The sequence below is a fragment of the Pseudopodoces humilis genome, chromosome 9, assembly GCF_049639895.1.
Source record: "Pseudopodoces humilis isolate 2021_Gansu_Grassland_sample_001 chromosome 9, ASM4963989v1, whole genome shotgun sequence".
Classification (NCBI taxonomy): Eukaryota; Metazoa; Chordata; class Aves; order Passeriformes; family Paridae; genus Pseudopodoces; species Pseudopodoces humilis.
In genome coordinates, this window is record NC_142208.1 from 29,336,211 (window position 1) to 29,552,597 (window position 216,387).

At 38.7% G+C, this 216,387-nt stretch overlaps 2 protein-coding genes across 2 annotated transcripts; one reads left to right on the plus strand and one right to left on the minus strand.

Annotated features, from left to right (window-relative positions):
• Positions 1-205: 205 nt before the first annotated feature.
• GFRA1 (GDNF family receptor alpha 1) lies at positions 206-136,436 on the minus strand. The gene is made up of 9 exons (XM_014250501.2): positions 135,775-136,436; positions 134,379-134,663; positions 133,133-133,216; positions 54,638-54,977; positions 38,229-38,338; positions 33,048-33,182; positions 29,814-29,992; positions 8,262-8,318; positions 206-7,552 (listed from the first exon to the last, which is right to left on the minus strand). Exons 1-9 carry the CDS (start codon positions 135,812-135,814, stop codon positions 7,391-7,393), a joined length of 1,392 nt encoding a protein of 463 aa, XP_014105976.1. The 5' UTR covers positions 135,815-136,436; the 3' UTR covers positions 206-7,390.
• A 59,345-nt stretch (positions 136,437-195,781) lies between these two features.
• Positions 195,782-207,661, plus strand: LOC102105611 (pancreatic lipase-related protein 2-like). The gene is made up of 13 exons (XM_088059893.1): positions 195,782-195,793; positions 196,626-196,674; positions 197,781-197,935; positions 198,905-199,030; positions 199,909-200,043; positions 200,553-200,661; positions 201,368-201,487; positions 201,577-201,699; positions 203,923-204,038; positions 204,990-205,119; positions 205,730-205,841; positions 206,841-207,005; positions 207,598-207,661. Exons 1-13 carry the CDS (start codon positions 195,782-195,784, stop codon positions 207,659-207,661), a joined length of 1,416 nt encoding a protein of 471 aa, XP_087916019.1.
• Positions 207,662-216,387: the final 8,726 nt, after the last annotated feature.

Consider the following 216,387-nt stretch of genomic DNA (forward strand, 5'->3'; position numbering starts at 1 on the left):
TAGTTAAAGGGAAAATGCTTTATTTCTTATTTTCTTAGATCATGGTAGACTGCAAAACAACAGGGAAAAATGAGATCAACCTTGTTGTTCTTTTTTTTTTTTTTTAATACTAAATCGGAACGGAAGAAAAACAACCAGGAAATTGTTCTCACAAAAACATGCTTTTTAATAAAAAAAGAGAATAATGTTTATTGAGAGGGATTGTTTTGTGGATATGTACAATACCAATGCAGGAGGATTATGCTAACAGAAAATGCCAAACATCGTGGATTGACTTCCAAAGTGTGGACAGTCCTCAGAGCAATGTCCTCAGAGCAAGTAAGTCAACAGGAACAAGTGAACATTGGTTTTGGGGTTTTTTTTTACAACAAATTACCAGCCATTATGACTGAAGACCTGACATGTAATAACCTGCAGTGAGATGTACAGAAATCCGTGAGACGACACAGAATTCACACAGGAAGGTAACTGTTTGTGTAAGAATTTCCTCCAGAAAATGGAAGTGTGTTCCAGACAGTTTTGGGAAAAGACAAATAGAAAAAAAATAGGTGAAAAAAAGTGCAGGAAAGTACTAACACTGGATATCCTCAGATCACAGTGAATGCCAGTCTTCCTGGGTCTGATTGCTAACTGTTACCTTTATCTTCACCACTTCTGCTTACCCTCAATTAATTGATTTATCATCACGATGTAAGAAAAATTACGTTTACGTGAGCCTTCTCCTGCTATTTCCTTTTTGCTGCAGCTCTTGTCAACTTGTAGTTTACACAAGAAGTGAAAAATTCTACATGCCCTCAGGTGATAGACACATGCACCTTCCCAGCCTGAGCAGTACTCATCACAGCTGATCATTTCAGTACTAGGTAATGCTGCACAAATCACACAAACCATGTCAAAGCAAACACTAATTCTGGAGGAGGGGGAGAATATGGAGATTAATAGCTGACACCAGTTAAGTTTCCCACATGTTGGAGTGCTTTGAAGCAGTTTCTCCCACTGACTGCATTCAGGATTTATTTTTTGCTCTTACCCAGAAACAATGTAGGGTACTGGGAAGAGGTAAGAGGTTGATTTTATGCATCACTTCCCAGAAAAGCAGCAATATAAAAATCAAGACCACATTTTTCTTTCAATTTTTACCTCCACTTAGCTTTCTTTTTAAGCAATGTGTGACTCAGCTCAGTCTGGGCTGTGCACCCCCCGACTGCCAGGTACAATCCCCTGTGAGGCTTTGCTCTAATAACCCTTACAAACATTTCTTCTGTCTCACCTTTCACTTAAAGGTTAAAGCCTTTGTCTCACCCCAAAGCAGGCAGAGGATGTCACTGCTAATAACCTGGTCTGGGGATGTGAGAGGGAGATCCTGTGCTCCCAGCATTCAGGTTAGCATACTCCCAAAAGAACTGCTTCACTTCTCAGAAGGGAGAACAGTTTCCATGGGCTAATCCACAAAGTCAAAGAAAAAAACCCATGATTTCTCCATTTTATCCTCAGTGGGACACACATTTCTCTCTCAGCAGTGTGCTTTCTGCAGTATCTCCTGCTAAAATAAATGGTGGTTCCCTAAACAGTCATTTCTGCATCTTCAGGCTTTCTCCTGTTTCCCTAGCTTCCTTCTGTCACATATATCCTGTTCCATAAACATAACCATGAGAGGACCATATAGTTTTAACCTTATTTTGAAAATTACTCCAGAGTTTCAGCTGATTTGCTGGCTTCTGTGCTTGAAGGAGTTTACATCTCCCTGTGGTTCACTACATCTGTGGGGTTTAGCTTTTGTAGCATTTAAGCTTTGACCTCAGGACAAGTGCAGTGGCCAAAGCCAACTCCATACTCAGCTGAAGAGCTGCAGCTAGCGAGACTGCCACGACTTATTTGTCAGCATGTAGCTCTGACAGCTTTGTTAGTGTGGGATAAGCTTCACCCCAGCTGGACAGGCCCGAGTGATGGAGCAGACACAAAGGCTTCGGAGTACAGAGGTTTGTAAGTTAAATATTTTGGTATTCTGGAAGGAGGAATTTGAAGAAAACTGTCCTTAAATCTACTCCTTTTCTTCTGGATTCTAGGAAGTTGTCCTTTAGACAAATTAAAAACCAGTGGAAAAGAATTATAATGTTGGAATCATTACAAGCAGGTGAAAAGGGGCTAAGATTTGGGTGTTTTAATCCAGGCAACAATTAGCTCTAATTCTATGCATGTCAACTCACTCAGCTACTGGCACCTGAGTAAGATAAAACAACAGAAACCTAATTCTGGTTAAATGTGTTCAGAGAACTCTTGTGAATAGTCTACACAGTAGTAGTTTAGTACCAATTTAGAAAATCACAGTCTGTATTGGTAAGAAATACTACTGAGAAATTTGTTGACTGTGCTCCTTTAAAATTCAGGTAATTTTTAAGCCACATCTTGAATTTTTTGCTCATGCTTTTACGAATTATAAAAACGAGATGGAACATCTTGTAGGAGTTGCAGGAATTGGCTTCTGACTATTGAGGTGCCCACATCTAATATGCATCTATAAACATTGCCTGGAGGGAAATAGAAGAGAACATGAAGCAAGGGTGTATGAAAGTTGAGATACTGAGTTAAAAATGGAAATTCACCATCCTCCCTGATTTTACCTTAAGAACAGAGCCATCAAAATTTCCCAAAGAGAATTCTTACTCTTGTAAGAATTTACTGCTTAGTGAGACTTTATCTATTTGACTGAAATTCCAACTGGAAAATACATTAGAAGTATTTAAATATTTCTAATAGCTTGGAAAGAGTTTGAAAGTTTTCAATCCTATTCAGTACCAAACTAAATTTTAAATTCCATCTGGGGAATAACAACATAATGTTTTAGATTATTCAAATCAAACCAGTGCTAAAGAGATAAAATGGGAACTTTCAATTTCCTCCCTGTTAAAGGTGTTCTTAGTTCACTGGAGACATATTCCTGATCACATCTTTTTTTTTTTCTTCTTCTTCTCAAAAGTGAAGGCTGTAATTAAAAAAGAAAACCAGAAAACCAGCACTGAAGCAAATCTATAAAGCTGAGTACTGTGGAGTCGGACAAAATGACCTTCTGAAGTTAAAGAGAAGCTGAAATAGCCAATAATTGAAATGTCACAAAAGGAACTGGCTGCTGAGAAAAAGCAAATATTTGAAGATGAGAAATATTTAACAAGTCACTGGATTAATTTCTCTGCCAAGTTCATCAGAACCAAATACATTTTTATTTGATGTCAGGGACATCAGGTACAATCTAACCTTATGGGCATAAAACAACCCCAGAGGCAGTTTTAATGCAGAACATGCAGAATGCAGAACAGTTTAAAGCAGAAAGAAAGAATGCCAGTGAACATATATTTTTCAGCGAGGTAGAGCCACCTTGGTATTGAAGACAAAGAATTGCATTTTATGAAAGAAAGTTATAATTGTATGAATAACTGCTTGTGCTTCTGTCTTTTACTGCTTGCTCTGAAGGAGCTGCTGTTGCAGCAGAATCCAGCTCTTTTATTAGAAGCTAAATATGAGATACTCCTGTCACTTGACATACGTAAGATTTATGTCCCTTGAGGGAACTGTTCTGAGTTTTGCTCTTCTACTTCACTGGTTTCTCACCATCTTTACTCCATGGAAATATCACAGTGATTAGCCAACAGTCACAAATTGTAATTAAATTGAGATTTCAAGGTGATTCCTGATTTGTTTTCTTGATCTCCATCCTAGTTGCACAGGCTTAGCAAAAGCAGATACTTTCATGTTTTCAGTCAACTGATTTGACTGCAACAAACTGCATTCAAATTCAAAAGTCTGGGTCTTAGAGGGACGTAATGTCAGTGGGGGGGAAAAAAAAAAAAGAAAAAAATCTTGGGAATAGGTCTCCAGACCAGAGTCTGTCTATGCATGCTTTGAAATGATGAAGAATTCCAGTTCTTCCTGCCGACCCAGTGGGAATGAAGCTGCTTACTGGCAAGTGGCCCGTGTCCTGGTGGGGACAGACAGACAGACGGACAGCTCCTGCTGCCTGGTCAGCAAAGCAAGGGCTGCACCCCTCACCACTGACCAAAGTCCTGCTTGGTCACTCCCTGGGGCTGCTGCCTGCTGGTGGTGTCACCACCCACACTGGGACAGGGGGAACCCTCAGCTGCTGTCATTTCTTGCAAATATCTGCAAGGTTCAGCTTCAGTGCCTCTTTCACTGGAGTAACCTGCGGAATTGAGTTACGCTGGCGACAGCAAAACCTCAGCCATATATTCCAGTTCAGGCTCAATTTTACTTTTGTGTGCACTACTTTTAAAAAGGAGCATAAACAAGCTATTAATAATACTAATGACAGTGTCTGTTCCAGTACAAGATGATTTGGATATGTTTATGGTAGCCCATGATTTAATTCACACACATCTGAGCTGGGGAGATTTACAACAGGAACAGTAGATCATCTCCATGTACATCTTTATTTGGACAGTCCCTATATTATTGTTATATGGATAAAATTAATCTTTTAAAGAGCTATATAAAGCCTGGCCTAAGCTTGTCCCTTAAGCACTCAACACATGATATTTTAATGACTGAAAGTGGGGAAAAAAATAAACAATTTGCGTAATTCAGTACTGTAGCAAATGACTGCACTGACAAGGTCACCACGCTAAACTGACATCATCCACACCACATCCAACTTCAAGAAATCCTCCAATATTTGCATGTAAAGTGTCAGACTCCTAAGGGTATTTTTTTTTTCTTTTCTGCTTGTTTAATAAGAAATTTAATATTTTAAATTAGGACTTTTAATTTGCAGGACAAAACTTCAGTGCTCTGTTGAGCTTTTTTCGGCTATCTGTAAAAAACACCATTTTTTCCTCTACTACATATAAATTTTATTTCCAAAGGTAACTGTCATTGACTCAGATAACCAGCAGTTTCTTTTGTGATTAGAAGCTAATAATGTTGTTATTTACAGTATAAGTGATCAATAGTATTTATTCTGGATCAGTGTCAAAGCTCTAAAATTGATATTAAATATAAGAGAGATGATACTGTAACCAAAGCAAACACTAAAAAGATCTTCAGAAAGTATATACTGTACTGGGAGATTATTAAAATTCCCGATACTGGCTAAAATGTTTAATGTGCTGAATACAAATGGTATTTTAAAGAAAGATCTGTGGATCAAAGATGGATTTAATAATCATAATGTTTAGGAATTTGTTTTGAAAATATTTTTAATTGGATAATGTCAGACTTCTGAATTACAATGCTATTTTCATTAGCATTTCAATAAGTTGTACTATCAACTCCTTTTGACATAAAAGAATTTGATTCATTTTTAAAATCATGAATCTCATAAACTTTTTTTTTTTTGTTGCCACTAGTTTTCAATAATTGTATTATCTTCTACAAGAAGAGCAACAGGAACCACATGGGCTTTGCTGGTAATGATGGTCTATAAATCTCTTCTCTGAAAGCAGCTCTGCTGCCTTTGAAAGTAATTTGCAGTTTCTTATCAACACAGAATTAAAAAGTAATATTGTCTAATTTGTTATGTTCAGTGGCACAGAGTATTGTAGAATTCCATCACATACAAATAGCTTTGAAACCTATATTATGTGACCATAATGAAGAGTACATAACTGAATTTCAAAATTTATGAAAATGTTTATTATTAGCCAAGAAAAATCTCAAAAGCTGAACTTGTCAATAGGTTTAATAGTCTCTTAGCAAGATGTGTATTTTGCACACTCAAACCTCAGTGCAGTTTATAAAACAGTAATTTGTAATTTATAGTTGTATTGCAAATAACCAATCTGGACATTTCAGAGCAGGTCAGGGCATAATTGTGTAAGTCTCAGAGTAAATCCATACATTCAACATGATGAACTCCTTGGTTGCAGAAGTTGTCTTCTACTTCCAATAGGAATAAAAACTGATTACTGTTGATCACTTAGATGTAACTGCTTGTAACAGTCAACAAGCCATCACAGTAAGGTATAAAGACAGCCCTTAGGAGAAATGCTGCCTATCTGATGACATTTAAAGCTTTAAAGAATTCCTTCTAGATACTGCAGGAAATCATCATGAGCCAGCACAGGCTGCCAATGTCACTGAGGGAGAACCAAGCGATTAAATCATGTATACTGGTAACACTGCCATCCAAACCATTAAATTACTTTATGGAGCTGGTCTTGCAGACAGTTCATCCTGTCAGCAATGCCAAGGTCTGTGGTAGAAACTACCAGGGTGAGAAAAGCCTATCACATGGGTACACATGCATGATGCTGCCTTGCAATTGGATCAACCATCCTTTTGTGTTGATTTTAGCAGTTCTAAGAAATAAAACACAGTTTAAATGATATCCTACTACCTCTCGTCCCTCTGCAATGTTCTGATAAGAGAAGTAAGGCATGAAGTTCCTGTAGCTTTTTGATCTGACATTATCAGGTATGTATAAACAGATGATGATGTTTTAGCAGAGCAATTAAACTGTATGTAATTTTTTATTAAACAAAGAGTATAATAACTGACTATATTATCACAACGGAAGCATAGAAGACCATATACTGTACAGCTGAAACCCTGTAGCAAAATTTGTTCCTCATATTTAAAGAAATGTATCTTTATCAAGCTTTCACAATGGCTGCATCTTGCTAATGTAAAGGATCTTCACTCTTGTTAAGGCTAGATGATTATAATTAAATGATAAATGTACTGTTAGAAGGTTCTACGCCACACTCTACTTTGATGAGAATTTAACTGAAAGACATACATTATACCTGTATGTGAATTATAATGGCTTCTCAGCAGGGAACGCAGAATCACTTACAGTACGTAAACATTTAAAGAGGAAAATGCTAACACACTGAAAGAGTTTAACATCAGTAGCGATTTATCAAATGAAGAAGTTTCATAAAGTCCACTCTCTGGGAGAACATTCACCATTAGACAAAAGCCTGGCATCCTTGATAGTCTGAAGTTCAATCAATTTGAAAACCAAAATCATTCAATGAGATAAACAAGATTTTAAGAAAACCATTATCTTCTTTCTCAGGTAAAAGCCAGAATTAAAATAATAATTATTAAAATAATCCAACCAGGTCGCTTTACAGGCAAATTTACACACTGTCTCTTTAAAACACTGCATGCCCAAAAGCCTTTTGGGTTTGGAATGTAGCACTGCACCAAGTATTTCACAAAGCCTCTAAATATCACAAGAAGCTTTTTTTAGAGAAAAAAAACATAAAATAAAATAAAATTCCAGCTGACTGAGACTGTTCTAGCAGGAGTGCCTCATCTTAGCTCCCAGACCTGGAATTCCAGATAAACAACAGAGGACAGCAAACAGATTTTTTTTTTTTTTACTTTTTTTTTTTTTTTTTTTTTTTTCTTTTAACACGTCCTTTTGTAATGCCTATAAGACGACTGATGAGCTTAGGGACAAAGAGAGCGAGAGTGCAAGTGCCATCAGGGTGAGCTGTGTGCTTAGATAGAAGCTGGTAGGAAGAGCCAGGGAATTCTCCGCGGATATGTGACTGGTGGAGACTCCCGCTGTGTTGTCCTTCCCGAGAGCGTTCTGCAAGACACAACACCTTCCTTGGTCACCATCACAACATTTCCTCTGCAGAGCATTTAAGTCTACATCACGAAATTAATCTTTTGTTTGTCCATGTCCCACCCTCCACTGATACCTATACATCAATCTCATAAACTGAATTATGAAAAAGGCATTAAAAAAGATGTCACAATGACAAGATTTTGAAATTAGTTAATACCAGTACTGCACACTTTAAAAAAGAGAAGAGTATTAAATTTTTTTTAGAAATGCTTCCATATGTAAAAGCCTGGCATTGTTTTTATGGCTCTGTGTTTATTGTGCCAGTTTGTTTTGTAACAGCAAAAGCAGGACCCCCAGAGAAACTGCACCTTCTGGACAGTCAACAGAACAAGTTTGTTTGACAAGTTACTTCTGGATAACAATAAATTAGATTTAATCCTTGGGTGCAGATCATTAAATAAGTATCCTTGCTAGGTGCAATGGTGTTTACCATGGGATCTGCCTAAATATGTACCATACAGGTACTGAAGTATAAAATCAGTAGAGGACACTTGGAGCCCAGCTCTGAACTTCTAAGTGAGATCATTCTTTAATGCATTATGATATCCAAACATAACAAAACTGACAAGAAAAGTGTGAGGTAGCCCATGATAATCTTGACAGACTTGAAACGTCATTTCTTATGGGGAGGCACCTGTGCTGTGAAATATCCAAGATCCACACTTACCTCATTAAGACAGAGCTCTGTATCTACAGATTCGTTGGATTTTCGCTTCTTCTGTGCCTATGAACAAATACAAATTTTATTCCCTGTACAATTTACATTTCCAGCAGCACAAAGCACTTAGATAAATTTGCATCGCTTGTCATAATCCTATAATTGTGACAGAGATTTGCACATGATTAACAAATAAACTCCAAATGTAACGCATGTTTTCCAATAACATGCACATTTTCATTTGAATTTACAGCAAAATTTCAAACTGTCAACTAAGGGTACTTAGTAATTACAGTGATGAGTGCCATCAGCTGCAGAGAACATGTTATCTTCCATGGCCCCTTAAAAATGGTGCTGGATGCTCATGAGAAGAAATTAAATATGACAGTTAATAATTACCATAATACCACTGCATATCAATGAATAATCTGTTACATACCTCAGTTTTAGGAAAATATACAACACAGGAGTATTTCATCCTTAATGATTCTTGCAACTTTCTCAACTATTATGATAATAATATAGATATTATTTTAATGTATTTCATGGCTGCCAGAGAATCTCTTCTACAATGCTGCAAAAAAAACACTGACTCAAGCAAGAAGCACTTCAGGTGACATCATCCAAAATGGAAACAGCAGCCTGCACTCTGTCCAGCAGCAAGAGGTGTTTAATATTGCCATTCCTCAAGTGAACTGGGTGTTTTCTGCTTTTCTACAAGAGCAGCACTAACCCCCATGGTGTGGAAGGTGCTCTCAATAAACAATGCTGTGGCTGACTTGAGCACTTCAGTGATTCTCACTATCAGTTCTTTGTTTGCATATTCCAGAAACAAACCAAGAACCCTTTTATAGGAGGTAACTGTGCTAAAGTAAATCATTAAGAGAAGACTTGGGTTTACAAAACTACTGACTGCACTGGGCATGTCTGGCGCTTCCACCTGGAAGTTTTGTTTGACCTGCAACTTATTTCCTGCAAAAAATGAAGATCTGAATCTCACAGTGCTGCATTCATTTTACTGCAGAATCTCACTGGTTTAGGCAGTGATGGACTAAAGCTGATGTGAGAAAGTGCTGAGCAGTCTGATTTTATGCCTTCAAAAATTCAGCTCCACATACAGCTATTTTATTTCATATCTGAGAGCCACTGGTTCTGCCAACGGATACAGAATAGTCTTTGACCTAATTACTGATTTTAGAATTCAAATGAAGGAACTGAACTTCTTATTAGGAAACATATTCTCTGCTTTTAATGATAGAAGAACATATTACAGACAACTGAAAAATGAAACAGCTGGGATTTAAGAGAAAGACAGCTTAGCTATAGTATGAATGCATACTGAATATATGTTGTAGTTTTCATATATATGACAAAATAATAGCTCCATTTATTAATAAACACCCTCCATAAAATCTCCTTCCTACAACCCTTTCTACTAATTATTACCATTGAAGTGGTAAGCACAAATTTAACTGTCTAATTGAAAAAAGAAATGCCTAGAAGTAAATTCAGAACAGAAAGAAGCACCACAGTGCCTTCTGGTTATGTTCATAGTGGATAGGAAACTTCTTTTAAAGGCAGCTGGGTAGCTTTCAACTCCTAAATGGCTTGTTCCAAGGAGACAAATAAAGAAGGAGAAACTAGATTTAAATCCTGATTTTCTTATGTCCACAACATCCATACACTACCTTGAATTGGAATGTGAGGCTTCAGATAAAGCCTGTTGATCAGAGGTTCAGATCCTGGCAGTGTAGGCTGTAAGGATCATACAAGCCTCTTATTTCTTAGTTTGTCACTTATTGCTAACTTTCTTATTCCCACAGGTGTTTATTTGAAACACTGTGCTTTGCTGCTTACACCTGCTGAGGATTGATAGCACTGTGCTAACTACAGGTCTACTGGTAGTTGGTCTCAATACCAAAGTCAGAATTTATATGCCTTTTGTACTATGTTTATCAAATGAGTAAAGAGAAAAACACCATTATTTTGCCTATATGCAATAAATTCTTCCTTTACTTCAGCCTGAAAACAAGAGTGCAGCAGCTAAAACATATTTACCTTTGAGAACACTATTTTAAGGGTAAAATCGACAGCTAGAAAAAAAATTAACATAAAAAACCCCTTTTCAATCATTTTGATAAACATTCTCTGGTTTTCATTTGGAATGTGATACTTCTCTGCATCCATATACTTATTGTAGACATTGTAACATCAACACTTATTCACGTGCATCCTCTGTTATAACGTCCTCCTCTCTCTGAAAAGCAATTTAAATAATCAGGCAGGCTTTTCCCTTATCAAAACAGAAAGGACAGTATCTTCTATTTTAAAATACAACAAAAATGCAACCTTTTATTGGGAGGAAGGCAAAGGGAAAGAAAAAACTGTCATTTTGAGGGTGAGATGAGACATTATATGCCAAGTTTCAAATTGGAAGAGTACATTTTTAGTGTTGAGTTATAAACCTGTGAGAATGGGCTGTAATGAAAATACTGGCATAGGCTGTACTGCTAGAATACAACAGTGCATCACTAAATCACAAATAATGGCATAAAAACCCAAAACCTACAGGTTGAAGAGAGTGTTTTAGTGAATGTTCTTCACTTACAACCAAAGGGGAAAATTCTTCCTGCCCTGTCTTGGGCAGAAACAGCTCTACACCTAGCAGAACTCTTTCTTTGTGCTACAGTGAGTGAACATCTTATCAGAGACTTAAAAAAAAAAAAAAAAAAAAAAAAGTTTGGAGGTTATGCTGATAACTCTGGAAGAACTAGACCCAGCCTGGGAGACATTAATTTGAATTAAAGAGGCTACCCTCTTCTTTCAGATATTTACTTTCTAATATCTTCCATTACCCTAAAAATTTAAACAAGAGAAAGGAGTGTCCATCATGTACAGCTGCAGACAATCCTGGAAAAGCTGCACCACCAGTTAATTTGGGAATTGAGAGTTGTTCATTATGCATGATGCCTAAGATTCACTGCCAATCCCATCTCAGGTATCTGGCTTGCCTACCAAGCAGGCAAGGAAGTGTTTTCAAATGTTCTAGAAATCCCTAACTCCACAGGAGTAAAAGAGCACACACAAATGGCTAAATTGTCTGTATTCTTTTAATATTTTAATATGAAGCTGTTTATCTGGTGACAAAAAGATCTATGGGGATTCCATCATTAATTAAAAAAAAAACCAAGCAGGGCTGAGCTGATAAAAATAATAATTTTAAAAAACAGTGAAGGAAAATCAGCTTAAAGTGTCTAACAAAGACATACGAGTTCTTTTCTGCTGAGGAAAAATAGCATTTTCTAGTGACTTTCTTAATGACACACTAAGCTGTGGCTTATCTCAGTCTGTAAAACAAAGTTACATAAGATGGGCTGACACTTACTCCAGCTTTGCAGGGAACTGCAATTCACTAACATGAGCTGCTCTGACAAAGTTGTGTCCATACAGCCAATAGGCCTGACCTCACTCAAGCTTTTATGTTTCCAAAAAGTGAATACTTCCTTTCCCAGAGAATCTTCTCACTGTAGTAGCACAAGCAGTAGATGATATCTAGAGATAATTGTATTTAAGCACCTCCTGATGAGCTTCAGTATCATGTCTGTTAGTCACATACAAGCCTTGGTTTGGTCTCAAAACCCTTAGCTTTCAATACTATATCCAAAATACTGGACTTGGTCAGGGGCTGGTAGAGCAACCAACAAGCATGTCCAGAAAAAAAAATCTCATTATGAGAAGCAAGATTTTACTTCTTTCTTTCCTAGAAAGAGAGTTCAATCAGCTAATGGTTTTCTGAAAAGAGAAAGGACTATTGCTTATGGAAATGTTTCTCCTTCAGAACACTCTGTGGATCTCCATGTTTCCTTCTGATCCCAATGCATCCTACATGAGTTCAACTCTATGCCCCTACTTAGTCTTCTCTTGCCCTGCACCTGATAATTATCATAAGATTCTCCTAAAATAAATCCCTGCTTTCCATCCCCCAAATCCCTCTGGATCCATCCTCTACAGACACTACAGCCTTGAATTTATGCCCGAAAATGCAATCCTGCAATTATGCATCCAGCTTTTGCAAAAAACAGCATCGCTTGTTTAATAAATGCATTAACCACTGCAGCAGTGTCTCACCAGGGTCAGTACACACACCTAGGGCTTGTCACCAAGCACTGTTTTTATATGTTCACTACAGCATCAGTTTCTGTTATTCAGAGCAAGGAAAAGTTCTGACTGGGGATGTCTCCAAATGGAGGTGAGCTTTAATGTGAGGGAGGGAAGGGAAGGAGAAGGATGTAAAGCGAGCTGAATGCATTGTCTCTGAATGCAAACAGGCACAGAGTGAGCACCCAGCCCCCTTCTTTAGCTACACACTTTGGGCTTTTTGAGCTTTATGGAACATATTGCTTGGACAGAGAGAGGCAACAGAAGCATCATTAGGACGGATATCTGCTAGGTAAGCTGTTTATACAGCTGATTTTAATGAGTGAGCCCTTGTCCTCTCCTGAGATCCTGGTTAGTTATGCCCATATTAACAAGCCTTTCTGAAGAAGACAGACCAATCTCCCAGAATGCATCCTTCAAATGACCACACTTCTAAAGTAGCTATAACAAATGAGGGTGTTTGTTCTTTTTGTTCTTCTCCTGTGTTGATTAGAGAGATTTACTATGCAACTAACCTGCTTTCCCCAACAGCAGGACACAAACAATAAGCACAGAAATATACAGACTGTAAAAATGCAATCAGTTTAACTCTTCTGTGCTCAATAAGTGGGCTTAATCTATCACAACTGACAATAGTATTTTCTTATTAGCACAGGAGTACTGTGCCACACTGGAGTATAATTACTTTCAACAGGGAAGATAGAAAAGTGTGGGTCACAGACACAGGCCACTGAAATAAGGTTCCAGTTCAGCACGGGGTAATTCTGAAACCCACACCATCCAGCCAGAGTGCACAGCTATTTAAGCTATAAAAACAGTCAGCTCTGCACTGTCCTATAACAAAGCAGCCAGATCTTTTTCCTGCTCTGTTTTGGTTTTTTTTTTCCCCCTCTCTGCTGAATCAACCCACAAGATACTAGCTTGGGGCATGAAATGATCAGTCGTCATTCTGCATAAAAGCACTACAGTTCTGTCATGACACTTTGTGGAGAGAAGAAAGTACCTTCTAGAAACAAGCATCATGAAGACATTACTGGCACTATGTTCCAGAGCTACACAGATAACACCCAGCACAGAAAGAAGCAAATCACAAGATTTTCAGCTGAGACATTAAATAAAGTAAACCAAGCATCCCTTTGTGCTCAAATATGTACTGGGAAAACACACACAGGGGTTTTTTTTTGCAGCATTCCCCTTATCCCTCAACATTAATAAATTCTTGCTGGATTTGAGGACTTAAGCATGAGAAACAATAAACACAGAGCAACCTTAAAGCAGGAAAGTTTGTTTTCTGGCCAGGAAAAAGAAGGTCTATAGGAATCCTGTGGAAGAGAGGCTGGAACAAAGGTAGGTCCTTGTACTACAGCTGGCTTTCCAGCTCTGGAGGAGCACCAAGGAGGGAGCACTGCCCATGGATGGGCAGATGGAGCCAGGTGGGCTGGGAACAGCATCTCCTTCCCACACTGCAGAGGAACAATGAATCAAATCAGCTCTGGTCTAACAGACACTGCAGACACTTGGGGCTACTGATGGATGCAGATGGAAACACTCACAGATAGCAGCAAACACCACTTCAGAAAGCTAAGAAATGGGCAGAAGCACTGATAAAGTCTGATATGGATAGAGGGAAAACTCCCTTCAAGTTCTTCGATTTGCAAATTGTTAGAAAATTTGACTGAAGGGGTAAGAACTGAAAGTAATCCTCCCAAAATGAGCTGAAGAGTGTGGAAGGAAGGGAAGATGACCTATATTATATTAATTATTGCTGGACCATTCCCAGATCCTTATGTTAATAAACATGAGACCTCATTAAGCTCCATCTCTCACTGCACTTATATGGCCGGGATAACATGGCACAAAAATTGCCTAACAGCAATCTTAAAGGTTTTATAAAAAACAGATCCTATCAGAAACACCAAACTGATCAAACAGCTTACAAGGACCAGACACAGAGATCTTCAAATATTTATTCCAAGCAATTAGTTTCCCAGTGAGCACAGCACAAAATATGACACCCAGCCAAGACAACTGAGCTGACTTACCTTTCATGGCAGTACAGTAACTTGCTAACGATTTTGTTTTTGTGTTCAGTCATTCATTTAGCTGAGTAAAATGAATTTCTATAGTCCCAGATTCTTCCTTCCTATTTTTAGGGGATATTATGCAATTCTCCTAATATGGTCTTTTTATGGATTTGCCACAAGCAAATATTTTTGCATTAAGAAGGGCAGAGGAGGAAACAGAATACTAAAAAGCAGAGACTGAGTAAGTTTTATTAGGTTAATATCTCAACATCTTGGGCTGCCTAGGTTGTTGGGTTTTTTTCTCTAGTTATAAAACTAAACACCCATGTAATCCAAAATGGAGTTGTTTTGGATTTTATTATTAAAATGCATTTCCCAAGTGATTCACCACAGAGATCAACCCAGAGCCATGGACAGACAGCAGGCACAGGTGGCATCTGGCTGCTGCACACTGAACAGCACCTGAAGAAAAACAGCAGGAACATGAAGCCATTGCAGTCCCAGTTAAAAGACAAACTCAGCTTTTAATTTTGAGGAAAGGTAAGTAATTGAGCCACTAAAGATCCCACAACACTCCTCCAGGCTGGCGTGTGTGGCCTCACGTGTCCGAGCACACGAACGATGCTGTTCATTTTGGCAGCAGGTGACGTTGCTGGCTCCTGGATTGGGCTGTGATGCACTGGAGTGTGGTGGGAACACCCCAGAGCAGCTGTCAGCCACGGTACTGTGGGAACACAGCAGCTCAGCCACAACAGCACGGTGTCCTGTGCTGAGGAGCCTCGAGGAGGGGCACCACACCTACGAGGCTTCTCCAGCACTGCCAGGTGTGCTGGGCAGCAGGTGCTCCAGGGCAGGCAGAATTCCCTGGGCCTGCTCCTGGCTGGAGTCTCCTCACTGCAGCCACACTCCAGGACAGCAGGCAGGACCAGGGAGCCTCCACAGGCAGAAGCAGAGCTGCAGGAGGGCAGGGATGCTCAGCGCATCGCTCGGCCTCGTGAGACTCTCTGTTCGGAGCTCTGGGAGGTGCAGGGGATGGAGCAAACCAGGTCAGGCGCTGCCTCTGTGCTCCAGCAGCAGGACCAGGGGTGCTGCTCTGTGCCTCTGCAGCTGGAAGGGAAGATCAGGCAAGCTTGCTTGAACACCAGTCTGCACAGGGCCCTGAGCGCTGAGCACGACAGGAAGCTTCCCCTGGTGCCAAGCCAACCTTGAGCAACCGGTATTACTGCTGGTTTTCTGAGCACTGCGCTCGCTCATGAATTTTAAAAGGGAAGGCAAAGGAATGACCACGAACATCTGCTTTTTGTTAAGGCCTAAAAATGTTCAGGACTTCCTTTTACCAATACGTGTATGCATTGTGAGTACTGGCATGGTTTCACAGAGGAACAAAACACAGAAAGCCTTAAAAGGGTGAAAACACTTCAGGTAAAAAGTGACTCTTCCTGCAGTTACAGAGAGGCAAAAGCAAAGGCTACAATAAAGAAGCAGTGAAGTTACCTTGCACAGAAAGGCACCCCAGAGTCTTGCTCTCCCTGCCTCTGTTGAGTTTGCAGACTTCAAGCCCAACGTATTAATTTCCACAGTAGTGTGGTGGTGTACCCAAGTCCCACTAAATCATGACATGATTCAGAGGGTAGTTCTTTTCTTTTAAAATAATCCACTTTTTAACAGCTGTGATTTGGATTAATTAGTGAATTTTGCATTTTTGGCACAATCTGCTCTCCAGAAGTGCCACTGAAATAAAAAATTAAAGCATTCACTCCCTGCTCTTATCCTGTAGCTGAATTTTGCAGGTGCACAGATGCATCCTCAGAACTGGCTGGGCTGCAATTGTAGTGAACTTGCTGCAGTACTTGTCTCAGTTCTTTTCTAGCACTGACAATACCATTTAGAATAAAAATACAGAAAACTCTTTCAGACTGTGGAATCAAATCTAGCAAGGTAAGTATCTTAATAAAAAAAACAACCCAGGTTATGGTGTATTGTGGCTTTGATAGGCAGCTATTCCTCAAGAATTCAGCTAGAACCACACACATAACATGAAAATTTTCACCCAAATAATTAATGTTTTGGATCTTTTTTAATATGAAATGTAAGACAACTTCAACTTTAAATACAGCTGCTAGCAATGTCTATGACAAGCTAGTTTTATTTTCATTAGAATAAAAGCATTTAGAAGTCTGTAAAAAGGTGTTCAAATTCACTACTACCCACTTAATAAATTCTGATGGCATTTTAATTTCTAAAAATAAAGTGAATTAGTATCACACAATTTGGATTATTGGCATTTTATTTTCTAAGACAAGCATATTTTTCAACAGATTTAAGTCATGACTGGAAAAAAAAATCCAATTGGTCTCATCCACAGACCTCCATTAGCTAAGCTAGACCTTGGTTTGTCCTGTCAGCTTCCTAAATATTATTAAAAGGCCCCTGCAAAATGGATCTTAAAACTCAATACTTGTGAGAGACTTTGATGTAGCATCCAACATTCATTCTCCCCTTGCTGAAGTGAGTGAAGGAGAGAAAAATCACCCCTTCTCAGAAATGCTATCAGTGAAGCCCTGACAGTAATTCTCTTTAATGGGCTATCCTACAGTGGACCATACTTTAATGGATGGCATTAGAGTGGCCTCCCTCATATCCCTGATTTACACATGAATGATGCTCTCACAAACAGCCACACTGTAATTAATGAAGCTATTCCAAAAAGCCCAGAAACTCTTGTAAGAAATCTCTGCAGAATCATGACATTATTTGAAAGGTGCCTTATTTTTACTGCCCCCATCCCACCACACCAACGGGAATTTTTCCACTTGCCAGGCAGTACCAACTGGAAATCAACAGCAACTTCCTAATATCACCTGCAAATATGGCCTGAAATTTGAGAAGAAGAATGGAGGATTTTTTTCCATGACTGAAACAATTTCTTAGACACAAAAAAGTACTGTGAATGTTAGATGTCTAACAATTATAACCCTACTAAAACAAAACTGTGCCTATAATGACTAGATTATGCAAATAATTACCGTATTATGCAAAACTGTATTCATAGGATATAATCCTTCTTTGTTTCATCCCACAAGTTCTTCACAGAAGGACAGAAGGCTCAAAATTATGTTTACACTTAATAAGCTGGAAAATAAAAACAGATGAATGCTAATAATGTCAGTAATGCAGATCAACATCACTTTGGGTGTATTTTGAAATGTTTCCATACTCAACTGGAAGTAGGTTTAGAAGCTGAGTAGTTTGCCTACTTTTTGAAGCGTCGTATTGTGGCAGACTGGATAGTTCAGGGAATTATTAATGGGACATACAGACTTAAATTCCAATGTAGCTTGTTTAATCTAGCTCAGGTCAATACTGACAACTATTCTGCAGTAGTTTTGAAATGAGGAGGTGGTTCTGAAGCACTTCTTCTCTTCAGAGGACACGTTCAATGCACGAAAGTGGCACTAATTTGTACCTCAGGCAGTGCACTTCATCAGAGACTGAGGAATTAATGGGGTATGGGTTTATAATGTCGCAAAGCACACAGGATGCTTTCCTATGCCCTTCACTTCCCTTTCTGTGAGATGAGCTGCTCTGTTAAAAAGGGACAGTCCTCCAGATTTTTCCAAATCTACTGCAAACCCTACAAGAAAAATCTTGAAGGTGCCTTGGAACTCAAGAGAGAGATTATAAGGTTTTTCCTAGAAAAACATCTTAGGAGCTCTATCTGAAGAGAATCTTGACTGATGATGGTTGGCAGCAAATATTTCCCTGAGTGCATAATGGTTTTATTAATAGTTCTGGACTGAGCTGAAGCAAGTAGAAAACAGACCAAGTGAGGGGTGTTTTTTGTGATCCACCTACTCAGATGCATCTAATCCCTCACTAGCATCAGCTTTGTCTTCCTAGCAAGTTTCATTGTCAAAACATTGCCATTAAGTATCTAGACAGGAAGCATTAAAAAGAAAATACAGCTGTGTGTGTGCCAACCATAGCAGCAATCTGGCTTATTGTGTTAGTCCTGCCTACAGATCAGAGGGTGGGAAGTCACAAGGATGACAGCATGGACAGAAACGAGGGATGGGTGTGATGGAGACGGTACCTACTGTATATTAACTTATGCTATTGTCTATGGACACCAGTGCTGATACTGCACTACTGAGCTGTCCCAGTCAGAAGTGAATTAAATGGGCTTAAGAGATGCCTTGTTCAGTGGCCAACACAGGCTAAGCCTCTCTAGTGTCTGAGAGCAGCATCCTTAGAAGGGATTTGTGATTTCACTGTGCTGCTGCTGTTCAGTGACTGCACGAGACATCCCACTGCTGAGATGCTGTGCACAGATGAATGGAACTGCACTCCAGCAGGCCCTGCACAGAACAAAGGGCAGCAGATGATGAACGAGGACCTGCAGAGCACATATGAGCAGATGTGTCTCGCTGGCATGGGGACTATGTGGAGCTGAAGCTTTGCCAGTTGCTCTCTTCAAACGTCCATGGAACACCAGAGTCCAGTCCCCTGTTACAGGGACATAAGCCAGCACCACTGGCATTTCAGGGCTGTCCCTGGGACATGAACCCAGCTCAGCTCCCAGAGAGCAGAGCTCTCTCTCTCTCTGAGGGCACTTACCAAAGAGCTGCACTGATACTAAATATAACATCAGCCACCAGCCTGAAGGTGAAAAGCCTCTGCCTAATTAATTATTCCTAAGTATTCTCATTAAGCTGCTCTCTGGGTATAGACAGAGCATGTTTTTTATCTAAACCTGTTTAGTTGTGCCTATAACAATCTGAATTTCTTCTCTGCATACACCCATGACTGAGTCCTTAGGAATAATCAGGAAATCTTAATCAAAATTAACAGGGGCTGGGTGAACTCTTGATGAGAGCAGAATTCTGCACACAGTTGCAAGAATTTCTCAAAGTCCAAAACCACTATGAAAAAAAGGGATAATTATTTTCTACTGAATTTCCATTTGGATTCTGAAGCTGTACACAAGCAGCCAGGTCCCTGCAGGAACAGACCCCTGAATTCCCCCTGAGAACCAGACAATTGTAGTGGGTATGTGACTGAGGTGTGCAGAACAGCCCTCCAACACAGAAATCAGTAGAGACCAACCAAGATACATGCAACTGTTAATGCACTACTTTTACTACAGAAGCTAAGCTTTTGTAAAAACCATACTGAACACTGTTCATCAGAACAGCTCTGATCAAACCATTTTTTTTTTTTACATTTGTGCAGGCACAAATTTAGGAATGGGTTTCCACAGATTCTTGCAACTGCTTTGCTTTCATTTGTGCACACCTGATTTATATGCCCATTTATCCAACTCTCTGCAAAAATTAGGTACTTAGGGCTGCAGGTAGCTTTTAGAGCCTGCCTGGTACCTGTCTTACCTACCATGCACATAAAAAATTCAAACGCACACATTTTAAATCTGAGGACGAATTCAGAACATCCAAATGTTTAGGGTCATGTGGTAATGTATAACTTGCCTTGAATCAGAGGTTTCTTGAGGCTTCTGAAAATGTCAGTCTGGAAAACTATAGCACCATGTAATGCAGTATTTACTAAATTACTGCCTGAATACCTAATTCAGTTTTAAGAAAGACATGAGGGAGGATAATCCTATAATTCTTTACAAAACATGCTGAGTGAACCTATGAAAAATATTTTATGTTATGCACGTCAGTCTGTTTACCTGTGACTCATAAAAAGACTTAAACATGCAGGAGGGCTTAACCCAAGGTGGGATTATTAGGGCAAGTTCACTGATTGGGAACAGGATTTGGTGTGAAATAGTCAGGCTCTCCTCCAAAGTACTGACTAAAATAAACATTTTGAACTCCTATTGATTTTGATGGCAAGGAACAGAAATAGGTGACAGTGTCTCATGTTCTGGAACTCAACAGTAAATTGAAAAATACTGTAGGAGTAGATGGTTTGAGGCCACATAAAGATTTATTATTCAGGTAAGACAGCTGATTAGGAGTCATGGGGATAAAAATGTAGGATATAAAAGGTGTGATTTATTCCAAATATTTGATTACTAATGTACAGTGAAGACTGTAAGTAAAATGAGCAGACAGGGTAAAAACAGAGCAAGAATTTTTCTTCAGGTGTTTTGTTAACATTATTATTATTATTATTATTATTATTATTATTATTATTATTAATTTTAGCTCTTCAACATTGTACTATTTGTGCAGCTATGCTGCCTCATCAGCAATGTATGGGTTAGGATGATTACTTATTATTGCATTCTGACTTCCACTGGGCTTCTTTATATTTCATATGGTGGTGGTAACACAGAATAAACTATTCCTAAAATGTCTTCTTTATTCCTGAAATTATTTTGATCATATCTGCCACATGGCAACTGAGAGTCTGGGCAATTTATTTTTTTAGAATGTTAAGTCTCTGGGTTACACACAAATATCAAATAATGGTGTGCATACATGTAAGGGGTAATGGATAATTACAATGTGCACTTAAGGATAATTCCAATATACACAACTGTGGAGTTATTCCCTTTTTACAAGTGTATAAACAAAAGCAGAATTTGATTAGGTCGTGTGATTGCCTCTTTAAAAATCAAATGACTTTATATGCATGAACACACTTCAGGTACTTGGGTTTGCTGTTGGCAGAGGAAGGCAATGTATCCTCCTTAATCAAGGATAGGGAAACATGGTTGTTTCAGACATTTTACCCAAATCAAAATGCAGACTTACTCCACTCTCAGTTGCACCTCAGCATGGCCATAACCCCCCTCTGCCCTTCTCCACTGTGCCTTCTGGGGCAGCCCAGCCAGTGATGGCATGGAGACTACCCCAGGACCATACAGGCTCAACATCCTTCCAGCTCAGTCTGGTGCAGATTTTGGTGGTTTTCCCCTTGAATCTGCATTTAGCCATTAAATCACGAGAAGAAATATAGAAAAATAATATAAGTAAGTTTCATAGCAGATTAAGTCTATGAGGCTGAGTGTCCAAACATTACAGAATGGATGCAAGGAGAAAAGACAAAGCAACCCAAATCAAAAGGAAAGAAAACAAAGAAACACCACACAAAAAGGAAAAACAACAAACCAAACCAACCAAACAAAAACAGACAGGAAAAGGATGGAATGAAGACTAATGGCTAACTGGAGGTGAGGTTTCAGATATTTCAGGTGTAGATATGCCAGTGAGTGTAAGACCATGAACTCTGACACTTTTCTCTAGGATTAGACAAAATAAGATCAACCACTTGTCCCAAAAAAGAACACAGGTTTGCTGTGCTCTAGGAAATAGACAGCTCATCTATGGAAACAACATGCTGTTCATTAAGATAGTGTTCAGTAGTGTCTGCAAGCCTTCAAGAGCCACCAAGGGTGACTATAAAATGAGTAAATGAGAAAGTTATAGCACATGTGAATGCAGTTCCCATCTGTGAGCTCTCCTCTACCCACTCATTTACCCAAGGAGCCAGAAATCTCAGGGAACAACACTTTCCTGAAAAGACTCTGGGGCAGGCAGCCCCACACCCCTATTCCAGGATCCAGGAACATTTCTCCCACCTCTGGGGATTTCAGGGAATATAACCAGAGAAAAGGCAAACCCCTTGATCCTGCACCAGGACTGTGCACAACTCATCAGGGTCCCTCTCTGTTAGTGAGCTCCAGGGAACGAGGAGGAGGTTGCACAACAAATTGCTGCCCTGCTCCCCGAAACTCTCACCCCCTGTGCATCATCCCCCTCCAAGACAGAGAAGGCAGGTAATTCATAAAACTCTATGCATTTGTGACTAAAATGCTCCACTTTCCAGAATTATTCAGCCTCCACACTGTCATTTGTCCTAAGCCATCATACTACAAAACAAAATTGTCAATACCACTTCAATAAAAGTGTTTAAAAGTACATTTCAATTATAGAATCCTTCAGCTCACCTAGGAAAGAACAATTCTTTGCAAAAATGGTGGAACTGATAAAGATTTTATTTGTTAAATTTTGATCTATTCTGGCAACTGCTGAGCTATTTTCATACCTTAGCAAGAAAACATCTCTCTATTGACAACTGTATTCATTATCTGATGTAGCACCAGTCTTTCACTTTGGTTTCCCTCATGGATCTCTGTGGATATATTTTTTTTTGAGGATAACCTAGTGCATTAACACTGTTTATAAAAGTATTTATTGTTTATGAAGCACTCAAATACACTATGTGGTTTTCAGAACAAATAGAGACTATAAGGTGATAGCTGCACTCAAGTTAACAGCAATTAGTTGGGTTTTTAAGGCCAAGAGCACCTTTTCATTATGAGTTTCTGGAATAATTAGTATGATGGTATTTTGGTGTATAATAAGGACTCCTTGAAAGCTATTCCTGGTTAAAAAAAAATAAAAATATTCAAGATTTCAAGGCTTCTGCTTTTGATTTCTGTTCCGTTAGAAACCTGGTGGCACAATCACTTTTGTCTACTTTTGCTTGGTAACAGGGTCAGCCTGCTGGCATAACCAGAGCTTCTTTCACTCCAGCAAGTACAGATGGGAGCAGAGCCATAACTGAAACCTAATATTTGCTAATAGCAAACAATATGTCTTAAACAAAACACTTTGTCAGGTCCCATAAAGGCACAATATATTCTGAACTCTCCTTCCAAAGACAATATGATTAAACATGTACCATCACAATGCAATGACCTAGAATTTTTATTGGTAGTAGTTATGCCTTAAAATTAATTTATAATACTGTACTCCTTTTTATGGCTGTTTTTTGCAGACTATAGTGTGCTATCTGTTTTAAAAGGGAAATACATGATGGACTAGGTATTTGATTGAGAACTAGAGTTGGCTGACATTAGGAGTACCTTCAATATGATGAAGAACCACATAAAGTAATAACAAGGGCTATGAATAGTTTGATTTGGCTTATCTGATGTGATCCAATTTTCCGATTCTGGTTTATCCTAGCACTTTGTATTTTTGTGGTATTCTTATAAGAGGATACTCATGTGAAACATAGAAACAACTGTGGCTTAGGGGAACACTGCAAATGCAAATCTGCTTTTAGTAGCAACAATTTGTAAAATTCTTTCTGAGGATAAAACCTGTAATCTGCCCATAGAAATTTCAATTTTCTGTAAAAGTGTGTAGCACATTTTCATAAAGATGTATTTTCGTAAGTCATTAAATTAGTTTTTAGTAACCTCATACTCATTTTCAATTGAACAATTATTAAACTATAAAACAAAATTGCACAATTCCTAAAACTGTAGTCTGGAATTTTACAGTCTGCTATAAAGTGCTGTATTATTATAATACACTAAAGATGCTCAGACTATTAAATTATTTCTTTTAAATGAACCATAAAATATTTTATCATTGATGAAATAATTCTGAAGTACTATGCTCTTCAGCAGTATACATGCACAATATTTTGGTCTCATGAAAAGCATGCTAATCAAAAAACCACAATTTAAACTATAATATGCAACATAAACTATGTCACTGTCTTTCAGGAACAGGAGTTTATTACACCCAACTTCAAACATTAAAAATCAGAGTACTGATCATTAAATATAAGGTCCAGTCTTACACAGAGATCTCCACACCAAAGAGACTGAGTGTTGAGCACTGGTGATAGCAACAGAGATGTGATGACTTTCCTGTGTTAAAGTGTTAGCCAGTATTTCACTCCACAAATCATGACTGATCTTGTAAGGGGGCCTGATGTTCAACTAAGCCTGGTAAATGAGAACAATTTTTTCCTGACTACTGATGGCTGATGTCTCATAGCAACACTGACAGCGATATGATGCGTCTGAGCTATTGGGCTTGATCCTTGGCTCCATCCTCACACTGCTCCTCTCTGCTCAAAAGGGAGGCAAAGAACTCCCTGTACTTAGAAATTCATCAGCTGTATGAATCACATCTTCAACTTCAGCAGGATTTCACCAAACCTGAAAACAACCTATCTTGTGTGGTCCTGAAATTCTTTGGCGAAGATGGCGAAAAGCTCAGTGTGGCTCCGAGTGGGAGCACCTGTGTGACCACGCACGTGTGTAGGTTCCCTGCAAACCTGCCCACAGCACTGGGATCCACTGTTTGCACAGCAAGCCTTGTCCTGGGGCTGCCTTCCTGCCCAAGAACACCAGGATTTCCACACAGACTGAAAACACCAACATGTCTCCATTACAGTCCCCTCAGCTCCTCTGGATCTTGCAGGAGTCCCGCAATAAATGACTGCAGTCTCAGGGAATTCTACGCCCACACTTTTTGAGGACCCACTCCAGCATGGTGCTGAAGAAAACAAGGATTAACCTCACTGAAACCAGTGTCAATGAAATCAATGGACAAAGCAGTATCTGTTGGGGAAAAACAGAATTTCAGTGCTCCCCAAATTAGAAGTATAAGATTAAAGAGGAAACTTTAAGTTAGCCCTGGCCATCAGATCTTAATCTGTATACACAAAACACTCAAGACTTCTTTAGGTACAAGGGAATTGCCACTGAAGCAAATTAAAGACATTGCTTTTTTAGCAGAAAAGCTGCCAATAGGTGGTCTCTAAATCACTTGTATCAGCAGGCTGACCCCATTATGTCAGCTAATCCTGGAAGTACAGGAGGTAGATTGAAATCTTTTCATAGAAAACACTGTCTTTTTTTTTTTTTTTTTTTTTGAACTCTTTTCTTTTGGTTCTGGTACAACATTGAGAGTCTTATATTGTTGTTCATCTTTTTCCTCAGACTGTATCTTTCTCTGTAGTTGCAATGCCCAGAGGAAGAGCTCCAAGCAGGACTTTTCCAAGGGATGGAGCAGGCAGGACATTTGAAAAATCAGTGCTGTTTATCACAAAAAGAAGAAAGAAGTTCATGGGCCGTGTGAAGGGATGGGGGAAAGAGGGTGCCAGGTGTATGGCTGAGTTAATATTGGTGCTCAGGGCATAAAACAAGCTTTGTCTCTACATCCATCTCAGCAGTTGTGCCATTCCCTCACCTCCACACTGCCTGTGCTTCCTGCTTATGCTCACCCACCACCCAATTACCAGCCCCTGGAGATCCACACCTGCTGTGTCCTGATCCTCAGCATGCTACACTGGAGCTTTCAGCCCTCTCCAAACATCTACATAATGCTTTCCAATAATGATATTTAGCACCTGGGAAGCAACATTAAGCAATTACAGAGGGTACTTAAACCACCAGCTTAGCAGCTCCCTGCACAGGGCTAAAGGTCTGCACAGACAGATCTACGTGGCAAAAGCAGAGTAATTTTCAGTCTGAGTCACATTTAACTCCTGCTCTCCTCAGAGTACTGTGAGCCCTCTCTCCTGTTTTTCTCCTAGGATTCACCAACACTTTTTAAAATCACAAGTATTACGTGAATTTGTGGAAGAGGAGCTTGAATTATGACCCACATCTGCTATAAACACTCACTAATCTTACATGCAAATAGAAATAATTGACATATTTAAGTATCCAGATTTCTCTTCTCCTGTGTTCCCCACAAAATGTTTGGTATTTTCAATTTCTACCTCATAGTTTTTAAATTTTGCTGCTGCAAGCATGACACTTAATACTGGACTTGTCTTCAGTCCCAAGGGCCATGTATCTCAATTATATCTGTCCATTGCTACATTCTTCAAAAGCACAAAATCCTTAATTTCTCTTTGCATCCTGAACATCCAGAGCAAGAGCAAGACATAAGAAATATGGGAAAACAAACTATAGAGCTAGCTAGCAAGACTGATGCATAAATTTGCTTAAATGTCCTTAACCGTCTTGACTTCCACAATTTTTGGTTTTTTTGCAAAACATCCTTTAAGATATCATAGACAATCCAGTGTGAAAGTCAGTTTTTTATTTATCTCTGCGATGACCCAGGAACAACTGGTCTAATCTATCACTCGAGGTTCATTTCATTATCATTTTTCAGGTCTGTCCATCTCTCCTAAATGCAAAGGCAACCTTTTTTTGAAGAATATATGGTGTGAGTACACATCCAAACTCATTCTTTTGTCCCTTTCAAATAATCCAACATGATGGTTCAGGCAGTGGGGGCAGAACATGAGACTGGAAGACCAGAACCATTTTTGACTGGCATATTGAATGCAAGTAATGACTGAAAATGAAGGATTAACATGTATGTCAGTTAAATAGAAAACATTAGAGTTAAGCTACCAAGAAAAAAAAAATAGGGTTGGCAATTACTTAATAAAATCTGCCTTTATAAGGAACATGCCGTTGGGATTAATCTCCCTTTTTGTTCACAATATTTTATGTTATTTTTATGTGGTGCTGAGAATCCTTTGCAAGATGTCAAGCACTTCAAATACACTTAAATTTAGCATTTTGTATAAACCTAACTACTATTAACTGTGTTTAGCAAATTCTGTTAGAAGTCAGGTTGGTAAAAAGAGTTTAGAGGATTCTTGACAAAGTTGAGCATCTTCCTGGCAAAGATAGAATGCTAATTGAGGGACAGAAAAAAAGAGTATCTTACACAATCTGTGCATAAGTAAACATAAAGTAAGCAGATATCAGAAATAAACTTTCTGCTGAATCAATCTGAAATAAGAAAATATCCCATAATAGGATTCTCATAGCAATGAGAAGTTCAAATAAAGAACAACTTCTAAAAAGCATCACTAAAATAAACATTATTTTAAAGTCCAAATCTTCAACACGATTTTGAAATAAATATTGAGTATAGGTAAACAAAGTGTATCACATATTTTCTTTAAGCATTCACCACCTTTCCAATTCCCAGGTTTGCTTGTGCAGGAGAACATGGCACAGAGACAAAACCTGCTCTTCATATGACCATTCTCAACAAGGCAGAAAGAAATGTATCAAAAATTGCTCAGCCAGTGGTGCTCCTGGCAGACTGGGTTGGTGCCCCGTGTTTTACAGCCCTAGGAGATTGGTATTTGCACATTTCTGTGGCTGTATTATACTAATCAATCACTTCCTGCTCTTTCTTCCCTTGCTGTATTTATTTCAATGGCAATTTATACTAATCAATCACTTCCTGCTCCTTCTTCCTTCATAGTATTTTTAAACCCACTAACTAGAATATGCAGCCCTGTTGCATCTCAATGACCACTTCCTTAGCCCCTCTCTGCCATTGTCTTTTTGTGCCGAGACTGATGCTTGTAATTTGACTTTTCACAGCATTCAGGCTATACTGCCTTTTAGAAACCTTTCAGCTCAGCTGTTAAGCATATAAAAAAGCTTTTGGCTGCACTAGTTCATGTTTTGAAAATACTACAAAGGCATATTTTCATGGGAGGAGAGGCTTGGAATGAATACCCTTCTCCAAGTGCAATATGAATACCAGCTCTTTTATAAAATTTGCATTAGGGTTTAAATTTCACTTGCAAAGTGGCACCATACTGTCCAAAAAACATAGGTTTCTTTTTAAAAAACTGTGGGCTTGTTTTGGCTCTGTTGGTAAGTTACTTTTTGAAAAATGCATTAAAATATTAGAGCTTTGTTCTTTGTGCTTCAGTTCTGACAGAAGGAAGTGGTAGGCATAGAATATTGTACTTCACAGGAATAAAACTGCTTGGTTCACATAACTTTGGTGACCTTTTAGTGCAGACTTTATCTACAATAGTTTCTACCAAACAGCAGAAATCATTTATGTAAAGGAACCTATTTTCCCTACAGACCTTTACTTCTTGTGCCAAGTACATCAGGGGGTACACTTGAAGTCACAGCAGAGCTTTAAACCAGAGCTGATAAAACTCATGTGGGATGTGACTTCAAAATGCCAGGGTAACAGAAGGAAGGACGGGGAAGAATTTAAGTCATTTTCAAACCACAGGAACATCTATTCAGGCTTAAGGAACATTTGCAAATTGAAGTGAATCCAATGGGATTTGTGATCATTTGCCATTTCTTCAGTTCTTTATTTATTATGTGTACTTTGGTAGCATCTGGAGGCCTTACTCTACAGGGGGCTGTACAAACACTGAAGGAAAATGTGATCTCTCCCATAACACAACTTTTTAATATAACATGAAGTGACTCAATAACATCCCATCAAGGTCTTGTTCTAAATGCAAGATATTCCAAGTTTCCAAGGTTTAAAAGGCTGTGTTTCTTTCAGCATGTTCTATTTGGCTAAATTACTATTGCAAATAGCAATATAAGCCTCCAACTATCTCTCTTATCAATAACTTACAAAGCTCAAATAATAATGAATGCACAGATGTGAAAAACAGAATTAAAACAGAAGGATCTAAACTCAGCACCATCTATCATTAACCCCCCTATATTTTGTGACTCTGTAATGTCCTTTATGTTGATGCAGATACAATTTTCCAATGCAAAATAAATGCAGGAACTGGAAAAGGATGAAGGAGAGAGAGAGCGGTGCAAGAAAAATCAAGAAGCAAAACATATTTCTCAGAGATAAAATATTTCTGGTTCAGTGCATATGGAACTATTTAATGTTAAGAAAACAAAATGATTTTTTTTACAGGGAACTGAAAAATCAATGCTTTAACAGTGAAATCCTGAAAAGTTTATCTTAATATCAGCTGAGACCTTAAAGCTTGGACACTTACATTTGTGTCACATAGCAATTTTCCTTCTGTAAAGACAAAAATAAACAGGACAAGCTGATCTATCCCTGCCTGACCTAATTTTGCATTTAAACCATCAGAAATTTTTATAGCCTGATTCTAATCTGGCCTAAGAATGTTTTCATTTTACACTTCCTGCTACCTTTTTCCTGCCTTGATTTTACCATTGTCTGCTGCCCAAGTCCTTCAGTCTTTCAAAGAGCTGCAAGAACTGTCTTCATCAAGTGGTGAGCCTTTAAATCCAGAATCAATGATCCACTATCAATAGCCTAATTTAAGTGTCACAGAAAATGACTACAGCCATTGGCCAGAATTACATCATGACCTCAACCTCAGTTCAGGAGAGTGACTGGGTCAAAATAGTTTTATCTGTGTCCAGCTTCCTCAACACGTAGCTCTAATACCCAGACCTACCCAGCCAAAAAACCTTCTTGAGTTTAATGCCAATAATATGAGAAAGAAGGCAGCAGGATATGCTAGCTCACATTAAGGGTTCCCTCTGAATTAGGAGTACTCAAGGGATTAATTTAATCTGACATATCCTGGCAGGATTTGGAGAGTGCCACATTCGCATTCAAACCTGCGATAAGAAATTAAATACCATCCCCTCCTTCTGAGACAGAGAGGCATTAAAGTCCACTTTGAGATATGCAAGTTTCTGATTTAAAGTGAGTGTCTGATAGCTCACAACACACACAGTTTCTAACTCCAGCATGGGAATAAACAGATATTCTAATTTAGGCAGTGGGAGAACACTGGACAGGTATCTGTGAAAAACTTTCATTTATGCACAACAAGAAGTACAAAACTCTCTTACCTGCAGGTTTGCACATGCTGGTGCATCATTGTGGGAGGGTATTTCGTTGTTGGTGGTCTCTGACCCTGTGTTTTTAAGTCTGGAAGCTGTTGTAGTTGTGGCTGTAGTGGTCTGTACTGGTAAAATTGGCTGCCAGACGTTCACATCAGTGCCATTTCCGAAGGCCTGAATTGCATTTTCTGTGAAAATAAATTACAGGCAATTTTCTATTTCTAAAAAAAAAAGGCAAAAAGCAGAACTGAGTTGTTTTTTATTGCCATTATTATTATTATTACATTTCAAATGCGTATTTATAGAAACTCAATTTTATGCTGAAAAATGTGTGTTATTTTTAAAACTATCAGAAAGATGAACCGAAAATCTGGGGTCACACAATCATTTGGTGCAGCCTCTTCTTTGTAATGTTTCCAGTAATTCTTGACAGAAGCTTTAGGACTTACCATAATCATATTTGTTACCATCCAAAAGACTCAAAAAATTTACTTTCAAGATTTAAAATACAGTTTGAATGTCATCTCCTAATTCAGGAAGGTGAAGTTACAGAGCAAACTAAAAACAGAGAACAGGATAAATATTTATTTCTACAGCTTGTTGTAGTAAAACTAATATGCCTATAACTACAAAATAGTTTAACTAAGGCAATCTTTTTCTTACCATTTTCAATCAAAATCTGCATAATTGGGTGAGGGAAACATGGTTAAACCAAAAGTTTGGAATATAAAAGTTAAAAAGCTTATCACAGTTTCACAGGATTAAAGAGTGTGTTTATAGCAAGAGTAAATTGGTTGGAGTTTTTTATAAACAAATAGAAAAACAGTTCTTAATCAGGTCTCTGGGGATTGAACAAGGATTTGGGGATTTCTTATTTCAAATTCTTTGTACAAGAAATCAAACAATTTCACTGGGGACTAATATGTGGAAGTTATTAACACTTCTTCTCAGTGGCATTCCTTGCCTTATAAAATAATTTAAATGTAATTTTCTTCTGAAAAAAGATGTATTTTATTCTGATATTAGTTCTCAGAACTTCAACATGCAAAGAGAACTTGAAAAAGCACCAAAATGAGCTGCATTAATGGAGACAAAGTGGGAAGAGGGAAATGATAAGTTTTCTTGTGTTTCCCTGAATAAGTCAATATAAAAAGCAGTATTTCCTAAAATCACAGTAACTCTTTGTTTCCACTGCTGTTGCAAGAACGGTCACAGAAATACCTGCAGTCCTTCCAGTTTTCAAAGTAACAAGTGGCCTTTACAATTATTCTTCTTCAATTATTTCATACAATACATACTTGATGATCCTTAGGAGCCTCTTCCAACCTGAGATATTTTATGATTCTATGACAGAATCACAGAATTGTTTGGGTTGAAGGAACCTCTCAAGGTCTTCTAGTCCAACCTCCTGCAATAAGCAAGTTCAACTAGATCATTGCTGAAAATGCCCCAAATATCGGGTTTATCTTCAATTTTGAAGGGGAAATATCCTAAAAAACTAGCAAGACTAGCAAGAAATTCCTAGTTTCTAACTACCATAGAAAAAGAGGTTTTTGTATTGTGTAAAAGAAGCAGGAAGTATTTTAATGACATTTTCTCCAGGCAGCGGAAGGCTCACTAATGAAAATAAAAATTCATAAAAATTCCTCTTCTATGTGAGAGACAAAACTTTGTATAAAGTCTCGAAACACCTTTAATTTCTTCCTGAAGAAGACATTATCCTGCAGCTAGGATGACATAATTTGTCTCACAGTAACCTCCAATGTCTTTGATTTGTCTTCATTAATGCTTTTGTACTGATGGCAAAAGAAAGGACAAGGAATCGCTCTGTCTTTATGTTCCAAAAGGAACCTGTAACACTCTAGAAATTAATACATTCACAAATGAATAAAAAATGAGGTATTGCAATGGATATAAATGGCAACAGCCATTAGGCCTGAAGAAGGTCTGATAGCATATTGTTAAATTCTACCCCTCGTAAAGTTTGAACTATTTTCTCTCTTTTTTTTTTTTTTTTTGTTAAATGATCTTGAGTAATTGATTCATTCTTCCAAAGCTTAATAAATAGTGTATCACAGAGCAACTCAGGTTTTTGTGCACAGAACTCCGTGTTTCACTGCAATGCTGCCTCTTGAGAAGCTACCAGTGGGATTTTCAGACCCTGAAAATACTGAACCCTGCACTACCATCAGCTCAAGTCTGTAGGGCTGGATGCGCCACTCTGGATCACTGAGCTCATTTACTGTTTTTGAGAAAAGCAATGATGTCTGCTTCTTGGCATAAACTCATGAACTATGACTTTTAGAACCACCTTTACCCTAAAAACTCCTGCTGGAAGTGCTATTTCTTAACTTTAGTCTGATGGTTAAAAACTTTCCAATTTCAAAGCTATGTATGGCCAATATCTGCCTTTTTGATCTTATGCCAACACTGTCCTGCAGGTGAAGCAATCCCTTCCCCTCGCTGGGCTTGCCCCACTAATGCAATTTCAGAGGACAACCACGTAGCCTTTCAGCTTCTGCTCTGCTAGACTAGGGAAGCCAAGCTCTTTTGGTCTCCTCATTTATCTGAAATTAAAACTCTGATGCACACTCCACATCATCCAATTATGCTGCTCCAGGCAGACAGGAAATTTGAAAAGAGAACCTGCCAAAATTGACTCCACTGAGCCATTCTGAAATTTGTAATAGTCCCTAATTTGGAAGTGAGTCTGACAGAAAAAAAAAATCAATAATTTAACAAAATCTTTACAATAGTTACTATCCAGGCTTGTGTTAAAACTGGGCATCTGAGATCAAATATCCTAAAAAAAAAGAAATTGGCTGTAAATTACAAGCACAATCCAATTTATACTTACAGCAAATCGTTCATATCCTAAACTACATGTCTTTTTTTATATGAAGTTCTTCAATTATACAGAAAACCCTCAGGTGTTGACTCCATGGTAAAGATCCTGCCTGACTGTTAGGCTCCAAATATGACCTGTGATGTAAACATATTTCAATACCATAAAACTTTGGGTTTTGTTTTTTTTTTCTCAAGAGCTTCTCATGTTTGCTACCTTGGTCATAAATCACAGTATCAGGCACATTTGCTCATTCTTTTAATTTTTACACCTACAACAGAACCACGCTCAACGAAGTGCAAAGTGATGGCCTCGATGCGTCACAACACACTTAAGCAGTAAAGGAATTCCAGAAAACACCCTACAATGCATTAAAAGACACCTAATTTTGTACTCACTAAGGCATATGTTGTCCTGGAAGAAATTCAGAAATTTCAGGCATTCATCTATGTCGTTGCCACTGTTGCTGCAGTCGCACCACGGGGCCACGCTGAGGCTGCTGGAGTCGATGTAGTTGGGTGTCATCACGGTGCCTGTCACCAGAGTGAAGCACAGCACTGTGAGCAACCTTTGCTCTCAAACATTCCTTCCACCCTAAGAGGGCAAGCAGCCCTTGGGAAGTCGTGCATTCGGGGCTGGAGTCACAACACAGAGCCACAGCAGGGCTCTGACCCGCAGATTTAACAGTTCCTGGCTCCTCTCAGCCTCTGACACCCAGCTCTGCCTGTATTTCACACCCTCTGTGGTTTGAATGCAATCACTTTAGAGACTGTAACACAACTCACACACTGAAGACACATTTCTTCCCTCCAAAAAGGATTCCCACAGTGAGCTGCATCAGCAGAACTGACAGGTAGAAAACCGTGGCAGAGGGAGGGATGGGTTGGGAGAAAGTGAGCACTTCTTTAAAGGGCTTTGCTGCCAAATCAAACACAAGTGGACTGTGTCCTTAGAGCTGCACTTAAAAATCTGATTTTCCTTTCTCACTTGTGTTTTTTCTCATTTTAATTCTCACTGCAAATAAGTGGCTGAAACCAGACCTGTGCTTCCTCCCCGAGTCTGCAGCCAGACTGAAAAAACATTTCTGAAATGCATGAGGAAGGAGAATGCTGGTCATGCTGAGGGGAGCCCTACTACATCTTGGAGCAGTGCTAACCCCAGGGGGCTCATGAGGGACCTGCCAGCAGAGTGGGTTAGGGTGATGAACAGAGCAAAAACCAGCATGAATGACAAGGTACAGAAGATTCGTTGTAGGTAATAAATTACTATCAATCCTGCTGTCTCATTACTTCTTCAGTACAGTGATTATTTCCTAAACATTGCCAACAACTTTCTACCACAGGGTCATTCTAACTCTGCTACAAACTCTTGGTTAAATATTCTCCCATTTATATTCCAGCTCAAGGCAACCAAGAATGAAACGAAACCTAAGCAGGCATTTTGTGTCCTAGAAGATGCACAGAAGATCCTCATCTGGATCAGGAAACTGCTGTATGATGAGCACTTGCTCAAGCCAGTAGTTTCATTGAATGCATACCCCAGCAGGTCAGATATTCCAAAATTTCCCTAGGACTGAGAAGTTTGAGTCTTTATTTTATTTGTCTGACCAAAAGGGGAAAATTAAATCAAAAGGGGAAGGTATTCCAGACCTGAACAGCTGCCAGCTGCTTCAGGGAACATGTTCCTCACTTGATAATTTGCAATTCTAGGACAGGTCATATATTGTGAGGAAATGTGATCACATCTCCTCAAAACTGACATCAAAGTAGTCATTAAGAAGATAGAATAGATGAAAGACAAATGTTAGAGACCCAAAGTGTACACTAGGAGAGAAAATTTGGTCCATAGGTCCAGGGTCCAACAGCTTGCAACAACAGACGGGAAAGGGCTATCAAACATCAGGCTAAAAAAAAGGAACATTAGAAATAACACAAATCACAGAGTGATGTCTAATAGCTTTTCAGTCACCAGACAGTGCTGGGAAATGAACAAATCAACATGCAAACTGCCTCATATCTGACGTGGGAGACAAAGGACAACAGGCACTAGGGCTGGCCTAAGACAGTAATGAATGAAAATGAATGTGGTCCCATTGTGAAATTCACAAAAAGCATCTTTTCTCTTGTTTTGGGATGTTCTTAACTCTGACTATAATCCCATACCTTTGGTTTCCTGCAGCTTTTAACAGATAGTTGCACTAATAATTGCTCAAATTCTACATGAGATTAGTACATGAGTAAACAGCATGGTTCAAAATTCATTAAATGGAGATAAGAGAATTTAGTAAAATAGGCAAATATAATTTGCATTGTTAATGAAAACTGGACAGTAGATAAATAAGAAGAGGAATGATGTTAAATTAAAAGAAAACACATTAAAATGTCTCCCCCTCATCCATGTGATGGTTCAGAACACTATTTCAGCCTTGCAACACGATCAGAAAAGTGTAAGAAAGTGAAAATCAAGGGGATTTTGCAAATGGAAAGAAAATAATAGGCTGAAAAAAAAGTTCTAATTAGCATATGCTTAGCAAAGGGTTAAAAAACCAGAAAGGTACCAAGGAAATTAAAAAGGTCACTGAGGCAAGACCTTCTTATCACAAATAGGTAATAAGGTAATTAAAATGGGTTAAGACGGGGGTTAAAAGTGTAACAGATACCAAGGTACAATTAAAGCTGATGAATACAGGAAAGACAGGACAAGGAAAGTGTGTACACAGCACACAAACTGCGCATCCAGCAAAAACAGAGTGGCTGCAAGAGCAGCTAGTAGAAAATCAGTCTGTCATTTACACCCGGGGGCAGATGTGAACCCAAGCGGATTATATGCTCGGTTTCCTGGGGTGGATTTTCTTTTTTCCCTGCCACGTGTGTCCCTTTCCCTTCCCCCCTTCTCCACTAGCTGGCATCTTGGAAATTCTGCTGATGGATACTAAAGGATCAGAGAAACCATGGTGGCTGGCAGTAAAATAGGACATGCTTGGTTTTCTGAGCTCTAGGTATCAAACAGCTCTGGATGGTCTCAAAAGCCAGCAGCCAGACTTCCACATTTTAGACAAAAGCAGAGTTGGCCTGAATTCAGCCAAGAGGTTGAGCTCAAATTAGGGTGAATAAATAAGGAGATGGATGCTGAGCCACTGAGAAGGGGCACAGGGCTGAAGTTTCTTTGGTCCAAAGCAACTCCAGCTTATTCACACAAATTCTCATGGGATTCCTGGGAATACCAGGGAACTTGGATGGATTTTGCTCAAAACAAGGGAAATTGTACCAGAAAGGGAATGCTAGAGCAGATATTGAAGTCAGCACTTAGAGCAAATCTTAATTCATGTGGGAGTGCAGAAGGTCCAGATGGCTTAGCCAGGCTGTAACCAAAGCACTGACTTAAACGTGGCTATCCACAGTCTCCTTTTACATTAATTATTTTTTAAATCTTTATGTTAATTAAAAAAAAAAATAGCTTATCCCTATACTACAATAAGGAGCCTAAAGCAATGAATTGAGGTTTTCCAAATTCCTGTAAAGCAGACATATCTTTAAAATTATATACAAAACACTCTGATGCAAACATTAAAGCACTTTTACAGACTGTTCTCCATTTTATTGATAAAGCAACTCATACAAAAACTGTGACTGGCTCTATTTCCATTTAAAGTCATAAATTTTAGGTGGGATTCCACTAATTTCAGTGACATTAGATCCCTGTAGTTCAAGACAGACTGCATCCACTGTATCTTCCATAGAGAAGCCTCACTTTCCTGAACAAACTCTGTGGAGGTATAATTTTTGCTACATTTAATGAAATGGCTAAGCAAAATTATATTTTTTTTTAATGAAAAATATTTTATCTTAATTAAATGGAGATCCTGAAGCTCTGATGAACAAATGGATCTGTAGCAGCTTCTTACCCACAGTCTAACTCTTCTTCCTGTGTTATATATCTGTTAAACAGACATTTGAAAGATTACACTGCTGATTTCTGCCTTACTCCACTTTCATATCACAATCGTATCAGAAGCAGGAATTTACTGCTTCAGCACACAAAATGTTTTGGTAATTTCTTGATTTAAAAGAGTTACTACTAAGAAGCATAAACTAACACCAGTCAGTTCCTCTTTTGCATGTCTCTAGGGTCTAGCATGAAGGAAGAAAAATGCATATTTTTCCCTTTGAAAACTAGATCTCCTTTTGATTTGAACTCCTTAGGCACCCATTCCACATTTCTGATGTGTGACAGCGTTTTGCAGCATGGTCATCCCCAGTAACACAAGAACACCTCACAAGAGGAACTGGGTCATCTTTGGGGTCAAGTTGAAAAATGAAAACCAACAAAACTGCCAGCAGAATTCTCTAGGTCCAGCAAGAACTTGGCAGCTCTTACCCAGAAGTATCTGTTAGTAACAGTTACTCCTTGCCAGCAGCCAGACTTCTTAATCTCATTGACAGGATCAGATTTCAAGGCTATTCAATTCTCTGTTTCAGAGTCAAATGACAGTCTGTCATAACTGTTCAGATGTTATACCCTTTGCATACTGTCTTAATCTCTTCAGTGGTAGAAGAATATCCTTTGAAGCCATCACATCTCATTTTACCCATTGCCACATGGACTTACCTCACTTGTTAGCTGATAGAGTAATAAGAATGGTAACAATAAGCCACTGAGTATAGCTTTCAGTCATTTTTCAGCAAACCAAACCTATTTTAGAAATATTTTCATTTCAATCTTATCTCCAGAGACATTTATTTAACAGCAGGATCAGCTTCAGGCCCTCAGCTGGCACCTTCATGCCCAACAGAAGGGGATATTGCTGCACTGCAGCAGGTGCAGGCTGTAAGCTTAAAATCATCTTATCTGGTGGCCTTTCAAATTTGTTTGTTTCAGAGTTTTGACATTCACTTATTATTTACTGCCCAACTATGATATTTCTACAACATATTCAGCTTCTTGACATGATTTCTCTCTTTCAGGAATCAAATACTGAGTGTGGCATGTGGAATCTGGCTTCCATAAAGGCATCCTTGTGCTGGTTGACACTCAGGAAGGTGACAACAAACAAAAATAACTACACTGGGGAGGGAAGAGGATTTCAGATTCGGTCTCAGCTCATCTCACTGACAGGCATCTCTGAAAACACTTAGAGTGGACAGAAGGATATCATGGAAAGAACAGCAGCTGGAATTGATGAAAGGCTGGATTGATCTATTGTTTCATACCTCAGGTTCAGGTGTTTAGCCAGACTTGTGGCGACAGCTGCAATATCAACAAAGCTGCACTTCCACTTGTTAACTTCCTACTCTTCTGCCCTCTACATTCAACCCTCCTAGTAAGCTTTACCTTTTAAGCTTGCCATGTATTTCAAATTCAAGCACCTTTCTCTCCTTATCTTCCATCCTTAATTTTCTTGCAATATACAAGCTTACCTCAAGAATCTCTGTAAGGCAAAACACGCAGGTGGAGAAACTGGCCTAGCATAATATCATACAGAATTATATTCCAGTTTTTATTTCACACAGGCCTTCCAAAATGCAGTTTGGGGCTTTTTTTTCTCATGAGCAAGCCCCCACCCTTCCCTGCCCTCTTACCAATGAGCCCAGAGTAAGCGAGCAGGCAGTCAGCGTAGTTCTCCTTCAGACAGCTACTAACAGAGCGTGACTCAGGCTGGCAGTTTGTGAAGAAATCTGCAAGGCGAGATCTGAAACAGCAAGAAAAATGCATATCTTTAAAAAATCAAGCCTGAAGGCATTATTACCTTTTACACACTCTGTTTTTGGACATGGCTTAATATTCTTTAACTTAAATGCATATTGGACACATTTCAGACACTGAGAGTCTCTTTCTAAGACGCGTCTCTTTCCAGAATCTGGTTTTGAAGTCGGAACAAGAAAGTGTAAGGAAACAGTAAAAAGGAACAAAACAACAGAGGAATGCCTGCACTTTACTAAAAGAAATGTTCTTCATTTTCATGCCTTAAAAAAAAGACAAAGACTGATTTTATCATATGAGGAGTCATTTTGCCTGGATCTGAACTCTAACTGGAGTCTTTTATTCAGAACACAGTTTCTGCTGTTTTACTGAATACACAAAACCCAATGTTTGTGCTCAGAGAGCAAGCAAGACCCTTATTGCAAGACTTGAAGCAGGAGCTGCTTTGGCGGTGTCCCATGTTCCAGAGAGTGGGCTCACCCCTGCTCCAGCCTGGCTTCCCCACGCCCCAGGGCCATGGCACTGAGAGTCTGTGTGCTCTTGTGAAATACACATTTACCCAAACCCCAGAGCACTGAGTCCAGGGCTGAGATGAAAGGAAAGTGTGCTCTGCATCGAGTTCTGCTGCTGAGTGGCCACACTTCCCTCAGCCAGCCCATGACTGAGGAGGGGAGGCTGATTACATGCAGGAGATGCTTTAAGACCAGGAGTGAAGCTGTATTGTCATCAGCTGATTACCACCGTGCTGGAAATTAAAAGGACTAACAGACAGGATCTCTTCTGGTTATTTGTGATTTAAAGGCCACATAATGCCCCCATTCAGGTCTGTGAAATTTGCCAGGCATTGATGAGGTGGGTCAAGGTCACACATCCTACGGTCACTCCCCTGCTCATCTTAGCCTTACAGTCTTAAAGTAGTGACTTTTGTTTATTTACAAAGTGTTTTTTAGACCTTCATCTATTAAAAAAAAAAAAACCAAACAAAAACCCACCTCCCTACTTCAATTTTCTCTTCTGTGAAATAGTTATAAAAATGTTCTTTTGCATCTGACAACCGACAGTAATGTCTCAGGATCAGATGCTTAATCTTTGCAAAGCCCTCTCAAAATCAGAATCATGTAAGCTATGAATTTTCGTCACTGCTCCAGCATTATGCAGATTTGCAATATAAATGCTCTTTTTCAGTTTTGCAGCAACCCCACAAAAGTTAGCAGAAAGAAGTGATTTGCAAGTGATTTACTTTATTTGTTTACATGCTCCAGAGACTAATTATCTTTGCTTGCTTTATTGTTTTACCTACCCCAGAATGGGACTGGATACACATCATTAATTGGCCTGAAAGTAACGATGGGCAAACATCAAAAGGTTCAGAGGCTTAGTTTGAGAAAGCATCCTATAAATAAACTCTATGCAACCTGTACCTGAATTTATGAGAGCTGTTCTCATGGCCTTATTTCAGTTCCATCTCTAGCTAACTGTACTGACACCAGAAAATCCATGGTTGCCTTCAAGCCACAGTCAACCCTAAGCTTTCCTCTCCCTCTCTTGCCTTATTTAACAACTTAACCTTGAGATGGAAATCTGTACCCAGTTGCCTTTAATAGCTTTAAAAAATCAACCTTTCTAGCAATACTTACACATCCATGCATACATACGTTTTTAAATTTACATAAAATGCCTACTTAGCTAGTGAATATATACAGTACCTACCAGGAGACAGTCTGAGAATAAATAAGTCTCAAGATTTGGAAAGAGATAAATAGCAGTACCATGAAGAAAATCTGGGAAAGGAAACCCTCTGTCACTACAGTGATTCCTCTCCCAGTCAGTAATTAAGACAGTGGCTTGAATCCAGCTTTTGGATCAATTGGGAACAAAGAGAGTTGACAGTTTCCAAGGATTTTTCTAATTCTACTAATACCTGGATGAAGTCAGGTTTAGAACAGAATAGAGCCTATTACATCTATCTAGTATGAAAAACCTCTGCCAGGGTAGAAAGGGCAAGCCTTCTGCACAAATAGTATTCTTGTATTTCTAAAACAAAGTAGCTCCTCGGATCTAAATTTCATTATTTATGTGACCACAAATAAATCTTTTCAGCAATGGATTACACAATCAGCATCTTGATAATCCTGAAAACATTTCTTGCAAACATTTCATCATTCTTAAATGTCCAGTTTTCCCTTAGGTTATTAGGTGCATTGGTCCAGAGATCATTTAATACATTCCTCTTCTCTAAATGTTTTTAAGGACTGATAACTGTGGAATAAAACCAGTCATTTACTACCCAGCCTGCTTGAAGAACTTATTTGTTGTAAATTTTAAAGGAGCCTAAAAATAGCTCTGCTGATCTCTTTTGCATAGACCTTGATTGCCATGTGAATTTCTGAAGAATTTTTGTGGTCATAAAAAGTAATGATGTGACAACATTGCACATTTAAGTTTTCATAAGTCAAATATAGTCCAGCTAGCTCTGGTCTGAGCATTACTGGACATTATCACACAACCCTTCCCTAGCCAGTCATCCAAACTTCACACAATCCAAGCTCTCACTCTCTCCTGAGCTGTTAACCACACCTGATACTTATGTGGATTCATTTGCACTGGACATAAAGTTAAGGCCAGAAAATAAAAACAGAGACCTCCATCTGCCACAAAATACTCCAATACTTTCAGTGAAGATCAACCCCCAAACATTTCCAGTAGACTGGCAGCAAACACCAAAACAGTGGTACTGCTACTTATCTAGAGAGAAAGACAAATTAGCCTAATGAGAACCATTAATCCTAAAGTATTGCACATGAACATTAAGAACTGTTTGGGTAAAAGAGACAATCCTTTTAGGGGTGTGGAATCAGAGCAATCTGATAACAGCAGTTTTACCAAAAAATGTGCACTGTGTTAATTTAGTGCTCCTTCAGCAGGAGGCAACTTGAGGGTTTCTAACCCATGACTGAGCAGTTTTGTTACGCAGAGAACAAACAGAGCTTGCCAGGTGTACCTCCTGTGCAGTGTGCATAGATGTATCTCACTGCTGGAGAGAGACAGACAGGCAGTTTCATATTGTTCCTATCATGTAGCAGGACCACATTTAAAAGGAACTATTAATTTCTTTTTCTGTCACAAAATCCTCATTGTGTGCAGCCACATTTATGATTTGTTCCCTTTTCCCTGCATAAATAACAGGTACTACTCAGAAATCTTCCTTCCAGGAAGAAGAAAAAAGAAAAAAAACCCATCTCTTTGCAGGGCAAAAACCCCACAAATTAAGTTAGTCCTACTCGGCCCTGGAAAACCTGCAGATGTTCTGGAAAGCCTTAAATATTTTGTATACCACTAGCTGGAAAACTAAGAATAATCCCATCAGCAAATTCAAAGAAAATCTGCTCAAACAACAAACAGCCTTTCTGAAAAGAAGAGAAAAAATCCCAAACCTGCTATTCTCTAATGCTTTGTATTAATACCTGTAAAATAATTTGTAACAGTTAAAAATACAAAGGAAGCAAAGTTAATTTGCTTTCCTTATGATAGTGGCTCTTCAAACACACAGTTGGATAATTCAAAACTTTCACATTTTGCTTACAAATAAGCTTTTTTAATAGCAGTATTGTATTGAATCTGAATATAATTTTTGAAGCAATTTAATTTTATATTAGCACAGACCGTGGCATAGACAACATTGATTAGGTTTTCACTACTTTTTGTTCTCAAGGCTCTGTAGAAGTTCTTTGACATCCTGAAGTTATCTTTGATATTAATCAGTTCCCCCTCTTCAAGGCTGGTCAATTCAGCTTTTAGTCATGGGTGCAGTATTTAAAAGTATGATAAAAATTGTGAAGTTGCCGAAAATTTTTACGATTTTTAGTTTGGATCTGGTGCAAATCATGCGGTGCAGATCATGACCTATCATGAAAGCATCACTCCGAAGCAGGTTCCTCCTCAAGAAGTATCCACGTCACTGGGATGGCATGTGCTGTTTTCTCTTCCTTTTTTCCCTGTGACTGTATTGTTGGTACACAAGGGCTGAGCCCTCGAGGACAGAAACCTCTCTCAGCCTTGCCTTGGCACTGGTGATGTTCACAGCACGCAGGACAGTGAACTCAGGTCTCCTGCTCTCCTGCTGCTGCCCACACGTGGGTTGTGATGTCCAAGTGAGTGGTTACAACCACTTGGCCTGACAGGGAGTGACAGTGCTCCTGTGCCACACCTCAGGGATGTCAGGTGAGGTCTGGACACGCTCACTGCCACCTCTCCTTGTGCTGCTGCTTGTGTTTAGGCACCTATTTATAGCAGTACCATAAAGAGTACGTAAATGCCAGAGCTGAGAGACTGAGGTGACTACACTAATTAGTCAGAGCTGCTCTAGTGTCTAGACACCATTTGGGAGTGCAGTCACGTAAGGGAAGTGCTGCATCAATATTCAAAACAGAAAAGAGGTATAAATCCCACACTGAAAAAAGCCAGACTAAGTCAATGAATGTGTGTCACAGTGATAAATGGCACCATTACAGAAAAAAACAACAAGTCAAAATACTTGTTCTTCTTTCATGGGGGTCAACTGCAGTGTCCTGCTCTGGCTACAAATAGCTCCCGTATGGCTGGAGTGGTGCTGCTGCTGCTGGGATGCAAGAGTTGGTGCAAGGCTTGGTATGTGGCCAAACTAATGGCTTTATTGTTGGAGGAGCATTTAATTTTCTTTTTTTTTTCATAAACAGAAAATGAGGCAAAAGCCACATATGCAACTCCATCAACCAGTGGGACGAAAAAAGCCTCAGAAGAGCCCTGTAATGAGATGACTCTCCCTCCACATAGTAAAGTAGCTTTGATCCATCTTTTTTTCATTAAAGGACACTAGAGCTGTGTAATATTAATAAATCTTACACCTCCTTAGCTATCTACACACACTGTTGAGCACCTGTGAGCAACTACAAATTCTGACATTTTTAAGAGGTCACTTTCCCATGTATTTATTAAACAGCGACCCCACTAAATTTTTCCAAGGAAAAGGCTGGTTTGTGCTCGGTTGCTACCCTCCCTCTCAAACAATGTCAGCATCCAAGCCCTGAGGTCACTGATGTTCCTGCCCAGCCATGGGCCCCACTGAGCCAGGTCTGCCCACGGGCTGATGTCCCATGCTGTCCCCAGGGAGATGCCCCATGCCTGGGACTGCCCCCTCCCGAGCTGGGCTGGTGGGATGAGCCCAGCCCAAAAGGTTCTGTCCTGCCTGTCCTGGAGTCCCCAGGAAGCCCTGATCCCACCTTGCACCCTGACACCCAGCTCAGCATTTGTACCTTTTGGGGAGTGGGTGGGTTAAAAAAGGACATGATGGCAAACCGTTTGGCTCCCTACACCTAAATATTGAAGGCAGTTTCTCCCACATGAGCTGATCCAAACCTTTTCCAACACTGGCAGAAACAAGTACAGGATTTTAGACTTCAAATACCAGCTACTAACTGAAAGCTGTTTTTTATCTAGTTTTGCTGCTGTTTTGTTATTTTAAATGTCTGGCAGCATAAACCCAAGCAAGTATTTGATTCTGGATTCAACTAGCCTCTCAAAACTGTGTTGTTCATCTGGAAGCAAAATATGGACAATGCCCAATTACACAGAGGCAGCCTGTTTGGATTGTGGGATAACTAGACACAGGAACAAACACCAGGGACCACACAAGATGCACTGAGATGCCTTCTAGCAGCAGGAATGCTTGCTCAGAGCATCAGGCACAAAGTCCACCAAGGCTGGTCCCTCCAGAGGAGCACCCACACTTGACCCAGCTCGCTGTCTGTACCATGTCCCCGCCACGTTTGCCAGCATTGATGTTACTACTCAGGCTTTTTGTTTACCAGGGGCCTCCTGGACATTTAATACCCCAGAAAATGGAGATCTAACTCACTGAAATTCAGCCATGCAAAATGAAAAGCATTTCCACCTATGCGTATCTGTGTTTTAGAATTAGAAGTACAAACACAGTATTCTTTCCGTTCTTCTATTAACAAATTAATACCCTACAGCCATGCTCTTTTACTGCACTTTGTGGAAAGCAAAATAATTTCTATATCATTTTCTGTTATTATTATCCTTTTTCCTTTGCTCATGTTAGACCAGTTAGATCTTCTTACACAGAATCTGCTACAGAAAATCAAAAGAACTTACCAAAACACTAATGTCATAGTTTATCAACATTAATTAAATCCTCTAAGAGACTCAAGATCATGCATGGGAGTAATTTTAATTTAATATATTAGGTCTCCTTTGGGTTTAAGGGAAACTACTAAGCTCAAATGTGATTCTAAACAAGTACGATTTATTTGAAATTGGGTTATATAAATATTTATATACTACTGACCTTTTGTGTAATAAAACCAATTTTGAAAAATATGGTGAAAATCCTGAGCACAAGGTAATGCAATAAAGAATTAGAACAGTGATTCTCAGATGCTGTGACACAAAACAGAATTTTTCCTTTAAAAAAATTACCTCACATCATTTTTTAGAGGCCTGTTTGAGAGAACATCTGGAAAACATTCCACAGGAAATCAAACCTATATTAAATATGTTTTGCAGGGCTCTGTTTCCTTGCATCGACCTTAAGCATTCATAATGTGTTTCTGTCTTCTCAGCTGCAAAGAAAACACTTCTGTCACAGTCCTCTACAGAATGACAGGCTGAATTGTCAGCCTGTGATTTTATCAGGGGATGCTGGTAAGATTTCTATCTAGTCTACCTGTCTCTGTACCAAAGCTCTCCAATAACATGAACAAATCCACCAGCTGCTTTCCAACTATCATGAATTTATATATATATATTTGTTTAATTTCCTTTATGCCTCTTAATTTGAAGCATCTAAATAAAAATGACTGGCATTTCGAAAGATGCCCAACCCTCAATGTCTCCTGACAGAATGTTACTCAGGAGAGGACTGCTGCATTATGGGGAGAGCTGTTCTCACTTCATTAGCTGAGCAAGCAGAATAGTCTTTGAATTACAGGCTGGTAACCTAAGAAAATCACTGTCACTCTCCAAAAGCAAGCCAAGGAAAAGTAGTGCCACTGCAAGTCCTTGAGCGTGCCACTGGGCTCATCAGTGTTTATCAGTAACTATATTGTGAGTGCACCATGAAAGGATGTGGTTCCAAGTACCTGAGAAACACAACCATGGCAATAATATTCCCTGTAACCACTTGAATAAACTATAAGAGACTATTACTAGCTCAAGCATGAAGCTGATGGGAGTTCAGAGATGGAAAATAATCTAAAAAGTCCAATACAAGTTCTCTCTTTACCAGAAAAGTTTCTGTTGGTAGATGTACTGGAACATCAGGTTTCCTGAGGTTATGTAGGGATGCTCCTTGAGTAAGAAAATCTCTCAGTGGTATGTGTGGTGACATTCCTGAAGGAAATAACTCCATATCTCCTTGTCAGAGGGGCAGCTCAAGGAAAGAAAGGGTGTCCAGTGTGTCCCTGCACTCAACTGAGCGGGGTCTGTGGGCAGCCAGCGTGGCTGAAACCCATCCTGGAGCTACTCCAAATACTGCTCTGACCTCAGAGTAAGACAACAACTACAAAATCAGAAATACAGAAGATAAAAGCAGAGTAGAGTCTCTTTTATGCGAATCCATTTTTTTCATGCACAGAACAGCCCCACCAAACAGCAAGTGGAGAAGTTCTGGCAGCAGCAAGCCAAGAGAGCATTGATCTTATTCAGCATGTTTTACTTGCTTTTAGAAGTAATATGGATATATAATGATAGTACAGAAAGCACTGATTTGTAGTCTAAGCTTGGAAAACAAACAATTTTTACCAGTTAAGGATGATGTGCTGTCTCAAGAGCATTTTTTTTTTTTAATCCACTCTCAAAACAATGTGAACACACGAGGCTGAGAAAAGAATGTAAGGCCAAGACTTGATGGCCTGTGACACACCCAGACATTTACAGAGTTTGTTCTGAAATGAACTGTCCATTCTGAAAAATATTTTGCAATGCTGCATGGTGGCCAGTTACTGAGATGTACCTCCAGCATTTCCTAATGACTAACTGGCAAAGGGAGCATCATAACTGATGCTGTGATTTATGCTTGAATTGGAACAATTGAAAGTGAGCTAAACATTCAAATATTACAGCTTGAATTTAACAGTTCTTAGTCATATGTGCTTTACAATAGAAAAGCTTCCTTTAATGGTTTGTAGAATGTGCTTGGAAAAATACAGTGTAAGCACAAACATTATCTTTTGATGTAAGGTCATCTATTAATAATCTTAGGCAAGGGTCACAGTCAGCTCACACAGAAACTCTGCCAACAGTAAATACACACCAGAAAGCCCCTTCTGTGTCACTTGTCTTAAAGCCAGCAGATCATTAAAGAATAGGAAACAACCACCACCTCTGCTGAGAAGTCTTTGCAGACACTGGTTCATTTACATCTGGCTTCCACTGAACAGGAGTTACTCCAGTAACATGGCAATGTTTATTAACATAATTAAAGCAATGTGATTTCTATTTAGTAAACATGAGAATGCTAAAATTTGAAAATATGCATGTGGCTGTCTCTTGCTCTGCTGAGAAACAAAGTTTTATTTTTAGCTCTGGTGCTTACATTTTCTTGCAGCTATTTTAATAGATGAACTGCCAGCAGAAATATTCTCTCATTGGGCCCTGATGTAGAATGATATAAATAACCTTTACAAAGTCCAGCATAATGGAATGGTAAAATCAGTTGACATTCTCCTAATTAGCACTGCCTGAAGATTTACCTACACAGAACAGGAAGAGCCAAATTCACCCCTGGAATAAATCCACTGAAGTCACTGATGTCAGAGGAAGTACACTGGGAATGGACTTGATAGAATAGATCTGTTATTTACATTAAACACAGAGCAGCTTCTTGCCTGTGGCATATACATGGCTTGAGGTAAATGACAAAAGCATTTTGATTTATTAAAGAAAATGCTATTGTGTGATATATACACCCTTTCTTTGCCCCAGAAACAGCAAGCTAGCCAAATTTGACTGGGTGTACATAACAGATCTTCTCTTCACTACATCTGATAGATCAGGGGGTGGAAACTACTCATCAAACCAGTGGATGCTAAACTCCTTTCTACAGAAATCTCTCAACTAACAATTCAAAATATCAGCAATAGCAGTACTCCTAGTGGAACCCCATCCAGCAAAGTGCTTGCTTAACTGTAAGGACATGAGTAGCTTCAAATTTAGTTCTCTATTAAAGTTTAATGTCAAATTTAACTGTCTTGGATTTCAATATTTTTGACTAAACATGTGTGAAACTGCTTAATTAACATATGTAGTATAATCTCTCTTCCCCTTCCCTCCAATAAATCAACAAAAAAAATAGGTCACATCAGCCCTGCTGTAACCCCCTCCCTGGCTCATGTTTCTAATCTTCAGTCTTCTTATTTCTTAAATTATACAGGCAGGTTTTCTTTTCCACTTAAATTAACAAAATAAGGCTTTTTTAGACAAAATGAACACCGGAGACCTTACCACACTCTACAACTACCTGAGAGATGGTTCTAGCAAGGTCATTGTCCAAATAACAAGTGACAGAGTGAGAGGAAATTGCCTCAAGTTGTGCCAAAGTAGGTTTAGATTGGATATTAGGAAAATTTTCTTCATGGAACCAGTTTTCAAGCAGTGGAACAGCTGCCCAGGGATGTGGTGGAGTCACCACCCCTGGAAGCAGTTAACAGAGCTGTAGATGTGGCACCTGGGGACATGGTTTAGTGGTGGGCTTGGCAGTGTTAGGTTTAGGGCTGGACTTGATGCTCTTAATGGTTTTCTCCAACCTAAACGACTCTCTGAAGGACCACATTCACACACAAGTGCCCCAAGTTGTTAGAGCTGAAATGGTCACAATACCTCACTCAGCTCACTGAGACATTTGCCTAGAAAGAGACTGACATGGAAGCAGGGTATCCAAATAAAGCCTACAAAACCTAAAATCATTGGCACCCAAGTTTGGTTTGTGATTGTTGTGCGCTCACACATGCACTCTTTATTCCCACTTTCACTTCTTCAGCCCTGTAGACAGGCAAGACAGGATATTCAGCTCCACAGGTTATTTTTAACCTGATCAGCAGAGGATCCACCCGACCGCAGGGATGCTGCCTGGAGAGCTTGAGCTTGCCTGACAAGGGACCTCAGCGTGAAATACCATCCAGTTACTGCTTCTTGGAGCATGAACGCTCTTCATGGTACAGCACAAAGCCAAGGGAAAGTTGGGTGCAGGACTGAAGCTGAGCCATTTTCTAATTATGGTATCCTTGTGTCTCTCCTGCTTTTGGAGAAATGTCAATCACCCAGCAAGCTTTTAATCTTCAAGGCCCTCCTAAGCTGACCAGAGAGAGTATAAATGAGGGCCAGCCAAGCAGATCTGGGCACTGCAGAATGAGATCCATCTACACTTCAAAAGTGACAAAGCAGTCTTGTTTAGCTGGATGTTTGGATTTTTTTTTTATTCCAAAGGGATTTTTGGATATCTTATAAGGAGGAACTGCTTGATTCATTCTGAGTTTTATTCAGTTGGAATGAATTTAAAATTACCTTTGTTTCTGAGGGGGAGAGGAGAGCAATATTATGTCTATTTACTCTGCTAACAGAAGACATCAAAGTAATGAATCATGTAAAGGACTGAAAGGGAAGAAAATATAATATTGCAGCATTTTCTATCTTTGCCTTTCTTGAAAGGTTTTTGCTTATTTTGCAGAGACTGCATTAATATTTTTTTCCAGGCTAGCAGTTCCCCACACACATATTCCACCATCAAGGTTCCTCTGAACTACACCAGCTTCTTTCCCACCTCCCCTCAGACCCCATTTTTTTAATTTTCTGCATTGTTACCATTCCTCACTATTAGTTTATTAAAATGAATGAATACTTGTTTTGTCTTCTTTTTTCTCCACTAAAATAAATAAAACCTCTAGCAATATAGACACATAAATATATGCATACATTTACGTGCTTGTATATCTATATATGTATAAAAATCACTCTTCAAATTCAGGCTATGTGAGGTGAGCTTGTGGGGATGGGCCAAAAAGCAGACTTTCAATTTTTTCTGCCCCACTTGCTATTCTAGAGGAATACACAGGAGCTCTCCTGAGTGCAGGTGCAGAGAGCTCAGGCTCACCCTACTGCACTGCCAGCATCCTACACCCACCGCAGGCTGAGTCAGGCACGAGAGCTTTTGCACCCACTCCCTGACTCAGTCTCCAAACACACAATGCAGGCACATCCTGCACTTCTCTAGAAATCAAGAGTGTCCTTTTCCTAATGCCCTTAACAGCATTACAGAAACTACGCTCTTGTCCTGGTTTTGCACAAGCACAGCAAACCGATCATCTCAGAGTGCTCCAAGTGCCAATTTCATATAAATGCCCCCAAGGGACTCAGACCCAGCTCTGTTCTCCAGAACTGTGTAATGCTACTGTGTCCTTCATAAAAATACCCACCAAGTGCCCTTTTAACATGCAAAAGTAGAGCCAGGCTGAGAGCGAGCTCTCAGGCTTTCATTTGACCGACTGAATTGTCACCAATATCAGCTACAAGGCTCAGAAAGGGAGGCAGCACCTCTGTTTTCCCTCTCATTTGCTGAATTACAGATGATCACTGGACCGTGGCAGGATATTGAGGGAGGAAAAGCACAACATGCAGAGAAGCAAGTGAGGAGGCACCATAAGTGGCTGTAATAGAATTCAAACGTGTCAGAGAGGTGGTGAAAGTCAGATAATTGCAGGAAGATCTGGAAAGAGGAGATGAAAGGAGACTAAGTGAAGGGAAGAGGTAGGAAGAAAAAAAAAAAAAAAGGGGGAAAAAAGTGAGAAAAGTGAAAGAGAATTATAATGAATAGAAAATGTGAAGGGCAAATTTCTTTTTCCCCTCTTCCATCTCCTCCCTCACATCCCTCTAGGGCACTGCTCCCTGTTAATTCTGTAACTGAGGACTGCTCCCTCCTAGAACAAGATGATGGTGGGCTCCCCCCATCCTGGAGCAGGACAACACCAGTTGCCTGCACGTTTATAACATCTCCCCACAACTTGTCTCTAGTGCTGAAGCCTGGGGCTGCAGGGTCTGCAGTCGGCAGTGGCTTCTGCTGCAGGAACAGCCCACAAGACTCACAGAGAAGCCACTTTCACCAACAGGTTCCAGGTGTAAAGCACCTGCAGATTCTCACAGCTAACAGAAAAGGAGCACAGACACAGTGACTCCCTTTCCATGCTAAATTATCATTAAAAGTGTTCAACAGAATATCATCAAGGAAAATTATTTCCTTGGCAAGTTTCTGGTGTTTTCAGGAAATGCTGCAAGCAGCTGAGCTTCTGTTCTAACATTTCCAGTGGATGAATTCTTCTCTGCACTGATAACAACGTTTGCATAACTTCACAGAGTGTTCTGATACCTGTAAAAGCAGACATCCTTCATACAGAGCTGAGTGGGTGGTTGGAACTAAATTAGGATTGGATAGGACAGGTGACCAAAAACTGGTCAAGAGCTAAGAACACACCAATGAAAGCACATTTATAAAGATTTGGCTCTCTGAACACAGTGCTGAAAACATTTTTCACTGTATTTTCAAGGAGATGACCCATGTACTGGAACCTAATTGGATACTTCATTATTTTTCTTCTGATATCCCACAAGAAGAAGTTATTTAAAATATGTTAAGTATATTTTGGTATTTTTTTTCAGTGTCAAACAGCTGCAAACAGCTATATGTACCATTTGCAGAACTAAAGGCAAAAAATTAAGAAGACAACTGTCTTCTGAAATTAGTTAACAACTACTTTCTGGCTATTTGAGCTTCAAAAATAAACCTCAATGATCTGACCAGTCATTTTGAGTATAATTATTGTGAAGGACAAGAAACATGCTCTTACCAGTTTTATTAGCAAAAAAATTCTGCCCTTCTTTTCTGATCCTTGCAGCACATGGATAGATTGATAGAATTATTTCAATAAATAATGTGTCTGTATTGTTATTATTCTGGTCAGTGTCTTCTGAACATACCCAGGAAAAAAACCCAAGTATGCAAATTCAAGACACAGATTATTAAAAAGACCAAACTAATGACTCACACTTTCATTACTCAAGCAAAACAGTATTTGCAGTACTGTCAAATTTGATAATGGCAAATATGAAGAACCCTGCCCTGCATTTACAGCAGGATGATACTCTTAAAACATGCCAGTCAACTTTCTGAAGATTCATTGTTAGCTGAGGTGATCAGATCACGAAGTTCTTCAGAGGTTTGTGCGATTCCAGGACATCACTGGAAGAAGTTTTTGATGGTACACTGACTTTTCTTAGATTTGTTTATGCACACAATAAAAAAAAGAACTCTGATGGCTTCGTCTTCTTGGTTTTTTTGCTTTTCTTTTCACTGAGCATTGACAGACATGCCTGAGAGACTACAATTGTTTCAAAGCTGGATATGGACTGGGATACAAGCAGAGGCAGCAGATAAATGATAATGAAAGTGAACCATTCAGCATTCTGATGAAGTTGAAAATTAGGACTGTTTACATAAGTCAGAACTTATTTGCATTTCCTGACATTTCAGGTCTCTTTATCCCTCAATTGAGAATTTCTTATACAACAGATAGCTTAATGAGTTGAATAAAAAAATAATAAAAAAGCAAAGCGTCCTGCCATGTCTGTTAGTGGTACATGCAGTTTGGCCAGATTGCCTCCCTGCTCTTAACTCTGCTTCAAGAACAGATTTGGTGATATATACACCAGGATAAAGTTTTTAAGGAACGTTCAAAACGGAATGTTTAAATACACAGGCCCAGATGATATTTTATACAGAGTACAGGCAGATTCAAGTCTTGCATTTCTGAGTAAGAAGCATTCATAAACCATTTCTTGAACATATTTTCAGAAAACCTTTAAAACTTGTACCCCTTGTCTAAACTAGCATTATGAAAAAGCTTTAATTGGTGTAACAGGCATGCAAATAATATTTCTAAATTACCTGGTCTCACAGTAAGACCGTATTTTCAAATTATTCTGCCATTTAGATACTCCTGATTTCAAAATGAAATAGAAGTTATCAGAGTTAGAATTACACACCTAGTGACTACTGCTTTTAATTATTCTAAACATATCTGGAATTACTATAATGACTGATATTTATCAGTAGTTGCAATAGCAAGGAGACCTCCCATTCCTTTCCAGCCCTGCCCAAGTCCCTGTTTGCCTGCAAGACTAGGGGAACAAATCTCAGCAATTTCCTTTAAGTGCACAAGTCACAGAGACAAAATGTCTTTCGCTGTCTGATAGGCTGGGATAGCTTTGCTGCCAATTCCTCCTCTCCACGACAGCAGAGAGGGAAGGTATTAAACCAGCAGCAGTTCAGAGAGCCCAGGAGGTTGTAACACCAACGTGAGGTGACTCTCAGCAACACACCAAGCTTGCTGTACCTCCACAGGACCTTAGTGCTGCCCACACTGAGTCTGCCCCAGACCCTGCAGGCATTTGCCCACCCATTCCCTTGTACCAGTGCTGCCCCTCAGCCTCACAGCCAGGTCTCACTGAGCCTTGGCAGAGCCAAAACTTTTCAATTTTGATGTTCTAACACAAAAGAAACCACTGTTCATTTACAAATAAATCCATTTGCATCTCAGTGCTGGCTGCAGCTTCAGGCAGAGATTTTACCAAGCTTTCCCCTGCAACATTACAATGGAGAAAGCACAACACCAGACTCATGAAGTTAAATTAAACAAAATGCCATTAAAAACTTAACTGCTGAGACAACATTAGATCAAAGCTGACCAAAGAAAAACACAGTCACGAGAGGAGTAATGGCATTAATTTAACAAGTTAATTCCAGAATACTACAACCCAAATAACAGGGAGAAGTCTCTGTATAAAATCCTCTCTCCAGTTTCACTGGTGCTGTAACAGACTGACAGTTTGACAGAAAACACTGTAAAGATACTGTAACTCAATTAACACGAACTGTGTGTAGGGAAGGCAATACACAAAAGCAAAAAATACCAGTGGAACGACATGGAAACAGAAAATGGATTGTTCCGAGGCTACACGTACCCAGCCTTCAGAAACTGCAACAGCATCAGCAAGCAAGGGGCTGAATGCAAGTCAGACTGCTCTGATTTAAATCTGCTCCTGCTGTGGCCAGCAGGAAACGTGTCTCCAGATTCCCCCAAAGCCATGGAGGGAAGGGCATTGCTCATCTCCTCACCTCCAAACAACACTCAGCCACAACTGAAGTGCTAAAGACCAGCAGTGGAAATCTCATAAACAAACTTCAAAGTAAATATTTTACCAGGCATAAGTAAGTACTTATTAAGATTTAGATTGTATCTTCAGTGTCCTTGACATTTTACAATAGTGTTTATTTCCCTTGTTTGCTAATTCACAGAACTGGATAATCTACAAGAAATTTACACATTAGAAGCGAGCAGGATTCTTGGGCACGACTTCATAAATATGACATTAGCACAACAATGCTCTAATATAAACAATACACAATTCTAAGCAGGAGCAAAACATTTCCTGAGGGCAGAGGAGGCCCTGTTTTCCACTGAATAAGCTCTGTGTGCCAACCTGCAGGGACCCCAGGAGGGGAAAGGACCCAGTTTGTCCCGTGGAGCAGGGCTCTGCTCTGCCAGAACACTCAGGGAAAGAGGCTGGGAATTAGGTCAGTGAACCAATGACCCCCCAGTTGCATCAGCCCAGCACTCCTCTCAGGCAGGGGAGATGAAAACAATTTCAAGACTAAACCAGTTCTATGAAGATAGTGAGATTCTGTCTACAATATGGACTATTTTTTTTTTCCCAATGAATTAAAAACACATGAGTAATCTGTGTATTGTGACTATTTATGAAGTCCAACATGAAGCTTTTACTCCCAATTATCAGTACTCACATGTACAATGAAAATAAATCCCATTATAATGAAAAATTCTATTTTTACCTGGTCACTAATAGGACATAAAATCAGACTGAGACAACATTTCATAGATACACACAGTGTTTCCAACAAAAATCTATAAAAATTAAATTGGGCGCTTAAAGACTCCTCCAAAATGCGAGGGAGTAGCTGGGAACAGTTTTGGAGAAGGCACACACTGTAAGCAAATGAGGGCTTTTGTTACTCTGTTAAGGATGTCAGAGGCATTTGCTTTTTTTCCCTGACTCATCCTTTTCCTTAGTGGGTATTCTGACCCTTAGTCCTGGCAAATCCATCAGCACCAAAAAGTTCTCTCTGGTACCTCATTAATCACTTCCTTGCCGTGTGCTATCTTACCTGCAGATGTAATTCTTCTTGCAGGACTCTTGCAAATTCAGGCAGTTTGGTTTCTCCCTGTCCTCATATGAACACACAGGAACAATAGTCTGCCGTCTCCTTTCTGTACAGGCTACGTCTCGACAGGAGCAGAAGAGCATCCCGTAGCTGTGCTTTGGGGGGACCTTGTCAAAAAATAGCCGGAGGGCCTTATGACACTTCCGCTTGTTACAGATCTCATTAGACGTGCTGCTGGTGCAGGGGGTTATGTAAGCAGATCTGAACCTCTTGCAGGTATCATTTAGGTTACAAGCTTTGGCTGCATCCAAGCAATTGTTCCCCTTTGAAAGTACTGGCTCCACTAGAAAAAACAACACAACAGCAGTGAGAAACGCGTCACATTTACACTTTGTGCTCTGTGGTTATTTCACTGTTAACGAGATCCTGAACACATATGTTTGTTACATACAAAGCTTTCGGTGCCAGAAAATGGGACCAGTCCTTCTGTTTCTCAGGGTAATGGTTTAACACCCACAACTGGGAGCTCTCTGAGGCCACCCACAAGTTCCATGCTTAGGTAAAACACTGTTAGAAGAGCTATGGATGCCACCTGAACCCTGGAAAATTTATGAGCTTTACAAACTTTGAAGAAGCTGACATAAAATTAAAAAGTGGCTATGAAAGAAACGTTTTTAAACAAGGATGTCCCTTTTTCTCTCTCTCTCTCACACACATACACACAGACAAACGTACACGCTACAAGAAATTGTAGGAAAAATTAAAATCCGATGTAAGTTAAGGCTGTAATTACACATTTAATTTCTCAATACATTATCCAGATATTAAAACCCAATAGATGCTTTGCTTGAAAAGGAAGGCAACTGGCATTAGATTGCAAAATTCAATTAAGAATAATTGTAATGCTGCTTTGGATATTAGGAATGCCAACATCACAGATCCAAGAAAATACATTAATTTCCCACTGCTACAGAATTTGCAAGCTGAACAAAACATTTTGCAAACATCTAAAATCTGCTGCAACCTCTTGGGGGGGTCTGGCCAAAGATAAAACATTTTAAACGATCTAAAGCTCTATGTTACCCTTACAAAAAGCCTTTTTTTCCCCTAGATCTTTCACCTTTACCCAGAAACTCAGTCCAAGGTCCTTCTACAACTCACTGCCACTCATCTCCATTCTCCTACCACTCTGCCTCCCATTCCCACATCAGGACATCAACCTTCTCTCTTTTTCCACAGCAGGAAACACAAAGCAGCTTGGCTGAGATGCTGCACTGAGCTCTGCATTTGTTGGAACACACTGTGCCCAAGATGGGCCTGGGCTGCTCACACATGCTTCCCATTATTCAAATAAATCACCTGCAACTGTCCCATGCATCTTACCCATCCAAAAATAACACAAAGCTAAGGAGCATTAGATTTAGGTTTCATTCTAGCACTGTGCTGTAACTATGTTCAGTGTGTTTGTACATTTAACCTTTATAATTTAACAATCGCACTCCAAGTCCTTCCCAGTCTCAGCTGCCTGCACAATAAAAAGGCAACTTTTTGCATCTTATCTTCATAAATTACAAAACTGTAAACATGCAACATTTGACTATAAATTAAGAGCCCAGCATTTCTTATAATAGCAGCCTACAACAGATTAAGCAACACCAGATGCAGAAGAGATGAGATGCCCAAAATACAACCCTCTCATAAAATTGTAACATTTTAATATAAAATGTTGTATTACATTAGCATACAACTATAATATTAACTATGAACCCTTAAAGTTATTTTATACAGTATATAGAATTATATGTTTAGTACAAATATAATTACTATGTAATCTGCAGGGTATATAATTATGCAATATATGAATAGTATATGCTAATTACTATGTGATTGCAGAGTAATTACATGGTTATTTGTGCCTGGGAGTCAACTGCTGAATTCCACTCTTTAATACAAAATCCTGTGGAACAGTTCTGAATGGGGTATTGCAATATGAACAGAAAGCACTGTGAACACAAGCACCTCAAAAATCAAAAGGACAGGTTAATCAATCTTTTTCAAAAGGCAGAACATAAGCCAAGTCACTGACAGTGCAAACAGCAGCGAAAGTTATCTTGTGTGAAAGCTGAATTAGGTGCAAAGTGTTCACAAACGATAGTTATGCATATTCATACCTGTCAGTCAATTTATATCTGCCCAACACTCACATTCCTCTCTACACTGTCAACTCTGAATACAGACTGGTTTTGGGGGGGGTTTGTTTTTTAAACCAGCCCTGGCTGTAACATGCCCCTTGCATTTCTGGTTTGATACATATGTCTCTAGCTGTTCTTTCCGGCATACTTGTCCTAACATTATACAGATGATTTTTACCTTTTAAAACCAAGACTAAATGTAGGAGAGGTGCACCAAGTGCATCTGAATTAAACCAGACTGTCTACACCAACTCTTCTCATTAATACCAACTTCTTTTATGCTTTTAAATCATATTTTAAATGCAAAGTTGACAATCTGCAATACATTTAATGCCTTATTTTTATTGCAAAAGTGCAGAATTATTCCTAAGTCCTGTGGTAACTACAAACAGTTAACAATACTGGGAGTGTTCCCGAGGATTACTTATGCAGCAGTAATTTATAAGGTCAAAATTTCACCCAGCTTCTGTTCCACAAAGCTTAAATTATTAAGACAGGCGGGAGTTTGGCTCTTACCAGGTACTGACTACTTTAAAAGCAAATGGATCTTATCCAGAGCTACTTTTCATGCCAGAACCCTTTGGGAAAGGTTTGTGTAAGGAGATCCTTTTTCAGTTTCCCCCTCTCTTGGGGCATTAGGATATGGATTGGGGGCAGTCAGGGCAGAAGCCTGGAACAAGTAAAGATTTCTTTGCAGCACCATTTCCCAACCCAGAGCCTCCTCTCTCCCAAATGTGCTTTGCATTTGTCCATTCTGGACATCTCTGCCAAAGCACACAGGCCTCCACTCCTGCCAGATGACCACGGAAGCCGTGGGAAGTCCCTTCCAGGCAGGTGGTAAGCGGTGTCTCAGGGCTGTGAGCGAGGCTGTCTGCAGCACCGGCCCAGGAGAGCTGAGCTGAAGCACCAGGATGCTGCTGCCTCCCAGCAGGAGCCTGCATCCAGCAGCTGGGGATGCTGCCCCGATGGGGTAGAGGCAGAGGGATGCCAGAGACCAGGCAGAGCCAGGAGCTGTGCCTTGGTGGGAGAGCAGCAGCTTTGGGATTCCTAAACGCAGCCTGTCACCAGGCAGCTGCTGCACACCACACACACAAACTCTGGGGCAGGACCATTGGTACCGACACTGACTTGCCTTTACCTGAACCCCCAGCTCCTCTACTGCACATGTAACGTGTGACATGTTTTCTGACCAATTTTAGGGATGAAAAAGCAGTCCTTGTACCAGTGCAACCACTCTGATGTTTTACCTCCTGCATCCCTCCACCCTGGCTACAGCCGTAGCTGTCCTGGACTGAGTCCTGGACTCAATCTCCCACAGACCACAGAAAGAAGACAGCCAAAAGCTCCAGTTTTTTATCCAGAGGTGCTCCTAAAGTCTTAACAGGGCTTCCTCTACCCTGTTTGGTCTTCCTCATGCTTCACCCTCTTCCACAGTCTCTCCACCTTCATCTTTCATTTTCCTTGAACCTCCATTTCTATTTCATTTTCTGTACCTACTGTGTCTCCTCAACTCCTGTTAACCCACCCCATGGTACCCAAAAAAAGCTTCTCAATAGGTACTGGGAGCTTCTTATTTGTGCTCCCACTAGACAGAAGGAGCACAAGGAATATTAATTGTTCTATAAGATTCTTATTAAGCAGCAAAATGGACATTTAGTTTTCAATTTTCTTACAGCATATAAAAAGCAATTTACCGAGGTTGTCATTAAAATTACCATTACTATTTGCAAGTAATTAGCATTAGTAGGTTTTCTAGTGGATATAGCGAAGGCAATTCTGTAAAGAGAGAAATAAATGTTAATGTGATGGAAGGCAAAACTGCAAAGTGATAGAGGTGACCACAGGGGTATGGGCCTACTCCAACACAGGTGCAGGATATGGCACATAGGAACCAAAAACTGATCAAAATTAAGAAGAGAGCCATGATCCCACTTAAACAAAAGTGCTGCTGTGGGGTTCACCAAAGTACTTTTGCTTTGTAAGAAGAGCAATTAAAAAATACGGAAATCATAGCAAACATTGTCATCTACATTTTATCTGATGCATTTAAAATAAAATACCGTTTTCCTGGAGAAATTATTTATAATCCCAAATAGCAAAGAAAAAGATGGGTCATCCAAAAAAAACCATGAGACTGATAGTATGATTCTGAAATTCTACTTCTCTTCTGCTCAGCATTTACATAACAGCAGGCCAATTTCAAACCTTTTTCATAATCTTAATAAGCAGGTGACTTACTTTTTAAATTAAAGCTCATATATTATCAGCTAAGACCAGGGCTTTCAGAATACTACCACATACAACAAGATGCATGTTGAAATTACAGTTGATGGCACCAGGTGACAAAGATGAGACCATGAAAGTTACAACCAAAGCTACAGCAACAAAAAGATCTAAACAAACAAAACTGCCTAAAATGAGACTTCAGCTTCCTAAGACCAAAGCTGAAACATTCTACATTCCTGATTAGTCATTAATTCTTTGATCACACTAATTGCCTAGGTCTCCAGAATTCTTTTCTGAATACCCCCATAAATTCACTTGAGGAGGTAAATACTTTCTCCTGTCCCAGCCATTTAGAGACTGGGAACAATCACGTTGCTTAGCGTGAACCAACAGGCCTGATTTGGAAGTGTTCATCTACCATGTTATGTTTGGAAGTGTTCAGCTACTGTGTTATGCACAACTGCTAAGTCTGAAGTCTTTCCCAACACACTCCAGCCTTTGATTTTACGAGACTCGGCTGGTGAATCATCAGCTGGGATCTTGCAGAGAGTTTGGTTCGCTGCCTTCCGTGACATGAGAGACTCAGGAACACCGTTCTCATTTCCCAGAAGGGCTCTCAAACCATCTCACCACAGAGTGTTCTCAACAAGGAAATGGTGCATATTGCAAAACAAAGAGGGAGCAAGCTGCTTCAGCCCAAGAATGAGAGCTCTCACTGGGAGGCAGATTGCTGGGTCCTGGCCTGCTCCCAGGAAAGAGAGTTATTTCTCTTACAACAGCAATGACTGGAAACCTTCCCTGAAGAAGAGTCTGTAAGCCTGCAGAGGCATGATTCCACTTGTACTCCCTACTTCTAATCCCTTTGAAAAACACCACAGCTCCTTCCCTTCCTTCCAGACCACGGTACTGCCAAACCCACAGGCTACCCTCCCAGGCTTTCTGAAATCCCACAGAGATGAGAAGAGAGCAAAGACACCCCACACCCTCAAGGACTGTTCTGATCACTACCTTAGTGACTGGAAATTTCTGGCTTTCTACTCCCAGGAGCACCCACTGACTGCTGTGTGGGCAGATGCACCTGCCTGAGGCTGGGAGTCTGGCTCCACAGCTCCAAAGTCTTCCAACAAAGATCAGTTTCTGTATTTCCAGAAACCTTTCCCTAGCCCAGGTTGCTCAAACTTCATCCAACCTGGCCTTGAACCAGGCCATTTCCAGGGATTTCCAGGGATGGGGATGCCTTACCACCCTCACAATAAAGAGTTTCTTCTTCCTTTTTTTACTGGTTTGCTTGCTGTTAAAACTGTTTTCTCTGTGTATTTTATAAAGATTCTAAGCATCTTGCTGAGGATTTTAGATAACATCTTGAAGCAGAGGCTTCAGACTTTCAGGTGGATAAATTTACCTCTTGGTCTGTTCCTGGAAGTTTAATTCTACTAATGGGGCCACATTCTCTAAATGCTGCATTTTTTACTGCCCAAGTTTACCACTGCATCTGGGCTCTGATACTCAGCAGGGCTCTTGTTAGATCCTGCTTTAGTTTGGTGCATTTCATTACCTGGTGCATTTCACAGACTGCAAATAAAGGTTGCAGTGAAATTGCAACTCCTATGCCATATATGTATTGATTAAAAAGAGGGGAAATTGTATTTTACCACTTCCTTTAACACTTTAATTCTTTAGTGGGGAGGAATGGAGAAAAGATGAGCAGACAACTCCAAGGTGGCTGAGCCCTGTGGGCTGGCTGAGGGACACCTGCTCAACTCACAGGTTATGTAAGAGGAAAGTCTTATAAACCAACAGTGATCTGGTTTAAATTTTAGTTCCACAAGGGCAGAGAGGGGAAACCCTGCCCCAACAGTGTGGCATACACTGCTGAAATTCTGTCTTCACTCACAAACATCCTGATCTAACATCTTTCATTTCTGTTACAAATGTAATGACAGGTTATGCCAGGGTCCCTAATTTTCCACATGGCACAGTGGACAGCAGTTATACATTATATTCATGCCAGCACAGTTAAATCTATTTTGTTCACTGGAGCTGTCCTGAATTTTCAATAATTTAAGCTATGAATTTGGCTCTTTAAAGCTACTGTTACTTCTGTCCAAAGTATCTCACTTAGGAGGCAGAAATGCATTAATTGAGTCAGAGACTTGCTAAACAAAGAAACTACAGTTGTTGCAAACTGATCCAGTCACTGTTTCTCACATTACTGCACCAATGATTTCAGTTCTACCCTAAAGAGTTTTAGGCTGTAAAGATCATTTTAACCTATCTACACTACACCAGCACCAGGGATGGATTATGCATGACTGGGACCATGTACAGCATACAACTTTTTTGTAAGGGATTCAGTCACTCCACACACAATTCATGCTCTGTGCTGAGAGGCTGTGTTTGTGATGTGGAAGGCTATCACCACAGTTTCAGTTGAGTTCTTCTAATTAATTTCCCCTTAAAAATAGAGTACAAATGTGTTACTGCATATGTTCTTGTTTTATACAGTTCAGTATTTTATTAGTAGCTAAATACTAAGTCAACAGAATTAGGAAAGAACCAGCAGACAAGGAAATAGAGAATAAACCTGTGAAAACATTCAAACCTACACGGTTGCCATGAGAAGTGATTTACTGCACTCAGGTTCTCAAGACACAGTGAGGGACTGTTTTGCCAAAGTCATGCCAATTTACAGGGCAACTTTCAGCATTTCTTTTTATTACTACAGAATTGAATTCACAACTTGTTTCCTCTTTTCCTCAGACTTGATTAATTACCATGTTAACATAACTACTATTCTCCTGCTTATAATGGGCTCCCTCTAAAGTGCTGCCCCAGCAAAATAAACCAGGAGAAAGCTTCTAGCTCTTTGCTCTAGCATGGCAATCCTTTCTAATCTCACTATTTTTCAAATTTATGTTCCATTCCAATAAAGCTTGTCTGAATATTACAGCAAATTATATAATACAAGGTTGTGACCCTTGTAATTGATCCTTCAAGGTTCTTTCTCCCTTTTTTTTTCCAGTTGACGTGGTAAAAATCACATTTAGCTGTGCTTGTTGACACTTGAGAATTCACTTTGTTGGTCACATACACTGTTTCAGAGAGATCACATTACATGATGATGTATTTCTAGTGTTTCATTTCTTCTATACCTACAAGCCCATTAAGCTGTAAGCAAACCTCCCGTGGGGCTGTAAGACTGCAAGCATCAAGGGGGCAATGCTCCCATCCTGTTCAGAGGGAGCATGGCTGGACTAGCGCATTATGTGAGGACACAGGGTTAAACATTAGCTACTACTTAAATGATTTCAAGTAAATAAAAGCAGCTTAAAATAAAAAGTAACATTTCCATTTGTAGAAAAATACACATTTAAATGAACACAGGCCATGCATCCCAGCACTAGGAATCAGTTTTCTGGAGCAATGGTTTCTGTATCACATGACCACTGGAATAAAGTGATTAATTGGACTGTCTCAGTAAATGCAATCATTACACTTTTAATTAACCTTTTCAACCTCTTACACCTTTTCGTTTTGTTATGCATTAGATTTTTACAGTTTTCCAGTTATTATGCTTGACTACACTTAAAACAATGTGGAGCTCTGCTAGAAAGATAAGAAAAACAATTGAAACAGCTCTGACTGTTCTTAATAGGAAAATACCACTGATACAGTCATCAGCAGGGTAGTTATAAATCAGGTGGAGGACAGACATTCTGAACTCTGTGGCTACGTTCCCACCTAATTTTTGTTTTGGCAGCACACTGTTATTTAATGACTCTGGCTACCAGGAAACTAGCTTTTGAAAATTCTTTCTCAACCTAGTTATAATTACTCCATATAAATCATACAATGATCAATTATAATAATCTTAGCTTCATCCATTATTTACACTTAGAGTTTGAATCTACACAGCAGGAGTGCAGGAAATTCCAAAGTCCCTTCTCTGCTCGCTCACAACTGCTTTATTCCTGAAGCCACGCCAGCTACGGAAAAGCAGGGGCCAGATAAACTCAGCTGATACTGGAACCTGAAATAACCACAGATTTCAGACAAGCAATGGTTTCTGGTTTGGTGTTTTCTAACCACACTATCTTACAGTTGGTGAAACTAAATTCAACATGAGATTTTGCTTTCTTTACGTTGGTGGACCAGAATCAGAGGAGCTCTGCAATTACATCCACTGACAGCACAAAATATTGTTGCTTTAAAATGGTCCAGGTTTTCCTCACATAGATGCATACAGACACATTTGTACACACATGTATATATGTCCTAGAATGTTTCAGTACTATTTGGCTTCATGTGTCATTTTACAAGATAGCTACTGTACATTAATTAATCAGCATGAAGAAAAAAAACCCAAATGTTTTTGTCTAATTTAAGGCTGATCCTAAGATACTTGAGCTCAGTGTGATATGAATGCTAAGTCTGATGGAAGGATGGAAAAAACCGAAAAAGGAACAAACTTTCATGAAGGGTCAAGCAAAACATCCAAACCTTTTTCATAAAAACTTCAGAACTTTAACTGGATTTTGAAATAGTAACGAAGAACTGTTTAATAAACTGACTACATGTTTTTGATTGTGCAAAATATTTAGCTAATTATTATTACTTTTCTGCATCTTGTGCTAGTTCAGCCACAATATTTGCTATTCAATTACTCTACTTGTCTTTTAAGTTAGTCCCCTTCACATTCTTTCTTGAAAACCTAAATCACATTTTCTGGATATCTAAACTTGTGCTGTTTATTCTCAGATTTGGAGAAAGAAAAAAACAAAGCAAGAAGTTACAAAAAAAGCCCCAAATCATTGACCAAGAGTTTCTGTACGAGTTGTAGTCAGGCAATTGCTAGAGACAGACAAAACCTGTTAATTCGAGAGTTGCTGAAGCATAGCTTACTCCAGCCTCCAGCAATACCAGTGTAGGTAGGGATGGTTTACACACATTGACTGCCTGCTGCAGGAGTATATATTAGCTTATCTTTGACAGCAGCTTGCTCTGGGTGGCTGTAACCTGAAAAAAAGTCAAAGTATATAAAACCTTAGCAGAAAAATGATCCTGCTTATTCTGTGGTATTACTCTTTCAGAAGGGAACCAAGAGAGGACAGTGGGCTGGAGAAGTGATTGTGAATCCAGTCTGACAAGGGCAATTGATGGGATAACTCAGGGAACAGTTAAAAGCAGAGAAAGATCCTCTCTCCAGAACAACAAGAGTAAAGCTCCACCATTCCTAGATGGGAGAATCACAGATGTCTCATTGGTCCTGACAAAAAGTCCACCAGCACAAACGAGACAAGAGGCTAAAACCACAGTGAAAGCAGCAGTGACAGACACCGGGCAGATGCTCAATTAGTGACAGCAGCAGCAGGGGTGGGGCAGAAGGTGCCATCATGGCACTGGAGAGAGCAATAGAGACAGAGAACAGCAAAACCCACAGCAGCTGGGGAGGCACCAACTCAGCCCCCCTTTCCCTGCTGCCAGTGAAAACCATTCGGGGCAATTATCTGGCCTATCGACCAAACAATATGAGCCTCATTCCATTAATCCACCACCAGCTGCTCTTCTTTTCCCTATCACTTGGTCCCAGTGAAATCCTGTTGAACACAAATAAATTCACCACAACGTGAAGAGGGCAGCAGTGGTAACTCTTGTCTGTTCACGGATTTGGTTACGTGAGTTTCAGTCGCTGTGTTGCTGCTGACTCCAGTGAAGTCTCACTGCTGAGCCCCAGAGCCAGTGACCAAGGAGATGTGGGCACTGAGGCAGGTGTACCTAACGGATCAAGGGAAACAAGATACTTTGGAAATAAGTAACTTCAGTGATACTGCCCTGGAGAGTTAATAATGGTTATGATGGTCCCCGTCCTACTGTGTGCCCAGAAGATAAAGTGGTACAAAATGAAGGTGAGGCAGCTGTGTGTGATGTATGTCACTTACCTACAGTGCAACTGGGGGTTTGTTAGCTTGAGATCATTATGATATTTAATAGATTACACCACACTAACAATTAGACCACTGCCTACTGTCTAATCTACATTACTTGTCACTTTCATTTATACTGTGTACAGCATGTGGCAACAGACAAAAAGCTTCCTTCTGTTTTGTCTTCAGTGTTTTTAGCTTTTCCCTGTTCCCCACAGATCCATATCCTGAGCTAGTCTGGTTACCTTTCCTTAGCTCATATAAATGGCAAACATCTCTTTTTTTCCAAATGTAAAAATGTGTTTCTTTCTGAAAAAAGACAGAAAGGAAATAAAATTATTTTGACTTGTTAACTACATTTAGCAGCATTTGTGTCTTTTTTGAGCCGCTGCCCCTATGCTTCTGCTGTGATATAGTGCCCAGTTTGAAGCTCACTGAACACAATATTTTGACCTCCATTTACTTCAAAAAACTCTGAATACAAGTTTTATGCCCAAATCTGTCTTGTCTTGAAACCCATTTAAATCAACTAAGCATTTGATTAGTGCTATAGTGAACTGGGCATCAGCTTACACTCTCCTTGGCTCCATTTTTAACTCTAAAATAGAGAATATATTAATAATATAATATACTGGTTTTTATTTGGCATACATGTTTGTAAATATGCGAATGCACAGGTACAAAAGTAAACACAGTTGGAAAGGAAAAGCAGTATTATAACAAAATTGATTATTTTGGTGTTCAAATACTTAAGTGAAATGAATGTCTTCCTAATTAGCAAGGAGTGAGCCTCACTAAGTAAAATGACAAGACTATTTACATTTAAATAGTCTATTTTATTCAGAGTCACTTCACACACGTGCACACTACTGAACTGCAGCCAATTCTGCAGTGGAGAATAGTAACTATACAGCACCAGCAGCACTGTCCAAGAGGCAGTGGAGGGACATGGATAGGAGATGAATCAAGACTGTACAATGCTTCTGTAATCAAAATTGTAGCATTTACCCAAATACTTTTTTTTCTTTTTCTTTTTTTTTTTTTTTTCTTAACACTCATACTCCTTCCTGATCAGGTAAAAAAAAATCTTACTGCTGCCAGGAATTCAAATCCTGAGACTGAAATCCCAACTCACATCCTGTTAGGATGCTTGCACAGTATTGACTAAAATGGATGGGCTTGAAATACTAATTGACTAGTGATGTATGGCTTCCAAATAGGCAGATTATGTTTAACATGTCTCAGTAAGTGAAGAACCCATTTCAAGACAACATTAGTATTAACACTATTAATGTATTAACACATTCCCTTCCTGAGGGTGCAGCCCCCAGGAGCTGAACAGTGCTGTTCCTCTGGCACACGACACTTCCCATGGGTCGCTCTATGACAGGGGACATGGAGACTGCAGCTCCTGCCCCTCCTTGCACAAACACAGCTCTAGTTCATGTCTGTAGCCCTGAGTCACTGAGGCCATGGGTGCACAACCTTTGCATTGCTAATTTCTGCCTGCAAACCTCCATGCTTAGCAAACTGAGCAGAAAACTTAGGTAACCTTCAGCTTCCCAGACTTGTCCTACTCTTTCTCTCGAGGAACTGATTCAGTACCACTGCTAGGAAAATGATGAGAGATGGCTTTAGTACTTAGAGTCAGTATCCCTCACAAACAGGCTGATGAGAAGTTTCTCAGCCCTGCTGGAGACAGAAGATCAACATCATTCCACATATATTTGCTCTTTTTTTTTATTTACTCATTTCTTCAGCACCATCTAAAATAAAGAAGAGTTTGTTTATATGCCTGATTAGTGTCAACAGCATTATTTTACTTTTGAATACACTTAAAAATGAATATATTCAGTTAAAAATAGTGTTCATGTTAAAGCCTGAGAGCTAAACTAAACTGGCATCTTGAAGCTAGTGATGCTTTAATATTGTTGCCACATGTTGGAGAGACATAAAATAACAGAGCCCCAGTCCCAGAAAATGCACTACATATGGAAGCACTGAGGAGAGAATAGAATCTCAAAATTCATTACACACTGGATACACACACATTTCTCAATCAGGAGCAGCTCCTGCTCTCCAAGGCCCTCCTACCACTGGGAAAACTTTCACACATCCAACTAAGTGCACATCCAATACAACAGCACAGTTCCCTCTGTAATTCAAGAGCATAAGAAAGAATGATTAAGAATGCTATTGAAATAAACACCAAAACTTCAAATAAAATTAATCATGATTAGCTGCTGAAACTAGAATGATGTAGAGAAGCAAGATATCCACAATACAGCAGCACACCAGTAAATAAATAAAGCACAAGAGTCCCACATATTTGACATTTGAAGAACAAAACTATCCATCAATGTCTTGGCACAGATCGATCAAACAGAATGCTGCTGACGAAAATCTAATAGTATGATGGTAATAATGTAGCCATAAAGCCTCTACTCTGTAATTGACTGCCTCCACTTCAAGCTAACATGTCTAAAAGAGTGACTAATGTTCACCTAAAGATTTCACTTGTGTTGAATGACAATCAGCTACACCTCGTGCTATTCTCCATAGATTGCTTGTGCTGGGTAATTGCTCAGGGACAGGAGCCAGAGGGGAAATAGTCTTCTTAACTAAGGAAATTTATGTGAAGAATGGTATGATAATCTCAAAGGAAAATATAGTTTCCCATCTGATTTTAAAACACAACACAATACTCCAGCCATAACATTCCTTTCCTAAAGCAGAAGCATCAGTGGTGGCTCCATAAACAGGGCAGAGTAGGATTTATATTTAAAATGGATATTAAACTTTAAACAAGATATAAAAGAATACAATTTTTGCTTCACAAAATTACAGCCTAAATTCTTTGAATAAAGAACATATTTCTGAGAGGCTACAGATAGACTGTATGCTTTGGTCAGAATTTCCATTTCACTGAAAGTCAATAAAGTTAATTAGCATTGTAAACCTAACAGAACCATACCCTTCATACATGTCTTTATTTTACAAACAATGTGACTTAATTCACAGTTTATGCAGTTTTAATTCATGAGACTAAGATGAACTTAAGCACATTTTTGTGTGCTTTCCTAAACAAAACTTGAAAAAAAGAAGAAATTATTTGGTGGGCTTTTCTAATTTTTTTGAGGCCACAATGAGAAATTTTAATTTCCTTTCTAAGTTTCACTGAAATTAAAAATATATTTATAATTAAAATGTTTGGAACTCTCTAATGGACCATGATTGTTACTCAGATTGTTCTGTTGCCTTTGATATATACTTAAAGGTAATTGGCTAGTCTTAGTGATGTATTTTTAAAGAGCTACCTATTGATTAATAATGTTTCAGTATTAATATAACCACTTTGTGTGGATCAAGAAACATCAATACCAGAAACCCATATTTATCCACAAATTAACTGCATATAGATCTGTTGCTTTAAGCAAAATGGGGTGCATTCACTCATTATTTTACAAGAGTAATGAGATAACTGTAAGACTGAAGATTAATGGAGAATTTGGGTTTATATTTCAGCTGCATACAATAGAAAAAGTTCATTTTTTCTCTGCTCTTGCAGATTGAATGAGAAAAGGACATTAAAGCAGAAGTCCCAGCTGCAGAATTGGTGACACTGTAGTTTTGTACTTTTGGGCCTCCAGGTCAAACGCTGGATAAAACGAAATGTGCAGTACTGACGGAGGTGTCTTTTTTTTCTTTCTTTTTTTTTTTTTTAATCCAGTTAAAAATGGATTCAACCAGCAAAAGATCTTGTAATTGACCCTTATAACCAGGTCTCTTAGAGCCTCCACTCGTTTCACTGTCACCCAACAGGTTCCATAAGGAGAGATATTTGAAAAGAATGCCCTAGCCTGTGATGAAGAGCCATCACAGAATTATAAAAAACTCCATCAGTTGATTTGCATAGGAAATGGCAGAAAAAGAGAGTGCTGTGCCTTCCTAGCACAAACAAGAATAAATAAATTAGGGAACATCTCATCGTCAAGTATCTTACCAAACAGCTCAAAACTTGTGCTTTGAAATTTCAGGAAGATCAGACTAATTCAGGCTTGATAGCTCCAATGGATATCCAGTTCATCCTACTGTGGCAAGCCAAATTAACTCCATCCTTTGCAAATCACTGCTCCCAGAATCCCAGTGGCTGCGATGCTACAGCCTCCACAGTATTCCAGTGTCTAGTTATCTTTCAAATTAGATTTCTATTCTCTAATATCTAACCTAAACACCACATACTACAATTCAGAACAAATGACAGTTACCATGTCACAAAGGATATTACACTGCTTTGACATTTGTTCTTAATGAATCCACACTGACCCTCCTTATCACCTTAAATCCCCTAGATACTTTTAAATCAATTTTTTTTTTAATACCCTATTCTATCATGCTTGCAGTTTGGGAACTGGATCATAATTCTCTGGACTTTTTTCCTAGGACTATTTTATTGATGGGGTGTGTAGATAGATAGATAGATAGTTTGTTTTTGTTTTTTTAAATGAAGTAGGTTCTATGTTAGTTTTTCAGCAGCCCCCTTGGGCCTCTGTTTCCTTCCATGAATTCTCAAATTGCTAATAGCTTAGCGACAGCTTCAGTTTATTAAGTACACTAAAAATAATTTAATCAGGCCATAAGAATGAAAAAAAACCCTAACATTTCTTGAATATTTTTCTTCCTTTCTATTGAAAACACAGTTTAATTTGAAATTAAAAAGGAATTTTATTTTTAATGCCACATCATGTGATGACATATCACAAGTTACAGGTCAAATAGCTTAAAACTACCATCCTGAATTCCTTGCTGACCTATGCTGAATAGTTTTAGATGGTCTTTAATCACTATAGAAAGTAGTTCTCATAGTCAAAAATCTGTCTTTTCACCTCCAACACACACAGGTCACCAAGGGAAACACAGAGATGAGAGTGAGGCCTAGAGGGATGGGCAGATTCTGTCTGTCTGGGGTGGTTTTGCTACTCTGGAGAAAGTAAAAAACTTTCATTCCAACCAAGAAGTTAAACCAGATTTCTGGTAGCTTTGTCTCACCATGGTGGCCCAGACAGGTAGAAGCATTCTGATAAATCAGGCCTTTATTATCATAAAGTTATCCAAAAGTTTATTGCTGTCATTTTCTTTATGAACAAACACATAAATGGAGAGCTCCTCTATTCATGTTAACAAAACCCTTCTATGGCAAAACCAGGATCTTCAAATGTTCACTCACACCTCCAGAGCTTGGAAGCCCCAAGCTCTGAGCGAAGTGTCCTTATGGAAAGAGATCACAAAGCCACTGTTTGAGGACAATCCATCCATCCCCAGTGTCCTGATTACCCTCTTAAACGTGTACACAACCACCAGGAGCAATAAAACAAGGACCTCTTGAATCTCAAATGCATGAAGCTGCTTGCCTTCTTTCCTGTTTTCCTGTTTTCCTGAGCAGGAAGCTGGGATCTCTCTTATCTCTCCTGGTCACCAGTTCTGAGCTGGGGCAGCAGTGGCTGAGGCTCGCTGAAGAGAACATGATGCAGCCAAAGAAACAGCAAATCCAGGTAAAATGAGAAGTAAAACAGCACAAAGCAGACCCCTCACTGCCCACAGCGAAGAGGGAGCCTGAGACAGGATCCCCAGTGCTACATGGATGTGGATCAGCAAAGCAAGGACTTCTAAAATGCCTATTTGAGAGTCAGATCAGCGAGGGGCTTTTCCACAGCCTCTGTCCTCAGCAATGACAGTTTGTTGAGCCTTACAAATAGGGGCCCTTCTATCTGCTCAGGAAAGCAGTGAAAACTGGACTAGAAGAGCAGGTCAGCTCCCCAAAGCCCTACCCCCACAGAGCTGTCAGTCAGCCAGAGCCTGGGGGCTCCCAACCCAAACCCACCCTCCTACCATTTCCCATTCATCTATAAAATCACAGAAAGCCACTGCAGGGAAGTGCCAGGAGCATCAGTCTCCATTTCTGAGGGGCTCCTGGAAGAAATGTCAGTCTGCTCAGCCTTCATTCCCTGAGTTGGAGGGAGCTGAGATGGAATCAGGGAATAGTGCACAAAATGTAATCTATGGCCTTCAGATGAGGGCCACAGCCATTGAATGATCTCCTGGGTGTGAAACTCTGCAAAGCCTGGCTACAAACACAGGAGATCTAGCTCCTGGATGAAGCACTTTGTCCATCCCTAATCAGAAATTCTTTTCAAGGCAAATTAATGTAGACTAGAGCTACTAGTATGACAGGATGGTTATTGGAAGAGTTTCCTCCTCTGAGTTTGCAGAAGCTTAGAATAAGCTGAAGATCAGGTTATCCACTGCACACCTACCATTCCCATTTCACAGCCAGATCCCTCAGGCGTCTGAAGCAGCAGGAGTAAGAATGGGACAGTAAAGGAAGTACAATTTATCACAAGCAACAATTTACTGTGAATTTGAACGTCCTAAAGTTGCAGCAACTGCAGAAACAACACAAGGAATAGCTGCTTCAACAAACATACAAGTTGCATAAATACTCCCATTATTATTTGTTTCCTAAGAATAATTCTAAGGTATTTTTTTTTTCCTTTCTTAAGAAAAAATCAAATAATTAACTTTTCTAGTTTGTCTTTATCCAAACAGTTCTCCAAAACTCATTAATGATTGGACTGCTTCTGAAAAATTTAATTTGTATGTAAAGCTTGCTGCAAAGTAAGTTGTGAAGAAGTAACATGGCACTGTAACAAAGTTTATATTTTCCTATAATCTTTTAATCAGTCTCACATGTGCTTTACATTTTGTTATGATGTGTTCATGCAGTGCTGAATCCCAAGTTACAATGACCCACCCAAATTCCCAATGAGTTAGGCAGATGCACAAGAAGCAATTCAGAAACAAGCAGCAATGCTAAGAAAAAAAGCCATTAAACATGAAGAGAAAGCTTTTACCGGGGCATAGGAATAGGTCAAGTTGTGCAAAAAGGAAATATAAGGAGCACTTTAATGGCCTTAAATGCATCAGTAATTTTACAGCATTTGCTTTTTTTTTGCTTTTTTTTTTTATAGTGAAAGGATGTGCTCAGCACCTAAAAGCTACTACATTTATCTGGAAAAATAAGTGACCACTGTTTACTACTACAAAATCCATGTACTCAATCTATGACAAAAAAGCCCCTAGTATTTACTTCTACTCAACCTCTAAAATGCTTTCCTGTATTTCAAATATCTATTTTTCTGAAATTTCATCCAAGATTCCTCACTGTCATTTTTAAGAAATTACAGCAAATTACTAAGGATCTCTATCCATAGTTGAAAATATTTTTTTGTATAACAATGAAGTCATTACTCTTTTTATTCCTGTAAATTCTATGAGAGCAAGAAACAGAAGCACAATAAAAAAATCTGTTTCATAACAGTTGATTAGAAAATATGGCCTGCAGAAGTCTAGCTCTCTTTGCACTTCGTGCATTAAGAGTCCAAATACGTTACCAAAGCTGGGATTTTAACCCCCCACAGCTTTAGCACAAAGAAGCACATTAATAAGATACAATTTAGATTTGCATTTTTTAATAAGCAAGGGGATCAAAGGAAATATGAATGCTGAAGGGATGTTAAATCATGTGCAAATTCAAACATCAAGGTATACTACAGAATGAAGACACATTCACACTGAAGTGAACGTAGTAAGGCTTTCCAAAAGTTGTGGCGAACAAAATGAACTCTTTTTGAACTGTCTGCAGGCACCCAGTGAGTCTAGGAGAGGAACAGATACATTGAAGTTGCACCAAATATTTTGTATATTTGATTCTGAGTATGTTAATGGTTGATGGCAAATTAGCTGGGATGGTGGAGGACCAGCAATGAAAGGATTCATCTTTCTAATGACCAGGAGTGTTCTCATTGAAGACTCTGAGCTGTTTCTACATGAAGATGTATTTTATTAGACAGGTATTGTCCTGCAGACAGCAGGGTGGCCCCTCTCACTGAGGTGGCCACACTGCTGTCATTTACTGGGTGTAACCATCAGTCTGGGCAGCACCATGGGCTGGTACAAAACTTGGCTGAGGCCCTGCCAATAAAAAAGGGCTCTGTCTGCACTTCTTCACACCCCACCAGGAGGCTGAGATACCTCCCAGCCAGCAGAATGCAAACCAGCACCAACATTTCAGCTGTTCCTACACACTCAGGGCAGCTGACAGGTACATGAAGGGACACAGAGATGTTGAAAAGGGCACCAAGAAAACAAGGGGGAAACATCCTTGACAGGCTAATGACAAACATTCTTTTCTCTAAAACTGTTTTACATTTTTTGAAGAATTGAGTTCATAAGCTGAAGCTGCCTCCAGGCGTGACCAGCATTTACTCATCAGATCTCCACAGGCCTCAATGACCTTAGCAGTCTTACAAGGATCATATTTTTACATGGATGACTGTTCCTGAACAATTTATCCAAACAGGATTTCTATCAATGTCAGGCACACTTCTCTTTTCATTCTACTTCCCTTTCCTTGATTAAACATATCTATAGTGGACATTTAAGAGAAGAAAACAAGCGTTCACCATCATGCAGATGGAGTAAAATTCAATCAATCAATTACAGAACTAAACCAGTGTCTGCAGTTATCCCACCTTTCACTGCAGTTATCACACTCCTCACTGCTGCAGGCTTTGTCCCTCTGCCTACCCTGGTGATTTACTTTGGGAGTTCATCAGGACAGGGTCTATCTTGCAGCAGTGTTTGTGTACAGCCTGGCAGAACAGAGACTTGTTCCCAAACAGCTCTTGAGCCTTGTGTAATAAACATGATTCATATGTGGACCATCTCCATCACTCTCACAGAGAGCGACAGAAGATAATACCTTTTGAAGGAATCACTTTCAGCACTTCCATGTCAGCATGCAGAAATGGTCCATGCTTATTTTCAACTTCCAGCCTAAGAGTTTCCATGAATTTTGAGGGCAAAAATGCTTGATTTAATTGGTGTGTACAATGAACTATATTCTCTGCTTGCAATTAGACTCAAAAACTCAGAGTAACTCTGTTGTTCTAAGAGATGTCAAATTCTGTCTCATTTCATAGACTTCTCCTATCTTCAGAAAAGACCAACACAGAACTAGGAATCTAATTTACAGCTCCTTAAGTATCACACTGAGAAAATGAGGATGGTATTTATTCTTGAGTGTCAGTGTAAGCAATGCATCACAGAAAACTATATATTAAATAAAGAAGTCTGTTCTAGTGCCCATGAAGAAGCCTCTACTCAAACATAAATACTGAATTTATAAGCAGAATTCAAGATTTAGTTCTTAATTAGCATTGTCTACACCTGTACTAACAGCAAATTAATTTCATCCCATGTCACATACACACCCATCCTGCTCCAGTAAGTTCAGGGGAGAGGAAGAAGGTGAAAAATGTCCTGGAAAGCAGCAGCTTTTATTGATTGCTGTCAGACAGGGGTAGATGGACAGCTGCTCTGATTCACTGCAGAAACATTTCTATTCCTAAATTCCTAACACATGCATAAATCATGAGGCTGAAAGAGCGATTATATCTGAACAATTTTTTTTCTTTTCAGTGGAAAATAAACTTGGACAAAACCATCACCAGTAAAACTTGTAACAACTTTCCCTAATGATTGCTATTTCCAATAATATATTTATTAAGTCATGTTTTCAGCCATAAAAATACAGCAACAAATGAACAAATTTTCCACTTTGAAAGTGATAAATGAGTTAAATTTCTTAATTCAACAATAAGTCAGCTGGTGATAATTCTAAAGCTTGGCTGCCTGAGTGTAAGATGTCACAGGTCTCTCATCTCTGGTATCACATGGCACAGCAATTATCTGCATACAAACCTGTATCACTCACTGGGACAGACCTATCAAGCTTTATGGACTTGCTAAAAACAAATGGCTATAAAAATCAGCTTGGGTTTACAAACCTCACCCACAGAAAATAAGATATAAACAATTATGCAAATCCATTTCCAGTACAATAACTGAAAATAAGCAACAGACAACGAGAAAAAAAAAAAAAGGGCTTGACCTAGTAGTATTCAATATATTCTAAATATTTTGTTGAACAGACTGTTATATGTCTAATGCAAAAAATGCTCCATTTACCTGTTAAAACAGTACTGTGTATTAATGTCAAATTTTAACAAAAGCTGTTTTAGCTCAGCCAAAGAAGAAAACAAAAAAAAATGCCATAAAATTCTAATTTTTTTGTAAAGCATTATCACTAGATTTAGAGCATGAATTCTGAATTGTAAACTAACTAGAATAACAGAAGCGCTCTTTTAATGAATGTAATTTGTCATGACAATGTCCATGTGATTCATGTAATGGGGGCCACATGTCAGAAAAAAGGAAATTACAGGTCATTAGGGTAAACTAAAATTATGTCATGGATTTGAATGATTTTCTCCATTTTGCTAAGAATTTCTTAATTTTTTTCTTTTAATATCTTAAGTTTTCCTTTAAAATCTCACACCATTCTTCTAGACTCCAACCAGTTTTACCCTGGAAAGTGACAAGTATGAGTTGTGTTTGTCTGATTATATATCATCTGTAGCAATTAGAAAAGGAATGAAAAACCCTCATGCATTTACTATTAAAAAGCCCTTCTTTTTGTTAATATAACTATGCACACAAGTCCCTTTTTACCATGGATTTTTAGTAAACATACAGCTGGGTAAATTTTTTGCCTTGGAGATACAAACAAAAAATGACAAGCAAGACAAGGCACGAGAGTTTGTAGGCAGAGGAGGGAGCTTAGGGATAGTACAGTATAAAAGAACAAAATCAGAACACCATACAAAAATGTGATTTATCCTAAGGTCTTAGTTAACGTTGCAAATAAACAGACCTAGGCACTGTCCTGAGCCTTAAAAGAATGTCCCAAATATCAGATAATTTTTTTGTGGATCCCCAAATCCAAATTCTAATAAAGCTTTTAAGGTAACTTTATGCATTGTTAAGAAAATGCTTTCAAGTATTTTAGAGGAGAAATTCCAACCAGTCTAGAATGATGTCCAAAGCAAGTCTGAAACTTAGATTTCCATCTAGTTAGTAATTCATCAGTCAAAGCCCAGTCCCCAGTCTGACAGGGTTCCCAGTAACATTTACAGAGGAAGCCAAGGTTAATTTTTTTCAAATGTGGACAGTTCAAATTAACTCTGACCCCATTTATGTCTTTTCTTCTCAGAATGGCCATGACAGTTTTCTGAGGAAACAAACTTGAAAGGCTGAACACTTTAACTTGTGAGTGGTGAAACAATGATCCACAAACCATAAACTAATACACAACACCATACAGCATGAAAAATACTACTTTTAGGGCTACTCTGCTCTATGAGCTACCATTCTAAATGGGTATAAATCAACGACCATTGTACAGTTTTTTAAAAAATACATATACTGTCTTTAAGCCGTATATTTAGAAATTTCAGAGTGGTATGGACCACTAGCCATTCAGCCATACACAGATTTATGCTGGTCTTATGCCTACTGCTTTTAATTAGTTACTATTTTCACATGTTCTCTTTGAAAGCACAAAGGCATATGTCAATAATAACCATGAATGATTAATTCTGCTACTGGATCTTAATTTACTAAGCAGGTACCATGAATTTGTCTAAGTTGAGTCCTAAGGATATTATGAATGTTAATAGATGACCAGGTCACTGTCTGCTTTAATTTGATAAACATGGTGATGTCTTCCATTATTAAAATGTGGCTCCCTGAAGTATAGATTTTAAAAGATGAAAGAATAAAGCAAAGAGAGATTGATGACATTCAGCTTTGTGCTGCACTGCATAGAAGTAATCTCAATGGCATGTAATCCAGGACTGCTTCAGAAAAAAACAGATGAAATATTTGAATAGAATAGGCCTCCAGTAAGGTGACCTCCTTCCAGGTGTGCATTGTAGTGAGAGAACTCCAGGGAGGAAGGAGTCAGGAGCAGGAGATCTGCAGGCAATGGGTGTGAAGCCAAACTGAAGCAACAGGTTAATCACAGAGCTCTGCCAAGAGGTCTGGTGGCATCAGGTCTGCTCTGTGGGTCTTTAATTATGAGCTCCAGCACCTAGGGAACATCCAGTGCCCCAATCAACCAGAGACAGAGGGTACTGACTGCATGCTAAGTGAAACATGGCCTCCATAGAACAAAGATATGTAAAATTCATTAGCATCTGGGAAAATTATTTCACTGTCTTTGGATCCTGTAACAATTCATAAGGAGCTAATCAGATTCCTATTTGCCATTAATATTCTTCTAGGGCAATACTATTTTAAAAATCTCTTTGTATGCTCTTCACAATCCTAGCTTGGAATGACATGTTAATTCAAGAATAGTCTTTCAAACAAACCTACTCTGAGAACTAAGGCAAACCACTTTGTGGCTGACATCTGATGTAAGATATTTCCACCCATGACCAAAACTCACAGCTACAGAGCTGCCTCTTTTTTTTTTTTTTTTTTTTTTTCTTTGAGATTGTCCAGTTAAGCTATCCTTGTACTTGCAATGAAAAAACAAACAAACAACCCCCAAAACTTTACTGGCCAAAATTGCACGTTTTTACGAAAATGACATTTAACAGCTCATGTTCTTGTTGTGCATAAATGCATCAACGTGTGGAGATATCCACACACTGGGTGCCCGGTGGAATGTGAAACTCAACACACTGCTGTCCAGTAACGTTTTGTAACCAGGATTAAGTGCAGTGAGACTTCACACTGTTCAGCTGCTACAGCAAGTGAGCTGATAATGCTGTTCCTCCACTCCCTCATGAGAATGTAAGTACCAAATCACAGCACTCTCTGTTGTAATGTGGAGTACAGGGGGGGACTGAGAGACAATTGGAGGGAGAGCGTGAAAAATGGCAGAGGGCACTCAGTAATGAATAAAGAAAAAAAACCCCAGCACTGCTAATTTCCCAAGGGTTGGGTATATTTAACTGTCACATCTGGAACCCATGTTTAAGTGTCATTAAGGGAGCTGGTTTTCAAAGAAGGTTATAAACTGAAGTGTTCTGAAATCACTCTGCAGCACTGTTTACACAGCAGAGTGGCTGCAGGTTTTACAGCTGCGAGTTGGATACCGGCAGCCACAGGAACCAATAACCCCACGGGGATGCTCACACTCATGTTCTCCCCGCCGCAAAAAAGGGATGCTCACAAAAGCAAAGCAGCTTAACACCAGACAAGGAGTTTGAAAGTCTCAGACACAGCTCTAGAGCTATTAGTACAACAGCCTCTCCTGGGCCAAAAATCCCCGCCTCAAAGCATTTCTTTACAGATTCTCATCATGGTAACTGCACTTCAGGCAAGGGAGTGGCTGAAAGAGCCCCAAAGGACAACAGGAAGAGTTCTAGTGATGTGACATTTGAAACACACTTCACATACAAAACAATCTTTCTTTTCAGAGGTCTATCAAAATGTAGGTCTCAGTTTATTTAAGAAAATTTTTACTCTGCAAACATCTTCTAAAGGCATTCAAGGTTACTGGGAGCTCTGAATTGGCAGAAGGCCTCAAGATTCAACCTCTATTCATCTGTGCCTACGTGCACTTCACACTGAATTCAAAAGCCCCAAAAACAAACAAGCAAACCCCGGTGGGTTTTTGGGCTTTTTCTGAAAGGTCAAAAGCTCTTTGATTACAGACAGCAATGGTGAAGTGCTTTGGACTGCTAGTGTAAACATCTGTAGCATTATGGTAAAGATGAAAAGATAGAGAGCGGCAGACAAGGTACAAACAAAGACACTGAATTTCTTTTGCAAATGCATATGTGAGTTCTGCATGTGCTAGTTTGCTCTGAGCTATGTTAGGTCAGGCTGTGTGACACACATTTGATCTGATATAGGATTTAGAAGGACACACCTATCAAAGTATGTTTATAAACTGCCTGCAGAATTAGTCAACAGAATTTTGCCTGCATTTGAACTAGATGTGGGATGTTTATTGGTAGACCTAAAGGCTAATCTAAGTCAGTGAATGTTGCTGCATTCTCTTTTTTTTGGTAGGAAAAACAACTGGTGTTCATTGTATTGCCATCAGGTTTATCACTATTTTGTCTGAAAATGGAACTTGGATATTAAGACTATGAGCATAACACAATGTGACGTATTTGCTTAATTACTCCTTTTAAATTGTAACATATCAGAGGAAACAAGATAAATTAAACCCCAAAATTAATTGATCTGTTTACATGTGTACACAGGAATACTGGAACGAATGACATTGCCAATATAAAACAACATTTATGCTTGAGTAAATGAGGTGTTGCACTCTGTTGGAAGAATAACTGTTTAAAACAGCAGCACTCATTGTTTGTGTTTACAGAAATTCACATTTTCATTTCCATCTAGTAGTGCATGGATCTGTACCAGCCAAGTTTTACCTGATGAAAAGTGTGCTCCCAGTAACACCTATGGACTTTCACCTGTTCAGAAACTTCTTCTGTGTCAATGTCTTCAAAAAGGGGACAAACAAAAAAATGTGTAAAGATTGGAAGGGATTATTCCTGTAGAAGGGTAGTTTAGCATACACTCCCATCTTCCTTTGGTGTGCTGTCCTAGTCTGGATTGTGTCCATGCACCCAAGGACCCACAACCCCCTTTCCTTGTGGCATTTCCAGAATGAGGTACCACACACAGCCACGTTGGAGCTGAACTTCTCAGGCTGCAAGAAGAAAGCATGATCTGCAGGTGATGTCAGATGGGTGAGGGTAATCTTTCCAATTTTAATTTAGTTGACATATCAGGTTAGATTTTTAATTCTGTGTTTATCTGCAGACAAAAGACTACATTCTTAAAAACAAGCCTGAACTGTTCAAGTGAAACAGAGATCGAAATGCTAATTGAGTCTTCTCCCAGCAAGGTTTTGCTTAGATCTGTGACAACACAAAAGGCCAGTTAATCGAAATATATGCAGTAAATTTTGTTTATTCAGTTCAAATCATATAGACAGGTTAATTAAAAATTCACAAAGGATTTGTTTTCTCTGTATCAAGCCTAAGGGTTCTTAGTGCTGTGTTTAAACAGGTGCATATAATAGCAATGAGTATGATACGTATCCTGAAACAGGAATTTTAAAAGAAAATCAATATCTCACGCAAGAGAATAAATGGAATTTATCACTTGTGCATGCAAATGAGAGGGTAGCTGGGATAAGAGCTAATGCAAATGTCTTATTCCTTTTGTAGTCCAGTCCATTCAGAGATTTCAAATTTCAGCAGCTCTAATGAGCTGATAAAGATCTGTACCATGATGTGCTGGGTTTGGCTCCAGAAGAGTGGCATGTGAGAGGTTGTGCATCACTCCCACAGAGGTGCACAGAGCCCACCTCGCCAGGGGCAGGAGGCCAAGGGCCAAACAGAGCTCAGTTCTATCCCTGTCGAGCCCACAGAGCAAATAAGGCACCACCAAGGAACAGGTGACTTTGGGCTATTCCTTCTGGAATTCATCTGGGATAACAGAACAGCCCAATTTGAAAGTGACTTTGAAGGACCATCTGGTCTAACCCTCCTTAGGCATACTGGGGACTGGAGTGAGGGGCTGCACCTTCCAGAGGAACTACACTGAGACCAGCTCCAGGGAGCCTGGTCTTTTCACACCCTGAAATCACCTTCTAAATGCAAGTAAGTATTCTTCTTATTTGAGGTGTATAAGCTGTAAGTAATTTCCTTTTCTTATGTCCAGATACAAAGTATATAGGCTCCCAAGAGGATGAAACAGTGGGGCTAGAACTCGACTTGCAGGTGCTTTGTTTGACTGAGGCCCTGGAGTTTAAGCTGATTCTCACCCAAGCCAAGAATATTACAGATTTTATCAGTAAAAACACTGATGTGCCATTGACTTGTATTTTCTATTTTCCCATAAAAGGTCATTTAATACTCAAATTGTTTAATCCAAGATGGGAAACACTTCTAGCTGGCAAACTTGAAAGAAACTGCTCTGTCCTCCGGAGAAGGAGCTTTAACCAGCAGAAAGCTGGTGGTCAAAACAATTTTTGGCTGAGAGATGACCGAAGATATTCCCATCCTTGAGGGGGAAATTTCCACCCCTGACAAGGGCCTCTGCAGAGGCAAACACAGACAGCAGGGCACAGCTCACAACAGAACATCAAAGTGTCACCTGTGGTAACCACCCCGAGCAAGGGGCACAACTTTAACATGTAAGTGACCCTGTTAAAGTAACACCTTCTGCATCCATGCTCTGCAATTCTGTATTCCCGACAAAAAGCAACTTTCAAGAATGTAAAAGGATGGCCTTAAATGCATTGATAAAGGAGATAAACTCCGAAGAACAAAGTTGCTTGGGATGGAGTAACAGAGGAGAGGTGATGAAAGCAGTAAATGTGTAAACATATGCTGACCTAGCACAGAAACAAATGGAAACAAACAGGCGATGGATCACACAAAATGAGTAATTCAGAAAAGAATTCATACAATATGCAGAAGCACTGACTAGAAGATATCCAAAAAAAGTTACATGATTTTGTTCACATAGCATGCTGAGTATGAAAATATGGCCTATGAAAGAAGTAAGAAGTTTTCAAATCATACAATTTTTTTTCTTCCCTTTTTTCACAAGTACAAAATTTTAGTTGTAAATATATAGCACCCACTTTTTACCATTTCTCTGGACACCATAAAAATATTAAAAAACCAAGCAACAATTAATATCTCAGCAAGCACAGACAATTCTGCTACTACAGGCTGAGCTGGAAGGGAATTGCAACCATTAATTCTTTCAGAATATAAACTTTAATGAAAATAAAAAGCACATCGAGAGCAAATAGTCCAGGTTACCTCATGTCATACTTCTCAATAAAAGCAGTATTTTTTTCTAGAGATATTCAACAAACCAAGCTCATCTTGAGTTAGTGGCAGCTGGGGAAATACGACAACTCTGAAAATCACTTTGTCCTGAGTACCTCGAGAGGAACTGAAATGCATATCTTCACAAACACAGGTTTGAAAAATTTGTCCACTCTTTCCCAGCCCTTATAGTTACAACAATAACCTCCCAAAAGCGAAGTGTAGGTAAAGGAAATGCAGAATTGCCTTGCTGAAGCAGCTGGGGTGGAGGTGTTTGACCCAAATCAAAACCCCAACCCAAAAAATAATTGAGGAAAGTACACAACCACCTCTCAGCTGCTGCTTGCACCTTTTAATATAGAAACAAAGGCCCTAAATTGACAACATTCCTGTCACAGCACGGATACTATCAGAACTATGCAGGGCTGATGCACAGCTTTCAGAAGTCATGCCACTTCAATGCTGCTGTAAACTGGGGAATCTCACAACTGAAGCATAGGTTAGCACCAGCTTCACTTTTTAAAGGAAAAAACACTGCAGAATTGGAGCCAGAGGAGTCTGCAGTGGCTGGGACCCCTCCTTTCCAACTCCACAAAATAAAGCAAGATTGAGCATTAAACAGTAGAGGGACTGTGATCTTTTCCCAGTCCAGAAGGGCTGAGGAAAAGGCAGAAGTGTGAAGGCAGGGAAACAGCCCGAGAAGGACACTTCACCTTCCATTTCAGGAGAGAGTATACAAATGTGAGAAAAAGAACAGAAGAAAGTGCAAAGCAAAATAGCTGCCAAAGATGTGTAATCTTCTAGAGATTAACACTCTAAAGTTTGTGTCAAATCTAGGCTTAGAGGGAGCTCATAAACAAAAGCTGCCTAAGTTACAAATGCAAAAAAGGAAAATTATATCCCCTCTGAGGTGCTGTCAGGTGAAACTTCTGGCCCTTGGTTTCTTTTTCAACTCTATATGCAGTTCTTTCCTAGCAGACAGCTAGAACCAGTTTTCCAGAAATCTTTCAAACACATCTGTGTTGGCTTTTAGCTGGAAACTAAGCACTTAATCCAGAATTACCAAGTTCCAGACCCCTGCTCAGCTTCTACTAAAGAGAGCCACAAAGTCCTTAAGCACTTTATTTACAGCTCCAAAGTTCTCTAGTGTTTGAGGTTAGACCTTGACTTTTGGTCATGGCCAGATTGCCTCTCTCATGTTGCTAAACTGCATTCCAAAGTTCAATCTCTGCACTTGTCCATAACCTCACTGCTAATGGGAAAAGCAGCTATCCATTTAGTTGATAACAATGTCCCCCAAGATCCACAAAGGAAATGTTCTCTCAGACCTAAGAAGCTTAAAGCCTACTGGAATTTATTTGAACTTGCTTAATAAACTGTGCACTGTTAAAATGTGGCCATTTTAACACGGCGCCGGGACAGGAAATGAGACAGTGACAGTCATCCAATTCAATTGCTTCTGTTAAATGCAAAAGCAATTCTTGGAGCAGAACTGGAACTGTATTCCACTTCCCCAGGAGAAGGCTGACCACTACATTAGAGAATCATTATCACTCCTACACCCTCACATCCTCTTTTTGTCACAGGATGTAAGTCCTTATGTGGATGTAGGGCCTAATTAATTTTGCTGCCCTGACATAATGTAAGTGTCTAAATACATTTATGCAGTTCCCAAGTAGGGGGGAAAAATTAAAATAAAAATAAATTAACAAAAGGAGGATACTTGAACCTAGCAAAACTACCCTCAGCTTCAAGTTCTTGAACTGTATCCATCACAGCACTGTTTCAACACTTGAGGGCACAAGAACATCCTGATTAAATGGACAGGGCTTGGAAGAAATCCAAAACATCAAACCCCAAGCTTAGTTAAAAAGTACCTATTATTGTGTAGGACTTAGTGCTCTGCAGATCTTAAACTAAAATAAAGACAGAATTGTATGCTGCTTGTTCAAAAGAAAAGACCTTATTTTTTGAGTACAAATTGTATGTGACTTTAATAGTATGAATTCTGTCAAGTTGTCCATAGAATAAATTTGCACACAGTTCAACATAACATGTGCACATTAAATAGGATTTGGCATTAAAAGACCCAACATTGAATGGAAATCGAAAATAAATGCCCACATTCTCCCCAGAAGACTATTCACCCCAAGGCCTTAGGCATTAATTTAAGTGAATGAGGAAGCCACTAGGGCAGCTGTCGGTAGCTTATTTGATTTGTGAATAAACAATGGCTTCATTTTAAATGCTATTTACTCCTACTACATACTAATGTCAGAATCGAAAACACAAAAAAGAACAGACTATTCAAAACCACACGTTTTTAAGAAATCTTTTCTACTGCAAAGTTCTTCATTTCAACATGGCAGGAAAATAAAATTATAAGACCTTCTGCTGCATTACTAGTTTTAAATGCTGCGAATGCTACGAAGGCCTGAGATTGTATCTTATACTTAACTGATATTGTGCATTTGGCTGTATATTAATGAGAACTTAGGGTATCATAGGTCATTCCAATAAAATCTTTGGGCTTGTCAGCTTGAATTATGTATCTTTACATCTGCAGAAAACAGTGGCAACATGATAATTACAGTGGTTGATACATGTTGTTATAACTTGTTAGTACAATCAGGTACATCGTGTCCAAAGTGCAGATGCCAATCCAGTCTGGCTCTAATAATCCATCAAACAGATTATTAATTAAGAACAGTTTCTATGCAAAGAGGAGCATTTAGCTGCACAATGAATTTTCAGATTGGAGCACAGCAATTTCTTCCTGATATTATGAAGACTTAATTACAACACAAAAGCATCTCCCTGGCACTCCAAGATGAAAACGAAGACCTTTACCCTACTCATCCATATAAACAATGCTGAATTTTATGTGTAGGTGTGCTTGTGGGTTTTCAGATAATTACACACAGAACCTCATTCAACTAGTTAGGTTTCATCTGAAACATCCTCATATTACCAGGATTCTTATTTATATGTAGGTTTTGTCCTGGGCAGGGTTCAGAAGGAAATTGCCTACAAAGATGCAGTTCTATACAGCCTTTCTCCAGCAGCACAGCCACACTGAACAGTTTTGGTTTCCATCTAATTTTGTAGTTTAAAAGACAACGAAGCCCAACTGCCTGTTCCTACACTCAATTACTATTTCACATATAGACATCATGTCCAGTGATCAGACTCTTGCCTGACATGTAATAGAGGTATGGGTGTCTAAGAAAACACAAGGAATTTATATAAAAGGAAAGGAACTGTTCCAAACAATAAGCAAATTGTGTCTGCTCATGAATGCAAAATCTGACTATAAAGCAAACCGAGTGCACAAGTTAAATATGCCTCTGTGCAAGTGGCACTTACAACAGCTGATAACCCAGGATGAAACTGTCACAGAAAGCATAGCACAGACAATCTATGGATAAATCGTTCTTGAACAATCTCTCTAATATACCTTAAGCACTAAAAGGCTCATTTTTAACACACACACACTATTCAAGTTCAGCCTACTTTGTTTTCTTAGTAAATGTGAATATTCAGGCTAGCAAAGAAAAAGAAGTCCCACTGAGCAGTTCCCATGCTGATCTCTGCTTCTAAGATGTGAACCTAGAAAAGCTGCACTGTGATCCAAAAGTTCTCTGAATTTATAATCTGATATACTGGAAAAAAGGCTATTGCCTCCAAAGGCCTGAGCCCCCAGACATACTACATAGGAACAAATATTTGTCACATTATTCGTTTGAATTCACCTAGGCTGTCCAGCACAAAATATCAGGGTCTAGAGAAAGAAACCCACAGAGACAAATTGCAGGTACTCATGTCCATGGGCAATGAACCAGCCCAGCAGCTCAGGGTATTTCCATGCACAAGCCAGCTGTGCAGCACATGTGGAGGGAGGGAATCCAGCACTTCCCCGTGTCTGCTGTGCATGGCTACACCAGACCTCATGTGCACACCAGTTCCAGCTGGGCTGCCAGATGTCTGAGATTTATGGACATATGGCAGTCCACACGGTAGCATCTAAACTTTTAGGACTTCCACAAAACCCAGACTAATCTTTTAAACCCTTGAAATCTATATGAACAATACCTCTGTGTGCAAAATGGAGTATGTCCAGGAGCATGCAGATGACTGGTGCCTGACATGGATTAATGGCCCAAACTATCTGCAATCTTATATTCACCGAAAAGTCATGAACCCCACTATTTATTCTTTCTGAGTTAGGAAGCAGAGCTCACCAGGCTGTAAAATGTTGTATTTGATATATTAATAGTGTATTTGGCTGTAGGCACGTTTTCTTCCTCAGGTATTGCTTAAGTGGTTCCACGTTACCTCCTACATGGGCTGATATTTAGCAAGGGAGCCCCGTTTGAGCAGAGCTGGTGTATTATGGGCACTAAATTGTTGCATCTACAGTAAAGGATGAAAGCAAGGAAAGAAGGTGGAGTGAGTTGCTTGGAAGATTTGTCTCTCATCTCTGGCCTCAGACTTACCCTTGTGTTCACACTGGACAACGTTTCAGCACGTTACTGACGAGCCCCAGTCGCTGTCTGGGGGCACCCTCTGGGGAGCAGCATCAGGGCAGGGCAAATTACATCTGTCCTTAACTTTTGAACCACAGCTTTCTGGGCCAGGCTGCAGAGAAACAGATCACAGCTGGGGGAGGAGTTTCTGGCCACTAATAGGACTTACCAGAACGATGCTTCTAAAGCATCTGTGTTTTCATACCCTATTTTGATTCGAGTGTTTAAGAAAAAGAATTCTGCTTCTGGGTTCTTGAATTCCAAACATTAAGCACTGAGTCTGTATTTGAGTACCTAAACAGAGCTGGCCTGTTTCTCAGTATTATCAAAGCTGTACACTTTCAACCAGTGCTTTTCAAGTTCAACTCTTCTTTCCCAGTCTTCAAAAATTATTCATCATTTTCCTTGCATAAAGAATGCTCAGATTAATAAGACAAGGAAGAAATGCCCTTGTAAAAGAAAAAAGAAGGATGAACATACAGACACCACACTCACTCAGAACCTAACAACAGACCTTTTCATTAATTATCTCCCTAATGATGCATTCTCGAACAATACTGCAAAATTTCTTTCGAAAATTGAGCTACTCACTGGGGAAAGTGTGTATTTTATCTTGTTCCCTCAAGAACTCTGAAGCCATCTTCCTCATATTTATATTCTAATCTTTCTATGCTTACTTGTAAAAGCTGATAATTAGGAAAGCCTCTTTGATGGCCAGAAGCTGCACACTATTTCTGTGTGCATGGTAACAGCATGAATCACTGGCTGCACTAATCCTGTAAGAGTGTTAAAGGTCCCATGTGACACTTACCCTGAATGCTAAACCTGTCCTATATTATGCTATTTCACACTAATCCTGAGAAAATTAATGTTAATTTATCATGAAAAAAAGGTTAATTATACATTTACTTCTGATTTAGCCACATTACACCACTCTCACAAATAATACCGGGGGCTTTCGGGGTTTTTTGTGTGTTTTTTTTCTCTTTTAGCCTGCAATCAGGGACTATATCCCAAAATCACACCAGATTGGGAGGCAGTGTTGCAGAGGCAGGACAATGTCAATTCCACTGGCAATTCTAATGATCTCTCTGATTCAGTTTGTAGAAACTTTAACCTTTGTTCTTTAAGCGAAACTTGCAAACAGCATCTGATTCATTGTTTCTGCTGGTTGTCTTCAAGTATACATTGAATGCCAACTCTGGTTCAGAAAACAGATTCAAGTTATTTAATTGCCTATTCATTGCTTATTGAAGTAATAACTTATAGAATAAAATTTGCTCCTTTAAGAAATACTTCACTGTAATTAAACCACAGCATTTACTTGAAAATCAAAAAACCCAACAATGACATCCTGCATTTTGAATGATTTATTAATATGAGTAGACTCTAATCCCTAAGTACAATCCTGGCATTTTACCCAGTGTCCTGCAATAGCTGCATTACACACTGCACAAACCAACTTGGAGAGATTGCCAGGAGACATTTCCAGTGGCTGCCCCATTGCTTCCAGACAGAAACCCACAAGAAAAGCAATAATGTACATCACTACCATTTCTGTTACAGAACTTTAAACTTAATTGATCATAAATGGGAGAAGTCAAATGGTCATAAAATATGTAATTTACATATATATCAGTGTTTTCTCTGGGAAACCTGAACATCTCCTACATCACTATTTATAATTAAATGCATGCTTTTACCAACAGGATGTGCATGGGGTCAAACTGATATTACTAAAATGGCATTTACATTTTTCCTTATTTTTATATTAGATACACCATCATAATGGGTGGTGAAAAACCAGTTCAAATTCAGCTGCTTTTCAGAAAATTTGTAACAACCAATTAAAGACAGGGTCTAACCTATTTCCTGGATCTTCCAATAGCCTTTTGAAACCATTTCTCTGCTTAATATCCTATAAATTTTTCTTAGAAACATTCTTCAGTGCCTATAATAGAAAATCTGTGCTGAAAATCAATAGTCTCCATACTTCTTTGCCTGCAATATGTGATATATCAAAATCCTGTTTTATAAAAGTCTAAAATGAGCTAAAACAGATCCAATTTTAAGATTCAGAATTCAAACTAATAGGTTTTAATTTAAGAAAATATCTGACACTGTGAGTAGGCAAACAAATGGATTAGATTCTCTGGTTTTATTCCTTAGGCCATAAGTGTTAATCTCTCAGCAGAACCAACATAATACACCACCATAGATTATCAAAAGTGACTACTTGCTGCTGTGAATTATTCATTTGAAAAGTTATGCACCAGTGATAATATGAATTATATTTGAAAAATATTCACATAACATTTTAATAAGCTTTAAAAATGATTTATTTCCCAATTTTTAAACTAAAAATAATATTCAGTATCTCAGAAGGAATTATGGATTTACTGGATGTGTTCAGTAGTCCTCCCATAAGGTATCTAAGATTTAGGAGGAATTGATGATGTAAATGCTCTTTAAGATGTACTTGCTCCATAAATTAAAGGTAACATATGTATATTTCTCTCAAAGGCCTCTAATCAAATTATCTCCACGCATGTAAATTCCTGTTAAAATGTTTTTACAAGACATTGTAAAATTGAAATCAGTCAGGTTTCCATTTCTGCATTTGATCTGTGGCTGAGTAATGCAACGCCTCCTCTTTCCTCCCTTAGATGTCCACTTTAGGAGCTGACAGGTCCAAGTTTTCTTTTTCTTCCTTTTGCTTCCATTGATCTCCAGTGGAAAATCTCAGCCAGTCCTCCTCCTCCCTACTCCTGTCTCAGCAGGTTCACCTGCCCTCAGCTTCCAGCACCATTTTGACACTGATGAATCACCAATCTTCACTCGCATCTTTCATTTCCCCTACGCTGCAGGCTATCTCCCTTCTCTGCCTGCTTCTCAAACACACAATTTTGATGTCAAAGTCAGCCTCTTGAAAATTGAACTTCTTATCTTTCCTTCCAATTCTCCCCTCCTTGCTGCTGCTGCTGACAACGTCACTATCTTTCTCGATTCTCGAGATTTCAAATTTCATGGCCCATTCAACTCTTTTCCCCATCCCTTGATCACAGCTCAAACTGTCACTGTACTTCTCTATGATATCTCAAATATGCACCCTGTCCTCTCCAATCCTTCCTCTAAAATACCTGTCCAAGGCCTTCCATCACTTGCATCAGTTACAACAAATTCCTGTTTAAGGTCTAATTCCCAGTGCTCCAATACATCTAAAATACAGCTGCTAAAATAATGACCCTTCTTACCTGCATGACCATTGTAATTGGCCATTGACCATGGCTTTTAATGGTCACCCATTAAAAGAAAAGTTACATGAAGTTAACCATTACTTTCTTCATTAAGCTCAAGGTTCCGACTCTCCCAAGGTTTAGTTCATCTCTCCTCTTAATTAACTTTTCTACACTTTCTTTTTCTTCTCCTGTTTCCTGCAAATGTACTTACTCTTCCTTCTTGTTTTTCCCAAGGCCTCATGCATGCCACCACAACACTGAATATACAAAATATCTTTGTTTCTTCCCTTCCAAAACATTATGCTATGCTTTCTCAGGTATCTCTTCTAAAAATGCATCCTTCAACTTGAAGTTAGCCACTGGAACATAATCCTTGCCTTTATTTTAAAAAAGGAAGTAAGCATCCTAACTGAACCAATTCTTATTCTGTCCAGAACAGTTCTGCCTGGAGCTTTTTCCTTTACAAAATATAAGCAAATCATTCCATGACAGCAACACCTTCAAAGATTTTTAAAAAAACCCACAAAACAACACAAAAAACACTCAAAACCTTCCCCGCCTAAACAGGAATAATCAGTTTAATTCACTGTGTATCTCATTGAAAAATCAATGCTTACTAACAACTAGAAATCAATATTTCTTTAGGTAAATCATGAGATGGTAACATGCAAAGCAAAATTTAAATCAATTATTCAAATAGAGGCTACTTTAAAGTAAAATTATTTAAATCAAGATTGATTAATTAAATTAATACACTCTGTCCCAATATATTACCATAGCAGGTTACTTCACCTACATAGCACTGTACACATTCAAAGTCCTGTTTATGAATTTGCACACACAGTTTGTCCTGCAGGAAAGCTGAATTTATTTTATTCTGTCAAACTGATTGATAAACTGAGACAGAGAGATCAGTCAATGAATCAGTGGCACATCTAAAGCTTTGAACTCAGGTCTGCTGACCAGCCAGGTCTCTGAAGAACAAGGCTGATGGTCACCAGTTGATCCCCCTCAAAGATTGTGTCTTTGGTCTGCATTTTGGTCTGGACATTGTTACGGAGCCAAAAATTAAAGTTGTGAAACCTGAACAAAGACTACAGGAATGGGCCAACTTCACTATCATATAACCATACATTTCAGATCAGTTATTTGAGCATGGATATACAATAGTTCCAGAAACAGAGTTCCATGCAAAACATTCTCAAAAATGAGATGCTTCTCCCCCCCCCCCGCAAAAAATTCAACTCCAGGATTTTGCAAGATGCTAGAAAATATGTAAAAATAAATTTCAGTACACTGATCAAAATCTCTTTTTATACCACAAATGCAAGTAAGGCAATAAAACCTAAAGTGTACTGCCCTGCAATTAAGTCTTTCACTACTTCATAGGTACAACCTCAAATTTTAATAGTACAAACATTTAATTCAAAAGTTTTTCTGGCTATGAGGACTCTATTGGGCACTAAAGCAAGAAGAAAAACAGATCTAAACTAAAAGTGCAATGAAGTGATTATGATGGTTATGAATCAGCCTTCCATTATTGAGCCACTTTAGCAGCATGTAATAGATTCTGATTAAGCTCTTTAAGCTGAATTACATTGTACTATTAGAAGACTACTCAATTAGTATTTTTCAAGGCCCAGAAGCTAATTTTGCCAGCATCACTAATTTCTACCAAGGTCTGATCAGACCTTACCACAAGTGTGCTCAGCAGGAGCAATGAGCCAACTCCAGCTTTACCAGACCTGCTATTAAAAACCTGAGGCTGACGTCAAAGCTCCGAGCTCTGCCACTGCGGGGAAGCTTCACCCCATGTCACAGACAGGAATTCCAAGATCCCCCGTGGGGATACATACGTCACATGCTTGTAAAACAAAATTCATGGACTGGATTTTGCCATTTCAGAAGCCTTGTACTACTCTAAGGTTGTTTGATGCCACTACAAACCTTCAGAAGATGAAACAAGTACAACTGAAGTTTTCTAAGCAGTTAAGTTTGTAACTCAAGTTTTTACAGTGAAATTGTTGTAGTTTCTAAGCAGTTTACAGGTGCTCCTGGCAATGCAAGGTGTAATCACAGAAATCATACTGTTGCTCCTTGACTGCACAGTAGATTTTGAAACACTGCAATCATTCATGTTCCTGTTGTAAGACACAGTATTACCTCTTGTTTTCACCATATAAGCACATACAGGACTATTCACCTCTACTAAAATGACAAGAGTTGCAAAAAGATTTTTTTTAAAAAAGGAAAATAACAAACAAACAAAAAGCAGTAGCTTCATCTACAGAAATCCTGGGTAGGAAATGACTGTGTCTACCTTAGAGACAGCAAACAACTCCCTCTGACCTAGGGGCCATATTAAAATCTGGGAGGAAAAGTTCAAGTTTCATGAAAGTTTCTTTTACGAAATTCCCGAGAAGCTCTCTGACTATAACATTGTAGCTTAATTTAAAACCTAATAATTTTCGTCCTAGTAAACACTATGAATTCTTAGTGTAGGTATTTCATTGATAAAAACCAAGAGCATTTTCTCCAGAATGCTTCAAAAAGCTACTTTTTGTATTGAGAATCATGTAGCAAAAACAGCACAAGTTAAGATTTTGCTCCAAGTTCCCAGATGTACTTTTGCAGTCTGGAGTATTTTACATGCCAGTGAGGCTCCATGGCTGCAAACTCCAAATATAATTCAAATGTTTGCACACTGAATGCAATGTAGACACAGGCAATCTAAACTAAGAGGTCTCTTAGATAAATGTATGAAGTAGTGCACAGTCATATGCCAATTCATGTGAGACAGATCTTAAAATCCCTTAGCCTTGAACTAAATGGAGCCCCTCAAGGAGGTCTCTCTACACAGATTACCCATAATCATCTCTGAAAACATACTGAGAAGAGTTTACTTTTCCAAACTATTCAACCATCATCTATTTCAGACAGTACTGCAGTTATTGTTTATGAATTCTACTAAGCAGAGCCTTTGGAGCCAGGCTCTTCAGTTGGACGATTTAATTTTGCTGCTATCTTTTTTTCATCTTGTCTCTGAAAAAAGTTCATTTTAGCTTCTAGTACCTATCAGTAATTGATAAAATATGTTTCAGCATCTCCTTTGGTTTATAGAATTTGCTTTCCTGGGCTTTTGTTTCACATGGAGCAATAAGTAGCAGGTGCATTTTCTCACAGTCCATAAATATTTATGGATTGTGAATAACAAAGTGCACTGCATTTAAAAAAAATCCTCTGTCATATTTTACATACAACAAGTGGAAAAGGAAATTTCCCCTCCAGAGCCCATTTGTGGGAGTGAATGACTTGGCACTGTGTGTCAAGAAACCACCTGAGACCAAGGGTTATATCCATATTCTTACAGCCACCCAATTATTCATTTATATATGTATGCATGTAAGTCCATGACATCATGCACCTTTAATACATTTCCTATTAATTCAGGCAGCTGGTCTTTGAATCAAGTTAAGAAATCCCACCAGTCTGGAGACAGTAGGACTCTGGAGCAGATGAGCGTGCTGTCCTGGGAATTTCTTAAGTCCTACACTAGGATTTCAGTATTTTAAATTTCCATTAAAAAAGAATTGGAAATAGTTAGTTTACATAATAAATCCCAATTTTAGTGTTGGTTTAGTGCCAGCTAAAACTTGCAGAGTCCCCAGATATTCACAGCTAAACAGTGGCTGGAATACACCTCAGGTGATCTGCACTTCTGTAGCACCGAGGCTGTCTCTCTCTCAACAAGAGCTTTCTAAATGTGTATCATCAACTGTGGGGTAAAGCCGTGGAAAGAGAGCCAAAACTGCCTTTGGAAAGTAGTGCAACCAACTCCCTGAAGGTGTTCCCAGTAAGTAATGCGAAGTTACCACTAAGCAACGTGCACATTTGCACTAAGGACCATCTGTGAGCTTCCAACCAGCCCCTGGAGTTACCTCAGTACACCCTGGTACACTGCAATATCCAAACGTGGGGTTCTTATGGGTATAAATCAGCTTTTTCACAGAGAAATGGCTACAGTGAGCAGATGGAAAAAAACAGAGTCAACAGTATTTTTTTAAAGGTTATTGTTTACAAATCTGAATAAATATAAATATAAATATCCTAAATCAGCTCTGCATTGTCCTCTCCTGAGCACGGACAGCTTTATGTGCCTCCCAGAAAAATGGTTTTGTATTCATTCACCAGAGCTATTCAATTGTCACCTGGGTTTTTGTCTTGTCTAGACTTCAGACAAGGAGATCTGCACCACCACCATTTTTAGTGGAAAGGCAAGGCTCAGAGTCACCAACAAAATGTCTGTCTATTTACACATCTCTTTGAAGGAAAAGGGAAATTCTTCCACCTACTCAAACTAAAGACCACAGAACAAACCTGGTCTCAAACCTGGATATCACTGTCACAGAGCTGCTGGAATGTTTACATAGCTTTGGTTTAAATGTGTCTATTTTAATAATAGTTTAGTCAAGATTCTGTTCTTTATATAAAAACTATTATAAGGGACAGGATCAGCTTCTAAGCACGAAATAAAAATAGTGTCATGCAATGTGCTTGACCCTAAATCTGTCCATATGGATGTCCTGTCCTTCCTTTGACAGTGGAAAAGCAACAACAGAGCCAGCGACGAGGGCCACGCACAAAGAGCTGCTGCACATCAAACACACCCTGGAGAGCACAGGAGCTGTGTCCTCATGAAAGGTGGCCTGCAACAGCACAGGTCTGCACAGACACTCTTGATCTGCTAAGAAAAGGATACTGCAACACTGTCATCTCTCAGGATTGTCCACCTTGCTTGCAGCCCAGGCCTACAGTGGTTTAATGATTCCTGGTGACTGACAGGCAAAACTTCCCTTTGCTCATTCTGCCTAATGCATGAACAGCTGTGAGCTCAGAGAAGCTTGCCTGGCAAAAAAAAGTCACCAGCAAATGGCTTTCTACTGATCTTCTAAGCAGGTTTAAGTACAAACATTCCTTTCAAACAAGAAAATTTTTGTTTCTAAAAGGCATGCTACCAAACTGTATGAAAACTAATTATATTAAACACTACATACAGGAGGCTGCTTTAGGCATTATCTCAAGAGCAACCCCTCCCATCTGCCTACTGGATAAAAATACATGTTTGTAATTGTAAGTATAAAAACATTTAGTAATATTTTAAAAATTCTACATAGACATCTTGAAGTGTCCAACTATGTTTGTACTCCAAGACAGATGAAATGTGGTATGTGATGATTTCCACACCCCCTCCCCCCCCAAAATAGCAAAATAGCAAGAGGGAGAAAAAGTGTTATTCATATACAGACAGTGACAGTTTCTAATTATCGATGCTTCACTAAGCAAGGTTTTGCTAACAGCTAAATGAGCTATTGCACTTACAAAATGAGGGCACGTGGCATATCTGATTAATTTTACTTATGTCTGTGATATTATGTAATTCTAGAAGGTTAGTATGTCTTTATCTTTTGGAAAAATGTGCCACTTAAAGGCATTAAATACCATATTGTTTTCAACCCAATTACCTTTTGTTTTCAACATGCAGATGGAAAAATGCTGAGTGGCCATTTTAAATCCTATGTATCATCATAATAAATTGAGAGGTAGCTTCTGCTAGTGCTTGTCATGTACAGAGCATAAAAGAAATTAAAAATTCTTGGCAAAAGAAGGTAAAGTATTCCAAGAAATCTGCTTTTGCAAACTAATGAAACAATTTTTAACAGTTTTTATTACAAGCATCTGTGAGTTCCCACCAGGCAGGAGCACCAGAATTGTTTCTGCTTATATTGCTCAGTTCCAAGCTAATGTCCCCTAAAGCTGTTAGGCTGAAAGCCAAAAGAAGATATATCCGCAAAGAGACCTGACCCTTACCCCTGCAACTAAAAATGTCTCCTGGAAGTTTTAACTTAATAGCCTACGTAAGATTCTTATTAGTGAAACTTTGCCTTTTATTCCCTGCCATATTTAGTGAATTATATTCTTCAGGCAGTAGAAATCATGGAATCATTTAGGCAGGAGAAAACCTCTAAGATCATTGAGTCCAACCCCTAACCCATCATTGCCACAACTAAACCACATCCCCAAACGCCACATCCACATGGCTTTTAAATCCTTCCAGTGCTTACAACCCAGCAGGTGAAGAAACTTTCCCTAATACCCAGTCTAACCTCCCCTAGTGCAGCTCGATGCTGCTTCCTCTTGTCCTACCACTGGATTTTGGGAGAAGAGGCTGAACTCCACCTGGTTACATCCTCCAGTTGTAGAGAGGGACAAGGTCCCCTGAGCCTCCTCTTCTCCAGGATAAACGCTCCCAGCTCCCTCAGCTGCTCCTCATCAGACTTATCATGTACAGGAACCAAACATATATTTTGGTACATGTACATGTACCAAACCAAACATGAAAGAAACAGACTGATTGAAAATTCTCTAACTACAGAACATTTGAGGTCTCTTAAATAAAGGACATCAATATCCACATTTCTCTTTTCCTTTCTGTTTTTACTAAATGTGCTTTTACATCTCTGCTTACCAAATCTCAGAAGGTCATTTCCTGAGCATTTGTGTGCCTGCGAACACTGCTCTTAATTTCTTTGCTCCCACACTTGAGATACATGACAGAATCTTTCTGGAAGCTATTAGATAACATAAGGTCTCAGTCACTGCAATACCCCAGTTCATTGTGATTTTGGTTTTCTTGGGTTTTTTTACCTGATTGCTTGAAAGGTTCTAGCAGCAGAGGCCAATCCTTTGACCCTCATCAATGCCCTTGAGATAATTTTGTATTTCCACTACTCCAACCACAAAAAATGCTGGACAAAACAGGATCTGTACCCTGAGTAAGTGAACCAACTGACTGAAAATATTTGACTTTACAGTGGGTAACTTATGTGTAGTTAAGTCTCTGAAAGCTGGAAACTAAACAGGAAAGGAAGCCAAAGAAACCACAGAGGTCAAGACTTCTAGAGAAATCCATATTTAAACACTTAAGTAAATAGTTGGTTCTTCTACAACAACTTTGACCTATACTTAAAATGAAGGTAATTACAAGTTTCTGGTTGCTCAGTTAATAGATTAATTCAGAACAGAATCTAGATTGGTGACTCTGAGGCCAACATCCCATCTGTGGAAAAGCACTGCCTAACCAGGAATCATTTAATGTCTGACTGACAGTTCCTCTCACAGAGAGGTTTAGAAAGAAAAAAGGGAAAAAAGAAAAGGGAAAAAAAAAACCTGTTATAAAAAGGAGCTGAAAATATCAGCTGCCTGAGCCAATGTGATATGACAACAATTTCAAGGAGTGGATCATTTTCGAACATAAAGCATTATTTTGTAGGCAAGATTTTTCCTCTGAATAGTCTCCAAGAAGGTCTGCAAGAAAAAACTCCTTGTCCCAGTGTGCAATAAAAGGATGGAGCAGCACAGCCCTCTCTGAAGCCACTCTTTGTACCACGCTGTTGTGCAGAATACCTTACAAAGAACAAGGATATTTGTCAAGCATTTGGAAATGATGGTTTTCAGAGCTGGGGAATAACTCAAAACTGCATTTTCAGTATGTGGAAACTAATGCAAAGGACTTCCAATGAAGTCTGTCACCACGGATTTCATATGTATGGGATAACATCATGTTGTCCAAATACCTGCTCATCTCCACCTCTAAGTTATTACTGTGTTTACTGATAGAGAAATGCAGATCACATGGGAAGATAAAATTGATGAGATTTTTATGAATTTAAGGTAAAATACATCTTCCAATTAGTTATATAGGGCAAGTGTATTTCTAGAGATTAAATGAAATGTGCACCTGCAGTTCTAAATTATTTTGTTTGCTAGAATATTAGGTGTGCAGGGTCTAGGAAAGAGGGCATAGACAATATGTGAGGCTCTATAGCTGCCAGATCTGAACAGTAGCTTATTCATGACTTGATCCTGAACAAAATCGAAATTCAGATTAATTTAAGGTATCATTTATGTTCCATGTTTCTTTTTAAAGAAAAGCTCTTAGCCCACACTAAAGGATTAACAGATATACATAAAACAACTAGAAAAACGGTTTTATAGAAGGCAGTAACATTACCACCTGAGTCTCTGCAGAAGGCTGCATGTGGCTTTTAAAACAAACCAAACTACTAAAGAGGAAACAGCTTGGATATAATGAAGTACAAATTTTTTTTTTTTGGTAATGATCTGATTCCAACACTAAACACTCCCAAAGGTACAAATGTCAAGCAGGCACCTAAGTCATCTGTGAGTTTTTCAATTTTCACTCCATAATTAAACTGAGGTCACCCCAAGAAAACAAAGGAAGATGTGGCTACTTCACTTTTGCTACATCCTCCTGAGCACAGATGATAAAGATCTGACAGAACAATGGGAATGATGAGATTTAAAGTTTGTTCTCTTCCCATACAGCGAGAACAAGTGCTTTGTGCAGAACAGTTTGGCATAAATGAAATAATTTCTGGATAGTTGCCAGTGCTAAGGCTAAAATGCAGGATTACAACGCTTCCATGATGACAGCCTACAGGGAGACATTTGTTGAAAATTGCTTTACCTATCATTCAGTCAGCAGAAAGAAGGGGGGGAAAAAAAAAAAAAAGCTTTGCAGTACTAGTTACATTAGGGATATGTTGAGTCTTTATCTATAAATGATACAAATTGTAAGCTTATAAAGCCCCCATACAGGTGCAATCAACATAAAAGCCTAGCATTTATCCTCGTTTCTTTTGTATCACAAAGCTCTATATATTTTCACCATATGCCTTTCCAGTAAGTGTGTGTAATTATAAAGGAAGCATGACCTAAGATTTAGATTCAGGTTTCAAAAATTAAATTGATTTTTTTTTTTTTTTGACAACAGGCAATAAAGTTTTCACCAGTTACACTGAGAACAAGCAGAAGTCTTAAATCTTGCAGCATCACGTAGAACAACATGTAACCATACTCTTTTACTCTGTAGGAAATGACAACTTAGGCAGTTCAATACTACTAAATTGTAGTATTTTAACTGCACTATACATGTCTGCCTTTGAAAGTCCACTGAATACATGAAAGTCTTCTACAACAGTTTGAAAGAAAGAAGAATAAAGTACTAAGTCTCAAATTTTCAAAGAGGTCCATACAGACTGTCATTTGACTCTCATTTAAATTAATAGGAACCAGTCAGAATATTGCTTCAAAAAGACAGGTCTAGGTAGTCAGGTTTTTTCCAATATGGTTAGAAAATTAATATTCGTATTCTACAACAAGCTTTTATCTTTATGCTATTATATTTATGCTATTTATCTTTATGCTATACTGACAAAGAGAAATTAGAATTCTGATCTGTGTTTGGGTACCACTAAGTGATTCAAGAAAACAGAATTTGTAGTTTCCTTTTTTAAGAATTAGCCAGATCTGCAGGTGAAACTGGATTTAAAGTGATTCTAACCTGTAATCAATGGACAAAAGTTTATGCATATACTGCTTCAAAATACGTTTCATTTTGCAGCTTTTCTTATTCTTCTGGACCAATTCTAAAGCAAAAAACATGTGGTTTTGCAGCAATTTGAAAAATGCAATTGTTTACTTGTATGCATAACATGTGGAAAGCCTCTGCGGTTGAGTGTTATCGCACTGGGGACACAAAGTGTGTGTCGATTTTTTGTGTTTGTTTTTTTTGTTTGTTTTTTTTTTTTTTTTAATTTACTCCCTATCTCTTTCTCAAGAAATTACTATTTTTCCTAGAAAAAATGAGTGTAGACAGTCTAAGGATGAATTCCTAAGTCCACAGAGAATTCATAGCTCTGTCACCAGCTCCCCTCTCTCAAAGGATTACTTAGAAAGATCCTCCCCGAGACTTGACTACAGTGGAGTAAAGCAGTAAAAAGTGTTATTTGGTATGAATAAAGGATTACTTTATATTACATGGATTCATCCTTGTGACAACTGGGTAAGTGTTCAGTGTAACTCATATAAAGCCAACAGAAAAACTATTTAGCACTTCAAGCATAAATTGGTCTCTTAAGCCAAATTATACTTGTGCATGTCATATTTCAAATAAAGGGAAAGACAAAAATGGTTGTCTGATGCTGGTCTCCAGTTAATATCTGCTCACATGGTGAAAGAGAGAGTCTGGCTCTGTGGTAGCATACACTATAAATTTCCCTGTAAGAAACAGCCATCTCTAATATTGTTGGGGTTTTTTTTGCCACTGATACAAACTACACTTGGATGTTAAAACAATGAGTTTTCTTATTACATACTTAGAGAAAACAAATGGTAAAGCAATTTGGTAGAATTATTGCAATTTGAAAATAATTCTTTTTCACAAGACTTTTGGGTTCTATTGGGACCTCCCATTGTTATGAATCCCTACTTTCTGCACTCATAATTACGAAATAAAACCAACAAAAATCCTGCTTCTGCAATTCAAAAAATATTGCTATGGGTTATATTTAAGTTCAATTCATATTCTTTATCAAGTGTTTCTAATTTGTTATATTGAAGTCCAAATTCAGCATACTACAAGTAGATAAAAATATGGCAGTGTTTTATTTACATTTACACAAAGTGATGTTGATCCTAAATTTGACCTCTCCTATCATACCAATCAGCTAGTGACTGTCAGCCTTTTTTACTTCTCTAAAAGCCATGAAAAAACCCCAAATGTCAAATCAGTGCCACCATCCACAAAGTGACTAGAAATGGACACAGAGATAGAGGCAGAAATGCTACATGATACTGACAAATTAAATCAAAGGGAAAAAAACAGCCCTAACATATTATGTAGAAAACTCTAAAATTAGTTTTGTACAAATAAACCCTGACTTGACAAGAAGTCAGGCAAATCTAGCTATAGTGGGTGACATGCAGCCATGATGAAATTCCAGCTAAGAAGTTTATTTAAAGAGAAGACATTTCCTTTTTTTTTCAGTTGAGCATCATACAAATACAGTGAGAACTACCTTTTGGGTCTTTGGGAGCATCATTCCTACTGCTCTGTATTGCATGGATATCATCACCTCTTTCCACTCAGCAATGTCTTTTTCCATAATGTATCTTCCAGTTGGCTAACCTAATTTGGATAATACCATTAACACAAAAACCTAAAGAAAGTTGTCATATGTCCGGCTTTTCAGTCAGTTTGGGCATATAAGTTTTTATTTTAGAAGGAGTACTGAGAAAGAAAAATGTGATGGAAAGAAAAAGGTAAGTAATGGGCAAACCCAGGACTGTGGTGTCAGGGAAGCGCATAAAAAAAGAGAGAAACAACTGGTGTCACGCAGCTTGTAGTACAGAGTTGCAGAACTATCAAATGTGACATCAGGATATTGTTGATATTAACCAAGAAATTCTATACAGAGAGGCTGTTAGGTCAGCGAGCCCAGAGCTCGTCCCCTGAGGAAGCAAAGCTCAGTGCAGGGATTAGGTAGGCTTCACTCAGCATATGTAATGTCACAGAGGGGGTGGAACAGCTGTGGAGCCATGACATAGCTATGCCTGCTATGTAGAGGCTGTGCTGGGGCACTGGCCAGGGATTTGTAATGCTTGTAGGCTCCCCCACTGCTACTGCCAACCTTCTCAGCATCCTCAGCACACCACTGGGAAAAGAGCTCCCATGAAGTTACCAGCTCTCTACTGCTTGCACCTGTCCCATACATCCCAATGCTGCAGCTGCAATGTTTTCCATACTTTCAACACTTGCACTCCAAGGGCAAGAGAGACTGGATTTGGTCCAAAGGATGTTACATCTATATGCTCTTAGAAGGATGAAGTAGATATCAATTTCATTCTGACCCCTAATGCCATAAAAGCAATCACCAAAAGATATTAAAACCAGCTACACACAGGGCAACTGGAAATAAAAAAATTAAAAATGAAAAACCCAAAGACAGCTGCATACACATTTAGCCCTTTCTTGATTTTTCTGTGCTTGTCGTGCTGCAGTAGTGCAGAAAGCACCTCTGGATGGATACAGGCTTTGCTCATGAAACACATGTACACACATGTACAGAGCCAAGCAGCCTCCTGATTTAGGCTATTACTTACCTATTATTACACTTCAGAACACACATCTCTGAATATACTTCACACTGGTCTAAAACTGGAGAAGGGCAACAGGGAATGGTGTCAAAACCCAACAGCCCTTTCTCAGTGAATGCAAAATGGCATCTCTAACAAATGCAACTCTAAAACTTACGGTCCACTGGCCCCAGCACTTAAAAACCAATCACGGGGAGTTTGAGAAGGATATGGATCATGAAAGGATCTCTGTGACAGCTTGGCAGAATTTCTAAGCTGAAGAGACACTGGGATGTTATTTATATTCCAGAGTAAAACACAAACAAATTACGCACAATTACAAGTAAATATTCTACAGGCACCATACTTAATATAAAAATGAAGGCAAATCACTGGTAGGATAAAAATAGGCAGCAGGAAAGAAAAGGGAATTCACTTACATTTTACTACTAAAATAAATACCAATGAAACAAAGTGAACTGAGTAAAAAAAAAAAAGAAAAGACGCCTTTTTCCAGATTCTTCAGGCCTTGTCTCAGCAAGTGTTTCCACCCCTTGTACAGGGCACTAAGCATACTAAGACTCCCCTCTCATAATGACAGTAGTAGTAGGAGACAAGACAACCCCAAGCATGAGGACTCCCAGGGAGAAAATCAGGGTTCTGCTGTATTGAAAAAAGAAAACCCAAAGTAATCACTGGTATTTTCCATGCAGGCTAAGAGATACAGCTATAGTTGCAAGTAGAATTTCAATAAAACAACAACAACAAATATTATTCAACATCTTGCTTCTCCAGCAGCGCAAAGCACAAACCCGCCAAATCCATCCTTTCTCACGGCAACGCAGCAGAAGCTGCTCTGGGGATGCTTTTGGCCCAGGCAGGGTTTCCTTGCAGAGTGCTCAGCACGAAGCACAGCAGAGAGGTCTGGAGCAGAGGGTACCAGGTGGCAGCAGGCTGCCCGACAGCGAGGGGAGCGCAGATGCCAAGCGCCGCCGCACGCGTCCTGCCTAGTGGCCGATGGAGAGGCATTACCAGCAGCCTCACAGCCTGCTCAGCCCAAACACTGGCCAGAGGGCGAGTGCTGGTTACGGCAGCTGGGAAGGAGTGTGTGGAAAGGGGAAATAAAAATGGGGAGACGTGGAAGGCCTCGCCAGCCAAAAGAGATAAACACACACACGACACAGAAATAATCGCTGCAGCTCCACAGCCCGCTGGAAAGCAGCACCAGGCTGTGATTTCTGGATCTTTCTGTCATATTCCTAATACTCAGGAATGGGCATAATGGAAAAGATTAATTTCAGAGGATTTCTTAAGTTTGCAATATTAACTGGGGCGAGAAGAACGAAAAAGCCTTCACAAAGGACTACTGTAGGACTTATGCAAATATTTCCATCTGGGTTTAGAATAAAAATCAAAGCCCTGAACCAACCAGCAGACAGTTTCATGCACTGCTAATGAAGAGAGAATTCAATTCTCCTGTTTGCTGAAATGAAAACTGAACTTGTATCTTAATGTTTTACGAGAATACGGTATGTGTGTCAAAACAGGAGTTTCACAGACAATTGCAGGAGCATTGGCAGCTCCTCTTAATGTTTAAGGGCTGGATCACAGCTTCAGACTGAGATGTGAGTAAAGGACATCAAGCAGCCCTGCCTCTACCTTGTAATATCTGAAATTCATACAGTAGCAGATCAGATGGTTGAGTCCTAGTCTGCCCTTGGCAGGGCCCCCTTCCCTATTAAATGGATGATACACACATACAGAATGGGATACATTTCACAGCAGCACAAGTTAACCTAGATGCTAACACATGCTCTGGCACCTGAACCTGCCAGCTATTTTCCTCAGAAAAAGGATGGGGAAGAAGCTGAGCTGCATGGAGCCCATCCAGCACCCACAAGAGTGACAAAGGGCCAAGTTCCCATCACTGGGCGGCAATGGATGAGCAGGAGCATGCTGCTCCTACAGCAGCCTAGAAGCAGACAGCAAGGGCAGGGTTGGAAAAGGAGGGGAAAAAGCTGTTGTTCCACAATGGTGATAGAACAATCGGGAAAGAAAAAAATGCTAGGATGACAGATGACTCATAGAAGTGTTAGACTGGTGCCAAAAGCAGTAGATTTGGCAGCGATGCAGGACACACTGCCTCAGGGGAGTTGAGCTCCGGTCCTTCCTGCAGTGGGGGAGCGAGACGCATGAGCTCCCATCCAGGGCAGGCTCCTTCCCCTTTCCCACCACCCCGAGCTGCTCCCTGCAGCACCAGGGTGATGTCACCAGCCTGCCTTCCCCCCTCTGCTCCCAATGCAGAGACAACACTTCCAGTAACATCTGACAGTAAATTAATAAATGTATTCCTACACCGCTAAGCCTGAAATGGTTTATAAATTCCATTTCTTCCCCCTTGTCACATAATTAAAACACTGCTTTCCCTCCACCCTCCTTCACTAAAATCTTTTGTCATAAATGTTGTCATTTGTGGAATGTGGACTTGGGATGGTATTTTATTTGCCCCCCCCCCCAAAAAAAAAACCTGTTCAATATAAATCAGACAGGCATTTGGGAAATAAAGGAGATCTGGAAAACGAGGGGAGCTGAACTCTTGGAGATAGGCCAAAAAAAAAACCTAAGACTAAATTAAGGCTGTAAATACTTATTGATTACTCAGGGGAAACTTTTTACAATGTTTTATCAAAGGTTACCTGCTCCCAATCCTTTCTATTCTAAACTCTGATACTGCCAAACCACCAAGAGCCTCAGCATCTGTCCACTCTTTAAATGTAAGACTACAAACTGACTCTCACTCACCATAGGCATGCAAACAACTCAAGATATTGCTCTGCTTCAGATGCACATATGTTGACTGCAAGAGCCACTCACAACTTTCTCAATCCTTCCTTCACCTGTAAATGCAGGTTACTGAAGCAGTGATACATTAGGAGACCCTGGAATATCAGGTTCCACATCTGTAAAGGTGTTTGGATCAGGCCAGTAACAAAAATGTTCATTCATATCAAAACACATTTTCCTATCTTTTTGTAACAGCTTTGGCTACAGAGCTGAAAAAAATGCAGCAAAGTAACACTTCCCATTGGCATTTGAGAGCATAACTTTCCTCAGAGTCTCTAGAAACACAGAAAGCAAATGGTGTCCTCCTGGTATTCTGAAGAGGTGTTTTAAGGTAGAAACAGGCACCCAAGTGGGTACAGGTCTAGGGGTATGAGGAGACCTCCAGAGAGTCAAGGACAAGAGAAGCTTCACGTAGCTTCCAGATTCAGGGAAAGCACAAGTCCACTTGGACTCCTTCATCCACCTGATGGCTGCTGTATCAAAGGATATTAACAAAAAGTTGAGTTTACAGATACATTTATGGGGTCTCCCATAGCCTTCTGGAAACAGTGTCTAATTGAAGATTCCTTACTGGCATCAGGAACACTCCCCTCTTTAACTGGATTCCCGTTTCACACTCACATTAAAGCAGACACCAAGTCACCAGCCCAGAGACCTCTGACTTCAGCAGCTGCAGTTACGAAAGCCCAGCCACTGCCTTGCCCCTGAAGTAAGAATGAAGCAGCTATTGCAGCTGAAGTGGCATATTCCCACCACTTCAAGGGAACTTGGACAGTGATTTCACTATTCTGCAGGCTAAAGTCACCTTTTGTGTTGCTACATTTTTGGTACTTCCATTTGGAGCCAAAGAAAACTCGTGTAAGTGACCTTCATGCTCCGAGTTTTCTAGCCCTGGAAAGCTTCAGTGCAGGTGATGCAGCAAAACAAACACCCTACAGGCCCAAGGAAAGCAATACATAACTTCAGCAATTATGCACATGTTGACAATGTATGCAGATATTGACAAATACAGGCAATTTTCAAAATTCTCAAGTTTCTCAAAAAGCAGTATTCAGGGGCCTGGCTATGGCCCTTTCATTAAAACACAACCCCACCACTCTCTCTTGCTTTCCTGATATTTCTTCTCAGAATTAAGCTGTCACTACATAAAAAATTTAGATTTTATGTGATATTGCCAATCCAGCAATGTGTCATTCAAAATGCAATTGTATTTATAACTTTTCAATTACACTTGCTGAACCTAATACCAGCTTTATTTGGGTTGTTTTTTCAATGTTCTAAGCAAAGATTGAATTAAAATAGTGAGGATAATAAACCATATATCAAGCCCAACAACTCTGCCTTGCATCCCTAAACAGAAGAAAACCATGACAGAATTTCTATGCTTTTATATAGCACTGCCTTGCACAGAGTAAAAATTTTTAGAATGTTTTTCTTTGTTTAGTGTTTGTAATGTTCCTTCCAATAGGAAACTGCTGTCAGATAATCATAAGAGAAAGCAACAGTATAACAAATGTTCCAGTGTTTAAAAAAATGATACTGACTTTCCAATTATGAGAAATTTTCACAAGATTATGCTTAACAGCGTACCATGTTACTGACTGGCAAATCCTACCAACAGACTGGCTAATTCTACAAAGTATGGCAAGCCATTTAGTAATAAACCTAAATTTATTCTTTGCACTTCAGTGGTGCTCACAAATTACGCACTTAGATTTTATCATTGTACGTGATAAATCTGTCTTGTGTTTTGCACACAGAAAGACTTTCACAGTACAAACAGATACTGTGGTAACATAAAAAGTACAGTCTACCCTCCTGGTTGTGGTTATTTCTAATTTATGAAACATATAATAGCCAAAGCTGTCTAGATGGCTCAAACCAATTAGAAACAGTCCCAACAGATATGCATTTCCACAACAGATATTTCATTAAAAAACAAGCCTCATCTCCTTTTCAGTTTTGTTTGTTCAGCCTCAACTAACTATAACCTCTAATGCAACCCACAGGATGTTGGGTTGTATACATTACACAGAAAGTCTCTGACAGTAAAAGAAGTTACTACATAGCCTCTGGAAATAAATGTACAGCCTACAAACAGTAAGCACCTTCTTTCCCATGTCATATGCCCCCAGTAATCATTGATACGTCCTGACATTCACGAGACAGGCAGACAACTGTGTAAATAAATAGACTCTTATGAACTGCATTTTGATAGCCATATAAATGAAGAGTGCATTCACTGTTTAATTAATCTAATTAATGTACCAGCTTCCCAAATCTTTGAGAAAACATAAACATGCCTATAGCTATCCACTCCCAAAATCTGGTATTTCACTTATTAATCTTAAAAGGATGTCAGAAAGGGATGTCACAGATCTGCAGTCTTCACCACTTGCTTGGTGGATCAGTCCTTGCCAGAACAGCACATTCCCTTCTTTGAGGGGTCTCTGAAACAGCAAATCAGTGGGAAAGAGGAGAACCACGAGCCATCCTTGTCTGTGCCTCTTGCCCGCAATGTCCTTGGAAGGCACAATAAAAGCACTCGGGCTCAATCTGATTTGATAAAATGTTTTCTGCCCATTGTGCACAGGGACAGTGACTCCATAAAGCAGAAGGCAGCAGAGACTATGACTCATGAATTGTGAATGGGAATTCTGAACCTCCCCTCCGTGGATGGCAGGACTTGCAGTGACTTTCAGCCATGAAGAACTGGCCTTCTATTACAATCTGTTATTCATACACGGAGTGAAGCCATATTACAGCATAATGAGATCTGTATATTACACCCAGATACCATTTAGGAAAAGCAGTTTTGCCTTATTTAACAAATGGAGTTTACTCATATTCTCAAATGTTGTTGATTGTTTGTTCATAAAAATCATAGAGTAACTCAGCTTGGAAGGACTCTTGAGGTCTGGATACAAAGCACTGCTAACAGCAGGATCAGCTGCAGTATCAAACCAAGTGGCTCAGGCCTTATCCAACTGTTTTGAAACTTTCAAGGATGGAGTGTGGACTTAATGGTGTACATTTTATAATCAGTTTACAGGGACATAAATTAATGCATATTAATTTATATCCCTGCATCTGGCTGTTGATATATTTATACCTATGCATCTGGCTTAGCAAACACTGTGCCAGAGGACAGCCAGGAGATACACTAGGCAAAACAGCCAAGGAAACAAATTTAGTCCTTTGTCCATAAGGCCCATTTTCTTCTTAATGGCCAAGTGCACTTTCCATCTCTGGGAGATGCTGATTCACCTGCCCTGTGAGCACTAAAGGTTGTCTCAATCTTCTGGGTAAAGCCATGCAACAGTTGCTGTAGACTGACATGGCCCACTCCTCAAAACCCAAAAATGTCTTTAAAAACATCAAAAGAACAATCACCATTCATGCTACAAAAGCACATTCTGCTTTCACAAAAATATCCCCCTATTTAAAAGAATATTCCAAAATGTTAATTCTGACCAAATAAGAGCAGTCTTAGACAAGAATAATCCAGAGCACAGCTTTTATCTCAGGATCTCCCCTTAAGTGGGCACTGAAATAACTCCAAATCATAGAACTTTCTAACATGTTCTCATGCAATAATAATATCAATGGAACTAATAAATCAGGATTCATTTGTCCAAAGATCCATTATTATATCAATAAAGCTACTGGTCTCAAACAAAGAAGACAGTATGAGAGCATGAGCACAAGCTTTTTGCATGTTGAATAAAGCTTTGAGAACGGTTTTCTCTAAAACAAATGCTAGCAATGTGAAATTTGATGATCTTAGCAGTAAGCAATCATAGGTAACTCTAGATGGAACATGAACTGTAGGCCTAGGGATATGGGTCTTTAGAAGAAAAAATATCCATCCCTGGACTCTTCCCCAAGTTGCTGTAGAGAAATTGTTTCAATAATTCTATCTTTATATGTGTCTAGTGAACCACAGACTGCTGTACACAATACAGGATTTTTAGGTCCTGTGGGGGTTTTCTGGTTGGTTTTGGTTTTAGTACTTCCTTGTTTTTTTTAAATTTCCTTTGTCTGTTTTAGATTTTGTCTGCATAAGTTTGCAAGTTTTTCATTTCACCTGTATCTTCTTTTCAGAACATATATTAGTTCCCATTTTCTGCAAGAATTTTCACCCTCACACCTTCACATTCTGCCTGTAGTAATTAATTTTCACTCCCACCCAAGATCTTATCATTTCTGTAATGACCAAGAGAATACCCAAACACTGCAAACTGCTTTATCTAAGAAAATTGAGATTTACCATAACAAAATCTCAGAGGTCATTCATGTTTGGGAACAGAGATGCAGTTCTCAATGAACTACACCTCTGTGCAACTACAACAATTTAAAAATCCAGCCTAGATCTGGTTTTCTCTGTCCTAAACATGAAACCTCTCAGTGCAGCGCAGAAGAGAGGACACACATGATTTCAACCAATTTGGTCAAAAAGAAAAAGCTCCTCCTCAATTTTAACAAGATTCCAGAAAATTGAGTTGTACATTTGGATACTAAACTCTCTGTCTCCAGCCATGCAATCCAAGAAGCTGGAGTAGAAAGGGAAAGAGTTCTGCTGGACAGGAACACCAAGTCAGTTCATTTCATCAGATGGACTAGGAGACTTCCTTCCAAGCAAAGCTCAAACTTCTACCCTGCAAAGAGGGGGATATAAAACAGACCAGGAAAGAAAACTTCCCTCTTTCTCCAAACAAATGTGAATCTCAGACCCAGCTTTCCCCGGCCCTTAATAATTTCCAAGAGTTGCCCTATTTTCAGTTTGCACAAATTACACAATTCTGCATGCTCCTTTACAGGATCTGTGTATATCATACCATGCTTTGTTGCCTCTACCACACAATTATTCTCATTCTTTTATCCAAGTCAGAGTTTAATCACATTTGCCAAGTAAGCAAGCATTAAGCTGTATCCCTGGGTGAGTTTCTAATGCTAACAGCATGCAACAAAAGGAGAATCCTATCACTTTATTGATTGTCTCCACACAAAAGCCAGAACCTGATTTAGCATGAATGGAACCATTTCTTATGTTTAAAGGCTATATCAGAATGAATGCTTATGCTGCTTCTGTACAGGATCTGGAGGAAAGAGGATCACATTGCTCAAATGTATAAATACAACACACGTTAGATCTATTTCAGAAGTTCCCCAAAATCAGGTAATTATTTGATTGCAGTGTGGGAAATCAACCAAAAAGGTAAAAAACTGGATGATAATCCATCTTCCAAAATCAACTACACTCATTAGAATATTAATTTGGTTACTCCACTTAGGATGTTGTATCATAGAGTGCAGAGCTATAAAAGCTGTAACTTCAGATAAAAAAGCCCAAGCAAACCACTTTTCTTAGAATAGACCAAAAGGTATTTCTAAAATAATAACATAAGAGCATCAGCCTAATGCTTATTTTACACTTGGATGCTTTCTAATATCCAGACAACCTCTGCACAAATTGGTGTAGTTCGCAAAACTAATTAAGAAGATAGGATAGAAAATCTAGACATTATAAACATTTTAGGCAACTGATCAAGCTTCTTCATCTTTTCTTAATAGGTCTGTTCAACTATTTTTCCACCCACACAATCATTCTGAAGAAAGATTATGGAACAGGACGCATTTAGAAAAAAAATAAAATAAAAATATGAACCTCAAAGGACAACCACGTTTCCAGTTCATTTTAGAAAACAAGATTCAGAGGGAAATAATACAAGATGACACAACAGAGGAAAGATCACCCTTTTGAAGATCATTACGCTATGATTTTATGAGGTACCTGACAGAAATTAGTTGTATTAAATGGAATTAATCAGTGACGTAATTCAGGGATGAGCGATAAGGGGCTGTGAACAAGGGGGAGTAGTAATTTCATGTAGGGGCATAGGTGATTGCAGTACTCAACAGCATCTCACAAAAAGTGATCAGCAGGTTTTATCTGTGATGCAGACACCGGGTTGCTGCCTGCCCGAGCAGCGGGCAGTGCGGTCAGCTCTGACAGATGCGCTCCAGGCCAGGGGCCGAGCCCGTCACACCCCGCTGCCCACACCCTGCTCCGCTCCCAGGGCCTGTGGCAGCTGCTTATAGACCTGGAGATGGATACAGATGAGGTGTGTGTATAAATATATATACACACACACAACGGGGAGGGGGAGGGAGGGACTGAGAAGCTGTGTGCGCTTTATTACTGAATACAGCGCTACACACAAAGTCAGAACGAGCTCTTCCCATAAACACAGAGCATGTTACAAAACACATCCCAGCTTCACTGCAGGTGGCAGCCCAGGAGAAAAAATCTCCTACATTTTATAGGATATAGGACATTTTGTAGGATACAAGCACTGTATCCTACAGTGGGGAGACCAAACTCTGCCAACCTTCAAAGTAGGCCTAAGCACACTTTAAAACATCACTTGGATGTGTCACCTGTACAAAAATAAATCATTAAGTAATCTTACTCCTTTTCACATTTTATTTGGGAGAAATCACAGATATTTTTATGAGCTTTTTTTTTACACAAAATCTGTCTGAATGAAGAAAGGATGAAGTTGGATGTCTCAATGCGGATCAACGCAAAAGAAAATAATATCAGTGCTCAATATCACCTTACAGCCAAAGTATGGCCCAGCATTTAAAGCCCTTACTGAGGGTATTTAACCACAGGAGCAATGTGATTTCTTCACAAGGACACAGTGAAGCAAAGTTAGGACTTTTTACAAGGTCACATAGTGATAGCACAGGAGGGAACGGCTTCAAACTGACAGAGGGCAGGTTCAGGTGGGATAGTAGGAAGAAATTGTTCCCTGTGAGGATGGAAGGGCCCTGGCACAGGTTGCCCAGAAAAGCTGTGGCTGCCCCATCCCTGGAATTGTTCAAGGCAAAGCTGGATGGGGCTCTGAGCAACCTTGGATAGTGGAAAGTGTCCCTGCCCATGGCAACAAGATGAACTTTAAGGTCCAACCACTTTGTGGTTCTGCCTCTGGGTATTCAGGTCTCCCTTTGTTCTGCTTCATGGAAACCAATCATGACAGTACTGTTGTATTTTTTCCCTGCTGAATTATCATGTGTTTTGATACATGTTGTTAACAGATTTGCCATTTTTTTTACTTTTGAACTCCTTTTATTTTTTATGATTAGGAACAAGCCTCTACATGCCATTTGCTTTGCTTTGGCATCTCTTCTGCCTCCAAGTATCCTGTACAATTGAAGATGTTTTCCATTATCTCAGCCCAGTGCTGTCAGAACTCATTTTCTAGACATTTTGCTAGCATCCCTTGCAATTCACAAGTTTCAGAATATCAGAGCCAGATCACTTCCCATTTTCAGTATGATGCAGTATACAATAGCTTCACCTTTTCCTTCTCCAAATCTTGAAAGTACGATTCTCTATTGCAAGAGCTATAAATGCTAGCTGTGCTTTTAAAGAATCCTGGAGAAAACATACGACCAAAAAGAAATTCCACATACACTTGCTTATGTTGGATGGATTGCTTTTTGTGGCAATGTTTTATAGCTTTGATCTTTTAACAGATTACATATATGTAAAAACAGAGTAATAAAAATAGCAGTGAACTAGTAATACATTTACAACTTTTATGGAAGGCTTTCATTGTTATGGATCATACAAAATTTACAAGACAGCCCTATTTAGTGGTGGTGGTTTTAAATGAATACATTGAAGGGCAATGCTCTTTTCTGTTCATAAACATAAGCCAAATTCAGAACCAGGCATATTATTATTATGAGTATACCACAATTTATATCTATTTAGAATTTCTGAAATTGAATTACTTTTTAATTACAATGCACACAATTCAGGCATAAGGAATTCAAGTATTATTAAACTCTCTGGGCTATAAAAATATATTAAACTCCATCCCTCTAGCAGCTACTGATGACTTACCTGAGTCTAGCAAAGCAATATAGATTACTTTTCTTCCCAAATACCAAGGTCACTTGTTTGAGAGTTGAAATGTAAATTACTTGTATTACAGCAGTATCCTCTGAAGTTTTTCATTTTGTGCATTAGCTCTCTCTCATTCCATCTGTGCTATTTTAGGACTGTGAAGTCTGAACTGATTGTTTTCATAAAAAGACATGTTAGGGCAGCTCTGAGACAACAATCTGGAAAGTGAGTTTCCCTTAATACTACCAATATTAATCCTTCTTCACCATTCTTCACCTTTGCCCTACAGAACTCTGTATTTATGAACAGTTAATCTTCCTTTGCTCCCCATGGCCTCTATTCCTCTAATCTCTCAAGGTCACTGCATTTCTGGCCTGGCCACATGTCCATTCTTGACCCATCTGGTTTTGTGTCACCAACAAATTTGATCATGGTTGAAACTGCATCAAAGGAATACCCAACAAAGAAGATGTGAAGCAGCTGCAGATCAGACAGAAAGGCAATAGTTTACAGTTTCCGTCATGAAAAGAGTTTCTGTAAATGCAGCTCTCCAGAAAGAGCCAAACACTCTTGAGAACCAGCACAGATTTCACATGTAGAACAGATGCAGCACACCAGCATGGCTTGTCATGAAATTTGTCTCCAAAAAGGCACAATGAGTGAGAGCTTTCCCAAAGTCATGTCACTGAAAAAGAAACTGTTTCATTACATGATAAACAATGGGATATCCCCTATGAAGATAAAAACACATGCAAAAAAGCCAAACCAATACAAATATGCATTTATAGTAATACTACTTTCTTTAAGCACCCTGTTCTTTAAAACAGATATTCCATTTCTTCCTCCAAAACCACAGGCCAGAGGGAAATACGTCTGCACCACAACTGGTATGTCCCAAACCAACAATGGATTCAAGTTGCTGAACTTCACAGATTTTTTTTTTCTAATTTTCTTTCAGCCGTATTTACAAGACAGCTGGTAATTAAATCCCATCTTTACATTCCCTGTGGAGAATACATGAGTTATTTCAGAGGTCCTAGTTAGCGTTTGCAGCAAGTTAGCTCTGAAATCAAATAGGATGGCAACAGAAACTGCACATACTCTCTTACTCAGCATTTATTTCAACACACTATTTTAAAAATAAATCTAGAGGACAGCAATCATTACTATACTAAATTGGCACCAAAATATTGCATAATCAGGATCTCTGGATGTGAAATGCAATAAAAGCTTAGATGGCAATTTAGTTCCTAGTACTGAGTCCTCATTGTCATGCTCTGGCCCTAATCAATATTCAGGAAGTTTTACTGGTGTAAATGTTAACAGTGTTGATAATGATTTTATACTTATCTATCACATTTCCTTCAGAAAAATTCTCAGTATTTTACCACACACCGACACATTTAATGGGAGAATCAGTTCATACATCAGATACCCAAACATTTTTTAAGTGGATGCAGGTGACATCGTCCTGCTACACTGCAACAGCTCTAAAATTCAGACAGCTGCATGAAATGGAGGTGGGAGATTGCAAAAGACAGAATAAAACCCAGAAAACTTAATCTGGATGAGACACCACATCAAAGATTTCACAGAATAGGGAAATACAAATTGATGGTCACTTTAGGAAGTTTAGAAGAAGCAGTGAGTAGTTTAATTTTTTTTTCTGTTGAATAAATTCTCTGCCCAGTGCTACTACAAGATGCAGATGGTTTCAGGAAGTCTGTGGGAAGATGATCCCCACAATGTTTAGTGAAACCAGCTTTGTTTTTCACACATACATTATCACAGCTCTTCCTGAGCAAGGAAATACCAAAGACAGCAGCAGCAGCTAAACCTACATACTAAGAAACCCCTTTGTCCCCCGTCTGTCCCAACCACTGGCACCCCAGCCAATAGTCAGGATTCACTTAGTTTTCCTTGCCTCTTTCTTTCCCATTCTTAGATGTTTACATTCCAGAAAAGATTCTCTTTCTAAAACTGGAAACTCAAGGATTTGTTAGTAGCTGTAATAATGCCATTAAACTTATAATATGGTCAGTCAAGTCCCTTGGGCATTTTAATGCAATTCTCATAAGCCTCCAAACACAAACATCAAAATGTGCTGGCCCTGGAAACAAAACAGAAGGAAAGAAAAGGAATGCATAATATCCATTTGCCCTTCCTTTTTTTCATCTGTTTTCCAGTCCATGCAAAATAAAGACTTCTTGTGTTCAAGTGTTTCAAAAATAACACAGACATTATATTTTTTTAAACTTGAAAACATCTTTATTCTTGCCTAATCCAAGAAGTAAATCCTAAACGTGGCCATCTTACAAACATTTAAAAGCTGCTCTTTATTCCTGAAAGCAATGTGTTTTCCAAATCCTAGAAACTACAGCATGCTCAATTTGTCCACATCAGTTACATTTCATGGCTTTATGTAGCAAGGCGTGAGACAATGTGCTCAACTACACAGCAAGAGAAATAAATGCTTGAGAGAAATGGGACTTCTCCAAAAGTAGAGATGAGAAAGTAAAAGCCTAAAACATTATTTCTAATGATTTTTGGTTATAAACAAAGACAGCTCTGGAAGTCACCAGACGACTGAGAAGATCTGGTGGTTTGAAGGGAGAAGGGTTTGTGAGTATCATAAATCTGATACAGTCTATAGCAGTGACTGCACACAGTAATAAGCATCAAGCACACTATTGATGTTTTATTTAGCTTAATATGGAAGCAAACCTCCTTTGAAACAATGCAAAATACTTGACAGATCAATAGTATTGGCAAAAATATAATAATAATTAAAAGTCAACAGAGGAAGGAAATGCAATTGCCACGTACCTCAAAGAAAAAAACACAGTGGTCCTCACGCTTGGGAAGTTTTATCTGTGTGAAGCCTGGATGTAACCAGAGGAGCTGGGGACTGTGCAGTGACAGCCAGAGCTGGTGCAGGTTCACTGCAGTCTGTGAACTACAGGGGAACACTGACAGCACCTCCTCCTCACAATTAATCCACTCAGATCAGGGTTTCATGAAGAGTCCTTATTCCACCTCTGGCTCCTTTCCTCAGTCTATGGGCTGACCACTGGAATCAGGTGCCCACTGCTAGAGGGTGATTCCTGCTGTCTGCATACACCATGCACTGGGGCATACACAGCAAATATCCACACCCAAACAGGGCTGGGCACACTGGCCACTGCACTGCTTGAAACAATTCTTAAACAACCATGGTGCTTCTTCTCAGTTAGATCCTGTAAGTGGCTAAATTTAATTGCTCTCAGCCCCTTTATTAAAAGTAAGCCCATCACAGCCTGTGTCTATACACTTCAAATATACATTGAATAACTCATGTTTCAGACAGCTGCATTAGCACTTTCTTCTACTCAAATTAATTAGCCCTACTGAAAACCTGCATTTTTTTTCCCCACGGCTCGTGATTCAAGTCTGACTTCTGACTACAATTTCAGTTAAAGTTGAATAAACAATAATAGGATGCTATAGCCACCAAACTTTTTCCCAACACTTTTTTTTTTTAACAGAGGATTATTTTATTTAGACTCTAAATGGTAATTAACTTAGAAGTACACTCAGCAGTTGTAAAATTCATGCTGTTCTGCACTTGTTGAGGTACAAAAGGTCCCTTGTTTGCAGTACTATGCTGGTCAATTCCTGTGGCAGAGCTGTTGATTCTCTGCATGAGTTTTCTCAGATAATACACGGCCTTTTAAATATTGGTGCACTGGGTATTTATAAAGCATATATTTTCCAAAGCTGGGCAAAGAAATCTTATTGACTTTGATAATTTTTCAGTGTTTGGTTTAAACTTTGTAATTTAAATCAAACGTTGAAAAATAATCAAAGATTTATACAACATATTTTTCAATTATGATGGCAGGTTTTGTAATTACAAGAATGACCAGTATCAGAGAGAAATATATTACAAATAGCATTTATAAACCAGAAATTTGAGGTACCTAAAAAGCATATTTGGGATAAATACACTCGAATTTGCTTTAGCATATCAAAAGTAATACTGTACTTCAGCTGACTAAAGCATCTTGAACTGAAGCAGCCATAGGAGAGCAGTCTTAATTTTCCTTTGGGTGTGTGCCAGCATAAAGCCAGGCAAGACTGACTTCTAAGCCACAGTATTTTCAGAGTGGTGGCATGAAAAGTGCCAACACTATCAATTAAACAAAGATGGGAATACTGCTCTCCCAGAGCATCAGCTCTGGATCTAGCAGCTGCTTTACTTTACAAATATGAGCAGCTTGTTCTGTTTCAGAGCCTTCTAACTTTCATAAACTAGATGGTTTTACAAACAGGACAAGATGTTTCTGAGGTTCTGGTAATGAAGGAAAATACATCTGCTATCTGATTGCTGAGCTATAAACTGAGTTTTCCACACAAATAATCCTCTCCATCTGCAGCATGAAGTGTAGGTGAAAAACATAAGGCTACCAATTCTGCTCTGTAAAATTCAGGCATCACCTTTATGAATGAATTTCATACAAGTTCTATTTGTTCCTGACAGAGCAAGGCATATAGCTTTTATACCGTAACTGTCTAAAGCTTGCTTGCTCACCTGAAATGAACACCAGTTTTAAGAGTCAGACGATGATCACAGCAGTGCTTAAAATACACACAAGATGCATGACAAGAATCACAAACAGGACACTGAAGAGCTCCATAAAAACCTGGCTTGTGTCTAAAAGGGTCTTTGAGATCTGACCAGTATGAGACAGATCATGAAGTGAATTATTGAGTAGTGGCACACACGTGTTACTATCTGATGAACTTTTATCAGTGTAAGGGAGAGCATGGAGCATCCTACGCATTTTAAATAACTACACAGCTTTTAAGTTCAAGAGCTGCCCACATGGAAAATCTCCTCTACTTGGAAGGAATTTTTTTACCTCTGCATGATGTAGTCTCCTTATCACGTTGCTCAAAGCAAAGAAGCAGTAGTCATAATGTGAGAATAATTATCAAGAACAAGTCCTGCTTTGTGGAAGATACCTCCTATGATTCTGTCAGAGGCATCAGACTGCATAAAAGCCTACATAAAAACTCTGAGAGCTTTTAATCTGTATTTTTCATGACTAATGAAAAATAACATTTGGAATTAAACCAAAGGCTGAAAAGAATTTTTTTTAAATGTTACAGAGCTTAGATATATATCACAGAAGGCAAACACAATCCTCTTTCCTCACATAACTTACAGAAAGGTAATAGCTGTGTCCCTTTTATGTGTGAATAAAGCAGGCACAACACACATACAGAATTCCAAAAGATGCAATTTATCAAAACATCTCAAGGTCACACAGACAAGGTGTATTTGCAACCTAGAATACACAAAGCTACATCATTGTTGAGAATGGTTATATCTTGCAGTTTGCTTGGGAAAGCTCCATGTGATCCTAGAAAAAAAAAATTTGCCCAAAGAGGGACTAAAAATCTAATCCAGTGAAGCTGATTTTGATTCAGCTCTGATGGAAAACAACTGGAGACTCAACGGTAGCAGAGGGCCTCCAGTACTCATAATGAGAGCCTGATAATAGAATGTAAATGGTATCCTGTGACTAGAAGCAAGAGAAAGCACTGCTGCAGTTAACTATAAAACACATTTGTCAAAATTTAATGCTATGAATGTGGGTTCTCCAGCTTAAAACAAATTCTTTCCAGATGAAGCAGCAAAATAATACAGAATGTATTTTGCTCTAGTGTTCTACCACACATGAACAGAAAAACAATGAGAATCCAATTTCACAGTGGCTGATACTATCCTCACAAATAAAATATAATCTGTAATTAAAAGAAGTAATTGGCACACTACTTAATTACAGTGAAATACATTCTTCAAATAACAATGTGACCTGATGAAATAAACAGGTTTAAGCATGCAAACATCACTTTTCTCCCTCTTCCAAGTGTCCTTAAGAACTATTATTTAGCTTGCAAAATAGCTGCTACAGTTTGACTGGTGTTGGTATAACCTGATTTCCCCTTAACATATCTCCAAGTCTCCCACTAGCAGCCAACTGACAATGAGTGAAAACAACAAACAGAAAAACATTTATATTCCATTACACATCAGGAGTGATTGTATAAGAACATAACCTAATACCAGAGTTCGTGGAATTCTGCCACTTGAGAAAGCAAATTGGTCATTTCCTTCTCTCCAACACCAAAGAGAGGCATTACACATTCTCCTCCTGGAATATGTTGTCAGCTTTTAAGTTTTGGTACTCAGTGGAGCAGCTTTTTGATACATATGAAAGGAGAGGTAACATAAACAGAGGATTTTCTGTTTAAAGATGTATTTTACACTACCTGAAGCTCTCCAGATTAGAGTTTGACACATTTTAGTTTTATTCACACGCAAGATGTTGTCTTCTTCCCTTCTACTTGTCTGCCTCATTCCAGATGTTACTTCTCTAAAATTATATTTCAATTGATTATTCAACATTTACTTGTCACCAGCACAGAAAAGAAACTGCCAAAAATGCAGGTATTTAAATTCTAAGTACAGCATAAAAATTAATGCTGTATGACAGTCATCACAGGATACATTCTCTAAACAACAAAAGACAGATTTTCCTTATGAAGCAAATCCAACTTGGTTCTTCCATGTTTGTTTTATTAAATAAAACTGTAGCATGGTTGTCTACCTGAGGTACAATTCACTTTATTAACTCTAATAAAATAAATGGCCTCTGAATGCCAGATGTGAGATGGGACTTGTGCATCCTTGTTTCTAACCAATTCATGTCCTTGAGCTGAGTTCACTGTGAGGCAACAGATACAGACAGAAGAATTGGCAGCAGGAAATAAGCTGTGATACAGGTTAAAAGAGCAACACACTGCTTTGAGAATATTTGGTCTTACGATGGTAGTGCCTTCAAACATGTGCTGACCTAAAATCCTATGGTTTAAGGGCACCATTTTATTGCATTACGAACAGAAAGGTTTGGCTCTTCACAAATCACTCACTGCTGGCCAGCTCTGTGAACAGAAATGTTCACACATCTCCTGTACAGTACAAACTGCCACCAGTGAAGGTTTTGAAAACTAACAGGAATTAAAATGCAGTCTCACAGAACAACCAACCCAGAGTACAGTCAGGAAATTAGGATAGCTGCATTTTTTCCAATGGAAAAGAGCTATTTCTGGGGAAATGTCTGGAAGTTTACACAAATGAGCCTCCTCGCTTTCAGTAAACCTGCTGTTGAATGATTTATGAAAAGAAACTTTCCAGTCAACAAGGCCCAGAATTAGAGATGTGTTTATACCTTAACTTTCCCTGTCATGCACATACTAGATTTTAACTACACCAGTAAAGGTGTTCTTAGTCACTGGTACAGCATTTCACAGAATATTCTGAGTTGGAAGAGACCCAAGAGCATCAAGTCTGATTCTTAAGGGAATGGCCCATAGAGATCAAACCCACAACCTTTGGTGCTGTTAACCATGCTCTGACCAACTGAGCTACCACCAGGGTCACTGGTTCATGGGAATGGCCTGAAGTTGTGTCAGGGGAGGTTTAGGTTGGGTATTAGAAAAAGGTTCTTGCCCCAGAGGGTGGCTGGGCACTGGAACAGGCTCCCCAAGGCAGCGCTCACAGCACCAAGCCTGACAGAGCAAGAATTATTCGGACAACACTCCTGGGCGCACGGTGCGTGATTCTTGGGGCTGTCCTGTGCAGGGTTAGAAGTTGGACTCAGTGATCCCTGTGGGTCCCTTCCAACTCAGCAGATTCTGTGGTTCTGTGATGTCACATACCAGAAAAATTTTGAATGTAATTTCAAGCCCATGTCAGAAAGAAACTGTACGGGAGAGGAAAAGCTGAAGTCTTATGTTTCCTTACCTCCAAGTGCTTGTGTCTGCCAAATATACATTAGCTCTGCTTTTACATTTAATATGAAAAAAGCTGGAGTCCTTTCAGAAACTATTCACTCAAGTATTAAAACAACTAAGAATATAACAGTCAAGAGAATTAACTCAGCCACATCCTCTGCAAAGCTCACAGCATCTCATGGTGGTGAGGGATGCAAAGAGAAACCCCAGTGTTATAATGTGAAATAAACACTTCTCTTGACAACTGAAATGAGCATGATCTTCCACAGCAAATACCAGCACACACCCCACCCTTCAGGTGAACTCAATCATTTCAAACAAATTGGGGATGCTTCAAACCATACAGAAGAAATGTGAACAGCAGGAGTCCCCCAGTGGTAAAAATACTTCAAAGGAACCTTTTCTTCCTTCCAAATACCCACTGCACAGCACTTTGGGCAGCTAGCCAAAACCCTGTCTCTAAGTAGCTGTAGACTGATTTAGAGATGTATTTTAATACTTTTACCACTCTTTAAAAATCAACAAAATAATACATTTATTGCACCTTAATAATACACATCTGAGACATTAACACCGTTAAAAAACCTTTCTAGCTTTCCTGTTGTAGTATAATAAATCATTCCAAATACGCACAGTAATTTCTAGAATTTTATTAAAATACTTTGCTGCTATTGGATCATTTCACACAACAGAAAGTCATTACCCAAAATTAGACCACTGCACTCAGCTACAATCTGGGGGAAAGCTGATTTATACAGTAATGCGCTGAAATACCCAGGTTTTCTAAGTTTGAGCATTTTTTCAAATATCAGAAATACCTCCAAAATTCTGAAAGTCACGAGGAAGGGTAAGTGCTAAACCTTAATTCTCTCTGACATGCTCCTTGACAGTCTGATCTTGTTCAACATGGAGCATTTGTGCTTAGGAACATTATTATTGTCACCCTAATCTATTAGCAACACTTTGCCACAGAAGAAGAACAACCTGCTCAGGAGACAAAGGGGCCATCTATCTGTTACAGGCACTTTGCACATCTCCCATTCTGACAGCTGGAGCTCTTCTTACCACAGTCCAGGTCCAGAATTATTTATTGTATTTCTCAGGCTGGCTAAAGACAGGAACTAGTCACTTTGAGTATTCTACAAGCCTGAATATTGACTCTTACAATACAGTCCTTCAATTAGCAGGCATCACTGCTCAAGGGGAGCTAACTATTGGCTCTATTTTATTCTTTTTACAACGTAATAATTAATTCTGTGACTTGTAAATTACATCTCTCCTCACAGTCTACACTAGATACTGTATACTGCCCACATTACAGAAATCTGTTTGGTTTTTTTTTTCTGAAGACCTTACTAGAAACAGCTCTAGAGAAAACATTGCCATTTGAGATCAATTACTTCTGCCCCCTGTTAGTGTCCTAGCTAGTCACTCATTGATTAAGTATGATTTTAATTTTATTATGTATATGTAGGATTAAATACATATTTAAAACAGTGTTAACAAAAAATAATTAAAATCAATATGTACAGTTGCAATGCTACAAACATGACTTTGAAAGGCAAAATAAAATAATGTTTCCTGCTTTCGTAGCCTGTCCACTTAACCACTGTCAGGCTAAGATATTGATATTGAGAAGATTCTTACAGTGACATTTTCCTCTTTAAGGCAAGACCAAAGTTTGCAACATTTAAATCCTTGACTTAACGCAACAGGAAGGAGATAACTCTCTTTTTAATAATCTGCGGGGTTTATAAGCTTACTTGCAATTAGCATAAATGAAAGCCACTATCAGACTGTGTAATTATTGCCCAGCAATGCAGTACCTAAGCCCTAGAAATGACAGCTCCACAAGTGCACCCATTCTGTGCCCTGCTGAGTGATTTAAAGCAGGCAAGAGCAGCGCAGAGTGGCTGCCTGCAGTGGTGTCACAACAAGCCACCTGCTTTCAGAAATATCCCTGTGACATCTGGGATACCCAAATACCAACACATTTTTAATAAATAAATAAAAACATAAAGATCAAGCGACACAGTTATTCACTCTTTGTGGTCATGCTGTTAAGGATGTCTTTAATATACTGAGAACCTCACCTTTGAGTCACCAGTTCAAACATAGCCCAATGACTATAATAATAATAATAAAAATAATGACTGAGTACTGTCACAGCTGCATGGGGAACTACACACAAGAAGTCTGGGAGAAAGGGAAATGTTCAGGGAGAACTGTGCTACAGAAATCTCTCTTGTAATTGGCACCTTTGTTGTCACTTCCTGCAAGGGGAGAAAGGACTGAGCAGGGAATGGAAATGAATGAAAAATGATTTTCCCTTTTCCAGGGCTACCCAAGGCTGTCTCCAGCAGCAGAGTTCCCTGCTCTGCTCTGCCAGACTGGCCACGTAGGACTGACAACTCCAGGCTGCAGAGAGCTAAGGCATGTGGTACCATTTTTCTTCAAATAGGATAATTCTAAATTTATTCTTATTTATGCTTTTGAATCTTCTCACAGCTCTTAGAGAAAGGTCAAGGGCATGCAGATAAGATATTTTTAGCTGTAAAGCAGAAACATATTAAAAGAACTAAATGCAGCCCCAAGTCAGATTCAAATAGTTCTTTATTCACCAAGTTCAAAAATACTGTATGCCTTTCTCCTAAACATTAACACAGCTAGAGTTAATAAATTTAATTTCTACCCAACCCAAAAAGAGCTGTCTAGCAGCAATGTGCAAAAGTTAAAACAACCACCCAAAGACATCACCAAAGCCTGAGTTCAACAATTCTCACAGCAATTTATAGACAAAATTTATACACTAACACACCACATTTCTTTGCAAGTCTTCTTTAATTTTCTGTTGCAAAGATGAGTTGTTTGGCAAGAGGAAGAGACATCTCACACATCTGCAGCCTTGGGGAATGCTTGCTTAGAAACACACAGTTTGACCTCTCAGAGGATCAAATCAGTTTACTTCATCAGGTCATGAGTGTTATCAACCACTGCAAGTTTCTGTCTCTATTTCACTGTTTAGGAGACTAAAACTAAGTCATAGATTACGAGAGAAAGAACTGACACCATTTCTCAGCCTATATGGGTTGATTTTAAAGCTGTAACTTTCACAACATTTTTTACAAGAACACTATAGGCACTTCTTTCACCATGCAATCCTTTAAAGAAATCTGACAAGCAAATTCATCAATTTCTAATAGAATTTCAAATACAGGCGACACCTCGCTGTCTTCAATCACGTCTTGTTTCATAACTGTGTATGTGGAGAAAAGACATGTCTGTCTGGGGCCTAATGGATAACATGACGTACATTCCCGTGGCAATAGAAAATGAACAACAATAAAAATTATAATTTACTTTGCTGTCAGGTGCTGATCCTGTAGGTGTGAAGGCAAGCAAGTAAAGCTGCAGGGACTTGGTTTTGATCTGGTATTGTATTTAAATATTCTGTGGTTGAGATTTAATTGCACCTAATCTGCTCAATAAAATCATCTTCACTCTTGTTAATATCTCAGACTTGTGTTATTATATAATCCTAACCTATTTTTTTATACAGACATTTTAATCTGCTGCTTAAGTGTTCATTAATGCAAAGCCACTGCTGTGGAGAATACATTCCACTCTGCTTGCAAGAGGCGAGAATTCTTTGGAACTACTACCAAACATTAGTTACTTAACTTTCTTTATGGCCTTATAACAATAAACATCAGCAAAACTTAATCATTAATCCTAAAAATATTCCATCTGGAAAAGAAGATGACTCTACAAAGTGCAGTGTCATTTGTAAACAAAATGCGGTATCATCCACGTAGTCAAATGCAATATATGTGCTCATATAGAACAGCTTCTGGATGGCTCCTTTCTTTCCTGTTTCATTTCTAAATCTGAATAAATAATCTGCATGCCAACCAACCTAAATGATGAGTTATTTCCTGTTTCCAGAATCCTGAGATGCTCAATTATCTCACACAACTGCTAGCCATCAACTGCACTTAATTGCTTGTATGTTTCAAGTCTGCTGCATGTTTATTTATATCACTCGCATGACACACTAGATGTTTTATGAGACCAGAATAAGATGAGATATGTCACAGTCTAATGCTTAGGGATATGGCAGGAACCGTATTTGCCTTTTTTAATCATAATTTTTCAAGGAAATATAAGTAAATTAAATATCAGTCTCTATCTTCTCCACACCCTGCAGCTCTCAGTGATTTCTTAACCCATAGGACACACTTGAACAAATCTGGCAGAGGAATGAATATGAAGTTCTTACAAATTTTATGAAAAAACACAGTTTTGGACCCAAGTAGACCTGACAAGGCAGGTGTGCCTCTGGCTCTGAGCCATTCCCAGAGGGAGTGGGGACCCACAGTCCTCTAGCACAGGTGTAACATCCAGCCTGCTGCAGCACCTGCTCCTGCAGAGCAGAGATGTGGGACAGAACTAAGGAGCAGGGAAGGGACAAAGGAACACATGGAGAGGGCACTGCACAGGGAGAGGAGACAGAAACTCTGCACACAGAGTGGGGGCACCCAGGGGATGGAGGACTCTGCTAGGACATCAGCCATTGTCAGTTCCATCACTCGGGAGCAATTCCCTTTGTCACACAAACAACGTCTCAAACTCTTTACAGGGAGGGTGAGAGAACAATTTGGAGAACACTGAGAAAAAGCTGAGTTTAACACAAGTTTGCAGCAACACAGAAGGTGTTGCTTCACCTGAAGTTCTGGATGAGGGAGGACAGGGAGGCGTTGAGGGGAATGAAGAAGAGGAGAGCAGAGTGCAAAGCAAAGACATCAGACAGGAGAGTGGAGACAAGCATGTCACAAAAGGAATGGGAAAAAGTGCAGCCAGATTTCTCAGGAGTAGCAGAAGTGGGAAGCAGAACCAGTCCATGCTGCAGTGATGGAGAAAGAAACCTATGGAAACCTTGCAGCTGGAGGGGATTTGGTGTGGGAGTTACACAAAGAGAGAGGAAAATCAACCATCAAAGAAGGGCAGGCAGTATATGGAAAAGGTACATCAAGGCAGGAATGAGCTGGGATTCTCAGGTCAGGAGAGCAGCAGTGCTTAACATGAGCCTGACTGCCAAGGCTAAACCCAGAAAACACCTGCAGTGGGATGGAGCCTGTGGGGCTGGAGAGCAAGAAGAATCCTTGTCCTGTCTCTGACTGAGCTTTAGTACTGAATTTAGGGTGCAGAATTCAAAAGGAAGAGCATGGAAGTTTTTAACACTTCTGAACCTCATCAGCTGCATGACAAAACATTAATGGGAAGATGCATTTTATGAACATCAGAAAGTGATAAAATCATATAACCACTGAATGCAGAAATTCATCTTTATTTATGGGTTTCTACTCAAATTGTTTGATACCTTCAAGTCTCTTTACAGCCTATCATTTCTGCAAATCTCTATGCAGCAAGAGCTATCTCTGTGCCATTACATTTTGTGTCATGCCTCTCTCATGTTACATTTCAAGCTGAGTGCAGATTGTACAGGACAATAGCCTGACACTTAGAAAAATTGTCAAAGCATCATAGTAACTAAAGAACTGTTCCAAAAATAACTTAATTGTGGTAGTGCTCTAACTATACTGACAGCATTATTGCTGCATTAGTTTCATCCATGAAAAATGCAAGAATATAAAAATACTCCCAGAAATTATATAAACTACAGAATTACATTTCATGAACAAAACCAGTCACATTTCTAAAAATAAAAGCTATAAACACATTCTTTTCTAAGGTTAAAAAAATGTATCTTAAAATAAGAAATGTTAGATACTTATCATAAATAAGTATCTGCCTTGCAACCCAGAAATCATCATTTCATCACACACAAGCATTTCACTCTTAGCATTTTTAACATACTGTCAACTCCTGACAGATAGCACTGGCTTCTCCAAGACTATCAAAGGTATCCCTGCGAGTCAAATACAAATAGGGTTATTTAAAACAAAAAAAAAAGAAAGAAGAAGAAAAGAAGTTTAAAAATATCTTAGAATGTAAAGAACCAGTGCACAGAGTGCCTGCCATAAACTGCACCTTGCTGTGCCATCAAGAGACAGAAAGCTGCAGGATGTTGTTTTTTAAGTTTCACAAGGGAAAACTGCTTTCACACAAGGCATTTTGGAAGCTCTGCAAGGAAGGCTGCCACAGAAGTTCTGCTCACTCAACGCAGTCCTCTTCCACCCTCCCACCACCTTTATCACTGAACCAGTGACAACACTGTGGTCACCACATCAACCAAGCAGCTTTTACTCACTCTCTCCATGTCAGGCCTCCAGCTGCTCCATCAGCAGGCTCAGCATGTCCCACCACTCACCCCTGAGATACAGCAGTCTGTAGACACCTGACAAAGCAGGGAACCCAGCCAGGTCTGCATGTCTGAGGTCCCCAGCAGCCCATGCATGTTCCTGCTCTCCCCATCTCAGGAATGGGGTCTCAATCTCTCCCAACAGATAACCTGATTCTGCTTCCCTCCTCAGTGACCTGATCTCATAACCCCACCAACACCAGTGACACTTCCTCTGCCCTCTGCTCCTCTTTCAGAGAAACTCAAGTGCAACTGAAGCAAACCATAAAGCTGGCCTGTAATGGGAAGCAAGAACACAGAGTCTGCTACCCAAAAGTGTATATACATATTTGTTAGTTTAGTATCTGACCCACCACACCATAACTGAGGCTTTCCTGCAAAGATACAGATTAAGGGATGGCAGTTCCATTCTCCAAGGATGTTACTCTAGAAAATATGGGGTTCACTGCATGTATTATACTTGGTAAAATGTACCTGGCCATGCTTGTTCAAGCAGATATGTCCCAACACTTCCCTCTGAGGCTTCAGGAAAATATGGCTCAACTCTGAGTTTCCTTCAAGACTTTTAACTTCCCCCTACTACTCTTGGCATTAAAGGAGAGGCTGAATATTCGTGCATAAATGTTTTGTGTTGCATCATCAGGCGTTTCCTCCTTCCATGGAATGGATTTCATTTTGTTTCCCAGGATGAAACAAGTCCACAAAGCCTGTCTAGACTACCAGGACAAGCAGAAATGCTACATTTGCTCAAGGCTGTGCATTTTAAATACTTGAGGACCAAAAACCTTATCTTCCATTTTACAGCTCTTCAAAGAAATTAGCAAAAAGCTTCCAGTAATCTTACCAAGGAAAGCAACATGAACTAAACAGAGTATTTATATGTTCCTATTTTCAAGGCCTGCCTTTGAAGGTAAAGTGTGTAGGCACTGCCTTTATAGGCCAGTCAATCAGTTACTTCAGCAAGGTACTTAATTCCCCTCTCATAATCAGATCTAGCTTCAAGAAATGCAGAAAACAGGATATTCAAAGAGTTCCTGCAAGCCAACAGTCTCCAAAGTGATTTTCTTTTGTGTGAAGTCCAATCTGATTATAAAAATGAAGTGGAAATCAGTAACTGGCATCTATGCACCCCCGATAACTTGTTATCTGCCTGGAACCCAGCCTAGTTGTCTCTGCAAAGAAAATCTGCACTCAGAAATGTCAAACACAAACATTGTACATGCTTAGACTTATTTTTGTCAAACTGTTTTCATTTTGTTAAATGCAGCTAAAATAGGTGCCTGGTTTGTCTGTTTGTTTGTCTTCTTGTAACAGGACATAAATTCTCACTGGGGAAAGGTAGAGTCAGCCTGGATTTGTGTAAAACCAGTATTAAATATTGGTTCAAGGGCTACTATTTTAATGCTTTACCTTATAAAGAAGAATAGAGTTGTACATGTGACAGTCTATCAGCTAAATATAAAAATCTTTTACTTTTCTGTTATCAAAAGGCTCGACCTCACATCAGAAAAACAGAACTAAGCCAAAAAAAGGAAAATTACAACAGGGAATAGAACACGTCATAATATAAGAAGATTTTGATATGTTATGCTTACTTCAGTGGAACAGAATCAGATTGCAAGACTCCTATTAACCTAATAAGATCTGGTTTATTGTTTATGAACCCAGGTGTATGTACAATGCAACTAACATGAAGTATCTCGGCTTTTTAAACTAAGCAGCAATGATATGGGGGGTAAGAGCTAATAAGAGCATTGCAGAGAGTTGACAGAAATCAACATTTTTAATATTTTTTAAAATTAAAGTGCCTTTGTAGAAAAGTGGCATCTCAAATAATCTTAAAGAAATTTTATAAAAAGACATAGTGTTAAATTAGAAAAATACATGGGATTTGAAATACATGCAGATTTTGGAACAGAAACAAGATTAGAGGCCTCAGGCAACAGGAATTGGAGATGTCATACAGTATTAATTCATGGAAGAAGCCACTAATTCACAAGCCACAAACCCCAAAAGGAAAAAGCAGTCAATTTCTTGGCTAGGAGAAAGTTTCTAACTTATCTTTTTGATAAACAATCCAAAAAAGGCAGTATATGGATTCTACAAATGAAAAGTCATTTACTGGGTAGGAAAAAAAATAAGTAAATAATAATTAAAGTGTCAGGAACTTGTTACCCAGAGCACAGCTCTCATATATGAGCAAGAATTACAAAAATGAACAGGGAAACCCTCCATTCTCAATTAAAAGAATTTTGGGGGTAATGTAAGTTTTGGAGAAATCAATTGACTATGACACAGCTTGCTCTAATATTACAGAATAGCAGGAAGAGAAGGTGTGAGGAGAAGCACACAGACAAGGAAACTCTGTTTCTCTGAATTGTGGGAATTCAGATTGAAAAGCCCCAACCTTCCTTGCCCACCTTTGCTGATGGCAATTTTTCCAAGGAAACACCAGAAGTTCATTCTCAGTGATGCCACTACCCCATCCCTGAGTAGAAAAATATAATGGGGAGGGGGAAAATAGGTGCCATCAATACTCAGAGCAGGTTTTATGCTGGGGAGAGGGAATTATTCCCTTACAAAAGTCTGTCCCATCCTCAAGGAAGGGTTTTGCATGCTGGATTCATTTTTTCCCCACAACTGACTTAGCGATTTGTGAACAAATTTTACAAGATGCCTAAAAGACTTTGAAAAACTCCAAGTTAGTAAAACTACTGATCAACCTACTCTCCTGAGCAAGAGATAGGTACTAGAGGGAGACCCAGAGCCATTTTCACACATCCTGCAGGAAAGAGTGTAAGAGCCACCAGCACACGCACACTCACTCCTGAGATTCCAGCACTGTTGACTTTTTAGTCTCAACTTTTTACATACAATCAAAAGCCACCTTGCTGACCATAACTGTTTCTGTTTGCACTTACAGCTTACTCAGTGGGCAAATCAAACCTGGTAACTTCATGTGCTGCATTCTAACGTGGAACAATACATTCCAGTAAGAAGCCTGACATGCTGTGCTGTCTTGAATTCTTGGTTTTAATTTAGAAGTTTACCATAATAAATATAAAAGATGCACTTTTCTAAATAAAAGCTTCCACAACAGAAAGATTCAACAGAAGATTCCCTGGGCTTGTAGATCAGGCAGCCTCTCATGAGAGCAGCAGAACCAGGGAGCACTCCCTTTGACATGCAATCATATGAGCCATTTTCTTTCTCTGATTTGTTAATGATGTAAAAGGTGCTTTGCACAGTTTACTACACTAACAAGAAATACTGGCAAAATAAATAATTTCTACCAGTTCTGTGCTTTAGCAACTAGAAACAAGGCCTAACTAGCAGGGTGTAACCAACCCATTCTCCACAGATTAACAGCAAACCCTCTATGTTTTAACAAATGTACTGATTTATGTAGCCTGTTCTTTTCAGATTATTTCTAAACATAAAGGATGTAAAACAAAGAAAATTCACAAAGCTGAACAATGGGATAATAAGCCTATGAACAACTAGGCAACTTAGAAGTGAATCCATGAGAGGAGAGCACTTTGTCACCCTAAATGCATTGATCTAAAGAGCCAACTCTTTTTAACACTGAGTATTCTATTTACACCACTTCACAGACATGGCTTAAGGCACTTTATTCAAACGTAGTGGCTCTCCCTTTTCTGTTGAAATGAATAAGACATTTAAGAAACATTACTTTCTTAAGTATTTCTACAGGTATGTGCAGCTACATTTTTATGCAGCATATTTTCTTACAAGGTGCCCAAGGTGACCACTATACTCTATCAGCTAGTACCAAAATAATAACATATCTTCCAGTTGCAAGGCTCAATGTCAAATACCATACAAACTTAAAAGGCAAACCATTCTCCAGGTAGTAAAAAGCCACAGATAGCTTTAAGAAGTTACTAATTCAAGCACCTCTCCTTAATGCAGTGTGAAACTCGCTTCCGAAATCCAATCAACAGATTTTGCATTTACTGTAATTGTGACAGAAGTCAACGGCCTTAAAATGTTTTCACCTCTCAAAAGTGGCAAAGGTTCAAGCAAAAATGTCTGTTTAAGCAAAATCTTTCCTCCATAGTAACTAACCCAAATCTGTTACCCTCCAAAACAAACACACAAGTCTTCAGCAATTTCAAGAGCTGCTTAACAGGAAGAAATTCACACTCTTGACACAGAAGCACCACATCTGACATAGTAGCTTAAAAAAATATTCAAACATAGATATGCCCAAAACAAAAAACAAGACAGCTCATTCTTTCAACTGGGAAGACTCAAACTTAGTAACAGGTTTAGCCATATATTCCTGAATTTTGATCTAAATCAACATATTGATGCTTGAATTAAAGAGAACGTGACATCCTGTCTCCATAGGGGAAACAATTTTGAACATCTATCAGAATAGAATTACATCAACTTTAACTGGTTTTAAAAACTGTCCTTCATTTGTCAGGCTTATGTACACTACAAAAGACTTATCTGACACAAAACAGTCATCTCAGCCAATGATCTCCCTTTTACATGCCACAGAAGAAAACATCTGTGATTTTCTATACTGCCACAAAAATAAATAGAGAAGGTGGCAAAAGCATTACACTCGATACACACCAAGTCATATAGTACCACAGAATGGGCTTTGTGGTGTGAAAGTGTTAATTGCTGCTTTTAATTACACACAACTAACTTTAATGGGCGTGAACACTGCAGCAACATCTATAAACACCAATGTCCACATTAGCAAAACACCAGTTATGAAACCCCTGCCAACACTACTGGTACAAGGATTGCTGTTTGTTTGTTTGAATGAAATTTTACCGAGTTCTGCCATATCTGCAGAGCTCTGCAAAAAACCTGTAAGACTGAGGAGCTTTAAATAATATAACATGCAATAGTAACCATGACGATAAGCAAAATGCTTTTGCTAATCTTTTTCTTTCAGCTGACGATACTTTCAAATACTGGTGTTTTTCCACTGCATGACAACTTTTGTTTGTTGCTCACTACGAATTCTAGACCCCCCCATCCTTGTAAACCTGAAAATTTTGACCAAGGGAGCAGCAATTTGGGGTGCCCTGGTAACATGGGATGAATCCATACTGTGGTAGGATGTACATCACCTGTTGGCAACCACGTCCTACTTCACTGTTACACTGAATAGGTGCATGAAAATTACATTTTTAAGGTAATTATTCTGCAAATAAATGGGGAATCTAAAAAAAACCAAAAAAACCAACAAACAACAGAAAGGCAGAATGCAGATAGTGAGATTACAAAACTGCTGAGGTAGGTTAGAATTTGGCTCCAGGAAGACTGATCATAAACTTTAAGAAAACAGCCTGGAACTCCTCTGCACTGATTTTGTCTTGGTTTTATATTAAGTTGGAGTTTTAAGCAATAAAAAATAAAAAGAAATAAAGATTCTTCAGAGATTTATCTTTGCTCTCTACTATATCTCCAACAAGCTTGCTCACCAAATGGGACAATGCTTTCAAAAGATGTATGGGATAAGGATCTGAAGTCAGATATTGAAAAGTGACTAAAGGGACGATTTTCAAAGGCATTAAGATACCTAAAGATGCATTAAGCACTTAAAATTTTCAAAACTGCCTAGGCGTCTAACGCCTATTTAAATCACTTAGTCCTTTTTGAAAATCCCAATGGGCAGTTATCTACATTTTATGTGTCTATATGCCTTTGAAAATCTGTACCATTAAATACTTAACAACCTAGGTCCCTCTGGCTTTTAATGGGACTTTGAGTCCTAAAAAGTGTAAGTACATCTGAAAATTGGTCAAGCCACTCTCTCTGGTCTTTTTTTTTTTCCCTTTCTTTTAAAGAGGCATCTCCTAATGCTTATCCATAGCATGTCAGTTAAGCAGAGCTTCAGCACTGTCCAACTTACACACTGTACTGTGCACATTTGATTTGTTTTATGGAGCTAAACAAATAAAAAACCAGAGTACAGACTGCATCCTCAAAAAACACTTCCTGAAGCTCCTAAAAAGAAATGAAATTCCAATCTGTAACCCCAGTCAACAGCCCCAAAAAAACCCACATTTTCAATAAACACGACCCCAAATGAATATAACTTAGGCTGATAAAGAATCAACATCATTGTTTAATACCCATGCAACATATTCAAAATACCACAAGAAAGTTCTGAAAATCAGCCACACTGCAACAAGGAGAAAACAGAAAAATGAGGAAGTTGTGAATAGGCTCTTTAAAAAGGCAGCAGTTCCAGAAAAGAAGACAAGTTTTAATTCTGAATTTTCTTTTTTTAAAAAATCTGTATGAAACCATAAAGCATTCCATTATGCAAACATTTGAAAGATGTATCTTCTGATCTTCCATAATATCAATAGGAGATAACTTGCACTGACCAAGTTCCCAAAAAGGAACTGATTTGTAAATTGGGAACGCAGGGAATCAGATTGCCACCTACAGGAAAATTTAGCATTTATTGTCAAGAATGACTCAAAAAGAATACAAATTGCCATCCTGCCAAGCATTCTTTCACTTCAAAACCAATTACTCTTTTCTTTTGTACAACTATATAATGAGCTTCCCAAATCCAGGAAGCTGGTATCATTTCTTTTTATTTATGAGTACTGCTCGAAAGTTCCAAAACTCAATTACAAAATCATGTGTCAGTTAAAGAATTTTAAGTCTGCTTACCTGATACAATTGGTGCTAGTCTGAATATGTCTGATAGTCTGCTGTTAACTGGCTCATAAGGGGAATCTTCAAGCAAGTCATTCCCTAAGGACAAAAAATATTTGGATTTGTTTTCTTACACAAGAATTCATTATAAGATTTGTTTACTTTTACTCCATAACAGTGAACTGTACTCCCCTTTAATCCCTTAAAAAAGTTTATATGGCTACTTCTTCTCAATGAATTACCTACAAAAACATCTGAAAGAAGCTAATTGTTTATTCCTGCCACTAGATCTCTTCTCCTTCCTTGGGTAAGGTCACAATTTGCGGAGACAGCCTGTGACATCACAGGGACTGTCCCATCTCCTGCCAGCAGGAGAGAAGGATGTTCCTCTTCATTCACCATAATAACAGAGCTCATTTTTAGAGAAGCTCAACTAACAGCCAAAAACTGGCATCTTTAGTATGAAACATTCCTAACAAGGTGCTGTTGGAAGAGATACTTTTTATGATGCAGAAAATGTCTGTTATTACGGTTAGCAAAAAAATACGTATGGACTCGTTAAAACATAAGGATAAATAAACAGAAAGGGATTATTTCCCTTTTTGCAGAAGCAACTTAAAAAAAAAAAGTTAAATGGACAGCACACTGAAGTCAGAGATTGCACCTTCAACTCCAGGGCCACAGCAAAACAGGACTAAAAATTATATCTCTCATATGAGAACCTGACTGTTCTCAGTAGGCTAAGAGAAATCTATCTATGAATATGGATGACAGAGGATTCCTGAATCAATCACTGTCATATCTCTTCTAAGTGGCATACCTACATGCCGTAGGAACCATAAACTTTGGGGTTTTTTCTGCCTCAGCATGCCCAGGGAATACTGCTAGTAAATACAGGAAAGGAAAAAATAAACTTTTACTTAAAACAATCTTCTCTTCATATTATATTTAACTTTCGGCAAAAAGGCTAAGAAGCTAGTTCCAGTGTCCTGTGATCTCGTTAGGCGAGTCCTATGTAAGGAGTTTTAATATTATTAGGAAAATATCTCCAAAGGCCCGTTTTTGTGGCTGTCTCCCATGCTCGTGCCCCTATGTTTTGAGTGTGGTTAGGACAGGTCAGCTGTGACCCCCGAAGGGAGCCGCGGCTCCCGGGGCCGGGAGCGGAGCCGCAGCTGCGCAGGGCGGGCGGGGGCTCCTGGGGCGGCACACGGAGCTGGGGCTCCCGCACCCTGCGCTCGGCGTTCTGCGCTTCGCCACGTACCCTGCAAGCTCTGGTACATGCTCCAGTAAATGCGCAGGCAGTTCTTCTCCTTCTTCATGCCCCTCTTGCAGCGGCAGTTGTACAGGGATTTCTGCTTGAGAGCTTCCATGGCGCTTCTGCATTCGTCCTTCGCCTCCAGGCCCGTGGCCCGGCTGAAGTTGCTCTCTTTGCCGGCTACACACTGCCTCAGTGTCCTGAATTTAGTACTACAGCTCTGCTCCTTCAGACACTGATCGCTGGCTTTCACGCAGTCCAGGCGGTCCCCTCCAGGCAGCGAACTCACTTCTGCAGACAAAAGTACATCTATGGAGAGGAGACACAAACCAACACGCGCTCTCTGGGGGAGGAGGGCGGCTTCAAGCCGAGCTCCAGAGAAGCGTCTGGGAAGCACGGGGCACCTCCTGGCGCCGCACATGCAGCCAGCCCCAGGGGCAGCATCTCGCAAACCTCCTGGCTTCATGCTACGCTTTAGGAAAAAGCACATAGGGTTTCCATGGGCTTAGATCCACTTTCGGGGGAGTCCAAGGAAACAGTATTTTTTAACCCTGATGGCTGATTTATGAGGAAAGACAAAAAGGAAAGAAAATCCAGAGGGGTTAATGTGCCTGACAAAACGAGCATTTGTTATTCCATATACCATTAACCACTTTGGTGAAAAACATCAGTTTTCCATTCCAGGGTTTAACTGAAGGGTTAAATATTAAGCCTTACTTTCCACAAGAGCTTTGCTGTAATTTCACTTCCATCCAGGAACAACCCGCTCAGAGAGATAAGTATCCTCACTGATTGATACTAGCTTATCTTTGCGTCAGTCACTTTTTAAAACCTGCACACATTTCTGCTTATTCTATACCTATAAAGGTAGAATTTGCTACTTCCCCCCCTCCCCACTTCTCTCCACGTATGATGCTTTTGCAGGAGAACAAAGCAAATTGCATTAACTCTCTCCTCTCCATCGTGCCCCCGTCATGCTCCCTCAGACACATGCGGATGGAAACGCAAACCTCTTCTGTGGAAAGGAAACCAGTTTGGGCTGCAAACCACTACCAGTCGGGCACGCTGCCAGGTTTAGGTGAAGATGTAATCCTTCAGCTGGTCTTGTCATCCCCCACGCTCCCCAGGCAGCCTTATTTTATTTAAATGAAAAGTTTCCCTGTAACTTGCGAGAACCCAATTTAACAAGAGGCTAGACAGGCAAGTAGCGGAGTCTGTAACCTGACAGAGCTTTAAACGTAGACCAGGCTAACCGATGTGAGGCAGAGCCATAAAAACTACTGGAAACTTCACTGTTCTGCCTAAACAATAGACTGACAACCATCAGGCTGCCGGTCCCATAAACCCTATTCTTTGCTTTATGAAGCGATGTGCAGACCGAAACCAGGCACCGGCAACTTACCCACTAAGGGCAAAGCGAAGTACAAGAGAACGAGAAACATCTTGCTGTCTTCGGATGGTTTCCCCAAACGACTTGATGTGTCACAACAAAGATGATCAGCGTGTAGATATTCCAATACCGCCGAGGTCTAAAGGCTCCAAGTTCAGATCCATTGAATTCAAGGGGGCCAAAAAAAAAAAGCCACCGAGCAAAAAAAAACCACAACCCTCTCTCCTCTTCACCGCTACCACCACCGGCGGCAGGAGCAGCGACGCAAACGCTGAGCTTTTCCCTTAGATTTCAGGTCTGAGCAACCTGCAGGCACAAGCACTGACTCCAGTGCGGGAGCGAGAGGCGCACGCACGGATGTGTGTGTGTGTGTGTGTGTCTGTGTCTGTGTGTGTATGTGTGTATGTGTGTGTGTGTGTGTGTGTGTGTGTGTGTGTGTGTGTGAGAGAGCGAGCGGCAGCGGGGCAGGAGCGCCGGTCGCCTCCTTGGGTGGGCAGCGCCTGTTCCCAGGGAGGGATCGAGAGCGCACGGGGGGCGGGAGGGGGGTGCACACACGAGACCCGCAGCCGGGGCCAGCCGCTGGCAGCCCCGCTGGCAGCCCCGAGCCGCGGCTTCCCGAGCCCCCCCGGGGCAATTCGCCTCTTCCAGCCCCCCGACCTGAACTTTATTGAGGCGGCGGGGCCGGGGCGGTGCGCGGGGCCGCGCAGGCTGCGCGGAGCGCTCGCCGCCGGGGCGGGGCGGAGCGGGGGTGGCCGCGCGTGCGGCGCTGCCGGCGGCCAAAGTTTGCCGGGGAGAACTGGGACGGGCGGGGGGCGCGGCCGCTCCGGTTCCGCCGAGGGGAGCGGAGCCCCCGCGGCCCCGAGAGCGGCCCCGCGGGGATGCCCCGCTCCCCGCCCGCTCTCCGCGGGGCTCTGCGGCCGCGGCCTCCCCCTGCCGGCCCCGCCGCCCGCAGGGGAAGCCCGGGGGGTCCCGCAGCGGCCCCGGGGAGCACCGCCCGTCCTTCCCCGCAGCGGCCCCGGGGAGCACCGCCCGTCCTTCCCCGCAGCGGCCCCGGGGAGCACCGCCCGTCCTTCCCCGCAGCGGCCCCGGGGAGCACCGCCCGTCCTTCCCCGCAGCGGCCCCGGGGAGCACCGCCCGTCCTTCCCCGCAGCCTCCGCGGGACCGGCGGGCCCCGCATCCCTGCAGTGCGCGGTGCGGTCCAGCCCTCGGCCGGGGCCGAGCGCAGTGTATCGGCTTCTACTTGGCTCCTGAATAAACAAAGCGAGCATATGTCCCATATTCGTGGCAGATGGTTCAAACAGCGAACTATTTAGTGGTTTTCCCACAGTTGCTACTATGTACCGCTCCCCTGAAACCCAACAAAATGCAATTAGCCTAAAATAGCGTCAGCTTCCAGGTTTCCTTATTTTCATATGTGCAAAATTTGATTCAGGTGTTTTTATGTTCTGGCTGCAACCAAATGTGTTGTTTTGGGTTTATTTTTTTCTGTTTTTAAGAGAAGCCAGCATATATGTTCATTGGCAGTTTTGTCAACAAGCTATTTGGCCCATTTGACTCAAGGAATTTGCTTCTCCTTGCAATAAATTTTGCCTAAAGGAGTTTGAGTCGCCTTATGAGATGGGAGATGATCAGGCTGGCCACTTTTATAGCAAAAACTGGATGGCAGATGGAGCTAAACTGTTGTAAGGTACTTCAAACACTTATTTAAAAGCTTAGCATATGCCAGCATATACAGAGAGTACAACATTCATAGAACCCAAATGGAAAGGGCTTATTTTTGTTTGCTTTGCTGTTCAGGTTTTTGTTTGGTTTTTTTTCCCCTCTGTTGCCACTTTTTCTTAACAGATGGATTTGCATTTCTACCTAAAAAAAGAACCCCAAAACCCGTGACCCACAACAAAACTAAACATAATCCATCAGAACACGAAAAAAAAACATGTAAAGTACTGGCTGACTCAGTGAAATTGCAATATTGATATCAAGTTGCAACTGATTAAGTCACAAGTTTTGTGGTTTGGTTGTTTAATGTGAAGAGGCATATACTATTATATGGTCACGAAGTCTATTATGTGCTGCAATTGGAGGAGCAAAGACAATGACCAGATTTCTGGAGTATTTCAGGATAATTAGAAGGTGCTAAATTGGTGATATCATTGACGATTCAAGACAGCTTCAGCTTTTCAAACAGCTGGTATTTAATGAAACTCCTTGGTCTTCCAAACACTTCAATAGAAATCGAGCTGGGTGATACAGAGAGATGATTACTTCTTCACTGGTAATTTTGACATCATTAGGGCACACGATAAGCTCTGTATAGAAGTTATCTGTGTATCTAACACAAAGGTAGCATAATTTTCCTGTCATTTAGAAGCCTAAGTCAAGAATAGCTACAACATTCACAGCAGAGGATAGCAACTGAAGATCAGACTGAAATCCAGGCCACTTTTTACAGAACCGTTCATGCATTAATGTCCTGAATACATACATACACACATGCACATACACACAAGTTGACATTTTAAAAAGTGACACATTGTAAGTCTCTACATTAGTAACTACTTTTGCTGTTATAAAACACAGCTTTTGTGGGGTGTTTACTGTTACAGTAAAACTGAAATTGCATTTTAAGTGTTAAAAGTTTAATAAAATGTTGCTAACAGTTCAGAAATAACAAAACAGCTGGAAAATATGCATCCAAAAATTCTGAATACTATCTAAACACTCCTCTTGCCAGTAGTTTGACTCATCTCTGGAAAACTACCACCCAAAATGAAAAAAGGGTAAAAGGTTTTAGTAAAAAAACCCAAACAAACCAAGTTTAAAATGCAACCATGTTTGAAAGCCAAGATCCAAGAAGAAAGTCCATGCTACATACAGTTGCCCAGAATATCAAGCTGCTACACACTCTTTACCAGGACAGTAGGTGGGAGACAGCTCCTTACGAACCACAAGGACATTTTTCCATAGAAGAAATTACCTTTTTTTCTTCTTATTCTTCTTTTTCATAGATGGAATTATTTATAAATTTCTGTTGCAGACAAAACCCCATAAGCTACTCCGTTACTGGAGTCATAATCCTTTGGGTCTTTGCACAGTGTTTTCAAAATGCCTTTTACTTGCCCTGGGGTAAAATTAAGTCATTGAATGTTTTGCTGTTGATTTCAGTCAAACCAAGGTCTGCCTTACAATTTGTATCTGTCAGTAACTCAACTCACGAGTCTCTTCAGATAAAAGAAAAATGAAAGCATATGCCACAAAGAAGTAGTTAGTGCAAATATTTTAAAGATATTTAAGCTTTTAAAAATATTCTGCTGGTCAAGTTTTATAAAAAAGTTTCAGATCAATTAATATAACAGCATATATAAGGTGCAGCTGGTAAGGACGAACACTTCATTATAGGAAGGATGACAACACAATCACCACTGGATTATTGTATAAAGGCCATTACAGTGTAAATAATGTGGAAAGCTGCTTGCTGCCAGCATTAACTACCAGTACTTCAGTCTTTAGGTAGTTGTAGTTACTGGTTTCTTTCAGGTTGGAAGTTGTTATACAGTAGCTGGTTTTCTTCCATTGGAAACTTTTCACAAAGGAAAGATGAAGTAATGTGGATAGTGGGGTTATTTCACACTAAAACATCAGTAAAATTAGTGCTTCAAACCCTTTTGTTTCCAAGTAGGTTGAGGTAAGTGCAACCCCTAACACTGGGCGGTTTTAAGCTTCCTGTCACCTTGCAGCCTGGGCCCAAATGCTCTGAATGCAGCTACAGCATCAAGAGGCAGCAGCCTTTATCCATCCAGGCCATCTGCTCCTGGAGGCCAGGCATACACAGTGAACAAAATCAGAACTTTGCTGTGTTCAGTCCTACTAATGTCCTTCTGCCTCCTCCTCTGCATGTAAACTAATGACGGCAAACTCTTAGGAGGTGTCAGGTTCTGAGATGCCTCCCTCAAAGGCATTGCATGTTGTTTTGCAGCCAGTTCCACTTGCAGAGGATGAGGTGTTGGAGTTGGTCTGGCTGGTAGCCGCTCGGATGACAACGTACCCCTGAGCTGACAAGGAGGCTGAATTAATCCATTGCCTGGCCCAGGGTTAGCCTGCAGATTCCCTTTGCTATCTCTGCCACAGACCTCCTTTTAAAGACTGAACCCTGCAAGAAAATATTGAAGTTGGAGCCACTGAGCCTTGAGAACATTACACAGTATTATCTGCAGTGCCGCTAGGTATGTGAAGAGAAAGTATACTGAGAATAAGAACAGTGCCATGAACTTTAAATACAATTCTTAGTGGAGTGAAGAGGTGAAGCAAAGCTAAAGCTGAACTAATGAGTCAGATCTACCAGGTGGGGGAGAGCAGGCAAGTGATGGGAAAAAGTCTGTGTGCCACGGGAGCACAAAAAGTAGTGTTTACACAGGAGGCTTTCTTCAATAATGAGAAAGGGAGAATAGAGAAGTTAGAGAATTACTAGGGACTGGGGGAACAGTCTGAACTGCATTTTTTGTCTTACATTTATCTGCTTACCATGAAGTCAAAGTGCCTTTTGGTGGGAATAAGGCAAGAAGGATTTGCTCAAGGCATTAAAGTTTTGTAAAGGGCAGATTAAATAACAGCGCTCCAAAAATCAATTTTGAGGGGCTTATGAAGCCTTGAATGGGCTTCTGCAGCACAAAAGCAAGATTGAGTTTTTACTGAACCTGTCATTTATTTGGGTTTAGAGCTTTCAGTAAGTATCAGAAAAAACATAAAACAAAAGCAAAGTAAGCAATGAGCATTCACACAGCAATCAAATAAAAAACATGTGGAGGTGCAATCCAGATTACTAAGTGACTTAATTGATGCCAACGTATAAGAAAAGAAAGTCACCGTTTCACATCTGCCACCACCCACCCCCTCTCCCTGTGCTTTAATCAGACCTGGTAGTGAATTCCCACAGAGCTTCTTGGCCAGGAAGTTTTTCCTAAACTCTTGTGTCCCTATCCTCACCAGAGGTTGTGCTGTTATACTGTCAAGCCACCTGGAAGGAAGAAAGAAAAAGAAGAAAAGAAAGAAAAAAAAATAATAAAAAAAAAAGGTAACGCTACAAAATTCAGTAGAATAGATACAGAAACACCAAAAGAGTGCAGTGCAAGTCAGAGTTTTTAATTAAGAAACAACATACTGGTTACCCCTAAAAGCATGGAAATGCTGATGGAACTGCGGCTACTTGTGAAGGTGTGTATCCTATGGAAATTATTCCGTTTAACTTTAAATAGTGATAGAAAGGCACAGACTGATATTTGCCCAAACTGGTAAGAAAAGGGTTGTTAGGAGAGGCCAATCCCTGGATTTAGGGCTTTTTGCTTTAAAAATGGGATAACGCCGCCCCCTAGCCGCTGGTAGGGACAGTGCAGGCTAACGTGGGAAGGGATTCCTGCCTCTGCAGAAGAGAAGGCGCAGAATTCCATGGCACAAGAGGATCCAGCAGCACAGAGACTCGATGTGGCGCACTTAAGTAAAAGCATAAAAGATGACAAAAATATGAAATATCATCTGTTAAGAAGTATTAATTCAGGTGCCCAGAAAATCTGGAGTAGTACGAGTCAGATGCTACAACAGCATCATTTGAAACTTCAGCTTCCAGATCCGAGCACAGTGCTTCTAAGGCCAGGGCTGTGGGTTTCATCTCCACATGGACTGTTCATTTAAGAGCTGGCTCAGTGATCCTTCTGAGTCCCTTCCAACTCAGAACATTCCTTGTGATTCTGTGAAATACACCAGCAGCATCAACTTATAGCATCCCCTGGGCATTAACAACAGATGTGATTCAACCAAGGCCACAGTTTGGTTTGGTAACTTGAAATCTTCCTTTTGTCTTTAACATTTCAGTGATTACCAGCAGCTTGGTCTTGTGTAATCCATTCATCCTGAAAAACAGGACTGGAAACCCTACCTTATGCTACATAAAATATATTTACATTAATGAACCTCATTGTTTCTGCAGAAAAACTAGAGCTAAGAAATTACTTATTCTAATTATCTACTGCTGTAGGAATATAGCATCCACACTGCTTTAAAAACATAACTGCATCGAAATCAGATTCTTGATCTGAGAAAAATCAATGTTAAAATGAGAATGTTGGTATCTTGTATTTGTATACTGCATCACTTACATGTAGATTAATTTCCTTCCCATTTTTAATTGAAAGTAATGAAAATTCTGTGTATGGAATGGTGTGTAAAGGTGGTGAGATTTTCTGTTTAAACATGCACAGCTCTAGTGATGCGTATTCAGCTTCCACTGTTTATGCTACACCAGATACACACACACAGAGCAAAGCCTGTTAAATCAGAGAGGAACATTTTGCTTTCATTTACTGTACATATCTTCTTCTGAATTGTGGGACCAAATCTGTCCTGACACCTGCCCTGTGTAGGGAAGTCAAAAAAGATGTATGGAGGTTAAAGTCATTTTAGAATTTAGTGACCAAAGGCAAAATTATCATCTTGGATTTTCAAAGCCGTATTTTCTGTACATTTGCTAGAATAGCTGTGACGAGTGAAATAAATTTTTCTCCTGATGATATCACCAAAATTGTAATCTTATTGGAAGTTTCTCAAAAGGTTAGTGACTCTGTCAGTGTTAATTTCTGCAATCTCGGTTTCATCAGTCTTCCTCTGAGGTAAGAAATTTTGGGGACAAAATGTCACAAGATATTTATATTGGAGGTGAAAGGATATCAAGGAAAAATGGAAGTGGAAGAAACTAGTGTTGTGAATGCCTTGAGAATTTTACTGAGAAACCAAAATGGACTATTCTCAGATACCTGCAATCAGCTGCATGTCACAGTATCTCTAGTAAAGGTTCAGCAATACTGGGGGGTTTATTGTTTGCTTTGTGGGTTTTTTTGTGGGGAAGGCGAGGGCTTCTGTGCCTTGTTGGGATTTAAGGAGGAGCTGTGTTTTTTTAGAAGTTTCTTTTTATGTTTGGCTTGTGGCGGATTTTTTTTTTTATTTTTTATTTGGGGTGTTCAGGGAGAGGCATTTGTTGGTTTGTAACAAATATAGCTATTTTAAGAATAGCTGCAAAAACTTCAGAAAAAATAAAGAAACAGATCAGAATTTGAACTCAGAGGTTTAGTCATAAAAGGTATTGAATAAGTATGGGATGAAAGGGCAAAAATTCTTGAATCAGCAACATCTCCTTAATTAACACAAAGGGTTTTTTAATATAGTTTAGGGAGAACCTTATGATGATATAATTCTCCTTTAATCCAATTGATTATCAGATGAAAACAGTGTTGAAAATCAAGACCTGTTTGTTCTTTTAAAATACCCCATGATCCCATTACTTGGCTTCTCTGCTACTGCTGCAGAATTCTGAGAGAGCAGCGCACACACCAAAGCAGTGAACATGACAAAACTCTGAAAGCCAGAGTCCCAGCTGATGGTATTTGCAGTTTCTTCCCTTCTTTGTGAGCATTCACTACATCAGCTACAGCTCTGCCTGTTCAAGAAGTTTAATCATGTTCAGGAAGTTTAAACGTGGTTTAATCATGTGATGCAAATCTACAGCACTTGTTTTACATGGATGGAGTTACCTGCTGGTAACGCCAGTAAAGGAAGCTTTTTTGCATGTCTGCATCTGTCCTGCAGCTTCAATGGCAGGCATAATTCATGTGAAAAACGACAATGCAGACTTTTAAACTTGATCCTGAAAGTTTAATTTTTTTTTTTTTTTTAAGTTACATTTACATGTAACTGTATTCTGAATACCCCAGAATAAAGTGTATCCTAACTCAGCAGTAAGAGTAACACATGTGAAGGACTCCACACTCGGTCTGTCTGTGAGGGGTATGGAATTACTGTTTTCTCCACACCAAATCCATCCCTGAGAAACCTTTCTAAAGGCCATACTTCTGGGCTCAGCAATAGCTGTAGACATGAGCAGTTGAGCTGTGTAATTTATTTTGTAAATGGCAAAAAGACTAGGAATCTTCAACCCCAAGTAAGGAAAAGAAGTGGGTTTCTGATGAACTCATTTTCATAGGAATTTCTGAGTTATTAATTTATGAAAGAAGAAAAAACTGTTTACAGACAAAATGTTAAGATAAAATGTAAATACTTTATAGTAAATTTAAAGCTGTAACAAATTGCCCATACACTTACAGTGTGACCCCTCCAAGTTTCTGACTTGTTTAATTATCCAGCAGAACACTATTTATAACAAAATAATGCAAACTTGTTTAAACATGTACAATGATGGCACCTTGCCAGTATGAAATGTAAGCATGATGTTCAAAGAATTGCAAAAATCCAAAGAAATTGAGATTAATGTCATGGTTTCTGAATTCGATTGTATTATAGTCTTTATGACTGGAGCTAGTCAGAGGTTTTGTTGGGTTTTTTTTTTCTTTCTTAAATTCATCTAATTCTTAAAATATTTTCAATATGAAAAAGAAATAGGGTAATACTTGGCACAATCTGCAAGTTCCAAATCATTACCAAAACAATGCTATTTCTTGTGATTTTTGAATTTGCCCTTTTTTTGCAGAGCTTCAATAAAGATGCAGTTAATATTGCAAATATCAAAATTATATTCTTCCTATAATTTTAAAGAATATTATTCACCACGTTTATGTGCTTTGTGACACTTGTCCGTACCTACTTTTAATCTACTGTAAACAGACTGAATTAAAGTGATATTCCAACCCTAAAGTAAAAATAACACAATTTTCAAAATTATTGATTTCTGACAGTGCTTGCAGGCATTAAGCAATACTTTTTCAGACATTTAAAATAGCTCACTTCAGCACAGAGATACTGTACTGAAGAAAAGCTGAAAATGTACTGACTGCCCAGTCAATATTAATTTAAAATTGAGGTTTAGATCTTTGCTAAAAGTGAAAAAAAAAAATTAACTTTTAAAACTCCTTTTATCCCATGTGATACCCTCTTCCTCAACTCAAATCACCATATTCTTACCATATTTCAAGGTCTCAATCCAACACTTTTGCAGAGAAACCCAATATCTTGGTAATTACAATGAGCAGTGAAATATTGTACTGACTCCTTGGAGTGAGACATAGTAGAGTTTGCTCTCCATCTTGTGGGTCGACTTATAAACTCAGCCCTACTCAGGTTTCCCCCCTTTCCTACAGGGACCTTGAAAGGGAGGTGACCAAACACTTTGCTGCTCCATCTGAGGTGATCTGAGACACCAGTACAGCACACAATTAAAATCACACCAAGGTAAGTGACTTCCTGCCGACAGAGGCTGGTGTCTGCTCAGCAGCAGGACTTTTCTGATATCAGGAAACTAAGGCTTGAAAGCACTGATGTTTGTATCAGTTTTCCTGTGGAATAAAAGGAAAATAAATGTTTGATGACAATGGCTTAGAAAAGAACAATGAAGAGTCTGGGGCATGTAGGAGGGGAGTATTATGGTATCTAAAATGCTAAAAATGAAATTGTCTTCAAAAATCCTGTGTTTCTGACCAAAACTTAAAACAAGCCAGCTTGAAATAAACATCCTGGTTTTGACCATGTAGAGTTATTAGCTGTTACAGTGAGTGCTGAGTTTGGATTTAAGATGAGAATGACATTTATAACACACTGATGTTTAGTTGTTGCTGAACAGTGATTACACCATACAAGGACTTCTTTTCTCCACCCCATCAGCAAAGGAGGCTGGGGGTGCACAAGAAGCTGGGAGGGGTCAGAGCCAGGACAGCTGAACCCAACTGACCACAGGGATATTCTATACCATGACCCATCATGCATACACATTTGGGGAATAGCTGGCTGGGGACTGCTGCTCAGGAACAGGGTGGGCAGCATTCTGTCTGTGGCAAGCAGTTATTTTTCATTTGCATATTATTTTTTTTTGGAGGTGTTATTTCTCTTTGTTATTTTCCTTTTTGTTCCAATTTATTATTCTGATTGTAGTTGTTAAACTGTTCTTTTCTCAACCCACACTTTTCTTACTTTTACCTCTCCAATTCTCTCATCCAGGAGACTGAGGAAGGATGTAGCTGTGTGGTGCTCTAGTTGCTGGCTGGGGTTAAACCACAACGACTCAACTAAAGTTTTCAGTTTAAATTTAATCATAGAATTTATTGGGGGGGAAGCTAATTTCAGCTGGATTTATGTATCAAAGATGATAACGAAAGGAGTTTAGCATTATTTTACTGCTGCTCCAGATGGTACTCAAAAGGCACTGAGAAGCGTGGGAGAAACCATTCTCTGTCTGTGAGGGGTTTGAATTTGGAAAGTTCTGCATTCCAGGCAGTTTCCAACTATTTTATACAAGGTTCCATGGCTTATAACTCTGAACTCCTCAGAGATACCAGTATGAAGAACAAAGGAGAACTTATTTGGTGATTTTGTTTTCATCACTAGCAGACAACTAAGCATTTGCTAAATTCACAGAAAAGCGAACAAGAAGATTTTGGAGAACTGGTAGGTTTAGAGATATGAACTTCCTATAGATGTCTCAGGCCATCTCTTCACTGAAAGATAACTAACCTTTCAGTGAAGATTTTTATATAATAGTAATATTTCTAATACGTTTTACAAAACCTATTTATAATACCTTTATAAGATTTTTATAATTTGTCTTAAAAGATAAGTTATCAAAACAAGACAAAAAAAACCAGATATAGACTTGATTTGACCTGACCTATGAATCTGCTATATTTTTTGACAAGAAACATAAGGAGAGGGACAGACTGAGTAGCAGTAGATTACACTGTCATTTAGTAATCTGTGCTTTAAAAAAAAAAAAAAAGCAAAAAAAAATCCCTCTTCAGCTTCTCAGATTGCAAGAGATAAACCTCATCTCAGAACTGACATCACTAGAAGAGGTTATGAAAAATAAACTGCATTATTTCAAAGAACACTTACTCAGAATCCAAGAAGCAGTATGGAAATAAACCAAGTATCTTGTTTTTTTGGTATCAAGAAAGATGTCAGCTCAACCACTACAAGCATAGATGTTAATATTTCACCCTGAACTATTCACTACTGAATTACTTACTACTAGTTACGTCCTATGTGGCCTACAGTTTGAGGATCCATATTTGTATAAAAAGCAATCTTTAGAATTATATATAATAAATACAGTATATTTACACCCCATCTGATTGTATCCACTTAACTATGACAGGTGAGTTAGGAGCCTAATTGCCATAGGCTCCCTACACAGTTAATGAGATAAAGCATTACCACTTTTCAAGCATTGCTTTCCAGGCAGCTGTTGTCAAGAAACCAAAACAGGAAGAAAAACAGTGTGTAAATGGATTTTATAAAGTCTGAGAAATCTCAATCATTTAATAAGATGAGGCATCTGTAAGTATATTAGTGTAATACCTAAGATATCCCCTAGAATCCGGGTTAACAAAGTTTGATATCCTTTAAAATGCTTTCTGGATTCTTTGAGCTGGAATCAGCAATTAAAGGATTTTTCCTGCTGTAAGGTCTCAGGAATTTCTGGTTCACAAAAATTACCAATCTTTTAGTTTTCAAACTTACCAATACTATCCTTAACTGTCTTTTATTCAGCTTCATGCTACTTCAACAAAATTAAAATTTTGTTATTCAGATGAAACTCCTAAAAAATATGAAAAAGCAAACATTGATTAAGCATGCTATGTACTGAAATAATCTTCTACATTATAGTCTAACCCCCTCATACCTCAGGAGAATAAGTTTGAAAAACACTAGAGGACAATAGAAGATATTAAAGTCATAAGATTTCTTGATCAGTCAAATCTTAGCAGTCTGCAAGGACAGGTGCTTCACAAAGAAAAATCTCATATGTCTTTTTAGGCAGTTTATGTTAGAGAGGAATACAATATCCTCCATAACCCCAACTACTATGATTTGGAGAAGAAATCCTTCCTAATCTCAATTAGGTGATCAGTTTAACTGTGAGCATATAGGTAAGATAAATCCAGTTAACACCTGACATCCTAAAAAATTGCTCCATTTTTGCCTGCTTCTAATCATACCATTTAAGAGAGGGCAGTCCCCTTCTCCTATGCTTTGCACCAAGAAGGAACATAAACATCCTGGGGAATGCAGAATAGAAGGGCTGGCATGTGGACCAGTTGGAAACATTTATTTTTAGGGACTGTATAAAAAAAGTACACAAACAAGTTTCCAATTAAGCTTCCCTGGCAATGTCAGTGGGTATCCAAAGCTTTATATCCCAAACTTTATATTCTGACACATGATCTCTTCACCATGTCACACATACCCTTTATTAATTTATAAATTTCCATCTGGAAATAGTTCAGGTCCCTGCCTCTATGACCTTGTCTGTAAGCAGTTCCAGAGCTTTGCACAGATTGCCAAGAACCTTCTTTTAAATTTCTCATTTATTCATAATTGTTTGTAAGTATCTGATCTTGAAATAGTGTTATCCTTTAACATAAAAGGCGCCTTCCTTGACATCTACCCCCACACATACTTATAAAGAAAACCATATGCCCTTTCAGGCTTTGTTTTGCCAGATAAGCTATTTTCATCTCAGCTGCGAAAACAGGTACTCCTTTCCCCTAACCAGCCCACTCTGCACCTGCTGTGCATCCATGTGGGTCATGAGAACTGTAAACAATATTCTGAGAGTTGTCTTACCAATGCCTTGTGAATCAAAATTAACACTTTGTTAACAGTCCTCACTGAAGATCCTTCTCCCAATATACCCTGAAACTGCTGCATGGCCACGACACAGTGATAGCTCTTGATCACACCACAGCTGATTAATACATTAAACCTCTTCCCCTCACTATTGACACCAACTACCAAGACACCAGGTCATACTAAAAGAACATGATATTAATTCCCAAGCACCTCCCTCTAGTTTCTGTACTATTAGATTTCCATTTTGTCAGTCCACGAGGTCATTTTTTTTTTCTGATATGCTAGTCATTCCAATTTTGTGTCACCTCTTAATGCCATACCCATTCTCCTTCCTTCATCAAGTTCAAAAGTACTACTTAAATCAGTGCCAAGATCAGTCCTAGAGGAGTTCTACCAGCAAACTCCTTTCGATTTGATATTTTCATTTTTAACAGAACCACATTTTAATACAACCCTTTACTCAGTTCATCTTCCACCTTCAGTGCTTGCATTAAAGCTCATTTTTCTCACCCTTAGTAACTTCCTACAACAAACAATATAATGCCTTATTTTGATCAAGGTAGATTAGGTCTGCTTCATTACTCTTCTCTGGGACAATTATCTTATCAAATGAAGATATTAAGTTAGTCTGATACAATCCTTCCTTGATAAAATCATGTTGTTTTTCCCACTTTCCATTTACTTCTAGGTTCTTGATAATTTTTTTTTTTTCATTCAAAATCTACTCTAAGACCTTGCTTGATGTTGAGGTCAAGCCATCACACCTGCACTTTATTTGACCACCTCTTTTCCTTTTCATGAATACAGGGAATAACATTATTAGTCTTTAGTTGTATTGAGACAGCCCTGAATTGAACAGATACACATAAAATCCCTGGAAATGCGTGCATTCAGTGCAAATCAGCATTGCAGGATTCTTCCATGCCTTGAAATGGGCATTATTTAACACTCTCCAGTTTTTGGCAGTAAATAGGCTCTGTTTAGCTGGTAGCTCATCCGGGGAAAATTCCATTGCTCTGTGTCCCTGTGTCCCTTAAGCACTTCTTTTTTCTTTTTTTTTTTTTAATTTTTTTTTCTTTTTTGAAACACTGGAAGATCTAGCAACATTCACAATCAACAACAATTGATTTGAAACTGGCATTTGAGATACATTTATTTATTTTAGCAATGGAAGAGCAGGGTTAAAAACAACAAACACCATCAACAGTAGCCTCGATATGATATATATTTTAAAAGAAACAGGAATAGGCCAAAACATGCATAAAAACACATATGAAAGTACTTTATGTTATTCACTTTTGTAAACTCTGCTGTCTCAACTATGGATATTAATTTTGTATTCGAAGCACTGACTTAGTGCAGATATTTAAAATATTCTGATTTATTTTTCAAAATGAGAAAAAAGTAATTATTTTAAAAGGAGTAACATTTTTGCCACTTATTCTAATTCACTTTCCTTCTGTTATCTTCTTTCTCAAAAGGCAAGCTGTAAAAAGATGAACCCAGCAGAATTATTTATATACTTTTCACACAATCTGTGAATAGACATGTTTAATGCTTCTGAAAAGAAGTGACTGTAATACAATGCAAATTATTAATTTATGAATGTGGCACAATTGATAATACATGCTTCCTGCAGCTGTGATTTTCCACTCTACTGGAATGGGATGCTTTTATTATCCTGCCTAGGCTCTGAGTCCTGGCAGATGTATGCAGATGTGTGCCATGAAGCCTTTGAAAATTTCAGGATTAAAGGTAGCCTATCTTCCAGAAGCATCAATGGGAAGGAATATGGAAGGGATAGGAACTTAACTCTAGGTTCTCTATTTTTATGCCACCTTTAAAAAAGATGAAATTAAAGCATAACACCAGATCAATAGGCAGTAAAGTTTATGTAGTGTTATTTATCATTGTAAAGTCTTTATTAAATATGTACTTCTGCCTGCAAAGGGCTGTGCTGAATGAAGAGAGCCCAGTTTTATAGAGATGTATTTATAAGATTGGATTTTACAAAGCAGCTTGTAAAATCTGCAGGTAGAAAATACCTTCTCCTCAATATCTTCAAGGAAAGAAGTATTCTGAAAATTGTTCAGGATATTTTAAGGGTTTAGGAACAATAGCTTTTTTTTTTAGAATATATGATTAGAATTGAAACTTAGAAAACAGTTTGTCACTAAAAAATACCATCTGGCCCTATTTTTGTAAGAGGTTTTAAGAGACCATGCAGTTTCAATGCAGCAAGTTTTCAGACTCTGGGTCTGTGTTTTAGTCAAACTGAGATAGCCCTTCCTCAAACTTTCTTGGTCTGGGCATGCAAGGAATGTGGAATCATTGCTGCTGCTGCCTGGTTCAGCTCATGGGCGTGTGTCCAATGCTTCTGAATGTCTAAGGAAGTTGTCATGTCTTAAACAGAAGGAACACAGATGGAACCACAAAATTAATCTTCTGAAAACTATTAGCAGAGAAGCCTAAAAGTGTAATGGACAACTCTTGGTTTCACATGAGAATTATTCTCATTGTTCAAGAAACTCATTTGGCTTTAATGCATACAGTGGAAGGATAAAAGTTATCTAACTTACACTAAATAACACTCCTATTATGAATAAAGACAATAAAGCCATTTCATTTCAGTCATCTGCACATACTCTTTTTCCTACAAGTCCAGCATCAAGTAGAAATAGAGCTTTAATAACAATTTTTTTAAAAAAAATCTGAAATATATGAAAAGAAATAATGACAGCTGCTCACCTGATAATTTAGCAGGATTATATGTGAACTTCTGAGAACTGATTGAAACAGAAAAAAATTCCTTTGATTAACTAACTATAAAATTATTACATTCTCCTTTGGTGTTTATTAATATTTTTCTATGATTAAGGTAAAATTTATATGACAAAAAGAGCTAAGCTGGAATACTGAAAACATACCATAATTAATCAATTAAAAAAAAGTCTTTTCAACAGACTGGTTAATGCATTTCAATCTAAGATTACTTTCTTGCATGAAGGTCCCAGTCCTCTAAGTGTTTCTTTAACAGCCCTTTTTTCAGAGGATTTAATGCTACTACCCATCTTCTTATAGGATGTTACACCATAATGGATAACTTATTTACATTTCTGCTAATATCAAATGAAAAAAAAAATCTCTCTCATAAATGGAAGATACAAACAATTATAACATAAAAAGTATTTATTCATTGTTTCTGTTATAACTTGCATTGGGTGCCAACTTAAGGGTAACCAGTACTGATGTAAAGCAAACTACAATTTCCCATATAAATAGTAAAGAAAATTCACCATGAAAATGCAAATCCAAGGCTGTGTTTTGTACTGTGACATACACTCCAGATCTGAATTTTTTTTCTTCATTAGGCAAGTTACTACCCTTATGCCAAGATAAACAATATCTCTGATATATGTTTCAAAACAAGAGCCTCATTTTTTGCTTATCCAAATAGTACAGAATAGCAGAGTATAAAAGTTTTAGGATAGACTCTGACCCAGTAAAACTGAAATGTATTTAAGACTCTAAACCACTGCAGAGGAACAATGTGGATACCTTGGATACAGTGTGGCACAGTAACCAATCAGCAAAGAAAGCAGGTGGTGTGTTCTCTTCCCAAAAAATTTGAAAACTTAGATTTAAACCCATAAAAGAATAATCTTTGCTTTAGTAAGCTAAAGGGATCCCAGTGAAGCCTTTCCAGATGGAATTAAACAAAATCTTGGATATAAGACTCAAACAGAGATATCACAATGCAAATAGCAGACTTTTTCCTTATAAAGAACATCTGTTGTGAAGTTGTTTACATTCCTACCAAAGTGCAAAAGGGTATCACTAATTCTCCATTGCAGCCAGGCGTGTTACTGCTTAGTATTTTTAATAAACACACAGAGCTTTCCAGTAACTCACAGTTTTTTCACCTGAAAAAAAAACAGGGAATTGGGGCAAAGAGAAACATTCTCATTTCTCATGATACTCATTTCCATATAATTTTCCAGGGATTTATTTCTCTATTTCCCATTATTTTATATTTTATTACATGAATTTTGTAGTCTATTTCCCTCCTATTACAAGGAGGAAACAGGGTGTCCATTCATGACTGCCTTGCTGAGCACTCTACTAGAAATGGAGGGCTTCTAGCCTGTGGGTCAGCAGTTTGCTCTCTTGCAGAGATAAAAACTAGACTGTTCTTAGCCTGAGTTCCTCAGGAAATTTGAGATAGGATATAAACTATAGGATGTTGCTGCATTTTAATGTTTCCCTTCTCTGTTGTCCTGCTCTAGGTTTTCAGAAGTAGTTGAGATAGTTAAGTGGCCAGCAAGAGCAGGAGATCCAGCACACAAAATGTTCTTGATTTACAATAAAAACTGTTTATTTGATATCACTACGTTACACTGCTTGCACAATTTTAACAATTTCAATTAAATTTTAAACAAGAGAGTTAAAGCCTTGCTGTTTAGAAGTGGCATTTTAAAATAAATTTTTAATAAGTCTGTGATTTTTTTAATGCTGATTATGATAAATAATTACTGGGTTTCGGTTTCTCACCATTTGTAGTTTCTCTCCAATAGAATTTCTGCTCAGCATTACATTCCAAGCTGTTAGAGCACTCTCATATATTTTTTTTTGTTTGTTTTTTACATACACACACACATATATTTAGGCTATTTCCTTTAAAGGAAGCGTTAACTTCAGTGCTGAATGCAAAATGACAGCTGTGAATTCATGCCACAGAACAATTTGACTTTATTCCTTCATGTGAGGTAGGCAAAAGTAGTTGTCAAATACAAAGACCCCCAAGAGCAAAGGAAGACCAGAGAGATGTAGGTTGGTAAAAAGGTTTGCTATAAATAAAACTGTTCAAAAGTAAGCAGTGTAGTTTGTATATGGAAAAAATACTAACAGTGCTTAAGAATAAAAGACAAAATTTATTTGTAAATATAATCAATTAAATATAAAACAATTTCTAGTTCTTATCATGCATTTCTTATGGTGAAGACCATATTGCATCAATTGCACCCTTCCACTTCTTCACTTTTGCCTCTATTTTTGGCTTTTAGAAAAACAATTTATGAAACAATCAGAGTGTATATGATTTAGAAATGTTACAGTAATAATTTTTTATAGTGTCTTGAAATGACAAGAAAAATCTTTCTTTTCTCCTTCCTACACAAACTAGAGAAGAAACTTGTAGAAGAAACTTCAGTATTAGCACAGCAGCCTGATTACGAAGGGCAATTAGTAATTTTGAAGAACACTAAAAAGACATGACCTGATTACAGCACAGTGATTAAGATACAGATATAGATTAAGATTAGGATGTACTGATATGACCGACAGAATGAAATTAAAGTCACCTTTCTAGCAGCTAGTGATCTACCAAAGGTCTTATGCTTTGCAAAAGTTGGAGTTGAGCAAAGGTAGTGCATGTTTTACTTTTATTCTGAAACATCCAGGTTCATGCCATCTCATCCCTTTCCATGGGAGCCAGCAAGTGCTCACCTTTGATCTGATGGATTTGATCCTGATTCTGAAATCACTGGTATATGTTTCACATGCTTGGTTAAATTTACATAATCCTGAGTTATTATTGTGAGTAATTTACCATATAAAAATCAAGCACATAGCAAATTGCTGCAGGAGTCAAAAACTGTGAAGCTTAATGTCAAATGCTTGTCCCACAGAATTTTTTTCTGAAGGAAACTCTTAGAGGACTGTTAATCGTGCTGAATGGTCATTCTCAGACAGTGAGAAGTGTGGTTGGAGTCAGACTCCTCTTTCTAGGGAGAACAGCTCCTTTGCCATAATTAGAGGCGATGAAGCACCCTCCACAAAACACAGTCATTCCTTTAATAAGTGACACTGAACTCTATCCCAGCCTACAGCAGACTTCTCAGCTTCAAACACAAAAGCAGTCAAGTCTCAAAAACTTCAAAGAAAGCGTTTCATTTTATTTTCTCCTTGATCCACTGATAGAGCAGTTCATTTTCTTGAATTTTGTAAAATGACTTTTTGACTCATCAGACCTGTGTAACAAATCACTGTCTCAATCACCAAATGTTCCTGTTTGACTCATCTGCTTTCCCTTTGACCTTTGGGTAGGAAGCTTCACTTCTGAAACATTTTCTAAATTCACTTTTGTGAACTCTTCCCCCTCAGTTGCACTTTGTGGTATTTTAAAAAAATAATTGCATTTCCTGCAACATAATGTGCTAGTTTCAGGGTTTTAAATTTCAACAGAACCCACATTTTCTTAGAGCAATGTCTTTCTTTTAAAAAACATCATTTTCTAACAGTACAATCTGTAACATGGTGCCTTTTAAGCAGTAAATGCTATAACTTAAGATTTTTCCAGAATTCTGTTTCATTCTGCTGACTTAGAATAGCTTTTACATTAATGATACATTTGTCCTCTCATGTATATTGTTGTGGTTTTTGATGGTCAAAGACTTTTTAATTTCTGAACTTTGCTGCTGCAATCTATGCTAAGACAGTATCTCCTCTGAGGAAAACTATAACAATGCACAACTAATATTTTTCAGTGTTAAAAAGTCTGGAAATCTATAAAGTTTCATTCCTCCAAGCTTTTTCTGCCTCAAAACAAGTAGGCAAACTTCACACAGTTATCCTCTGCAGGGAATGGAGTCAATCCTTCCCAAGATGTAAAAGCAAACCTTGTAATGTGAATTATATTTTCAACCAGGTGCTTACATTTCCAGGTGTACCATCCAGTAATGTACAAACCAGAACTTTGCAGGAACCCAGAGCATTGTAAATTCTTACACAATTATTCTCCAGAAGAACATATAATGGGCTGTGTTGTGGTCTTTGCTTACTGGGACTAACTGGAACAGAAACACTACCCATTTTACACTCATGGTGAAATACAACCCAGCTGAATGTGATCACTGTAAGTTCCATAGAGTCAACTTTACTGATAGCAGATTTTAGCCTATTTCCTTAACTTCTCAGGTTAGACATCAGTCTTCAAAAGATAAGTAAATCTGAGCAGATGTAACATTTAGAAAGGATGATGGTCCCTCCGTAGGAAGAACTAGTGGTAGAGAAAAACATCTGAATGACAGAAAACCAGTATGGAGCACACGTTCCGAGAGAATTAAAAAAGCCAGAGCTGTTTGACTAAAACTCCCCAGATCCTGAGTCAGAACCAGTTTGACAGGTGTGCCCAAGTTTGATGTGATTCAGTGTCATCTTTTTCCTTACCCAATATCTTCTGCTCCTACTGTGCAGCTTCCCTGCCAGCCTGTTCCCATTCCATGTTTTCCATGTAGGCTCCCCTAGCATTTCCCTGTGCTTGAGCTTTGTTCTCACTGCCATTTCTGCAGCCTTCACCTCCCTCTCTGTCCCCGTGTCCCCTCAGCCGTGTCCCTGGGCCTCCGTCTCCAGCCCAGCCCAGGGAGGCCGAGGCCTGAGGGCAGAGCTGTGGGGACCCTTCTGGAGCCCTCCCAAGGAACACGGCCCACAGAGCCCACAGGCTCTGCAAGAGGACAGGAATGAACCTGGATGCTCTGTTCCAGCAAATACAGTTCATGGAGAAGCAGGCGAGGGAGAAGAGGAGCTTCATCCAACAAGGTCGGCCCCGTGGGTGCCATCCTGAGGGCCCTCCATCCCCATTCCCCATTCCCTGAGGACAAGGCCCGCGGGGCTGTCCTGAGGGGACTCGTGCTGGGGAAAGCAGAGCCAGCAGGGCTGAGTCTTGCCACCAGCACCTTTCTATAAGGACGTGATGTCCACAAACTGAGAGCCTGCTCTTACAGGTTTTTCTTGTCTTGCAGCTAAATGCGACATAAATAGATGTTATGAGAAAATTATCCAAATGAAAGAAGAGCTGAGCGCTGCAAAAATTAACTTAGAAACCAAGGTGAGTGGGCATATTTATAGTGTACATAATAATAAAATACATTATGTTTACAAATATATGGCCTATTCTTTCAGGAATAGATCCATAAGCACTTTCAAGAAGTGTTCTTCACCTGCTGAGTAGCACAGCATGGAGGAAACCTGCACTGTGCCTTTTTTTAGTAAAAAAGTGTCCATGAACATCCTTCCTCCCACAGATCTCACCCTTGGGGCTGGCCCCTGGCTGTGTTCAGGGCAAGCTGACTTTTGGGGCATGGTGTGAAATACTCTATTTCAACAGTCCTGCAGCTTGTTACAGCCCTTTCCTCCAGTGTACAGAAGCCATCCCTTGGTCACCCAATGCCATTTATTAATATTATCAATACTATTAATAATGCTATAATTAATAAATAATATATACTGTTATCATTAGTAACAATAAAATTATTAAAATTTCATATTAGTATATTCATATTTTCACATAACATATATGGAACTATCCCCTGTGTTTATTTCATAGAATCTGGAGTCATATACTGAATCTTTATGTGAGCTTACAGTTAAGGCTTACAAGCCCTAAGTGTATTTCTAGGGAGGCCAAAGACAGAGGAAAGTTTCTGAATCTATTTAGTGGTTTTATTACTCTTTCCATTTAATCAAACTACAGATGTATTTTCAGATTAAGCAACCAGTTTTGTAGTTTTTCGCCAATAACACCTGTGGTTGCAAATTATTTAAAAATCCATTTGCTTGTGTCTGAAAATTAAGTCTAAATGCCCTCCCCTGTGCTCTTAAGTATCTGTGCTGACAGAATGTGTGTTCACAACAGGAAAGCATGTGGAGCCTTCTTTGAAGTCAGAGCTGTTGGATCCTATCATTTAAATAAACAACTTCAAGAACTTTTGGGAGATTGCCTCATCTAGTTGAGAAAATAAATGTTTGGGGGATGACTTTTATCCTTCCTAAAACAGTCTCTTCTGCCTTTTGTAAAAGAACTATTATATATATAAATAATATATATATTATAATAATTATATACTATATAACATACATGATGTCTATATAAAATAAATAACAACATTACTGAGAAGGGATCAGAATAGATCTCATTTACAAATATTTACTTGTTGCAAATTGAGACTATAATCATGCAGGCAGTTATTCAGATGCTCACATTTATGTATGCCACAATCTCAGAGCCCAAAGATGCTTTAAAATAGTAACTTATTTATCCAACACAGATTATATCTGGATGTTGCTTGTTAGGTGAAGTCCTCAGTAGTCTTACTCATAAGTTTATTTACAAACATCTCAATTTTATGTTTATACTACTAATTTGTTATTGATGCTAGGTGATTTATAATCAAGGTTTATGTGGTAGGCACAGAAGGTCCCGAGAGTAGAGCCATTATTGTAAATGACTAATGGGAAGAGCTGAGGAACTATTCCTAATTAAATTTTATGTGCTTTACTGACCAGTATTAATAATATTCTCACTGATGTCCACAAAAATACATTTTTCTTGCTTGCCTAGTCTGCCATTGATTCATTTGTAGATAGGAAATGATATAGAAAAGTAGTGGAATAGAAAAATGCATTTCAATCAGACTGTATTTAGGTTTAAAAATTATACAGTTATTGACATTATTTAAAGTAATTTATTTTTCACTACAGGAATTAGGTTTACATATGTCTGCAATAGTTCATGTAATTCAAATAATATTAAATAAGCTGTTCAGCTAATGCTGTTCAATTTATCCCACACCAAATAACTGCAGATCTTTCTAAGAAACATATCCAACCATGTGCACAAACAGCAGCTGATTCCTGACCAAAATGATGAGACTGAGTTCAGAAGTTTTTTGACATTTATTTCACAGACACTGCCTCTGGTCAATCAAAGAGTCCTAGGAAATGCAATTTTTCCCTCTCTTCTGTAAAACCAGGTAGCATGTAATTAGAATCCAAATTACAGCATTTTGCTGTTTGTAGCTCAATGACTTCTTTAAAAAAAATTGGTTGCGAATGCACAGATGAATTTGGCATCTTTCAGATGGAGAAACTTCACTGAAGCTAGTTATGTACAGTATTACAAATACAGTGGTGCAAGACCACCCACTCTCTTTGAATTAATATGTAAAATAAATTCTGAGCCAAGCATGACCTGCACACTTAGCATGCTGGATATATCAGGGATGAGGAAAAAGCCTAGGAAAAAATCCTTTCCAACTCTCACATTCTAATCTTTGGGCAGCTCATTCCACTATCCTCCTGTTTTGATCAGATGAACTTCATCTCTGATCAGATTCTGATCAGATGACCTCCCTCTCCACAATCATGTGTATTATTTAACTTTAAAACATTTTCATTGTTACTACTGTAATACCATTCTTATTTGGTCTTTTCTGCTTCTACACACACAAACACTCATGTATCAGCCTGACTATTCAATTTAATTCCTGATACTTACCCTGTGTCTTTACTCTCTGTGGGCAAATATAACTTTTCTTTCCCTATTCATTGCTCTGAGTCAAGAGAACTTGACACTCCATCAAATAAATTATTCTCCTCCTTTAATACTCTACAGCATGTAGCTGTTTCATATTTGTTACTGTTATAGTTTATTCCCACCATATATCTGCACTTAGGTTAGACAATGATACAGTAGATGTGCTAGAAAAATGAGAAGTCTTCAGCAAATTTTGGAAATGCAGTGGTATAGCATTAACAGGGTAACAGCACACCCTCCTATCAGATAAACTAATAGTTAAAATTAATAACTGTACAAAAACAAAGTTCAGGGCTTGGGGGGTTTGTGATCAAACTGTCAATACCCAGTAAGCTAACTCCCATTGGCCTTCCTCAGCTAAAAATTCCAGAAACTGTGCTCAGAAAAATGTTCTGCTCTCCTTTGCATATTCCATAGTAGCACTGCAGAGTGGATGACGTGTACAGCCACTCAGCCAAAACCAGGATGCTTGGACCCCTGTCCCCCTGATATTATTCTGATATTATTGTCTCATTTGGTTTATGATGAACTTTACACAATGAGATGGAAGATGGTGGATTATGTTGGCTAAAGGATCCCGTATAGTCAACATTTTCCTGGAAAAAAAATTCTCCTAAACCTAGCAGATTTTAAACTGCCATTTTAGATAGACAGAGCACCACTAAATGAGTCTTTCAAAGAAAGGAGACTTTTCAAAATCTTAGCAGTACACTGAAATGTTATTGAGGGAACAAAAGAGCTGTTATGCTTTTCATAGTCCAGCAGCTTTGCCAGCTCTTTCTAAACTGGACCAAGATCCTTGTGTACAGAGGATATGAAACAATAAAACAATAACCTTACTTTATAATTTATTTTTTTTTCCTTTTGGAAGGTTCAGCATCTTTCTGTAAAGCAGTTCAATGCAGAAATTCTAAAGAAACGTGAAGACAGCTTAGAAAAACAAAAAGCTGAACTTGTGAATCAAAGAGCCAGGCTTCTTAAAATCATGGTATGTTTCCAGCTGTGATATTCACACAGCTCTTTCCTATTGGACAAGAGAAATCAGCTTTGAAATTTGAAAATCTGGGAAAACTAATGTTTTAAATCAGGAATTTTTTTATTTTTTTTTTTTACTTTTAGTATATGTAACAATGTAAATGTTGATAAATTCTCACATTTAATTTAAACCATTATCTAAGGTAGTGTATGCTGCATTTTATCTCCAAAGCTGATTTTATATTCTTGACTTAATTTTCTAATGCTTGTTGTTGTATGATTGAACTCAAATTCTGACAGATTATTTCCTTTGTAAAAGTAAGCTAGGGAAGCATTGCCTTAAATTGGATTGCCTCATCCACAGTAAAAAATATTGAAAAGGATCAAAGGAAAACCCCAGGGAGGCCCACACCACATTTTAGCAAATGTGGACAGTTTATCAATCCTGACATAGCACACAATTTCTTTGATGTCAGACACACCTCAAAAGGTAGGTACTTATAACAAGTTTTCCAGTTTTCTCAGATGCTAACCTGAATATTGCCTTCCTCTTACTTTGTTGAGGCTTCTTGGATCTGTAAATATGAAGAAATGCCACAGACAAGGAGTCTTTTCTGCACATGTATTTGCCCTTTAAATTAACAGAGCTAAATTTTAAACATTCAGTTCAAATTGCCAGTATTAAATCAAAATCTTTAGGTAGATATCTTTTTAACTAAATCATATTTCTGCATCACCCAAAGTATTCCCAGTACTTGTGTGAAGTTTGATATATAAGTTATCTTTTCTTTTTTCCTGCATATAGGGTCATTTCGTTTTATTCAATTTAGCAATCAATTCAGATTTCTTAGAAGGAATTTAATATAACCTTACTATTTTGAATACTTTTTTTCCCAGAAAATGAAACTGTGATTTTCTATCAACAAGAGAATTCTTGGTAGTCATATGGCAGTTAAAGTATGTCTACATTCTGCAGAGGGTTAAATAACACTTTTATTTAGTTTAATAACAAGCTAAAAAAATCTGCCACACTATGTTATTAGAAAATTGAAGAGAATTTTCTAGTTTCAATACGAGAGTTAAACTGGAAATCTGCTGGTTCAAGTCTATAACAATGTAGTGATTTTTTAAATGCTCTGTTATCAAGAATAGACCCTTCATATTTACATGGAAAAATAGTTCAAAACAACAGGCATAATGATAGAGCTGTAGACTATTTTCATGTTCTAGTAAGAAAAAGTAAATATTTTCTTTACTTTTACATTTATTTTTTTGTTTACCTATTGACTTTCTTACTATGAGTTTAAAGATAAAAAACAAAAGTGTGTCTCAGTCTGTTTAGCTTAACAAGGACTTTCGTTTATTTTACCTGAACATTTAGTCTTCTCTTTCTTTTTTTTTCAGGCAGATGCAAAGAAAAAAATTACTGAAGAGGAAGATAATTTTACCAGAGAAGTAACAGAGTTTAACAATGAATATGGACTAACAAGTAATAGAGATCTTCTTATTAAAAAGAAAGTCAAGACTGAAATAAATGATTTAGAGAATGAGGCAGCTCTGTTGAAAAATGGTAAGTCTTATATTAAACCAGTTTATCTTGGATTAGCACAAATCAATAAAATATAGCTGTGCAAACCAGTAATTCTAATTTCATTCCCCCACTGTCTGGAGCTGCCTTTTAGCACTGAGCTGAAAGAGTGTGGTCTGACATACCAAGAATAATTAAAGACTCTTCTGTTCCTTATCCTCTTCAAGTTTCTGATGTGAGCACTGTGAGGAGAAGAAGCCAACCTGAAGAGGCAGCTCCCAATGCCTAATTCAGCCAGCACAGAGCTGACAGTCATACACACAGAGACTGAATTAGGTTTAGGATCACCTGTGGCTAAGCTCTGTACAGTTCCTTAGGTTTAAAAGAATTATATGCAGATGTCCTGTAGGATTGGTCCCTTACTGCCACAGTGTAGCTTGAATGTCTGTTGAGATGCAGAGTAGGAGATGTCTCAGAGCAAAGGGTCACACTGCAGGGCAGTCCCTCTGCAAGGAAATCGGGGTCGTCATGGATCACAGGCTGAACGTGAGTCAACGACATCAGAATGCCAGCACCACACTGAGACACAAACAGAATTCTGACCTCTAACACATGAAAATAATTCCTCACTATTTGGGGCAGTTAAGCTCTGAGCTGGAGTGATGTGCAGCTCATTTTGATCTTGAACTTAAAAAAAAAAAAATGTGGACCAGCTGGAGAGAATCTACATATGACCAGTGAGAGTGATCACAGTTCTGGAGCAGATGAGAAGGAAGAAAATGAAAGAATTGTGACTATTTAAGCTATTAAGGAAAAGACTAATGAAAGATGGCTATAAGTCTTCAAACCGTTTAAGTATCCTGTAAAAAGGAAATAAATATATTCTCTATACCTATAATGAACTGAATAAAAAGTAACCAGTGTTAAGCACAGTAAGGGTGAGTCTGTCTGACAGCTTGGGAATCTTTCTAACAACAGTGGAAAACTGAAGCTCTCTGCCTTTGGAGGTTCCACTACCAAAGGAGTTAGGAGTGTCCATTACCAAAGTTTTTTGAAAAAAGGTGAAACCAGCATTTTTCAGAAATGAAAGGTACAGCTGATCCTGCCTTCAGGAGAAGAATGCAGTAGATGACCCCTCAAAGTCCATTACAGCCTCATGAACTGTCAAGCAACAGCTCTTTCAATTCCCCATAGCTGCTGTAAGGTTTCTAAAAAAGGACTGTCCACTGGAGTTTGCACTAGGTAACACCACCTTTCTTATTTCCTGTGGCTATGATACAATTCTAATCTACAACTGAAAAGTCTGTATTTGGTGTCAAGTGCTACTTTTAGCATTTAATTTTTACATATTCAGGCAGAGCTGGGCAGTTAAATGATCAGTAGTACCTGAAGGATGACAAAAAATCTTCTCTAAGTACAGTTGCCATCTCAGTTCCATCCTTGAATTTCACCTTTCTTGAGGTACAGCTTGTCTTTTTGTTTGCTACATTCCTGATCACACTGAAAACTCTGAAGTGAAAAGTTTAAGCAACTCATAACAAGGAAATTATGCGAGGACCTCCAGTTGGTAGAAAAACAATCAAAATTAATTCCAGATGCTGTCTAATAGTAAAGGTCAAATATATATAACACCAAAAATACTAAGAAGGGTTTTTTTTCAGTCCTGCTGAGAGGTGTCTGTTCTCCACCTATTCAATCAGCCATCTTCCTTTCTTTATAGCTGCATTAACTCTAAAGCAAACCATTCTTTTTATGCCCTGACAACAAAATATGTTGAACAGCTAATAACATTAAAAACATAATTTTCTTTCATAGCTATGAATTCATTATACAACATATAATTTCCTGTGAGCTGTGTTAAATATGAATTATTTTAGTTTATTTTGGTTTTATATTTAAGGTTCTTTTGACTAGCTGAAGATTGGTAGAAGTAGTTAAGAATATTTAAGATTGTATCATGAATGCTAAAACAGCAATGCATTTTAATTTAAAATGTATTTTTTCTTAGAAATGGAGTCAATGGAACATAAAAATGTTCAGGTAAATGAACTCCAGCTGCAGAAGGATGAATTAAAGCAGGATTTATTTGCTCTCCAAAGTGAGCTCAAAGGTGTGCCTGATAACTATTTCTTTTGATAATTATTTGTGGCTTGACAAATGCTTTTGAAAAATGTTTTCCATCAATTTTCTTTTCTCAAGCGAAAGAAGTCAGAGTAACAATATTTTAATTTATTTTTACAATATGTAATACATAATTTTTAAACATGATTATTAAAAATATTATGGATTTCAATGGGATTTAATTGAAATGTCATTGATATTGAGGTCCAGAGATCTGCTGAATCATGAGCTGTGAATAGGAAAGAAAGTTTTGCTTTTGCTGGTAATTCACATACTTAAATGTAGAATTTAATATTTCAGAGAACTTAAAATCAACATAAATATGGTTTAAAATCTTTCATGTCAAAGGTGATCACAGCAATAGGGAATATTTTGAAATCTGAATTAAAATAATGTAAATGAGTGCTTTAGTATCTTTTTTTACTGATATCAAAGTAATGTGTCACAGTAAGAGCTAAGAAAAGCAGTGTGGTCCTAAATTGTTTGTGAAAGGAGCGAAATTTTCTAGATTGCAATATGTGATTGCAATAATAATAAAATAATTCATTTTCTTTATTTAGATGCCTTTACCCTTCAAAGAGTTTCATGAAGAAATATTAGAAAATATAAATTTAGAATATGTAGAAGGTCTTTGAATATGAATGATTAATATATGTATTTATAGGGTAATTCTGATTTCATGTTTAGACCTTGAGAAAGCAATCAGGGAAGCTGAAAGAATGACAAAACATCTAGAAGAAGAAAAAGTTCAAGTCACTGAAAAACCTCAGACTGATCCTGAATGTTTAAGGTAAAAGCCTCATGTTAATTAGTTCTTAATTTAATTTTAGGACTGTCACAGCAGTCTAGTCCTGGTAACAATGACTATTTTACCTTTCATGTACAATATTCCTCTGAAATCAGAAAAACCATTCATTTTTTATTAGACAACACCAGGTGCTGTTGATTACAGCATTTCACCCTTACATACATAATCCAGTGAACCCAAAATTGCAGATGTTTGCAGAGATGTCAGTCAAACCCAGAGGAAGAATAAACTGCTGCTTGGGTGGAAGATCACTTCCTGAGGTCTTGTGAAAATGGTTGTGGTGCACAAAATACTGATGAACTGCCCAGTCCTAAACTTAAGTCTGCTGCCTGGCTGTGTATAGTCCATTGCAATGGCCTGGGCTGGCCACAGTAACCTCCTTTGGCTTCTATTGGAGCAACTAAATGCAACTAAAACTAAAACTTTATTTTCTCTATGATCTCTGCCATGACTTCTAGTTTGCCTTATAATTAAGCTGGTTTAAAAAAAAAATATTGAAGAATTAACCAAGACAGAAGAGAAGACCCTGCACAGTCTTCCTTAACAGTGAAGTTTTCTTCTCAGGATCTAAGTGGTAACATTTTATTTCGTGTCAGTTTGCTTAAGTGAAACATTAGGTTTTTGCTTCACAGAAAATAATATGTTTTCTTTTAAAAAAACAAAAAAAAAATCTCTGAATGCAGAAAGCCAAATATCTCAGAATTGACCATCTTTTCCTATTTTGTTATGGCCCAGATGAAAGTGCCTGGGATTATTTAAAAAAATTTAATAGACAATGCAAAGGAACTCCTCTTTATAAAGCTAGTCCAAAAGATTTTCTAACAGCAATTAAGAAAAACACAACCTGTGTTGTGTAGGTTTTCCTACATATCCCTAAGCTTTTGATAAAAAATAAATAAATGAAGTGGGAATTTTTTTAATCTGAAACTTCCAATGGAAAGTTATAACTTTGCAGAGAACCCGGAGCAATTTTCTGAAAGACGATTTTGTAATGACCCATTTTTTGCTGAATATCGGTTTTTGAAAGAAAATGATATATCAGCCCTATTACTAACTCTCTTCAACCTCTTACATGGTGTTGAGACATGGCCAAAATCCCCTCAGCATAAAAATTAATTAGCTCACAATCCTGCATACAGTAGCAAAAAATTTGCATTCAACATATACATAGAAGACACAGTGTAAATAATAATAACAATAACAATTCTCCAGGACAGTGTGTTATAATTCACTCCTTTACATTATTCATTCAATCATGATATATTGGGGTTGGTGATACATGGGGCTGTCAGCTTCCTTCCAACTAACATAGTTCCCTTGCAGTAGTTTACTGCCATGATGCCACTGAATGTCCAAATTTGTGTAATTAGTTTTCTATAATAGGTTTCCTGTGTGGAAGGTATAGAAGTAGCCAATGTTATCATACTTTTAATCCTCAATTCTGCCCCTGAGATCCTAGGGATCAATGAAATCCGTGTGTGTCTGTCTTTCTCTGTAGTGAAATTAACTCAAAGCTCTATAGAATGACACTTTGGTTTTCTCTGGGTGGAAAACTGGATAAATCATATTAAATTCTATTAACTGCAAAATCAGCAAGTGTCATTTACAACCAAAGCAAGAAGGATGATGAGGTTTTCTCATTTCATGAAATGCCTCCTTTTATGGTCAAGATAAGCTAACATTATTTGATAATTGCATGTAGTTCAAAATATAAAGTGCTCCTATGCTATTACCACTATCACAAAATGCAAGCCTTTCCTGAAGTCTAGTAATATACTGAACACATTTTCTTAAAATTGAAACATTTTTTTCATTTCAGATACTGGGAAAAATTTAGGACAGATTTCCCTAAATCATATTTTTATCTTGCACTTGCTTTTGATCAGAAAAGCTCAATGCTTCATGGAGAGAGATAGCCCTGAAAAAGTTAACTCAGATGCCAGAAGCAATAGAGATGTGCTACTGTCTTTCTATGTCAGCACTAATAGATCCTGCTTTTCAGTGGAGCCAAGCAGGCAATCCTCATTTGTCTACCTTTCCATGTCACTGCTGGGCTCTTTAGAACCATCCCAAACTTTGTCAGATTCATACAACTCTAGCAGTTCAAGATTTTTTTCAGTTTAACAAATCCTACTCATCACTTCTGGTTTGGACTAGTGAATTAAGAGAATGAAAGGGGATTTAAAGTATTACACACTGTAAATAATGCAGCATGTAAAAAGTCCCCTGGAAGGTATCTGATCACTCTCTGGTACCTTTGGATCACCAAGAGGATGGAGCCAGGATCTGCACAGTGCTGCACAGTAAAAGAACAAAAGGCAAAAAGCAGGATTTAGAGTGAATTTAAGGAAAAATCATTTTTATCATGAGGAGGCACAGCTTGCTCAGAGAGGTTGCATTGTTTTGATCCCTGAAGGTTCTCCTTCTTGAGATACACTGATATACTTGTGTACATCTTAACAGGAGTCAATTTTGGTCATGTTAAAATCAATATGATTGAATCTTCTGTGTCTGAGAAACAACCTATTTTAGCCTAACAAGATCAGTTTCTGTATCCCCATACAGAGTTTATTGCAAGAATAGAATTCTAGTTTTCACTGAAAATCATTTTATTACACATAAAGATGATAATATTTTGACACACATAATGTGGGTCAGAAAACTGGGGTTTTTTTCCCTATGTAATAAGCACAGAATATGATTTTATTTTTTACAGAGCTGGAAACCACACCACTCTTTAAGTGGTAAAAATACCTTTTTTTCTTGATGCTTCCTTAGAACAAGCATGAGAGACAGTCAGCTTCAATAACCTGATATATGTAGCTCCCAGATCACCCTGCAAGTCTGTTAGTGTATCACATCCCTAGTCCTAGCTTAGAAATCAATATCAAAGTAGCTGGCAAGGCAAGAATCTTCATTGCAATTAAGTATATATCTAAAAGTAAATTGCGTTTCAGCTGAAGAGCGCAGCCAGCTAATTCAAATTACAGCAATTCATCTTTGATCTGAGAAAAATGCCCCATACCGAGTCTGCAGTTTCATAAAATTTCTCTCAAATCCATCAAAGAATTGCAAAGGGTCATGAGAAGCACGCACTGCTAATTCCAGCAGCTGTTGGGGCTGCTGGAGAGGCTTGTCCTGATACTCACTGGATACAGAAAAAAGCCAACCAGAGTTGGAATGTTAAGCACAGATATAGATAACAGGCACTTTGGAAAATGCAAGTCTCATGATACAGGCACATAATACAGAGAAATTTTTAAGAAATGTGGGGTTTATGGTTTTTTGTTTGGTGTTTTCTTTTTCTTTTTTTTTTTATTTTCTTCTTTTTTCCACCCCCAAAGAGAGCTGCAATTAAGATCAAAAGCCTTGTTTTAATCATCTGTTCTGCCAATGCCATCCTCACACACAAAACAGCAGGAAAAAACTTTGGCATCAGCTCTCTGGAGTCCCATTTCCCTGGCAGGTAGCGAGTAACTTCACTTAAGTGGAACAATACAGGAGTCAAATAGAGATTAACTGATACCAGTGAATTCCTAACTATGGCATTTCACTGTTATATTTGTTGTAATTACTCTATTAATTATTTATCCTCTTTCACATTTTGATTTTATATTTTTGTCTTGCCTTAAGTAAAACAGCCTAGAAATAATTTTAGTTGAAGTTTATTTAGACTAAGCCAGAGAATTTCTACCTAAAATAGGTATCTTTCAACCTATTTAAAAGGTAAAATAAGGATAAAATGCTTCTTTGAAACCTGAATTTCTCTTCTATTTAGAAAAGAACTAGCAGAAAGGAAATGCATGAAATCTGCTTACTTTGTAAATAGTTCACATCTTTGTATATGTGTCTAAATCCTAAAAATATAGTATTCCTTCTTATTCTTCATAATCCAGAAAAAGAAACTCCATTACCAAAATTAGGAAGGAAAAAGTAATTTTTTTTCATACAAATCATACAGGAAATAAATTCCTTAGAGCTCAACAAATTGTTCATGCAAAAAACAGACTGCCTAAGCCCCATGCATGCTTCTGGTGGATTTTTTTTTTTTTTTGCAATTTAATTTGATGTTAAATTTTATAATCAGAAAATATCAGTCTCTGGAGTAATATATGTGGTTCAAAATGAGTTTTTCAATGGCAATCTCCTCATTGATTTTTTTGAGCTTTTCTTTTTAATAGCAGTGCCTAGTGGAACTATTATAGCTTGAATTATGTTAAAATAGCTTTCCATTATGAATTGCAGTATGGATTTACAAAAAGTAGATCAAATCTGACTAATGATGCCATTCTTTGATAAGACAACAGATTAGGTTAGACAAAGAAAATTCCAATGCCATCCATCTAGACATAAAATATTTGATGTTATCCCACATGGAAAAATACTAGTTAACCTAGGGAAGGCATATTAAAAAAAATTAAATAAAGAAATGAGTAATAGTGACAACAGTCATAGACCTGCAACTCAAAATTCTGGGATTCAAAGTAACAACAGTCACAGCTGGTCTTGCTTAATGTTTTAATTAATGACTTTAGAATAGAAAGCGTTTTTAGACAACATTATCTTAAGCAATTAAACTCTACACCTTGCAGAAAAGTCACTAAAAAGAGGAGGAATATAATTATGTACAGTTAAGTTTACCTACTTGTACAATTAGGGACTTCAATAACAGGTACCTGGAAGCAGAGAGGTCTGAGCATACTGTGTGCACAAAATACAGCTATAAACATAAAAAGAAATATAGCTGTGGATAAGATAAAAAAAAAAGAAGAAAGAATTATTTCAAAAAAAAATACCAGGAGGGTGTGAGAATACTTTTTACAAATCTCTCACCTACTTGTCAAAAAAGATTAATTCAACCTGGAAGATGAGCAGAGCATGGAGAGCCCATAAAGCAGAATGAAACAAGGACAATTCTAAATCCTTTTTAGCTCTGAGTGTATTATGCACATGAAGAAAGCAGTACATAATAGAGATATTAATTTCAGCAATACAGTAGCCATATTAATATACCTAGATTAAGATCTAATTTTCTCTGTCCAATAGAGAAATCAAGAGAATTGAACTAGAAGAACCATTGACCCCTATTTACTTTCCTTGCCATTCAATAGGAATCTTATTGACCCCTAGAAACACATTTCATTTCACATCTCACATACATGCTTGAATTTTTTTTCCTATGTAGCTCATTTTTATAGTTCCAATGAAAAATAGTCCACACAACTTTGGTTTGCTGTCTGCACAAAAGCAAATCTCATCCTAGATGTACAATTTTAGTGTGCCTTAACCTTTCCATGTTTATTCACCTATTATTATATATTACTTAAATATGTCTTGTGGTGTTTTATGTGTTTGGAAAATATCACCACAGTTTAAAAGACTCCTAACTACTCTTATCTATCTCTGCTGGACAGCATTCACAAAAAGCAAGCTTTAATCAATGGTAGCTATGTATTTTATATTTAACATTTTATCCAGGACAGCAAAAGCAGAAAATTTCTTATTTTACTTAAGGAAGATCAACTTCTTTTAATATACATTTAATTTCCATTGTTATGTTGTCTAATACCTTGTGTTCATGTTTCATCTTCTTGCTAGACTTTATTATTACTATTAGATCACTCGCCTAATTTTATTATCCTTCTGCTCCATCAAACACAGACTTTTATATTTAATTGTGTAACTCAAGTACTTGACTATATTTTGGGATACTGAATCCATTTAAGACTTGTTTTCCCTCTTCCTCAATCAATTGATAATAGTTAAAATTTATTGACTCCTTCAACTGTATCAATAGCATATTCTCTTTTAGTAGTGTCAGCAAATTGTAAATACCAGCAAAATCTTGCTCTCAGTGTAGAAACATATGCATTAATTTAATCCCAGTGTTGAACTGACAGAAAACTACCTCTGTCTTACCTCTACTTGATCCTGGGACAATAAACTAAAGTCTTCAATACTTTTCTTCTGTCCCAATAAAGTCTTACAACATTGATAAATGTATCTCCTGATGTTCATGATGAAATCCCACAAAATCAAGACATGTACTCTCTAGTTATATATAACTTCTTAAGGAATTTCATTTTGTACCGTGAATTCTATGCCCTGTATATCAGTGTCAAGCAATTCTGTTTTATAACACACCACAATGTTTTCCCTCAAATTTATGATTAAAAAATAAAATGGTGGTTGTAAACAAGGCAAAGACAAAAAAGAGAATACAGAAAAAAGATTGTACTTGTGTCAGCAAAACATAACTAATAGATAGTCTACAACTCCAACAACAATTAGGTATGGTCTTTCAGTCCCACTAGAAAAAAAAAATAGACTCTAAAATCACATATTAACCCTACCTTCTACAGAAATTACTTCTCCTTTAAGACCTCTTCACATAAAATTAATCTTGGAATGCAAGTTTAGGATACTAAAGTCTTGATCCAGTAATTTGAATCTATGGATGATTTGCAGAGAGACCTGTTTGACAATAACATTATTTTCTTCATAGTTCAATTTATAATACCAGCATGTATTGATTTCAAATTATTTTTCCTCTTTGCCATGTGCATATAGAGCTGAAATTCAAGAAGAATGTGTATCAGCCACAAATGCCAATGACATTTAATAGCTGGGCTCATTTCAGAGCTGCAAAATCGATCATCTTCAGTGATCTCCTCCTTCTTCATCTCTGTCACTTTTAGCATTCAAGACTAATGGAAAATTGGCCATTGATAGCAGAGCTAGGTTTAGGACAAGATAGCATCCAAAAAATGCTGATGTTGTTGTCCCACCCACTTGATTTAAGGCTAGGCTATTGCAAATGTGGCATTTCAGCTCCAGCTGTTCATTAGAGCCTGTGATACTGTAACTTGCCAAGACACTGTTAGTCCACTGCAATGACTTATTTTAAAGCTATATTTTATTGTCAGCAATGAGAACAAAATACTAAAAATAAAACAAAACCAATGGACAGGGGGAGCCAAATGCTAATGTGATTTTTCAGATTATTTTTCCTAAGAGATCTGCCTTTTTTCATAGCCATATAAAGGGTATCATTGTCAAATTAATCCCTGTTTTAGCAAAAATTACATCTTTTTCCATTTTCAAAGGTGACAGAAAACCTACCTTCCATCTAGACTGTATAGTTTCATGAATAATTGGTTTGCACATTCAATCTGATAGTGGAAAGATGAATATGAATATCCTGCTTATCTTAAATGTAAAATGAAAAAACAAAATCTGCTTTCAGGTTAAACTTTTTTTTTTTTAATAGTTCCATTGTCTCACATTCCTTCTGGTAAAACTTCATCATTTATTCAGTAACTCGGGCATCTCCAATGCATTAATTTTGTAGACTGTAACCTAACAGACAGCTCTTATTTTGTGAGTATAATATTCCTGGCACATACTGTAATTATCTAGCTTCTAAATAAGAAAGAAGGAAGACCTGAAAGCAGATCAATTGATTAATGTAAGAATTAAACACCACATTTGAATCTCTTGTATCACCACTACCTGATGCTATGTAAGGAATTGTGCTGTCACTACTTTTAAAAGTTTTATAAAATATTCAAAATAAAATTTTAAAGTCCATACACAAAATGTTAGTTTCAAAAAACATCAAGAACAAAATTTAATTCACAATCCCAAGGCACAGATAAGCAACTCCTACTGCTTATCTTCTGCTTGTTCTGTCCCTAATGTGGACCTAGCATGGACTGGCATCATTCTTAGCTAACAAGTAGCGAACAGGCTGTGAATCAGTTTTGCAGCGTGGAAGACAATGGGAGAGCATTTTCTCTAAGACCCTGTCTTTTCCTAAAGTAAATTAAACAAAGTAGGGCTTCTGTTTGTCACAGCAAATTAGGGTTCTAATATCACACTAGCAGAGAACACAGAGAGAAAAATGCAGAGACAAGGCAATGAAGTTAAGCAGATTGGGTCAAGATCACAAGCTGATCTTAGACCTTGAAGTGAACTTCTCTCAATGAAATGGGCTGAAAACTAACAATGCACTAGAGTGCAGTGAAAATTTCACTTCTTAAAGTGTAGTTCCAAATTTCCTTTTCAATTCTTGTAAGCATTATGAGAAATATTTCTGTAAGAAGGGGCATTTACTCCTTCATAATGCAAGCACATAGAGCTCATGCTTTTTCCATATTGATGGTAAGATATTTGTGTTTTCCACAGGAACAGCAAAATTAACTTCCAGTCCAGTCTTAGTCTGTTATTCTAGAGCTGCACAGTGACTAAGCTATTCCTCTGTTTAAAGATATACCTCTCAATGAAGCCATTTTCTGTGTAGGAAACCCACCCTCTTTGCACTATGGCAGCTAAAGAGGTACATCATCTCTATAAGGTCAAATAATTTATTGTCTATTATAGTATATAAAAGCAAAAATAGTTGCTACCTTCTGTTTCAACTTCAGAAGAACCAAGCTTTAATGCATTGGTTTAGCTATTTAATGGCAAGAAGAATATTTTCAGTCTGTTTGTCTGTTCCAGAATATTCAGATTGCTGCCTGAAACTGTATTAAGGGTAAACAACTTTATCTTTGTCATTATACTTTTCTTCTGACAGCCATGAAAAGAGCCAGTATAATCTCATCACCTTGTATTTATCAGACTACTGAAAGCTCTGCCATAGATTTCTCTGGGCCTACCAAGTATTAATGTAAACCACTACAGTCACTGATGTGCAGAGTTGAGGTATCTCCTTTTAGCAGGACTAAGCAGTCTTTTGAATGAAGAAATATATAAAAATATCATTTATATAAATATCTATATTATAAATAATCCTTATTGTAGAAAAGCTGGAGAACTCCTGGCTGAGAGTATTGGGAAACAGTAAGTGCTGAGGAATAGTGGGAGCACCAGGGAGAAGAGGAACAAAAGCTGGGGAGTCTGTGGAGGGGTGTGGAGCAATGCTGGCACAAGGGCAGGCAGAGCACCCTTCTAACCAACATTCTGTCTGCAGCAGAGGCTACAAGAAGACATCCAGGGAAGGAAGATAAGAATGATAACATATGGTGCTTTCTAAGTACCACCATTCCAATTCACAAGTTTAAATAAGGAAAATGATGACTAATGAGGCCATATATCTTTTGCAGTTTATGGAAAGAACACAGTCCAGAAATTTGTCTAACTAGCAAACTTAAATCCTGACCAGGAAAATAGATCAATGAGGCTTTTCTCAGGCAAGTCAAATTGAGAACTGGGACCAAGGCTGAAGAATAGTTACCCAGCAACAGTTCTCTGACCTGAAAATTTATTTGCTTTTGGACACAGACTTAAGAAAGAATTGGAAAAATGCAAAGATGATAGCTGGGAAAGTGTCTGTGAGACTCTTCAAACAGAAATTGAAATTCTGCAAATGGTATGCCATTTTCATTATATATTTTAAGTGTTTGATAATTTTAGTTTTTAAGGTGTCCTTTAGGATGATTAGCAGTGGTTTTAGATAAGCAGATTTTTATACTGTGCACATGCCTAAACAACCTCTTGTTGCAGACACATTCCAATATTCATTTGTTGCAGTTTATTTCCAAAACTTCAGGAATACAATTTCTACAGAAAAGGAAAGCACAAAGAAGTATTTAAAGATATGCTTTTAGCACAAGAAAGATGTGCTGGGGGGATTTCCATAAATCTTCAGTATATTGAAAGCTGCAAAAGATTATGCATTTAGGAGCTAAATTAACCTTTACCTCCATCTGCCAGTTAAATGGAAGACGGCAGTAAGGAGAAACAAGATGATAACATCCTTTCATCTAGTATTTTATTTTGTCCACTCACAAATTCCTTACAAAAACTTACTTAAACATTTTTCTCTAAATGTCAGTCCTAGCTTCAAATTTCTTGATCGCCAGTCTGTGTCACAATACAAAGAGAAAAAATATTTTGAAGTCCCTTTTGGGAAACAAAGAGGTTTTAAAGGTTCATTTTAGAGTCCCTAATTGAGCTGTATGAAGACACAGCTGCCACTACCATCAAGCAGAATGACAGTCCTGAGAAATTTGCATTACTCACTCTTATAATCAGTTTCAAGTTTCTGTTGAAGTAATGTGACTTGTACTTTGTTACTTTTTTCATTTTTTTTTTCAAAAACAAAAATTAAACAACTCAATGTTTAAAAATTTTTCTGTAAAAAACATACTAAACTTATAAGGTTTCCTTTTTTACAATTTCATTCCTTTTCTTTTCCAGAATTTATCACAAAAGAAGTCTTCAGGGAAATGAATAATATGTGGTATATAGTATGGAGTGTCATAGAAGCAAATCTGAGAATTTTTAAATATTTTTATTCAGGTTCTATCAGATTTGTTTATTTTTTTTTGTTTGATTAATTCACAGTTTGTATTTGCCTTTACTTTTCATTAAAATAAAATTTGATTCATTTAGAAATGAGGGTAAGCCTTTGTTTTATTTTCACATTCAACAGCTGTCCCTCTATAGGTTCCTCTTTGTGGCCCAAGGACCACAGTACCTGGTAAACTATACATAAGGCCCAGTTCCTACATTTCTAGCTCTATTCTTTATGTGCTGTTTTTCTAATGAATGGTTTCCTATTTTTAAAGGTGGTGACACGGTCTTATTTGAGAGGAAGACTGCTATTATCATCAATAGCTCTTAACAGGAGCTGTGACTATTTCATTTATTCCTCAACAATTCAGTTCTGTAATGAACTCCCTGAAATAGCTTAGCTCCAGCAGCACAGCTTGATGGTCCAGAAAATTTGCAAATCTACTGAGCTCTTGGTGTCCCCAGTGGTAGTAAGCCAGTCTATTACTTAGCACTTGCCTTCTGATAAAACAAAAAATCCTTTCTCACTCTCCCACAACCCACAAAGTACTGGGTGCCAACTTCAGCACTTGAGAGCAAAGATAAAACCTTATGCCAAATGAAAAGTCCACATTTCTAGAGGGTTGAATCAGAATTCCTATTCACTCCAGCACGTAGGATGTATAACTGTAACAGCAGTTCCCAACCCCACAGCGGGAGCTGACTTTATCTTTCAGGTGCTTACAGCAAAACCATGTAAGAGCATTCACTCTCCTCAGCCTCAGTCCACTCTGTGGCCATTGTCTCATCACATCCCACTGCGTGTGCAAATATTTTTCACCGCCTGGGGGTGGGATGGATAATTGCTCTTCACTTGTTTTTCTACACCCTGAGCCCTCCAAGCTACAGTGAGTGTCAGTCACACATAAAAGTGCAAAAGATGTTTTATTAAGAAGAGAGGAATAAATCACTTTTGGAAGCCAACCAAATTCTGCCTTAGATGGAGAAAGTTTTTCCTCTTGGAACACAGCTGCAGTTTGAAGTTTGGCAAGGTTTGATCTGCAGCACTGGTATCAAACAGTCCTCTGATCCACTGGGTTAGCTAGTATAATTCCAAGTGCTTGAAATTATCATTCTTAATAACCAGTGCTGTTGGAGCTGACATCCTTATAAGACATATTTTTTTGTCTCTTCCCTAAGAAAGATCCTCTTAAGATTGCTTGATTTTAAACAATTTAGTCCCACAGACTTCTATGGGAACATCTGACTTTTAAAGTTAGGCAACTGCTGCTTGTGGGTTTTGATCAAATCCAAAATAATACAGTTACATATCAAAACATCTACAGACAACTAAAGCAGGGATATTTCTGAGTTTAATTGATGAAACAGAAATCTGGGATTTGCTAGAATGGCTAGAGTTTATCTTGATAATTTTATTAATTTAAGAAAACTTGCTTATGTTAAGCAAGTCAACCAGAAAACCTTCTTTTTAAACTTTTATTAAAACTTTTTTTGTCTTCTTATAGTTGCTTTTATTTACAAGAATACTTGAATTTCTTTTGAAATGGTCTCATATTTATACAGCTCTTTGGTCCACATAGATTAAATATTCAGATAGGGCATAAACCAGAGCTCACTGGCTTACCTAAAATATATATTTGAAATTTTGGTCTAAGTGGAATGGGAAATAGCGTTCAACAACTACCAATTAATACTATAGATTAATATTCCTGTCTCACATAAAAAATCATCTGTGGAAAAAAAAATACAGTAAGCTCATTTCAGAGACTTCAGATTTCAGCAAGCCAGTTGAAAGTCCAGTTTTGCTTGTGTGTGCATCTTTTTATGTTGGGTGTGTGTGCATGAAAGTCTGTGAAAGTCTGACTTGGTTATTGTAGTAGAATTACAGCATAAATATAGCAACATTTGTAATAACCCAAATGGCTAAAGCTTTCAGAATCAATACAAGAAAAAACCCCAGGAATAAAGATCACCAAAAAAAAAAAAAAGCAGCGAAATAGAAATCAATACAAATCCTATTGGGCTAAACAAATCCCTCAACAGCTCTGGAAAAAAGTATGCCAGACTAACCCAGTTGTTGCAGGGTGAATGTAAGACATACTAATTTTTCCAAGTATAAAAATACATTTGTCATCACTGTCTTAGGAGTAATGTCATTTTGGACAAATGCTGTACTCTGTTTTTAAGACTCAGACAAAAAATTAAGCAAAAATTTGTGTTTTGTGGAATTTTTTTTAGTTCTCAAAATGAGTGTGAGTAATCTTTTAAATAATGAATGCAAAAGAACCAAATCTTTTGTTATACTTAATAAATACAAAAAAGTAAGAATTGCCAGGTTGCCATGAAAACACACAGACTTGCTATGAATAAGTGAATTCTTTCAGAGATGACATAATAAAAATATCTTTTTAAGCGCAAGTTGCATATTATATGGATGTAGTTGTCCCTTTTTATGACCAAAAAAAAAGAATAATTAAAGAGAAGGAAATACTTAAAAAAGTTAATGAAAAAGGAAGATGGTACAAGAAAAATGTTCTTATTCTAGAGGGGAAAAAAGGGGTCTTGGGAACAATAACTATGCTTCTATTTTGGATCTGGGAACAGTTACTTCTTAGAATCAACAGATAAAAAGTCTCATTTGTGAAGAGAGACAGAGAACTACTTTAGATTACTACATTTACTTGTTAAGAGCTCTGACAAGCATCAAGTCCTACCTCCTTCACAGAATTTTCACCTCAGGTTGCCCGTGCCAGCACCATGCCACTCTGTTCCTGTGACCACCCCCCTGAGACTCACTGGGCAGCCTGATTTTATCACCAAATCACAGCTCCCAGCCATGCTTTGTGAAAGCCTCTTCCCAGCCTAATGCAAACAGGTTAATGCAAAGGAAAATCCAAGAACCACTTGGAAAAATAGAACAGGATAATAATCAGGCCAGGCCTTGGACATGAGATGGCTTGGGAAAAATCATTGGACTTTCCAAAAGAGTTTTCCAGCCACGATGAGGAAGGACCAAGTACAGGGTCCGAAGGAGGCATCCGTTGAACCCTGATTTTATAAGATCACAGCCTTAAGACTTTGGAAGTATAGCAAGGAGAAGTCAGGAGCCAAAGCAACTGAGATACACAATGACAAAGTCATGGTCAGAGGCCACACTGAGGAGCAGAAGACCCAAGAACCTGCGCTCCCAACAAGCAGGACACAGAACAAAAACCATATGGCTTAACTGTGTAAAAACTGCCCCCATGACCTAATGTTATTTGTCCAGAGCTGCAGCCATTCTTGATGCAAGGAACAGCTAGAATGAGGGGGGAAAAAACATGGAAATAAAAGGAATTAAAATGTAATTATTTTGTATCTTATAAGAATGATTTAAGCTACCACATTTTCATGTCACTTTATTCATTATTATGAACAGATTATTATGAACATTTCAAAGACTAACAAGAAAACCACTACAATACCTGACCACAGAATGAAATTACAGTTATCTAATGCAAGCAGTGCCAACAGTGCCCACACACATTATCTCTAATTGGTTGACATTAATATGATTGAGCTGCTGATAGTGCCAAATTAATGTCATAAAATGAAGAGCAGCAAGAAAAAAACTCATAAAAAACAGTATCCATAACTGAATGACAGAATGAGTTAATGAGAAAAATTTCCTTTGTATGACCCAGGAAAAACACATCAACTGAGGTCCCATATCCCAGGTTCAGCTGACCCAGCTTACAGGGCCCTCAGTCACAGAGGGAACTGACAGTCTCCAGCTACAGGGCTGCTTGCTTGCTTTGAGCTTGACAGTTTGGCAGTTGACTAATCTGAAAAAATTCAACACCAAGATCTGTGTAGAACTTTTCAGGCACTTTCTGCTCTGATATCACAGCGTCCAGCCAGAGTGAATTTGGATGAAACTGTGGGCATCTCTCTATATTGCCATGGTGGTCCATGTTTAACCTCATCCCCACTCAGCTCAGCTGGCTCAGCACAAGCCATCTTTAGTTTGACAGTGGTTTGTAACACAAGAAAGGATTTCACCACTGACTGAGCTGAAGAAAGAGATAGGGGCCTTATAAAAAACCTCCAGGTGATTTCCATGGAAAAGATAACAGGCTCAGCAGCTGTGCTACACACTCATTTACAAGGATGACAATTCAATAAACAGATACTGGCTAAAGAGAACCAGCAAAATAGTTCCAGTTCTCTGAAGTTAAATGGGACACTATAATGTGGTAACAGATCAGATTCAATGTCTAATGACCTACATCTTGCTTATCAATAAAGTATTTAAGCAAGGAGTATCTCTGCTTCTTTTTTTGCTTGCAGCTGATGTGTAGTGCTTACATATTGTAGTAATAGCCCCACCTTCTAAACCCCCATCATTCTTATCTTTCTGCTTAGGGTTTGACAGCCCCTTATCCAAATGGCTTTTGCAATTATTTGCTTGTTCATTTGGTGAATTTTTGGGGCTGAGTTTATCAATTTCTACATGCATTTTTTTTAATATTCTACAACAGGCTGCTTTTAGTAGCCCTTTGTACAGCAAAGCATCTGTATTCTGGGCTGAAAAACAATTATATTTACTAATACCTTCTTCTGCAGAAGGACAGTTTTCACCTGGCTCACAAGTAAAGCTCCTAAAGCCCAAACTGTAAAAAACACTTACAGACCTTGGGTTCCAAGGAGGGGACATGCCAGCTTCCATTATCTGAAGGACCAAACTCAAGGCACATCCAGACATTTAAAGTCACCTCGAGTCACCCTGCTGATATGTGTAGGGTTTGAATACGTTTTCAGCATGGCACTGCCATCAGCAGGTTTGTATTTCTTTTAATTTTTGACTAAAATTTCAACAGAGAGCATAATACTCTAACGCTTTGAATTTTAAAACACCAGATGTGTTACACTATGCTATATAACCTCTAAATTTCTTCAACCAGACCTATTCATTAATTCCCTTATTTTATCAGTTTCACCATTGCTGTGATCATTCCCAAAAGCTGGTCACACTGAATAGCTGAGGATCTTAAAAATTTCTGGGAAAGTGTGAAATGAGAGGCTGATTCCTTTCTTCCCACTTAATGCCTTGAGTATTTAAAGGCAACATCTATTTGTTTGGAAGAAACAGCTTCAAAGTAATCAATTTTCCCTGTACATAATTTATAGATGAAATCCCAGAAAAGTTTCTTCATAAATACACAGCATATTTCTTGTCTTACTGGAACAGTAATTCCTGTTATTGTCTATTAATAGAATTCAAGGCAGTTTTGATGCCATGTCCTAGTGAGAGAGGAACCCATAGCCTCTATTACATTTTCAAATGGAGAATTGCTGTTAATTCAACTAAATTTACTCTAGCAGGGAGACAACGATGCCTAGCCAGAAATCCATGCTCTAAGGAGGATTCAATACAATTTGGTACTGATTAAGTTCCCTTAAAGCCTCCAAGCATTTAAGTGCATAAAGATAATGTAGATAATCATAAAATAACCAGTGAACAGTATATTATGTACAGTAAAGAGTAAGAAAGAAAACACCTCTTATGTAATATCAGAATTTTATGTCTCTTAGATTCTTCATACTGTAGTTCATAAATTCCCTTTAGCCTTGATTAAAATGTTTGGATAATGAGGCTATTGGTCAAAGTGAGAAGAATTGTAAAGGGATGTTTCAGTGCCATCTAGTGGGTTTATCATGTTAATAAAAAAAGTTCCCTCTTGTATGACAATTTTTATTTTATAATCATAATCAAAAAATTTTTGCTATTGCTCTATGCTTCCTTTTCCTTCAGTTTTTTACATAATGATGTTGGACACATTACCATTAAAATATTTGTGTTTATTGCTTCTAAGGCCATTCTGTTTCTGTGCAAAAATAAATACCATGCAGGATGGGAGCATACTGAGCTATAATGTGTACAGGGAGGAGTTATCATACTATCATAGTCCAAGACCAACAACCTAGTGAGGTAACCCTCCATCCTTTGGAAAGAAACAACTTCAGCTTGAAGATTTCAAGAGTGGGGATGTATCAGACCTGTTCCACTGACTAACTGGCATCTTGATCTTCATTTAACTGAGAGTTTGAATGTGTTTGCTGTAGCTTCTCACACTTGTTTTTCCTTATATTTTCTTCTTTGAGGTAAAAAAAGCCTTTTAATATATTTTTCACGTGTTAGTACTTCTGTGCTACAATCAAGACTTACCTTTCAGAGTCCTTTCTGATATGCTTAACAAATTGCATTTGTCCTGTCCTTCACAGTAAGACTTTTTTCCCCCAGCATTTCAGATAATCTTTGTGGCTTTCTTTTTACACCTTCTCAATTTCATCCACTGTCAGAAACACTCAACACCTGACTTGTAAGCAATATTCTAGTACGGGTTTCATCAGTGTTTATATAAACAAAAAAATGCCTCCCTACTCCTACACTCCTTCCTGAATAGATTTACAAATTCATATTAATCCTGTTCACCTCACACATCACATTAGAAGTGTGTGTTGACTCAGTTCTTCATGATTTATAAGCACTTTTCAAAGCTGTTGTTTTTAAGTATACCATCCTCCCCTCCATAGTTATAAATCTGATTTCTTTTCAGACATACAACTCAGTATGTGAATATATTAAAACAGAGCTAATTGCATAGGTTCATTCTGTTTACCAAACTATCCCTGTTACTCAGTGCAACTTCAGTATCAATATCTGTCATGCTGTCAGTCTGTGTCACCTGCATATTTTATCTGTGGTGATTTTATATCAAAATCAAGTTATGCAAAAAACTAGCATCACTTTCCTTTGAGCACTCATCTTTAGAGGACAGTTTTAAACAGCCTCCCTGCAGGATTATTTCTCACTGGCTTTATTTTTCTAACCCATCACTTTCAGACTGTAGGTGCTACAGTGGCAGCTATTTTAAATGAACAGTAGCACATCGTGCTTGCTCAATGTTCTCTAGCAGTAAAAGCATATGGTATCAGCACAGTGTGATTACATCTGTAATCTCTCAAAGGCCTAAATCAAGCCTATTAATGGTACTCTTATAGTTTAAATCTTTGTCACTGAAATCCTTTGCCCTTCTCCACTATTTTAGCTGGATCACATCAGGTTAGCAACAAGTCCTTTTTAAATGTTCATAAGTTGTTCACAGCTTTCATGCCTCTGCAATTTCCTCAGCACTCCAAAATTCATTTCAAAAGCTGCTGGTATACATGAAGTGCCTCTGCCAAATGTATTTTCTTTATGGACTTCCAGGTGTGTATAATTCAGATTTGATAATTTAAAAAAAATCATCCCAAGCAGATGCTAAACTTCCTCCTTACATATTAATGAATTCAGTGAAATTTATGCATTAGCACATTTTGTTCCAAAGACAAGAGAGGAAAAATATACTGAAGCTGTCTGCCCTTTTTGCATCCCTCTAAATAGCTGTAATACCAATCTCTCTGAGGAGTCCACTTGAAATGTGTATTTGGGAGCACAGCCCAACATCTCAAAGAAAATTCACCTGGAGCTCTATGGCCATCAATCACAAACTTTCACTCCTTTAAAGCTCCCATGGTTAATCCATAGGCACACCTGCCTGCCATGGAAACATGCTAGAGAAAGCAAAATCAGAGATATTGTGTTATAGAAAGAGCCACTGAACGTAGGGTGGGAAAACTGGGACACCACAATTGATGTTTCTTTTAGAAGCATTCACTCTGTCAGGAAAAGGTAGATACAGCTTCTAGTGATGTACCTGCAATTCTACTGCTTGTAATTATTAAATAAACCAATATACATTCTGCTCATATTTGATCCCCTTCCAGTCTTGCTAAAACCCAAGGAATTATCCATCAAGCACCAATTTGTCCCTTTAAGCCTGTAGCCTAAGCTTTGAACACTCAGCTTTACAGGTGGGCAAGATCCCTTTGCAAAAGTCACACTGGAATTCCAAATCAGTGAATTTTATCAGCTATTTATGTGCTTATGGGGAGATTGAGCATTCTGTTCTCTATGGATCTGACTTTCAAATGGAAGGGACACAAAAAGGAGGAGGTCTGAAAAAACATACTTGCTTATTGAATTAAAGTGTATGTAGTTGTTCCCTCAGAGTTTAGTCCATAACCAGAACTATTATGAACAGATTTGTTTTATTTTTTTATACAAATTAAGTATATATTCTATATCTTTGAGCAAGGACAAATACAGCTAGTATTAGAGAAAGCATTTTTCAGAAAGTTCTGCTTAACACTAAGTTAATTCTCTCTATATTTTTCCTATTGAGAGAGCATTAAAGTAAGGCTGAGGAATTAAAAATAAAAAATATCAACCTGTGTAGCTTCTTTTAAAAAAAATTATAATATCCAATTGTGACTATAAAGTAATTCTTTGAGATAAATGAGGATTTCAATATGAAGAAAACTCAAACACCAAAGTCCCTTGTAAATGGACAGTGGGTTTGTGCATTCTTTTTATATTATTATTATTTTATGTATTATTACATTGCCATAGCAAGGAGCAACATTAAATTTTACCCTTAAGAATTTTATTTAAATATTTCCTATATCATTTGAGAATGTCTATTGGACATACCTTTAAAAAAAAAAAAAATTCATGAAAGAAGTAGAATAGCACCAAAGTAATAGCTAATCACTGGGAATTAGCAATATTAGCTGGGTAATCCATATTGTTCTTTGTTAAAACCAGGATGCTAATTCTTGTGAACTTGGAGATTTACTGGGGGTTTGCATACCACAGCACATGAGATCAAGACAATCTACCCTCCTTTTCCAAATCACACTTCAAATATTAACAAGGTGTTTGTACAAAGCAACCACTGTTCATTCATATAAACCCACAGCTGCATAATTCAGCAGGAGTGTGGGCGTGTACTATTGTGCTACAGAATGATTGCTATCTTAAAATTGCTATATACATGAAAGAAAATAGGCAGATAAAGCATAGAAGTCAGGGCACTATTTACAGAGGACTTACAGGAAGAAAACCCATCATGTTCTGTGTCTGTTTTTTCATTAATGTAGAGTTAATGGTACAGTCAATAAATACCTCAGCTAGATTAATTATTCAGGGGAGTTTATAAATAAGAAAGACAGCAGACAGAATAATGCTGTTGCATTGGAACAGGAATTGCACTAGGTGGTAGTGTGAACTTGCTCCTCATGAGAAAGTGGTCAAGGATTAATAGTAATAGTTGTGATGCTCATTAAAAAAAACCTGCTGCTTTCTACAACCAGACATACTTTACTAAGCTGAATGGGGTAGAAAATACCAAGAAATGGAGAGATTTTTCAGAATGAACTTTCAAAAAATCCCCCCTTGTCTCAAATTCATGCCTGTACCTCTGTAACCAAACACACGTATCTTATTACTTCCTTAATACTTCCAAGTACACAAAAAGGAGACCAAAACAATGGTTATTTTTTCCAAACCCTCAATCATTTTTCACTCCTTCAGAAAGGCATTTTCAATCTGAGTTTTCTTATTTTGATCACTTATTCTAGGGGTTTTTTTTCCCCTGTTTGCCTTACCTATATCCTCAGCACCATCTTTCAGGTGCTCATGTTAGTAGGTTTTTCCAACTTGTCTGCTAGAGAGAATCACCAAGCTCACAAGAACATGCTTCAACATCTTTTGAAACTCTACTTGATCACCAAAATGGCTCAAATTTACCTCTGTGATGATGGCTCAATTCCAGCACCCCCTTGCAGCATTTCCCTTGAAGGCTCAGAGACTTCACAGCTGAAATGCTCCATTAGAGCTCACTGCAGCGTTCATATTTATTTATGGGACCTGGAAGTGAACAGAAATGGCACAGACAAATTACAAAACATCACAGAAGAGCTAAAAATCCCATTTCAGCCCCAGGAGGAGGAGCAGGAGCCTGATGAAGGTGGGACCATGGATCACCTGCAGTGAGGCTCCAGCTGCCCTGGGAAGAGCTGAGGGCATTGTTGTGATACTCAAAGCAGGAACCTGAGCTCAGGAATGTTCTGCAGGTGGTGTGTAGGGAGGAGAGAGATGAGAGCACCCTGGGCTCAAATTCAACGACTAGGAGTGGCTTAGGAGGAGGATGTACATCCACCACAGGAGAGCTGAACAAACAAACCAAGGCTGGCACTATTGGCTTGGGGTGGTGCAAAGTGCACAAGAAAGTTGTGAAACTAAATAAAGAGTTCTGTTCCTTGCTTCCCTGAGGTAACCAGCCATTAAAAATTAAAAAGGCATTAATAAAAAAACAAACCACTTGACTTTCACTGAAGGATATTTAGGAATATCAGCTGTTATCCATCTCTCTGTGACACTCAGAAATGTGATTTGTAACTCTGGCTCCTGGCTATAACTATGCCATGACCAATGAAAACACTCATTTAATCAGTGTATATTTCTTCTATTTTATAGCACAAAATAGCACAAGTAAAGAAATAATAATAATATTAAAGTGTAGTGTGCATGATCATCCTTAAGTCTCCAGAGAAAGTACCTCAACCACTAGACTACTTAAAGTAACAAATTTAAATTACTGTTTAATCCTTTTAACACAGTTGTCTCCAACTGTATCTTCAATGCAATTATTTGAACTAAATGGTCAATTTTACGCTGCTCAGAAGATATTCAAGCAAATACAGTATAGGACATCAGACATATTCAAATATCTTATTACTCCATGTCTGGTTTATTCCTGTGGAATTGAATGTACATAAATAGAACTTTTTGTCCATTCAAGGATTCAAATAACATACATGGTAACCTTCTACCTGACAGAAGATACTAGAATATGCCAACTGTGTGGATTCACTTTAAGATCTCAAATGCACTGATACACCTTTATATCCTAAACTCTAACAACAACATGGGGCTGACATTGTAGATATGTGGTTGCATGCAAATACTGCCATCCACTCCCCAGAACTCCCGGATTTTATTTTATTTCATTCAAGGTGCTTCAGTAGAATGTGAACTCCACTGAACACCACCAAGATGTTTTCAAGCAATATCTGATTCACCACTGGAAAAGTGTAATCTCACTGTGATTTCCACAAGGAAATAAGTCATCGTGTTTTCATTCACTCATGGAGAGCAGGAAGATGCAGCTCATCTAGTATATAAGAAAATTCAACCAGCTCTAGCATTTCATATATAGAACAGAGGTATAAACTAGAATAAATTTCACAGAAGGAATGTCATGAAGCAGTAAATATGAAAGGACAAAAATATCTGAGTAGTTGTCATCTCTGCTTCCTTTAAATCCTTCATGCTGCAGCATGGTTTTACCTAGAGAATCCCATTAACAGTTATGGGGAGGCAGCAATGACTGCTGTCAGCTGTCTCAGTCTTCGCTTGGTTCATCACTGTCAGGCTCTGCTTCCTCCAGCCCTCCTGCTCATTTCAGCTGTTGTCTGATCAGGATTGTCTGCTTTTGTCTCTGTGTACCTCTGGCCTCTGGGTATTGCTGAGATGCAACTGGCAGTAAGGATAATGGAAATGACTCTGAAGTGGAGTTAAAAGGTGCATGCAAAACTGATGACCCTCTCTATTAGCTTCAGAGATTTTTTCTTCTGCAGAAAATATCTACAGGTGGTTGTTGATCCTTTACTGAGTAATAAAATGCTTGCACTGTTCAGGTGTTTCTACAGCTGTAATTATACTTATTAGCTTCATAGGAAACTCCAAGCACATTTCCAGATCCAGATAATAAAGTTCAATTTGTGAGAGTTTCTTTCTCTGATTAATACATGTCTGTTATAATCTTTTATCATTTCTTAACTGTCATGGAGTGTTGCAGTACTTTAAACCCTTAGATAATGTTTTGAGATTAATATCTGATAATAAAAATTACTTAGGATTTATTTTAAGTAGATTTTAATGTCTTTTCCCTTTAGGCAGGTGGTGAATTGATCTGACAATGCCAGGGTTAGTAAAATGATGCTGCTGTGGCAGTCACAGCATCTCACAGACTGAGCCCCATGGAGTGCCATTGTGTCTCAGGTGTGGATCTATGAGGTAATGTAAATTCCAGAGGGAAGAATTTCTCACTTGGTTGTTCTTGCTATAATGCAAGATTAGCTGCAAGTATCGTGACATGATTCTTGTGCAGTGCCTGGCATCTTGCATTCCCAGCTCATGCAAGGCTGCCCAGGAACACCAGTAATGCAAATTGGTTGTAAAAGTAGAACACACTCTCTGTGCTACCATCTTACACACTTCATTTATCCCACCCTGAAACATCATCAGAAGCCCCTTCATCTCAGCTCAAGAAATGAGACCAAGTTTGCCCTACACCAAAGCAAGAGTGTTTTCAGGTTATCTCTTGATTTACTGTACAACAGGAAATGCAACCAGAAAAGTGATGTTCCTGGGAATTTACTTTCAAGTCTACTTCCTAATTCCTGCATATATCAGTCTAATGGGATTAACTAATGAGACAAGCTGATAATCAATGCGTTGTTTAGAGGCTATGGTATTTTAAGGCAGTAATGAACTGCTCAGCAATGCAGTGCAGGCTGTTTTTTTTAGTTTAGGTTAAAGGCTGAGGAGGGGTGGTGCCCCACACAGCTCCATCTCCCAGCTGACTGCAGTGTGAAGGGGGGTGGTGCAGGTTGGGTCTCACCCTTGTACAATGAGAGCATTGTCAGGGCACAGACCCCAGCCTGAGAACCAGAAAATGTTTCTTCCTGGGGCTGATGGAGTAGATGAATCACCAGACATAATTACAGACCAGAGTGTCTCTGCAAATCAACTGAAAATAGGGGTAGACAGGGATTCTGGTATTTACACATCCACCTGGCTGATTGTGGAAGGACACTTCAGATGTCCAGGGAGCCCTCTAATAAAATGAGACCCTGATTCTTCTCACTTAGTGATCATTTTTTGAGATATGTTATCTTTCCTTATCAATTCTCTAGATGTATGTATTGCATCAGTTTGAGAGATACGAACATTTATGGCACAGGAACACAGAACTCAGGGCTTGTTCCCTCTCCCAGTTCAGTAACTGAGATGGCCACTCCCCTGCTGCTCACTGTCCTGAAGTTGTTCTTTGCTGTACTTTTTCTTTATGAATAGTGTAGGGGGAATTAATCATTAATGAAGAAATCAGCTTATCTTATAATGAGATACCAAACATGCCACGACGTTTTGGCCTTTGTGAATGACAATCACAAGTGCTCCTTGCAGATGGGGAGGGCTGGAACTGCTTCTGAGACCCAGAGCTCCCTGTAATCAGCATTTACACAACGGAGAGGAGGATTTTGCAAATCTTGAAAACACATGCCTAACTCATTCTCTCTCTGTGGATTCTGTGCTTGTCTGAAGAAAATTCTCTCTTCTATCACTTCAATGATTTCATTTCAATGGCATTAAAAAGTATGCCCAGTAAATATCTTGTGTATCATAGAGACTCACATATACGGAGTGCAGCAAGCAAGTTAAAAGGCACCCATGTACACAGTGCATAAGTAGTAATTTAGATTATTGAACTTCTGCTGTCTGTAGAGTATTGCTGCAGGAGAAGAGAAAAGCTTCAATATGAAATCTTTCTGGGATAAACAGAGAAAATTTCTAAAGGCAAAACCAAGGAATCCTGAAGTGACATTTTTACTGCATTTGACATTTCATTCCAGTGAATGCGCTTCCAATTATTTTTAAAGCAGTGTTATACTAAAAAGACTATAAAGGCCTTTATCTTCCATACTGCCTTAATTCTGTGTTATAAATTGCAAATTAAATACAGAAAAAGTATTAGCTTGTGCTATGTGGTAAATTTTCTCTTTTAAAGCAAATAGAGAATTATTACTTAAAGAGGAAACAGCAGGTACATGAAGAACAATTGCTTTGATGGGTGTTTTCAAGGCTGGCGGGAAGCTTTTCAGGGAATAAAAGAGCTATTTTTCTCAGAACCCATGAAAGTGCCAGAAATGAAGATGGCCTTTGGTTTCTTGTCCAAATGCTGCATCTTCATGGGCCAGGCTCTGATGTTCAGGCTCAGATCTGGAGGCAGTGATGCAACCTGTCTGCAGACCCCTTACTTTTTACTGCCTCTGATGCAGGCTCTGATTGCTTTTTGTACAACCAGTAGCCCCCAGAATCTTGGCAAGCCCTGGCTCCCAACACCTGGCTAACAGCATGTTCTCATCCAAAATCAGTGTTCAAGGCTCCCCTTGCCATTTGACAGCCCAGGTATCCTTTGACTCTCACCTCTGGTAACTGTCAATAATTCTAGCTTTGATCATTAGGTGTTTTTCATTAATCTCAACAAAATTAAACTGTAGTCTAGCTGGTAGCAACAGAAAGCAGATGATAGTTGCTCAAAACATACATTGTGCATAACAAGTATTGCAAATTCCCAGAATAATCAGTACTTCCTCCTTTGCACATACCAGCATTGCTCAAATCACTTCATGGTTAGCAACTCCACAGCATGTCACGATGTTGTTATAATGCACTTCAGGTGGATGATGAAATAGCCATTTCTTTTCACAAGATAAAAGTGTTGAATAATCCCAAAACAGGCACAGCTCCTTGAAAAATCAAGGCCTGCATGCTGCAATCACCTACAAGTGATGCGTTCACAAACAACCCAACTGGTTTTCAGAAGCAGGAAGTCCACACAGAAACCAGCCCTAAAGCTTTTCACTCTCCAGTTGTTCACCCTCAGCATTTAGTGCCTGTCCAGTTACAGATCACTGAAATTTCACTGAAATCTGAGAGCTTTTTTAGACATTTGCATGAACTCAGATTCAGCTATTTACACCTTGAAACAGCTACATAACCCTGGAATCAGTATTGCAGTGCAGTCTTGTACCCTTGCTTGTTAAGAATGACAATCACCTCGGCTCACTTAAAAAGAGGCTGGGTTTGACTCACGTTGTGAAATACTCCAGTTAAACTTATTAAGTCTAATTGGTGTGGTAATGTTGAGTGCTGTGCTGCTTGCAACATCCCACTCCCACATTCCTTAGGCTTAAATGACTTCATGCTTTGCAGCCCTGCCTCATAACTCCCATTTAGGGAAGCCCTTTAAAAAGATTTCCCTGCTCCTCATGATTGTTTTCTTTATTTTTTTTTAAAAAAAGCTATGTTTCTTAGCTTCAAAGCCAAAAGACTTAAAATCAAAATGATGATGCTCAATTTCTCTAAAGTAATTTTGAATGTGAAACTGATTTAACTGGCCTGCAAAATAAGTGGATCTTGTAGCTCTTTCATTACTTTATTTAAAGAAAGAAGCTATAAAGTAGATACTTTTCATCAGTCTACCCTGTATTAGCTGGCCTCTCTCAAAGGAGTTTTGCAAGATCTTCCAAAAATAGCAGAGGAAGAAGGGAGTGCATCATTGAAACCAACCTACTGGATTTAATTCCAGTAGTGGCCAACAAATTCATAAAATTCTGATAGTATTCTAAAAGCATAGGAAGAACCCAAGTTGCCTGAAGAAACAACAGTACTCAAGAGCAGAATAAAGGAGCCCTCCTGTTTACAGTCACCTTGTTGCTCTTATCAGCAAATATGATAAAAGAGCATTCCCTGTGCAAGGCATCCTCTTGCTCAGGGAGTGGCAAAGCCAGCAAGAGGCACCAAGCAGACTTTGGGAATTATCCATGTGCTGCTTCTCCTTCTGTCAGCATTTCCAGGAGTTCTTCTGAGGAAAAAAATCTCTAAATCACAACTGAAACCTCCTTGCCAGACATGACATGAATGAGGCACAAACACAAAACTGTGGTCACAAGTGGAGAGGATACCACAAAACAACACAAAACTTTATGAAAGCATTACAGATGTTGCCACACCACATGTAGGTAAGAACATATTTACAGTGGCACAAACATAACAGTGCCCAGATGGAAACTTGCTGTACTAGGCTGAAGTTGAAGGGAATGTGATGGAACAGCACCTGCAAAATGACAATTAAACCCACAAACACCAACCAGACCCCATATCAAATCAAAAGTCTGAACCATCTGGGGTTTTTGTTATTTGTTTCCATTTAATAGTGACTAATGACTTGTATAAATTAATATAATTTCTAATTTTCATTTTTTTTGCACCGTAATTTACTAATTTACATCCCAAAAAATTAGATCAATGTATGTAGTGCCCATAGGCCTTAAAATACCTTGCTGCTGGAGATTTAAAATTTTCTATTTATATCTTATTCCTTAGATCCTTAATTTGTACTTTTTAATTCAATATTGTCCTCTGAACATGCACTGAGCACCAGACTGCTTTAGCACAGAAAATCACAGAATCACAGAATCACAGGATTAGGAGAGATCTTCAAGATCATCGAGTCCAACCCATGCCTTAACACCTCAGCTAGACCATGGCACTGAGTGCCACATCCAGTCTCTTTTTAAACACATCCAGGGATGGTGACTCCACCACCTCCCTGGTGGAAATCATTCCAGATCATTCCAAACCATTCCAGTACTTTATCACCCTTTCTGTAAAAAACTTTCTCCTAATACCCAACCTATATTTCCCATGGTGCAGCTTGAGGCTGTGTCCTCTCATTCTGTCAGCTGCTGCCTGGAGAAAGAGACCAACCCCACCTGCCCACAGCCACCTTTCAGGGAGCTGTGGAGAGTGATGAGGTCACCTCTGTGTCTCCTTTTCTCCAGGCTAAACAACCCCAGCTCCCTCAGCCATTCCTCACAGGGTTTGTGTTCCCAGCCCCTCACCAGCCTCGTTGCCTCCTCTGGATGTGCTCAAGTGTCTCAACGTCCTTCCCAAACTGAGGGGCCAGGACTGGACACAGCACTCGAGGTGTGGCCTCAGCAGCACTGAGTACAGGGGGAGAATGACCTCCCTGCTCCTGCTGGCCACACTATTCCTGATCCAGGCCAGGGGCCATTTGCCTTCTTGACCCCCAGGGCACTCTGCTGGCTCGTGTTCAGCTGCTGTCACCAGCACCCCCAGGTCCCTTTCTGCCTGGGCACTGTCCAGCCACACCATCCCCAACCTAGAGCATTGCAGGGGGTTATTGTGGCCAAAATGCAGGACTTGGCACTTGGATTTATTAAACCTCATCCCATTGGACTCTGCCCATCCATCCAACCATTCCAGGTCTCTCTGCAGAGCCCTCCTCCCTTCCAGCAGATTGACACACTCTCCCAGCTTAGTGTCATCTGCATATTTACTAATGAAGGAGTCAATTCCCTCATCCATCAGTAAAAATATTGAACAGAACTGACCCCAGCACAGACCCCTGAGGAACACCACTGGACTGGCCACCAGCTGGCTGCAGCTGATGACCAGCTAATTCACCTGGAATTCTCTTTGATGGAAACTAAGGCATAACTGCAGGAATAAATATATTTTCTTTATTAAGATACAAACTTCAGATCTTACCCCATGTAAATCAGAAAAAGACTTGGGCATACATAAAAGTTACAAATAAGTCATGCAACAACCGTTAGTTTAGATGGTATTAAAATACAAAGTAAATGGGACTTAACATTTGGTACTTTTCAGCTAAGTGTTTTATTCTATGAGTCATCCCATTGGGACTGGCATCAATAAAAGTATTAGAAGCTGGATCATAATAAAGGCACAGCAGATGTAAAGAATAACAATCCTTTTGTATCTTTTTCAGCAGCCAAGGAGACTGGAATTAATAGAAAAATATTTGCTGGTATTTAAGGGGTTTTTTTATTCAAATCTGTTACAACTGGTATGTTGGAAAAGGTGACCTTTACATTACTATTACTATCTATAATACTCATACATTATTCATACACCCAAAACTGAATCATACACCCTGCAATGTGCATAGATAGTCAGGTGCCTGCCCAGAAAATTCATTCTCTAGATCAAGACTTGACAGTGGTGCAATTAAAATTAAGAGAAAACAAAACAAAACAAAACAAAAACAAAAACCCAAGCCCTGAACAATAACTTGCCTGAATTATCCCTATTAGGCCATTTTTTAATTGTAGGATATTATATGCACTGTATATCATAATGTAAGATGATTACAGCTGTTGCTAAAGAAGAGAGATTTTAGGAGAGAATGCACAAAGCTGTGTTTTAGCTGCAGGAAGAACCCTTTTCCACATTTGGACACTTCATCCCTCACAAAAACACATTCATTGATAAAACTTTAGGACAGATGGAATTTTCCTTGCTGGTTTTGCTATGGAGAGCAAAATACTTTGTCCAGCCTGATGGAATAAACAATCATTTTCTCATGTTGGCACATAAGAGAAAAACAGAAGTCAGCCAAGAACAGAGATGAAGGTATGGATGCCATCCATAAAAAGAAGAGGATCATGGAGAAGGCAAAGACAAAATGCCTTCTTCATTTCCTTCCACCCTAGTAACAAGGGGCATGAAATGAGGTTGGCACTGCACACCTGAAGAGGAAGGAAGGGAGATGATTCTCCTCACAGCTGCACAATTACAAAGTGCTTGATATGGGATGCTGGTTGTGCTAGAGCTGTGCATGAGTTCAGGGACAGCTTGGACAGGCTCATGGATGAGAAATGCTCAGACACTTCTAAGGGATGGAGAGTCAGCATTTTGTTGCTCACTGCTTCCTACCCAGATCCCAGATAATACTGAAGCAGTTAACCCCATTAAAGTGCAAAGATTTCTAGAAGCCAACACAGAAGTGCTGACGTCTGACAATGCTGCTGAGCTATGAGCTTTCCTGGTATTAGTAAACTAGCATAGAAAACCCATTTCATGCCTGTCAGCTGGAGTAAATCCTCTGACTAATTTGTTACAAATATGAGGATACCTTGCTCTCCCGGTAACCTTGTCTTAAACACTGGAGGGGAGCAGTGGTGTCTCACTGGCTGCTGAAAGGCAGCAAGAACAACTCTAAATAATCACTTCATGTCTTCTGAGAAAAGCCTGGGTAAGTTAAACTTCATTTGATGCTCAGTATTGGCTGGAATTGATCTGTAAAAATTGCATAGCGCACATTTACACCTAGGATGTGAGACAGCAATGTCCTCATCTTAGGTAAAATCAAAAGCCCTCCAATATTTTGTTGTTTTAATTTTAACTTGGCAAAGTCACTGAATCTTGTAAGTGATCTGAAATCTGCACTGCCAGATTGCAGTTGAGTCCATGTAGCAGCAGAGGGTTCAGGTATGGTTTAGGATTATAATACCAGGTTTGAGAAAGTTTTCTAGATGTAATTAAGTTATTCACATTTCTTGATCTCACCTAAGAACATAGGAACCAAAATATGCTGCACAGGTAAAATCTAGGAATTCAAATGATTCAAGAATAATTTATTGTATCAACTAGATTAATTTAAAATTTTGAGTGACCTGCATGTGCAGTAAACTTTCTTTCAGAAGTGTGAAGAAGTGGTGAGGATAGAATGAAATGAGGGTTTGGTCCAATATTATACATAATAGAATTAAATCAGAAGGTAAGATTAGATACTGATTTTCTGTGGGGTCCTTAAATTATAATGAATCAGCCTTTCTTCATCTATGAACTCTTAATGATATAAAAAACAAGCATTAAGTACTTTAAAATGTGATGCTTTATCAGAGATCTGAGTATATCACACATCACAGTTCTGAGTTCTATTGACTATCACTGAACCCAGTTTTGTCCGGGATGACCTAGGATAACTTGGAAGCAGATTGGTTCGGTTTTTTTTTTTTTTTGTATGTGCATCTTTCAAACATTTCTTCATTTTCATTTACTTAACTTCTGTGGGTAACTGGTTAACTGATCAATTTGCAACCCAACAACAGACTTTAATCATGTGAGCAGAGGATAACTCAATTTTAATGTGACTAATTCAACACTACTGGACTAACTTAAAGAGATGAATAGAAACTCCCTGAACTCCATACTAACCTTGATTCTTAGTTTTCTACTGGGGACACAGAGTTGGAATATTTGTTTCTACTATATACAGCTGAAGAAGTCAACCTTTCAAGGCTGGCTTTACAAAAAGAAAACGGAAAGCCTTGAAAATGCCTTTGTATTTAGCATTTGTAAGAATCACTTTAACCCAGTTCACATTTGTGTGTGCTAGATATGGAATAACTCATCAGTCAGTGGAAAGGATTATACCCAAAAGGGAGTCTCCCCTTCCTGTACACCCTTGTCTTAGGAGGTGTCAATAGTCATCCTTATACGTAAAGGGTTTAACATTAAAATGTGGAGATGCAGGTTTTTCATTTGTGTCTACACAGAATTATAGAATCATTTAGGTTGGAGAAGCCCCACATACACCTACAGGAACAAAGATTTCTAGGAAAGTCTGATCCGAAACGTGAACACAATGGTGTAACAATAATATAGTACTACGTGAAGTGACATCATTATCAAAACACTAAAAAATAAAATTACTGCAATTAATACAATTTAATTAGGAAGATTCATGGTGATTGAATGTGGTGACAATCTGTCCCAAGAACTATTCTCCTCGCTTTAAAAGCATTTCTATCACCTTTTCAAAGAAAAGTCAGGTAATTCATCCAGTACCAAAATTAGAGATAAGAGATCTACAAGATGAACAAATAACAAGTGACAGACTAAGACATTTCAATTTTTTTATCATTTTTCTTACTTCTTTCTGCATTTTCTCAAATGACAGTTTGAACCTTGCAAACATATGCTACCTCATCCCAAAACACCTTGTTTGTGTCTTCATGTTGCAACACTGTAGACTTGGATACCAAACAGAAATGTGATTTTTTTTCCTAAAGCTGTAAGTTATTTAAGGCACGGATCAGTTCCAGGAAGGATCATTTTACTGTTAAAACTGTGTAGTGGAATGGTAAGGATGGGGGCACTGCCACTGCCATCGTTGTGATGTTAAGTCACAATCTCAACTCAGCATTGCAGCAAGATGAGCGGCCCCACTGATCCTGAAAGGCCCTGTGTTTGTTTCATGTTTACATCACACCTCCCAGCATTTTTTAGATTGAAAAATAATAACCAATGGAGGACAATAACAGCCTGTTTGAAACTTTGCATTAAGTGGGTGGAGTCATGCAGCAACTGGTCGGACCTGGTTGGTGTTATCTCGGATGAAGGCTGACAGAAGGAGATCTCTTTTGGCGTTACCCAACGCAGCCACAGATGCAGCTGAGAATCCAAGCACTGTGGAGCAGCAGAGGGTGAGCATCCCTCTGCCACATGCCCTTGGAGGGCAGGCACAGAACTGTCCTGCTTCTCTCCAGGCTCCTCAAAGATCTTCTGCAAGTTTTGCCACAAGCAACAGAGAGGTTGACCCTGAGGACTTGCTCTGAGACTTGCCAAGGTAAACTGGGATGCACTGGAGCCAAGAACATCTAAGGAACTGAAATAAGGATCGTGATGATGAGGGGTAGGGTATTTGGTGAGTGGCTGGAGGAGAGGAGATAGAAGCAGAACGTGCTTGAACGTGCACTTGGTTTCACAGGGATGAACTCTTTACTCCTAACATTGTATTATGGACTTCAGGGGACTGGGAAGACTGGTCAGGAAGGGGGTGCAGGGCTCTGCCTCTGCAGCACTAGTTGGATGATCTGGACATGACATTGGATTTTTTAAAGAATTATCTATTTTCCTTTCAAGTTGCTCATGATAGTAGTGAGACTACACTTAAAAGACTTTCCCTGCTTCACCTTGGAGTAAATGATGGGTTCCATTTACCCCCATGATCACCCATCAGCTGGTGATTAAGTGATCAGGCAGATGAGAGCTGATAAGCATGCATGGCTGATAGCAATGATCAAAATCAGTTTTCAAGACCAGCTGTATTATTTATAAGCACAAATTAAGTTTGTTATTTGGTTTGTTTTTTTAAAATACAATCATTGATAGCAGTTCTGTTCTTTTCTATGAAATCCCAGGACAAATATTGTTGCAAATCCTGTAAGAATTTAATTTGCATAAACTGAAGCTCTTTAGAGAAAAAAGTTTCTGTTTGTCAAGGACAGGAAGATGATCTTTAAGGATTCCTAAAGGATACCCTGATTATGCAAAATCTCCATGACAAACAGAAATAATCCCAAAGCTATTTTCTTGAAACCTTACTATTTTTGAGGAGGAGTTGCGTTTTTTGGCTCTAACTCAGTAAATGACTGAAGTTTCGAGGGGTTTTAATGGGTTAAGGGAACCCTTAGGTGAATTCCAGATTCTAATTTCAGTTATGCTTGAATTGTGTTCTTATTCACTTCAGATGCTTGCAGTATGGATCACCACTATTTTTCTTCTCAATGCAGCCAGAGGTGAGGCATATAATGAATAAAGTCTAAAAAGAGTAAAAATTATGTGCAGCTTACGCCAGGATATCTATATTCTAGAAAAAGCCTATTCATTGGAATAGATTTAACATAATTCTTCATTAGGACTCATTAGTTTTTAATTCTGTAAAGGTTTTTGCAGCTAGCAAACAGAATGGGAATCAGAAAGATATTTTTATATGGAAATTGATACTGAAATTCTTCCAGAACTTTATCCCTCTACCCACCCTCAACTCACTCATGGTAGCTACAACCCTGGTAATGAGAGCATAGGCACCTACTCTTCACAGTGCCATGCAGAGAACAAGAAAATAGTCTTGGTCCAAAATACCTCTTTTTTTTTCTTTAATCACAGGAAAGAATACACTTTTTAATAGCAATAAAAATTACTTGGGATTTCACAACTGTTGTGCTATAACAGTGTGGGAAATGACAATTAATGGTGACACCAGCATGTCATATTTGCACCATTACTGCAGTAAAAGCACAATAGAAATTGTGAAACCGGTCCTTCAGGCACAGACCACACTTCCTGAGGCTGTGCTTTGCTGTAAGCTTCCACTCAAATTCCACTTTATTGCTTCCACTAAAATCTTACAGTGATGAAAAAAAAAGGAGATGCTTAATGTCCATTGTGGAGCCACCAGAAGTATATATTTTAATGTTTTCGTTTCTTTTTGCTCCTTTGTGAACTGTTGCACAAGAAATAACAATTTAGATAATCTCTGAAGCTTAGGACTCATTTAAAGGACTACTCTGTGCTGACAGCAAAAACTGGTTTCTTCCCTGGATCAAGATTTTATTGTCTTTTTCCAAGGCCTGTGTTAACACTATATTTGACCAAACACATCCTGAGTTGGCCAGGCTGAGCTCCAGGCTCTGTTTGCAGCAGGAAGAACTCGTGAAGTTCGAGCCCTTGCTACAAGCACCAGAGGACAATTGAGCCCCTCAATGAAAAATGCTCAGAAGTTCCCTCCTAACCCAAATCAGCCTTGTTTGGCTTTCCTGGTGTAAACCCTCTCCTGCCAGGCTCATGCACAGAACCTGTGACATTCCCAGAACACTACTGTCTTTTTCTTTGTGCACCCCAGGAAGGGAAGTTTGCTACAAAAGGCTTGGATGCTTTTCAGACAGCCCTCCATGGTCTGGGATCCCAGGAAGACAACTGGCAGGCTTGCCCAGCTCTCCAGACACTGTGAACACAAATTTCCTTCTTTACACCAGGGATAACATGATGAAATATCAAGTAAGAAAATGCTTTGTTTTTAAATACTGACAGTGTACAATACATTCAATAAATTGTAGGGACAGTTTCTTTTCTCACATATTTTTGTTCATAAGACTCCTGGGAGAACCTCCAATTCTATATTAGACACATGATAATTTTCTTCCATCTTTTTTCCTTTTTCCTCATTTCAGCTCTCAGAGGAACCAGGTATATTTACAACATATTAATCACAGCCCTCTAACACAAGTTATTACAGGTAAAAAGCTCCAGAATTACGGGGTTCTATATAAATGGCAGTCACAATCAGCAGAGGTGTTTATTAAGTCACTTTAGAACAAGTCCAACTCCTCCAGCTGAGAGGGCCTATGAGGTTTTAACAAATCAGTCTTTCACTGAAGGTGAGATTCCTGCTAATTAGTGTATGACATCCCCCTTTTAAGTCAACAAAACCATAACAAAAAATATGTATGAGCCAGTACTTGGAATTTCTTTAAAAGAAAATAATGTCTTTTTTCTCAATACACACCAAAATACCTACAGCCTCTGAATTTGTAAGCCCTCTGGGCTTTCCCATAAAATATAAATGAAGCAATGAAGGTCTTATCTTCAAAGGAAAAAAGAAAGAAAAATAGGTATAGTTTCAAAGTCAACCACATAATACCTTTCAGAAGATGCTATCTTTGCATTTCTATGGCCATAAAATAAAAATCTTGTACTTACATGGTGTGTTGTACTTATATATCACAAAGCATTGTGCAAAAGATGCCAGTATCATTAGTTCAATTAACCAAAGAGAAGCATTTGTTGAAGAGATTAATTGATTTGCCCTCAAAAGTCAGTTTAGGAATGAGAAATAAGACCCATTTCTTCTGGGTCCAGAACTATGCCTTAACCATTGGGGTACTCTGCTCTTTATCAAAATGTACAGTGGGATGGAACAGTCACATCCTTGTTGTGTTTGTTGGTTGTTTGGCTTTTTTGGCACAGAAAATTTCAGCCACAAATCCTTCAACCATAAAAGCTTCGAATTTCCGAGCACACAGGAAAACTCGTTTCATTATACACGGCCACCTTGCCGGAGCAGATCTCCCCTGGATAACAAGCATATGCAGGGTAGGTGCAGCTATTGTTTGACACTTTGCTTGTATTTGAAAGTCTAAATATCCACATCTGGCTTAAAATTCCCATGTAAAATGTACACCTCTGTTCTCTTGTTAGTTCAGGGGATATATAAAGAACACAAAAGTCAGAGTGAAGTTCTGTTCCACATGACCACTGTCATGTTCCTGGCTATGAGTACAGAGCACTTCAGCCTTCTGCTGAGTGCCCTTTTGCTGCATTCACCTCCACAGGGAAAGCTATAATAAATTGATTTTTCAATTCCTTGCCAATAATAAAGAAGGGGGGAAAAGAGTGAATTTTCTCACCTCAGCAAAAGGTCACAATAAATGTGTCAGTTTGAGTGACACGTTTGATCTAATAAAACCAAAAGGCTTTGTTCAGCAGATTGGTTTCATTCTACCCTGGCACACTTCAAAAATGAAATTGTTTCAGAATGAAAAACAAAATCAGAAAGTTTTATTGGCAGAAGTGTCTAAATAGAATATTTTGGTTATAATGTATAAACTTCAGGGCTGAAAAATTCAAGCACAAATTTGAGAATCCTTTTAGATGATCCAAGAATAAACAATTTGAGGAATAAAGCTCGGACCTATTTTGGTAACAGGGATACTGTCATTAAGAGAAGTTGGTATGTTAGAGCCAACCAAGGCATCTGGAATGGAAAACAGAGCTGAAGGAAGCTTGTGAGTGTCCTCTAATTACTGGTTCCACTCTGCCTCCTTGTGTTGATCTTCAGCATCAGTAGGAATTACAAAAGATGTGTCATCATTGGTCACACGAACAAAACAAAATGTAGTTTACATATGCTCTGCTACAATTGCCATTAATGTCTGTTCCCTTCTCGCTGTTGTTTTCCTGTTCCCCACCAGTCCATGTTTCACTCTGAAGATGTGAACTGCATTTTGACAGACTGGAGGGGCGGCTCCAGTGGTCTGTACACGGACGCTGTCAACAACGTCCGCATTGTGGGGGCCGAGTTGGAGTACCTGGTGAACTTCCTCGAGGTAAAAAAATGTCCCTGGAATGTGCCCAGTCCACATGGTAAAGGTCATGCTTAGAGTGGCATCTTTTGGTTTGATTCAATAGAGCAAGGAAGGACAAGAAGTACAAGGTAAACCAGGTCCAAATGTTATAAAAGGGCTCTAATCCCACAAAAATGAAAATACCTTCTTTAGTGTGGTAACTGATTTTGAAAAACTAACATGACTTTTCAGCAGTTCAAAAGGTTTGAAAATCTGAAATGAGAAATTAAATTCCCTAGATTTAGTGTATGAGAATAAGATGGTCAATAGCCATGAACATCCTGCAAATGGAGCAGGGTGGGATGACTGGGTAATTTCTTCTCCTTAGGTAGAGATCCCAACACCCAGAACTGTAACTTTCCACCAGCACACTCATCTCCATTGCCCAGTGATCTGGCCATGTCCTGGCACTGCATGGGGCCATGCTGCAGTGTCACTGCCTTGTATACCCATACATACTGGCTTTTTCTCCTTTCCATAAACCTTCACAGACAGAGTATGGCTACTCTCCTGCCAACATCCATTTCATCGGCCATAGCCTTGGAGCACATGTAGCAGGGGAGGCAGGGAGGAGAAAACCTGGCATTGGAAGAATAACAGGTACTGCAGATATTTCAGCTGATAATATTTTATATTTTCACTCAAGAATCACTGCTGCTTTATAAACACACAATACAGAATGCAGCATGGTTTGTCATAAATAACAGTGTTCAACCACTTGGCACACAAGTTGTGACACAGCCACATATAGTTTTCTTTTAAAAACTCACTACTTTCTGCTTTTCTTCTCCCCCAGTCAGTTCTTTTCTCTGCATAGACATGTCTAAGCCCTGCACACAGTGAGCAGTCACACAAGAAATTCAGGGAAAACAGACTGAGAGCTGTGTTTCTTTATCTCCAAAGAGACCTCAGTGACACTGAAGTGAAGGGATACCATTTTCAACCAAGATATTCTAGAAATAAAAAAAGACCTCTTGCGAAATAAAAATTCATAAATAAATCTACATGCTCAGAGTAACGTATGAAGATTTCGTATTTTTCAACAAAATGACAAAAGAAACAGCAGCAAACCAAACTTTTTCTTATACCATTGTTCCCAAAAGTAAGCCAAGCAGCCATCAGCATTTTACTGTGCTGCAATGCCTTCAGTCAGCTTTCTGTTGATACCCTGCCTGTTTTTCTAGCTGTGGAACACAAAATGGATTTTTATATGTGGAGTAAAGGAAGAAATATAATCCCATCTATAGCATGTGGTGATATACATACACTATTATTTACTCAATCAAATGTATCTCCATTCATTTAGGTTTGGATCCAGCTGGGCCCCTTTTCCAGTACACTCCCGCAATGGTTAGGCTGGATCCTTCAGATGCAAAATTTGTTGATATAATTCATACTCATGCTGGTCATCTTTTCTTTGACTTTGGTAAGTTCTCATTTAAAGGCTGCCATTGGCACGCAGGTTGGCTACAGAACACCTGAGAGTGACCTGCCAGGATCCATTGTGCATTTCAGCTCCAGGGATTCTTCAGACTTGTGGCCACTTGGATTTTTACCCAAATGGTGGGAAGAAGATGCCAGGATGCAACCAGCTTCGTGTACCTCCTGCAACTCGGGATATCAATGACCTGATGAGAGGTAAATTTATTTTAAAGAAGTAATGCCTCATTATAACTTAGTTAGAAAAAAAAGCTAGGATAAGCTAAGACCTTTATATAGCTCAGATTTGGAATAGGGAGACAATGCTCAAAAAGAGAACATTTAAAGCTGCCTCTGAAATACCCTCCAATTTTCTTTTGTATTAACCAAGACAAATTCTAGATGAAAACTTCAGTTAAAGCATGCAAAATTGTGCATCATGAGCTTTCTGAGAGCCTGCCACTGTGCTGACAGGCTGACCTCAGTGGGAATTCCTCACATGAAGGACTGGTAAAATTTCATTCATGGATTATCCAAAAATGAGTATTTTAAAATCAGAGCTCTCCTTTTCCCTAGGAAGATATTACTCCCAATACTACTGGGATTCATCCATGCCATCAAGTTTTAGTCTCTTCAAAGGGAACAGCCCAAGGTTAGAAATATAAAAGATGATAAAATGACTGCTTCATTAGTAGTTCTTCAAAGAAAGCTGGGCAGTTAATCAGAATTACCCTGGGATCCAGTACAATAGATCCACAAAATCCTGTCTTCTCATCCTAACCTAGAGAAATGAGAGTATCTGTTATTCACAGCTAAGTGTTTTGAAATCCCCACCACTAGTTAAATAATTTGCTTTCAAAAGTGGACTCCCTTAGAAATGGTTGAGAACTTAGTAACAAAGAACTGAAAGTGGGCTGTGCTCAAAGTCACTTGGAACAGAAACTCTTTCCAATTGGAATGCATAAAAATGCCTGCATTTAAATAAAAAAATCAAATATTTTCCAGAGACATTTCACAAGGCTCTTTGCAATGCTTTGTCATGAAGGAGAAACTCAGCTCTATTGAACGCGAGCAGATGGAGTTGGTTGTTCATGCAGCTCCTAAAAATAGACACAGTCTTAACTCCCTCCTCTTGGTTAAACCATACTTTGTTTGGTAACCTCTCTTTTGTTGGTTAATGTTTGCATTTATGTAGTGTTTGTATGTATGAAGTGCTTTAGAAATAATATTTAATGATTTTTTTTCCCCTACAGTTTTTGATGCAGTAGAAAGACTGTAGGTGTTAAGTGAATTTGCCACCAACATCAATTGAGCCAGCAGTAAGAGCTGAGGGTTTAAAAGCACAAACCCTTCTGAATTCAAGATGGAGCTACTAAGAAAACATACTCAAGAAGCCTTGATGATGCAGATTATTTTCAAGAAAAACAGACAAGTGCTTTTCAGAGAGATTTTACTGTGGGTTTCTTTTCTTTCCTTACGGAAAGAACAATGTGTCAACTGGTCAACACCAACTGGTCTATCTTTAAGATGTGTAAATATTGCTTTTAGGGGAAATTTTGATTTCACTACAAACTGTGCTAGCTTGAAACTACTTCAGTGCCTCCCAGACTTCCCCTGGTGGTTTAGTGAACCCCAACCATGGGCTGAAGTGGAAGAGAGCCCATTTTTATACGAACAACCTAACTTTAGTGTATTGTGTTTTGATATAGGAGAGACCTTGGAATCAAGGAAGATTCATTTGCTATAAGGGACATGTAAATATAACTCAAATAGCACTTTCTTCTTTCCTTACTGTCTGCTTGTAAATTTCAGTCAGATGGGAGAAAGTACTTTTTTCAAAGAGTTCTGACAAAATCAAGGACACACTGCCAAATATCCTGCTTTTCAGAGGATTTCACAGAATTGCTATCAAATGCCTGCAGATTTTATAGTGCTTAAAACCACCAAAAGTCACTGAATTTAAAATAATTGCTAAAATTACCTTTAATTCTAGAAATTAGTGGAAACTGTGATTTTACAGAATTCCATGTTTGGTAACTGTAATAAAAGGAAAATAACTTCATTGTAACTACTGTATGCTTTACACAAACGGTAGGTATGAAATATTCCAGTCTTTGAAATATCAAAGGGGAATACTCCCAAATGCTTCTTGTTTCACCTTGGTGATCTCCACCTCTGTTAACAGCTACCTCTTTCCAACAGAAAAAAAAATATATGTAGGCATAAGTACACCATCTTAGTACAAAGCCAAATAATTCACACTTTAAATGTCTTTTAATCATTGCTACTTCTTTTACCTCAGACATCACTATATATGCAAGTGTTTTTGAGGAAAAGAGACACCAAAATGTTTATTTGGCATGGACTTAATGTATTCCTTTAATCACTTTTTACCTGTTGGGGTTTTTGTTGTTTGTTTTTGTTTTTTTTTCTTTTCCCCAGCATACAGATCTTTTGGATGTGGACATAAAAGAAGTCTCAGGTATTATGCTGAGAGCATCATGACTCCAAATGGATTTGTGGGGTATCAGTGTGACACATACCAAGAGTTTGTGCTGGTAAGTACCAGGTCTGGATTTATCTGAGGTCCTATAGCCCTGCCCTTCTTCTTTTAATAATTTCTGGGACAACTTCTACACTTGGGATCATGGGATGTGGGCACAGGGGACACTCAGAACCGCTACCTTCATTCAGACCATACCCAAACCCAAGCAACTTCACAGTAGAGAAGTGATAATGATCATTTAGCCTTTTTTTCATCAAATGCACAAATAGCCAAAGGTCCACAAATACCAGTTTGAACAGAACCTCCCACATACCAAAACTGAATTACCTAAATATAGCAACGTTATTTTTTCTGACTGCAATTAATCTGCTTTCATGCTTATCTTATTTTACCTTCTTTTAATGGATGTCAAGGTCTTGATCTGATTGTCTGGTCTGTGTAGGTAGATTAAATTCATTAAGGCTCTGCATGGGAATAAAGGATAAAGAGGTAATGGAACAAATCCCAAACCAAAAGCCCAGCCTTCAGTATTCCTAAACATAAATATTTTTACCATATGAGTGAGATATCCAACCAGACCCCCTTGGAAAATTGGTTATCCATCCTATAGCCAACAGAAAACCTTCCAGTGGATCCTCTGAAAGATGAATATATTACCTGGATTTTACAGATCAGGTAGCAAGGCACAATGTTCTTTATGGTATTTACTTCTGGTCTCTGCAAGACCACAAGGAATTGGGCCAGATTTCCAGCCTGTTTCTCTCTGATTTTCAACAAGATGAAATAAGCTGACTGACCACCTCAACTCCTTTTCCAACCACAATGATAAATACTGAAGATATGATCTGAACTGAGAATCAAGAACCTAAAAAAACCCCAAACAAACAAACAAATAAACAAAAAACACTGGGGAAAAGCTGAAACACCCTAATTTCCTAAAATTTAAGTAGTGAGATTAAAATAGATGATGTCTTATAACACACATTGTTATTTTCCCCCCCAGGGAGACTGCTTTCCATGTCCAGAGGAAGGATGCCCACTGATGGGTCATTATGCTGATACATTTTTACATAAAACTGCAAAAGAAGAGCAAAAAGTTTATTTAAACACAGGGCCCTCCCCTCCATATGCTCGTAAGTGCTCATTTTGTGGTGTATTCTCAAGTGCCAATGAATTATGTGTGAAAAAGGACCTTACACTTCTGCAGAGCTGCTGCAGTTGATGAGTTGCACTCAATAAAACATCTAGAATTTTGAGTGTTAGGAACATGCAGTACCAGCATTATTTAGGAAAGCTGAGATAATTGTAAAAACAGAACAAATGTTTTTTTTTGGTTAAACTTGGTTATTACATGATGGCTTCAAAAATTCTATAAAGCTGAAATTGGGAGGAATTTTATGCTGGAAGTGCATAATTTCAAGTTTAAAAATGTTGCATTGTTTTTATTGGCAAAAGTTTATAAAACTGGATCATTTCAGGATATTTTTGCCAAGCTCATCAAGGGAAAATGGCAGGGAGCAATAAGAAATACAGTTTCAGTTGTGATTAATGTAGAAACAGCCTCTGGACTGGGAAATAGGAAAATTAATAAGTGAACTGCAATTTATCACAGGTGTTTTTTGCTTATAAGTGCATTTGTGCAATCCTTTCCTCTTTCTTAGAGACACTGAAACATGTAGGAAATTTAACCCTTAGGAAAGAAATCTCCTTACAGCTGTAATCCATTTGATTTTACTTTCCAAGGCTGGAGAAAAGAGATACATGTCAAAGTATGTGCAACAGAAACCATGAAGGGAAATATAGATGTAGCCTTGACTGGAACTAATGGGTTCAGAAAAAAATATACCATTGACAAGTAAGTTTAATGTGGCTGTTGAAAACGTGGCTCTATCACATGGGATGTATACACAACTATTTTTACATGTGTCACCTTGTTCTGGGTGGTCTGGTGATTTACACTGGTAATAAAAGTAGCTGATAAGTGATTGAAGTTCCCTGTGCTGCAGATTGTGGTGAAAATCTGTTTGCAGGTGCCTCTTGATCTGTCTTTTCTTCTGTTGTCTGAGGCTGAAGTTAGCATAGCAAAGTGGGTAAGAGCTCTGTGGCTGCTGCTGGACCCAAACATGATTTGGTGATCTCTGAGAAGACGAAGAGCTCAGTGATGTACATTCATCTATTCATCCCCTCCTCTGGGGAATATGTGAATAAGAAAATTGCAGCTTGCCCATGGACTGTGCTGGAATATGGAATTCCTGTCCACTCAGCCTGGCCCGTTCCAGTAAATGTGAATTTAAATCTCAATAAACAGATGCTGGTCAGCAAACCAGCTTCAATATTATAAAACCAACCTCCTCTGTGTTTGAACACATTACTGGTCTGTACCAGGAGTCCCTTTGGTTATAAATACACCACTGCAGCAATAAACCCACAGATAATTTCAATGCTAATGTCACACTGCAACATGTGTTCTGTTAGCGTGAACAGTCATAGCACAGAAGACACAAATGTAAACTATAATTTTCAATTTCCTTCATGGTTGAGAGCAACCAGAAACATTGAGAGGACTTTCTGACTTGGATTTGTTTGAAAACAGATCTTATTTTTCAAAAGTAATGTATAGAATAAATTACAGCAATACTGACAAAGGCTGTGCTAACTGATGTGTGTTTTCATCCTGAAAGGCACAGGAATTTCAGCAAATCTATAAAAAATACTCATAAAATTTGTAGTATTCAAAGCCTCAACTCTGATGGCACCCCATAGCTCATCTCCCTTCCTGCCTATAGTCAAGTTTTCTTCTCCCCCTCATGTGTGTAGAACACAGAACATCACTTCTGTGCTTTTCTTCTGGCAGGGGAACTTTCAAACCAGGGAACACATACCTGAACTACATTGATACAGAAATTCCCGGGAACATATCAAAAGTTGAGTTTCTCTGGAAAAAGCATCTAGGTCATGTAGACAGAGGCTGCATGGGAGCTGAAGAAGTCAGAATAATATCTGGGGAAAACGGAAATATGTAAGTACATCATCTAATGATGTAAAGGTAGAAGTTTTTCTCCTGAATTGCAGTTTCATGTGTCCAGCTCTCGATCAGCACAGAGCACAGCACACAGGAACAGCTCTGCAGAGTTCCACACTCCCTGCCTGGGCAGGGTGCTTCGTGCTGACTCCAGCCAGAGCGATGGGCCTGGCAGCCACTGGCATCTGCAGGATGGGAGATACACTTTTGGAACATACCTCCTGTTTAGTTTGAACCAAAATGAATCCAGTTTATGCCTCCACCCCTCTCTGTTGTGTAAGCCAAAGTGTGGTAAGTGGGGAAAATGGAGGAAACAATTCCCTTCAAAAGCACACTCCTGTCCCAAATGGAAATTCTGAGCAAGCCTGATCAAAAAGGCAAAGACATCCTAAAAGTTAAAAGTTAGTCATGGACTAGTAAGTTTTAAAAAAAAAATTGATAACACACACTCTATGCTCTCAGCCTACTGCAACTTATGCTTTGACCTAACATGAAATAAAACCAGGGTTTATATTGATTACGTGGCTAGCTGCTATGAAAATGTCCCATTTTACTGACAAATATTTCCTGAAATTCTCCCCCTTCCCAGGTCTGTGTTCTGTGGGTGTGGAACTGTGCAGCCCAGCATGTGGCAAGCCCTGGCTCTTTGCTGAGGGCCAGAAATGCCCAGAACACTGCACCAACCCTCACCAGCTGGAAGAGGACACTGCAGTCAGCAGCAAAGGATTATTTTCTGTACCTGAAACAGGCATCTTCTTTATCAAAACTGAATTGTATTACTGAGGAACTTGAACTTTCTGGGAGCCTTCAATAAGAAACTATTTTCTCTTTGCCAGTGAAACAGAATTTTCCACCTCTAGTTTGCCTTTGTGACAATACTGAAGTCAGACTTGAGCTACATCGTTTGGATTAGCATTGCCACTCCAAATTTGTCAGCATTTGGATTGTATTGGTTAGCAAAACCAGACCACTAAGAGTTATCAGCATCAGCCAAAATAAATTAAGGTTCCTTTGTTTCAACACAAGGTACCCACAAAAATTCTTTAATTTTTTAATTACCAGCTGTTATCTAAGGCATGCAACTGGTTTTTGCATCTGATGTGAGGTTTATCATTTGGGTGCAGAAATTATGTGTATCAGTCACATTGGGCAATTCTGTTGTGTCCCATGCTGACAACCAGCTATTCCAGAATGCTCCAGTGAGGTTCACCAGAAGGTGTTGCTGTGTTTCACAAGGCTGAACGTGGCTGATGAAAAGGTGTGTTTCAAATTATGCAGCAATACTTCTTTTGAGATATCAGAACCCCGTGACCTCCAGTGAAGATTGCTAAAGGAGCTTGCTCAGGATATAAATCAGATGTCTGCCTTCTCAGAGTCACTCTTCAGTGCCCTTTATTTATCATCTCCCCACGAGTAGGACAGGACCAGAAACCATCTTGAGCAGGAAATTCATCCTTCTTTACCCCTTAAGGATATTTCTTGGCAAGATGCCCTTCTTGACTAAGAAGGGTCTCCCCACACTTGTGATCCCCTGGAATTATAAAAAAAACCCAGGTACTTCTACACAGTTTGGAAATATCTGTAACACAGAAATATCTGTAATTGCAACATCTTGAACATCCTCCATAAACCGTGCATGGATCTCTGCCCCAGAGTTGCACAAACTAAGGAGACTATTATTTTGCCTTTCTTACAGTCAGGAAGTGAAGCAAAATAAATGTAAATATTTTCCTCAGGACCACAAAACCTGTGCAGCAGGGGCAGGGAGTGGGCTCTATGGCATGAACAGGAGTGTGATCTGTGCCATGCAAGGCATCACTCCTCATAGGAAACAAACAAAATCCTATTGGACTCAAGACTTCTTTAAAGCCCATCCTCTCCTGCCTCCATACTTGACTCTTCCCCTTTTGCAGTTCTAAAAACTAATTTGATGTTTTTATGAATAATAAATCATATTCTTTCAAAAATACAAGTTTCATTTTGTTTAATTTTAAGCTATAGATTTCAACAGCGCTCTGACAAAACGTGACAGTTCATTTAGGCTGCTGACTTGTGCTAAAAGTATGGCACAGCTGATTAGACAAATTAAAATAAGCATTTTCTCACCCAACTTTTTCAACTAAAACTAGAACCTTGCATTAATTTCTTGCCCTTGTATTGTTCTGTTTTCATTCTTGTTATATGCTATTTCTTGAGTAAATTTTTATTCTTTGGTATAGTAGACATCAACACTGCCCTTCTTTACTAATATAGTTTTAGACAGAACAAGAGAGATTTATTTTTTTGAGATAAAGGTGAAAAACCCCACATCAACAGCAGCTGCGTGTTGCTCATGGCAAATAATCTTCCTCCTTGTTTCTTTCTGTAAAATTTCCATAAAATTTAAATTCTGTAAAATTTAAAATTATTCCAACTATGAAATCTTTGGATACTATCACTTCATATTAATGGTGCTAGTCCAAATAATGCAAGGGTTTGGATATTTCATGAGACAGTCTGCCTTTGACAAAGCTCTGGACAGACAATTCTTTCCAATCTTTGAAACAAAGTGAGCCATCTTTTCAGAACAATTTAAATTGAATCTTGAAAATGCCAAGTGAGACACACCACTCCATATGTTTGGCTGCCATGTGGAAAGGTAGTGCTTTTTGAAATCAAATGTGCCTCATTTCAGGGATTTAATGGACATATTATGATTTGCATTCTGTCTTTTACATTATTTAAATATTGTGCCAAATTATAAATGCTTCAGAATTACAATACAAATTTAATTTAATTCTCCTTTAGCATGTGTTCACTACCAAAATTATAACAAAGATAAATTAGTAAGAAAGCCATTATGAAACATTCAGCCTCAGTCACTTTGTTCTCTTATGGCACTCTCGACAATGGGATAAGATAAAACTACACAAACAAACCTCTTAAACCTTTTATGGAAAAAGGAACAGCAATAATTAGCAATCCAAACTATCTGGGACACTTACATCATCTTTATGTACTTTATATGTGACAGAAAAGTAATCTTAGAAGAAAATACATGTTTGTCATAAAGGCATGTGTGCAAGTGTACTAAAGAGAGAAGAAGGGCCATTTTGGTCAGAATTTACTGGTACCAAAAATAAAATACTCTACTGATTGGCACAGCAGTTTCTCTTCTTTCCAAAATCACAGCCTATCAAAATGCCCCTCATAATGTTTGTGAGCCCAGAACTAAAATAATAATTAAAATTAACTAAATAGGACTAGTGGACAGAGACCTCAGTGTTCAGATTGTGCAGTTGTCTCTTCTCCTACTTTAGATCCTATTTTAATCTGTGACTTTTTAGGTTTTTTTCATTCTCCTGTAATCCACTACAATATATTGATAAAATCCTTGCAAAATAACCGGGAATTTGCAGGAATATTCCTTCCAACATCTTCTGGTCTTTCATCTTTGTTGTTTTTTTTCCTGCAAAGGGTTCCAATCCTCAAATATCTGTTTGTTTTACAGAAGATTAAACAAGAAAAAAACCTTTGAAAAGTAATTTTGCTGAGACTTCAATGCAGTCAGGGTATTTTGTAAAGCCCCTGGGTCTAACAGCTGTTTGACACTCTGCTGGGACAGAAGAAAAACCCAAAAATCTTTATGCATTCCCAACATTTATTTGAGTTATTCTTCCACAACCAAAGCTGACTGGAGCTGGAGTAAACAACTGACCTATCACTGACCTATCAGTAAATCTATCTGGATAGAGTCTCTACAAATCTTGGGGCTCTCTTATTCTCCTTTTGTCATTACACAGTATCAGAGACGCTGCTTTAATCTGCACTGTTTCCAGTAATTAGTGAGCAGAAGTGGATAGCATGCCCAAATCTATTTCTGTGGCATATTTCCAGGACAAAACAGAGCCAATAATCTTTATCTTCAAATATCAAGACATAAAAACTTCCAGAAAGAACATGTCTCATCTGCAGCCCTTGCACAAGCAGAGCACGCCCATGTTGCTGTGCTGAGGAACACAAACCTCTCCCAGCTGCCACAAGGGTCTTGCAACACCGGAAGCATAAGCAATATGTGAAAACACAGCCTGGCTGTGGTGTCATCCCAGAGTTTTTTCCCTTTTTTTTGACACTAGGAAAGCTTGGGGCCAAATGATGATGTCCCAGAGCTCTAGAGGATTACCTTTGTTCAGAGCCACTGGGCTGTAGGTGAGCTTCTCAGAGCCATGCTTTTATCAAATACATATTCAAGATTTGCATCTGCCTTTCGATTTCCTAGGCAAATCTATAGTCATTCCCTTTTATCTCACCTGATTTGTTCAAATAAGTTCAATACTCTAACATTAACAGGAGATAAAGCATCATTCAGAATAATGAGCTTCACCCTCTTCCCTTTAATTCTGCCCCTTGTAAAGAAAATCTGTCCGTCCCTAAGGACTCCCCTCTGCCTTGGGTTACTTTCATCATCTGCTCTAAAACTCCCTTTTCTAGTGCTATTTGCTTCAAATACTATACTCCATAAATCTCTAGCTCACAAAACCAATAGTTAATTTTAGCTTTGCTTGCTTTGAGTGATTTAATTGACAGCCAGCATGCATTATGGAAAATCATAAGTATTTATAACTTCCAAAACATTCCTTTAATTGCTGCTGTGTGATGCTGGAAATGATACACTAAGGTAAATTTGTGTCTATTCAATTAAAAATTTGTTCACTTGACCAGAAAGAAAGCACTGGAGTTAAACAATAGAAATATGAAGCAAATCTCTTATTCTTGGCTCTGCCACTCAGATACTGCAGGTAAGATTTTCCAATGAGCGGAGTGGTCTTTGTCTATACATATTAACAATTCTCTAGAGGATGGAATACACAAATGACCTCCATCCAACCTAAGAAATTCATTAACTATCTTCAATCTAAGATTGAAGTGAGAGCAAGAAAAAGGTTGCTTTTACAGTTTTATGCACTTATCCTTCTATAAAAGCCTCAGTAGTTTATATATTGCTGCACTTGAAACAGATTCTGAGATTCCTTTGGAGAGCATGATCCTCAGTGAGTGTTTTGATTCTCTTTTTCCTTCCTATGTGAATGCCACTGATACCAAAAAGGATTTATGTCCTTGATAATTCTCAGGCTGACATTTATAAAATCACTGGATGTGTTCAGTTGCACATTATCAGAGGCAGCTGCAAAAGCCAGACTTTCCTACCTGCCCACTAAAATCTGTTTTCCTCTTAAGACACAGAAATAGGCCCAGAAAAATTGACCATTCCTAAAAGGAACTACACCTCAAAAACCTTCAAGAAGGGTTAGAAATTACTTTGGCTATTAATTCTGGTCTACATTAATTTAATTACACCACTGTGTATTCCCTCTGAAATACACAGTGAAACCCAGTGGCACTGTTTCAGCACTCACACACAAAGACTAATTCTGTGGAAAGAGCAGCAAAATATTTGGGCACATCCAGAAATACTGGTCCCCTAAAAAAATATTTCAAAAATGTTTCATTGCCACACAAAGGTGTCCCTCAGATTCTGAAGATGTCTCATCATAAATAGAGGCACCAGTTTCAGTGGCTGCTTTGCATTTAACTCACATGCCAGAATTTTGACACGAGGCACATGAGGGCACATGACATTCCTTATCTCTTTCCCTTGGCTCCCCAAACTCCTTCCTCCCCAGACCTATCTAATGAGCTGCATTGTTCTGAGGAGCTGTGGGCCACAACTGCTGCCAAATCTCCATCTTCCTCTCCATGAAGGTAGACTCGAGAGTCAATAATTTCTTATTAGCTGGATCTCTTCTGTCTTATCTGAAATGACGCACACATTGTCAGTGTAAGCAGAAATTAAATATGAGATGCAGTCTCTTACTGGCCACTGCTTCCTGCACATTCCTCTCAGACTTCTTTCTAATGATTATTTTTGTAGTGGCACTGCCTTGCACCACTCTACCAAGAACCTGACCCAGACTCAAACATTCCTGCAGGTGCCATGTGCCACAAGGAGTGACAGACACCCCTGGCTCAGTTTTCACAATGCCTTGCAGGCTGATTGCCTTACACACCATTCAGTATGTGGAGAAACATTTTTTGGTGTAATTTCTGAGATACCTGCTTTCAGGCAATGCACGTATCTCAGGACCACAAATTGGCTCCTTATGTGAACCACAGATCCAGCCCAAGTTACTTCCTGCCCTGGGGCACTCGCACCACTCCTTGATTAAGGGTGACAGTCGCTCCTAGGAGTTGCCAGAGCAGGTGATTATGGCAGCACCCATCCTGCAGATAGCACTGTAGGCACTTGAGGCCCTGCTCAGGACCTGAAAGAACTGGGTTCTGACATGGCTGTGACTCACAATCTCCAGAGCACGGAAGAGAATCTGGGATTTACATGATGGACAAGCCACGAAAAGATGAATGACATGATTATCATCATCCTATCCTTCTCCTGAAAGAATTTTGAATGAAAGTGCCTGTGGTTTCTCTGATCTAGATGGATTACAATAATGTCAGTTTACACCAGTTATATTCAGAGCATGCCAGCTGATAAGAGAGCTTGGTACCAGATAAGTAATGTACAAATCCCACATGGCCTAAGAGGACATAGGTTGGACAAAATGATAGTAGGTAGACAGAGTTTGAGTAACTTCACTTGTAAAAACACGGATACTTATAATGCCCCTAAGCTGTAAGCCTATTCTTCGTATTCCTTTCTTTTAAAAGAAGCTAGTCTTCCCTTGATTTAAAAAAAAAAAAAAAAAATTAAAAAAATATAAAGAGGTTTGATTGTATGAAAATGTACAAGGGTTTGCTTTGACAAAGCACGCTCACCGGACAGCTAACAGACAGAAAGACAGCTGCTGACTGCTCGTGGGGGACACAGAACAAGGAAATAAAGCTCCTGCTCTGAGCTCCCCCGCAGTGGAGGGTCAGTCATTACCTGTAACACGAGCTCACAGTAACCAGCTAACTCAGGAGAGCATTCCGTGTTGGCTGGGATGGATGTTCCACACAGCAACCCCTCTGAGGGCGCTCAAACAGCCTCATCTTGCTTTCTTCAAACTAGCAAAACTTCAGGAGGGGAAAATATTGATGAATTACATATAATAAAAGGAAAGGCAACATCTGTTCTATCCAGCATTGAGGGGATCATTTTTACAAAGGTTCTCACTCACCCACACCAAGCCTATAATTAGATGCCGTGTGGGCAGGTCTGCACCTACTGTCGTGGGACTGATTCCAAGTGAAAAAGGCCAGCAGCGACCAGGATTTGACAGGGAGCTGGCTGAACAGAGCCTGAAAAGCACCAACCCCTTCTGCATTCAGAGTGGTAAGTGCTGAAAAACTGGTGGGGTTTGGGGGTGAACGTCTGTACAAGCTGGAGGTGGGGCCCTGAGGACTCCTTAGCTTAAAAATAGCCAGGCTGGATGGAATGGTCTGAGTGAGCACGCAAAAAATAACCAGCAGCACTCAGAGAGGGACCCTGGGCAGCAGCCATGAGGCTTCAGACTTTTCAATTGCAGGAAATCCCAGTAGGGGATGAGAATTTCTGGGCTGTGACAATGCAATGCAGCTAGGAAAACAGGGTGGGTTCAGTGGGGCTAAGGTAATTTGAGACAAAATATATCACTGTTTTTAAAGGAAGAACAAAATGACAGTATTTGCAGATGGTATCTGGACTTCTTTCATTTTTAAGGGAAAAGGCATTAAAACACAAATAACAGCAGAAATTAAAAAGGAGGGTAAAACAGGCTACATATTTAAGCATTATTAGGAGCACTGAAAATGTAAAGGGAGAATGGGAATGGGGAAGAATTATAGAGCTGTTTTGTGGAAGAATGTGAAAAATAAGACTTTTTTTGGTAGACTACTGTGCACAGGGGAACTTGAACTTGTCATTGACAAGGGCTATTCTGCACTTCAGAGGTGGCAAAAGGCCAGCAGTGCTGGTCTTGGAGTTGACTAAATTTAAAATCAGCCTAATCATGGAGATGAAAAGTGGAGATCACCTGGGGAGGACAGACAAGTGGCCAGGTGGTGGCTGCAAGTCAGCTGAAGGCTCCCTGGTTACTCAGAATTGGCAGACACTTCCTGAAACTGAATCACTTTTGTTGTTGGTTTGTTTTGGTTTCTTTTTATGATGTTTGTAGTCAGATTAAATTATCATAATTGTCTCTGTAAACTTGAATGTATGAATACCATGTAAGGTCAAGGTGAGAACCCTATTATTTAGGAAATCTGAGCAAATACTGCACAGTAAGAAGCCAAAGACTTGTTATTAAATATGTTTTCTTCACTGTTATCCTACAATTACTTTAGGTTGTTCACCAGTTCTAAGACACTGACCTAAACACCTTAAAAGCCTAAATCTTACTGCACCCTCCAACATACCTACTAACCTTTTATTGGAGCTCTTCCCACATTAAATACCTCAAGAAAATAATTTGCATCACTATTCTGAGTCATTCAGGTCAATGTCCTAGTCCACTGTTTCTGATTCAGTTTAAGAGGTCAATTGGCATTGACAAACTCTACTGCCCAGACCAGACAATGTGTGTGAGCCCTGCCTTGCCAAGGTTGCCACTTTCTATTGGGTGCTTTGGAGGAAGAAAATTTGAAAAAGGTTCTGCACATCTTTGCTGTGCGACAAAAATTGTTTTCTTTAATATTCAATCTGTGGGTTCCAGAGCTATTCAGTTAAGGCCAGTTTCCTCCTGCAGAACTTCACTGTATTTAAAAGCTGGTGAGCAAGCAGGAAAGGAGGCTGGCCAATGTCAAGATGATTTTTACTTGTTATTGCTCATTTGTATTGAAGCAGTGTCAAAAAACCTTCATCCAGAATCAGAACCCTTCACTGGGCTGCTCATGGGGAGGAGCTGGAGATGAAATTAAGTCTTTAACAATTATGCTAATTACTCTGCCACCTGAGTTATCACACCGTATCACCAGCATTTTCCTCAGTACTCTGCACACCAGTTTTGAGTATTTGATAGTTATTTGATAGTCTGCTCAAGCAGTGTGCCTGAGCCACTGATGGTGGGCTGTACTCAGGAAAAATGGAACTATTTGTGTGCAGAGTGGGCTGAACAACAAAACTACGTTCAAATAAACAACTAAAAATCACATTGTACTTTCAGGTTATTTGCATATATAATAAAGGATAAATATGTACATGATGCCCATTATGAGGCCTAAAGATACAGTTTTAATTATTTTTTTATTTTCTCTCTTACCATTTAAATTAATGTTCAATACTTGGGTGTGCAATTAGTTCTCTAAATGCCTCACACTCAAAGCTATGCAAGAATTTGCTGGGAGAGCAAGAAGTTTAACCCACAACTCCTATATCCAAAGCTAATTGTAAAATTCAGGATGGATTCTCCTCCTTTGTATTGAT

What these genes read in the sequence shown, in the direction of transcription:
- LOC102105611 (XM_088059893.1), top strand. An exon ending in GGATAACAAGCATATGCAGG is followed by an intron (nt 199,031 to 199,908) that starts GTAGGTGCAGCT and finishes GTTCCCCACCAG; the next exon opens with TCCATGTTTCACTCTGAAGA. An exon ending in TCTGGGGAAAACGGAAATAT is followed by an intron (nt 207,006 to 207,597) that starts GTAAGTACATCA and finishes CCCCCTTCCCAG; the next exon opens with GTCTGTGTTCTGTGGGTGTG.
- GFRA1 (XM_014250501.2), bottom strand. Translation starts at nt 135,814, where the DNA reads ATGTTTCTCGTTCTCTTGTACTTCGCTTTGCCCTTAGTGG. An exon ending in CTTCGCTTTGCCCTTAGTGG is followed by an intron (nt 134,664 to 135,774) that starts GTAAGTTGCCGG and finishes TTTTGTCTGCAG; the next exon opens with AAGTGAGTTCGCTGCCTGGA. An exon ending in CCAGGACAACATATGCCTTA is followed by an intron (nt 29,993 to 33,047) that starts GTGAGTACAAAA and finishes TTATTTTCACAG; the next exon opens with AAAATGCAATTCAGGCCTTC.